At 44.5% G+C, this 282,835-nt stretch overlaps 20 protein-coding genes and 3 non-coding genes across 38 annotated transcripts; 9 read left to right on the top strand and 14 right to left on the bottom strand.

Annotated features, from left to right (window-relative positions):
* Nucleotides 1–5,214: 5,214 nt before the first annotated feature.
* On the bottom strand, nt 5,215–20,450 carry LOC133121581 (sterol regulatory element-binding protein 2-like). Its single transcript, XM_061230859.1, has 19 exons — nt 20,187–20,450; nt 18,086–18,574; nt 15,842–15,996; nt 15,135–15,287; nt 14,446–14,733; nt 14,096–14,210; nt 13,723–13,844; nt 13,068–13,272; nt 11,733–11,908; nt 11,033–11,282; nt 10,503–10,672; nt 9,798–9,972; nt 9,019–9,136; nt 8,361–8,470; nt 7,526–7,658; nt 7,255–7,426; nt 6,498–6,674; nt 5,990–6,104; nt 5,215–5,466 (listed from the first exon to the last, which is right to left on the bottom strand). Exons 1-19 carry the CDS (start codon nt 20,275–20,277, stop codon nt 5,249–5,251), a joined length of 3,432 nt encoding a protein of 1,143 aa, XP_061086843.1. The 5' UTR covers nt 20,278–20,450; the 3' UTR covers nt 5,215–5,248.
* Nucleotides 20,451–34,620: 14,170 nt separating this feature from the next.
* Nucleotides 34,621–47,659, top strand: kcnj4 (potassium inwardly rectifying channel subfamily J member 4). 2 transcript variants are annotated; one of them, XM_061228646.1, is made up of 3 exons: nt 34,621–34,983; nt 43,185–43,346; nt 45,642–47,659. In XM_061228646.1, exons 2-3 carry the CDS (start codon nt 43,309–43,311, stop codon nt 47,227–47,229), a joined length of 1,626 nt encoding a protein of 541 aa, XP_061084630.1. In that variant the 5' UTR covers nt 34,621–34,983; nt 43,185–43,308; the 3' UTR covers nt 47,230–47,659. The 2 variants fall into 2 exon arrangements, with proteins under 2 accessions (XP_061084630.1, XP_061084620.1); XM_061228636.1 differs by having other exon boundaries at nt 43,182–43,346.
* A 21,059-nt stretch (nt 47,660–68,718) lies between these two features.
* On the top strand, nt 68,719–75,212 carry LOC133121747 (transcription factor Sox-10-like). Of its 2 annotated transcripts, none has more exons than XM_061231189.1 (4): nt 68,719–68,824; nt 72,393–73,201; nt 73,885–74,039; nt 74,337–75,212. In XM_061231189.1, the coding sequence occupies exons 2-4, from the start codon at nt 72,774–72,776 to the stop codon at nt 75,101–75,103; spliced, it is 1,350 nt and encodes a 449-aa protein (XP_061087173.1). In that variant the 5' UTR covers nt 68,719–68,824; nt 72,393–72,773; the 3' UTR covers nt 75,104–75,212. The 2 variants fall into 2 exon arrangements, with proteins under 2 accessions (XP_061087173.1, XP_061087171.1); XM_061231187.1 differs by having other exon boundaries at nt 73,885–74,141.
* Nucleotides 75,213–79,389: 4,177 nt separating this feature from the next.
* On the bottom strand, nt 79,390–81,637 carry LOC133122144 (DNA-directed RNA polymerases I, II, and III subunit RPABC2-like). Its single transcript, XM_061231908.1, has 5 exons — nt 81,471–81,637; nt 80,754–80,823; nt 80,481–80,611; nt 80,047–80,118; nt 79,390–79,891 (listed from the first exon to the last, which is right to left on the bottom strand). The coding sequence occupies exons 1-5, from the start codon at nt 81,488–81,490 to the stop codon at nt 79,801–79,803; spliced, it is 384 nt and encodes a 127-aa protein (XP_061087892.1). The 5' UTR covers nt 81,491–81,637; the 3' UTR covers nt 79,390–79,800.
* On the top strand, nt 81,633–84,218 carry c2h22orf23 (chromosome 2 C22orf23 homolog). Of its 2 annotated transcripts, none has more exons than XM_061231906.1 (7): nt 81,633–81,685; nt 82,182–82,290; nt 82,562–82,624; nt 82,853–83,023; nt 83,158–83,289; nt 83,483–83,583; nt 83,871–84,218. In XM_061231906.1, exons 1-7 carry the CDS (start codon nt 81,683–81,685, stop codon nt 83,982–83,984), a joined length of 693 nt encoding a protein of 230 aa, XP_061087890.1. In that variant the 5' UTR covers nt 81,633–81,682; the 3' UTR covers nt 83,985–84,218. The 2 variants fall into 2 exon arrangements, with proteins under 2 accessions (XP_061087890.1, XP_061087891.1); XM_061231907.1 differs by having other exon boundaries at nt 81,635–81,721.
* Nucleotides 84,219–85,476: 1,258 nt separating this feature from the next.
* On the bottom strand, nt 85,477–103,059 carry micall1a (MICAL-like 1a). 2 transcript variants are annotated; one of them, XM_061232285.1, is made up of 16 exons: nt 102,136–103,059; nt 98,778–98,826; nt 96,455–96,596; nt 95,710–95,810; nt 93,740–93,882; nt 92,076–92,806; nt 91,863–91,926; nt 91,187–91,554; nt 90,562–90,947; nt 89,882–90,016; nt 89,642–89,768; nt 89,115–89,205; nt 88,323–88,396; nt 88,120–88,234; nt 87,743–87,789; nt 85,477–87,516 (listed from the first exon to the last, which is right to left on the bottom strand). In XM_061232285.1, exons 1-16 carry the CDS (start codon nt 102,276–102,278, stop codon nt 87,386–87,388), a joined length of 2,847 nt encoding a protein of 948 aa, XP_061088269.1. In that variant the 5' UTR covers nt 102,279–103,059; the 3' UTR covers nt 85,477–87,385. The 2 variants fall into 2 exon arrangements, with proteins under 2 accessions (XP_061088269.1, XP_061088270.1); XM_061232286.1 differs by having other exon boundaries at nt 93,740–93,879; nt 102,136–103,058.
* A 526-nt stretch (nt 103,060–103,585) lies between these two features.
* On the top strand, nt 103,586–122,868 carry gga1 (golgi-associated, gamma adaptin ear containing, ARF binding protein 1). The gene is made up of 18 exons (XM_061232391.1): nt 103,586–103,666; nt 104,943–105,082; nt 106,374–106,458; nt 106,781–106,856; nt 107,405–107,503; nt 107,849–107,972; nt 108,155–108,255; nt 108,363–108,443; nt 109,094–109,231; nt 116,059–116,140; nt 116,663–116,773; nt 116,859–117,011; nt 117,167–117,240; nt 118,249–118,427; nt 118,865–119,070; nt 119,184–119,353; nt 120,345–120,455; nt 121,283–122,868. Exons 2-18 carry the CDS (start codon nt 105,040–105,042, stop codon nt 121,391–121,393), a joined length of 1,944 nt encoding a protein of 647 aa, XP_061088375.1. The 5' UTR covers nt 103,586–103,666; nt 104,943–105,039; the 3' UTR covers nt 121,394–122,868.
* A 256-nt stretch (nt 122,869–123,124) lies between these two features.
* On the bottom strand, nt 123,125–139,665 carry LOC133115098 (probable ATP-dependent RNA helicase DDX17). Of its 2 annotated transcripts, XM_061224833.1 has the most exons (14): nt 139,530–139,665; nt 139,286–139,344; nt 138,150–138,306; nt 137,533–137,629; nt 136,236–136,369; nt 135,934–135,999; nt 134,800–134,941; nt 134,182–134,342; nt 132,174–132,346; nt 131,543–131,653; nt 130,706–130,767; nt 130,400–130,459; nt 125,776–126,009; nt 123,125–125,139 (listed from the first exon to the last, which is right to left on the bottom strand). In XM_061224833.1, the coding sequence occupies exons 2-14, from the start codon at nt 139,339–139,341 to the stop codon at nt 124,583–124,585; spliced, it is 2,010 nt and encodes a 669-aa protein (XP_061080817.1). In that variant the 5' UTR covers nt 139,342–139,344; nt 139,530–139,665; the 3' UTR covers nt 123,125–124,582. The 2 variants fall into 2 exon arrangements, with proteins under 2 accessions (XP_061080817.1, XP_061080825.1); XM_061224841.1 differs by having other exon boundaries at nt 139,286–139,621.
* A 1,285-nt stretch (nt 139,666–140,950) lies between these two features.
* On the bottom strand, nt 140,951–147,118 carry dmc1 (DNA meiotic recombinase 1). Its single transcript, XM_061232346.1, has 13 exons — nt 147,071–147,118; nt 146,830–146,874; nt 146,583–146,729; nt 146,289–146,371; nt 145,949–146,001; nt 145,685–145,726; nt 145,152–145,224; nt 144,551–144,642; nt 144,266–144,339; nt 143,782–143,896; nt 142,239–142,299; nt 141,931–142,047; nt 140,951–141,074 (listed from the first exon to the last, which is right to left on the bottom strand). Exons 1-13 carry the CDS (start codon nt 147,116–147,118, stop codon nt 141,005–141,007), a joined length of 1,020 nt encoding a protein of 339 aa, XP_061088330.1. The 3' UTR covers nt 140,951–141,004.
* A 1,380-nt stretch (nt 147,119–148,498) lies between these two features.
* Nucleotides 148,499–152,766, bottom strand: tomm22 (translocase of outer mitochondrial membrane 22 homolog (yeast)). Its single transcript, XM_061231715.1, has 4 exons — nt 152,439–152,766; nt 151,905–152,023; nt 149,788–149,905; nt 148,499–149,401 (listed from the first exon to the last, which is right to left on the bottom strand). Exons 1-4 carry the CDS (start codon nt 152,529–152,531, stop codon nt 149,327–149,329), a joined length of 405 nt encoding a protein of 134 aa, XP_061087699.1. The 5' UTR covers nt 152,532–152,766; the 3' UTR covers nt 148,499–149,326.
* Nucleotides 152,767–154,096: 1,330 nt separating this feature from the next.
* maff (v-maf avian musculoaponeurotic fibrosarcoma oncogene homolog F) lies at nt 154,097–160,628 on the top strand. 2 transcript variants are annotated; one of them, XM_061233120.1, is made up of 3 exons: nt 154,097–154,242; nt 156,228–156,309; nt 157,296–160,628. In XM_061233120.1, the coding sequence occupies exons 2-3, from the start codon at nt 156,274–156,276 to the stop codon at nt 157,737–157,739; spliced, it is 480 nt and encodes a 159-aa protein (XP_061089104.1). In that variant the 5' UTR covers nt 154,097–154,242; nt 156,228–156,273; the 3' UTR covers nt 157,740–160,628. The 2 variants fall into 2 exon arrangements, with proteins under 2 accessions (XP_061089104.1, XP_061089105.1); XM_061233121.1 differs by lacking the exon at nt 154,097–154,242 and adding an exon at nt 154,556–154,925.
* A 1,352-nt stretch (nt 160,629–161,980) lies between these two features.
* On the bottom strand, nt 161,981–181,255 carry tmem184ba (transmembrane protein 184ba). 3 transcript variants are annotated; one of them, XM_061232101.1, is made up of 10 exons: nt 180,478–181,255; nt 177,208–177,441; nt 175,105–175,270; nt 171,078–171,168; nt 170,874–170,949; nt 170,671–170,762; nt 169,661–169,830; nt 168,216–168,410; nt 166,819–166,845; nt 161,981–165,801 (listed from the first exon to the last, which is right to left on the bottom strand). In XM_061232101.1, the coding sequence occupies exons 2-10, from the start codon at nt 177,439–177,441 to the stop codon at nt 165,575–165,577; spliced, it is 1,278 nt and encodes a 425-aa protein (XP_061088085.1). In that variant the 5' UTR covers nt 180,478–181,255; the 3' UTR covers nt 161,981–165,574. The 3 variants fall into 3 exon arrangements, with proteins under 3 accessions (XP_061088085.1, XP_061088086.1, XP_061088087.1); XM_061232102.1 differs by having other exon boundaries at nt 181,219–181,254; XM_061232103.1 differs by lacking the exon at nt 166,819–166,845.
* Nucleotides 181,256–182,975: 1,720 nt separating this feature from the next.
* csnk1e (casein kinase 1, epsilon) lies at nt 182,976–193,333 on the bottom strand. Its single transcript, XM_061230664.1, has 11 exons — nt 193,146–193,333; nt 190,437–190,532; nt 189,731–189,841; nt 189,380–189,528; nt 188,930–189,158; nt 188,258–188,428; nt 187,687–187,835; nt 185,552–185,750; nt 185,114–185,247; nt 184,803–184,873; nt 182,976–184,261 (listed from the first exon to the last, which is right to left on the bottom strand). Exons 2-10 carry the CDS (start codon nt 190,510–190,512, stop codon nt 184,841–184,843), a joined length of 1,251 nt encoding a protein of 416 aa, XP_061086648.1. The 5' UTR covers nt 190,513–190,532; nt 193,146–193,333; the 3' UTR covers nt 182,976–184,261; nt 184,803–184,840.
* Nucleotides 193,334–193,649: 316 nt separating this feature from the next.
* Nucleotides 193,650–214,621, bottom strand: tnrc6ba (trinucleotide repeat containing adaptor 6Ba). The gene is given in 30 exon segments (XM_061230491.1): nt 193,650–197,016; nt 197,392–197,531; nt 197,887–197,957; nt 198,179–198,394; nt 198,963–199,055; nt 199,490–199,633; nt 199,924–200,091; nt 200,278–200,424; nt 200,969–201,167; nt 202,354–202,473; nt 203,441–203,593; nt 204,743–204,877; nt 205,995–206,210; nt 206,302–206,376; nt 206,546–206,739; nt 206,862–206,934; nt 206,936–207,018; nt 207,305–207,341; nt 207,414–207,521; nt 207,523–207,558; nt 207,561–207,668; nt 207,670–207,723; nt 207,725–207,978; nt 208,390–209,024; nt 209,026–209,935; nt 210,207–210,332; nt 211,276–211,635; nt 211,982–212,003; nt 212,299–212,386; nt 214,373–214,621. Coding segments are annotated over 29 exon segments (5,538 nt in total). The 5' UTR covers nt 212,356–212,386; nt 214,373–214,621; the 3' UTR covers nt 193,650–196,412.
* Nucleotides 214,622–216,245: 1,624 nt separating this feature from the next.
* On the top strand, nt 216,246–221,065 carry si:ch211-141o9.10 (probable endonuclease 4). 4 transcript variants are annotated; one of them, XM_061230667.1, is made up of 8 exons: nt 216,246–216,375; nt 217,124–217,305; nt 217,552–217,761; nt 217,987–218,169; nt 218,293–218,424; nt 218,868–218,972; nt 219,156–219,285; nt 219,877–221,065. In XM_061230667.1, the coding sequence occupies exons 2-8, from the start codon at nt 217,137–217,139 to the stop codon at nt 219,932–219,934; spliced, it is 987 nt and encodes a 328-aa protein (XP_061086651.1). In that variant the 5' UTR covers nt 216,246–216,375; nt 217,124–217,136; the 3' UTR covers nt 219,935–221,065. The 4 variants fall into 4 exon arrangements, 3 of the variants coding, with proteins under 3 accessions (XP_061086651.1, XP_061086650.1, XP_061086652.1); XR_009708003.1 differs by lacking the exons at nt 216,246–216,375; nt 219,877–221,065 and adding exons at nt 216,382–216,659; nt 218,609–218,679 and having other exon boundaries at nt 218,770–218,972; nt 219,156–219,199; XM_061230666.1 differs by lacking the exon at nt 216,246–216,375 and adding an exon at nt 216,382–216,659.
* A 10,734-nt stretch (nt 221,066–231,799) lies between these two features.
* Nucleotides 231,800–241,436, top strand: cdc42ep1a (CDC42 effector protein (Rho GTPase binding) 1a). Its single transcript, XM_061230665.1, has 3 exons — nt 231,800–231,949; nt 235,164–237,963; nt 239,155–241,436. The coding sequence occupies exons 2-3, from the start codon at nt 237,510–237,512 to the stop codon at nt 239,778–239,780; spliced, it is 1,080 nt and encodes a 359-aa protein (XP_061086649.1). The 5' UTR covers nt 231,800–231,949; nt 235,164–237,509; the 3' UTR covers nt 239,781–241,436.
* sh3bp1 (SH3-domain binding protein 1) lies at nt 240,864–259,451 on the bottom strand. Of its 2 annotated transcripts, none has more exons than XM_061230662.1 (18): nt 259,234–259,451; nt 254,014–254,056; nt 253,184–253,288; nt 248,355–248,431; nt 247,820–247,931; nt 247,458–247,534; nt 246,960–247,047; nt 246,333–246,401; nt 246,098–246,197; nt 245,709–245,845; nt 245,360–245,471; nt 244,596–244,677; nt 244,419–244,499; nt 243,632–243,745; nt 243,455–243,552; nt 243,059–243,188; nt 242,361–242,569; nt 240,864–241,899 (listed from the first exon to the last, which is right to left on the bottom strand). In XM_061230662.1, exons 1-18 carry the CDS (start codon nt 259,278–259,280, stop codon nt 241,643–241,645), a joined length of 1,938 nt encoding a protein of 645 aa, XP_061086646.1. In that variant the 5' UTR covers nt 259,281–259,451; the 3' UTR covers nt 240,864–241,642. The 2 variants fall into 2 exon arrangements, with proteins under 2 accessions (XP_061086646.1, XP_061086647.1); XM_061230663.1 differs by having other exon boundaries at nt 248,355–248,428.
* On the top strand, nt 244,178–244,259 carry trnas-aga (transfer RNA serine (anticodon AGA)). The gene has a single exon. It is a non-coding gene; the product is annotated as a tRNA-Ser (tRNA).
* A 3,761-nt stretch (nt 259,452–263,212) lies between the features above and the next one.
* On the bottom strand, nt 263,213–267,806 carry pdap1a (pdgfa associated protein 1a). 2 transcript variants are annotated; one of them, XM_061221791.1, is made up of 6 exons: nt 267,560–267,806; nt 266,700–266,782; nt 266,409–266,480; nt 265,755–265,879; nt 265,249–265,400; nt 263,213–264,473 (listed from the first exon to the last, which is right to left on the bottom strand). In XM_061221791.1, exons 1-6 carry the CDS (start codon nt 267,570–267,572, stop codon nt 264,439–264,441), a joined length of 480 nt encoding a protein of 159 aa, XP_061077775.1. In that variant the 5' UTR covers nt 267,573–267,806; the 3' UTR covers nt 263,213–264,438. The 2 variants fall into 2 exon arrangements, with proteins under 2 accessions (XP_061077775.1, XP_061077783.1); XM_061221799.1 differs by having other exon boundaries at nt 265,755–265,876.
* A 560-nt stretch (nt 267,807–268,366) lies between these two features.
* On the bottom strand, nt 268,367–268,438 carry trnae-cuc (transfer RNA glutamic acid (anticodon CUC)). Its single transcript has one exon. It is a non-coding gene; the product is annotated as a tRNA-Glu (tRNA).
* A 79-nt stretch (nt 268,439–268,517) lies between these two features.
* Nucleotides 268,518–275,309, bottom strand: slc16a8 (solute carrier family 16 member 8). 2 transcript variants are annotated; one of them, XM_061221748.1, is made up of 5 exons: nt 275,152–275,309; nt 273,570–273,806; nt 271,547–271,690; nt 270,439–271,242; nt 268,518–270,307 (listed from the first exon to the last, which is right to left on the bottom strand). In XM_061221748.1, the coding sequence occupies exons 2-5, from the start codon at nt 273,784–273,786 to the stop codon at nt 270,060–270,062; spliced, it is 1,413 nt and encodes a 470-aa protein (XP_061077732.1). In that variant the 5' UTR covers nt 273,787–273,806; nt 275,152–275,309; the 3' UTR covers nt 268,518–270,059. The 2 variants fall into 2 exon arrangements, with proteins under 2 accessions (XP_061077732.1, XP_061077740.1); XM_061221756.1 differs by having other exon boundaries at nt 275,156–275,309.
* Nucleotides 275,310–277,973: 2,664 nt separating this feature from the next.
* On the bottom strand, nt 277,974–280,626 carry cby1 (chibby 1, beta catenin antagonist). Of its 2 annotated transcripts, none has more exons than XM_061232803.1 (5): nt 280,574–280,626; nt 279,576–279,677; nt 279,329–279,434; nt 279,118–279,230; nt 277,974–278,419 (listed from the first exon to the last, which is right to left on the bottom strand). In XM_061232803.1, the coding sequence occupies exons 2-5, from the start codon at nt 279,651–279,653 to the stop codon at nt 278,339–278,341; spliced, it is 378 nt and encodes a 125-aa protein (XP_061088787.1). In that variant the 5' UTR covers nt 279,654–279,677; nt 280,574–280,626; the 3' UTR covers nt 277,974–278,338. The 2 variants fall into 2 exon arrangements, with proteins under 2 accessions (XP_061088787.1, XP_061088786.1); XM_061232802.1 differs by lacking the exon at nt 280,574–280,626 and adding an exon at nt 280,273–280,564.
* Nucleotides 280,627–281,134: 508 nt separating this feature from the next.
* trnar-ccu (transfer RNA arginine (anticodon CCU)) lies at nt 281,135–281,207 on the top strand. Its single transcript has one exon. It is a non-coding gene; the product is annotated as a tRNA-Arg (tRNA).
* The last annotated feature ends 1,628 nt before the right edge of the window (nt 281,208–282,835 follow it).

The following is a 282,835-nucleotide window of genomic DNA, read 5'->3' as shown; positions in this document are numbered from 1 at the left end:
ATAAGATCAATATAAGACCAACTTAAAGACATTCATATTAGATTAGGTGTGCTCCTGCCATTGCCCTTGACTTGAAGGCACTGGCCTCAGAACTGGAATTTGTTTCTGGGCGCTGCACTATGACTGCCCACTGATCTCAAGTAATCAGGGTGGGTCAAATACACTGGACAAATTACCCCAGGAGGCTCAATAAAGTATATCTGATCTTATCTTACCTAATGACACAGACCCCAGAGCCATAAGACCCATGATAGGCTCATAAGCAATAGGCCTTCCCTGACCTGTGTGTCTGCTGACATTTTCCCTGCCCCTGGACTCCTCACCCCAGGCTCGGGGGCTCAGTCTCTGAGGAGAGGGGTCCAGTCGAGTCATGATGGGGTCAAATGTTCTGTTCTGGCGGGGTGGATGGTCCTTCTACGGGCCAATGGAATTTTTGGACTCAGGGTGGACTCACCAATCCTGAGAACTGGGAGAGAGAGGCCAACAGGGAAAGGACCAGATGGAGAGATGGATCAGGAGAGAGTGATCAAGCTGGAGATGGAGAAAGAAAAGAGGACTCAGTGCAGAGGTATTATAGTATACAGTTGCGAGAGGTACTGCAGAGCAAGGAAGAGTATGTGGGGTAAGAGGTGAGATGGAGGAATTGAGGCTGAGGAACAGGGATGGGGCATGGATTGATAGGGAATGGGCATACAAATAGGAGAATTGGTGAGGAGAGAGGGAAGTAATGTGATTGAGAGTGAAACAAAAGTAAAAACGGAATATTTACACTGCACTGCTGGGCATAGGCGGAAAAGTTATATACACAAAACACTAAATCCTGAATTCTTACAACAGGCTATTATCAGCCCGTATACTGTATCTGACATTACTATCCTGTTGTCACTGTTGATCTTACAATTGCTAAGGTGTAAGTAAGAGAGCTCTGCTCATTCTTCATTCATCCCTCACCAGCCTGAGGCCATCCGAATGCTCCTGAACTGTTAAACAATGCACTTCTGACTAATCATAAGTAACCAGGATAATGAAACCAACTTGAAGTTATGATGTTGTTTCATTAAGATGGCAATTAAATAATCTAATGACTTATCATCTAAAGACTGCTACAACCTAAAAACAGACAAATGCAAATATACTTAACAGTCCAAATGTAAATGTTGAAATTACACTGGAGGCCTTCTGCATTGTAGTCATCAGTGAAAGTCCAACACGATTCAGTTCAACAGCAGCACTCTCAGGCAATATTACAGGTGTTGTTATTTCAATGTACCCATAACAAAATAGCACATGCATCATCAGACCATCATATTACCTTACAAATCACATCTGCAGTTTTAAATGCACCTGTTTAGTGGTCTCGGTTTTTCCCAGTGAAATCTATTGCCAAGGCGATCTCACACTGCTCCCCTTCTGTATCCCGCTCTACTGGTGTTTTCCTCTTTCTTCTTCCTACTCTTTGTCGTTTGGGTTACACGTTTGTAACTCAATCCAGACCATGGCTTGGCTCATGAAAAGTTAACATGGCACCACCCCTCCTTACCCACTGCTTGGCCCCTCTTTCATTTATCACTTCCAGACATGATAGCTGCTTCCTTTCCTTTCCTTTAAATCTTGAATGAGTGTAAATGTTAAAGTCCAGAATGAGAGGGTTGCATACGCTTGTTATGTCATTCTAAATTTGTTCATTTTTAATGTCAAGTTCTTCCCACAAATAATTCCTTTCCCTGACTATACCTGAACAACATTACAATTGTACACACATTCAATTGATCTTATTTTTTGTGGGAGGAATACATATAAAAGTGACCTGTTGGTCTCAGGATATTTCATTATCAAGCATGACATCTTCAGGATATTTGTTCATAGTTAAGAAATGAATTGTGTGAAGGCGTCTTGAGATGTGCGTGTGCTCTCTGTGCAGATTACATTACCGACTATTCTCAAAGCATTGTAAATGATCTCGCAATTAATTATTAATGAGGGCACAGTCCCTGGCCTGGCCTCTCCTTCCATGTTTGTTAAATGAACTGGAGTAGTACAGTACAGAATAGCGGGTACCACCAATATGTCAGTGTACACTGTATGCAGATACGCTGTCAAAGAACATCAGAATTGCATATCTACTTGTTACCTCCATTTGTATGTCACTCCTGAAATCAACCTGTTTATTTTATCAGCCTTTGTTTCGAAGTACCCTTGTCTTATGTGTGCATAACATGGTCAAGTGTTTCTTTTCTTAAGCAGAGAAACTTTTGCTGTGAAGGACAGATGGTCCCCAAATGCCATCTGTTTCCCTGTCTGTTCCAGAAAATATTGAGGAACACCTGCTTGTGTTTCCTTCTGCTCTGGTTCTTCACAGCAGTAGTTTGCTGTTCAGGTGTGGTGCCACCCCAGGTGTAGGAGGCTTGGATGCTAGCAGGGACAGTAAAAATGGGAACTGAGTAACACACCCAGAGGACCAGGCACTCATTACTCAGCTTACTGTGGTAACATATTACAATTATAAATAGTTACAACTGTGTTCCTCATTTTTAATAAAGTAATTTTGTTACTGTTCTCATTTTAACTTCAATAATATATCAATACAGTATTTTCTTTCTGCCAAGTATTCACACGTTTTTCAATTCAAGCTTTTGAATAAGTCAAGTAATGAGTCAAACTCACGTAGTTTGTACAGTGGTGTACGATTTCTGATTGTATGTAAAATTACACTGAAATGTTACAAAATGGTAGAATTAAGTACAATATTGTTGCTGTGCAGGGTCCTGTTCACACAAACAAGGCATTGGTCAATTCTCCAGATTTTGAATCCAGTAAATCAATTATTTTGTAAACAGAGGTAATTAAATCACAATTGTTTTTTTAATTAATATTTTATTAATAAAAAGAGCACCAATGCTATCAAAACCTGTACAAAAACAGACGGAAATCAGAGTATAATGTAAGGTTACATACGCTGCTCTGTAACCTTAAATTACAACTGTTTCTATTAACAATAGTCTGAGAAAGCAATTCACATTAAATTACGATATAGTAAACAAAAAGCCAAGCTGTTATGAGAATTCTAACAATGAAAGAAATACACATTCGGAATATAATAATGTATACTAGTGTATCAGTTTGTGTAAATGTACTGTACTTGTATGTTGTGATAGGATATAAAAACTACATGCCCATATCTTTTTTAATCATACAGAATAAAAAGACAAATAAGTTACCAAACAAAGAAATTAGACCTGGGAAAATGTTCCCTTGATACAGACAACAGCAATGACGGGTTACATGAAAAGATTCGTAAAGCTCATTCATTCGTACATATTTACATGTCCCATACTTCCTGACTGCATGACCTCTGATGATCAATGCAGACCAATGTAATGCATATAACAGTCTGATAACAGTCATTTTACAGCAATTTTGGGAATTATGTTCATTGTATACTGCTACTTTGCAAACCGTGACCATGACGTGACATACACTTCGCTATTTGGCTCAATATTCGATCTGTGGCATCAAATTATTTGCGTTTACTCATGTCTTCTGTTTTAGATGGAGAAGGCTTGTTATTTGGCATAACACATCTATAAAATATTAAAATTTTCAAGTTTCAAATATTTCAGTTGTTCTCATTAGCATTTCCATACAGTCGCATACACTGTGCTGAGTTTCTCTGGGTGTAACAGTTCAGTGAGTGAATAAATGCTTATTCAGGTTTTCAGCACACTTTGCTAAATGTTCAGTGCAACTCGTTTCTCAAGTCAGCTCCTACTATATCTACAGCCCTGGATACACAATTGCAATAAAGCACAGACAATAATACATTTTGGTTATGTTTCACGCAGATACAATAAATGGCATTTTAAGCCGTCTGCATAGTAGTGTGTATGTGTATGTGAAATGGTTAATGATCAAGGCTCAACAACATAACTGCTCTGGTGTGTAGAGTAGAAGCCATTTCTTAGTTTGTGTATGTAAGATGTACAGACTGTAAAGACTGAATGTTTTCCCAGGCATCTGTAAATACACTCCCTTCTGAAAACAATCAGCTCAGTTGCACGCAGCACAAAGTACTGTAGAGTAAAATTAGCCATGCTTTTTTTAGTCAGAACAGCTCACTTATTTCTGATATTGAAATATTCACACAGGACTGAGGGAGGATGAAGACGTCATTAATACCTGCAGATGCCCGACTCATTACGATCCACTGAAATAATCATAAGACTGGCGGGCGGTTTAGCTGGTACAGATTTAGACTAACTCATACGTAACCAAGTGTGCAATTTTGCGTTGTCTCTGTCGGTAAATGTGGAATAAACTGTTGTAGATTTGGACCTGCGTAGGCTGGACCTCTGACTTCTCTGTTTTACTGCAACATGGAGGGAGAGAGGCTTTCCTTGAACCCATGCACTGTGTATGCCTGTATCTGAGCTGCCTCCATACACTCCGTAGAGTGTGTACATGTGTGTGTGCAAGTGCGTGTGTGTGTGTGTCTGTGTTTGTGTGTGTGAGTGTGAGTGTGAGTGTGTGTGTGTGTGTGAGAGAGTGTGAGTGTGAGTGTGTGTGTGTATGTGTGTGAGAGCGTGAGTGTGTATGTGTGAGCGTGTTTGTGTGTGTGTGTGTGTGAGAGAGTGAGAGTGTGTGTGTGAGAGAGTGAGAGTGTGTGTGTGAGTATGTTTGTGTGTGTGTGTGTGGGTGAGAGTGAGAGTGTGTGTGTGTGTGTGTGTGTGTGTGCATGTGTGTGTGTGAGAGAGTGTGTGTGTGTGTGAGAGAGCGGGAGTGTGTATGTGAGCGTGTTTGTGTGTGAGAGAGTGAGAGCGTGAGTGTGTATGTGTGAGCGTGTTTGTGTGTGTGTGTGTGAGAGAGTGTGTGTGTGTGTGTGTGTGTGTGAGAGAGTGAGAGTGAGAGTGAGAGTGTGTGTGTGTGTGTGAGAGTGTGAGCGTGTGAGTGTGTGTGTGTGTGTGTGTGTGTGTGTGTGTGTGTGTGTGTGTGTGTGTGTGTGTGAGAGAGTGAGAGTGTGTGTGTGTGTGTGTGTGTGTGAGTGAGAGCGTGTGTGTGTGTGTGTGTGAGAGAGTGAGAGTGTGAGTGTGTGTGTGTGAGAGAGTGAGAGCGTGTGTGTGTGTGTGTGTGTGTGTGAGAGAGTGAGAGTGTGAGTGTGTGTGTGTGTGTGTGTGTGTGTGTGTGAGAGAGTGAGAGTGTGTGTGTGTGTGTGTGTGAGAGAGTGAGAGTGTGTGTGTGTGTGTGTGCTCAGTCAGGAGGCAGCGATGGTGGCTCCCCCGCTCAGTCTCAGGAGGACCTGCTGGCAGTCCTGCACGGAGCGCCGGTCCCCCACGCGCTCCAGCGTGCGCCGGGCCTCGGCCAGCAGCCGCGCGCGGTGCCCCGGGGGCGTCAGCAGGGGCAGGGGCAGGTGGCGGCAGGCCAGCAGGATGGCGTGGGCCCGCTCCCTCTCCCCCGGCACACAGTCCCCCCCTGGAGGCCGGGCACAGAAGAAAGGATGGGATAAGAGAGGGGTGGAAGTGGAGAGCAGGGAAATGGGTTTGGGGACAATGAAAAAGAGAGGTGAGTTGACTCTACTGCAGGCATCTACTGGAGACGTTACCATTACATTACATTATTGGCATTTGGCAGACGCTCTTATCCAGAGCGACATACGGTTGATTAGACTAAGCAGGAGACAATCCCCCCCAGGAGCAATGCAGGGTTAAGGGCCTTGCTCAAGGGCCCAACGGCTGTGCGGATCTTATTGTGACTACACCGGGAATCGAACCGCCGACCTTGCGGGTCCCAGTCATTTATCTTAACCACCGCTACAGACCGCCCACAGCACAGGATGCAGCAAAAGACTTCTGTTCTGCACGCATAGTGATTTGCAGCCCTGTTACTGATATCACTGAGAGAGTGTGTTTTTGGAAGATCTTTTTCCCCGGCACAGTGATCAGTCACTCTTTCACAGATGTTGTTTGGTTAGTGTAAGCCCTGTGATGGGGGTCACCTGTAGTCTCGTTGGGGTGGTGTCCACGGCGTCTCAGACTGTGCTCCAGCAGACGCTGGGTGCGGGTGGGGCTGGCCCCCGCCATCAGCCTCACCGTCGTCTCGTGCAGGAACACCTGGGGGAGGGGGAGCAAGTTGACTGGTTGATAATACCAAGACTGATTTTTTTATTACCAGCAGAGCAAAATGATAGTGTTCACATTAATACAACATGAAGTACCTGTGTGCTGACTAGCTAGCTCTAATGGAAAATGAAGGTACATTATGTATATCTCATAAATCTTTGACCTTTGAATCTCAAATTCGTAACTGGCTCCGCTTCTTGAGTCATCCGCAGCGACTCAAACCCACCCCATCCCTGTCAGTCCACGGCCAATTGTAGCCTACAATTAGCCAAACATTATGAATTCCATACAATTACACTGTACAGATTATTATAATTACTGGTGTAATGCTAGTGCTCATGCTAGTGCTAATTTCACTGCAGCGAGGGAGTGTTCATACAGCACCTTATGCTGGGCCTGCCTGTGACACAGCCCCAGTCTGCGCAGAGAGCTGAGGTCAGCCTGAAATCCAGCCAATTGGGCACCGGAGGCAGGGCCAGGCTCACCAATGGGGCCGCCCCCTCGCTGCCACAGAATGGTCCTCAGGGTCAGCAGGAGGTCACACACCAGGAGCTCCACCCCCTTGGGTAAAGAGATGGGGGGGGGAGTATGGGAGTATGTGAAGATGATGTGCTGTTCAGTGGGTTTACATCAGTGACTGTGAAGTTAGCTGCGTGTCCGTGGGGAGCCGTGTGTGTTTATCGGCAGAGTGAGGTGCTCGGGAGGAACTGTGAGTGAGGGTTTTGTGGGTGAGGAAGGCGGCAGTTGGTGCCCTGCAGCTGCCAATCCAAAGCAACGCACAGTGCTGACTGGCATTGTCACAGTGTGTGGGAAGCACATGCACAAACTCTCTCACAGGACACGGGGATCAAGCCTTTGACAGTAACCACAAGGTCATTCAGGGTGCGTGCGTGCATGTGCGTGTTTGTGAGTGCACGCCTGTGTTTGTGCGTGCATGTGTTCTTTTTGTTTGTGCATGTCTGAGTGTGTATGTGTGTGTGTGTGTGTGTGTGCACACTTTATAGGATAAGAGAATCTGCTAAAAGAGTGAATGTAACGCGTGTCAGTATGAAGTTAGTACTAGGAACGCGTTTAGTACAGCATGTCCAGGGGCCACGCTGAGCCTGTGCAGTGTAGCATTACAGCAGTGTTAGATGTCCACCTTGTTCAGCCAGCTCCCAGACTGCACGTGGCTCACAGAGATGCTGGCCCGCAGGTGTCCGCTGGCCCGGTCGCACTGGGACAGGCACCCCAGAGCCCCCTCCCCCTTCAGCGGGGCCAGGCTCAGTTCCACCGCCCTGCACAGCTGCCTCACAGCTTTGGGCAAAGGGTGACTGCAGCACAGCCGGAACAGAATAAGCACAGAGATTAGCACCAGCAGTGCTAACCTACACAACTGAAGCAACATACACGACGCATGCAGTAATACTAACTTTAGTACATGCAGGGTTTTGGGCATGAGCTGCACCTCAGCCAGCAATGACCTCACTGCTGCATCATCACCCTGCAGCCAATGGACAGCTGCCTTCAGGACCAACGCCCACCACCGGCACACAGGGTCCCCAACTGAGCGGAACAAGCGGAGCGATAGATGTGTACATGTAAATATTGTGTTCAAGAAAGATGTATGCCTTTTACTAAATACTTACAGCCTACTCTAGCTAGGGAAAGTGCAAGACACTGTTCACAGTAGGCTACATGGTTGCATTGCAAAAATACACTCAGTGACCACTTTATTAGGTTGACCTGTACACCAGCCAAGCATGTGGCAGCAACTCAATGCTTAAAAGCATGCAGACATAGTCAAGAGGGTAATTTGTTGTTCAGACCAAACATCAGGATGTGGAAGAAATGTGGTCTCCTGACTTTGACTTTGTAATGATTGTTGGTGCCAGAAGGGGTGTTTTACGTATCTCAGAATATGGTGTTATTTAGAGTTTACAGTTTACAGTACAGAAAATGGTGCAAAAAACAAAAGACAAACAGTGTGCAGCAATTCTGAGGGGGAATACGCCTTGTTAATGAGAAAGGTCAGAGTAGAATTGGCAGACTGGTTCAAGCTGACAAGAAGGTGACAGTACAGTGGTATGCAGAAGAGCACATCGAAGCTTGAAGTGGATAGGCTACACCAGCAGAAGACCAATAAATCCAAATCCCCCAAAAAAGAAGTCTAATAAGTACGTACTAAAGAGGTCAGCCAAACGGCCAGTAGTAGCACACAGACTGAGACTGGCTGAGAGATGCGATCGGAGGGTAACTGTACAGTACCTGTAGCAGAGCTATGACTGGGCGGGGGAGGGACAGGGCTAGAGGGGCAGAGGGATTCTTCTGTGCAGCTGCTCAACAGCTGGAGATACTCCATGGCTCCCACAAACTCCCTATGGACAGACAGGACTCAGTGAGAGGGGACTGAGTGTATTAACACTGTGCGGTGAGAGGGGGTTGAGTGTATTAACACTGCACTGTGAGAGGGGGTTGAGTGTATTAACACTGTGTGGTGAGAAGGGGTTGAGTGTATGAACACTGTGTGGTGAGAGGGGGTTGAGTGTATGAACACTGCACTGTGAGAGGGGGTTGAGTGTATGAACACTGTGTGGTGAGAAGGGGTTGAGTGTATGAACACTGTGTGGTGAGAGGGGGTTGAGTGTATGAACACTGCACTGTGAGAGGGGGTTGAGTGTATTAACACTGTGTGGTGAGAGGGGGTTGAGTGTATTAACACTGCACTGTGAGAGGGGGTTGAGTGTATTAACACTGTGTGGTGAGAGGGGGTTGAGTGTATTAACACTGCACTGTGAGAGGGGGTTGAGTGTATTAACACTGCACTGTGAGAGGGGGTTGAGTGTATGAACACTGTGGTGAGAGGGGGTTGAGTGTATGAACACTGTGGTGAGAGGGGGTTGAGTGTATGAACACGGTGTTATACCTGCAGTTCTCTCGGCTGCTCTCCGGAGCCGCGCTGGTCGCAGGCTGGATGAGCGTGTGCACAGCTCTCTCCAGCAGCCTCTCACAGAAGCAGCCGTGCAGCTGGGCAATGGGGTCGGCTGAGGACAGACAGACGGACATCACCCGAATACAGCAGGAATACAGCAGAACAACAGCCGATCCATTTATTCTGGTTTTTATGCCAACTTCTGCACTTATTTAATTTGCCGAATCACTTCTTGGCCTGACGGTTGCATAAGCGCTAGCTACAGCCACAGACTGCAGGTGTATCTAGTTATGGATGTTCACTCCTGTACTCAAGTAGTGAGTAGGAGTGAACCAGCATAGTTTATAGAGCTGTCAGGTCCAGAGTTCTGCACCCCTAAACTACAGCCAAAGAGCTGTGTATTCTCTACTGGAGCAATAATCAAGCATGGCCCTCAAATCCAAATCCAGCCCTGGTTTTCTTTTCTCCCAGGTAATTAACTGAACAATTAGTGCTATTGATCGGCCAGACTATCTTCACACCTGACTCCCAGGTAAAGGGAGGGTGGAAATCCAGCAGGAATGCAATTCCTTGAGGAATGCAATTTGATGATCCCAGTTCTTCAGTAAACTACAAAAGCAGCAACAAAGTTACAAAGGCTCAAATCTGTCTGTTTGTTATCAGCAGTCAAAATGGATGATCAGTCCTGTTGTTAATCATCAAGATAAAGTTTTATGCTTAGTAGACAACATGTCAAACAGGACATATTCACATGTCTTGCATTAATTGAGCACCTGGGTCTCTCTGAGAAGTGTACACCCCCTCTCGGCTACTGAGTTTCACAGACCAATCGCAACTCATGAAGAACTGTTTTCCCAATGGTGTAAATAGCCACTGCAGCCAATCAGGGAGCAGTGCGGTGTCTGAAGAAGGAAAGGCCATACTCTCCACACAGCTCAACAGGTAACCCTGAGAGAGAGAGAAAGTGAGAGATAGATACAGAGATGAAGAAAGATTGAGAGAGAGACAAAATAAAGTAAAGGCCAGTTTAGCATTGCTGCAACTAATAACATGCGGTGAATGTATACTCTGGGAGACTGGAGTACGTTTATACTGTACTTTTTGCTACTATCTACATCGGGTGACAATAGAAGGTTCGTGAATGTTCTGAGATTACATTACATTACATTATTGGCATTTGGCAGACGCTCTTATCCAGAGCGACATACAGTTCATTAGGCTAAGCAGGAGACAATCCTCCGCTGGAGCAGAGCAGGGTTAAGGGCTGTGCGGATCTTATTGTGGCTACACCGGGATTAGAACCACCGACCTTGGGTGTCCCAGTCATTTACCTTAACCACTACACTACAGGCCGCCCTGTCAAGAGATTTCAGAGGAGCGACACTCCACTGAGTTTAAATGGGCTGTAAGCGGGCCGTAAGTGTGGCAGAGCAGGAGTGTGTGTCCCTGTGTAAGAGCAGCGGCAGTAATGAGCTCACAGGCAGGCAGGAGGGCCGGGGGCCCAGCGTGGAGCGCAGAGCGATGGCCGCCGTCACGTAGATCTCAGCCCTCTGCGCCGGGGTCACCTTCCCCCGGGCGCTCTCACTCAGGTTCACCGCGCTGAGAGACAGGGACAGAGCCCACAGACTGCTGCACTGGGGCAGGTGCCCTAAACACACAGCCACACAGGAGTCAGAACTGCACAACACTGTAATGAGGACTACATCAACCTCAGAGAACCCACCCTCTTGCACTCACACTCTCAGAAATAAATGCACAGGAAGTGGCTGAAAAGGTACAAATGTTTGTCGCTGGGGCGGTACCCCATAGGTACATTGATAGAATTGTGCTTGGAAAAACATATCCAAAGAGAACATTACTCTACTTTCAGGGTACATTTGGGAAATTTGATCCTAGAAGAACAAAAAGGATCCACTGTCACTTTATTTCTGAGAGTGTACAATATAAGTGCTCAGATTACAAGCATTTACCCAACCACTTATTAAACTGAAATAACCAGTGAACACACCTGTAAGCTGTAGCTGGCTGAGCCTGTGATAGGCTAGAGAAGCGTCACGGCAACTGGTTTGAGACTCCTCCCCCTTGTGCCCCCCTGCAATCTGCACACCCAGCCAGCGCAGTGGGGCGGGCCAGTACAGGCAGTAGCGGATCACATTCCAGGAGAGGGAGCAAGCTAGATCAAAAGAGGAGGCTGGGAGCTCTCTGGACAGGTCAGAGATGCAGGACTGCAGACTGGCAGCTGCAGCTGCATAGTCACCCTGCAGGACAGAGAGAGAGAATGAGAGAGAAAGAGAGAGAATGAGAGAGAAAGAGAGAGAGAGAGAGAAGGGGGGTGGAGAGGGGGGGCAGTGAGAGAGCGAGAGAGACAAATATGATATTAATAAATAAATAAATACACAACAGATGGAGCTGATTTGCACTGAATTTCCCTCTTGTTACCCTTAGGATTTGTGTTTCAGTGTGGAAAATGACTGTTGCATTCTAGGTAATTGGCAGTACAGGTGTTAATTAATTCGTTTCTATTTGTAAATCGCACTGCCTTAGCTATGGTTACATAGGTTTCCCGGGATACGGCAATCAATCAAATACAAGAGAATACAATACACAGGGAAAAGGCCTCACAAGGAAAAAGTCAAGTGATCTGCCACCACCCTGAGAAAAAGAGGATAAATAACAAGCTGGGTGCAGTATGACAGCTGTGTGCTCACCCTGTGGAGCTGGAGGTCTGCCTGCTTGTAGTGTCTCCAGAAGCAGACGGATTTGGGCGAGTGGAGCGGGGTGACGGGCTCCCAGAGGCACAGGACCCGGAGGCAGCCCCACACTGCCCCAGCACAGCTCAGCGCCCACGCAGTCACCCAGGGCAGCAGCACCCACAGCCAGCCCGCTGCAGCACGAGAGAGCAGGGTCAGACCACACACACGCCACATGCCACCATAATCACACCACACACACCACTGTAATCACACCACACTCAGCCTGCTACAGCAGGAGAGAGCAGGGTCAGACATTACATTACATTATTGGCATTTGGCAGACGCCAGAGCGACGTACAACAAAGTGCATACCCATAACCAGGGATAAGTTCGCTGAAAGACCCTAGAGGGAAGTACAATTTCAACTGCTACCTGTACAACAAAGATAAGGACGAGGGCCTTTTTTTTTTCTTTTTCTTTTTTTTGAGAACAAAGAAACAAACAAACAGAGCCAAAGTGACCAAAGTTAACTATCCAAACACTGCTTACCTAGCCAACTAAAAATACCGACCATACAACACACTCAGCCTGCTGCAGGAGAGAGCAGGGTCAGTCCGCACACGCCACACGCCACCATAATCACACCACACACACCACTGTAATCACACCACACCCAGCCTGCTACAGTGCATGAGAGAGCAGGGTCAGCCCGCATCACACCACACTCAGCCAGCACACACCCCACCGTAATAAAACCACACTCAGCCAGCACACACCCCACCGTAATAAAACCACACTCAGCCAGCACACACACCACCGTAATAAAACCACACTCAGCCAGGACACACACCACCGTAATCATACCGCACTCAGCCAGCCTGCTAGAGCACTGGAGAGCAGAGTCAGACTGCACACCTGCCACTGTAATCGCACCACACTCACATCTACACACAGGAAGGACTGTGTTTGCATCACATCACATCCCATTCTTATCCAGAGGGACTTCCAACGCAAGAGAATATTACTGAAGTCTACATTTAGTGAGCATTTTATTAGGTACATATTAAGACTTACTTCTTCGACTTAATCGTCATTGCCAGACCAGCGAATATACAGTATATGCAACATCACTTGAGCTGTAATTCAAGTTTAAACTATACCAATAACCAAATTGTAAATCTTTAATATATACAGATAACATCCATAACTAACCCTAAGAAAAACATAACACCATACAAATACCATAACCTAAAACTAATACCTTCGACCACGGATGAAAGGAGTGTATTTTCAGTAAGATGCTCTGCTTAGATCAACATGTGTACAAAGACCCCAGCCCCTGCAGCTCACCGTAGTTCTGGGATTGGCCGGGTAGGCCGAACATGGTTCTGGAGGCTCTGTGTCCAGGCTCTACCGAGTCCCAGCTGGGCCCGGCCTGGGCTCGAGACCCCAGGAGCGAGGGGAGGGGGTTCAGCGAGAGACAGAGGAAGGTGAGGACACAGAGGAGGAGACGCGAGCGGTCCATCACTCCCTCAGAGTCCGGCTCACTCCTCACCTGCAAGAGGGAAACAGAACGAGAGAGAAACAGTGAGGGAGAGACTTTGACTTTTGAACATTTCACTCACCAACAAATCTACCCACCACACCTACATGTTAAGGTAGAGAGAGGGAGTGAGAGAGATACAGAAACAGTGAGTGTGAGAGAGATAGATACAAAGAGACAGAGACAGAGACGGAGACAGAGAGAGATACAGAGAGTGTGTCAAGAGAATTTTATAAACATGAAGTAGAAATCGAAGAGGGTAGCAGAGAGAGAAGGAACTACAGCTTTGAGCAATCATGACCCCAGTTAAGTGAACAACTAAGCCATTCAGCCGCTGCTAAATCTTAGGACCTTCAGTTAGCATAGCGTGCAACTATATACAGTAGGTATGTGTGTCTATATTCTGACCAAAGAAATGCATCTATTGTATATAACTGAAGGTGTGAAGGGATGGTGTCTAACCTGCTCTTGGGCCAGCAGGGGTCTCTCTGACTCTGAGTTTGTACAGTGGGGGACCTTCTGTGGTGAGTTGGAGCCTGAAATGCAGGCAGGAGGGGATGTCGCCGTGCTGTTTGCCTCCACTCCTGCAGACAGACACACAGACACAGACAGAGGGACAGAAGCCTAACCAGTGAACACAGAACCAGCTGTGAACTGCGCTTGTACACACCCATGAAACAGATAATGGTACAATTTATGGATGCAGTTTGTTTGTAAAACACAAAGGGTCTGAATTGCTTATTTTCTGTTAATGTCTTGCTCCTGAAGTGTATTTTGCACTGACTAGAGCCTGTTTTGGGACATAGTAAGCAGAAATAAAAGCAGGTAAACTCACGGCCCTTCTGGCCGGCCACCTTGAGGGCCAGGTTCTCCTGCCGCAGCCTCTGGTTGACCTGCTGCATGTACTTGATGTAGTCAATGGCCTTCCGCAGAACCCCTGACTTCTGCATCTGCACGGTGATGGAGACACAGGGTGTCAGCAGAGGCAAAAGAAACCTCTTCAACTCCAAAAACTACAGCTGGATAATACCAAAAAGATTTCTTCTCTCTAAACTCCTCACACAAGCCCATTCACATAGGCCTCATGACCATAATGTGGTCCATGCTATTATTAAGTTACCCCCAATTTCACATTACTCAAATGCCTCTGCTCTAGTAAGGTCATTCTTCTCTGTCCCAGCTTGCCTTGGTATCGCTGCCCATGACCAGGTCTCTCAGCTCCATGATCTTGTCATTGATGGATGAGCGGTACCTCTTCTCGATGACGTTGTGAGTGGACCTCTTCTCTCCTTCGTTCATCACTGCCTCTCCCTCCAGCCCAAACCCCACCCCTATCCCCGCCCCCTGCTCCTGTCCAAAGTAGTCCATGCTCCCCCTCAGGAATGTCCCGGGAGATAGCTGGTTGACTGGCACCTTGTCTCCGCCCCCCACCAACACCGGCATGGTGGTTAGAACATTGCCACCCAATAGGGTCTGGCAGGATGGAAAGGGTGGGCATGAGATGGGAGGGGTAGAGAGACATTTCTTTATCGAACACATAAAGCAAAGGCATAGACCGAGGCCTGGATTCAATGAACACTCTACCTTTACTGTGACATAAAAGTAAAGGCCTGTTGATTGACTCCAGGCCATAATCTGAAAGGAGAATCGAGAAGCTCTAAGGCCATTACATAACATTACAATAACTCATCAGAGGTTACCCAGAGTGACTTACAGAACTGGAGAAAATCGGTGTTAGTCACAGGAATATAAAAGAATGATATCACCAAGAAGGCGATGGATGAGAACACAATGGGAACACACTCTAGGCAAGAATCAAGACTGTAGTCTCTACAGACTCGGTTTGAGGTGCGGAGAAAGAGAGAACGTCATACTGGAACTTGCAGGGCAGAAGTCTGGATGGGGGTTGTCAGGCCGGTAATACCAGTCGAGTTGTGTATGCTGGACAGAACCTGCGTCACAGTGGGTTTCAGAGTGGTCAGCACCAGGGATTCTGTCGTTATCATCTGGGGCTGGTGTATCAGAATCTGTGCAGCACAGAGAGTAAGACAGATCAATTACCATCAGCTCCATCAATGTACAGGGCTAATGCACAGCATGCTTTTTGCTGCGTACACAATAACTCGATTATGCCAGATGAAGACAGGTTAAAAGGGGTTTTGTATTGAAACTTAAGTTGGTGTCACTGGCGGTTGTTGGCTTCATCAAACAATGTTCCAAGTACTCTAAATTTATTGTAGTCAACACTGTAGGGGGCCATCAACCACAACAAATAAGACTAAGGTCAAACTCTATAGGCCAGTTTTATAATCATAGAGTAATCTTAGTCCTGGACTAAATTGAGTTTTGTTTATCTCAATTCTAACATGAATTTAGTCTAGGACTAGGCCTAATCTGTGTCAGTGAAACTGACCCCAAATGTAGTCTCTGTTACAGAGCCTCTCGGGCTCAAGACCTGTCAAATAATTTTGCCTTTTCTTGACTTGGCACACTGTGTCCAATCTGAGGAAATATTCAGCAAATGGGCATTGCAACAGTGTTGCATCATAGAAAGATTTCAGGATGCAAAACTGTCAGGGACCTGTTGCACTTGCTGTGACATGGCCTGCACTGCAGGTTGGGCTGTGGCCAGCGTCTGGATGGCCTGGCCCGATTGGGTCAGGACGCTCTGATGCTGAAATGCCATTGGCTGGACATGCTGTGAGGTCATAATGTTCTGCATTTGTGGTTGGAAGACTGAAAAACATACAAGACAAGGCATTTTCCATACAATCCAACCAGATGATAAGAATATCCAGTAAAATATAGGGCTGGGTTCCCAGACAAGGATTGAGCTTAGGCCAAGACTAAGTTTTCATTTTCATATATATCCATTGGGAAAATGTTTTAGTCCAAGACTAGGGTTAATCCCTGTCTAGGAAATCATAGTTCCTTATGGTTGTACACATTTTGTGAGCGTATTTCTTTTAATATATATAAAATGCACTCTCTTCTCTCTTGCACAGCAAGTCATTCACAATAAAATGTACAGAAAGGAAGTTGCTAGTCTTGCGGAGTGGTGCACTGACAATAACCTTGATCTAAATTTCACTAAAACATTATTATTGTTGATTTAAAAAAACACAGAAAAGCACACATCTATCAAAAGACATGTATCTATCTATCAAAAAAAATGTTTTTTTTTACATACATTTGTAGCTACCTATCATAGATACAGTGGTGTGAAAGGAAGATTTCATTTCCTTCCTGATTTCTTATTTCTTGCATGTTTGTCACACTTAAATGTTTCAGATCAAACAAATTTAAATATTAGTCAAAGACAACACAAGTAAACACAAAATGCAGTTTTTAAATGAAGGTTTTTATTATTAAGGGAGAAAAAACCTACATGGCCCTGTGTGAAAAAGTGATTGCCCCCTAAACCTAATAACTGGTTGGGCCACCCTTAGCAGCAACAACTGCAATCAAGCGTTTGCAATAACTTGCAATGAGTCTCTTACAGCGCTGTGGAGGAATTTTGGCCCACTCATCTTTGCAGAATTGTTGTAATTCAGCCACATTGGAGGGTTTTCGAGCATGAACCGCCTTTTTAGGTGATGCCACAGCATCTCAATAGGATTCAGGTCAGGACTTTGACTAGGCAACTCCAAAGTCTTCATTTTGTTTTTCTTCAGCCATTCAGGTGGACTTGCTGGTGTGTTTTGGATCATTGTCCTGCTACAGAACCCAAGTTCGTTTCAGCTTGAGGTCACGAACAGATGGCCGGACATTCTCCTTCAGGATTTTTTGGTAGACAGCAGAATTCATGGTTCCATTTATCACAGCAAGTCTTCCAGGTCCTGAAGCAGCAAAACAGCCCCAGACCATCACACTACCACCACCATATTTTACGGTTGGTATGATATTTTTTCTGAAATGCGATGTTACTTTTACGCCAGATGTAATGGGACACACACCTTCCAAAAAGTTCAACTTTTGTCTCGTCAGACCACAGAGTATTTTCCCAAAAGTCTTGGGGAACATCAAGATGCTTTCTGGCAAAATTGAGACGAGCCTTAATGTTCTTTTTGCTCAGCAGTGGTTTTCGTCTTGGAGGCCATTTTTGCCCAGTCTCTTTCTTATGGTGGAGTCATGAACACTGACCTTAACTGAGGCAAGTGAGGCCTGCAGTTCTTTGGATGTTGTTGTGGGGTCTTTTGTGACCTCTTGGATGAGTCGTCGCTGCGCTCTTGGGGTAATTTTGGTCGGCCGGCCACTCCTGGGAAGGTTCACCACTGTTTCATGTTTTCGCCATTTGTGGATAATGGCTCTCACTGTGGTTCGCTGGAGTCCCAAAGCTTTAGAAATGGCTTTATAACCTTTTCCAGACTGATAGATCTCAATTACTTTCTTTCTCATTTGTTCCTGAATATCTTTAGATCTCGGCATGATGTCTAGCTTTTGAGGATCATTTGGTCTACTTCACTTTGTCAGGCAGATCCTATTTAAGTGATTTCTTGATTGAGAACAGGTGTGGCAGTAATCAGGCCTGGGTGTGGCTAGAGAAATTGAACTCAGGTTTGATAAACCACAGTTTTATGTTTTAACAGGGGGGGCAATCACTTTTTCACACAGGGCCATGTAGATTTGGATTTTTTTTCTCCCTTAATAATAAAAACCTTCATTTAAAAACTGCATTTTGTGTTTACTTGTGTTGTCTAATATTAAAATTTGTTTGATGATCTGAAACATTTAAGTGTGACAAACATGCAAAAAAATAAGAAATCAGGAAGGGGGCAAACACTTTTTCACACCACTGTATATTCATAACAGATCCATGTCTCACCTTGGAAACCAGACATGGGGTTCTGGTGGCAGATGAGGGAGTTCTGGATGAAATGAGACTGGGAGCCACTGGCCAGACCAGGTGTGAACAGCACCCTCTGTGCCAGAGTTTGCACTGAGAGACCGTGAGGCTGGGCATGGCCAGGTGGGGATGGAGAGTTAATGGTCAGGGCTTGAGTTTGGACCTGGGCCTGCTGCAGCTGGATTTGTGGTACTGGCTGGGGCTTTGGCTGGAGCAGGGGTGGGGTGCGGGTTTGGGGCTGAGCAGAGAACACTTGAGCCAGAGTGGTGGTGATGGGGACAGTGTGGGAGGTGTGTACAGGGAGGCTGGTTTTGAATACTGCAGCACTGGAGGTTTGTGGTGTTGGTGGGGTCTGAGGGATTTGTTGAAGGGCTCCAGGCCTGCTGCCTTGGACACAACCCAGGGCATTTTGGTCTTCAGAGTGGTCAGGAAGGTCATCTACTTGGTTGGTGACAAACTGGAGTATTTCTGTCAATAAACAGGGACAGGGAAACATGACTAGCCAAGTGAGGAAAGTATCTTTTTTTTGCAATCTTTGACTCATTGACAGTAACTGCTTGAAGTGTTAATCAAAACTAGTTCTCAGAATGTTTTTTCATGAAATATTTTTCAGTACATATAATGGATACTGTATATACATACACTCAGTGGCCACTTTATTAAGTAGACCTGTACACCAGCTTGATACTTTATTATGTATTGCAGCTGGTTAATGCAAATATCGAATCAGCCAGTCATGTGCCAGCAACTCAATGCATAAAAGCATGCAAGCATGCTCAAGTTGTTTTCAGACCAAACATTTGAATGTGATATAAGTGGCTTTGATCATGGAATGATTGTTGGTGCTATACAGGGTGGTTTGAGAATCTCAGAAACTGCTGATCTTCTGGGATTTTCATACAAAACAATCTCTGGAGTTTACAGAGAATGGTGCAAAAAAGAAAAAGCATTCAGTGAGCGGCAGTTCTGTGGGCTGAAACACGTTGTTAATAAGAGAGGTAAAGAGTCAGACTACTTGAAGCTGACAGGACTGGACTGTAACTCAAATGATCACACATTATAACAATGGTATGCAGAAGATCATCTCTGAAAACCTTGAACCTTGATGTGGATGTGCTACAGCTGCAGAAGACCAATAAGTGAAAAATAAGTCTAATAGATACCTAATAAAGTGGTCACTAAGTGTATGAAAAACCTGTTCCAGTGTTTGAACCTTAATAATAATTATCAACAAAGGCACAGACTGAAGAAATCTGACTATGATGTGTTATGATGAGGCTTTGGACATTTTAGAATTTGGTACTGTGGATTACAACATAGCATACATCTATAGCAGACTGACACAGTTTCACTTCAGGTCAGAAAGATAAAGAAAATATCAGTACCACAGTGCTGATGTTAACAACGACAGCCTTGAACTCACGCACATTTCAACAGGGCAAAGCCACAATCAATCTGTACCATACGATATTTATTGCAGCCTTAAACTCTTAATCAGAGAGAAACGAAAAGGCTGTCATATTGTAGAACACAGCCCTACTGGTCGTCTTGGGGACCTTTATTTATAGTGAGTCAATTAAGTTAATTCCAAGGTCGGTCATGTGCGGAGTTCAGCAACGTTATTGGATTTATTACTGACACACACTCCAGTGTCTGCAGCTCAAGGTTTCGGAGCAGGATTTGGTTGGTGTGATAGGGATGGCTACAGTTAGTTTCATAGATTCAATTAACCCACTGACACGCTATGTAGGCTACTGTGCGTATGTAGCTTCTTGGCATACTTTTATATTAAGTTACATTTTGTACTATCCGGCACAGCTGTAGTAGTACAACCACGCTTACCACCACACTTTTTCTGAACCACAGAACGTTACAACTCGATATCGGTTTAGTCCTAGTGGGGGAAACTTGGCCACCAGATAAATGCAACTACTAGTGTACCATGAACTGTTGCTAGCTAGCTAACGTCAACAAACCGAAAGCAGCTAGCTAGCCTATGTCAAAACCTCTACAGTAGGCTACACTTGACAGCACAGGACTGCAGCTGCAAACTGACGGACATGCAGACGGAATCTCTCACCATCAATGTCACCCAGTGTAAACTCCTGTCCAAGTTCTGACAACGTCGGATCCATGTTTTCTGCTGACATTAAATATTCGCAACCATCCATCTTCGCCCGTCTGTCTTATCCAATACTGCTTTTCAGAACAACATAAAGATCTAGTGCAGCGACGACGGTCTTTAAGTTTTCATAAACGGGTCACATTGGAAAGAAAACAATTACAATTCCGAAACTTTGCAGAATCCATTTCCACATTTGCAACTAATGCGACGTGAACCACGTTTGATCCTCCGCCAATGACGCAATTTACGAACACTTACAGCCGAGCTGCGTTCTCGATTGGTTTAAACGTGCTTGTTGTTGTCATAAGACCAGCTACTATCGTCCAACCGAAAAGCTCCCGATAGCATGGTCTGACAGTACGTCATGGAGCAGAAGAAATTTTGACTTGGCTGTCAGTGCTGCAAAGGGCCCTCTGAAAGAAAGCTGTCTCCGCAAACGTTGCCCAGGGGGCAACACAGCCATTTTACTACTATTTACTAACAAGAAGACATGTAGCTCTGTGTGCTAAACACTGAAAATCATGTGAGTATCAGAAACTGGTTCTCAAAATATGCAATATTAGCACTTGTTTTCAAACAGGCTTAATGACGTTAATGTGGCATAACTGGGACTATTGAACTATTGATTTAGTTTCTTTTTTTAACCTGTGTTGATTAATATCCAATTCTGGACTTCTCAGTGAAAAAGTAATTCAGAATTAATGTGATTGTACTACATGAATAACGTCAGCTCCAGAGCTTACAAGCTCCATTCACATACTATAGAAAGTCTCAGTTTCACTCAATCAAAATAAAAGACCCAGAACAAGGTCATTCCCACACCTGTCCCCTCTCTGCCACTGGTGAATCCCTATCACAGGAAACGGTGGCCTGTTCGTCTCCATCTCAGCCTTCACAATATCTCAGCCAAAAAAAGGCTGTCCCCAGCTGCTCTGACATGATACATTGCCGCAGGAGAGACATTCTGTAAAAAAGGGGACAACAGTACAGTTTTTCTCTCTCTCTCTCTCTCTCTCTCTCTCTCTCTCTCTCTCTCTCTCTCTGTCTCCCTCTCTCTCTCTCTCTCTCTCTCTCTCTCTCTCTCTGTATGTTAATATGTCCCAATTCTGTGTTTTGTTACTTTTTTGTCCTCTGTTTTGAGCTTAATACTTTATACATTACATGACATTATATTGCAGCTTTATGGCTATCCATGTTCCAGATTTCTATCTTTCCATGCTCAGTTTAGCCACTGGTTTGTCTTGGCTCATCTCTGCATTAAATGCATTGAGCTTGAAGTGAAATATAATGCAATGGCCAACTTAATGCATGTTCTGAATGGCAAAATGTATTACTTACTGTTGTTTTATTTACTAAAAATATACACTGTTTCTTTCGATTTCAGTGTAAATAACTATTGATTGTTAAAATATGCAGTGACATTCTCATTTAAGCAGTAGATTTTTAAAATGATGTTATAACTAATTGTATATAAGTTTACCTAAAGTTTAAAGTTTTGCAGTAGCACATAACATACCAGTGCAACATTTTAATATTAATATACAGCTATCATTTAAAAATACCAGCACATTGCACTTTTATTGTTGCTAGGAGGTGGGTGGTTATATTTTTCAGAATGACGTTAATTACAGAATAGAGATGCCAAGTGATCAGTGGAATCATGAATATGCCAAGTCTAGATATAAAAGTGTGTGTGTAGTGCATCTCGGCTACCTAAGAAAAGTATAATTGCATGCAGTGTAGTGTATTGACAATTACATCTTCAACAACATGGAGGTCCTTTCTCAAGGCAGAATACAACACATAAACCTGAGGAGAGACAGCAATGGTAGTAAGTAGACTACAGCACAGGGCTAACAGTAGCAACAGTTAAAACAGGACCAGCTGTACCTGTAGTTATAGGACCAGCTTTGGCTGTAGTTATATGACCAGGTGTGGCTGTAGTTATAGGACCAGCGTTGGCTGTAGTTATAGGACCAGGAGTGACTGTAGTTACAGGACCAGCTTTGGCTGTAGTTACAGGACAGAGCTGTACCTGTAGTTATAGGACCAGGTGTGGCTGTAGATACAGGACCAGCTTTGGCTGTAGTTATATGACCAGGTGTGACTGCTATTGCACAACCAGGTGTGGCTGTAGTTATAGGACGAGTTGTGGCTTTTTAAAATTGTCACTGACATTAAGGTTTGTAGACTGCAGAGAAGGGCGAAATCTGTATACTTTCCTTTAAGGAATTGCTGTGAAACAAAAAGCGTCACAGAGCCTTTGTTTCTTTGTTATACTGCACCTCATATTTTCCCCCTCCAAAATAGAAACTACTTAATTTGATCTTTTAAAAGGCACTTGCTGTGTCCCACATTAAAGGCAAACAAAACTCCTCTACTCTATCCCAAAGGCGAAACTTATGCAACTGACACATTTTCAAAGCCAGTCCACATGTGACTCATATAAACGTCTATTGTCAGTTGTGCAGCAATAATTAACCAACATTGACACTTAATCAAGGGAGAACTAACAGCTTACCAGAGTGCATCGTCAAATTTACAGAGATGACAAATAGCAGTCTTCCAAATACGCGAATCAATGGGGTACCTAAAAATGAAAATGGTTTTGACTCATTTCTTAAATGAAATGATTCAGTCTATTGTATTATGTTTCAAATCTGACTTCTTTATTAGGGGCATTGACAATATTGGTGTCTTGATGGGTTTTTAATTAATGCAATTAAGTGTGAAAAAATATGTACTGGAGGTTCATAGACCTCTGGATGGGGGGATACATGCTATTGAATCTGGGAAGCTCTTTGATAAAGAGATACAACATCTTTCTGTCAAGGGGGCACATACATATTGCTGTATTCTGAAGAGGAGTGTACCAACTATGTCAGTGTTGGTTCCTTACAAGAGATCCTGGCTACAGGGATGTGAAGGTCTTTTCTGCCAGAAGGAGCTGTCAGCTGAGACTTAGGTCCGTCAGAAAAAGGGCAGATCAAATAGAGCGTGACAAACAGCAGAATCTGGGAGTCCAGCTGAGGGAGAGGGAGGCAGAGATATAGGCGGATCCATCATTTATGTACAGGACAGTATTGTTTCTGCACAGTGCAACAGAACCAGGAAAAAGGGCGTCGTTGCCTGCGATTGTCAAATTCAAAATGGTGTGTTTCTGACCATGTATTTTCAAGCCACAAATGTCAAAATATGGAATGGTTGATGATTGGTTGTAGGTAACAAAACCTGACGGTGGCCCTGCTTTTCTACCTATTTCCTTTATGGTGGTTTAAGTTCATTTTTAAAATATATAAGATTGCTTCCATAATGTTCAGTATATTTCTGCATTCAGGAAAAGGAGAGCACTCGTATTATATGTAGACAAATTTATTGCAATTACTTTGCTGACACAAATTGAGAACAAACAGTGCAGAACAAAACTGAGGCATTTATGTGAGCAGTTAACTGAAGTGCATTCATTTATTTTAAGAGAATGCAATGGGAAATGCAAATATGCCATGTTGGGGTACAATACTGCAATACTAGTAGACCTTCAAAAAATGTTTTTTAATTGTCAAACAGCCCACAGTTCCTGTAAGACCAATGAGATACACAGTAACACTAAACTAGTGAAAAGGCCCATGCGAGGTACAATGCATCAGACCAAAAAACATTATTTAGTCATAACTGAAGTATATTTATTAAAGTTTACACATACCTCATGGCCTCGTACCATAATGGTGTAATAAATTACTACTATGTACAGCATTTACATGTGTGCCACATCATGTGCATGACAGGCTTGTTCGCTACACTTTTTAACAGAACAATAAAATGCAGTAACCCCATCACAAACTCAACACAAATCACAAGTCAATACTTAATTCTGGGGTTCCAAATATAGCACCACTTTAATTACCAAAAAATGTTAAACGCATTAGATGTGCTGTTGCAGCTGCTAGGTCTAGATCTTCTGCACACTTTCGCCATAGCAGCGAACACATCCCACTAATTATGGCTTTGCTTCTTTTGTTTTTCTCTCTTGAACTGTCAACAAGTGTGTCTCCCTCTTACCAGATCTTTTCCCCAGTGCTCCTCCTGCAACTCCTCCTCTCCTACCTCTAACCTGTATTTTAATAACTTGATCTACTGACACCCTCTCTTGGTCCTATCTTCCCGTCTCACTGATTGAGGTCTACTGACACCACTGACACAGTGCACTGAAAGCTTGATAAATACATGACATGCTAACTTCTCGGTTCATAGAGTCGATGCTCCGTCCTCAGGGTCCCCCTGAGACTTCTTCCATCAGGAAAGCTATTTTTACCCCTTACCGTTGTTTCAGTATTTGTTTAACCACTGAGTTGTTACCTTACTTGTCAGTTTTTGGGGGATTATTTTTGGCTCAGCAGTTCCCAACTGACCTATTTCTAGTTTTCATGTAAAGCATCTTTGTGACAGTGCCTCGGTATGTATTTATAAACCTTTATTTAACCAGGCAAGACCCATGAGGTTAAAAACATCTTTTGTGAGGGGGGCCTGGAAAGATGGTCAGCAGGACAGGTTAAAAAAGTGGCACGTGCAATTAACATTTACAACCAAACAAAAAGTACAACATGAAATCACAAGAACCACGGAAATTCTATACTTTACATAATTGTAAAAAGAACCACACAAATTAAATTGCTGCTTTTTCATCTGAATGCCAATAAAAATGAGATTATATGTTGAGCCAGACACGCCAACATAAGCTGCTCCAAACTTGAGCTTCAGCCACTTCTTGCCACTCTTGTGTTGCTTTTAACCTAATTTTAAGAACTACAGATTCCAACATATGTCGTTTGATCAACATTTGCCAACTGCCTTAGGCACTCTAAAAATAGGACCCTGGTGCTTCTGATCAGTGCCAGTATATTGTATTAACACTAGATGCCGGCAAACATCCATGTTTAGTTATTTCCAACATTTATAATAGAAAATCAATTAAATCTGGTACGACCACACAGAATAATCACTTATGCCATGCATGTTGTTCATCTAAAATGACAGACTTAAAGCGCACGCTGGCAACTCAGTCCTTCACTTTAACTTTTCAAGTTATTATCTTCCCAAGTTATTGCCTTTGATTGAGTCATTGATTACATTTTGTCCATAGATGTATTGATTTAAGGGTGTCATAACTAGGGTATAATAGGATAGATCATGATCTGTATGAAAATGGAATATGTCGCATTCATATCTGTAGATGATGATAAATACAGGTCAGGGTAATATATTATAAAACATTGCATCGTAGAAACCAATTTTTAGCACTTGAAAAGAGAAATATTAGAGAAGGAAGAGTGAGAGAAAGTGACAGTAAAGAAAAAAGACAAAGCATTTTAGCTGCTTATTCCTTACATTTATCCATTACATTGCATTACATTAATGGCATTTGGCAGACACGCTTATCCAGAGTGACATACAGTTGATTAGACTAAGCAGGAGACAACCCTCCCCTGGAGCAATGCAGGGTTAAGGGCCTTGCCCAAGGGCCCAACAGCTGTGCAGATCTTATTGTCATTATCAATGACATGTTTCTTTCTCATTTTCAAAAACAATCATGGTATGGACCATGGCACAGCACATGTCAAACATAAGTAATCTGCAAAGGGGGGCTGTGAGTGATGGCTCCAGCTTTGCACTGGCAGGCTCAGGACTATGAGCTCCTGTTTGAGAACACCTGCGTCACGTCCTCCCTGGGACGTTTATCACTGCCCATCCTTCAGCTCACGAGGAGCAGCGCCTGGACCCAAACACTGAGGAACGGAGTAAAGGACAAAATAAATGGAGCAAAGGAGAAAGAGAGAGAGAGAGACAGGGTGGAAATAGACTGCATCATTGAGAGAGAGAGAGAGAGAGAGAGAGAGAGAGAGAGGAAGAGGAAGAGAGGGAGAATGGGAGAATAATTAAAGAGAAGCAGAGGTGGGGAGACAATTTGTCAAGCTATTCACAGACTCTCAGTGGACTTCATTCTCACCTGTCCTGGAGCTCCAGCCTAGATGCACCACAATGTGTGCTGTGTATTTATAGAGGTACTGTATTTTCCTATAGAGAGTGTGCCATTTACAGTAATAGGGCCAGTTTCCATGCGATGAAACAGGCCATCAAGCAGGGGCTGCGTTGAGCCCCTGAAGTTGTCACTGAAGTCCTGCAAAGAGATGATGGGCCGGGGGGTATAAATCTGCTTCATTCTCGTCCTTTCACTCATTTCAAGTTAAAACTACGTATGCATTATGTTTTTTTGCATTGAGTTTTTCAAAGTTATACAGTAGAAAAAGTAAATATTATGAAAAACATGTTTTTTTGAATTATTATAAGCAATCATTTGTCCATATGTATGTAAAGGAAAAATGTCTCCAACTAAGTTTGTTGCATCAGAATTTCTTTTAACTGATTTTTACTTGACACCTTTGGTCTGGAGATGAAAAATGGAAAATGACCATGCGACAACCATGCATTGTTTTAACTTTACAAAAGTATGTGCCTTGGCAGCCTGAAGACCATTTTGTTGGTCATAGAGTCACTGAGTGAGTTCCTCCCGCTGAATTTATTTCCTCACGCAAGCAAAAATACTGCAAGATTGTGACAGCTTGGGAACAGTGCCTGTCCAGTTCTTGTCATATATGCATTTAGTTTTCTTCTCGCTTGTCACAAATCATGTACTATAGCAGAAAAGTCTATTTTTCCTCTCCAAGTCTGAGAAAGGTCTTTTTTTTTTTTTCTTGGTGTTGCTGGGTAGCCTGGTTGCATAGCTACACTCTGTTGCTATGCCAACAGTTCATACAAGTGCTGATTTGGTAGCCATGGCAATGGGATGGCAAAACTTTAGCATCTATCTCATACTAATTGGCCTAACATCAAAACTATACATTGAATGGATTTATATTTTTATAATAATAATGTGTAGAATGATGTTCCATGCAGGAATGCATATATGTTTATTGTCTGGTGTAGGAAACCAAAAAATGATGGTATTCATGCAAAGAGTGATCCTAACCAGGCCACTGGAATATTCCACTTCTTTCTTTTTCACACCCAAATTTGCTACTTTTGCCATCAATGGTAGATGGCCTGAGGTAGATCACCTCGACCCCAGTGCAGGTTTGAGGGATTCTCGGTGTCAACTGACAGGAACCGGTAGTGAAAGGGGATCTCTTGTCCAAAAAGTGGTCTCAGTTAAGCAGCAGTGAACACGACCAGCACCCTTGAGGAGCAGGGTCTGAGATTATTCTTAAATGGCAGGATAAAACTCAAAATTATTCATTCCTTTACATGATCAAGCAGGACAGATCTATTGGTGGATGGGAGGCAACTGACATACCAGGGTGACAGTAGTGCAATGTATTATAGGTAACAAGGGAACACACAATGTTCTACGTCTACAAGTGTTTGAGACTCTTGTCTTGTTTTAAAATATCTCAGGCTGACCATCATCACTGCTGTCATCTGTCACCCTGTCTCTCTTCCTCTTAATGTTTAATGTCTCTGACCTTCAGTAAAAATCTCCACAACTTCTTTCAATATCTTTCAAATGCACTAATGAACTTCAGTCTAACCTCTCTGGCAAAACGTGTGGAAATTAATACAATGCAAATACAATATTTCAACAGACAGGCAGTTATTCTGGGCTCTGTACATTTGTGTGTGATTAGAGATCTGAGTTCCCATTTTGGACATGCCCTTTTTCGATGAGCATTTGTATATTCTTGCATATATTCCCTGGTCTGTCTAATTCAGTTGTGCCCATATTAAATCTCTCCACAGTCGTCCCCAGTCTGAGTTTGCCACTCTATCTCTGTCTCTCTATCTTTATCTCAGTCTCCTTCCCTCCCTCTCTCCCTCCCTTCCTCTGACTTTTCCTCCAGTTTTATCAGATACATCATCCAAAAACCAGTCACACCCCCTCCCACCCGGTTGCTTAGATTCTGGTGCTTGTACCAGATAATTTTACCATTCTCTCTCTCTCTCTCTCTCTCTCTCTCGCTTAGATTCTGGTGCTTGTACCAGATAATTTTACCATTCTCTCTCTCTCTCTCTCTCTCTCTCTCTCTCTCTCTCTCGCTTAGATTCTGGTGCCTGTACCAGATAATTTTACAATTTTCTCTCCCTTATCTCTTTGTCTGTCTGTCTCTCTGCCAACTAGTTCTCACTACTCTCTGTGCTGAATGGGCAATGGAACAGTCCTAATGCTATGATCTTATGGAGCTAAAGGAAATCTGAGCTCATACAAGGAACCATGTGCATTTCCATCATGAAATAGCTGAAAGTCATTGTTTTACAAGGGCAAAGATACAGGATAGTTGAAGTTAGCATGCCTATCCAGTTGGATTAAATGTATGGGTGCTGTGCTAAGTCATGTTTGCTTAACATGGATATACTGTATTATGACGCTGACATGGACTTGAGTTCAGTCTTAACAAGCACAGCCAGACCCTTAAGTATTTGCCTATTTTGTCCTATTTGTCTCCATCTCCGTTAAATGGATGACATTGAGCCTTTCTTTTCTTTTCATATCACTGTTTAGCACAGAGGAAGTGTCTAAACTCTTTGTCTTTCTCACTTTCATGAATCTTGGCAGTTATTTATTATCTTTCATACCGTCTGTCATTTTTTCCATGAAAACTGCCAAATCATTCTCAAAACTGAAAACACTATGTCCATAGCTCATATCTTCATATCTCATATCCTCCCAGGATAATTCTGTCATTCTTCTGTCAGTTTCCAGAGCTTACTATTCAGGACTTGATGTCCACCATGACATATGAATGGGCCTATAGTTCTCAGGAAAAGCATGCCATATCTCAATGCTCTCAATGACTGATTGCCCATAAACTCAGATAATTCACATTCAATGATGAATACAGCCCCCTTTTCTGAGTACTGACTGGGCATTGATTGGTTAATTTATTGAGAAAATTATGTGAATTGTGCTGAGAAGTCAGAGATGCAGAGGCACCTTATCATGGCAGGCTTAACAATAAGGCTGTATGAGCTAATCTGACCCCCCACTAGTCATTTACATATATCTGGCCATTTCAACCTGTTTGGCTGGCTGGCCACTGTGATATAGATTCTCTAACACAAGGGTGGGTAATTCCGGTACCGGTGTCCCGGTGCGTATACAGGTCTCTGTTTCCATCTTTTAACCAGGCTATTTGAGCTAATTAGCCTTTTATATCAACACTGATCAACATGATTTTATATTATGCTTTGGACTGCCATTCATGTGCTTATCAAGAAGTGTAGCTAAAACATCAGATAGTGCACATGTTATGGCCAGAAGGCCAGAAGTTGGCATGAAAACAACAAACTGATACGGCCCTTGCTGTCCACCTCTGCTCCGAAACATTCTCCCTAAATTCCCCTTACTGCATCCTCTGTTGTGCTGCCTGCTATATACACCTGACTACATTTCCCCTTTAAAACACTCTCCCTTCTTGCTTTTCTTGCTGCCAGTGTTTGCTTCTGACTTCCTTGCTGGGTTCCTGATTATTCTTGTCTCATACTCAGCCTCTCAGTTTGGGTCTCACTTTCTCACTGTAGGGGATCTCTCTCAAAGCATGTGGGAGACTGGCTACTTCTCTCTGTTTCCCTCACTCTTTTCTTTGTGTGTGTGTGTGTGTGTGCGCACGTGCATGTAGGTCGTGTCTGTGTTCAGCAATATAAATCATAATGTGTCATAACATAATTTAACAACTAATGTTTCATCCACTGTGGAATGTAAGGTATTCGATCTATTCTTACATATGACTTTCAGTGATATACCCTTCTCAGCCTAGCTCTCTCTCTTTCTCTATGTCTCTGAGCATCTCTCTCTCTTTCTCATGATGTTGAAGTGGTGTACTGGATTTCACAAACAGCATACAGCAACAAAATCTACATTATCACACATATGGCAGTAATCACACATACATGTTCATTTACACACACCACGCACACACACACACACATACATGTACACATACACGCACACACACATGCACACTAAGCTGGCTGTCTCACAGTAGCTGAACTGTATCTTCTAGTTTTCATGTTGTGTCCTTTAAACTCTCACTCTATCATGCCATCAAATTCTGATTCTGATTCTTTATCTCTGTGACCTTTGCCCCCTGCTTACATTACTACTGATATTCCACCCCCCCCCCCTATTCACTGGCTGTCATGTGGACATATAACACCCACCTCTTCTTTCTGGAAAGAAGGGGTTTAAAAATAAATAGCTTCAGCTGTATAATTTAGAGAAAGAGCAAGAGAGAGAAAGAACATAAAAAGGTTTCCATAGAAACTATAGGATTGAATATCTTTTTATGAAATATCATTCTGTAGTGGCAGAAATGTAAAGTAATCATGAAATGAGAGGCATCAACTGTTATTCTTCAGTTTTTTCTGCAAGTGTAAAGAGACTCTGTCTTTAAACATTCAAATCTGACATGTCTTCCCTTAGAAAAAATAGCATGTACATTTGCCTTTTCATGTCTGAAAATTCCACATGTGAATTTAACATGTTCACATTTGAGTTACACAGGTTACCTTTGCCCATTCTCATCTTACAAGTAGGATTATTTTTATAGTCCACATGTGTACTGTTCACACATTGGGTGACAGGTGTTCACGTGTGGTTTTTGGATACAATTTTTAAAGGGTTTGAAAGGGAAAAATTTCAACATCAGATGCTTCTGAATAGATTTTGGATTCGAGTACATTGTCAATGATGTAACTGTCCAGTTAACAGTGCAAAAAAAACCCCACTAAAATTACCTGCACTCATTAACAAGGAGGTGGTCAGGCAACAATATTAATTCAACTATCAGCTATTCATCGTCAGAAGAAAAAATGTTCTTATTACATTGCAAAGTATTTAACCCTTTAAGTATCACCCAGTTTCTTGACTCAAGCTTAAAAATGACATAATAAAATGGTTACTATTCTTCAACTCTTTTGACATTATTCTCTTCTGAAAGGGAACCATTTTGGGGTTTGTTTTCCAAGAGTTAGAATTACTCCAAATATTACTAAAACAAAGTTATCAGTTTTTCTCACTGAAAAGATTTTCTGATTTGACTGGATACAGATTATTGTAGCTGTGTCTAGTGCACTTAGAAACACAATGGCACCAAGTCACAAGACTGGACAAATCCCCTTTAAAATTTGGGGACAATATCACCACAATTGAGCATTCTGAATAGTTTTTTCTAATCTATGTCTAGACAGTTTTACAAAAGGACACGTGGAAACTAAATTATGTTATGGGTCTTATGAAGTGCAAAACACTGCATTTTGCTTATCAACAGTTATTAGGCAAAATGCATTTTTACCTATTGCGGTGCCCCCCACTGGTCAAATGACTCACGTCCTTTGCACGTCCTCAGGTAAGGGGTACTGAGTCTATGTACTAAGTTTTGTGTTGATACATCAAAGCGTTGCTGAAATATGAGCTCACTTCCAGTTTGGTAAATTTGCCATTTGACTGGCTGTGACTGAACTCTTTTGAAAATCAAAAATCCGTCTGATTTTGTGAGGCTTGGTCTAAACATCATCAGTGACGAAATTGGTGAAGATTGGACAAAATTTGTGGCCTTTTGTAAAATTTTGTAAACTTTTTCAGAAACATTTTTCTGAATTTTCCAATATGTTGGGAAATCCATAATAAGCAGAAATTGACTGATATAAAATGGGGTCACTTCACTGAAAAGTCTATTATGTTGTCGATGGTGTTTTCACTGTCTTCCTCAAAAATATTCACTCAGAGGAGAGATTCCTTGGAACTCCTTCAAAGGAAGTGCTCTATTTAGATTTATTTTTTGTTGTAAAACGTCAACAATTTTTGGCATAAAATCTCAAAAACTGTTTTTGCCGAAGTGCAACATACTCCACCAGCAAATTGAAAGTGCTTCAATTTCATTTTTGCTAGCCTAACAAATTATACATCGTTGGAAAACTTAATGTCATTAGGTAAAATGCCTTTTAGTCATCACAATAACATGCCATTCATCGGTTCTTTGATGAGCTGAAGTTATACTGAATTCTCTTACAAAAGGATGGGGGTAACACATTTTCAAATCGTGAGAGAGCCTATACAAAATGTAGATAATAGAATTTCTATATACAAGTACTTTTGTAGAAGTATACAATGGCAAAATAGATGACAATGATAATTCTTCCAGAGGAATTCTAAGTAAACACTCAAATTTTCTCTAAGTTAGCACATTTTTAGAATGAGAAACTATTATGCATTTGGTCTGCTGGACACATGAAAACGACATTGACATTACCTTATTTCTTGTAGTATGTGGATTTCCAAAATAAATAGAAGGTGACGTCCCGCCACACTTGTTTTACCACCACATGTTAAAAAATAAGATAAAGCAATGGCATATTAAAATAGGTTATACAGATAGAACTATGAGTTTTAACACTTTCAAATGGTATATCCTGTTACCATAGTGATCGAAAATTGCGCCCTGTAAAAATAAATGAATGCAAAAAAAACAAACCTCACCAGCCCTGCCCTTAGACTTATAGGGTTAAGGCTCTGTATGTAAAAAATAAAATAAAAGATTAGCTGAAAATATACATAATTTTAAATATGATTATGTCTGGTCTTCTGATCATTTTAAGGGGAGAGGGGGCAGAGAAATGGGTAGGTTGGTTTTTTTCTGCATGTTTGGAGGCCAAATTCCTTCGACAGACAGGCAGGGTGCAATGAAAGAGATAACGGTCTGGAAGCTGGATGAATCTGTGGGTGATGTTATGTGGGGAAACGGAGACGTGCTTGCCACGTGGAGGAATGACTGTATGGCAAATGCACAGACACAGGCAGAGGAAATTCAGACACACTTCATCTTAGAGAAGAATGTGTGGACTCTACAGGCAGCTCACAACAAATGCGCACAGAAAATAAAGTTTAGAGGAGCACAGACACACATTAAGTATAATGAGAGATCATGCATAATTTGTCACTGAGAAGATCATATTATACTTGAACGTACAAACTGCAAATGTGTGAGCATATACAAAAACACACATGCACTTACATATATACACACACAGACATATACACTCACTGAGCATTTTATTAGGAACACCTGTACACCTACTTATTTATGTGATTATCTAATCAGCCAATTGAGTGGCAGCAGTGCAATGCATACAATCATGCAGATACGGGTCAGGCGCTTCAGTGAATGTTCACATCAACCATCAGAATGGAGAAAAAATTGGATATAAGTGGCTTTGACCATGGAATGATAGTAAGTGCCAGACGGGGCGGTTTGAGTATCTCAGAAACTGCTGATCTCCTGGGATTTTCACTCTAAACAGTCTCTAGAGTTTGCAGAGAAAGGTGCGAAAAAAGCAACCAGTGAGCAGCAGTTATGCGGGCAGCAAAGCCTTGTTAATGAGAGAGGTCAGTGGAGAATGGCCAGACTGGCCAAAGCTGACAGGAAGGTGACAGTAACGCAAGTATGCAGAAGAGCATCTCTGAACACACAATGCATCAAACCTCTAAGTGGATGGGCTACAGCAGCAGACGTCTAACAAATTACTCTAATAAATACCTAATAAAGTGTACCATATATTCAGTGTATGCATGTGCATATATGCTCCTTTTCCAAACATGTACCTGTTCTAAAGCTTTAAAACTCATTCAGGAAGGGGCAAGGGGTGTTACTTCTGCATGTTTGTGATGTCTGAGTGCTTGGAGGTGAATATACCACAGAAATGTATTGCCAGAAAAAAAAATCTCTCAATCCCTATCTAATATTTTGCAATTCCAGTTTTAGTCTGTTAATACCTGCTTCTTCTTCTTCTCGGTGGGAGTTTATGAGTCTGTGTTTGTCCATCTTTCAGCACTGGACAGCTCCAAACGCCAGATCCCACTTGACACAAGGCGACAGTAATCTAAAGCAGACATTTGCTTTCTTGGGACAGGATTAATATTTAAACAACGCAGTGCTTCTGAAGAGCACAGTAGTTACCTGTTAGTTAGTTATCAGGATTAGTCATAAAACGCAAATGACAGTGATTGTGCAGAATGTTGCTTGCTTGAATTCCAGGTATGGTACGGCTGATGAATCCACAAACTGAACCTTAAAGGCCCCGATGAATATTAAGGAATATAAATGGATGATGTGTAAAAATGTGAGCTGCATAAATCTGCTAAACAAGTAATAAAATAATGTAATATTGAGCCTTCTCCTGGACGGTGCACAGGCACAAATAATAGGGAAAAACACCTACACGCGCTCGCACACAAATCTACACAAACAGGGACATAATCAAACTGACAGGCTCTCCCTCCCTCTCGCACCCACACACGCGGAGATGGAGATGGACTGGGGGATAGCAACCAAGAGTCGCCGAACAGAGAGGGAGCGCGCAAAAGAGTGGATTATAGAGCAAACGGGAAAGAGGGGATAGCAGAGGACAATAAAAGGACTATAGGGAATGGGATCGTTATAAAATAAAATACAACACAGAAGAACGAGACGAATCAAAAGTAAATGGTGTGACAACACAGAAAGGCGCTCTGGACTTCGCTAAAAGGAGAGAGGACTAGAAATCGAAACAACGTTCTTGCGCCAGAGCTTCCGGATTCACGACTAGTCACATACTATGGATACCTTTAAATTCGGCAGTTTTTTAAGAAGGAATAGATTAGAGTAAAATACGCGAGTGGTTTTATTTGTTGTTGTAATCAAGCTAACCAACGTTTTTACACGAAAAGGTAAGCGTTTATCTGGTCAGATAATCAGTTTTCACTTTACACTCTACCTGTCAGCTTCTTTTGTGAAGTTTTTGAAGTGCAATGGAGAAAAATCTCAAACGCGTTTGAGTTAATGTATATTAACTTATTATGTGGTGTTGTTTGTATAACTATCACTAAAAGTGATAGTTACTTCTGTCACTTTTGCATGCCTAATGCGTTATCATTATTGTCGCATAATGACATCGACACTATGGAACTACTGAGAAACCCCACCATTTCTCCCTCCAAAACTGAACATGATGTTACGCACAACGAAATGACACGTTTAGATTGTCCGTGTACATAAGGCAATTTCATGCATTGTGAAGATTAGTATTGACTTGGTTTGAATTTGTGTAAATAAAATGTCCACGACGTTGCTAGGTTGTCCAGAAAGTAGGCTACCCAGTGGGTCTGCAGTCAACCGTGATGCTGAAATGTTTTTCCTTATTTCACGCCTATGGGATTTTGATTGTTATGTCACACTAAGTTGGGCAAATTGTGATGGCAAGTATAGTAATGACAGTTTGTTTGAATTTCAAGTTTCTGCCGATCTTTTCCTAAACTCGCGTTTTTCCATGGTCGCTAAAAATAGCAAATAGTACATAAGTACAAACAGGGCATATCGTGCAAAATTGCTTTGTATTTCGTCAGCTATATGTACTAGCCCCTTGGAAGATAATACAGTAGTGAAAAAAGTGAATTAATAAAAAAATTTAAAAAGGTGGATAAGCGGTGCCACAAAATATTAAATATTTTAATTATATTGACCTGCTCAGTGGGCATTAATATCAATTTGAGAATTTAATAGGCCATTAATTTGACCTTAGTCAGTAAAAAAAGTGTTACTTTGTTATAATCGGACAAATGAATGGATATCTCAAACAGAAATGTTGCAAACTGCTACATGCAGGCCAATGCATAAGCAAACAGAATTGCACAAATATTCACACTTACTCACCGGGAAAGGGTATAGTATGGACAACAACGCATGTTACTGTGGGAAATCAGCAAAAGTCATTGTTTCAGAATGCGTGACTGGAATTATTAAACAAAAACGACTAAGACTAATAAGGAACAATTTAATTCTATTAAAACAAACATAGTTTTTCACTTAAAATATTAAGTAGTTCATTAAGTATGTGGATTCAATTCAAACCACTGGTCTTGGAGTGTCCCTGTGTCTGCCAGGTTTTGTCATTATCAGCACTTAAGTACTTATTTAAATATTCATTGGCTAAATGGTCAATGCACCTTATTCCAAGGTCTAATTTCACTCACCTGCAGCCACTGTGGCTGTCCAGAGTGTCATAAAAGTTGTTTCAGGAGATGCTGGAAAGCTGCTTCCTGATGTACATTTTCCATCAGCAGCTGAAGTTTAGAAGTGAAGTGCACAGTCGGCTACACAGGCCAGCAGACCAGTGCCCAGATAGGGAAAGGGTCTTAAGCCCCAAAAGCCCAGGCCCAACGATGCCGTTGGTATTTAATGAGAGCAGGGCAGAGGGTGACCGTGCTTCAGATCAACCAGAGAGAAATAAACCAGGGAAATGATGTAGGCACACAAGCACTTCCTCAGCAGGTGCTTGGGCACTGCTTGGCCCCAGCTGGGCAGTGATAGCCAAACAAAGTTCATTTTAATATGCACTACACCCATCCCTACTTTTATCTGTATTGTTCCACAGAAGCCCTTGACTTCTGCATGGGATTAAATTTATCCTGAGGAAGGAGAAATGCGTCCCCAAATGAGCTGGGAACTGCAGCGCCAGCACCTTACGGTACGGCTGGACCAGATTTGCGGGGTTGGAAAAAAAAGAGCTGCTCATAGTCCCTCTGACACAGAATTATCACTGGTACACCTGGGAAAAGGCAAATTGAACAAAACAATAACACTCAAAACAATAAAACGCAGGAGCCAAGGAGACCAACCTCCAGCTCTACAGCCCTGTTTCCCTAATCATGGTTCTCCAGGGTAGAGAACTGCTGGTTTTCCACCCTCCCTTTTCTTGTAAAGACCGTATGGCCCATCATTAGCAGTAATTGTTCAGTTAATTACCTGGGAGAAACAAAACCCAGGGCCTGATTTGGATTGAATGGCCAGATTTGAGACCTACAGGTTTTAGCATCAGAGATAATCTTGGTTCATGCTTTTGGTATGCAGTCAGAACAATTCCTGTAAAAAAAAAAGATTGTTTCTCCATTTGAGCAAAGTGGCATCTCACACACTCCACATCTAGACATTTTTATGCATCCGTCATTCTCCACCCCCGACACAGGATTATATCTTTCTGACATTTATGTTAATCTTTTACCAACAGAAATATTTTGTAACAATGTCATTAATCTCTTTTATTTCTTAAATGTATATTGTACACAAACAGTGTTTCAGCACTACACGTGACTGCATAGCTCCACAATCCAGAACATGTAAAAAAAAATGACATTAGTAGCTCACCCACCTTTCCACACCAATTTTCTGCACCACTCGATGCTGAGTGGTCCAGAGAATCAGCAAATATAGCATCTGACAGCTCGGTGGCTGACAAGTATTTTGCCATCGCGGGTATATTTTTTCTGGAATAATACAGCCACTTCTACGGATTCTACTTTTAGGACTGAGCCACAGCAGGTGTTCACACTGTTGGCTGTGCAAACTCAGTCTCAGTTGTGCACCACAGAACCAAAGACGCACACACACGCACACACACATACATACACTCATTGATCACTTTATTAAGTATTTATGAGACTTATCTTTTGGCGTTATTAAGTCTTCTGTTACTGTAGCCTATCCACTTAGAGTTATGATGCGTTTTGTGTTCAGAGATGCTCTTCTGCATACCAATGTTATAATGTGTGGTTGTTTGCATTACTGTCACCTTCCTGTCAACATTGAAGGGTCTAGCCATTCTCCTCTGACCTCTCTCATTAACAAGGCATTTCTGCCTGCAGAACTGCTGCTCACTGGATGTTTTTGGTTTTTCACACCATTCTCTGCAAACTCTAGAGACTGTAGTGTGGGGAAAAACCCAGAAGATCAGCACTTTCTGAGATACTCAAACCACCCTGTCATCCCACCGTCAAAGTCACTTATATCACATTTTTTCCTTATTCTGATGGTTGATATGAACATTAACTGAAGCTCCTGACCCGTATCTGCATGATTTTATGCATTGCACAGCTGCCACACGATTGGCCGATTAGATAATCGTATGCATATATAGGTGTACAGGTGTTCCTAATAAAGTGCTCAGTGAGTGTACATGCATGCACACACAGATACGCGTCATGTTTCCCGGCTTCCCTCTTTCTCTGTTCCTTCAGTGTCAGATTAGATTGAGAGAGTTTATCCTCGTCGCTGGATTGAGATGTACCTTTGTATCACTGATAAAGATTAGGAGATTAGGAGACTATTAATCCATAGTTTGATGCATGGGAAGTTAAGAATGTCATTGCATGTCCTGTGCACATGTACGTAGGCACAGCCTCCGAGCTGCCATGGGGGATTATATCTTTGAGCATTGCGTAACAATGGATCATTCTGCAGTCTCTGCGTGTGACTGTGTCTGTGTGTGTCTGTATGTGTGTATTTGTCTGCGTGTATTTTCTACATACCAGGCACACGTGTATGCGTCAGCAAACCTGTATTCATATATTTACTTTCTGTTTAATTCCTCATAGAGCACTGAGAATAACACTACAATCATCTTTCTGTCAATCATAGTCAATATGTGTTCTTATGAGTCCTCATCCTGTTGCATGGGAAAAAATGAGAATCACCACTTTTCACTACTCAAAGTCATTACAATTTAAAGATCATCAAGGAAAAGTAAGGAATGCAGTTTATTTCAAAGCTGAGTGGGAAGACATGAAAAATCAGTGGGGACAGGCTGAAAAAAGAAAGAGTAGAATCATAGCAAAAGCGCATTTACATAAAATGATGAAGGACTCCATTTCCTATAATGCACCCAGGGGATCAGGGGGAGAAGGTGCCCAAAACACTTGCATGTGTGATTCAGTATCTCTCCACCCTTGTCAATGAATCAGGCCTGTTTTCTCTGACTCATCCCAAAGAGCTCTTGCACCCCACTCCTGTCTCTCCTCTCCCTCTCTCCATCCCTCTTTTGCCAGTGCGCTAAATCATCTCAACCTGAAATATTTCATCAGCCTGTTAAGAACTGAGGTTCCTATGGAAACCGCTAATTATCTTCATAACTATTTAATTACCACAACTTTACCTAAGGAGCTGCAGCCTCTGCCAAATCAGGGTGTCAAAGGTGCCGAATGTAAGGGTTAGATAAAATTTCATCTCTCAGCGTTGGATGCTGAATTTGTCTTGTGCATTTTAAAAGGGGAGAAAGAAGTTCCTCCTGTCTTCTGTCTCTACTTAGTGCCACAGTCGGTACAGGGAACCTTGAATTAGCCCTGTTCAGGAAAAAGAATAAGTGACAGCAAAGCCTTTTTGCAGATGAAATCTAAAATTGCCACAGCAAATCGAATTCATAAATATTCATAAAAGCTCTTTTAAAATAAAAAGAACTTGCATTTCACTCCTGAATAATCCTGAGCACGGCAGTTGCCACAGACTGCGGCTGCTGTGACGCTGCAGTTATCTCTGACCTCGTTCACACGAACACGATGAGCACGCCGTGCCAGGTGTTTTTGGACTCGTTTCCAGATCCGTCTCCATCAGATCGCCAGCTGACCTTCACTCCTCTGCTAAACGCGTGCTGCTGCCGGCAGATGCACCCTATCCAGAGTGACTTCCCCGACTGCTTTACATTTCATTTTGTTACATGTCCATTTATATGCACCCTATCCAGAGTGACTTCCCCAACTGTCCATTTATGCAGCTGGGTGTACTCTCACTGAGCACTTTATTAGGAACACACGTGCACCTACTTATTCATGCGATTATCTAACCAGCCAATTGTGTGGCAGCAGTGCAATGCATAAACTCATGCAGATATGGGTCAGAAGCTTCAGTTAATGTTCACATCAACCATCAGAATGGGAAAAAAATGCAATCTAAGTGACTTTGACCCTGGAATGATTGTTGGTGCCAGAAAGGGTGGTTTGAGTATTTCAGAAACTGCTGATCTTTATGGACAACAGTCTCTAGAGTTTGCAGAGAATGGTATTAAAAACAAAAAAAAAACATCCAGTGAGCAGCAGGTCTGCAGGCAGAAACAGCTTGTTCATGAGAGAGGTCAGAGGAGAAGGGCCAGACTGGTCAAAACTGACAAGATGTTGACAGTAAAGCAAATAGCCACACATAACCACACAATGGTGTGCAGAAGAGCATCTCTGAACATATAACGTGTCAAATCTCTGTGTGGATAGGCTACAGCAGCATAGACCTAATACATTTAAAAAATAAATCTAATAAATACCTAATAAAGTGCTCACTGAGTGTATTCTGAAAATGTAACAAGTTAGGTTCCTTAGATACAACCTAGGAATTGAACCTGCAGTCTTTTGGCTACAAGGAAAAGTAAATTTTCTCACTTCTTGTTTTTGCAGAAAGTGGATGAACTCCATTTTGGGTGCTCTTCTTAACAAGTGTTTTATTATTACTGAGTAATGCTGCCTTCCTCAAAAAATCTAGTGTAGCGAGGGTGGTAGCAATGACTGCATACAGTAGGTAATTGGTATCTCAGTTTAGATTTCTGACGGTACTGTTTGAAATTATCTTCAAGCTGCTTATCTGACTAAATTTGGACTCTGCGGTAATTAGCTCTGTCAATAAGGTGTTAATGAATGAGGTTCACTGCCATCTTACAGTCTGACCTTTTCGGTCTCACTGCATTGTTTCTGAGCTCTCTGTCTGCAGACCCTACGGCAGGCTGCTCAGAGAGCAGGGGCTTTTATTGGCACCTGAGCTCAAACGCAGCTCGTCATCGAGAAGCTCTGAACACCGTGTTCTTATGAAATATTCCTATGTTGTGAAAAATTTTTTTTTTTTTTTTTTACTTTCGTCTAATAAAAGCTTCAGTCTATTAATCTGATTCATTTCTGATATTTTTGTTCCGTGCCATTTGTTTTTATTTATCAATATTTCTTATGTCGATGCACCAAATGAAAATGGCTTCCTGTTCATTTATAGGTGGTGCGTGCCATTTTGTGACAGAATGTTCTTTCCTCATGAAATGTAGCCAGTGTGTGTGTCCATATGTATGTAGCTGTGTATGCAAATGTGCATGGCTGCCATTACTAACACTTCTTCGATGGCAGCATAGACTTAAGTCTTCATCACGTCTGTGACTAAAGCTTTAATTACCACCTGTGTGCTTACCATGGACTACTGTATCCACAGCAACCTGTTATTTGTACATATGTTCGTCAGCCTGTACTAACTGATGGATTCGTTCTGGAACAATCTGGGCAAAGTGCTAGACAGGAGTTTACAAACAGCGCTGTCCCACTTCTATTCCACTTACACAAGTGTCCCTCACACTGCCCGAGTCAAGTGCTGTAGCTAATTCCCCTCACGGTACATGTAGTACCTGCAGCTACACTGACTTTGGTACTGTTGGTCACTCCACTGCCTTTTACCCATGCCCCTTTCCGTGAGCCTCTCTGAGAAGCTGAGCTTGCTTTCGGCTGCTTGAGAGATAAATCAGTGAGATCTTGGGTGGGATAGCCGAGAGGCTGTTTCCTGCCTCCCCCCCACCCCCCTGCCCCTGCCAGGACAGCGGGCTGTTGAGCCTGGGGGGGGTGTGGACCTGGCAGGAGGCTGCTGACTGAGCCTGCCCTGGGCTGGGAGGAGACTCCAGCCCCACACTGAGCAGATGGGAGCACACAAGCTGATAGACAACAGGAGGAAAGAGCAGAAAGACAGACAGTGACAGACGGACGGACGGACGGACAGACAGAGAGACAGACAGTCATACTTGTGTATGCAGGCATACTGCATCTTCAGCAAATGCCGTCAGAGCATCGTTAAGCATTTCTCACCTACAAAAAAGGGCAAAAAACTAAAATAAAAATCAAACTGGGTATGAGTTTATAAATAGCCTGGTTACATGGAAACCATCCAGGCAGAACTATATTCAGTGAGGATATCTAGATTAGATTTTTCAATAGCATGCAATACTGAAGAGTAAAGTCATTTGTAGCTATCAAACAACTTAAGACATGGGAGTAAAATGGGGACACAGAGGGCAACAGGGCAAAACAGGGATCCCAAAAAAATAAAACATATGCTCATACACCCTTAGATGTTACACAGGAAGTTGGAAAAACATAATAGAGACAAATTAGAGATACACTAAGGCATCACAGGTGTGACAGCTGTTAGACACATGTTTACACACACACACATACACACTGACACTGACGGACACCAGACACACACTCAGCAGAGGCAGCAAAAGAAACCCACATTGGTGTCGCCTGAAATACATTCTCACATCAATACCTTCTGGCATTACTCTCCGAACAAAAAAACAGATTGCATGCCACACTGTGGCTTTGGATCACATTGCACTGCCTACGCAAAAGCGCTTAAGACATACAGGAATCTTCACTTCCATCACTGTCTGTCATATGCAGCTCCTTCCCTCGCGCTTACATTAGCCTAGAGAAATGCAATCATAAGCAGTCCTGGGAATCAAACCTGTAACTATGTTCAATCTGGGCAACAGGAATGCAAATCCCAACATCTGCCAGTGTCATATCAGGAACGAACACTGTCATGCAAAGGTCACGAGTCCCTTCGCTTCATAATACAAAATCCTTTGTGTGTGTGTGTGTGTGAAACATGTATTTGTGCGTGCGTATGTGTGTGTGTGTGTGTGTGTGTGTGTGTGTGTGAGACCAAACTTAATCAGCCAGTGACAGTCTGTGACTTGAGCTATTTCTAGAGTGAGCATTTGTCATGCTATAATAAGAATGAATGTTTTTTTCATTTGTTTGTCTGAAAATCCTAAAAAGATTGTGGCCCTGTGGGGAAATGGATGTCTTTTTTAAAGGCATACTCTACCTGCTTCCTTAAATATACAGTATGTACCATGCATACTGTGTTACTGACCAGAGAGGACCAAAATTGGTTCTGTTCTATGAGCAATGTTCCTTGATGGAATTCAAAGCAAAGTCACTGCATGTACAATGAATTCAGACAAAATGTCTAAGCAACCCATCCCCTCACTGTCTCTCTCCATCTCCCTCTCTCAACTCAGCAGTTAGCAGTCCCATCTCCCTACTGCAGGTCACCATGCCAGTCTCCAATCCTTCAGAGCAGATCTCCATCTAGAGGCTTCCCCAGACACTGACTGTTTCTGTCGCGTGTCTCAGACCGACAGCCCTATGATCCCTGATGATATGGGAACAGTGCGAGTCAACAGGTGAGGAACTGCTTGGCTTATACAGTCCCCTCCAAATGTATTGGAACAGCAAGGCCAATTCCTTTGTTTTTGTAATACACTGAATACATTTGGGGTTGAGATAAAAAGATGAACACGAGACAAGAGTTCAGAATTTCAGCTTTTATTTCCTGGTATTTACATAGATGTGTTGAACTACACCTACCACCTTTGCTATCAGACCACCCAATTTTTAGGTGAGCAAAAGTTTTGGAACAGAAGTACATGAAAGTAAATAATACTTAATATCTGGTCGCATATCCCTTGCTTGCAATAACTGCATCAAGCCTGCGACCCATTGACATCACCAAACTGTTGCAGTCTTCTTTTCTGATGCTTTTCCAGGCTTTTACTACAGCCTCTTGCCAGTCTAAAACCTTCCACTTTGTTGGCAATGTGTTTCGGGTCATTGTCTTGAATGAAGTCTTGATGAAGTTCCTCCCAATTAATTTGGATGCATCTCTCCATAAGTTGGCAGATAGAATGTTTTGTAGACTTCCAAATTTATCCGCTGCTATCATCATGAGTTACATCAATAAAGTTTAGTGAGCCCGCTCCAGAAGCAGCGATGCAAGCCCAAGCCATGACACTTCCTCCACCGTGCTTCCCAGATGAGCTTGCATGTTTTGGATCATAAGCAGATCCCCTCTTTCCCCACACTTTCCATCTTTGGTAGAACTCAATCTTTGTCTCATCAGCCCATAGAACTTTGTTCAAGAACTTGTGTGGCTCATCTCTGTACTTCTTTGCAAATTGTAATCTTGTCTTCCAATTGTCTTCCTTACTACTGAATGAGTGGTTTGTATCTTGTGGTATAGCCTCTATATTGCTGCTCTCTAAGTCTTCTTTGAATAGTTGATTGAGATACCTTCACCCCTGCCCTGTGGATATTGTTCGTCACTGACTGATGTTTTGGGGTTTTTCTTCACAGCTCTCACAATGTTTCTGTCATCAACTGCTGTTGTTTTCTTGGTCGACCTGTTCGATGTCTGCTGCTCGGTACAGTTTCTGTCTTTTTCAGGACATTCCAAGTTGTTAGAATATCCAATGCTTGTGCAATGGCTCTGATCGATTTCCCCTCTTTTCTAAGCTTCAAATGGCTTGCTTTTCCCCCAAAGGCCGCTCTTTGGTCTTCATCTTTTCCAATACAAGTGCAGTCTTCACAAGCAAAACCTAAGGCTAGGTAAACATTCAGAATATGTGAAAGCATAGGGCTTGTCATTCAGACTTGTGGACCCAAACACACTTTGCAACTGCCCAGCAACATGGACATGCCTTAATACATAGGTAGCAACAGTGGGGCCAGAGCTTTCATGTTGGTACCATGCAACTGCCATGGCTCATGTTCTATCCCTATAAATACAGTAGCCACAAATCCTCACAAATATTCACACAAGGAAATACACACACCCACACACACATACACCGGGGCGAACCAGGTAAAAGGTCTGGAGGTCTGGTAGATGTTGAATTCTAGAAATTCAAGCAATACATATAAAGGTTAGAAATGAGGCAAGAAAAACAATAAGACAGATTGAACGGCAGCCAATTGACACTGCAGTATTACAGCACAGCAAAATTGAGCCTTTCTGCAAGTGCAACAAAGGATACAAAGGAAAAGAAAAGAGCATTTATATTTCACTTTCCCTTTGTCTGGTCCTCCCCTCCTCTGCATTTACTTCATGTACTTCCAAGTTTTCCATAATGTTTTTTCTCTCAAGAGCAGTGGTCTCAAACTCACGGAGGGCCATGTAAATGCTGATAGCCACCGATTATAAAATCAGTTAATTATTTGCTGAATTAGGGCTGGAGGTTAGCACATAATGCATATAAAGTGAAATGTGTTATTGGTGTTGTCTAAATAACAACTGTTGTATATAGTCTATGCTTTAATACAGTCAAATGCATATGGCTGAATGAGTAAATGGAATCAATTAAGGCATGGAATCAATTAAGGCAGCATTGGTTGGAAATTAAAACCTGCACACTGTCCAGTGGTTTGAGACCACTGCTCTGGACCATGCCCACAGTGAGGCACTGTGTGAACCTCATTGTAAATGATGTTACCCCAGGGTTGAGACAGCCCTGCTCCTGGAGATCTTGTAGGTTTTCAGTTTAATTTTCTACAAGATCTCTGGCTGTTCAATGGGGTGTGCTTCATTAGGGTTTATGTGAAGCCCTACAAGACACTCGATCACTAGGAACAGGTTTGGGAAGCTTTGTGCTATATAATATAAAGAATGATTGACCTTATCTTATCATTCCTCCCACTCACAGGTATAGCATTGTAGGAGAGGACGAAGGCCTGAAAATTTCAACTCTGGGCCTGCACAATGGCCACAGCACCCTGTCACCGTACTCCCTGGGTGTGGCAGGGGGAGGGGCCAGCGGAACAGTGGGAAGCACAGGAGGAGGAATGTTGGGAGTACCAGGTGCGGAGAGCGCTTATAGAGGGAGGAAGATCTCTACCACGGGGCCGGGGCACCTCAGGAGCCGTTTCGTGAGGAAGAATGGCCAGTGCAACGTGGTCTTCGCCAACATGGAGGACAAGCCGCGCCGCTACCTGGCCGACATCTTCACCACCTGCGTGGACATCCGCTGGCGCTACATGCTCCTCATCTTCACCACAACCTTCCTCTTATCCTGGCTCCTCTTCGGCCTGGTCTTCTGGTGGGTGGCCCTGGCCCACGGCGACTTCGACGTGCCCCCAGAGCTGTCTCTGGGAGGGACCGGTGCGGTGGGGGCGGGAGGGGGCCCCGGCCCAAAGGAGAGGGAGAAGTTGTGGAAGCCTTGCATTCTCCACGTGCACAGCTTTGTGGGAGCCTTCCTGTTCTCCATTGAAACCCAGACCACCATCGGGTATGGGTGGCGCTGCGTCACCGAGGAGTGCCCGGCTGCCGTGGTGACGGTGGTGGTGCAGTCCATCGTGGGCTGCATCATCGACTCCTTCATGATCGGCACCATCATGGCCAAGATGGTGCGACCCAAGAAGAGGGCCCAGACGCTGCTGTTCTCGCACAACGCCGTCATCGCCCTGCGCGACGGCAAACTGTGCCTGATGTGGCGCCTGGGCAACCTGCGAAAGAGCCACATCGTGGAGGCGCACGTCCGCGCCCAGCTCATCCGGCCCTACGTCACCGCTGAGGGCGAGTACATCCCCCTGGAGCAGACTGACATCAATGTGGGCTACGATGAGGGCCTGGACCGCCTCTTCCTGGTCTCCCCCTTGGTCATCGTCCATGAGATCGACGCGCAGAGCCCTCTCTACCACATGAGCAAGGCCAACCTGGAGGCGGAGGACTTTGAGATCGTGGTGATCCTGGAGGGGATGGTGGAGGCCACCGCCATGACCACCCAGGCCCGCAGCTCCTACCTGGCCCGCGAGATCCTCTGGGGCCATCGCTTCGAGCCCGTGGTCTTCGAGAAGCAGGACCGCTATCAGGTGGACTACTCCCACTTCCACAAGACCTACAAGGTGCCCTCAACGCCGCACTGCAGCGCCAGGGCGCTGAGCGAGATGACCAGCCGGTCCTCGTCCACCTCCTCCCGCTCTGTGTCCCCAGTCAGCCCCAAGGCCTCCCGCCACCTCAGGCCCCCGCACTCACCCAGCGCCTTCTGCTATGAGAACGAGGTGGCCCTGCGCTGCGGAGAGGAGGAGGAGGAGGAGGCGGCGCAGGGGGCCCGGGAGAGGGACAGTGGCGAGGGGGAGGAGAGGACTGTGATGCCTGATTTTCAGGAGCGGTTCCCGGAGCAGTCAGGAGACATGCTGTGTGTCCTGGACATGGAGAATCAGATTGAGTTTGACATGCTGCAGGCTGCTATTCCTCTGGACCCACTCAGCTATAGGAGAGAGTCTGAAATCTGAAGAGACACTGACAACCCATCCCATTTCCTCGAAAAGATCCCATCAAGATCTTTGTACAGGGAGGATAGCTGTTCCACTCCATGTCCACTCACAAGCCAAGCAAAAGCAAGACCTTATTCACTATATTTCACTTTTTTTCTATCCTTCCATCATTTCCTTTTTTCTTTTCTCTGCCCACGACTACAGTGCCCATTCTCTCTTATTCCCCATTATTTCAGGAAAGGTTCCCCAGGTGAGGTGAAGGCCAGCTAGCACCTCCACCTCCTCACGGACTGACCCATCTTAGCCCATGTTGCTGAGCTGAGCAGCTTCTCTCTTATTATTGGCCAGTCGGGCTTGCTGTCACTATGATGGTCGGTGTGGCTCTCAATGTGAGACTGTGACGATTAGGTGTAAGCCAGAGGTGTCAAACTCCAGTCCTCTAGCTACACTGCACTGGTCTAAACAGATGGGGGGGGGGCACACAGTACCATTCCAGTGGGGGGCACACAGTACCATTCCAATGGGGAGCACACAGTACCATTCCAATGGGGAGCACACAGTACCATTCCAATGGGGAGCACACAGTACCATTTCAATGGGGGGCACACAGTACCATTCCAATGGGGGGCACACAGTACCATTCCAATGGGGAGCACACAGTCCGATTCCAATGGGGAGCATACAGTCCTATTCCAATGGGGAGCACACAGTCCGATTCCAAGTCCATTGCAGAGGAATGACTGAGATGAGATGGAGGAGATAAAATACGAACAGGCATTCATTTTCATCTGATGGCTTTGTGGGATTTTGGAAGATTGGGTTGAGGCACATAGTCCAGAGTGGAGACTAATAGCAGTGGGTCGACACCAGTGGGCACTTTCATTTTGTTTCCTTTACAGTATCTTTAGTTGACTTGCAAAAGTGTGCGTTTGTGTGTGTGTGAGTGTGTGTGTGTGTGTTTGGTGGGGGTGTGTGTTTTCATATAATTCACATGAAAATATGACTTATGTTCCCTTGCAAGACAATTGATTACTTTTGATTAACAGTGCTTTCCCCAGTAGTATTTACTAATTTATTAGTTTGTCTAGTTTGTATTTATTTTTATCAGCTTTCATTTTCAGTAAATCTATTATTTTTCGAACACCATCCACATTTGTCTGGGATGTCCCATGTTAATATCCCAGTTTTGGAGAGGGTACTTCGCCACCAATCTCCATCACAAGTGTAGAAAATGAATATGACTTTTTATTAAAATGTTATTGTTTACAGATGGAGTATTTCTGATTTATGTTATTATTGCATGCTCTACATTCTCTATAGATATATAAAAATGAATGCTTTTAGACTTTTATTCTTCTGGTTTCTTGTTTATACACTGGGTGTACAGCAATTTAATTCATAATAAAAACACTGATACCTCTGTAGTTTTTACAACCTGCACAAAGTGTTTTAAACATTCGTTTGGTATACAAGTAGTTTAGCTGGCTTGTAGAACAGATTTGTGAGGATATACAACAGAATTGCAGTGTAGTACAGTATATTTATTCAGTCATGTTAAACTAGACTAAGTTAGTGTCCCTGTCTTAAGTTAATACTGAACTGTTTGTTCGAGGTTTCTGAGGCCTAGGTTGTTTATGCTGCATGATTTAGGTAGGAAATATCTTACTGTGTTTTTTTCCCATTCTGAATGCCATGCACTTTTGCAACTTGCTACATTAGCTTTGTTTGTCAGATTTTTTCCCTCAGGCATCTTTCAGGTTACTGTTGCTTTTCTGAACAAATAACTGAATGCTTTTCTGATTTTATGAGTCATTTCTTATCATTTTATATTCTTTATAATTTTATACTAGCTCTTCACTCCAATGTTTGCAATTGTTCTGCCCTTTTTCTTTCATATCTACCTAAATCCTAAATGGCGTGTGATTATGCACGTGTATGTGTATTGTGTGCATGCGTGCGTGTATGAGGTCATTTAGAGTAAGTTATTGATATCAAATACACTTCATGATAAACCCCCCATTAAATAGAAAAACATTTGAGTTGCAATACAGTATTTGCACAAATCCTGCACAAAGATGAGTAATTTATATTTTTCTACAATTCTTACATTAATTTTATATGAATACAAGTTCTCAGAATAACACATTTAAAAACAGCGATTGCTATTATCTTATCTTATTATTGTGATAATTTAATAGCCTTCATTATAAACTCTCAGTAGAATATAGTGTTTCCTAGCAGTCATTGTCCTATATAAAATGTTTGATTTTCTACTGAATATAAACAAATGAATGCTGCTGATATTAATATTCTTATACTATATACTTATGTAGACTCAATAATGCATAATTGGATGTGCAAGTCGCTCTTTATGAGACATATAAAAGAAGGAAAAGCTCTTACATAGAAGTCTTTATTCCAATAAACTCACAAAACAGCAAGAAGTGAAAACGAGTCTATGTGCATGTGTATTTGTTGTTATTTATTTTTTGTTATCAGCGGTTAAGTCTTATCACCTCAAAAATATTACTGTAAATATGGATCCAAACTTCATGAAGAAGGAATACAATACAGAAATTGTTATTGGTATTGCCAGACAAAGCATGCATGGAGACTGCTTGGAAAATCAAAAATAGACACAGATCCTTGAAGAATGACTTATACACATAAGCACTTTATTGTCCATATTTTCTGAGGTTAAAAAAAAATAAAAATTATTATACTGAATACTTGTGTGAACTGAGTTTTTTTCTTTTTCTATAAGATATAGATATCAGATCTTATAGTGATTTATGCTCTGACAATTTCTGCTGGTACAACCACTAATATCAACTAATACCACACTACAACAGCTTACTGAATGTACTATATTACTACAATAGCTTATATTACAACTGAATGTACTATATTACTACTACTACTGCTACTTACTACTGTGTGACAGCTGTAAAAATATATCATTCTGTTTTCTTCCATTTCTACTCTGTATAACAAACTGTAATTATGTTGCTACAACTTTTACCAAACCTTTGTGTCTGATACACCACGATTTTCAGATGAATATGTGTGCGTGTGTGTGAGTGCTGTGTGTGTCCCTGCCTGTGTGCTGTGTGTGTGACTGCAGGCATGTATGTGTGTCTGTCAGTTTCAGTTTCTGTGTTTCAGTTCAGCTGTGGACCAGGTCAGCTACTGGTCAACTGTCATGAAACCCCCCCGTTGTTGTCCACCTGTCCCTGACTGGTCATGTGATTATCTACCTGTGTGTGCTCATTGGCTGGTTTGATTTTCGGAGATGGGAAGGTAAGCTGGTGATGCTCCAGCTCTGTGCGTGTGGGGGACGGGGGACTGTAATCCCACATGCACCTGTCTCTTCCACAGTCAACACACACCAACAATATCCAGTACATTCACCAACCCACTGACACATCGCCCTCCCGTGCAACACTGGAGCCTTTAATTATTACATTTAATTAGCACATTGCAGCTTACTCAGAGCTTAAGTCAGAGCGTATCTGGAATGCAAGTCACCAGTGACTCCACCCCCACCACCAATGCACAGAGACCAAGCCTGAGACTAGTGAACTGCCTCTGGAGGGTGAATGTGCTGGTGATATCAAGTGGCCGAATCGACCGGGCTAATACATATATTCACCTGGTCTATCCTGTGGTACTAACAAACAGGTGCTGAAAAAAATGTTCATTCCATTTTGTCATTTAGCGTAATTCGTGATAAACATGTAATCATCCTTAAAGGGGACAAAATAAAACATAACAAACCGAATAAGAGATTTAAAATCTAATTTTTCAAATTCAGTTCAAATTTAAATTCTATACATTTTTTATCAATTTTATAGACATCACACCAAAAGGTATGGTATTCTGCTACCTGAAAGAACATCTTCACCTTATATCACCTTAGCCAGAGGCAAAGAGACAATGCCATTAACTCGGGGTTCACACACAGTTAAAAAACGTCTGAAGTCATTTTAAAGATTGCGGTGTGATACCCTGAAGTGGTAGGATGTGTCTGAAGCAGCACACACATAAAAGCATATTGTTTTGGATGAGATGGAGAGATGGAGTCAGAGAAGGAGAGGAGGAAAGGATGACAGAGGACAGGCAGAGAGGCTGATGGACTGAGAGGACGGGGGGACATGATGGGAGAGAGGCATTGCTGTGTGCTTATTTTACCACTAGATGACTCTAAAGACTATTCCATTGTGCAGAACCATCTCAGCCCACGACATAGAGAGCGAGTTCCCTCTTGTGGTAGAGAAGCTGCAATGTAGTAAGATCAGATAAATGCATCTCACAGTTTGTATACTCATATTACTGTTACTGTTTTATCTCCAACTCCAAACATCAGTCACACAAATATCTCGAGATTTATGCATTCATTTATACATAGGGGATCAATAGGTCAATCAATCAGATGTAATTACATGAATCGGTCAGTGTATAAGTGTGTATGCCAGCATATGCATGAGTTTGAAAATGCTGTAGAACACAAACTAGTCTGTGTGTCAGGTGGCCAGTCCCTGTTGAATTTCTGTCATTCTCTGAAAGAGTCAGTAAACGTGGGAGTAGGTCAGTTGCTGTTGCAGTCTGTGGCACTACATCTCCGTCACAGTGTCCGTGCCGGTCTGTGAGTGTTTTGGTTGATAAGTCAGTGTGGCAGGAAGTGTCGAAGTGCACTCAAACAGTGCAGTCACATTTTTAACCAATTGCTGGCATGGGAACAGCATTGAGCCAATCACTGTGTATTAATCAGCCTATCCCCGGGGAAATCCCTTCTCCCCTTCCACATAATTGAATCACCGGGTCCTCCGCACTGCAATCGAATTATAAAACCCCCCTTGCCGTCTGCTAATGAGCCACTTCCCCTCATTAGTTCCTTATCGCCATCTTCGTCCACCCAAATTGAAAAACTCCTGTGGAATTCATATACCGCGGCATTCCGACAGTATCAATAAAAAACTGCCCGCCGTCTGACCTGCTGACCTCTTCTCAGAAGTAGTGGGCATATTTGGCTGGAGAAAAAAAGTTGGGGGAGTGGGTTTGGGGGGCGGTGTCTTGTTTTCCAGCTCCAACCCCAGGGCTATCGGCTTCATGGGAGAGCAAGTGCGTTTAGTGGGGTGGTAAAAAAGGAGGGGGGGGGGGTCCTACTGACCACTAATGTGGTTTCAGCCTCATAATGACCTATTGTGTATTGTCCAGCTGAGGAACCCATCATTCACAACAGAGACCCATTGTGTCAGTCTAACTGCCAAACGCAATCCAAAACAGGAGATGGACACCCCCACTGCCCCCCCCCTCCCACTCTATCTGCTCTCTCTCTCTTGCGCTCTCTCTTTCCATCTTCCATCTTAATTCCCTTTTTCTTCTCCTTCCTGTTTTCTTTCTCTGTTTAACTGGTTTAATTTTTCTGTGTGCCCAACTTCTCCATGTGTGACTGATGTTTTTTACTTCTGTTATGTCTAAAGCCCTTTATTCATCAAGCCAACTGCCCTGAACTGGCCAGAAAAAGTGATTTTCAGGGACTAATCGTAATTTTTTGAGATCTCCATCTCGCTTGAAATGCTGTTTGCTTCCATTGAACTCCTCAATTTAGTATATTTTAAATATTTTTTACATATTTTACTACTTTTCACAACAATGGATTTACTGGCTTTAGCTGAGGAGGTAAATTGGAGCTGATGTTTTTCACATTTATCTGGAATGGGTTTGAGTGCATACAAAATGCCATACATAAGCGTGCCATATACAATATACTGTATTCTACTCTGCAGAAACCTACACTAAAAGGGACATTTATTAAAAATAAAAACAAATCAAATATTGGCACTGCAACATGCTTCTGTCATCCAAGGCCATTATCATAAATAAATAAATAAATAAACTTAGGTCTTAGGAATACAGAAAAGTGAGGCTCCACATTTCTCCCATCCTTCTGTCAGCAGTTAAACAGCAGAGCAGATAGAAAAAGAGAATACAATGGCAATGTTTTGCCCTGTCCTCCCCTCTGTCCTTGCATCATAAAGTTAATCTGGATTAAAGACACAGACTCAGTTGCTTGTACTGCACAGCAACCATATGCAAAGGCTAAGTAGACAACACTGGTATTACAGAAATAATTACTTTTATATTAAAAAAGGATCAAGCATCAAGCAAATACATGAAGAAGCTACAGAAGGAGAGGTTGCATAAGTTCAAGACATTAGGACAGCACAAGAACAACAGCAGGATGTATTATAACGCTCCAAATGAAGACAAGTTAGCAATGGAACCACGCCTGGTCAGATCGGTGAGCGGAACTGGATCTCTCAGAGATGCAGGGCCAGGTTAATGATGAAGTCAAGCCTTCAAGAGTCAACCCTCAAATCTGACTGACAAGTTTACCTTGGTGAGCAGCCTGTCCAACCATATCAGCATGAATACTTTCTAGTACAATAAAACTAATTTTGTTGGGAAATGCATCAGCTTGTTAGCACTGAGTTGCTAGCAGGAGCAGCCCGGAGCAGCCCAGAGCAGCAGATGAACACATCCACATTCCAGGAGCAGCATCACACCTGAAGCCTGTACAACGCTGCATTACCAGGCTTTCAATCCTCCATGCATGAACAGCATTCACATCACATTACACTAAAATATCATGCTGTATATTTAAACCAGACTTCCCCTTGAAGAGTATGGATAGAGCCTGACATGCAGTTTTTTAATGTTTAAGGCATCTAAGGCTTGTCCTTTTTTTCTGTCTTTAATATACTATACTATACATAAAACTATTATGCATTAGTCATTATGTCCAGGTTAGGTGTGTGTTGTTTAATTTTGTCCTGCCACTGTCTGATATAATATTGCATGCATGTGTGTGTGTGTGTGTGTGTGCGTGTGCGTGTGTGTGTGTGTGTGTTTTCCCATGCATGTACGCCCCTCAGTTTGTCTGTCTGTGTGCATTTGTGTTTCTGTGTGAGTTCTGCGGTGTGTGTGAGGCGGCAGGCAGCTGTGGGTCCTGTGTTTGAACCCGGGCTCACATGGGTGCGGAGCAGGAGGACCGCAGGGGCGAGGGAGGGAGAGAGAGCTGCCGATGGCCCCCCACCTCCTTCTCCCTTTCATCTCCCTGTCCCCGCCGCCAACAACAGACTCTTTCATTCGGGCATCTCTGTGGCCGCCCTCAGACCCCTCAGGCCCCCTCCCTTTCATGGTGCCTAATTAAATGTTCAGAGGAAAAGCCCCATGATTGGAAAGTGACTCTCTTTTTTTGCTCTCTAGATCTCTCTAGATTCTCATCCATTCCCCTTCTTCTGTCTTTTTTTCCATCAAAACAACATCTGGTGAAGCCATAGGTACTTTCACAGAGATGAAGGAGAAGAAGTGAGATGGACTTCTTCCCCACACTGATGACAGCACTGAATGGTGGAAATCCAGTTCAGAAAATGTTTGGCCAAAGAAACTTAAAATATGAAACTTGATCGCTTTAGGAAATTGCACCCATGTCACAATCGAGAGCAGAATACATACAGAACTAGCATTCCCAGTCTTTCAACTGACGTGGGATGTTAGTCAAACCAAAATATTTGATCAAATGAGACTGCAGTCTTTCTGGGAGGGTGAAACTTCCTGCTGCAGAAATCCACAATGCATGTGAGAGAAACGCATGGGCTCCACCAGCGCCAGACAAAAACACACAAAAAATCCAATTAACCCATCGCAGTCTCTGTGAGACAGAATATTACCTCAACAGACCCCACTGCAGCCAACAGACTGTGTGACAGCAATTAAGCCACGCCGTGAAACTACACTGATCCTGGAAAACAGGACTCTACATACACACTGCTGATCCAGGAAAGCTAGGACTAGGCCAAGAGAGGGCTAGACTGAGATTCTAAAGCTAATGGAGAGAGAGGAAAGAGGTCTATGTTGTACTGAGAAGGAGGGAGAGAGATAGAAAGTGAGAGACAAGGGGGGAGAGAGGGAGAGAGGGGGGGTAGGAGGAAGAAGCAGAGATGGAAAAGGCAGACACTGGTTAATGGTGTAAAAGTATTCAATTGTGGTCCAGAAAGGTCACAGGATCCCCAGAGTACACACCACAGACCTACACACAGAAGAATCCCTGTGGAAATTCCGTCAGAGAGGAAGCAGGGCCTCATCAGCTCGTGATTTATAGTTAATAGTTCCTCCAAGACATAAACTGAGTCAGTGTGACATGAGCAAGTGAGCAAGAGCAAGTCAATAAGTGAGTGAATATGTGAGTAAATTAGTAAGTGAGTGAATACCTAAGTCAGTGAGTAAGCAAGTGAATATGTGAGTAAATTAGTAAGTGAGTGAATACGTAAGTCAGTGAGTAAGCAAGTGAATATGTGAGTAAATTAGTAAGTGAGTGAGTGAATGAGTTATGAGTAAGAAAATAAGTGAGTGAATGCATAAGTAATGAGTAAGTGATTACGTAGTGAATGAGTGAGTAATGGCTGAGTAAGCAAATGTAAAAGCAATCAATTAATCTCAGGATGTAATAGATTAGGGTTCAACATAACATGGTTGTGTTTATACAGCTCAATGAAACTGATAAGAGCCCTCTTAAAGCTTTGGTGTAGGAATATGGTAAGATAAGATATACTTTATCGAATGCCATGTGGTAATTTGTCCTCATTTAGTCAATTACAAGTCAATTAGGAGCAGTGGGCAGCTGCAGTGGACTGCCCTGGGACCCAACTCCAGTTCTCAGGCCAGTGCCTTGGTCAAGGGCAACAGCAGGAGCACACCTAACCTGACATGCATGTCTTTGAGCGTGGGAGGAAACCAGAGTAAACAGAGGAATCCCACGTACACACAGGGAGAACATGAAAACACCATACAGGGAGAATCTGGCCTGGCTGAGACTCAGAACCTCCTTCTTCGCAAGGCAAGTCAGGCAACAGTGCTAATGACTGCACCACAGTGCCACTCATGTCTGTATTGAAAAGGACTGTTACGACCCGGACTAGGGTCAGGCCATAACAGGGTAAAGGATCGGGAAGGATGGGCGTGGGAACGAAACGAAAACTGCAGACCGACGAGTAACTCCGGTCCTGTCTGCCTAACCAAATCTAAATAAACCTTGCATGGCTTCGAAGGTTTAGTATGCATAGCCAACCCCCAACGGAGATCGGATCTCCACCCAGGATCGCCTACAAAAACAATAAAGACAAAATAATAATGCATGAGAGAGAACAGCAAAAGTTCAACAGTCTCTGTAATCAGCGCATGTTGCGCCCGTATCTAAAAAAGACTGAATACTTGCAGGTCACTGCACTCAAAGTGTAAGACAAAATGCCACATCAGATTGATTACATACTGACAGAGACTTGTGTCATGATTCCCTGAAAAATAGGTTCCCTGTCAAAAGGGTAAAAAAGTATGACTTTAAAATATGCTAGTCAAATTGTTAAACATACTTAATAGCTGCCATTCAATAACCAGAGGGATATGTGTATAAATAGCACACGGAATGGCATTTGTACGCCCTGGAGTGCTGATGGCTCGTCTGAATCATTCAAGCAAAAATGGAATGCAAGATTTATTAATGGCACGTTTAGTTCTGTGCGGATGTAGAAGAATCTATACAAACAGGAAAGACAGACGAGAAACATACTACGGTCAAATGCTCAGGCGATGTACCTTTCACTGGGCAACATGATATGACATATTGCAATTACATACAACAAAACAACATATTTCAGGTTGATCCAGTTCTTTTTTGTTGGTAACCACATTACGTACAGTATTTATTATAAATCAAAGTGTTCTCTTCTGGGTTTGCAGTTAACAAACTCAAAGCATTGTGCTTTATCTAAAAGTGGTATAAGTGGACATTAATGATGCTCCTTCACTTGGACTTTGTGTCATTTAAAACCATTTTTATTCCTTCAGATGTTAAACTTCAGATGCTTGCAGCATGCTAAGAGCGCCCATACGCCATGCTAGCGGCATGCAAGCAGTGTGCTAAGAACGTCCATACAGCATGCTAATGGCGTGCTTGTGTGACGTCAAACACTTGCTCAGAGAGCACCGACCAGCGACCATGGGTGTTGCTCGGAATGCAACCACTATCTAAGCAGTCGCATCAAGTCCCCCTGACCAGCAGTGGCACGTTAATGATGGAGGGGTCACAGGGATCAGAGCGAGTGGGCGGCTGCAAAATGGAAGATGTCAGCATCGACTTGAATTTTAAAGTGCCTGCTGGAATGTCAGACGCACATTCACACAGACAGGGTCACCCACACAACCCCCATCCCTCCCCCCTGTACTTGACAACAGTCAAAAGTCTTTTATCAGTGCAGCCGTTGACGTCTCTCTTCCCCCTTCTCAACACAGAAAGCACAGCATCAGTCGCACTTCAAAGCTTCATTATATCTTGATAATTTTATGTGCCTGTAGGTTTTTTCTTTTAACCAGGATATGGCATCTGACATTGACTAATCAAAATGATGAAGAATAAGCTCGTACTTATGAGGCTGGAAGATGGAAATAAATGAATTTTTTCCCCGCAAAAAATAAACTAGTCTGGTCTTGTGCTCAGGTGTATTCATTTGAAAAATGCTCCATATCTCTGTAACTGTGACCATGCCCCGTTGGTCATATCCCGTTGGTCTGCTCTACCAACTGGTCTGCTTGTACTTCTGGTTGAGTGTTAATGTGTAAATGCAAGGCAGAAAACACCCAGAAAAGGACACTGAGGGTTGCTAGCGCCCTCTGGTGACTCCTATTATTCAGCAGCTGCCTCCAGCCAAACAGAGCGCAGCTGAAGGCTGCCATTGTCATTAACCTTTTAGTCGTCATTGTAAATATTTAATATTCAGTTGATACAATTTTTTCAACATCTTCCAGCATTCCTCTTCAGTGGCATCACTCCATCTTAATACTCAGTGTACGAATGTATTCATTGCAATAGCAATAAAACTGGAGAATGTGAGACAAGACAACAACAAAAACACTGAAAAGAGAGAAGCACAAATGCTAAGCAGCTGACAAGACTCCAATTCTACCATTCTTGACGTGATGAAATCAGCACCACATCGAGAGCAATATTCTCATAAGATTCTTTCACTGTCTGAGGCTTTCTGTCTAAATACTAGCTGTAATATTGTTTGCTCTTGTGTTTCCAGATAGTCGTAAACTTGAGCCTTCGTTTTTAAATGAACTTAAGTAGCTACATGATAAATGGTAAATGGTTGGCATATATATAGCACACTTTTTTCAAAGCACTGTAGAATTGATGCTTCTCATTCACACATTCATACACACATTCACACACCAACGGCAATTGGCTGCCATTCAAGGCACCAAACAGCTCATAGGACAATAAGATGTAAGTTTACTGATAGTCTCCACTCTAATTTTCAGTTCACTCCTCATAACAAATATCAGATATATAAAAAACATAGCAGCCTGATCTTAATATGATTTAGATTGTAGAATGCACTGATCTCCCAGAGTGGAATTTATGTTATAATAAAAATAATATATTCAAAGATTTATTGTAATTGCAACCAGAAGTCTTGTTAGATACTATATATCTGGGTGGGCATATTTACAGATGGATGATGAGCGAGAGATTTTCAGCATGGTTTCAGCATGACTCCAGCATTGTTCAGTGAAATAGCCTCAAGGTTCGAATAATCTACAACTCCTGACCGAACACCACAAGAAATTCCAACTGTACACCAATGATGAACTAGTGCTGCTGTGGCTTGTTGCAGAAGGAGGGCTACTGCCAGACTGGCCCCTGGCACGATACAATAAATGAATGATGCATTTAAAAAAGGAGTAAATATCAAATAAATTCATATCCAAATTAAGAAATAACATGACAAAACAGTAAGGCACACGACATCTCTCTCTCTCTCTCTCTCTCTCTCTCACGCTTTCTTTCTCACTCTGTCTTTCACTCTCTCCTGGTCTTTCTCTGTGTGTGTCTCTCTCTCTTTCTCTCTCTCTCACACACACACACACACACACCACTGTGTACCCTCTACTATCAATTTCCTTTAGATGTTCCAAACACACAACTGAAGTAACTGGACTCTTCCCTTTGACCAGCCAGTGTAGATATGAACCAAGTCATACAATAGGGTATTCATGATGCCTGCAGTGCTATGATCCCTCCCTTCCCCCTCTCCACCCTCTCTCCCTCCATCTCTCCCTCCTTCCCAGCTGCACAGGAATCCAGTCCAACTTCTAGATGCCCCCCCTTCCCCCCATCAACAACAACCCCCTCCCACCTCCCGAAAAGGACACAAAAGGGTAGGAAATTCAGTGGTAGGAACACAAAGACTGACTTCATGGCTAGTCACAGACACTCAAGAGGAGAGGGGGACCTATTTAAGCGCTGCGCAGCTGCAGCGATTTATTTTAAAAAATGGGGAAAGGGGAGGAAAGGTCATCTTGCTGATTTTATTTCTGTTGCCCGCCCAGGCTCATTGAAATTAGGCCTTTGATTATATATCACAATGACAGAGGAATCCAGTATATATGGTCTATATCCCTTACAGACTACTGTATCATATGAATATTAGAACTGATTCTTCTCTTTTTTATTATCTGAAAGTCATGCTTTTTGTCATTCATTAAACCCCCAATCATGAAACCCCCAATCATAACCTACCACCATTAACTTATACCCCCATTAAATCCCCCTTTAAACACCCCATTAAATCCCCCCTTAAACCAACACTTTAAATTCCCATTGTGATACCAAACATCCACTCACTTCAATAATGCAACTTCTTATAAAGCGACACTGCTACTTCTTTGACATACTTGTAGGGGAGCAGTTGGTTACCTTACTGCCCTACATGCAATAGAGCACCTGTCTCTTTTTCAGTAACCTTATGGTTAAACTATGGTTTAATTCCAATTCCAAGGAAGGTCACATCAATGATATTTTAATCTGTGATATCACATTGTTGAGACGGTAGTTGAGTAGTTGAGACAGTGTACCCATATCCTGTCTGTCCCATCTCTCTGCCTGGTACTCTGTGCCTGGCACTCAGCCGTGCAGTGATGGATGGGCAGCTTTCCTGGCAGTGAGCTCCTTCTTCATAGCACACCATGCCAGGGACCACGGGATGAACTCTGTTACTGTCAGCTGTGTGTGCTGTGCACCCAACTTCCTGATTCCAAAGGGACAAAAGCATTTATCTGGAAAGGACAGATAAAAATCATGTGAATGTCAAATGTGAATATCAAATGTAATTATTTGGTGCTTGAATTCCTGGCAATGAAGTAATACAACACTGTTACATTTGATGGGTTTCAAGATAGACATGTGTGTATGTTGCTATTATCATGTTATAACTATGGAATAATGGAATTTTCACATTCATTTTCATTTAAAAGTTATAGTTTCCATGGAGTAAAGTACAGGTTGAAATATCAAAAAAGCCTTGTTAGAAAGATAGAATTGTCTGGTCACATTTAAATGAATAGATTAGCTTGCTTCATTAGTTTGATTCTAAGACCAGAAGGTATTCTTAGCTTGACATGCTTTGCATACAAAAAATTACACAAAATGGCTGGCTTGCTTGCTAGCATTACTACCAACCAACACCATTAACACCAAACACCAACATTTTTACAGGCTATAAACGGCTGCCCAAGCACCTCTGATTCAGGAAAAGTCACTTCAAGTGACTTCAAACCAGTGAGCACTTAAAAATTGCATTTAATCTCATGAAGCTTACCACAAAGTACCAGCATGGTGTAAAACTGGTGATATCTGTGTTCATAATTGTTAATCAACACTATAAAACGAATCTGTTCACACAGTGTGCAGCATTGAAATAACTTGAAATGTATTTCCATGCTTTTGACAAACCCCAAATTCGCCTACATTGTAAAGCCAGTTGGTCACCAGAAACTTCTGCAAAATATCCTGCATTGCACAAGAAAATTGTCTTTTCCAATCAAAAACATACACAGAAGTTGAAATAATGTGAAAGCCACAGAAAGTGAACTTTGCTTTTTCTTTAATGCAATAATGGCCAGATTTCTTAATTATACAGCATTTACCAAACAGGAGACAATATTTATCGATGTTATCAGCAATATTTACAAATATTTTTGATAAATGTATTTAGAACACTTTTTATTTCAAATATATTTCTAAAAGACAGTTTTGGAAAAATGCATCATGCAGATATATTGTGGTGATATTCATTTGTGGCAGAGAGAAGAAGGATACTGTCAAAAAATCATACTTGGATTCTCATACTCAAAAATAATGTACTTTAAGGCAATTTTTGGCTTTATGGCTTTTTTTCTCGTCAAAATAAAGAACAGCAATTCTATTTCAGCCATTTTGGAAACATGCATATGTGTGTAGTGTATATGTTACATTCCTCTGTCAGACTATTACTTAGCTGTCATAAATGTGCTGCCCATTTGAATGTTTGACATGGTGATGAATGGCTGAATAAAAGTAATCCCTACGTTATGAGATCATTTTTTTCAGCTAAATATGACCAAGTACATTCATTTCTGACTGTTGACCTTCTCTCTCGTCTCCTTTCCCTCCCATTCTCTTTCAAAAAAGTTCAGGAATTTCCCAAGGAATTTTGTAGCCAAGTATACAGAACAAAAGGGTGATCGCGCTCTCTCTCTCTCTCTCTCTCTCTCTCACTATCTCTCTCTCATTCTCTCTCTCTGACTCTCTCTCAAACATGTTATGAAACTACTCTCCTTTCTTACAGAATTGTACAATTAAATCAAATAATAAATATTCCATATAACCCAGTTGCATAGGATTAGGATGTTATTATAGTATATTATTGCCAGTATCACCAGCAGGGAGTCCAGCACACAGTCACAGACTGATACCGACACGGCACAACACATCGTCATGGTTACATATCAGGTCAATGAGAGGGTGCAAAATAGCGGGAGCCACGTGAATATTATTCATCATCACTAAAGATTAGCCTCTGCAAACAACCACTTTAAGATTATTCGTTAACGGCTGTGTACTGTATATTTGTACAAAGTATAATTCACCCTAAAAATGAACACTTCAGTACGAATATAGCCCACAGAACCACTGTGAATTCAAATATGGTAACGGAAATATATTAGTCAAAATTTAATTCTCAGAAAAAGTGTTTTTGGTTTATAATACCATTAGCATGTACTTCTGATATTGGTTTAGTCCTCATTTTCAACGGGGGCTTTTATACTTTTTTTAAATAACCCCTGTTTGGTAGGCTATACACAAAACGTTCAGAACGCAATACAAAATTATTTGCCCTTCGAAAACAGATAAATCGATAGGCTATAGGAACTATAGCGGCACTATAAGGAGAAATCGTTTTATTTTTACAAATAGATTGAATCACGGTAACATTATACTACAAAAAGTCAGGTAAATGACATGGCGTAAATTTAGTTAAAAAAAAAAATTCTAATTATTATTATTATTGTTATTATTATTTCAATGGTATCATTAAACCTGTTAGTGGTCTCTCCAGGCAGAAGGCTACAAATTTGCTAACATTTCATGCAGAGGCTTGAAACAAAATTTGCATGTAGATGTAGTCTGGTGGTTGTGGCAGGACTTTTGATTTCTTCAACTAATGATAATTTTATTATTTCATTTCTGCAAGATGTTAGCCAAATAGGCTCAATTGTTCAATAATAATAATAATAATGTTATAAAAAGAAAAAGCAATAGCGTAAAACATTAGGCTACGATTGGTGAGATCATCTGTCCTTCCACTTTCAGCTAAAGCAATTTATTTTCCATTTTTTTTTATTATTATTATTATTATTATTATTATTATTATTATTATTATTATTTACACGTTCATTGTCGTTACCTTAGTATAGGCCTAACGTTCTAGTAATTTGAGGTCGGCCATATAGGCCGAATAAACAAAAAAAATGAATACAATGAATATATACGTGCTCGTTGAATTAAATATTAATTAACTTTGTAGCCAATATTTCTTGCTAAACCTTCTATTTAATTAATGTGCATGTTTAAATAACCTGTAGGCTTGTTGAACATTTATTTTATTGGTGTTTCCCCATTTTCCCCAAGGAAAGTAAAGTTAAAGAAACAATAGAAATATATCCTACCTAGAAAAGTATCTAGATGCTAATGAGCTCATAAATATCGAACTGAAATTTCAGGTTAATATTAAACATCTTGTCGAGACAAAACGTATTAAATTAAATATGCGCAATTTCTTATAATATAAAACGAAGACTAAAGGTTAAATTACAGTAGCAAAAAAACACAGCAGTTAGTTTACATATCATGTATTGTGATTGTACATGCTCGGTATAAAATCGGTTTGGATTATCTTTAAAGGTTAAAGATTTACGTTTCTACATATTCGTTTTTTCATTTTTAGATTTATAACCTACTACAGCTTCCACAAAGAGTTGGTGCGCTCGTTGGTGGAAACGGGAGTACAAGTTGAAATCAGGATTTCCGGAAATTGATTTCTAAACAGTATTTTTCGTAAGTTTGACTGTATGATCAGAACAGCATGTGAATGTTCTATAAATAAAACGTTTTAACTGAACGAACAATCAGATAAATCAGAAACGAATCAAAAATTATAATTCTCCTTCCGATTTTACATTATGCTATTTTACTCACGAATTTATTCATGAACTCTTACTGAAATGACCCGATTATTTCCATAAATATTAATAAAATGTTTCTTTATTATGTTCGTCCAGATAAACCGTATTTAATGTCAGATCAATGACGTCAATATAAGTCTCTGACATTTGACTGTTTGACGTTTGACCCAGTCCCAAACTGCTCAATGGTCGGAGGAGAGCTAAATATGAAAAATTATAATTGTGAAAATATATAGACTTTTATTAGAGACGATAGTGGCTGTGACATGAGAACAGACTTACATTCCAATGCACAGATTCAGTAGATCTAGTTACCGACAGCATGCAACTAAGCAGCTGAACAAAGCTGATTTAAGATTGATATCATAGTTGGGGTTTCTTTTTCTTTGTTTTGCTTGCTTGCTTGCTTGCTTACTTGTGTTTTTGTTTATTGTAGTGAATTATTCACCAAGAAAATGTTCAGTTAGGCATGAAAATTGTATTTATTATTACTGTGAAGTTCATGTCGACGACCATTTTGCCGCCCCTCTTGCTCCTTTCCTCTTCCCTTTCTTCTTCCATACCCCCAAATCATACTGCCACTTTTACACAGACACGAACGAAAACCTCCAGGGAACAGCAGTGTGTCCAGCAGCATCATTGTTCCTTATGACGCTGCATCACACACATCTTTATCTCTCTATGCCTCTTGACATCAACATGCTTCCAGTGAAGTCCCAATGTGGATTTTCACTTAAATTAAAGACACAGAAATCACTGGTTATTAGTAATGGTCCAAACCCACCTACAATCAGTGCCATCTACTCACACTCACAAACATAATCACCCTAAAGAAAGAAGACTCAAATTTGACCATAATACACAAATCATATTCACTCTTGTACACTATGCAGCCTTGGAACACAGACCAAGTCATGTCAAGTGGCGCCGGTCTTGCGGCAATTCCTGTGCTCACTAATGCTATCCTTCACTGGATACACATACACACTCAGACGCAGAAACTCACTTCAGAGCTGAGACCAGGCCACAAATCCTGATGCTCCAAGCAGTCAGAGGTGTACATTCAGTTCCCCCCACCCTGTCCATCAGGTGTTTTTAACAGGCAGAAACACAGGATATAAATCCATATCCACGGCAGTCTTGCAGTATTTTGTATGTGCTTGTGAGAGCACTGAGAGGCAGAAAAAGAGACAGGCTCAAAGGACACATGTCTTTTTCTCTCTCTTTTTTCTAAATACACAAAACTGCTTTTTGTTCCTCATTTTTTCATTTAAAGTGGGTAATAGAAGAGGAGGAGGGGGGGGTTCGTTTGATCACATGATTACAATTCACCTGAGAAAACACAAAGAGTGCAAAGAAAGAGAAGAGAAGGAATGAGAGAGAGAGAAAGAGAGAGAGAGAGAGAGGGAGACAGAGAGATTCACTCATGGTAAGGGCTCCCCTTATCAGAGTCAACATTCATGGATGAAGGATAAAAATAAGTGATTTTTTGAGGGAGGAGAGAAAGTGCAGTGGAAACAGGGGTCGATTGTTGAGGGGAACAGTCTTCGTGTTTGTGTTCCTTTGGGGCTGTAATATTCTTCCCTCTTTATACTATATTTACCACCTGACGCCGCCTCAGTTTAGCTATGGGGTTTGTGTTCACTTAATTGACTGTTGATACACACAGTTATAAAACTCACACATAAGATTTGTTAAGACACAGAGCAGAGGGAGAGAGATGAAAGTCAACTGTACCACACTGTAGCCCTGCATTGAGTTGCTAATTGAGCATTACAACAGTGTAAAGCACAACCCTTCTTTATAATGCTGTAGTAACTCAACAGCCACAGGAAACAGAAACATACATTTAAGATGTATGCCAAAGTGCTGAAAAAATGATATTTCTTTAGGGCGTTATATTAGAACAGGAACAGCTGCTGCAGCCTATAGAGCAGCTTATATATAATACTATAAATGACATTTGTATTCCATAGACCATGATTCTGACAGTAAAATCCAGCAGCTCTGCTGTCACTGTGCTGATTTTGTGGGTGCACACAAAGTCCAGGTGCAGCACAGCCTAGCCGTAGTGCAGAGCAGAAGCAGGTTAGCACACTGTTCCACTCCAGCCAATCCACGGCTGCTCGGTGTCATCCGGTACCGCAGGTTAAACGGAGGGTGCCCAATGAGACTCTCCCTCTGCTCTGGCCCCCTGGGGCAGAAGAGGCAGTAAAGGTCTAGAGAGAGACAACAGCCTACAATGTGCTCCCCCGTGGCCCTCACTGCTAATTAAAGTGACTTTAAAAGGACACTTCAAAGTGTGTGTGTGTCCTTTGCTTGAAAGCCAATTCTGTGCCGAAGTTACCATGCATCCTCACCAACCCTCTGGCCTTCACTCCACTTCCTAGGGCTGGACCTTTTACACTCCTGGAGGGGTGTGATTTAAAAAGCAACGTTTTATCTCTTCTGTGATATCAGATAAGAGACTACTCTAAATGTACATGAAAAATCTATCTTAAAAAATGTTTCATGAAATTTAAACTGATTAATTAATCATAATTAAAACGGTGATCACACAATCCATCTCCCTAAAAATTCATAAAATACATTCATTTGATAAGAGTACAGCTGAAACAGACACTGTTAAATGTGATATTTGCTGTGGTGATAAAACATGAGAGAATACATTTGAATCTGAAATACCCATATTAAAACAGTGCTTGTGGTAAAAGAATGGCAAGTCTTCTCGCAAGATTAAAATAACTATCCAATCTGGAAACTAGGTTTTTCAGGGTATTTTTACATCATTTTACATCAATTTCATTAGTGGCACCAGCAGGGGGGCACACAAGGTGTGTCAAAGCAAAGAAATCCATATTTACAGGGCTGATTTCATGGCACCTTAATAGTTTAAAACATATTTCGGCACAAACAATGCATTAGCTGTCTCTTATTATAGCAATTAATATGTATGACTGCGCATGCACTAAGCATGAGTGCAGAGCATTCTGTACCTAATATCTGAGTAGCACTTGAAGAAGGTTGAATTGTACCCATGCCATATAGGCCTGTATTTAATAAACATTTTGGCTTTGACTTACAAATAAATACCAGTGTGATCTATTTGGTCTCCATTTGGCTAATTATTTTGATGAATGATTTCTTATTATTTACAAAGGGTAAAAAAAAATAAGATACATGGATTGATTGTGAGTTGGAATGAAAGACAAATGTTGAGTGAAGTCAGGCCAATGTGTCACATTCTGGTGAGGAGTAATGGAGTTTCCCCCACACCCACTCACAGTAAACAGTACTCCCTCCACACTGGGAAACAACCACGTCCTCCATATGAACGCTCCCGTTATGAAGCCCCTGGCTGTGGTTTAGTCCCTGATTTTACTAAAGCACAACATCAGAAAAAGATGTGATGTTTACAATAAACCACCGGTCACATGAAAGCTCTCAACTGAAGAGCACAAGTCAAACCCCCCCCCCCCCCCCCCCACACACACACACCGGCAGTTTTATGATATTCACATTCACGTGACCCTTAAAGGAATTGTTCACTTTCTGTGGTTTTCTGATATTATTTCAGTTTTTATGTTTCTGCTTGGCCCAGGCAGTTTTTCTGTATGTTGGCTTTTCTGTAAACTACTGCTTTAATTAAACCCATCCCATTTACAGCAATCCCTCACATCATTAAGGAACATAAGGTTCAAATAGTGGTGGTCATCTGCATTGGCTCATGATATTTGATGAGTAAGCGCATAAGAAATCAGAACATGTAACAATCTTGCTTAAATGTGCTTCCCAGCGGACACCTTTTACTGAAATCAGATGAAGCACAATGCTCTATGTAGAGAGATTTGCCTACTGCTTCTGTCACTCTGGTGGCGGTGTATCAATGTTCCTAATTGGTCTTCCTATTTATGGACTATTAATGACCAAATGGAGCCCTGTCCGAGGTTGTGTTTGCCACAATCTGTACTAGTAATCATGGAATTCAAATGTAAGATCTGGTTATAATCATGAACATGTACAATCAGTTTATAGAGACACATTTTATCTAACACCTCAAAGCATTACTTAGTTCACTTTTACATGATGTATACATCCCAGACATGGCTGACTAACAATGCTATTCATTTTTAAATGGCAAGAATGAAAAACACTTACATTACAGTGTCATTACAGTATTGCAATGGTAATTTCTCGTGCTCGAAGTATCATCGGTAAACGAATGCGCTACACATATTTTGAATGAAAGTGCAGTAAATTTTCCAGTTATTTTGTGTTCCAATGTATTCGTATGCTGCTTTTACTTGTATCTTTCAAATATATTTTCAACTACGCTATGTTTTTAACAGAACATATTGGTTGTATTGATACCCTTCATTTCAGTGTTGTAATTATGTGTCATTTAAATGTGCGCTAAACTAAGTACAGCTTCATTGTTTGTTTGTTTTTTTGTCTTTGTTTTATTTTCTTCAAATGTATAGACTATTTTTGTACACAGGTTATTTTGATCTAATTATCTCCACTGAAACATTCCAATGTGTCATAAAGAAACCCATCAGGCTTTTACGCATTCGAATAGTACCGACTCTCGGTTCACTTCCAAATAATTCCGCCAGTAAAATCGCAGCTCTTTAATTAATTACTTCTCTCTGTGATGGGGGACTGACAGACATCGCCAGAGAAATCCCGCCCCCTTGACAGAAATCGGGAAAATAAATACCAACCAACCAATCACCAAAGAGAAGGGGCGCAAGGAACAGCGTCCGTGTAGACGTGCTGTTCCTTTAAGAATTTTTTTTCCACACAAAATGTTTTTTTCTTTACTCACACAACGAGCTCTTTAAGTCCCGGCGTGCGACACAGAGCAGGCATTCATTAAGGGGCACAGCGAACGAGGGGGCTGGGGAGAGAGCGAGAGCGTCACTTTGGCAACTTGGGAACACACCATCTCTCGTGTTTAGCGGGCAACCTGCATTTCTCCACAGAAGTAAGGCGATTACAGCTCCAACTCTGTCTCTCTCTCTCTTTATTTCCCTCTGAGAGAATGACTCCCTTTCTCCGTCTTGCTATATAATTTCAGCACATGTTCATATTAAATGTCATCTTCTTCGTCGGCTTTTCCGTAGTCGTCATTATTATTATTATTATTATTATTATTATTATTATTATTATTATTATTATTGTTTGTATTGTTGTTGTCGTTGATATTCTTTTTGTTTGTTAGATATATTATTAATATAATTATAATTATTGTTACGTCGCTGTTAATAACAACCACAAAAAATCACAAAATAACATGTATTATTATTGTTATTATTGTTGTTGTTGCTGCTGTTGTTGTTCTTGATAAATTTCTGAGGTTTTGAAAGATTTTTTTATTTTTTTTACTGAAAGAGGCTGTATTGGTTAGCTGTATACCTCCTTGATTGTGTTGCTTCGGATAGGTTAATTGAAATCACAACTTAAAAGAGATTGCTACAGGCAATGCGAATCATGACATTTCAGACAAAATTTGCCTCGAGCAATAAAAAAGTTAAATTAATTATTGGGCCTACAATTAATGATTATATTACTGTAGATACATGTATGTCTACAATAATGTAAGCTACAAAATATTCGCATTCATTTAAAAGTAAGATTCTATATTAAAAATATTATATTCTAAATTGAACAGTTTCTGTAGTTCAATTTGCTTTGCAGCCCTATCATGGTTTTCTTTCGTTTAGCAGCAGTAATTTAGAGTTTAAGCATGCCGCTAGGGGACTGATATTTTAAAAGGATAGTGATTTTGTCAATATAGCAACATTCCTTCATCTAGCCTAGGCTAAATAAGATGAATCAGCCTAGCCTACCTGTGTTCTTAATCTGAGAGGAGTTTGTTTCTCCACATTATTTATCACAAGAGGGTAACCCGGATTTATCACATGATATAGACTTATCATTTATCAATATTTATCATGTTCCCTATATCTCTTTAGGCTTTGTTTCCTTTCGTTGCTCTTGTTGTTATGCTTACGTTTTAGACAGGTGCACCTTCTGCCTTATTCTCTGAAGGCGCCTGGCGCAGCCGCAGGTAACCAGATAATGGGCCGTGAAGTCCATCTCGTAGACTGCTGAACATTACATTATAATCCACAACCTCCCCCGAAAAAAATATTAAGGCAATTGTAGGAATTATCATGGAAAATTGCCTACCTGTAATGCTAAGAGTAGATGCGTTTGCTTTATACTCCGCAAAATGAGGGGAGCACCATGAGCAGCCGACCTTAAAATGGCTTCCTCGTGTAGAAAGTAGTCGATGTGTTCTATACATATGATTTTGTGTTTATTGTTGTGTTTTTGTTATTATGGCTTACGAATAAACACTGGAATTGTTGTATTTACCAGTTCCATGCTTATGGCTATGTCATCTCTAGTAAATATCCAACACGGGCAGTTTGCTAGAATAACATAAAATATGATGGAAATGGCTATCAGTGCGCGTTCCAAATTGAGCTTTCACATTCATTAGGGCCAATAAACACATTTCACAGCAATAAATCACTCTAATCGTGCCTTAATCATCAACTAATCTTAAAACAGTGCGTAACCTTTTTAATCGCATTTATCTGGAATAAATAGCCTACAGAAAAATTATTTTATAATGTTTTAGAATTAGATTACAATGAGTTTATCGACATTTTCCGGGCATGCCACTGCTATTTCAAAAGTTGATCTAAATACGCCAATTTAACTTCGAAAAGCGTAATGTGATTTTATACAAGCAACGATTTATTCGAGATTTGAGTTCAGTGGTTGCTCAAATAAACGAAATATATCATGCTTGTAGTAGTAGCCACCCATTGAAATGTTTCAGGCCTATAACATTTTCTAAAGGGTGGTACTGAGGTGTAGGCCTATTAAGAGTTAACTGTCTATTCGAACACCCACACAAACATTAGCTTACAATACCGCCCTCGCTGCGCATGTTTAGCATTGACTAACGAATTGTGTAACGGTCAGCGGGTTTACGTCATGTAATTTTATTAGCGATAAATGGTTACAAACAGTCATATTACTTATGATTTATATTTTCCCTATTGTGAGAGCCGTGTAAACTGATCGGCAAGCCAGAGAGAATGATTGCTTTGTGTCGCAATGTATTCATTGACAAGGCAGAACGTGTCGAGATACAGAAGCTCTCTGTTTAGGCGTCAGAACAAGCGCTTTGACTGGACTCTATTGCCGGTCCAATCGATCTTACATAAGTATATAATATCTTTGCAAATAGATCATATATTGATTCATTCAGAAAAAATATATATAATATGCATATCTAGATCCATCTTGAAGGATGAAGTTAATTGACACCTGATTTGCAAGCCATATAGCTAGCCTACTTGAGCTATACGGCATTGCCTAATGAAACATGTTTACATTACATTACATGTCATTTGGCCGACGCTTTTATCCAAAGCGACGTACAGTTGATTAGACTAAGCAGGAGACAATCCTCCACTGGAGCCAGATGGCTATGGCGTCAACTTCAAAAGTTGCAGCAAGAATGAACTTCGGTTAATTTACTAATCCACTGTGAAGTACAGGACTACTAAAATGTGTTCTAATTAATAGCGACTAGGCGTGTAGGCGTGAACCCTTTGACTAGCGCCTATGTGGAACATGTTTTGTAACACACCCCTGCATGCCGGTACATTGGTTGGCGTGTAAAATGCGTTGGAATGTGTAGGCAATTTCCATTCACTCTCACAGTTGAATTGACTAACAAAGCCTACAACTTCAACCTTAATTTATCCACGAGATTAACAAAAGCTATTGAGCAAAACTTTGGCAGTTGCATTTTTCATATTTTCTTTAATGAATTAGCCTCTCTGTAGCACTGAATGTTCCAAATAATAACGAAAAACAAAACAAGCAACGTTTCTTTTTATTAAGCCTATGTACTTTTTACGCATATAAGATTATCTATATTAAACCATAATCCATGTTGTCCGGTCACTGCCATCATATCCAATATAATATAATTACCCTACCATCAGAAAAATAACCACGGTTCTCTTGACATATGCGCATGTGCAGACGCCTTAAGTTGGCTTCTATTTACAGCGCCTGCCCCTGTTTATATAAGAACTCTGAGGTATAAATCGAATCCCTGTAGTAGTGTGGTCTCGTGTTATTCCAACACTTTCCCTCTTGAGAGCTTGCAATAACTGTCAAGCTCTAAACAGCAGTTTATTATTAGGGGCAATGGGGGATACGTGACAGACACACACGGCCAAACCATGGCGACACATGCGAACTGACGGCTTAACTGGTGTACAACAACATGTACGCTACAGGTATAGCTTATTCATTTATATTGGGGTAACTCATTTGTATCTACGCTTAATAATAATGCACGTGAGTCTTTCTATACAGCCGTGGTTCTACAGACGTCTGAGTCTTGACTGCTCAGAAAACTCACAAAAATGCTAGCCATCACAATATGTCCAGTTTTCTGCCGTATTTATCCTTCAAAAATAACTATTTAAACATCTTCTTTTTAAATTTTTTTCCAGGAGAAACATCTTTGAAATAGCGACTATCCCCAAAAAAAGAAATCAAACAACATTCACTGTGGGCTACGAAAAGGGAAAAAAGAAGACACGCGCTCACACAGTGTGGTTCATACGAATGGAAATAATCCAATCCTCGGAGAATTCAGGAACTCTAAATAACGACTAAAAAGACAAAACGGGGAGAGTGAAAACAGACCCAAAGCAAGGCACGATCTCATTCTTGCGTGTTGGGTCTTTCCGATATTTGATAAAGTGCAGAATAAACTGTAAACATAGTCTACGTTCTCCTATCTACGACATATTTGTCGTAAGAAATAAGCCTCCTGATCGGGACATCCTTACATTGCCGTATTCATTCAGTTCCTCGTGACATAGAAGGACATGTCAGGAGAAGATCAGAGTTTATCAGAAGTGGAGATGAGTCCTGGCGCCTCCGACGATGCTCTCTCGCTGTCGCCTGGTCACTGCTCAGGAGCAGTGGGCGGGAGCGACTCACCTTTAGCCGCGCCGCAGCATCAGATTCCAGGTGTGGGCAGCGAGACAGATGGAACCACGGTTAAATCGGACGAAGAAGACGATCGTTTTACGGTTGGCATTCGTGAGGCGGTTAGCCAAGTGCTGAATGGCTACGACTGGACTCTGGTGCCCATGCCCGTGCGCGTCAACTCGGGAAGCAAGACCAAGCCTCACGTTAAGAGGCCCATGAATGCATTCATGGTGTGGGCGCAGGCTGCGCGCAGGAAACTGGCCGACCAGTACCCTCAACTGCACAACGCGGAACTCAGCAAAACTTTGGGCAAACTGTGGAGGTATGAATGAACTTTCAGGCGTAGCTACAGTTGGCTTGCTTCAATTAAACTGTTGTAAACTGTTGTAAATTGTTACTTCACATACCCGCACCATTGCTGTACTCACTCCACAATGTATGCATTTCAGACATCCATAGACTACAGGTTAAATATCAAAATCCACAACAGCCTGGCAGTAGTTATTTGCGTGATTAGCCTTAGACAAATATTAAATATCTGCCTATGCGAATGTGTGCTGTATAGTAAATGCAAGTCAAAGTTTATCCTTTTTGACTGCCTATTAAGTAGAAGGGGGTTTCTAGAGTTGTGACATTGAACTAATATTGCCAATATGCATTAGGTTGAATGCCTGTAGTTATATGTGATAAGCTACTTGTCAAGGTTATGGCAATGCAGTTCAAGTTTAATTTGTCATGTGAAAAGTTAAACAGCGGAAACAGGGCATGGGCAATGTTATTTAGAGGGTATTTTGACACGGTGTCGTTTACCATAATTTTGTGGTACATTAATAGCATGTTATTTCTTTGTCCTTTTGTGTTTTTTGAGCGTGGATGAACTGCAAAATGATTCTATTATTGTTTGAGCGAGAATATATAGAGAGAACGCATACCATACTAGTCAGCGCATTACATTTTTGTCAGTCGTGACTAAAGAGTGATTTTCGCCGTGTTTCCTCCTCTCAGACTCCTGAATGAGAGTGACAAGAAGCCGTTCATCGAAGAAGCAGAGCGACTGCGCAAGCAGCACAAGAAGGACTACCCCGAGTACAAGTACCAGCCGCGCCGCCGCAAGAACGGGAAGCTGCCCTCCGGCGCAGAGGCTGACGCGCACTCTGAAGGTGAGGCCAGCCAATCACAATACAAGAGCCTTCACCTGGAGCACGCCCACTCCGGGAGAGCGGGGTCTCCATTGGCCGATGGGCATCAGCCTCATTCAGCAGGTGAGCTGTGGGGTTTGATGGGTGCTTTCATTTTTAAAAAACTGAAAAACACATCGTAAGGCCCCGCGCCCCCTGACATACCCCTTCTCTCTCCTCTTTTTACAAGTTCTCTCCATTCACTCCTTTCTCCTCTCTGTACTAGTATGTGGCCTGCAGCCGTCCTAATGCCTCTCTCTCCCTTTCATGTCTGTGCAGGTCAAAGCCACAGTCCCCCAACACCCCCCACCACCCCGAAGACAGAGCTGCACTGTGGGAAGTCGGGGGAGGGGAAGCGGGAGGGTAGCGGAGGGGTCCGGGGAGGGCTGGGCCCTGCAGGAGAGGGTGGCTCTGGTTCGGTCGCAGGGAAGCCACACATCGACTTCGGCAACATGGACATCGGCGAGATCAGCCACGAGGTGATAGCCAACATGGAGCCCTTCGACGTGAACGAGTTTGACCAGTACCTGCCTCCCAACGGGCACCCGGGCATGGGGCAGGGCGGGGCCGGCGTGGGGGCTACCGGGGCGGGGTCCTCTGCCACGCCTTACGCCTACGCCCTGGCGGCAGCCAGTGGACACTCCGCAGCCTGGCTCTCCAAACAGCACCAGCAGCAGCAGCACTCCGCCCTCAGCCCAGACTCCTCCAAGGCCCAAATCAAGAGCGAGTCTGCGTCGGGGGGCCACTTCACCGAGGCTGCCTCAGGGGGCTCCCACGTCACCTACACCCCGCTGGGCCTCCCACACTACAGCTCGGCCTTCCCCACACTGGCCTCCAGAGCCCAGTTTGAGTATGGAGACCACCAGCCCTCCAGCTCCTACTACGCCCACTCAGGCTCTCCCTCAGGCCTCTACTCTGCCTTCTCCTACATGGGCCCGTCCCAGAGGCCCCTCTACACCACCATCACCGACCCGGGCAGCATGCCCCAGTCACACAGTCCACCGCACTGGGAGCAGCCCGTCTACACCACCCTCTCCCGACCATGAGCGGCAGAAGGGCAGGGCAACAGTTTCAAGACCCAGAGGGGAATGCTGTCGTGGGATACATGTGGAAGGACTGTTTCCAGTCAGTTCTTAACTCAGCTCAGAGGGACACGGAGGGATTATTGTGACTGAAAGATAGAAAAATCCCTGGTTTAGGTTGATACGTGGTTCGATATAGGACGCAGCCACTCTCATTTAATGTGCCTACAGACACCAAGTCGGATTCAGGGCCATGTTCTCTGCAAGGCTGTTGTTTGTGTGTCCTGAAAAAGTACTTTACATTTGCTATATTTTCAGTTGTGGAAAAGAGTGAGTCTCATGAACAAAATATTAGAAGAGAGAATCAAAGCATCCTCTTTTTTGGTCTAAACTACAGATATACGTATGTCATCCAAGTATTATGTTGTTTATAAATATAATTTACAATGTCTGCATATATGTTGAAGCTATTTGTCACACTCCAAACCCGAGATGTACACCATAGATTTTGCAAAAAGCCAGAACTTAGAAGACAAACCAATGAAACTTATTTCTTATAAGTCTGAAGCGTTTCAACGAATATTCCAAGGAACATCAAACCCATTTCAAAGATCTTAATGTAAATATAATCAGCTGTGTTGTGTAAAAAAAAATATAGTAAACAGTAACTCATATTCTATGGCTGTATGTCACCATCTGGTATGCATATCAAATCTGAACTTTCCTGCTTGAACTGTCCTTGGTTTCACTTTTGACTGATGTTTGTGAATAACTTGCCATTTCAATTTAAACAATACATGCGTAACATGAACTCATGTTCATTTAGCATTGACAGTCAGAGCAAATAATATAACAGCAGCCTAATCAGCACCACCCAGTACAGCAACATATGGCATCCATAGGTAGTGATTAAGCATTGAGAGTCCTGAGGAAAAACCTTCTGTGTGTTTCCTGCCATTTAAATCATGTGCCTTAGTTAACACTAACACCAGCTCTATGATGCTTCTCAGTGGACGCTTCCATACAGTCCCAGAACAGATTTAAGCTTCTGATTCCGGGTCAATAGAATCACGCCAAAGTATAAGAAATAATACATGGGGATAATACAAAATGAAGCATATATTCATAGGAATATTGTCATTTTTATGCTGAATAATACTCTTTTTCTATTAACCAAACTGAAAACATTTTTGTGTATTTTCAAAGAAAATTGTATTTTGTGATCATTGTTGTTCTGCTTAATTATTCATTAATTATGTTGTACACTGAAATGTCTGCAGCACTGTGCATCATTTTATAATTATGTTTTTAATGTTTCTTTTGAATTGTACAGTATAACATGCCAGTTTATTTGTCCAATAATCAGCTTTAACTTCTCTTATGATGCCATTTTTATCTTTTATCTGCCATTTTTGTCATTTTAAGGTAGTTACCACAGAGATCAGGAAGTGCCTTGGTGTGGAAATGAGTGAATAAATGAGCTGCAGGGGTGGGGGAGGGGCAAAGAGAGAGAGTTTGACACCAACATGAAAACATTGTTATGTATCCATAACAATGTGGACACGACAGCCCTCTCTCTTTCTCTTTCTTTTTCAGAAAAAGGCTTTACTTTTAATGCTTACATAGACTGGGTTTGATAGTTAAGGCAGGGAGAGATATTGTCGTTGAGATGTTTTGGGAGATGTGGATGGGGGAAGTCACAAATCTTTATTTTTTAGACATCATATGCAATCTACATGTGCAAAATATTTTTGCAGTTTAATGTAATGATGGTAGAGAAGACAAGCTGAAGAAAAGGGGAACCAGGATTTCCTAAAGGACCTTTAGAACCAGCTATCGTCATATTCAAAGAGTGTTTAAAGCCTGATTCTAACTTTTGCTTTTCTGAGGATCGAAGCAATGTTAAGGCAGTTGTGTACAGGCATTGCTATTACAGCAACAGTTCTGGCTCTTGTCAATCACTGAACAAGCCTTAGGTTCTGTAAGAGACTCAGACTCGTAATGGACACTCGCCAAAATTTCTCCTGGAGTCTGCAGATATGGAGCATATGTTGAATGCATGGTAGGGATTACTGTGTTTTACATTTGTAGAATACAGGAGGAAAGTAAAGGCCAAAGGTCAGTGTTCACGTGCGTGTCAAAGTTTAAAACCTAACTTCCTCCCCCCAAAATGCAGGACAAAGAAGCTCCCAGCTGCCCCAAACAATGTGAAATACAATGCGGGCTTCTTGTTTTGAGATTTGTGTATTTTATACAATACGTCCTGTTGTTTTTTAAATGTTATGTATTAAAACAAACTATTTATATTTGCTGATACTGTCATCTATTCTCTGAACAGTTCCGAGGTGTTGTACAACACTGTACTGACATTGTTTTGAGTCTTGTTACATTATTGTGACCCGTGTCAGGCATAAGTTTGTCTATGTCAGCCTAATTTGAAAACTTAGAAAAATAGGGACTAATAACTTTTTTATACTAAATAAATATGAGTTCTGTTTTTGTAAAAGTCATGGGATTTTGCAAGTTGATTTTATTCCTTCTATATGGACAGTTGTCTTATGATGATGATGATGATGATGATGATGATGACTGCATATCTTGGTATACGGATGATGATGACCTGTGAAGCAGGAGACCATCCCTACTTCCTTACAGGGATATGGGAGAAAACAGCCCATAGTAAAACTGAATCATTGATGGAGAACAATGCACAGATGCCCCTGGTCCAGGAATCCCCAAAACTGATTCTGTCCCAAGAGCACTGCGCCACAATACAGCACATGTAACACTACACACCGGAGTTCACTACCCTGCAGACAACAACAATGCCACTATAATGTAGCCATCCCTTGTTAGTGAGAAGCGTGAGTGTAGAGTGTGAGTGTGTGTGTGTGTGTGTGTGTGTGTGTGTGTGTGTGTGTGTGTGTGTGTGTGTGCTAGGTTAAGCCGGACTCCTAATTCCTCGATTTAATAGCCTGTGCGTTACTTGGTTAGACAAAGAACCATTGAGAATTAGAAAGGGGTGGAGGGACGGGGCAGAGAGACAGCCATAGGCAGAACTGCCCGGCCTGTGGTTTTGCAGTGATACAAAGGGACTTTCACCATACAAAGTAGTCCCCCACCAAATCTGCATTAAGTACAGTCCTCCAGGGCAATGAGTGAAAGGAACCAGTGGCTGGCATGATGTGCTGGTCTGTAAATATTGCAGCCATGTAAGTAGGCCGAGCTATAACTATTTATTTGCACACAAAAAAATGAAGTGAAGTTACCACCGAAAGGAATAAGAAAAGGGGACAGGTAAGACCCATATGTTGCACTTCATACATCTCTACCAGCATTTACCATTATATCTCATCTGGAAATATGAGCCCGCCCATTAATAACTTTTATTAAATGCAGTCTGCAATCCTTACACATGACCTTAAAGGCACAATAGGTAATTTTGGAGGAATTGCAGCAACAAACACCCTCAAACCACAACACTGTTTACCCCCCCCCTTCTCTGTAAACATGCTGATGTTGAAACGCGAATGGCGTAAGAACCAATTTTCAACCAATGAGTTTGAATTATTGCAGTTATACAATGTTTTGGTGTGTCGGGCCATCAACTGTATATTTTGAAACCCGAATTTAAGGACTATAAACACAGGCAGTGAAAATTTCAGTGAGCCTTTTTCAATTTCCAATGGTCTTGTAACAATGTTTTAAACACAAAAATCTTACCTATTGTACCTTTAAATGCAGTGATTGTCAGTGCCAAAGCAAGTGTGGCAGACATTGGTTTTGATTTTTGTATGTGCCACTGAGCAGCAGTGCTCAGAACTCAAGGCATGCTTATGTTTTATTATTAACATCCAAGCATCTCCAGTTTCTTACCCTGATTAAGTGACACTCCTTTCTTGGGTTTGGACTGGAAAGCAATAGGGCCTAGATAATGACAGGGTTTGAGGTACCACCATCACCTATTCAAGAGTTCTCTTAACTAGAAGGGGGACTTACAATTGCTCAACCTCCTGTGTCCCTGCACTCCTGTCATACGACATGGCTTCCTGCTTCTTTAGAAATGCCACCCACTCCCACACAAAACAATGGACTGACTGTTTCAGTGAATATGCAGGTGGAGGCAGTATGATGTAGGTTTATTGGACCTATCTGTTCACCAATCCGCTCACATATTTGCAGACAGAATCTAATGCTGTTACAATAACCGGAAACTCAAAACACCAAGACGCTGAACCAAGAGAAGGGAGTCTGTTCCGGGCAACCTTAAATGAGCCAATACAGCTACAAAATAATAGAGGAGAAAATGCTTCCTTAAGACAGTATTTATTAATAAAAAAATACTTGTAAAATATTCTTACAAACATTGTGCTGCTGTCACATTACCAATGTTCAGAATCATCTGATCAACTGCAGCAAGAGCATTTCCCACCCAATTACCTTGATGTTTAGCTCCCTCTTGAGGATGATGGCTGTAAAAACACTAGACCCAGTTATTTCAATGCAATGTACACACAAAACCTGCATGTCATCAAACTGGGATGGTTGCAATGGAGAATATGCAACCAACCTGGTGCGCTTTACTACACAGGAATGTCCAGATCACTCTGCAAGGTGGAAGGCAGCGGGGGGGAGTCAGCCTGGCAATCTCCCCACAGCGGGCTCCAGCAGGGCTCCAGCAGGGCCCTGCCATTGCTGGGCTCCTGTCTCAAGGCTCAGTCTCAGTCAGTGATGATGAGCTCATCACAGCCCCAGTCCTCGTAGCTTGAGTCAGGCAGGTACCTCCTGATAATGATGGGGATCTTTCTGCACCTGCACCAACAAACACAGTCAACACCGAACACTACGACACAGTGAAGCAGAGAACAATATAGACACCATAAAGACTGGGGAAATTACACTCAAGTGCCACAGCTATAATAGAGTTTATAAAAACATTGGGGTAGCATATCTGATATCTTACTAACTTCAGTTCCTTCATTGCAATTTGCAGAGGATCCGTTTCTCCTTCCAGCTCGACCATCACCGGCGCACACATTCTGCAAGAAGAGCCGTGAGAAACACAGGTGAAGAGGAGCAGTGAGACTCACGGGAGGTGAAGAGGAGCCGTGAGACTCACAGGAGGTGAAGAGGAGCCGTAAGACTCACAGGAGGTGAAGAGGAGCCGTAAGACTCACAGGAGGTGAAGAGGAGCCGTGAGACTCACGGGAGGTGAAGAGGAGCCGTGAGACTCACAGGAGGTGAAGAGGAGTGAGGGAGAAGGGCACACACCACTGAATCAGCATGAAGGATTAGCAATACACTGCCAATACACTCAATACATGCAATGCAGGCCTCCCCTTCTACAAATAACAATCGGCTGAGATGGCCATAAACTAACACGCAAACACTGTGCACTCACGCTATCTGCAGGGCACGGGTTCCCAGCACTCTGGCCCGCTCGTATTTGGTCATGTAGCACGTGGTGATTCTTTTCTGGTTGGGCGGCTGCCCCTCTCCCGCAGGTAGAATCTGGACATGCTCCGCATCCTCCTGAAGAGGGGTAGAAAAGCCAGGAGCGAGGGAGGGAGAGCGGGAAAATAATGGACATGAAGGAATTGTGAAAGAAGGTCAGGATAAGGAGAAGCTCTGCACTGTAAGAAGGATGGGGCACAACTCTGCTATAAAAACTCACATCTTCAACATTTTCCAGGTCATCCAGCCCATCATCATCTTCGGCGTCATCAAAATCCCCATCATCAAAACTAAACAGGGGATAGAAGTTTGTCAAGTAGCCGACTTTGTATTTTCACAAATCCAAGTATATTAAGTAACGGTAACAATTACAACCACCCGCAATATTAGGTGTGCTTTTCTAAGCCTCGTGCATTTCAGATATTTACTTCTACTTTACAAAAACGTTACTTCCTAAAACAAACTATTTCTGTTCACAAATGGGACTTCGTGTAGCAACAGTAACTTATATGCAACAGAATTTATAAACAAATGGTAATGGTAAGTAATGAAAGATGGCCATTACACAAGGTAGCGTGGGATGGTTCACCTTCATCACCCCGTTTAGCTCGATAATTAGCTTGAACAGCAATAGTGTTTGGTTAGCCAGTAAGTTACCGTTAAGGTGGCTATCAAGCTAGCTAGTAATTTATAGCTAGCTAGTTAGTTAACCCAAGTCAAGTCCGACATGATTTCAATCCAAACATGAGGCTAGATAGCTATATATTAAGGTCTGTGTTAAATCTCAACTTAAGCTTTCATAGTATTCGTTTTTTACTTTGGCAAACATGCCATATGACCTGAATAACCGTGCTAGCTAATGGCATACTACAAACAAGCAAGCAGAGAAATTTGCGATAAATCAAGCTTATAATGATAGTGAAATGTAACTACTTACTTGTCTTCGTTGTCAGACATGTTTGCAACTATATGCTTTCCAACCCACTACAAAGATAACGAATGTTTACTACCAACAGAAAACGCTAAATATTCTTCGCAATTAGACGAGAAACGCCGCAAACTGACTTCCGCAAAAAACTAGTTCCTGTTTCCGGTGACGTAGTTATCTCGTTGCCATGGGAGCGCTCAAAGATACTCTTTAAACAGCGCATGGTAAGTTACTGAAACGTTTCTGCGAAATAACTCAAGGTAAGATAACTTAACCAACTAAAATATATAAAAATGTAAATTCCATGTAAATTACGTCACGCCAAACGAGCTTTTCTGTGCGTTGTGCTTTTTTTTTAACACCTAGCTAGCTAGGTAACTGGTCAAATTTAGCTGGTGAAATATATTTATTTATTTATTACAATATTTATTTATTTGAAACGCTACCTAGCCAACAGAACCAATAGCAAACATCAGAAGTACTGTGTATAATTGCCACTGAGTGTATAGCCATTTTGGAGTTAGCTAATATATGTGTGCACATGTGTGTTGTAGTTGATGCCTGTCATGTAAAAAATAAACTATATCTGCTTGAGTTTGCCTACCTTTACTGTACATAGTCATCATGAGTAGCCATGCCTAAGTATTCTTCACTGCAGTGCCTTTCAACTGCTCCTGGACTGTCTGGCTCTATTTTTTGTCTCGTCATTCTGTGACTCAGATGGAGGCATCTTCCAGTAGGGAAGGTATGATGAATGTACCAGAAGGGGGTCTGTGGAACTCCCCCCGTGTGAAGGATTACAGCAAGGAAACACAGGAGATGCTTCAGTGTATGTTGGCAAAGAACCACACCCTTTTCTGTGGCGTCTCCGGTTCCACAAAAAAATTAAAATACATTAGAATTCTCATCTTTTTCTCAGTGATCTTTAGATTTAAACACATTTTATGTATTATCAAAAAACAAAAGGATAATGTCACATAAAAATCATAGAAGATTAATAATATTATTGATACTATACCTGTTATTATCCTTAAAAAAAAGTTTTATGACAATTGAATAGACAACTTGATATAATGAAAGTTTTTGTTCTGGTCCTGCAGTGATGATGCGAGAAGCAAAACTCACACATCGGCAGCAGAGACAGCTCAAAATGGTCGTCAAGAGTGAGTGGTTTTCTACTCACAACACACATCAGGGGCCTGTATCCCCAAGCAGGATTACAGAGGGAGCTGGATAACTGCAGAAAATCTTTTTACTTCTGTTTATGTTCCAGATTTGGAAGGGTTCTGGCTAACTCAGTAATCCTGCTTTGTGTCCTGAAGTGTCTTTACTGCACTGTACATGACCAAGTCAAGGCAATGCTCTGGTTCTGTCTTCTACCACTCAACCAGAGGAGGGAGCCCTTCCTGTGATCCATCACTCCAGACCAGTGACATCATCTCCACAGCTCAATATCCAGGCGAAAGCAGGTGACTTCTCAGGCAAACGACAGAAGCGCAGCGCTGAAATGTGTCGTTCTGGAAACAGCTACAAAAGAGAAATGTTCCGCCCCAGTGCAACGCGTGAGTTATTCCTAATGTTTCCACAGTCTCTAAATGCTTGTAATGCAGATAGGTACATGTGGATAAGGATGGCATGATTGATAGAGGAGAAAGTTACCAATACTGAAGCTCTTACTCCAAATCTGTCTTTCCAGGGGATCTGGAGATGGAGAAAATGAGGCTGCAGAACATGTTGGTTGATGGGAAGAAGGAGCTAAAGTCCTGCTCTAAACAGAGTGTTCCCAGCGCAGAGGGAGAACCAGAAGACATAGATCGCTTTCAAGAGGGTGCGGTTACAAGGGTAGAAAGTGGGGCAACATCTGGGGTAGCTGAGGAAAGGCTTGCTTTCATTTTGGGTCTCAAATCTGGTATTCCTCATGTTCAAACTTCAAGTCCCTCGCACTGAAGGTCCCACACACTGCAGACAGCTCTCTTTCTCTCTTTCTCAAGCAATACAGCATACTCCGTTTTTTCTTTCAGTTGTGGACGAGATTAAAGACCGGATGGAATTTTTGGAGGAGATGTCGGCTCTTGGGAAGAGGAAACAATACCAAAACATCATTGAGGTTGAGATTTCACAGGTAGTAATAGGAGGGCGTGAAGTGGCTAAACACTCAGCTGTCTCTTGCGTATGTGACATACTCAGATGATAAACTCAGAGTATAGGTTCCTACAATAGCACTGACATTTCAGATGTAGTAACCCCTCATTTACAGTGATTTTACAAGGAGCACAATTTCAGATGTATGAAGATCTCTTCTGAAAGAGATCTCTCAGGTATTGGTGACACAGTGAAGAAGACAGACACAGTGGCCTCTGGCGTCAAGCAGTAATAATGAAACCTTTTCTTATTTGTTTTCTCACACAGAAAATCCGAGAGCTTGAACTGATTGACAAGACTTTCAGTGCAGACCTGAAGAGTGAACCAGACAGAGAGGCAGCAGGGACAAACACGCCGCAGAAACTGAGAGACAGCCCTTAACTGGTTAACTGGTTGCTAATTGCTGACTCTGCTACAGAATGTACTATGTATTCATTTATTGCACAGGCACTAGTAGGTTGTTTGATGGTGATCTGTACTATAAATTCTGTATCATCTTACTTTTAAATCATAAAATGTAAGCCATTTTATTTACATGGAAATGCGTAAAACTGCCTAAGGATAATAAGGACATGAAGTAGCCTTTTCATTTACAGTTCCGTGAAAAAGTATTTGTCCTCTATTATTGCATACATGTCACACTGAATGGTTCCATCCATCCATTATCCTGAACAGGGTCGCAGGGGAGCCTATCCCAGCATACATTTGGCGAAAGGCAGGAATACACCCTGGACAGGTCGCCAGTCCTTCGCAGGGTACACACACATCATTCGCTCACACCCACAGGCAATTTAGACTCTCCAATCAGCCTAAACTGCATGTCTTTGGACTGTGGGAGATAACCGGAGTACCCGGAGGAAACCCACGCGAACACGGGGAGAACATGCAAACTTCACACAGAGAAGCCCCTGACGACCGGGATTCAAACCCAAGACCTCCTTGCTGTGAGGCTGCAGTGCTACCCACTGCACCACCATTCAGTGTGACAAATATGCACTAATAGAGGAAACCAGGAAGGGGGCAAATGCCTTTTCACAGCACCGCATATTTTGTTGCGATGTCTGTAAACTATTGGTTCCAAGAACCAATCATGGTTTCACAATACAACAAGTCCAGAAATATTTACAGGTCATTTGCAATAGAATTTCCATTCCACATTGATATTTTTTGCACAGTCATGCCCCTGTCATAATTTACTTCTGAACATGTAGGCCAGAAATGAGCATTCTTAGCATTCAGACCACATGCTATGAAAGATAATCTGCTAGCATGTTAAATAATGTTCAAATTAGGTTATGGGTTCAGTTTAGCCAGCTCAGACATCATTCCTTTTTCTTGTATCTGCATTTGTCAAAACACAGTGTTTGCACCATTACTATACTGTTAAAATAGTTCCAAAGTAATAAAGTAAAAATGTTCCTAATGAAGTGATTGGTGAGTGTATGTGTTCCATACTGTATCAGCAAAATTTATAGCTGAATCTAGTCCCACCCCCCAATTCCCACAGAGATCGATTTAGTATTACTTGTACAACCAGCTGAAAATAAGATATCTAGACTCTGATGATGTTGAGGTCACAGACAACAGGAAGTCATGGCATCCAAAGGATATGCAACAAAATACTAAACAAGATTACTTCCATCTACATAACATTGCTGTGTTCAATATGGTGCTTTAATTTGTACAGGGTTAAACCAAAATGTATTAAAATGCCCTTTATTAAAATCTGACAATGTGCACTTTACCCGCATGTGATTCCTCTATTACAAATAGTGGAGTGCAGAGGCAAATAAATAAATGGGTATTTGTCCCAAACATTATGGAACTCACATACTATTTCAGCATGCCAATGGAAAAAATATACAACTTCACATTTTAGTTTCATTAACTTATTTTATTTTTCCTGATTTCTATATGTTCATGTTTTGTTTGGGTTTTTTGTACAGACAGTGCATAACATTTCTTCTGCTCGACAAAAGCCCTTTGTTCGTGTTACAGTAAATAGGCATTTACACAAAAAACATAAAAATGGATGGACAGATGCAAATTTACCAGTACAAATGTAAAGACAGTCAGTCTGTAGAGTCAGTGTGGATGACAGACAGAGCAGCGAATGGATAATTACAGAGGAAGACTTTCACAAATAAAGTATAATTAAATAATGGCACTTTTAAAAACACCCTTACTTCAAAAACCCTTTCTTCTACAGTTTTACTCTAGCATTTTAAAAGGCAAAACTCACTGACAAATGAAATTAGGCATAACAGTAAAACAGATTTTAAAGTCTGAATTTAGAAGCAACATTGCATAACCAGTATTCGTAGCATGCTAACCCGTTTGGTGAGCATCCTTGCCATATTAATAAACCACATTTTAACACAACCTCCTTTGAGGTTATTTCTTTAATCATGTACATTGCATCCATGTTTTTAAATACACATTTTAGGATAAATTTTGCTTGTTGGTGAGATATATATTTACAGGTTTTAGACTATAAGGCTGGAGTTCTGCCTGTGACATCTTAGCATTTATAACATCACTGCTACACTGAAATATTTCAGTGCAAAACTAAGTTAACCAAATATGTTCTTCCAAGTTGCAGGTCTGTCCAAGTGGTTTTCCTGAGACCTTTCATGGTGTACGCAGCCTAGGAAGTTAGCTCCAAACTCACTAATATGTTTAACTGAAAACATCTGATTTAAAAAGGTTTGTACCAACACCACGGAGAGCACAAACACAGGGGTCATCCACTGTGATTTTTCACTCCTCAAAGCCAAACTATAATCACTCATCCGACCCATTAAATTACCATTTATAATAAATATGATTGCCAGTGTTTTGTGAGATGAGCTTTAATTAAATAACTATTAAGTTTGTTTTATTTTTCAGCAGCAAGTCCCAGTTCTCATGCCCCGGTCTCCCTTTCTCTTGGGCGATTCCGTTTGTTCTTGAGGACGAGTCTCCTTCAGCCATTCCACATGCTCGCCCACCCCTGTCTCAATGGCCATTCTAACGTTCCCATGATATTATTAATATTCATAGGAACCAGCACAGAACCCCTTACAGACCTGCCCTGCAGCATCACGCCCTGCAGAGTGAAGCAGAGCGTAACAGTTCAGGTTAGAAAGTGAGTGTAGATGTCAATGTTACTGCGGGACCCATTTCACCACTGTCCCTGTGGTGCCAAGATCCTCGAAGACGGAGAGCTATAAATACGCTTCCCATTTGTACCACTGCATTCGCTTCTGTTCTATTAAAAGGCAACCGGAAATGTACGGATCTGGAGCTCGCAATATACCGAAAAAGTCAAAAAGGTCAAACAGCACCTCGGATGACACAGTATCGATAAAGGTTCATTCTTGCCAACACTAACTCAACTTTTACGCAGTTACGCATCCTCTACAGTCTCTTGTGAGCTTAATTTTTTTGCTTCTCGTTTACAGTTCTCTACATGAAGGCTATATAAAATATATACACACCACACACGTGTTTCTGGACAGATAGGAAATGCATTGCGGTTCCAGTGGCATGGTGGGCCTGGATAAAGCATTTCATTTCTCAGTTACTCATGTACCTCCAGTCTTCTCTCTTTAGCCCTCACACACACCACCTCCCTTTCAGCACTGCACTAGTGTGTCGCTCGGTGACGTGAAGTATTGCAACAGACCTTCGCTCGCCTCACAGAGCACACACCCCTCTGTCATCCGTTTCCCCCCCCAGGCTCTCTCTCTCTCTCTCTCCCTCTCCCTCTCCGTCCTTCCTTCCCTTCCCCCTTCCTTCCCTCAGCTCTTCTCCTTGCGGGGGCTCTTGCTCTTGCCCCCCTCGCCCTTCTGGCTCAACATTTTCAGCACCTTCATGGGCTTAAACTTGCCCCCTTTCTTCTTCTGTTCTGCATCCATCTCCTTGTGGAAATCTGTGGAGAGAGAGCGAGAGAGACGCAGATAATCAGCAATGCCCAATGAAGTGTATTTTAAATCTAAATGCAGATTTAACGGCAGGAAGATAGACGGGAGGCGGTGGAAACACAGTGCAGACCGAGTAAGACGGTGAGAATGGGGAAACAATAGCGGGCGGAAAAGGAGGAGGAGACGGCAGAGAAGAAGAACAGATGGAGAAGAAGAATGCAGCAATGTTCTCACCCTTCCTCTTCAGCATAGCCTCCAGCACCTTGTCTTCCTCCTCGTCCCTGAGAGACACAGAATCCAGATTACAGCTCACAGCATCCACCACAGTCCCCATTAACCCTTCAGCATCTCACTTTCCCATTTATACTTTCAGTGGCAATTACAGCATTCAAATACTAATCACTGAAGTGCCGTAACTGCCATCAACATGGGATTGACATGGGTAACGGTGAGTAACTTGGAAAATAAAATAAAAGATGTTGTGCATATCCAACCCATTGAGGGTACAGGTACAAGATAAAATATGCAATTACCAGAGAGAACAAGAGCAAATATAAAAGTATGAGTACCTTATATGTTATGTTGTGTGGTTCTAAAGGCGAGTAACTTACCTCTGCCTGTCCTGGTCCATGCTGTTGATGATGTGGTTCCTCTGCTCGATGATGGTGACCAGCTCTGCCATCAGCTCCTGGTCTCGAGCCCGGTCCTCCTCACTCCACTCTTTCTCTGAGGGGGGAGCCAATCACACGCTGCGGTCACCCTTAACGGTCACATGACATCACAGTGACAGTACAGCAGTGCTGCGGTCTCTCACCAGGCTTGTTGAGGAGGCATCTCAGTTCATACTCCACGTCTGCCTGCCTCTCCTCGAGGTTCTGCTGCTTAGCCCTGAAAGAGCAAACACATATGCACTATTATCAACACTGTTAAGCAATAAACGTCAAGGTCCTGTGCCTGTAGACCGGCTGTGTTATGTATAAGCTCTGCACTACAGTGTTGGCAGTTTTTTGGGTTTCCAGTGTACTCACTCGCCCGTAGACCAACTCCTTAATCGACAAGCTCTGCACTGTACTAGGGATGTTACGATTAATTGGATTCACTATTAACCGCACTTAAGGGTCAGTTTCCAAACTGCAAGAATTTTAGAGGCTACGGTACTTTTCCCCACCTTATTTATGTTTTTCAGTATAAAGTAGGCTTTCATGTTTTATTTGCAGGACAAAAAGAATGGTGTTTTTTCCCCCCTCCAATAGCGTCGCATAAATTATCCTGTAGTAATTGCAAAGCCATGAAACCGTGATTTCCTCTCACTATAATCTCATACTGTCACGTCCCTACACTGTACAGGGGTTGTAGTTTATTTGGTAGCCAGTATACTTGTGTATAGACCAGCTCTGTTACGGATAAGCTCTGCTCTGCAGAGTTTGTAGTTTTCTGGGTAAGTCGGTGTAATCATGTGTAGACCAGCTCTGTTATAGATAAGCTCTGCTCTGCAGAGTTGGTCTTTTTTTGGCTAAGTCAGTGTACTCACGTGTAGACCAGCTCTGTTACGGATAAGGTCTGCACTGCAGAGTTGGTGGTTTTTTGGGTAAGTGGGTGCACTCACGTGTAGACCAGCACAGCTTCCCTGCGCACCAGCATGTGTTTGTTATGGATGAGAGTGAACCAGTCCACCAGCATGGCCTCCTCCTCTTCATCTGAAAGGGCAGCAGACTACACTTCATACACCAACATGAGTGCTCATTCATATTCACTCCATAAACACCGACAGAGCAAAAGGGCAGAAACTGATTAACGAGCCTCATATGCTCTCGTCTTTGACATTTGAAAGTGAGTCGGCTCATTGAAATGAGAAGTTTAATGAGTCACCCTGCACCCCCGCCCCAAGCACTGGCCTCAGCGGTGACCACGTGGAACCCCCAGTGCACCCCCTGCCCCCCCGCACAGGTCCCGCCCCCTCCCCCACATTGGCACATGGCCCAGCACAGGTCCCGCCCCCTCCACCCCATTGGCACTTGGCCCAGCACAGGTCCCGCCCCCTCCACCCCATTGGCACTTGGCCCAGCACAGGTCCGGCCCCCCCCCCCCCCATTGGCACTTGGCCCAGCACAGGTCCTGCCCCCTCCCCCTCACCATTCTGGCAGTCTCTGAGCTTGCTCTCCAGCTCCACCCCTCTCTGCTCCAGCTCGTCCAGCTGTCTCTCCAGCTCCCCCATCTCCACATGGATGTCCTCCACAGGGATGTACTGGTCTGACTGGACCTGGAGAGAGAAAGAGGGAGAGATGCCGCATGTCACACTGGACCACTTCCATTTCTATTAACTGAATGGTGTGAGGGACTGGCTGAGGGGTGTGAGGGACCGGCTGACCTCACCTTCCTCTTTATGAGGGGGAAACCATGTCCCGGGGCCGGGGGACGGGCGGGGCGGGGGCCCTTGGGAGGCCTGGATTTCGGGGGGGTGACAGACGGGGAGGCTTTCCGGTTGAAGGGGTTCTCCTTACATGTCCGCTAGCAGGGGCAAGAGAGACATGGAATAAACAGTCAAATAGGGCATTCCGTTTACTTTCAATATTGTCAACAAATTGGCACGTAGCTCAGCCAAGCTCCAGTCTGTCCAGGCTCATACCCTTGTACGATGTTTTACTGTGTTCTCTCAGGGCACACATGATAAAGGCACGGTGACGCCCGTTATCAATGAATATAGCCTTGGAGTTAACAAGAGCATGCTAACATCATTTTAGCTTCTTGCATGCTTCATCTGACGGGTTGCCCATTATTACCAAGGTTGTGTGCTTTCTGTCTGACTGATATAAATGGCAACAATAACAGCACACTGTATTTGTGTCTTATTTTGACTGTATGATAAAGGTACAATAGATTTTTGTGTTCAAACATTGTTACAAGACCATTGTAAATCCCTTCCTATCATTGAAAAAGGCTCACTGACATGTTGACTGACCCTCTGCCTGTGTTTATAGTCCTTAAGTCCGAAATTACCTATTGCACCTTTAAGCTAACTGTCCTGTAGCACAAGTAGAAGGATGTTCCCTTACCTTCCCGTGTGCAGAGGCGGGTGGTGGGGTAGGAGTCCCCGCTTTGGCCAGGGGGCTGGGGCCGGACGGGGGCCTGGGAGGCGGCGGGCGAGCGGCTCTCAGCCCTGCGCTGCGATTGGTCTGCGGGGTGGCAGGAGCCGAGCTGGTGTTGGCAGGCGGGGGCGGGAGGGCGGGGCCGGAGGACGTGCGAGGCTGGTGATTGGCCGAGGAGTCGGAGGGCTCGCTGATTGACGGCTCGGAGACGCTCTTGGTGAAAGGGTGCTCCTGGTCGGGCACCCTGGCGCCGGGCGGAGGCCTGGTGGAGCTGTGGTCGGAGGAGGAGGAGAGAGACTCCGTGCTGAGAGCCGGGGAGGGGGAGGTGGAGGAGGGCTGGGAGAGAGGAGGCGCTGGAGAGACAGAAACCAGCGGGAGAGAGGAAGGGCAGAACAGACAAATCAGCACAAACACTTTGAGATAAGATAGACCTTTCACTGCCAAAGCGTAACCCAGGCAACTAAAGCATTATTAATCAGGACACTCCCCTATTATCCACAGGCTACAGCTGCATATCGCCACACAGGCACACAGTGAAGGAACGGGACCCAGTGAAAGACAGAAGGTGATGGTCTGATGAAGTGACACTGACCTGTGGGAGAGGCCCGCGGGGCCCGGGGGGCGGGCCTTTTCTTACTGCGCGGGCTGCCCCCGGCGGGCGAATCAGCCGCCGGGCTGATCCCGTACCAAGGGTGGCTGGCTGCGACTGCGGGCGGGGCCAAACCTCCACCCTCCTCCCCCGGCTCCTCCTCCCCCTCCTCGTCATCCTCGAAGGGGTTGGCGGGCTGCGGAGGGGTGGCGGGTCTGGACCCCCCCTCGCCCCTGACGGACGGGACGGACCCCGACTGCGGCGGGGTCGCCATGCCAGTCGGAGGGGGCGGGGCCGGTTTTTTCCTGGGCTCTGAATGGACAAGTGCCAACCAGGGCGGGTCTTTGGGTTTGGGCGTTTCACTGGACAGGCTGAGGAGAGACAAGACACACACACAAACAAAAACACACACACAAGCACACACACACACAAAGAAACGCAGGAGCACACATACACAAACAAAAACACACACAAATTAATGAAAATGAAGAAACAATAATGAAATAATGGCATGTACAGTGCCATACTCCCCCACCCCATGACTGACACACAGACGCATTGGCACACACACTGGATAGAGGACACGAGTGAATCAGGTGACTCAGAAGAGCAGGGAAGAGTCACAGTCACAGTGACACAGCAGCGTTTCACTCTGTTCCACTCCAAGCCGAGCGCTCACCTGCCCGGGGAGTGGGACCTCTCTCTGGGTTTGGGAGGGGTCCTGCTCGCATCACCAGGATCACCTGCGGAAACAAACGAACGCAGAGAAGGAGAGAAACAGAAACTGAAATCAGCGCCTCGGCTGCAGACCTCTCTCCATGACCAGCTGTGCCGGCTTTGAGGAGAATGAGGAAACGATAGCAAAGTTGTGAAATGTGCATTTCTGACGTACCATTGAGCGCACAGCTGTCCGTCACCCTGGGTGGGCGGGCTCTGGGCACGGGGCGGGGCGGAGGAGAGGGGTCAACCATCCGGCGGGGGGCGGGCACAGGCCGGCCAGGGCCTCCAAAATGACTGACTGGGGTGGAAGGCGGGCCGCCATTGGCCGTGCCCTCCTCCAGCTTCCTGTCTTCCTTTTCCTCCCCTTTCTCCTCCTCTTCGTCGCTGGCGTCGAAGGGATTCGGAGGCGAAGACGGCTGTGGTTCCTCCTCCACTTCTGGGCTTGCACCCCCACCCGTCTCTTTCCCCTCTTCCTCTGCACTTTGATCCCTTTCTCGCTCCCTTTCTCTCTCTGTCTCCTCGTTTACACCGGTCTCCGTCTCCTCGTTTACACCGGTCTCCGTCTCCTCGTTTACACCGGTCTCCGTCTCCTCGTTTACACCGGTCTCCGTCTCCTCTCTGTCCGCAGTGTCCTCTTTCTCTGGCGAATCTGACATGGAGTCTTCCTCAATGACCAAGTCCTGCAGAGGAGTCATCTCCTGAGCCTTCACGGTGGGCGGGGTCTCAGCCGGAGTTAGCCCGCCCCCTTTCCCCACCATAGGTCCAGTCAGCCTGCTGAGGTCCGGCCGGCCGTTCTGATTGGCCGAGAAGGACTTGGTGAAGTGATGGGTGCAGACAAGTGAGCCCGCTTCACTTCCTGCTTTGTAAGAGCCGGGTAAGAGGGTGCTACAGCACTCCCTGCACCTGGGAGACAGAGCAGAGTCAGCACTGCTGAGTACGCAGCCCGTAAACGGCCAGTAAAACAATACGACCACATTATAAACTCTAAATGTTATTACTGGAACTTCACCAGAATTTGGGCAATTATGTCATAACTGGATGACAAACTATTGCTGTTTTCTAAACTGTGAGCATGGCAACACAGCATGAAAGAAGGATATTGTGATTCTGATGAAAACCTGATGTGACTATATTCATAAACAAATGACATCATATAATAACGGACAGGCAAGTGACTGGATCATATTTTTAAATCTTTCTCATAGCTAACTTCCCAGTTTGCATAGGCTGAAGCCCAACAGTACTGCTTGTGAGAAACTAGGTGGATCCTAGTAAACTTCAGCCTGCTCTCCTTTACGGTAATGGGAAGAGCAGTGGTATCTTCTCTGGAATGTAACAGCAGGGTGTCACACACACAGGTACCTGAAGCAGTTGCGGTGGTAGAGTTTGTCATCAACACACACGACACACACACACGACACACACGACACACACGACACACACGACACACACGACACACACGACACACACGACACACACGACACACACACACATATATATATATACACATAGCGTTACCTGAAATAGTTGTGGAGGTAGAGTTTGACGTTGACACACAGGACACACACATGTACACACACGCACACACAGCGTTACCTGAAGCAGTTGCGGAGGAGGTAGAGTTTGCCGTTCACATATACACACACACACACACACACACACACACACACACACATACACACACAGGTACCTGAAACAGTTGCGGTGGTAGAGTTTGCCGTTGACACACACACACAGACACACACACACACACACAGGTACCTGAAACAGTTGCGGTGGTAGAGTTTGCCGTTGACACACGCACACAGACACACACACACACACACACACAGGTACCTGAAACAGTTGCGGTGGTAGAGTTTGCCATCGGCCAGGAACCTCTGCACCAGATGAACGTGCTTCTGGCAGGCTGCGCAGGTGCTGCTCAGTGTGCTGCGTTTTGATTGGTCGTCTACGCCTGTCTGAACGGGAGCGCTCTGCTAGCCACCCACAGCGAGGGAGGACAGGAGGGAAGACAGGAGGGGGGGGAGGACAGGAGCAGGGGATGGAGATGGAAAAAAGAAGCAAAAAAAGTGGGAGGGAGACCACACCATTACAACTGAGACTCACTGATTAGTCAAAACGGCAGACTGTTACCATTCTATACATTTATGCATTCAGTAAATGTCATTGGATTGATGAAATAGGAAATATGGCGAGAAAAACAACATTAGTGAAAGTATTGGTGTAAATCAGAGTGGTTAAAGGGAATGCATTACGATACAGCATACAGTGTTATGGCAGTCATGAATGTGCGGAGAACATGTTAGAAAATGAGTAATACTGACCTAACTGACTCGATCCCCCACCACCCCATCCCCATATTCTACTGGCTAGGCACAGGCTCGGAAAGAAGGGGCGAGATCAAAGACGAAAGAGAGGAAGAGGGAGAGGTGTGGGTTTCCGTCTGAATAAGGAAAAGAGGCAGGAAAGGGGGTGGGGGCGTGTGGGAGAGGGAAGAGACAGGATGTACAAGCCGGCTCTGTAGGTGTATGCTACCCCCTGTCCCTGCATGCACAACTTCTCCGTTTCCGACACACAGAATATAGAAGCCTTTCAGTGCGGCCAAGCATGCAAAACATGTCAGCTAATTCCACAACTGTGTTTGACTGTGGTAATATCTCTCCAACAAGAGCAGGACACCGTCTGTTGCAGCCCATCGTGGGCCAACTGCACAAAAACAACATCAGCCCTAAAGCACAGCTGAGCTTGACTTTACGTTGGTCTCATACAGAGGCCTATCCACGCTATATGGGGCAGCCTGTAGCCTCGTGGCTAAGGTACATGACTGGAACCTGGAAGGTTGGTTCAAGCCCTGGTGAAGCCACGATAAGTTCCACAGTTATTGGGCACTTGAGCAAGGCCCTTAACCCAGCGTTGATCCAGGGGGGATTGCCCTCTTGCTAGTCTAATTAACTGTATTATGCTCTTGCAGTGAGCCACAGAATGACAGCGAGACGATTTCAAGCAGAAGTCAGTTTGCGTGACAGTGCATGCTGAGGCAGGAGTTAAATACGCTACCATGCAACAGGAGGCCAACACCCTCAAAGGAGGACCCTACACTATCCCATGGCAATGTATCCAAACAAAACCTGTCTGACCTGTGCTCATTAAGAGACTTGGCATAACGGGAAAAGCCAGCTTCAACAGACAGAAACACTTACTGTTTCAGCAATAATGATCACCATCAAATCTAGATATGAACAGATATGAATACACACTCACTGACCACATTATAAGGTACTTATTACTTTGGCTTATTGCCTATCCACTTCAGGGTTTGACATTGTGTGTTCAGAGATGCTCTTCTACAAACCACTGTTATAACACATGGTTGAATTACTGTCACCTTCCTGTCAACTTGAACCAGTCCAGCCATTCTCCACTGACCACAGAACGTCCACTCACTAGATGTTTTGTTGGTTCTTCAAACCATTCTCCATAAATTATAGAGACTGTAGTGTGAGAAAATCCCAGGAGATCAGCAAATTCAGAGATACTCAATCCACCCCGACAGGCACCGACAATCATTCCACTGTCAAGCCACTTAGAAGACATTTCTTCCCCATTTTGATGTAGGTTATGAACAACAACAGAGCCTCTTGACCATGTCTGCAACCTATTTGCATTGAGTTACGGCCACGATTGGCTGATTTTTCACATTAACGAGTTGGTGTACAGGTGTACCTAATAAAGTGGTCGCAGTGTATATATAAACATAATACATATGCATACAGTAATTCTGGTCACCCCCCTCCCACTTGTACCTTGGCCTCCCCCGCTCTCTCATCGTCCAGGGCAACAGGTCTCTTCACTGCAGGTCCTGTGTGGCCTGTACCACTCGGTCTCTTCATGCAGGGAGGGTTGGCTGCAGGGGGAAGATTAACATGGCATATGAGAGGGCTGGCTGGAGTCTGCTGGAGTCACTATCACGTACACACAGTGCCCTGCCTAACGGTGTCTGCTGGAGTCACTAACACGTACACACAGTGCCCTGCCTAACGGTGTCTGCTGGAGTCACTAACATGTACACACAGTGCCCTGGGTAAGAGTGTCTGTTGGAGTCACTAACACGTACACACAGTGCCCTGGGTAAGAGTGTCTGCTGGAGTCACTAACACGTACACACAGTGCCCTGCCTAACAGTGTCCGCTGGAGTCACTAACACGTACACACAGCGCCCTGGGTAAGAGTGTCTGCTGGAGTCACTAACACGTACACACCGTGCCCTGAGTAAGAGTGTCTGCTAGAGTCACTAACACGTACACACAGTGCCCTGGCTAACAGTGTCTGCTGGAGTCACTAATACGTACACACAGTGCCCTGGCTAACGGTGTCTGCTAAAAGAGCAATGTCATACAGGCACAGAGCATCCTGAACCCTTTTTTTTTGCATGACAGGCACTAGGGGCTGGGTCTGCTGGCAGTCCCAGACACAGGTGAAGTGCAGGGAGAGAACCGTCTGATACGGACAGCGTTGGCTGAGTGTGTGTCTGGGTCCCCGCGGCCGTACCGTGAGACTTGTTGGTGAAGTAGTTGTAGTACTGGGAGACGTAGGTGATGATGCTGAGGCGATCAGGCACTTTCATGGACACCATGTCCTCAGCGTCCAACAGGGCCGGGATGCCCAGCTCTGACTCGGCCGTCTCAAAGGCCTAACAGATGGAGAAAAGGAAGGACAGAGGCAGCGGGTAAGGAGGGGTGAGGGTGGCGAGACACAACTTCCGTTATACGCAGTCCACCCTCCACTAGGTTTAACTGCCAAAGGACACTTTGAGTTCAAAGCTCAATCACCGTCCGAAGCAGGCTGACAGGAAGACTGCAGTTAAAGGTCGGCTGATCTATGCAGGAAAGGAAGGAAGCAGTCATGCTAAAAATGAACCCTCGAGGCTTTTGTTTGGCACAAAGGCTGCGGCCAGCCAGGGCTTCTGCATCGCAGAGTGCAGTGAGACTCCTCTGCTCTGTCACCTGCCATAAGTGTAGGTGTAAGAGATTTAATCCTCATCAGCTGGCTGCCCGTGACTCAGAGAGCTAGCGGTCGTCTGTGCTCACGGGAACAGACAGGCCATTTCTCACTGACAAGGCGTGACTCTGAATATGACTGGGTGTTCTAAACTGGGAGCAACTGCTTTAGAAACAATGACAAACTCATTGTTCTTTCACAGCCTCTCTTTAGATCTGAGAGAGACGGGCTCACCACAGATGAAGGCAGAGCGAGGATCAACTAGAGGCAGACACAGCCTGAACTGTTACTGTTACTGTAACAGTTACTGCGTGCGTGTGTGTGTGTGTGTGTGTGCGTTTGTGTGCGCGTTGCAGCTCACTTTCTCATTGAACTGTAGAATCTGTTGTGAATATGGAGCAGAATTTCACACAGTAATTTGACACTTATTAAGCGAATGATGATAAATTCCAATCCTATTTACTTGAGCAGAAAGCTATCCCGTTTTATGAATTTACAGGTAATAATCATTAAACAGGGTAGGCAAGCAATATTCCAGTCATAGATTTATAGATTTAGGTTTTAAATTTAGGGGAAATTCTGGTTATTCACCATGCTCAAGGGTACAATGGCTGCACCCAAAATCGTATTTGACCGTGCAACATCAAACTTGCAAGACCAGTTCCTTAGCTTTTAACTTTAACTCCCGTTCTTCCAATATTACTTCACTCTGCTGGCATGCAATGAAAAAACAAATAATGCAATGCAAAATATTATACAAGGGTCAAGGGATATGGCTAAGAGTCGGCCAAAAATATCTGTGTACAAATTCCGTGCAAGCCATGAATTTAAATAAGTCCTACAGGAAGTCAAACACTAGTATTTGCATATACAGAGTTCTGTGTTAAGTAAATATGGGTTCATGAATACTGTATGAGCCAAATTATGGTGATGATAAGGGGGAAATATTTTTATGTACGGCATATAGCATAATTTACTTCTGGATCAGAGTTGAGCAAGGTGTGAGAAATTGGTTAGCTGCTGCAGCAGAAAAAAAACAATAACACAAAAACAATAACAACCTGGCTACTGATGATTCATGAACAGGCTCAAGAAGAGAAACTGCGTGTGTTGATTAAATAACATGATACATAGTTTCTACAAAACTCATACAGATCCATGGTGAATATTCACTATGACAAACTTGTACAGCGGAGGACTAGATCTAAACACAAACACTAAAGCAGCCACTGTCATGGTCCACCTTCTCTCCACCTTGTCCAAAGTCTCTCTGCTTTTCTCAACTTGATATCTCTGTCCACCCTTCACTTCTCTTTCGTATCAGCCTCCAGAGGGAACCGGAGAACAGCCACATGCTTATACAAACACTCTCTCTCTCTCTCTCTCTCTCTCACACACACACACACACACACACACACACACACACACACACACACACCCTCACTCTCACACTTTTAATCTCTCTCTCTAACACAAGTACACACACACTCTCACTCACACACTGGTCACACACAAACCATTACACATCACGCTAATCTGATAGACTGGATTCATTCAGACACACAAAGTCATGTGCTTGATTCATTTAGGTCAATATATTTCAGTAGCTGCTCCTACTCACTAAATCCTACAAGACATTACTCAGTTATACCTTCTCTGCGATACTACTGACTGATGATGTCAACCAACTCAGCCTCAACCAATACCACCTTTCTTCCCCTCCCTCCCTAACATTCTTCATTTCAGCTTTGTCCAACATAGTACTTATAGCTATTAAGTACTTACAAGTCTATAACTAGGCCTAATTCTTACCTGTATACCACATATTATTAACCAAATGAGTAATTATGACCTGGAATAATAAGGGACTCACCAGGTGGTTGTTTTCATAGACGTTGTCTTTGGAGAGGGAATCGAAGTCTCTGGATGAAGATAGAAAAATATTTAAAAACAGTGAAGCCTGACATTACAATAAAAACACATCTCAAGACTCACTTTAGCAAACCAATTTTGCATTCGCTGTGGTTCTCAAATTATAAAGATGTGTGCACAATTATGCTATGTATAATTTGCAAATCTGTTTCTGACAGGAAAGAAAACATGGCACTTGGAATTAGCAATGGAAATGTACTTGTAGCCTAATTATAGTTCTGCTCTGACTCAATTCTTCAGTATTTATAAATGCCAGAAAAGAGGAACACAAGGTTTTCCCTCTGTCAGTGAATTGATTAATGCCCAGGTGTGATTTTCACTAGACTTAAAAGTTCTGTAAATTGTGGGTATAAAAGTCAGTATGAAAGCAGAAATCATGGCCGCTGTGTGTGAAGTTGCCTGGCTGGTGGGCACAGAACTGACCATTACTCCACTTCAGTTACAAAATCTACGCCAGAGACGCCACACAAACAAAGCTCTGTTGTACTAATCTGACTCGCATGCCTAGAAATTCACTCCAAGTTAGGCAGTAGTGTCCCACTGCCTGCTGCGGGGGCTTAACCCTCAACAGCAGCGCGGCTGGCAACACCTGGGCTGACTCACAGCCCTGTGCAAGCTCATCTGTGAAAGACAGCAGGCCCCGTTCACCAATCCAGACACGGGTGGGAATGCTGACGATCCCATACGACTCTCCCGGCTTGCCCGCGTGCGCATTCTTACAGTCAGAATCACAGAGCGTGTTCACGGACCGCATGAGCTGGCCCTGCGAAACAGCGCTGACGCTGCAAGTGGGCTGTGGGGTCTTCTGCTGAAGGTGGGAATCTGAGACAGAAAACACCCCACTGCGGTTCAAACCAGGCAGCACAGAGAGCAGGATGAAGCTCCCAGAGAGAGGGAGAAACTGGTGCAGTAGAATGAAAGCAGGGCAGAAGGAGTGAAGGTAAAAGAAAAGGAGGCAAAAGGACATAAGAAACATTTTGTGTGAAAGTGCAAGAGACCCACAGGAACTGAAAACAGGAAAGGGGAATGAAGAGATGAAACGTATTTCAGCTGTAGAGAGCGTGTGAGAAAGGAATAGGAGATTGCAGAAGTCAGGGCGAGAGTGACAGAAACAAACTTCACCAAGTGGAAACTAGACAGCTGAGACTTAAGAGAAAGACTGGCCTGTCTTCAAAAAATAGAAACACCAGCTGACCATGAACAAGCTACTGTCTGCGCTATGAAAAAAAACGCTACAGCGTCCCATTCGAAAATGTCCATCTACTGATTCTTATTGCAGAAGACTGTTTTCAACAAGAAATCACCATTCTGTTTCTCTGTCGTGGCCTAAACTGTACCCATGCAACAAAGGTGATCCCCACACACCAGCATAAGTGAGAAAGGAGGAACTGGCAGTTCCGTCTCTGACTGTGTCAGAGAGGGTGTGGCCTCTGTGTGTGCACACTGTGCTCTGCACTTGGGGCAGAATTAAGACACAAATCCAAAGTGACAGACTCAGGCCCCAGATGCAGATTACAGTGACTGACTGTCTATCGGGTTGCGGCTGAAGGCTAATCACTGCAGCAGTGACATGCTGGCTGGCACTCGAGACGCACGAGCGCAGTGCAGACACTCTCTCAAACACTGACTCACACCTACTGAGAGTCATGGGACCGTGACAAACTAACAGTGAGACTGACAGGTTAACACCTGCAGGCACACCAGGTTACCATGCATTCTCACCCATCCAACATCACTGGACTACCGGTATCAATGTTCATACAATGTAAGATCTGGCATTCATATTCATTTTTCTTTTTCTTTACATTTATTGCTGGGACACAAGTGTTGTGTGATGAAAGGAGTGGGAATTAATTGCCCGTTTTATGTATTTTTGTAATTAGCGGAGGGAATTGTAATCTCCTGCCTTACAGTTTGCCATCCTTGCAGAGCTTATGCCAAAGCAGCCTGATGTGTAGGGAGAGCATTCTCTGTACACAGGACATGGGCCGTGTTTTTACTGCCGGACAAAACTGTCATCACACATCAGATACAACACACTGGCTCCAGCCCGAGCTGTGTGCCTGTCTGCAGGGCCAGTGGGTCTAGTGGCGTGAGCAGGGCAGGGCACGGAAAAACAATAATAAAGCCTTCATTGAAAATCCTCATACCTTTCACAAAACCAGTCGCACAATGTTTCTCGGGTATGCATGCATGCACACACCCAAGGTTGATTTATGTGAATTAAATGTTAAGATACAGGCCTAAGCCTTAAACAAAGCAAATTGCATTCAAAACAGGTGCAAATGTCCTCCTCTAATAAGCCTTTATTGGCAGGGTCCATCGTTTCTCGTGTAAGGACACTGCATATTAATCCTGTCACTAAACACTTAAGTAAAACTGTCAAACATTTACGCTATCCTTACATACTACAGACGTGACAGGACAGGCAAGATTTACCCTGCTTAGCTGCATGCACAGGCATTTTTATTCTCACAGTAATGAGATGATGCTTCTTTTTGAAGGTCAACGTCATGAGATGCACTCATTACTGAGTCAAAATAAACCGGGAATTATTCTCCTATTGTCTACAAGTTCTCCTTTCTCCAACCAAATAAGAAACACGTTATGCGAATAAATACTGTATGTTCGAAAGAAGTGCTTTGGACCTCAAAATAGCCAAGGGTGGTGACCTTGACCAGGACAGACATATAAAGATAAAGTTATGAGAAACATGTGGGTAAATAGGGGGTAATTCCATTAATGCACACAGCAAAGCAAACAGCTAATAAGGCAACTGTCACCCCATTGGAAGTCTCTAGGCGGTGTTACAAAGTAGCTAGTTAGCCTAGTATCAAGTTGAGTGGATACAGTTACGTAGTAAGGCAAGTTATACGGGTTGATAGAAATTGGGAACATAATGATCCCCGAATTTCAATTCTGGGGACACTTTCATCGGACCTGACTATGATTTGTTCATAACAAGAACACAGCTAATGTGCCTTTCTCAGACTTTTCAAAGGACACGAGCACGAATGAGCTGGCTGGGAATATAGCTAGTGTGTTAAAGCATCGTAAACGGGAGAACAATAAAATTACTTTCAAGTATGGAACGTAAACAAAACTGTAACATGTCGCCTGAATCACCCCAAGGAATGTGAATATGTCCACTCCGCCTTCCTTGACCCTGTTCCGCGAAGAATTCAAATTACAATCCGTGGACAGGCGGCCCGATCAGCGTTAAAACTGACAGACAAAATACGCCTGAAGCTTTAAAAAGGTCACAGTGTTTATTTCACAGGATCACACATGTTACTTACATCAAATCCGGTCTGTGTCTGTGGATTATGGCACAAAAAGCCAAACCATCTCTGAATGACGCTGACATATTCTTTATTTCCACACCAGTATAGTTCTCGCACTGTATCCGACACCATTCTTGTAAAGCCTTCAACGACCCCATCGTTAAAAATAATTCGTTGGTGTAATATATCTATAACGGTATATGTCCGTAATCTCAAGTTTCCGGTTCTTAAAATATTAGCTTCATAACTCGTTAGCTAGCTATTCATGCACAGCATTGGTAAACTAGCTAGCTTTGTTAGCTATCTATCAGGTAACACCCGATACCACTAGCTACCAGTCTTGCATCGAAAAATTAGCAGGCTAGCATGTCTGTCGATAGCTTGCTACTTCGGTAAAAAGTTTCTTCAGTCGCGAAGTAGCTATGTATTCCACGTTTCATTGCTGGTCTGAATTAGGCTAGGTTACAAAAAACGTAACAAAGCATGCCAGGCTGGTGTTTTAGCCGAAGTAGGTAGCCAGCTCGCGAATCACATCTGAAGCGGGTCTGAACTCGCAAACGAATATTATGCAGCCAGTATCCCTCCACCCATGGGATAGACGTTGGCAGGCTAGCCAGCTAACGTTAGCGGTACTACATCGCTGGTGTCAGCTACGCTAACAACTTTGAATTGAAGCCTTAATGTTCGCTTGTGTCAAGTGTCAATATCTAGGTCGGGATTTCTAATTTGAGTGTAAATGCACCCAGTATTGAGGTATATTAATACATCAGATACAAATTTGTTTGTAAAAAAAAAAAAAAGTTCGCTAGATTCCGTAAGATTGTAGTCGCGCACTTTAGTTAGCTAGCGGGCTATCTAGCCTTGTCATTACAGCATTTATAAAGTATTTTGAATCATCGGCAATGCTGTGTTTTCCGCAAGGATAATTATATGTTTGCATTACAAGGAAATTCTGAAAGAAAACCTCAGTTTGTGTGGCACTGCTGAGAGGTACAAGCCTTAATCAGGCGAGCATCACCAAACTACACCACTGATTCGTTTATCCTAGTGTCCTCAACTCTTCTGATCATAAAGTTGCCGTTTTGCTCCCGAAAAGTTGCTATTGTTATCAGAGTGAACGGAGTTCACCTGTGAATAATTTGTGATAACAATACAAAAATATCTTGCCACTTCAGCAATGATTTAACGCTTCAATTACGTCCCAAAGGCTACAGTTCCAGCGACAAAAGTTGCGGGCATTGTGTGCATGTCCTTGGTTGTATTAGTTCTGTGCCAGAAGATGTTTCAGGAGCTCAACCAAATAAGGGAGAGTGTTCACAACTGCTCATTATTTTTATGTCTACGCCTTTCGTTCATTTCGGGTCACGTTCTTTTTTTCTTTTTTTTTACAAGGATGGGTGGCAGTTAACTATATAAGAAGGAAGAAAAGAAGAGCGGAGAATGTGGATGCAGAGGCAGAGGCTTTAAGTCTTTGCTTTGTACACTGTTGCTACAAAATATGACTTTTAATTCATGTGTCGACTCATGATGAGGTCTGATTACAATGGTATGTTCTAATGATATTCTATTGCTTTGTTCAAACGAAATGAAAAAAGATGAACTAACCCGCTATGAGACTTTATGATCTGTGGCCTGTCACCTGTAAGTTGCAGATTCGGTGCTGAGATGACTATTGGATATTCCTTAACCAGAGAAGGTTCTGGAAATATAAAATATGATAAATCATATCGAAACTCTGCAGGTCATCCTGGATAAGAGTACCTGCAGATAACTAATTATTTCCCTCTGTCTAGCACTGTATTAGTCTACCAATTAAGAAAATCTCATTACCCTGCTGAAAGTGAAGTGAAATATATGGTGAGGAAATCATTCATTGAACAGCTGCTATTGAATAATATTTAACCTTTAAGATATTTTGTATTGGTGTCCTGGTGTGCCATGATCCATTTAACAAACGTTTTAGTGATGCCCTTTAGCTGGTACAATGGGCAATTCAAATATGCCAAAGGTATAAGACAACTAATTGAAACTCAAGTTGGAAGGAGGATAAGAAACAAAGTTAACAAAGGAATATAGCACTCTTAGCAAGGGTCCTTTATTGATACATACTTATCATTTGTTTACAACCTTACAACTATAGGAACCATACCATGTTGCTGAATAACCTTATCATGCGGCAACTGGGGACAAAGTATAAGCTCAAGTTTGTCTCCTGTCAAAGGAAATCTATTTTACCTGCAAAAAACCTGAAATCTAGCAAGGATATACATTTTTACACAACAAGACCTAGACTATTAAAGTGGATTTTGAATTAATTGGAAGCCAAATGCAGTACTTGGGTTTAAAAGACAAGTACAGAAACATAGCCTTGGTCAGAGGACATACAGATATCACTTACAATGCTCACAGGAGCTTCTATACTCTGACCAAGGTACATACCTGATAGTAATTTTATTGCAAATCAATTTACTACTAGATTTACTGTGTTAAAGTGCAGGAGCACTGTCCTAACATTCCTTTTCTATCTCATTGCTTGCCAAAGTCGGCTTGATGTTTATACATACTCATACAAACATTCCTTCTTGAACAGAAAGAAAACTTAATTTTTCACAGATATTTAAAACAATGTGAGTTAAATCATTGGGCTACTTTCCCAAACCAGTCAGTGGTCACAAAAAAGCGCTTAGAAAATCTTACAGTCTGACAAATGGTTTAAGGATCTTGTACTGTACTTGAATGGACCCCGTCCAACTCCTATCCGGACGAAAGTACATGGAGGACATGTACATCATACATCCCTTTTTATATTCATAATATTACAGCATATGAGTCAGACGTCACAAGATTGGATCGCGCGAGAACTTCAGGCCTACGCATCGCGAGACTCGCGCAGCACTACCAGAGGAGTCCCTCAGAAAGATGGCGGCGCCGCCAGAAGAAGAAAGCTTGGAGTCTCGCATCAGTGAGTCATGCTCAGTTATTGGATCACCACGGGTACATAGTAGGGTCGGGAACTCTGCAGAAGAGAGAGATGAAGTAGGAAGTGGAAGTTTGTAAATGATGAGGAGTGTAGTACGGGGGTCGCAATTCGAATTAGTTGCCCACCTCAGGGAAAATGTTCGAAAAGTAGCTAGCTACAATACACATAGGCAAGCTCTGTAACACAATATGCCTAACAACGTTACAACAACGAATTATGTCTTGTCATGCTGGCATAACGTAAGGTAACGTTAACTTCAAAAACTGATGGGATATCCAAGTATTTACAGTTTGTTGTTAGTGTGGTTGTGTCAGGTGCAAAATGAAGCTAACGTTAGCTAGTGAGCTCGATGTGTCAATGTGGAAATCGGGGAGGAGTCACTTGTAAAGTTAACGTTAAACCTGACAACAAGCTAGCTGTTAAAAAAAACGGCATAAATTAGGGATCTTGTACAGAAACGTTAGATAGCATTTCAGAATCAAAGTTGGCTAGCTATAGCCTGTAACTCAGTGCGAACATGTCTTTTAACACCATCATTTAAATAACTGCGGACATGGCATCCTGATCTCCAACCCCCCTCTGCTCCAGGAACCCGGTTTCAGAAATGGTTTCGTCTATGTGCGTCTGCTATCGCGTTTTTGGCTCTGTCTACAATAGATAGTGTCGCAATGGTTGCCATGTATCTTATGTTAGAGTTGGGGACATAGCACTATGGAAATACGGGTTATGGGGTTTTCTAGCTCCGTGTTGACAGCGGATTCTGCATACAAACCGGTCTATCTTTACAGTTTAAGTTCCAGCTAATATTGTGCCGTCAGCGAACATTTATTTATTTGGGTATTTCGCTGTGCCCTAATCAAGATCAGGTATGCTCATGTCAAGTTACCACTCCGTTGGTTGTAACAGTGTTAGCCATTCACCCATTTTAGGACAGTTTTCACCCCAGCATTGTACACAATTACAACAGCTAGCTAGCTTGTACATGTATTGGAATTTTGGTTCCAAATGAGGAAGATATTGACACACCAGGATATTGCTTGACATTTAAGTGGCTAAACCACTTCATCTGCTAGTTGTTACAGAACTTATCTCATACATTACTCCAGCTAAGTGACTTAAACCTGTGTTATCTCCAGATCTGTTTCTTGTACATTTTTTATGTACGATATTTTGTCACCGCCATATGTAGTGTGTTAAGTGTGCAATGCCGTGGTGCACCTCTTCTAGTAAACATGGGATTATGTATAATCTTAATGTCTGTCTGTCTTTACAGACAAAGCTACAAATCCTCTAAACAAAGATGCAGACTGGGATAGCATCCGAGCCTTCTGCGATCAACTCAACAATGAAGTGGAGGGGTGAGGAGTGGGGGTGATGAAAGGGAAGGGAGAGGGTGTCCTCAGTTGCTAGACCTGTGACAATATGGCTTTGTCACTCAAGTGTGTCTGTTGTTTACGTGAGCGGCTTATCTGCCTGTATGTCCCTGAAAGGAACAAAGCCTTTTCTTTCGAAAACAATTCCGAGGTGTATGGAGGACTTGTTTACAGTTCTCTAGTCTGAATGAGCTGTATGTACTGTTGTGATGAAGACAAACGCTTTCTGTCTGTGTGCTTTTTGTATGGTGTTGCTTTCGAGGCTGTGGATAAGCTGGTCTCTAATTGTGTTTTGTTGTCATTGAAGTCCTCAGCTGGCCACCAGGCTTCTGGCTCACAAGATCCAGTCGCCTCAGGAGTGGGAGGCCATGCAGGCCCTGATGGTGAGGCCACAGGAGATTACAGAGGCTGTTCTTTAACTTCCTTCCAGATGCCCAAGGCCACTGGCCTCTTACGTATTATCCATCCACACAGATGGACGTCTTGAGCAACTCTGGGGCAGCACACTGCCAAAGGGTCTGGAGCTGTAGTGCTCCACACAGGGGATTCAAACATTAAATGTTATTGCTGATGGTCCAGGGGGCAGATTATGTAGCGGATTACTGAGTCCGCTGGATAGGTGCACTGGGTAAAACCCGGAACGGCTCTTAGTATATCAGTCCATGTTCCAGATTTAGGAGGCTTCCAGGGTTTATTCAGTGTAAGGTATCCAGCTCTGTATAGGTTAGGAGTGCACCAATATGTGCTTATGTGTTCTGCGAATGGTATGAAAGGATCCATGAAGTTTAGTTAGAATTACTTTAGTGTCCCCCACTTTGCTATACAAACATCAAAAGGTCTCTTCACATTTTTTAATAGTGTAGTTTGAGAGTTCTCTGAGTTCTCTTAACATATCTCTGAGTGTTGTGTTAACAGTGTTGTGTTGTACTAGGTGCTGGAGACCTGTATGAAGAACTGTGGGAAGAGGTTCCACAGTGAGGTGGGCAAGTTTCGCTTCCTCAACGAACTCATCAAGGTGGTGTCTCCTAAGGTACTGACTGGTCTGGCACTTAGCTGTTCATTTACTGCGTAGACATCTCGCCACTTGTTGGGTGTGTATGTATCTGTGTATCTGATGCATTTTTTAGTTACTTATATTTGTTTTATGTATTGTTACTGGATGCATAATTCTGTTTGATTCATAAATACAGGTAAGTGTGTGGAAACAATAACGTGATGTTCATATTTTTCCCCCATCTTTAAAATTGAGCCGGAATAACTGAAAGTATGCTTGAAAGCGTGTTTGTGTGTTTGGTGTCATCATTACATGGGGGAACGGAGGTTACTCTGTATCTCATTGTCTACCTGTGTGCCTCCCTCTCCTCCTCTTCTTCAGTACCTGGGGTCCCGGGCCCCTGAGCAGGTGAAGAAGAAGGTGCTGGAGGTCATGTACAGCTGGACTATAGGGTTGCCAGATGAGACCAAGATCGCTGACGCCTACCAGATGCTAAAGAAACAGGGTGAGCTCTCCTTTAATAGGAATGATATTGCGACACAGTGTGGCACACACAATGCTATTATGGTGGACCATTTCATCATTTGGATGATGGCTATGATGACTAAATTAAGAAATTAAGTAATACAAATTTGGAGATATTAACAATAGAGTTTGTGGTATCATTGATTTATTGATTTTTTTCAGGCATTATCAAACATGACCCAGTCCTTCCTGATGACATGCCCCTCCCACCACCGCCTCCTAGAGCCAAAAATGCCATCTTTGAGGATGAAGAGAAATCAAAGGTATGGGGGAGTGAATGAGGGGACGTTTGATGAGGTATCATGTGTTCCTCTTTCTCTGCTGACTGTTATGTCCCCTCCTCTCCGCTGTACACGGTGTGTTCCTGTAGATGCTCTCTCGGCTGTTAAACAGCTCTCACCCTGAAGATCTGAGAGCAGCCAACAAGCTCATCAAGGAGATGGTACAGGAGGTAAGTTAGTTTGCATATGGTGTGTGTGTGTGGGTGTGTGTGTTCACATTCGCATGTGTATGTATGTAAATTGGCTTGTGTGTACATTAGTTAATTCATTGAGTGTATTACATATGAAGCATATTTGAAGTGTTATTTCAAATATTTATTAGGGCTACACGAAATGAGGAAACTATGCAATCTGCAATAGTCGAATACTGCAATGATGATATGACTTCTAAACGAACAACGATGTGATAAATAAACAAATGGTGAAGTATGCACAGTTCTAATGTCTTTCTGCTTTAGGTACACTGCTAACACAGACCCCAGACAATGAATAGCCGATACCAACTGAATAATTGTTTTTTTTTTTAATACATTATTTCCATTGAACATTATTTTTATTGAACACGTTGTACATTAACAGCCAATCGATCTAACAGAACATCAATTTAAATAAATACTATTCATCACAGTCTTTTGCGATGTGTTTATCTTGCTGCCCTAATGTTGCATGTATGCATGTCCAGTATTTCAGAAGTCCTGTACTGAGAGAATAAGATAAAATCTGAGTAGAGCATGTCAAAAGTTCTGCCCTGTCTGACTGTGAGAACTGAAGTCTCACTCCGTGTGACTGGCATTCTCTCTCCCACTCTGACCTGCCGTAGGACCAGAAGCGCATGGAGAAGGTATCGAAGCGTGTCAACGCCATACAGGAAGTGAAGGAGAGCGTGAGCCTGCTGACACAGCTGCTGGCAGACTACAGTAAGGAGAGCGTCTCCCAGAGCAACGAGGATCTCATCAAGGTCTGTGCTGCTGCGTGCCTGCATCACTACTGCCCTGTGTCTGCATCACTACTGCCCTGTGTCCGCATCACTACTGCCCTGTGCCTGCATCACTACTGCCCTGTGTCCGCATCACTACTGCCCTGTGTCTGCATCACTACTGCCCTGTGTCTGCATCACTACTGCCCTGTGTCCGCATCACTACTGCCCTGTGTCCGCATCACTACTGCCCTGTGTCCGCATCACTACTGCCCTGTGTCCGCATCACTACTGCCCTGTGTCCGCATCACTACTGCCCTGTGCCTGCATCACTACTGCCCTCCCTGTGCCTGCATCACTACTGCCCTCCCTGTGTCTGCATCACTACTGTCCTGTGCCTGCATCACTACTGTCCTCTGCCTGCATCACTACTGCCCTCCGTGCCTGCATCACTACTGCCCTCCCTGTGCCTGCATCACTACTGCCCTCCCTGTGTCTGCATCACTACTGCCCTGTGTCTGCGTCACTACTGCCCTCCCTGTGCCTGCATCACTACTGCCCTCCCTGTGACTGCATCACTACTGCCCTCCCTGTGTCTGCATCACTACTGCCCTCCCTGTGTCTGCATCACTACTGCCCTGTGTCTGCGTCACTACTGCCCTCCCTGTGCCTGCATCACGACTGCCCTCCCTGTGACTGCATCACTACTGCCCTCCCTGTGACTGCATCACTACTGCCCTCCCTGTGACTGCATCACTACTGCCCTCCCTGTGCCTGCATCACTACTGCCCTCCCTGTGTCCGCATCACTACTGCCCTGTGCCTGCATCACTACTGCCCTGTGCCTGCATCACTACTGCCCTGTGTCCGCATCACTACTGCCCTGTGTCTGCATCACTACTGCCCTGTGTCCGCATCACTACTGCCCTGTGCCTGCACCACTACTGCCCTGTGCCTGCATCACTACTGCCATCCCTGTGTCTGCATCACTACTGCCCTCCCTGTGTCTGCATCACTACTGCCCTCCCTGTGTCGGCATCACTACTGCCCTGTGCCTGCATCACTACTGCCCTCCCTGTGCCTGCATCACTACTGCCCTCCCTGTGCCTGCATCACTACTGCCCTCCCTGTGCCTGCATCACTACTGCCCTCCCTGTGCCCGCATCACTACTGTCCTGTGTCCGCATCACTACTGCCCTGTGCCTGCATCACTACTGCCCTGTGCCCGCATCACTACTGCCCTCCCTGTGCCTGCATCACTACTGCCCTCCCTGTGTCTGCATCACTACTGCCCTGTGCCCGCATCACTACTGCCCTGTGCCCGCATCACTACTGCCCTGTGCCCGCATCACTACTGCCCTGTGCCTGCATCACTACTGCCCTCCCTGTGTCTGCATCACGACTGCCCTCCCTGTGTCTGCATCACTACTGCCCTCCCTGTGACTGCATCACTACTGCCCTCTCTGTGCCTGCATCACTACTGCCCTCCCTGTGCCTGCATCACTACTGCCCTGTGCCTGCATCACTACTGCCCTGTGTCTGCATCACTACTGCCCTGTGTCCGCATCACTACTGCCCTCTCTGTGCCTGCATCACTACTGCCCTTCCTGTGCCTGCATCACTACTGCCCTGTGCCTGCATCACTACTGCCCTCCCTGTGTCCGCATCACTACTGCCCTGTGTCCGCATCACTACTGCCCTGTGTCCGCATCACTACTGCCCTGTGTCCGCATCACTACTGCCCTGTGTCTGCATCACTACTGCCCTCCCTGTGTCTGCATCACTACTGCCCTGTGTCCGCATCACTACTGCCCTGTGCCCGCATCACTACTGCCCTGTGCCCGCATCACTACTGCCCTGTGCCCGCATCACTACTGCCCTGTGTCCGCATCACTACTGCCCTGTGTCCGCATCACTACTGCCCTGTGTCCGCATCACTACTGCCCTGTGTCCGCATCACTACTGCCCTGTGTCCGCATCACTACTGCCCTGTGTCCGCATCACTACTGCCCTGTGTCCGCATCACTACTGCCCTGTGTCCGCATCACTACTGCCCTGTGCCCGCATCACTACTGCCCTGTGTCCGCATCACTACTGCCCTTTGCTCGCATCACTACTGCCCTGTGCCCGCATCACTACTGCCCTGTGCCCGCATCACTACTGCCCTGTGCCTGCATCACTACTGCCCTGTGCCTGCATCACTACTGCCCTGTGTCTGCATCACTACTGCCCTCTGTCTGCATCACTACTGCCCTCCCTGTGCCTGCATCACTACTGCCCTGTGTCCGCATCACTACTGCCCTGTGCCTGCATCACTACTGCCCTCCGTGTCTGCATCACTACTGCCCTGTGTCCGCATCACTACTGCCCTGTGCCCGCATCACTACTGCCATCCCTGTGTCTGCATCACTACTGCCCTCCCTGTGTCTGCATCACTACTGCCCTCCCTGTGCCTGCATCACTACTGCCCTCCCTGTGCCTGCATCACTACTGCCCTGTGCCTGCATCACTACTGCCCTGTGCCTGCATCACTACTGCCCTCCCTGTGTCCGCATCACTACTGCCCTGTGTCCGCATCACTACTGCCCTGTGTCCGCATCACTACTGCCCTGTGTCCGCATCACTACTGCCCTGTGTCCGCATCACTACTGCCCTGTGTCTGCATCACTACTGCCCTGTGTCCGCATCACTACTGCCCTGTGTCCGCATCACTACTGCCCTGTGTCCGCATCACTACTGCCCTGTGCCTGCACCACTACTGCCCTGTGCCTGCATCACTACTGCCATCCCTGTGTCTGCATCACTACTGCCCTCCCTGTGTCTGCATCACTACTGCCCTCCCTGTGTCGGCATCACTACTGCCCTGTGCCTGCATCACTACTGCCCTCCCTGTGTCTGCATCACTACTGCCCTGTGTCCGCATCACTACTGCCCTGTGCCCGCATCACTACTGCCCTGTGTCTGCATCACTACTGCCCTCCCTGTGTCTGCATCACTAGTGCCCTGTGTCCGCATCACTACTGCCCTGTGCCTGCATCACTACTGCCCTCCGTGTCTGCATCACTACTGCCCTCCCTGTGCCTGCATCACTACTGCCCTGTGCCTGCATCACTACTGCCCTGTGTCCGCATCACTACTGCCCTGTGCCCGCATCACTACTGCCCTGTGCCCGCATCACTACTGCCCTGTGTCTGCATCACTACTGCCCTGTGTCCGCATCACTACTGCCCTGTGCCTGCATCACTACTGCCCTCCGTGTCTGCATCACTACTGCCCTCCCTGTGTCTGCATCACTACTGCCCTGTGCCTGCATCACTACTGCCCTGTGCCTGCATCACTACTGTCCTGTGCCTGCATCACTACTGTCCTGTGCCTGCATCACTACTGCCCTGTGCCCGCATCACTACTGCCCTGTGTCTGCATCACTACTGCCCTCTGTCTGCATCACTACTGCCCTGTGTCTGCATCACTACTGCCCTCCCTGTGCCTGCATCACTACTGCCCTGTGCCTGCATCACTACTGCCCTGTGTCCGCATCACTACTGCCCTGTGCCCGCATCACTACTGCCCTGTGCCCGCATCACTACTGCCCTGTGTCTGCATCACTAGTGCCCTGTGTCCGCATCACTACTGCCCTGTGCCTGCATCACTACTGCCCTGTGCCTGCATCACTACTGCCCTCCGTGTCTGCATCACTACTGCCCTCCGTGTCTGCATCACTACTGCCCTCCCTGTGCCTGCATCACTACTGCCCTCCCTGTGTCTGCATCACTACTGCCCTGTGTCCGCATCACTACTGCCCTCTGTCTGCATCATTACTGCCCTGTGCCTGCATCACTACTGCCCTGTGCCTGCATCACTACTGCCCTCCCTGTGCCTGCATCACTACTGCCCTGTGTCCGCATCACTACTGCCCTGTGTCCGCATCACTACTGCCCTGTGCCCGCATCACTACTGCCCTGTGTCCGCATCACTACTGCCCTCCCTGTGTCTGCATCACTACTGCCCTGTGCCTGCATCACTACTGTCCTGTGCCTGCATCACTACTGTCCTGTGCCTGCATCACTACTGTCCTGTGCCTGCATCACTACTGTCCTGTGCCTGCATCACTACTGTCCTGTGCCTGCATCACTACTGTCCTGTGCCTGCATCACTACTACCCTGTGTCTGCATCACTACTGCCCTCCCTGTGTCTGCATCACTACTGCCCTCCCTGTGTCTGCATCACTACTGCCCTGTGTCCGCATCACTACTGCCCTGTGCCCGCATCACTACTGCCCTGTGTCTGCATCACTACTGCCCTCCCTGTGTCTGCATCACTACTGCCCTCCCTGTGCCTGCATCACTACTGCCCTGTGCCTGCATCACTACTGCCCTGTGTCCGCATCACTACTGCCCTGTGCCCGCATCACTACTGCCCTGTGCCCGCATCACTACTGCCCTGTGCCCGCATCACTACTGCCCTGTGTCTGCATCACTACTGCCCTGTGTCTGCATCACTACTGCCCTCCCTGTGCCTGCATCACTACTGCCCTGTGTCCGCATCACTACTGCCCTGTGCCTGCATCACTACTGCCCTCCGTGTCTGCATCACTACTGCCCTGTGTCCGCATCACTACTGCCCTGTGCCCGCATCACTACTGCCATCCCTGTGTCTGCATCACTACTGCCCTCCGTGTCTGCATCACTACTGCCCTCCCTGTGCCTGCATCACTACTGCCCTCCCTGTGTCTGCATCACTACTGCCCTGTGCCCGCATCACTACTGCCCTGTGCCCGCATCACTACTGTCCTGTGCCTGCATCACTACTGCCCTGTGCCCGCATCACTACTGCCCTGTGCCCGCATCACTACTGTCCTGTGCCTGCATCACTACTGCCCTGTGTCCGCATCACTACTGCCCTGTGTCCGCATCACTACTGCCCTGTGCCTGCATCACTACTGCCCTGTGCCTGCATCACTACTGCCCTGTGCCCGCATCACTACTGTCTTGTGCCTGCATCACTACTGTCCTGTGCCTGCATCACTACTGCCCTGTGTCCGCATCACTACTGCCCTGTGTCCGCATCACTACTGCCCTGTGCCTGCATCACTACTGCCCTGTGCCTGCATCACTACTGCCCTGTGCCTGCATCACTACTACCCTCTGTGTCTGCATCACTACTGCCCTCCCTGTGCCTGCATCACTACTGCCCTCCCTGTGTCTGCATCACTACTGCCCTGTGCCCGCATCACTACTGCCCTGTGCCTGCATCACTACTGCCCTGTGTCCGCATCACTACTGCCCTGTGCCTGCATCACTACTGCCCTGTGCCTGCATCACTACTGCCCTGTGCCTGCATCACTACTGCCCTCCGTGTCTGCATCACTACTGCCCTCCGTGTCTGCATCACTACTGCCCTCCCTGTGCCTGCATCACTACTGCCCTCCCTGTGTCTGCATCACTACTGCCCTGTGTCCGCATCACTACTGCCCTCTGTCTGCATCATTACTGCCCTGTGCCTGCATCACTACTGCCCTGTGCCTGCATCACTACTGCCCTCCCTGTGCCTGCATCACTACTGCCCTGTGTCCGCATCACTACTGCCCTGTGTCCGCATCACTACTGCCCTGTGCCCGCATCACTACTGCCCTGTGTCCGCATCACTACTGCCCTCCCTGTGTCTGCATCACTACTGCCCTGTGTCCGCATCACTACTGCCCTGTGTCCGCATCACTACTGCCCTGTGTCCGCATCACTACTGCCCTGTGTCCGCATCACTACTGCCCTGTGTCCGCATCACTACTGCCCTGTGTCCGCATCACTACTGCCCTGTGTCCGCATCACTACTGTCCTGTGCCTGCATCACTACTGTCCTGTGCCTGCATCACTACTGCCCTGTGTCCGCATCACTACTGCCCTGTGTCCGCATCACTACTGCCCTCCCTGTGTCTGCATCACTACTGTCCTGTGTCTGCATCACTACTGTCCTGTGCCTGCATCACTACTGTCCTGTGCCTGCATCACTACTGCCCTGTGTCCGCATCACTACTGCCCTGTGTCCGCATCACTACTGCCCTCCCTGTGTCTGCATCACTACTGCCCTGTGTCCGCATCACTACTGCCCTGTGTCCGCATCACTACTGTCCTGTGCCCGCATCACTACTGTCCTGTGCCTGCATCACTACTGCCCTGGCCTGCATCACTACTGTTTAAATGCATATCCATACTATTGTCTGACCCATGTTATCTTGAGATGTTCCCTCAGAAAAATACTTTCTTTCTAAATCTCTCAATGCAACATAATCAGAAATTTGGGGAGAAACTTTTGGTGTAGGGATGTTCTCGAATCTGAACATGATATTCGGCAAAGCACAAATACCAAAATATTTGTTCCTTATGGATTTTTCAGTATTTTTTTGTATTCAGAAGCCTAACCATATTGCTATAATGGGGGTAAAAACAGCTATAGTCAACTAAAATAACTTGCTTGACTTGCTTTCCGAAACTGACTTCAGATGGGAGGGGGTGGGGTTAGTTTTGCTGCATCAGTTGCTGAACACACAGAGAGAGCTCAGCCTGTTTATGGACTATGCAGCCTAATTAGCATAGCAGTGCGCTGTGAGCTGGTATGCAAATAGTCATATTTCAACGACTAATGTTCATCCATGACAAATGACTAATTGGGGAGGGCAGTTAAAGTGGCCTATTTGCGTTGCCTTTTGTTTTCCTGTTGGGTCTGCACACCTTCTGAAACGTAAAGGTCCAGACCTTTCTTGGATCTTGGATATTAAAGCCCGTTTACAAAAAATGTCATGTACTTTACATTGCTACTAATAAATGTGCAAAGCATATCACACAATATGTGTGTGTGTGTGTTTGTATGTGCAGGACCTGTATCGGCGCTGTGAGAAGATGAGACCCACACTTTTCAGACTGGCCAGTGACACGGAGGACAACGACGAGGCCCTGGGTGAGAATAAGCAGCCTGTCCCTCACTCTCCAGTGTGCTCCTACTTCAGTCACTGTGCCTGAGACCAGTATGACTGAGTGAACATGGTGACTGACTGAGTGAACATGGTGACTGACTGAGTGAACGTGGTGACTGACTGAGTGAACATGGTGACTAAGTGAATGTGGTGACTGACTGAGTGAACGTGGTGACTGAGTGAACGTGGTGACTGACTGAGTGAACGTGGTGACTGACTGAGTGAACGTGGTGACTGACTGAGTGAACGTGGTGACTGACTGAGTGAACGTGGTGACTGAGTGAGTGAACGTGGTGACTGAGTGAGTGAACGTGGTGACTGAGTGAGTGAACGTGGTGACTGACTGAGTGAACGTGGTGACTGACTGAGTGAACGTGGTGACTGAGTGAGTGAACGTGGTGACTGAGTGAGTGAACGTGGTGACTGACTGAGTGAAAGTGGTGACTGAGTGATTGAACATGGTGACTTTGAACACATCTCATTGCTGCGCCCCTGTCTCCTGGCAGCGGAGATCCTGCAGGCCAATGACAGCCTGACGCAGGTCATCAACCTGTACAGGCAGCAGGTGAAGGGGGAGGAGGTGAACGGGGACAGCGGTGCCACACCTCAGCTCACAGGTGAGTCAGGACCAGGGCAGGGGCTGAACAAACGAGTGCAGCGGCCCAGAGCAGCAGGTGACGGCGCTGCCCTCTCTCTGTTTAGGAAGCAGCACGGCCCTTCTGGACCTGACAGGATTGGACACCTCACCCCCGGATGCACCCTCTATCCCAGAATTCTCCCCTCAGGGGAGCAGTCCACTAGCGGCGTCCCAGGAGGTGGGCATCAACCTTCTGGATGATGAGCTCATGTCACTAGGTGAGGATACACACACACACACACACACACACACACCAATACACACATACACAGACACACACATGGACACACACACACACACACACGCACACACACGCACACACCACCTAACCCATTCCTAACTCTCTGTTTGATGGAAACTGTCTCTCTCTCAGGTCTGAATGAGGTCACCCCCAACTCTAACTCGGCCTCCCAGTCTGCAGAAAGCTCTGCCTGGAACGCCTTTCAGGTGAGAAGGGTTTCTGAGCTCCCTCGGGCCTGCCCCCGTGCTTGCCAAGCCCGGTTTCATTTACCAATACGCTGACTGGACAGTGCTGGCACTCTCCTCAGAAAAAAGACAAATCACAAAATTGATTTGGCTTGCAAAAAAAGGGGTGCTTATCCATGGAAAAATAAACATGTATCAATAAAAGTTTGGGCAACACCCTTAGAATATTTACTGCACCATAATGAACTGATGGGTTTTGGAGATGGACTCAAGGGCAGTCAAGGGACAGCTTTATATATTTGTTACGATAGTTGCTTATACTAACACACATTGACTTTATTACACATTGTTGCATAGTTATTTACTGCTTACTTGTCATTTTCTGTAGTAACTGCTGCTCTTATAAATCTGTTTAATTCACTAGCGCTTTTTCCCTATATAAGGGTGTCTGATTAGGGGATAGTAAAGGAATGCTAAGCTGTACACACAACTGCACACTGTGAGGTGAAAGTGTGTCCTCTGTACGCTGTGTGTGATGTGGTGTGTGTGCAGTCGTGGTTGAGGGCAGGGGTCTGGCGTGCTGCATCGGCTACACAGCCTGGTCTGCGCCTCTCCTGGGTGATCTCTGCAGCCTCAGGAACGTTGAGTTAATGAAAAAAAAAAAATCCTGACCCAAAAAAAGTGGGTTATTTTTCAGCAGAAGAAGGTCTATAAGCACTTAAACCTAAGCAGGTGCTGTGTATGTGCTTTTCCTGAAGCCGTAAGTGCAGTCTGTCCACGGGAGCAGTTTTCCACCGAAAGGAAAAACACCCTGTTTTTGGGTCCTGTCAGCATTTTCGCCGTTGGACTTATTCCTGGTGTTTTCAGCTGCAGGTAGAGCTAGACATGTAATCAGTGAGGAGGAGACTGGGCGCTGGAGCTTGTCCAGTGCTTAGTGAATGGTGTCTGAGTTGAGCGCGTGTGCCGTATGATGCGGTGAATGACGGGTTGTGCGAGCTGACCCTTTAAACCCACGCGTGCCTGTGCCAGTCCTCCGAGAGCGTGGACACGGACGCTCCCGCCGTCCTGCTGCAGCCCGCGGTGACCACGCCCCCGCAGGCCCCGCCCGGCGACGCCCCGCCCGGCAACAAGGCTCTGGAGGAGCTGGACCTCCTGGGGAAAACCCTACTGCAGCAGTCCCTGCCCCCGGAGAGCCTGCAGGTTAAATGGTAACTTCACCACCGCACGTCGTTCACTCATACGGTCTGTGATAATGTACCCATGCGTGTGAAAGTATGCAGACGTACTGGGCGGCCTGCGGCGTAGCGGTTAAGGTAAATGACTGGAGCACGGTGGTGGTTCTAATCCCGGTGTAGCCACAATAAGATCCGCACAGCCGTTGGGCCCTTGAGCAAGGCCCTTAACCCTGCATTGCTCCAAAGGAGGATTGTTTCCTGCTTAGACTAATCAACTGTATGTCGCTCTGGATAAGAGCGTCTGCCAAAATGCCATTAATATAATGTGACTGTGCCGTGTACTTGTGTGTCGGGGTGAACAGGTTTTGAAGGTAGTACTCCTTATCTGTCACACTGGAAGTGAGTACTTCACATTTCAGGTATAGACCAGCAGTACGCCGTATTCACACTCCGGTGTATTCTCCTGTCAGGTCCAAGCAGGAGCCTCAGGTCAAACCTACGCTGAGGGACCTCCAGCACAAGTCCAATCCCAGCCCGAGTCCCAGCCCCATCCCGGCCTTCTCCACCGAGGCTCTCCTCAACCCCCAGCCCGGCCTCGCCCCGGGGCTGTCCCCTGCACCCCCCTCCGAAATCTCACTGACTGATGTGACTGTGCCCCTGGAGTCCATCAAGCCCAGTGAGTGTGTGGGGTTGGCTTTGGGTGAATGTGGGTTTGCAGTGTTAATGGATGCAGTGGATGGAGCTCCTGCAGTGAATGAGCAGCGGGGGTCTCTCCCTCTCCTCTCTCAGGCAACCTGCTGCCGGTGACGGTGTTCGACAGACACAGTTTGCGGGTGCTGTTCCACTTTGCGCGGGACTGCCCCCCCTCTCGGCCCGACGTGCTGGTGGTGGTCATCTCCATGCTCTCCTCCGCCCCCATCCCCGTCACCAGCATCCGCTTCCAGGCGGCTGTTCCCAAGGTAACGCACCCCCTGCTTTTTCCTTCCTTCTCCCTGTTATCCATGACTGGTGCATATGCTGCATCCTCTGCAACATTCACGTACAGCGCCCCCCGGTGGCTGAGAGGGTAAAGGTGAGCGTCGAGTGCTATAGCTCAGGCAGGGTTGTCCATTCCTGGGTGCAGGGTTTTGTTTCAGCCCAGTATTAAACCTTTTTCTACTAGACCTTTAAGAATCCAGTGATTTAGTGCGGTGCTAGTACAAAGACCTGCAGGTACATCCCTGCTGATTTGGCTTCAGCAAAGCAGGGGGCTGAGTACCTCTGTTGCTCTGTGTGGGGTTAGGAACAATTTGTCATTTCAAATTGGACCTTAGAATAAGATCTGGAACTCTGAACTGTACGGTGTGTTCAGTTTGGTTCATTGGTTGCCGAGGTTGTTCTCTGCGAGGGGATTGGTTGCTGAGGTTGTTCTCTTCGAGGGGATTGGTTTCTGAGGGTTGTTCTCTGCGAGGGGATTGGTTGCTGAGGTTGTTCTCTGCGAGGGGATTGGTTGCTGAGGGTTGTTCTCTGCAAGGGGATTGGTTGCTGAGGGTTGTTCTCTGCGAGGGGATTGGTTGCTGAGGTTGTTCTCTGAGGGGATTGGTTGCTTAGGTTGTTCTCTGCGAGGGGATTGATTGGTGAGGTTGTTCTCTGCGAGGGGATTGGTTGCTGAGGTTGTTCTTTCTGAGGGGATTGGTTGCTGAGGTTGTTCTCTGCGAGGGGATTGGTTGCTGAGGTTGTTCTCTGCGAGGGGATTGATTGGTGAGGTTGTTCTCTGCGAGGGGATTGGTTGCTGAGGGTTGTTCTCTGCGAGGGGATTGGTTGCTGAGGTTGTTCTCTGTGAGGGGATTGGTTGCTGAGGTTATTCTCTGCGAGGGGATTGGTTGCTGAGGTTGTTCTCTGTGAGGGGATTGGTTGCTGAAGTTGTTCTCTGTGAGGGGATTGGTTGCTGAGGTTGTTCTCTCTCTGCAGGTGATGAAGGTGAAGCTGCAGCCCCCCTCAGGGACGGAGCTCCCAGCCTTCAACCCCATCCTCCCCCCTGCAGCCATCACTCAGGTCCTGCTGCTGGCCAACCCTCACCAGGTGCTGCACCCAGACTCTCTCTAACACACACACACACACACACACACACACACACACTCACACATACACTCACACACTCACACACACACACACACACACACTCACACATACACTCACACACTCTCACACACACACACACACACACTCACACACACACACACACACTCACACTCACACACACTCACACATACACTCACACACTCACACACACTCACACTCACACACACTCACACATACACTCACACACTCACACACACACACACACACACACACTCACACATACACTCACACACTCTCACACACACACATACACACACTCACACATACTCACACATACACTCACACACTCGCATACATACTCACACACACACACACACACACACACATACACAACCACACACACACACTCGCACACGCACACAGTTTCTCTCTCACGCACACGCATGCATACACACAGAAGCACACATGCACAGTAGTACAACTGTATGTGGGTACGCACTCAGGTACAGCAACTCTTACACTTTCATCAGACTAGATTATTCCATCCCATATTCTTACAGACGGGTTAATACATTACACTGAATTGTATGTCCCACTGTACACAGTACACGCACACACACACACACACCACCACCTTTCTCTGTTCATGCTTTTCTTTCTTATAATCCTATGAATCTGTACTGTTAACACCAATACTGCTCACTAAATGGCACCAATTATTTAGCAATCACACTTTTCATCTATGCTAGTTTTCAGATTGACTGTGAAAAATGTATCATGGCTTAAACTGAGAGGAGATAAATGATGTGCTCCATTCCACCCCCTAGGAAAAGGTGCGGTTGCGATACAAGCTTACCTTCACTCTGGGTGAAGAAGCCCACGATGAATCTGGTGATGTAGAACAGTTCCCCCCTCCAGAGACCTGGGGGAAACTTTAGTGAAATGGACCGACTTCCTGTCACATGACCAGCTGTTTCCTACATGTCCTGCCTCTTCTCATCTTGTGTTCTCCCCCTGTCTGTACCAGCCCACCTGTGTGAATTCAGCCCTTTTATTTTAAATCATTCCAATAGTTTTTCAGTCCTAAAATCAAACACCTCCACCTCTGTTCCCCAGTATATACTATTTTAATGAACTGTAAATTGCAAATTAAAACATTTCAATGACTTGTGGGAGCAAGGCAGGCCTTTTACATTGAAACTGAGTATACTGTACACTATACTGTCATTTATACTAGTATAGTACAAAGTAATGTATTGGTGTCTGTTTTTATTATCAGTGAGGGACAGATAGTTTGGCAAATGAATGTTTCACGATTATGATTTAGGAAGCAGTGGTGTGGTCTAATTGGCAAAGTGGGCGATTGGGTCTAACCTATGACATAATGAAGTTATTTTTTTACCGTGACATTAACACAGTAATTGGCTCATTACATCTTCAATCAAAGGGAGCACCTTTTACATCTGCTGTAGCCCAAGTGATTTTGTTTTCATTTGCGTAATGAAACGTTTCCCTGTCGGTTGAGTAACGCAGCCATTTTGCATTTTAGTATGTTGTGTAAATGCATGTCTGATACTTTCCCTATGTGAAACCTTTACCTTCTTCCCCTTTTATGTTTTGTTGTGTCGAACCAAACCTCCACCCACCTTTCACCTTTTTATTTTGCACAGAAAACCCTTCCCTTTGTTCCTGAACTGATACCTACTGCTGTGGTCATGCACAGTGGAAAAACGTATTCAGTGCTTCATCCACAAATCGTCCACACTGAAGTCTTGTTTAATCTGCCGTATGTGCCTATTCTGACGCTAAATTTTGTTACTTACACACCCATCTTTTCTGTATATATTTTTTGGTCATTAAATTTATATCCTGTTTGGGAGTTCTCAGTATGGCAGTTTGTCAAAGTCCAGTTGAAGTACTGTGTTTTTTTTGAATAGTTATGGGCAGTTGTGTGTCAGGAAAGAGGAAGTAAATCTTACTACATACAGTACATATTGTTTGCGTGTGAAAAGATTTATTCATTTTTTCCTTGAGGTGGGTGGTTCCTGGTCAAATTTAGCTTTTCTTTTTCTTTGAAGTTTATCGCTTTCGCTTTATCGCAGATGTCCTGGGCAGAATCCTTCCTTCTGCCCAGAACATTGCCGTGGGAGATCCACCCTTGTAGCCAGAGGAGATAATTTATTCTACAGCACTCCTGGCCCGAGCGGTGTAAAGCCAGTGTTATCAGCATGTTTAGACACAACCCACATGGACAACCACAGCCTCCCACCCCAGCTCTGACTCTGTAAATACTGTCAGCATTGCAATTATGTACATATGCCAAAAGAAACACAAATGTGCAGAGGACTGGCGAACATGCAGTGCAAATATGTATTTAAGGGGAAATAAAGTTATTCTTTCTCTTGGGGTTTCAGACATGGTCAGTGTGTGTCTATTGAATGTATTCTTGGCCGTCATCAAATCCAGTGTCATAGGTCATCATTAATACCAATGGCTTTCCATTTTTAGTTAGTATTTTAATTTGACTGTACTGGACCGGTCACTGCAGGAGAGTGAAAACAATTGTTGATTGAACTTCATATTCATCAAAAATAAATTGTCTTTTGAAATGAGGAAAGGGCATCCACAAATTTTAGTCGATTGTAAATAAAAACACGTCTTGCCTCAGAAAGGATCAAATCTTTATTCAAATCCTGGAAAAACAAACAGTATAAAAAGTCAACATGAAAACTGCTACACAAAGCTCATCTATTTCAATCGTTTTCATTGTTGTGCTTTGGAAGGGGCTGTATTAATCACCAGTGTTCTTGATTACTACACCACCGTGGTCTCACATTTGCCCTAGCATAAGGCTTGAACAACATGCAAAAGACAAAGTCTATGCTGGCCGTAATGGAAGTGGTAACGGCTGTAACTGCACAAATATGAAAAAGGGGGGGAAATTATGACCAGAGGAACATAACCAATTGTTCATTCTAGCATCCCTGCACAGACAGGATCTTTGGGGGTTTTGTTCCCCACCCCAAAGAGCTAAAATGCACAATTAAAAATGATCCATTAGGTTCACAACAGAAAGAACTCAAGCCTGTATGGCAGATACAGGGACTCACCCCAAGAACAGGAAGGAATAAACTAGTGTAAATTCCCCAATGTACCCCCACAGGAATGAAAATGGAAAGAGAATAATAAGTGAAACACCTACCTCTTATAAGACCGAAAAGCAAAAGTAAAATACATTCACTACAGCAAAAGTATACATGTTGCAGACAAAAAAAGCCTAAGACTACTGAAAGCAGAGTTAAACTGATACAAAAACCAATGCATCATTGATCAATTACAGCAATTCTAGCCTGATCACACCACTGAATACTTACATGGTGCATGAAATATGGTGTGGTCGGAAATGGAAAAGAACACCTCAGAAATAAAAGCAAATTGCTGGGTGGATATTGGATGAACAGAAACACATTTAATTTTCTTGTCTTTGGCCAAATTGTACCTTTGCTGAAATTGTTTGTGTTGCATTTTCAATTTGACATCTGATTCCTTCACCAAGGGTACACAAATCAAAGCAGTCACAGAGGGGAAAAGCAACTTACAAATGACAAAATGCCATTTCTTAGCGTCTCCCTCAAGCCTCCAACCCCTTCAGTCCCATTAGAATTACAGCCAAACTGAACGCTGAACAGTTCAACACACCCACAAAATCCTAATCCCTTTCTTCTATTTCTGAAAATACTAGAAATCAGTCCAAAACCCATTGATATGCAATGAGTACTGTACTGGACTATTCATGACACTATTCAAACATTTCACTCACTGCTAATGTTGAGTGTTGTGGCCATTTTGAGGCCTTTTCAACACCAAGGTGAAGAAAAGTTGCGGCCTTGAGAAAGAGCTTCAACTGAAAACGTCCAAATGTACTTAAACTAAGCAAAAACTAGGATGGCTTCTTTAAGCATGAAATAAATCTTATCAACCTAAACTTTATCCCACTCAGCTCTTTCTCCCCAGTCCCCTGAACAAGACCAACAACCAGGAATTCTCCACCGTAATGAACCCCTGGAAAATACGGGTAAGCATGTCTACAACGTAATGGCTATGAGGAAGGAGGGCGTTCCCCACCTTTATTTTCGAGGTGGGGGAGGAGGAGGGGGAGGTGGAGGGGCAAACTGGTAGGGGCCCTGTCCAATGAAGCCCAGTATGGGCTGGGGCGGGTTGAACTGCTGCGCCATCAGGGGCTGCGGCCCCCCCGGAGGGGCCGGGGGCTGGCCAGGCCTGCTGCCCATGTTCCCGAACTGCCCCTGCTGCGGAACCGCCTGCTCCGGCCCCCCGCTGGCCGCCCCGGGCGCGCTGGCCCCGCCCTGGGGCCCGGCCCTGGAGTTGTACTGGCTGCCCCCGCTCCCGCTGTAGCTCTGATACTGCTCTCCCACGCCTCCGAAAGACGGAGTGGAGTTGGTCCCCGCCCCGTAGCTGCCCCCGCTGCGGCTGTCCCTGCCGCGGTCCCTGTAGGAGGAGGACGAGGAGGAGGAGCGGTCCCCGTCCCGGCCGGCCCCCGTGCCCCGCCCGTCCCGGCTGTCCTTGCCCCCGCCCACGGTGCGCATGCGCCGGTCACACTCGTCCTGGTACATCATGTTGGGGTTGTTGGAGTTTGAGCCGGTGGGCCGGTAACGGGACCTGCCACCTTCAGGAGACAGAGACGGAGGCATACGCTGTTAACATGACCATGACGGATGAAGAAACAGAGCTGGGGCCTGTTCCAGAAGGCAGGATTACAGAGTTTGCTAGATAACTGCAATGCGTAAAATCTGGACCCCACCCAAAAATCTGAAACATGAGCTGAAATAAAAAGAGCTGTTCTGGGTTTTACTTTGGGCAGTTATCCGGCAAACTCAGTAATCCTGCTTTGTGGAACAGGCCCCAGGTGTCAGACAAGAGACTGTGCAGATTAAGATGGCCGACTGAAGAAAAGGGCACTTGGCTCCACACATTCAACAAAGTGCGCAAGTCCATTCAAGTAAGATGAATGAGAGAAACAGAACTGCAGGGTATGCATCAGGCTTAAAAATGTTTCCACAAAAACATTGTTTCATCCCTCTCCATCATGAGGCTGAAATTTCCCATGTGATCCCAAGACCTTGTGATCCCAAAATGGGTGGAGCTATCACACACTTCCAAAAACTCAACACTTTTGATTGGTTCATACGAGTTTTGATTGGTTCATACAAGTTTTGATTGGTTCATACGAGTCAGTGGCCAATGGTACGAGGGCTTGGCGACAGGAACGCGGCTCTGGACGCCCGCCGGCCCGCTCACTCACCCCCTCCTCCTCCGCGGCCGGAGTCCACCAGCTGCAGCAGCTTGGGGTTGATGGCCTGCCGGGCCTCCTCCAGCACGCGCACCAGGTCGCGCGCCTGCCGCAGGTTCCCGGGGGTGAAGAAGGTGTAGGCCGTGCCCTTGTTGGTGCTGCGGGCCGTGCGGCCGATCCTGTGAACGTAGTCCTCCGAGGAGTTGGGGTAGTCGTAGTTGATGACAAACTTAACATCCTCCACGTCTTGGGTGGGCAGGATGTGCAGGTGGAAGGACAGAGCGGCACGTTATTTTATTGAAGAGAGAGACGAGGGAAAACACTGACACAGGCTCCTCTCAGAGTCTCTGCTCTCTGTGCAACTCGGCAACATTGAACGAATAAACAAGAGGGGCCATTGGTGTCAGTGCTACAATTGAACGGAAAATTATTGAAAATTTCTTTTTTAAGAAAATGCTCACAACCGCATCCTACAAATGGCACTTACCTGTCTACTGAAAGCAGTATTTAAAATTTTCCACATACTAATTACCACTAAATCACAATTTGCAGTATTTAAAACACACTGAAGTATATGTCATTCACATGGCAAGTTAGCATGTTAAAATGTACAAATGTCAGTATAGACAACATGGTTCAGCCAGTCCACCAAGTTGATACAAGACCGTACAACCTTGGGTGGAAATGTAATTCTCCTTCAATGTAAGTTCTCCAGGACTGCGTAAGGGATACCAAGTTCACAGGCTTCCAGTCAGACCTACCATAACCAACTTAGGAGCCACATGTCTCTAATACTTCCACACTGTTATTCAATTAAACAGGAAATCAAGTCTCTGAAGGCCTTGAAAACCCAAGAACACAAGTGAGAGAAGTAGTCTGACAATCACAAGAGAAGAAACCTGGTTGAGTGTGAAAATATCTGGCACAAGAACCACTCTTATACATGTTACTGAAATACAAGGTTTTTGTAAAAGAAAAAAAAAAGAAAAAAAAAACCTTTTTGAGTTCATATTTAAATATCAGTTTCCAATTTAAAGAAATTCAGGTTGGGGGTATTTTTTTTTTGCATGCATTGCCAAGACAAATTCGCAAGGGATTCCTTTTTTTTTTTCTCTCTCTCGAGGATTTGGAGGGTCAGTGGGGCAAAATGCGTATGAATATGTTGTCTGTGGTGCTCATGATGATACATTTTCATTAGAGAATAAAAAGTCTGTTTCTCATTACAGATGGGGCTCAGAAAACAATGCTGCACTTGAGAAATCACAGGGTTCCTATTGTTTTGGACAGAGTAAGAGGGCCTTAACTCCGCATCATACAGGCTATGTTTGGGGGAGGAAGATAAAGAACGCTCATCTGTCCTGCAACAGCACCTATGAAAATCCACTGCATTTGAATCCTGGATGTTTTTAAATGCAGTGGAGGGAAATGTGGGGAGGTGGAAGAGGAGGGGGGGGGTGAGGTACTTACCCTGTTTTAGTGCTGTTTTACAAGGCTAGCTCCCTCTGTCCCCCCCTGATCAGTCCCGGGTCACTTGGAGTGGCTGGGGAGGGAGGGGGCGGGAAAAATGCGATCCTCCCTGCCCCAAAGAACCACAACTCCAGACCCGAGCAGAGCCCTCTCTCCCCGCGTTGCAGGACACGGACTGGGCCCAACACCAAGCTCTTATTGCTCTCCTCGTCTGTCGGAGGACTTTCCCCCCAGCAAAGGACAGACTCTTCTCATTACGGTTTTCCGGGAGGAGAGCTTGCTGGTGTCGGACGCCCAGTGGTAAAAGGGAAGCTACTGTAAGGGGGTTTGAGAACCAGAGATGAAAAACAGGGGATGTAGTGCCTACTCCTATTACCCAAGCTACAGTACCCAAATTAACTCCAACTGAACCTCAACTATAAATCATTTCTGTGCTACAAGCTGCCATTTTGTTTAACTAATAAACTTGGGAGGAGGCCCAAGGAGACCTTCATACACTTTTCGGAAAACAACTTCCTCTGTTCTACTTTAACCATTATGTTTCAGTTAAAGGCAAACCTGCAGCTTTGTCCACCGACATCAACATACAGGAAATGACTCCAAATCCTCCCGAGAAAGCTGTCCTCTTCCTGACCTCACAAAAGCACATACCGTACAGCCCTAAGGGGCACTGAGTAACGACTGAGTAACGACGTCACCTACCTTTGATAACTAATTAAAATACTGAGAAAATGGGTATTATGTTAACTCCAACAGCACCTGTGCAAGGACAGTGTGACGCTGAGGGGGATACTGCAGTGGGATTTCTCGGTCGTGTATAGGGTGCGGAGGTCTGGTTTCGCAGAAAGCCCACACACAGCCAGAACCCGGCAGTGTGCAGGCCCTCCCCACAGAACGGCAGCCTGTCTGAGAGCCCAGCTTAGACACGCTTTAGCAGCAGTAACAAGAAACAGACAGTGGGGCTTTGGGGGGGGGCGGGGGGGGAGCTGCAATGGGACGTCACGATAACCCAGGCTGAGAAAAGCTCCCGGGGGGGGGGGGGGGGGGGCAGTCTTTAGAGGGGGTGGGGGGCCCGTCGGGTTTTTGGGTTTTGTTTTTGTCGTTGTCTCGGCATGATGCACACAAAGGAGTAACCGGCCACAAGGGACGGACAGACAGACGGGAAGGGAGGGAGGACGTTAGAGAGTGAAAGTGGGAGGGAGAAAAGGAAAGAAAAGAAGAGGGTTGGATAATACTGCAGAAGGAGGGAACTGACAGAACAGACTGAGAAAAGGAGCGTTTTAACAGACAGGGGAGAGGAGCAGTGTGCGTTTTGGGAAATGACGAGAGAGCGCGAGAGAGACTCCACCAGGCCAGGACTCCTGCCAGCCAGGACCAGACATGACGCTTGCAGAGGGAGAGGCCAGCCCAGCCACAGGAGAGGGCGGAGGCCAAAGGGAGGCTTGTGTGGAGGGCCCCAGGGGGCAGATCAGAGGGGCCCGGGGCCTGAGTGCTGTGGTCTCTGTTCACACACTGCACTACGCGCAAATCCTGTAATACCAGTGGCAAATGCCACCTGCCACTGAGAAATCACTAGCGCAGCTCCGACATGTAGTTATCTCAAACCCTGCACACAGCCCTGCTCTCCACAAACTGAACGCCACAAACGTCTCAAGTGATGTTTTACACAGGACGCTCAAAGCGCTACTACTGCACTGCCCTTCAGAATCCCTTGCCATTCTGAAACCAAACCTGTTTTTAAGAGTTAAAGAGTTTAAGAGTTAAAAATAAAATATTCACTTAAATGCAAATTCCAACAAACAACAAAGCTACCAAATGCCCTCCTTCCTTGGACAATGCTTATATGTTCAGCATGCTGAACTGAAAACTGCTGCCCTTGTTCTGAGCTCTACTAACGTACAACACTGACCAAGTGAAAGCACTCAAACTGCAGTGAAATGTACCACAGCAAGCAGACGGGGACTTAAGGGGCCCCAGCCCCCCAACAATGCCCCCTCTCTGAGCCCTCCCAGCACACCCCTCCTCCCGGATTCAAATTTGGACTCCCAGGAACCCCAGGCAGCCTGTTTCCTGGAAGCGGGCGAGGGGCCTTATTTGAGGGCTTTGTTTTGCGCTTCGGAGAGATCGCTGTGTCTGGGATTGATAAATCAGGCCTTCTCTCCCCTGTATCTCTCCTCAACTCAGGCTTGGATTAGTCATGCCTAGGTCCGGCTGCAGGCTCCAGTGGGCCTGTGTGCTTCTAGTGCCGGAAGAGACTTGGAAAAAATAAATAAATAAAGAATATAAAAAAACAAAAAAACAAAAAAACAAAAACACAAAAGAACAGAATAAAATAAAAACAGAAAAAAAATTGGTTAAAAACTGATCAGGTTTGGACCTCATCACGCTCCCCATCTCTCTCGTTCCTCTTATTTAAACGTTTAGCTTTGGCTGACAACAATGTACTAAGCATGCAGACACAACAGACTACTCAGTTCAAATGTTTTTTTGTTGGTTGAACATTGGCTTCTAGTTTTCAAACCTGAGATACCACATTAAGAAATATTTTATCAGTTTTTCACATGAAACTTCAATATTCTCTAGTGCAGAACTGAAATTGGACCAACATAAAATGTTGCACCAGAGCTTAACATCAGGGAGAAAATGGATTTGCCTCAGATATTTACACTGCAATGTACTGTTTAGCAATGCATAATTGGGTCAAAAATGCTAACTGGTGCCATTAACCATTAGAAAGCCTATGGCTAGCTAGGGAATACAGTGGAGGGGCAGTTACTCGATTCATGTGCATCTATTGAAATATACAGTAGTCCATTTGCCTTAGGTTCATTTAAAGCTCTAACTTTCTTCAATAAATGTGGTCACACTTGAAAATGCAGCCAAGGGTAGAAGATGCTGTGATATGGATAGTGTGTGTGTGTGTGTGTGTGTGTGCATATGAAAATTCAGAGTGTAGAAGATGCTGTGATATGGATAGTGTGTGTGTGTGTGTGCGTGTGCATATGAAAATTCAGAGTGTAGAAGGTGCTGTGATATAGTGTATGTATGTGTGTGTGTGTGTGTGCGTGTGTGTGTGTGTGTATGAAAACACTGCTGGGTGTAGAAGGTTGCGAAGGCTGTAATATGGTGTGCATAAAGACCATATGGGGGTTTGTTATTGGAGACCTACCTAGACCACGGGATGCCACATCAGTGGCAATGAGAATTGGGGCTTTGCCACTACGGAACTCTGGAATCAGGTCAGAGACAAGGAAAGGTAGAAAACAGGGAGAGAAAAAGAGCCATTATGTGACAGTTGAATTACCAGAGTCTCAAAAGGTAGTTGCCAAAAAAGAATCTGAAAAAACTGTCAGCACACTGAAATATCAAAACATGCCACAGGCGTGTCACCATTAAGGAGTGCAGAAGTTATTACTTCCCAAAACGGAATTAATAACAACCAATATCTCAGAATGATTAACAACCAATTTCTCACCGGTCAGGACCCAGTCTCTCTCGGGCTGGCTCTTGTCACCATGGATGCACATTGCAGGCCAGCTAAAAGGGAGAAGGAAGGAATTAAAGAGACAGTGAGGAGAGCTGGCGCAAGCCTCACAGGATTGACAAACAAGGGCACGACATGTACATCCTGACTATGAAAAGTCAGCAGCCATAAGTAGTGAACATCATTCAGCCCAATGGGAAACCTGGAGAATGACGCCATTAGACAGGAGAAAGACCGCATCATTTACAAGTATTCAAATATCTTGTTTAATTAGACGAGATGATGAGTCACAATAACCTGTCACACTGGAAACCTTTCACACAAGGCAGTCCCTTAAGGATGGGCGGACTCCCCATACATTTGAAAGGGCAGAATTCTGTTCTGAACAGGAGTTTTTAATAAATGCTGTATTAATATAAAATTAATGTGATCGAGAGAAATCATCGTAGTAAGCAGGGCATCAAATTACTGTCTCGCACTGAAGTGGTGCATTATTTATAATGCCACACAATGAAGCCCCGGGCAACGCACAGATAAAAACCATGTTGAAAAATTAATCAGAAGGCTCCTCAAATTTTAACACTGATTCAAAATGGAATGCATCCGGCACTCCTAGTGACTCTCATTGAGGTTTCTCATGTGCGTTCACAGAACTCAATCTCAATAAAACAGACAGGAGAACTGAGTGTGTGACTGAGTGTGTGTGTGTGTGTGTGTGTGTGTGTGTGTGTGAGTGTGTGTATGAGTGAGTGAGTGAGTGAGCGAACGTGCGTGCGTGCGCGAGTGTGTGGGCGTGTGCGTGTGTGTGTGTGTGTGTTCCTCCCTTACCCATCTCTCCTCATGCGGCGGGTGAGCTCATCACAGCGCTTCTTCGTCTCCACAAAGATGATGGTCTTGTTCTCCTTCTCGGCCATGATCTCCTCCATCAGCTGGATCAGTCTGGAGAGGCAGAGACAGAGATGCCCAATGCAGGAAAAAGCCCTCTCCACAGAGGCATGCTGCCTCCCATTCCAGAGACCATCCCTCAGACGTGTGAAACACAGAAGAGACTCGCTATTCCCTCAGACATGAGAGGGAGAGTCTCACTATTCCCTCAGACGTGAGAAAAACAGAAGATTCTCACTATTCCCTCAGACGTGTGAAACACAGAAGATTCTCACTATTCCCTCAGACGTGTGAAACACAGAAGATTCTCACTATTCCCTCAGATGTGTAAAACACAGAAGAGTCTCACTATTCCCTCAGAAATGTAAAACACAGAGGGAGAGTCTCACTATTCCCTCAGATGTGTGAAACACAGAAGCGTCTCACTCTTCCCTCAGACGTGTGAAACACAGAAGATTCTAACTATTCCCTCAGACGTGTGAAACACAGAAGATTCTCACTATTCCCTCAGACGTGTGAAACACAGAAGAGTCTCACTATTCCCTCAGATGTGTAAAACACAGCAGTGTCTCACTTGTTGTCCTTCTCGTTCTCCATGCAGACGTCCACAATCTGCAGGATGTTGTGGTTGGCGCTGAGCTCCAGGGCGCCCACGTTGATCTGCACGTAGTCCCGCAGGAAGTCCTCCGCCAGCTGCCTCACCTCCTTGGGCCAGGTGGCGCTCCACATCAGCGTCTGCCGGTCAGGCTGCGCGTGTGTGTGTGTGTGTGTGGTGTGTGGTGTGTGGTGTGTATGAGTGTGTGTGAGTGTGTATGTGTGTGTGTGTGTGTGTGTGTGTGTGTGTGTGTGTGTGTGGGTGTGTGTGTGTTTGAGTTGGGAGGGGGAGATTAGAAAAGTCAGCACTCTTCTGATAAGAGAAACTGGGACATAAATACATTAAGTACCTGCAGCACAATCACAGAAACAGAGGCAGAAGAGAAACCGATTCTGCTAATATGCCATTCTATCCTTTAACAAGAAAGGCCAGAGCCAACACCATTAGGTGTTTAGACTTTAAAATGTAAATTACCCCAAAGTTCATGCAGTAACATCCCACCTTCCACAACTTTTCCTATATATTTGGGCATAAAATTCCCAAATTTTATGTTCCTAAAGTTCTAAAAAAAATCAACTCACTAAAGAAATAGGCAGTTTGTGGCAATTTCCTCACAAAATCTGTGCTTTAAAAAAGTGTCTCATTACAGTCGGTTAACCAGTAACCAGAAAAAGATGAAAGTGTTTCAGAGTTCAGGCGACTGTCTTGAGAATGTGGGTGGGACAAACAAAGTGAAGTTTCAGATAATGTACAACGCCGGGTTGGCCTTGGCGAGGCCACAGGAAGGCTCACACCCATTCTTTTCCTGGAATGATGACTAGGCACATTCTGCATGTTTTTCTCATTCATATAGCTCACATTCCCAACTTGTTTAAGTTATATGAGCTTTTGTCTACTTATCTATGTTACACAGTTCAAAAGTATCAACACTACGTTGTAGCAAAACACAGGGCAATCCACAGGCACACACCCGCTGTTCAAGCATTAAACGGTTTTAAAGCACACCTGCCAGCCAGTCAAAACTGATTATTCACCCAGAGCACGGTATAACAATATTCTTATCTGCGCAGGTATTCAAGGCTTATTGTAGTGACATCTTTCACCCGCAAAGGGGGTCTACTCATTCACCAATTAGCCTACTCATTCACCTCGCTTTAATAAATAATAACAATAAGAATAGTACATTGTTGTTCCATGCCACAAGTTCCCAAGACAGTACATCAAATACGGTCATTGTTTTCTGGTTACCAGATTACCACCTGAAATAGGAAAACTGTAAAAACACCTGGTTCTCCTTTTCCCCCCACTTTTTAGCACTTTCCAGTGTAATTTCCCTGTAATATAATGACACATTTTTCCCCGTAAGAAATATATTATTAGACCTGCTATAACATACAACAAAACCACTCTAATTTAAAAAATAATGCTGAAATCGATTCAGTCCTTTATTTCAAGAAAACATTAGGTTTCGTAGTCTTTATGAAATCAGGTTCTGCTGACTGTAGAAATCAATGCTGTGATGTCGGACAAGCCTGATGTCGCTGGGCTTTAGTGTATGATGGTTCCGATGGTGTAGGGGCGGCCTGTAGCGTAGTGGTTAAGGCACATGACTGGGACACGCAAGGTCGGCGGTTCGATCCCCGGTCAAGCCACAATAAGATCCGCACAGCCGTTGGGCCCTTGAGCAAGGCCCCTTAACCCTGCATTGCTCCAGGGGAGGATTGTCTCCTGCTTAGTCTAATCAACTGTACGTCGCTCTGGATAAGAGCGTCTGCCAAATGCCAATAAAGTAATGTAATGTTCCAAAAAATAACGATGGTTCTCGCTTTAATACGATTATATCCGTGATATCATTTTCTGGAGCGCTGCTGCTTTCATGAACCCATCCGAAGGCACTTACGCACTTCCTTCCTCTTCAGACTACTTTACATAGGACAGCTATGCATACGCTAAAGAAATGCGATGCAAAGTCAGAGGGCCCTCTCACCCGGATCTGGTCCACGATCTTGCGGATCTGCGGCTCGAAGCCCATGTCCAGCATGCGGTCGGCCTCATCCAGCACCAGGTAGGTGCAGCGCCGCAGGTTGGTCTTCCCCGCCTCCAGGAAGTCGATGAGACGCCCGGGGGTGGCGATGCAAATCTCCACTCCTGTGAGGGGAGGCAGAGGGGGAAGAGCGGTCCAGATAAATACGCCACTGCAGCGTGTGTTCTCCGCTACATTTCCATCTAAATGCACCCTCGAATCTACCCTAAAACGCACGCGCACAGAAACCGTCCACCATATCATAATAACAGCATATGAACAAAAGGAGAAGAGACAGTCTTCCACAGGAATACAGAGCCATACTTCAAAAATGCACAGATTTGTGTTTGTGCGCAAGGCCGAGATTCTTTCTGACACCAGCACAATCAAACTGTGCTAGTGCTGTAATTTGTTCAACCTTTCCTTCTTGCAGCATAATGAGGGAGTGATCTACTGTTCTGAACAAGATCCAGGTTAGGTTCCCTCCAAGTCATCCAATCTGTTTGAGCACATACGACCCAGGCAGTGCACAGACAGTGTGCCAGCTTGTACAGCATTATATCTGCTTCAGCAGTCGCTCACCTCTCTCCAGGTCTCGTATCTGCGGGCCCTTGGGCGCTCCCCCGTACACACAGGTGCTCTTGATGCGGGAGGACTTCCCGTATTCAAACGCCACCTGCTGCACCTGCTGGGCCAGCTCTCGAGTGGGAGCGAGAACCAGGCACTGTGCACAGAGAGAGACGCTCAACACTTAACACATACAGAACCAGGCACTGTGCACAGAGAGAGACAGTCAACATTTAACACATGCAGAACCAGGCACTGTGCACAGAGAGACGCTCAACACTTAACACATGCAGAACCAGGCACTGTGCACAGAGAGAAACGCTCAACACTTAACACATACAGAACCAGGCACTGTGCACAGAGAGAAACGCTCAACACTTAACACATACAGAACCAGGCACTGTGCACAGAGAGAAACGCTCAACATTTAACACATACAGAACCAGGCACTGTGCGCAGAGACAGACGCTCAACACTTAACACATACAGAACCAGGCACTGTGCAGAGAGACGCTCAACACTTAACACATACAGAACCAGGCACTGTGCGCAGAGACAGACGCTCAACACTTAACACATACAGAACCAGGCACTGTGCACAGAGAGACGCTCAACACTGAACACATACAGAACCAGGCACTGTGCACAGAGAGAGACGCTCAACACTCAACACATACAGAACCAGGCACTGTGCACAGAGAGAGACGCTCAACACTTAACACATACTGAACCAGGCACTGTGCACAGAGAGAAGCTCAACACTTAACACATACAGAACCAGGCACTGTGCACAGAGAGACGCTCAACACTTAACACATACAGAACCAGGCACTGTGCACAGAGAGACGCTCAACACTTAACACATGCAGAACCAGGCACTGTGCACAGAGAGACGCTCAACACTTAACACATGCAGAACCAGGCACTGTGCACAGTGAGATGGTCAACACGTAACCTGCACATACAGAAACAGGCACTGTGCACAGAGAGACGGTCAACACTTAACCAGCACACACATGCACACACGCATGCATGCCTGCACACAGAAGACCCTTGACATTCCATTCCATGTTACAGCAGGCCCAGATTAACAGGTATTTTCTCATACTGTGTGGAAGTATTCCAATATTCTCAGTACAGAGTACTTACAATGGGTCCATCCCCTCGTTCCAGGTAAGGCTGGTGGTTAATGTGCACTATAGCTGGCAGAAGATACTGTGAAGGAAAGAAAGACAGTGAAATGTCAATCAAAAATTAGTCCCAAATACAAAAGTGTCTGTTGACAAAAGGCATCGGGGAACAACTCATCCCGCAAGGGAAAGAGTTCCGGTAAATAAAAATCATTCCTAAATGTGTAAAGGATACATTTTAGAAAGCGCCAATATCTTGATGTGGCATGTCTATTCTTGCCTCCGTGTCTGAACTCATTTCCATGATGAGAGGCCCCTTACCGCCAGTGTCTTCCCAGACCCAGTCTGGGCGATGCCCACCATGTCCCTCCCGCTGAGAGCCAGAGGGAAACCCTGAGCCTGAATGGCCGTGGGCTCCTTGAAGTTCTGCTGCACCAAAACGTCCAACACGTACTCTGCAGAAGAAAGCAGGGCCATGCGAGGGCTTTAACTACATGGTACACATGTATGCACAAAATGTCATTGTTTTAGACCGCTAGGAAAGTCATTCAGTGGTTCCAAAAGTACTGCAACACCAAGCACAGGATGACAGCTGATGCTCGTTTTGGAATGCAGAAATACCTGATTTGCTCAAAGGTGACAGCGGTCTATACTGCAGTCTATACCCTCCTACGGATTGTTAGTCTTAGCAGTTATTTTTTTCCCCCCCCGTCAGTTCTGATTATTTATGACACACAACACAAAGACTGAAAGTAAAGCCAAAACAAATTTAGCAAACAAACTCAAACCAGAACATTTTTTTGCATTAACATTCAGTTATTTAGCAGACGCTTTTAAACCAAAGCGACTTACAAGTGCATGGGTTCTTCAAAAAGTAAAAAACATCAAATCCACAAATAGCACAACACACGAGAGCCGTTCTAGCCAAAAAAACAATCGTCATCGTAAGTGCATAATATATATATATATATATATATATAGGGTGCACAAAAAAAACATCAGAAGGGGAGGGGAGGGTGGAGGTCAGGAGGGAGGACGAAGGTATAGTCTGAAAAGGTGCGTTTTTATGGGGAGGCATTCTGCTGCCCTGACAGTGGTCAGCAAGTCATTCACACTAACACTCAGTTATTTATAATAAACTCACACACTCACACACACACTCTCTCTTGCACACTCTCTCTCTCGCACACTCGCTCTCTCGCTCTCTCGCTCTCTCGCACACACACACTCTCACACACACACACACACACACACACACACACACACACACACACACACACACACTCACACACACACACTCACACACACACACACAGAAACAGGCGTGAACATGCAGCTCGACCACCTGGTGCTCAAACGAGGGGACAACAAGGCAGACCGGAGTGGTCTTGCTGGGGTGTAGGGAGCAACTGATCTTGTCATCATGCTCTGTGACTGCACACAACTAACTTCATAACTTATGGCATGTTTGTTAATCAATAAAAACCAGACAGAGGACTACTGTGAACCACACCTATCAAGATCAACAGCCATTCAGAGTGAATTCTGACTGGACGTGGGTCTAGTGTGGCTACATGCAGGCTGCGTGCTGTTCTGTGTGCCTGTGCACTGCACTCACGGGGGAACTGAGCCTGGTGAAAGCTGGTGACCGGCTTCGGGCCGCCTGTTCCCCGGAGCGTGATCTCCTTCTTCCTGCGAAAATCGTCGATGTCATACTAAAGAGAAACGCAGAGGAGAAAAAACTGAACAACCGTCCGTGTGCATGCAACAAAGACGAAGAAAAACAGCAGAAAAGCCACTTTTCATCACTACAGCCAGACAAGGGTTTATCCTTATTCCTTCCTAATGAAATGCTTGTACCTCAAAGAGGTTTATGAGTTTGACCAGCAGCTATAATGCTGTAAGTTTAGTTCTCCCAAAGAGAGGGGTTTGGGTCAATCTGAATACACTTGGCTACTGGCTCCAAACTGAATTTCTGAATTTCTGTATTAAATGGCATGAAGCTACAGGATGCATGCGTTAACTGTTTGTGGTCAGGTAAAGAATGCAGCCTTGGCCAGGGCTGGCCATGCACCCTTCCCTGAGAAAGGCACCAAACGAGAAGTGCTTCAGTAAATACACGTCTGAAGCTACAATAAGGGACTACGTAAAAATACATTGTTTTTTTAATGCAAACTGGCCTGGGTAAGGACACCAACTAAAAATCACAAGGAAGCCCCGGAGGTCACAGCGAACCTGGCTCAAGCGCTGCACCTCCGGGTGCTCGGTGTAAAAGTTCTTCTCAAACTTGGGCAGCTCGTCCAGGTCCCACTTCTTCTTCCGCAGACGCTCCCCTGGGTTCCCAAACTTCTTGGTGGGAGGGGGTCCACCCCGACTCGACCCAAAGCGAGGACTAGGGAAGAGGACAAGAAAGGCTATTGTACCACTGAGTGGCTAAGGGCTACAGAAAGTGTCTGCCATTTCATAGCACTGGGACAGACAGGGCCACTATCAAGACCAAGGACTTATCGTGCATCATACAAACTACAGCGATGACCAGTCTTGAAAAGTTTTTTTTAACCATCCTATATCAAAACAGTAACTTACAAATAATATGCACCAGTAAATACTTAACACCCTACCCCTATGCACATGTTCCTCCATGGAAACCACAACAGTATTGGTAAACTCTTCCCGTGGCTCTAATGCCCGTCCGAAACTCAAGAGCAAGCAAACAAACTTAGTAATGCACTTCCTCTGAAACACGTCCACCAGACACTGATTCTTTCACTCCACAGCCGCACAGGGCAGCACTTATTGCACAATTAGGGCCTGCAGCTACGCTCACTGGCCAAGTATGGGTCTCCCTGCTTTGCTACCATCCACCTGGCTTTAGCACCTCGGATTCGCTTCCAGACTGCGGGGTGCCTCATTGCATTGAGTTGCTTGTTCATTGAGTGGACAAGCCACCTAACAACTGTTGATCTCATGTCCCATTGGGAGACTCGGCACTAATGAAATCACACTCTAAAATGCACGATACAGATGCAAAAGCAATGTTTAGCCACGCACACGTTTATCAATAATTTGTTGGTGTAATGAAGCTGGCATTAGGTACATTAAACAGCTGCGCCACTGACGTACACAGCCAGATATAGGAGGCATAAACTCAGCTGCTTTTGGTAAATGTAGGGAGCAGTTATATATGCTAGAACTAACGTAATTACACCATTGCTTCACATCACCGAGTCATTTAGTATCATGATCAGGCATTTATAGAACTGCGACTTTGTTGAACAGTTGCGTACTGCACAGTCAACCCTAACCGTTAATTATGGCATTAATTTTAGTCGACAAAATACAAGTTATGATATAAAAGTAAATGGTCTTACCCTCGGTCACGTCCGCGGTCCCGATCTCTGTCTCCATACGATGAACTTCCCCTCATTTCCTACACACAAAAAATACTAGCTAGCTCGCTAACACTAAATAACTTTCCAAAGTAATGCTCAACCTCCTCAACGATATTTTAGTTCACCTTACAAATGTTAAACTTTCTTAAGATAATCAAGGCTTAGAATAAACACTCAAATAAGTATGTATTTGAATATGTGTAGTAACTACAGCAATAAATACCAAAGTCGTAACTGCGGTTGTTATTTTCTCAGTGTCCCGTCTTCAGCAATGTTTTGCAGAGAAGATGGCGGCACAATCGACAAACGTAAGAATACCAGTCAGTCGTACTTACATAGGAGCAACGTGCAGAAACTACCGTACCAAGGCTAAAGAATCACAAATACCGTAGTCTTCACTTTGACGTAGCGCGCGTTGCAGCCGGATCTACGTCACTTTTCATACAGCGCAATGCTCGCAGTTTGCCTTGGGTGCCATTTAAAAAACAAAACAGTTCAGAATTGTACAATACACTCAGTGTCCACTTTGTTAGGTAGACCTGTACACCAGGTCGTCTTTTATTACAGGGTACTTTTATACACTGTTTTTTCATGTAGAAATTGCAACACTTTTTACACATAGTCCTCCCATTTCCAGGCACCACATTTGAGAAATACAGTGCAGTCTGTAAGTATTTGGACAGTCACATTTTTGTTGTTGTCGATCTCCAGCAAACAAACCATTGAAATAAGACAATCACTATGTGGTTCTGGAACAAAGTGTTATGGACAGATGAGATGAAGATGAACCTAGATAGAAGATAGAAAGAGCAAAGTGCAAAGGTGTAGTTAAAAATGTAGTTAAAAGGAACTAAGAATCTTGGTCTCATCTGTCCACCAGACCTTCTTCCAGATCTTTTAGGTATTTCTTAGCAAACTGTAACCTGGCCATCCTGTTTTTGCAGCTAACTAGTGGTTTGCATCTTGCAGTGTAACCATTGTAGTTGTTTGTGAAGTCTTCTGCAGACAGTAGTCACTGACACATGCACAGCTGCCTCCCGAAGAGTGTTTCTGATCTGTTAGACAGGTGTCGGGATGCGGGAGAAATGGGCAGGCGTAAAGACCTGAGTGGCAAGAAGACTCGGTTGGAGCATGTCCGTAACGGGGTGGGGAGCTCCCAGCCAGCAGTGGTTCCGGAATGGCCCTTGCCTCCAAATTCCCCAGATATCCGATCGAGTACCTGGGATGTGCTGGAACAACAAGTTCAATCCATCTCGCAACATGACACCAAGGATCTGCTGTCTTGGTGCCAGATACCACAGGGCACCTTCAGAGGTCTTATACAGTCCATTCCTCGTGGGTCAGAGCTGTTTTGGCGGCACGCGGAGAATCAATCGCATGTTAGGCAGGTGGTCATAATGTTTTAGTTAATTGGTGTATACAGCCTGTATGGTGTTATATGCTGTACCATGGCTCTAGACGATAACACGGTGGAAAACTGACAAATAATGGACAAAACCATCCAGGTTCCCTTTCCAAAGTTTAATTATAAACACACACAACCATTATATATGAACGTAATAAATGTCAATGTAATAAATATGTTATATGGAGAAAAATAAATACAAATACAACACACAAAACTGATAAAAATGAAACGAATATTATAATGCAACATGTAAATGTAGACATTACTATCCACTATCCTGGCCATCCTTTTCACTCTTTGGCATCAGCAATCCCTCCTGCAGTGATCGCAAAAGTGGCTTCATTTTCTGGCATGTCCGGGCTATAGGGAGAAGATGAAGGATGAAGGTGAAGAGTGGAGAGAAATCCCCTGACCTTTATTTTCAAACATTCACCTGTACTGGTACTTCAGAATGAAAGTTAATTCACAAAAGTTAATCAATGAAAATAAACATGAAGTGACATGTTCATTTTCTAATGCAAGCTGTGTCAAAAGATGTACAGAACATATAAAAATAAAGCAAAAAATGCAGCAATAGCAGCAGTGAGGTTTAAGCTATGCTGAAGGTATGAATCTTTATGCAAAGGGATCAAATCCTAAATTGTTCACATGACAATATAAGCATAAAAAGAGCAAACATACACTCAGTGACCACTTTATTAGGTAGACACGTAGACCAGCTTGTTAATTCAAATATTTCATCAGCCAATCAGGTGGCAGCAACTGAATGCATAAAAGTATGCCAACGTGGTCAAGAGGTTCAGCCGTTTTTCAGACCGAATGTCAGAATAGGAAAAATGTGATGTAGGTGACTCTGACAGTGGAATGATTGTTGGTGCCAGACAGGGTGGTTTGAGTATCTCAGAAATTGCAGATTTTGATTCACAAATCTCTAGATTTTTGGGGTGAAAAACAAAAAACATCCAGTGAGCAGCAGTTCTAGAGGCAAAAAACGCATTGTTAATGAGAGGTCAGAGGAGAAGTAATGCAAATAACCACGCATTACAACAGTGGTATGCAGAAGAGCATCTCTGAACGCATAACTTGTCAAACCTCTAAGTGGTGAGGCCACAGCAGCAGAAGACCAATAAGTCTAATAAATACCTAATAAAGTGCTCACTGAGTGTATATCAGCATCACAAAATGTGAACACTTCCAGGAGCTGGTGTGAAAATACCTGTCAAATATTTTAGCAATTCTCATCTCTCCCCTCCCTTTCCTCAAGCTGATTCGTGTGGTTGAGGCATGCGCTAGAATGTGTCCTCCAATAGGTTTCTTGGGATCCGCCTGAAACCTGAGATAGACAGAGGAGTCATCCCATCAGAAGCTCATTCTTCCCCTCATAACTGCAGGCCCATCCCACATGGCCGCAGTGCCCCCCATTAGTTAGGCAGAAATACACTGGCACACACATGGCTTTCCTTTACCAGAACAGTGCCTGTGAGTTTACACACAGCCTCAGATCAACGAGTTCAAGGCACTTACGTCATCCCAGCTCCAGGGTCGGCCGTCATCTGGTTTGTTACGAACACGGCCACGTTGTACTCTGGGAAGTAAACACCATACAGCAATTACGTAATGTACCACAGCTGATTCTTTTTACAATACAATCAGGCATTAGTCCACTCAGCGGGGCTGTAACTAAAATGTTACAGTGCTCTTAATAAGAGCCAAAAGACCCCTTTGTACAGGTACGGGCAAAAAATGTGGAAATACCCACGTAATAGGCATGCCCCATCACTTATAGGGCTATAGGGCACTATATCCCAACATAACAGCCTGTAGCATAGTGGCTGAGGTACATGACTGGGACCCAGACCCTGGGTAGTTCAAGCCCTGGTGTAGATCTGACCTTGAGCAAGGCCCTTAACCCCACATTGCTCCCTGGGCGCTGCATGGTGGGTGTCCACTCCTCCAAAGTAACTTCACCCATCCTAAGTAACTAGGATGGGTGAAATGCAGGACAAATTACCCTATGGGCTTCAATAAAGTATATCTTCTTCAATCCACAAAGACAAATCAGGTCTAGAATGGAGGTTGAAAACACTGCTCCAGAATCAGATTAACTCTCAGCTGGGTGCAGATCTGGTGACTGAGAAGGCCATGGCACAAGGATAACATCTTTGTTCTGCTAATCAAACCACCGGGTGCCCACAGGTACTGTGGATAAGGGCATTACATTCCTAGCAGACATTGCAGTGGGAAAGGAATGCTGCAATATGGGATCAAGGTGCTCACTCTGAATGACTAATTAGTGATCAGCACTCACCTTGCCTTCAACAGGTGCATCCAAACCATGCCACAAAAATGCCCCGACACCATCATGGATCTGCCAAAATCCTTTACAAAGCCACACATACATACGTGTACATTGGCTGAGAATACAGTGAAGAATGATTTATCTGACGATATGACATTTCTCCACTGCTCAGTAGTCCACTGCCTCTGATCTCTGCACCACTGTACTGTGCAACAGCAGGTGGTCTGTGCACAGCAAGCTGAGCTGCCTTCATCACTGGAGCTTCTGCCAAATGTGCCCAAACAATCAGCCCCTTCTCAAAGTCACTGAGGTCTCATATTCCAATGATGGAAACCAGGTCTGCACACCATTTTTGAACTTGACCTTGAGCATGCTGAGATGTTAATTGCCTGATTAACTGAGGAATCACACCTGCGTGGAATCACCTGCTTTCAAAATACTTTGTGTCTCATTTACCCAGGTGCTTCCTTTTTGGCCACTACCAGTAAATTAAAATCTGTATTTGTCAATACAGTCAAAATAATTTTTAATCATATTCTTGGAATACACATGAAATATTCCTAAGCAGACACTTTGGAACATTGTTTACATACAGTAAATATGTCCCTTTTTTGTTGTTCCACTGGATGTCTATTGGGAACAAGTGATCCTGGCTGTGTGTTTGAGGAACAATACAAAAGACTCACTCAGCAGTTAGGCCAGACTGCACACGTCTGTCTAATCCTTATAAATGTGTTTGAAGGTGCCCGGGAATGTGTTACAAGTGACCTTCAGAGATCTTCTGCAGCCGAGAGAGCATCTGAGCCAGTTTCTGCTGCCTCTCCGCTAGCTCCCCCCGGCCAGAGAAATCCACCCGGAATAGAGCCATAATGGAGTCAATGATCTGAGAGAGAGGGGAAGAATAATCCAGACGGACAGTGTAAAGAAACAGACAGAAGGGCTTGTCTTCTTGCCTGGGGTGGAAGCAGAGCTGTCCTTACACTTTTAGGGGCCCTGGGAAAAGATTATTTGGGGACCCCTCCAAAAGAGGGAGTCATACTGCAATGTTTAAAAAAATCTATCTGTCAAGGGAAGGTGAGAAGGCAGGGCCCTAGGCTTAGTGCCTGATCTGCCTAGTGCGAGGGACAGCTCTGGGTGTAAGGCTGGGCAGACTGAAGGCGTTAGTGAGAGACAGTGTGAAACACGCTGAGAAAAGGAACAGGGCCACAACAAGGTGAACAGAGATAAGGGCACAGAGTCTGTGTTCCCCCACCAGCAGTTTGAATATGCCTCCCTCCTCATGGAATTTGGCCGCCACAAAGTCCAACAGCTCCATCTGATGTTCGCCTGTCAGACAAGAACGCGGTTGAACTACGGCCCAGAACAAACACATAAACACACTCACCACTCCCAAAATCAGTTTGTTTATCAAAGCCAAGCCAAGCAGAGAGGTGCATGAGTGCACAGCTTTGGCAGAGACCTATAGGCATTAATGTATCCACGCACAGAAAAAGCTTCCATCTGTGAGAAGGAACATATTGTCAGAACAGGCTCTTACTGGTGTAGGCGCGAGCATATAACACGTTGTCCAGCACAGCCTCTTGGTCCACATTGAACCTGTCTGCTATACCCTTCAGCCTGTCTGGCCGACTGAAAACTCCAGATTAAGGACTTTGTGGAATATTTCAGGATCACCGTCAGAAATTATGTGAACAACTGTGATGAATTCTTCCACTGTGTAGGTATGGGGCGGCAGTGTATTGCAATGGTTAGAGAACTGAGCATATAACGCAAAGATTGTGGGCTCAATCCCCAGCTGGGGCGCTGCTGTTGAAACTTGAATAAGGTACTCATCCTGAAGTGCTTAAGTAAAAATCCATCCGTCTTAAAGGACATCTGTGTAAACAGCTCTGTATAAGAGCATCTGCTAAATTCTGTTTATGTAACAAAAATGTTTAGATCCCAGACACAGGTCATTTGAAAAACATCCCAAATAGCTTTTTATAACACCCCATGTTGCTGGGTACCTGGGTTCCTCTTGTCAGACATCTGAATTCAGCAATAAATATAAAGGTGACGTCATGACTCATTGGTCAGAGGCTAAACTGAAATGCAGAGCATTAAGGTTTGAGAAAGCACTGGGTCAATGAGAGGGATACAAGGTGTTCTCCGTGTCGATGAAGATGACCTTCCCTCCTGTGTATCCGTCTTCTCCCGGAAGCTGAGCCGTCACTGCAGAGACCACAACAGAATGGGAAACGGAGAGATGTGTAACTTATAAGCACCAAAAGGGTGATCTGCCGACACTATTTCCTATACAATCCAATCTAATAAGAGGAATGTTAATGAAACATTACAGAATTTGTTTTCTTGCATTTCATTAACCCAATTATGAGTGCGTTGGTTTGTCAGGTCTTCATTACTTCAAGAAGTTTGGAATTGGAAAAAGAACATCCCTAATATTTTACAAACCAATATGTAGCACATCATAAGATTTGCACATGCTGCTATGAAACAGATCACTGTATTTGCGTGAACGAGTGTCACTACTGAAAGCATGAATTAAAAATATGTAATACTGCTACTAGAATGTCTGTTGCATCGAATTATACACTCCTGATATGATCAGCCAGGCCCCCAAAACAGTGACTTTGTGAGTGGGTTTTTCTCCTGCTAATTTCCCTACACGCACCACATAACGTGTGAGAGAGCTGGGTCTTGCCTGTCCTGAACTCTGTAGAAAACAAAACATGAATGTCAATAATACATTGCTGCTGGAAGGAATGGCTATTAAAATATTATACAACAAGAATTGGTTACTCAGACCTTGTATGTTTGGCCACGTAATCCGGCATAAATGCAGTAAATTTGGCCATACATACTTACATCTCTAAATTTAAGCAAAAACAACCAATATCTAAATACAATACAGCTATTGATGTGAGGGTGGTCTTACCGCCAAAAGCCTCTGTAATAGCCATACTCTCCATCCCTCCACCAAGGAGTTTGCTACAGAGAAGGATTTGGAGAAATGCAAATAAATTGTATGCTGTTATAGACGGCAAGAAACAAGCACCTATGCCAAGATTTGTTTCATTTATTTAATTCACTTGTCATGTATGTTTTGGATAATTTTTATGGTACCTTTTTAACTTGCAGTGCAAGCAGTTCATGACTTTCTCAACTAAATACAGGACAGGTGGGTAAACAGGTGTGTGTCTCTGTCAGCTTCTCTCTGATAGTGGGTGCGCACATATACATGTGGGCATGCCTGCAGGGGGAGGGTGTGCCTTAACTCAAACTCCTGACTGCCTGTTGTGATGCGGAACACTTGTTTTCTTCTCTCGCTATATTCAAATGCTGTCAAGAAACCATTGCTCTTGAACAGAAACACAAAAAGGCACTTAGGAACACATTCAAATGAAAACATGCAGCAGGTGACAAACCATCCCAGACACCAGAGAGTTCCAGCCTGTGAGTTATTCACAATGAATGAAGAAAACAACATTTGTATCACCTACTGCATATAAATGATAACAAAACCATCTGTCAAAATGAGAACACTGAGGACCAGTGGTGAAGGACAGTACCAACAATTTCCCAGCAGCCTCTTTGATTTTGTCAACCTTGGCCTCAGACAAGCCCTTGACATTACAAAGAGCACGGCGGGTGGTCATCTGAATCCCCTTCACTGTGCAGATGCCAACAGACTTCAGCTTCTTGATATCTGCCATGTTCTGAACACAGCAACAGAGACATAGGTTGTTTATAAAGAAAAGGTACACATCAATCTATAATTAATTTTCTCAAAACAAGATTTGGTGACATAGTACTCACTATCCCATGCTTCTGTAAAAGGTCGATGTCTTGGAAAAAGGATTCCTGAGAGGAGAGACCCAAAATAAACCATTTGTACACAGGGGTATTTGCTAGATACTGGAAACACTGGAATATATGGCAGCATGAAGATTACTTAAACTGCCAACTGTCATTATTAGTATCTGGAGCACGCTCAATCCCTGCAAAATGGCTTTCACTCAGTGGAAGGTCGCTAACTTGTAGGACATCAATTCAGTACCTCATCGTCTTGATATCCAACTTCATTTTCTACCACCTGGTCCTCCATAGCATTCCTGCTGGCAATGGCAGAAATTATGGCAATCAGTTTCCTCAAAAAAAGAGATGTGTTGCACCCTAGAAAGCTTATTAACATTTACAAAGATCTAATTTTATCTAGCCATGTAGAAGTAAAAGTAATTGTACAAGGTACCCTTTAAGTCTGTTGAAGACAGGCAAATAATTAATTAAATATATAACACACAAGAATGATTGTATTAATATACTAGCTCTATATACCATAGGCCATCCCTGCTGGAAAAAAAACAGCCCAAGCTAGGTAGCTGGTTGACCAGTTCAGACCAACTCCCAGCTTGACATGGTGTGACCAGCTCAAGCTGTTTTGAAACAGCTAGTAGTTGGTTGACCAGCTCATACCCAGCTAGACCATAGACCATCTTATTACCACACCAAATTTGATAGTTAGAGTGGTCAAGCTGGAATATATGGATTTTACAGTAGAGATGCAAAATTAACTTAAGTTACTGAAAGTTACTTACTGAAAACCATTAAAACACTAATTAATGATTACTTCAAGGTGAAATTACTGCTAGGTAATTCACTTGGAACCGATTAGCTGCGATCGTTTAAGTACTGCATGTAGGTTTATTTAGACAAAATGTAATCTTGCCAAAAATAAGGTTAAACGAAGAGATAGCCCACTAACTACCCAGACTGCTATTTTACAAAAAAACTTTATAAAATAAAGTTTGAACCAGATCGTCGTCTGTCAAGAAACACCTCAACAACAAAACTTAAGATAACTTCGTTAGGCGTGATATCTAACGGGACCCATAGATATTCGTCGTTAGGGAAATGGTGCCAGGACCAGCTGCTATTACCAGGTCAGTTATCTGGCTAGCAAGCTAACTACATCCAAAATTCTAAAGTAACTTACAAAAAAAGTATAATCCTACTACATTCTGATGGGCACTTTAGAATGACACTGATATTAGCGAGCTAAGTTAAGTACTTTACCTCAGTATAAAAGTCTGAATGGCAGGGTCGTAGCGGCCTTTTAACTTTTAACTTGCACCGATTGTGCTCCTCGCGCAGTTCCCCACTTTCCCGCTTAAGTGTGGCACAACAGCCCATGTATTGGATTCGTACACCTTTTCCTTATCAACCTCGACCAGCACAGCTGTAGCAGGTGTAAACTTCATGTGCAGCCGCTTCAATAGCGCTCAAACAAAGAAAATTCCTAGATGCCATTTCAATTTCAACCGCAAACTCACAGTTCATTGAAAATTCTTGGGCTGGCTCTGATCAACATACCAACCTACATACATTTTCAAGACATCTATGTTGTATTTTCACAAATCAATAGTTTTAGAGTGGAATGCGGGTCGTCGCATCAACACTGCACAAAAGAGAAACAAAAATACCAGGCCATTTTTCCACAGATGGTTTTATTCCTGCAGTCATGTCAGAATGACAGGACTTTATTCAAAAAAGGTGAGAGGGTAAAAGGGATGGGTGCAAAGAAAAAAAAAGAAAAAACAGATGCATTCTCTCTGGCAGAGGGCAATTGAATGGGTTTACATTTACATAATATATGCAGGGAAGGTGCTGTAACATTCCTGTGGCAATATACTTGACTTTTAGTGTTGTTCTCCAAAATTATCTCAAGTTTCAAAAACAGTAAATGAAAGACTTGGATCAGATATTAATTTATTGTGGGAGAAAACTGTAACTCTTTAACCTACATGTGACTGCATTTCCACTGAACATGCATGCATGTGGATGAGAGCACTCCCAGCCCTATGCGTGGCCAGGCTTCCTTAACAACTGACATCACAATAGACAGCCACTGGGCTCTGAAATTGAATTGACAAATTGTATAGCCTTTTTTTTTTTTTTAAAGTTAACATTCTATACACCTTCATACTTTGCATACTCTGACACACAAACCCAAAACCTTTTCCCAACCCCTTGAAACACATACATATTTATATATCTATAAAAAGGACAGCGGTTAGAAGTCTCTGCAGGATGTTGTCTGCAAGAGGCAGCAATGGAGAAGGTTGTCTTGCAGGAATAGCAGGCTCTATAGTCCAGAAGAGGATGGCTCCTTCCTTGCCCACCCCAACCTTTTTGGAATGAGCTTGTGTGCTGACCCGCTGTAGTTTCCTCTCCTCCTGCTCCTCCACTCCTCTATCACTTCCCCCATCTCCCCCTCTCCTTGCAGCTCAAGAGCTGACACAGAAGGAGCTCTTCATCACATCTTCCCTGGGGCTGGAGGCATCATCCCTGGCATTCCACCTGACATACCTGTGTTGGGTCCTAACAGGATCTGCACAAGGAGGAGTCACATAGTTTAACATTTAGGGGGAAAAAAACCCTGGAATTGACTGTCAAGAAACATACTGAGCACAGAGAGGAAAGGTCATATATGAAATGCAACAAATTAAATAAAACTCTTGTTAATGTGACAACAGATCATCTAACCTAGTAGATCTCAACCAAACCACAAGAGATCCACAGGATTACCAGCAAATTTCAGTTTTCACCAAACGCCAATTTAGACCAAAGAAATTAGGAGAGGTGAGTAATCAGCCGTTTTAACTGACCCTAGTGCTCCATAAAAACAAAAAAGAACTGACCAGGGAATTTCCAAGAGCAGGGTTGAGGATCACTATTCTGAACAATGGTAAAAGAACTTGACTGTGCACATCGTACCTGTCTTTGCTGCTGTATCTGCTGCTGCTCCAGTTGCAGCCTCTCTGTCTCAAAAACGACAGGGAGAACCAGGATCATGAAAGAGGTGGTGCCCACCCACAGAGCAGAACGTGTGAAGCTGAGAGAGAAAGGAGATTAAAATGAGCAGAGAACATTAATGGTGTCAACACAAAGTGAATTCCTCCATTGATATGGAGTCTGTCATGTTTGCCTACAGAGTGCCCTCCATAACATTTGGGACAAAGACCCATCATTCACTTACTTGCCTCTGTACTAATTTGCACAAAAATAATTATATACACACATACACGCATATATATATACATATATACACACACGTAGAAATTACAGCAGTGTTTGTATATAGTCTGCCCATTTCAGGGCACTAATGTTTTGCACACAGCAATGATATGTAAATGATAGTTGTCATGTTAAGACTTAACACTCTTAAGACTCTCTTTGCATTCAATGACTGCTTGAAACCTGCGATTCATGGACATCACCAGTTACTGGGTCTCTTCTCTAGTGATACTCTGCCAGGCCTGTATTGCAGGCATGTTTGTTTGGGGGGGGGGAGCATGCCATTAAGTTGTCTTCATGGCATGCTCAATTGGGTTCAGACTGGGTGATAAAATTGGCCACTCAATTGACCATTTTTTAACTTTGAAAAATTATTTGTGGCTTTAGCAGTATGTTTGGGATCATTGTCTTGCTGTAAAATTAACCGCAGGCCAATGAGTTTTGAGGCATTCGCTTGAACTTGAGCAGATAGGATGCGTCTATACACTACCATCTGCAGTTATATCAAAGATGATAAGTGAGCCAGTACCTTCGGCAGCCAAACAAGCAAAGGCCCATCTTGTTTCACAGATGAGGTAGTATGCTTTGGATCTTGGGCAGTTCCTTCTCTCCTCCATACTTTGGGCTTGCCATCACTCTGATATAAATTAATCTTCATCTGCCCACAAGACCTTTTTCCAGAAATGTGGTTGCTCTTTAAAGGTTAGTTTGCCAACCTGGCCATCCTGTGTTTACGACTAACCAGTGTTTTGGATCATGCAGTGTAGCCGCTGTATTTCTGTTCATTAACTCTTCTGCATAGTGGTCATTTACAAATCCACACCTGACTCCTGAAGAGTGTTTCTGATCTGTCTGACAGGTGTTTGCGGATTTTCCTTTATTACGGAGAGAATTCTGTCATCTTCCTTGGCCTGCAAGTCCCTTTGCGATTAGTAAGCTCACCAGTGCTCTTCTTAATTATATTCCACAACTGGGTTTGGTAAGCCTAAGGTTTGGCCGATGTCTCCAACCATTTTATTCTTGTTTCTCAGGCTCATAATGGCTTCTTTGACTTTCATTGGCACAACTTTGGTCCTCATGTCGGTAAAGAGCAATAATAGTTTCCAAAGGTAAAGACTAGGACCGAAAGACTAGAGGAAAGACTAGGTGCATAGAGCTCCCTTATACCTGCATTAAGGAACAATTAAACACACCTGTGGAATTACAAACACCTGTGAAGTCATGTGTCCCAAGTATTATGATGCCCTGAAATGGGACTATGTATAGACACTGCTGTAATTTCTACATGGTGAAACCAAAATGTATTTTAAAAAATTGAAAACCTTTCATAAAATCTTTGCACTTTAACCACATGTTAATTGTGTGATTCAAATCAAGAGACAAATCAAAACATAATGGGTCTTCGTCCCAAACATTATGGAGGACATTGTATCAAAATAATTATACGAGTGTATAGCTATGTGCTCAAGCACTTCCTTTAACATAGAACAATGGCTATGGTCATTTTCAAAAGGAGAAGGTCTCACATAAGCAAGTCCAGTGTAATGGCCGGTGATGCTTGAAGGGGCATATTTTAGTTTGGGTAGAACTCCGGAAGCAACAGAGCATGTGGCTACCTGGGTATCCGTTGTTGGTAACTGGACTGATCGTGCAACTTCAATTTGTATTTTTCCGAGAACATTAGAAATAAAGGCGCGTCTCGGCGTAACCAATAACGTTAAAACAAAACTGGAGGCTATGTCCAAATTACATTTATGCAATATTGGCTACGACAGAGGAGCCCAGATATATGCGATAACTCCTACATCTGATCTCACCTGTACATTGTCTTAGCTATGGACAGCGAGCAGTTGGCGGACACCTCTGCTGCTGAGCGCAGTCTGTCTGGGAACATCTCGGTCAGTCCCCACAGCCTCTCCGTAAGCGTCTCATCCAACTGAGGGAAGTGAAGACATGGGATGAGGGAAGTGCAACGGGTAATACGTTAATGCATTCGTTGCAGCTGTCGTGCACGTCAGGGCATTGTGCAACGTGCGGCAACAAGAAAAATACTACTTAATTATCACATCATTAATTGGAATTGTCGTGGTTTTTCAATTACACAAATATTTTATATTTCTTGAACGTAGCTAGCCAAGAGGCTAGCGGCACTTGACAGTGAATCGCCATCTGCAATGCCATTGGCAAACGTTACGAGCTTATGAAGAAAAGCCAGCTAACCTCAGTTTGCTAGCTAGAAGGTAACGACCTGTTACAAATTTAACGAACGAAGTTAGCTCGGTCTTTATGAAAACAATGTCAAAAAGAACCAAAGACCGCAAAATAGCAAACATTACAAGGTACATGGCTACCTCCTCGTCTTCATCATCTCCTTCGATCTCGTCTTCGGGGGCCCGGGTCTCAGCAGGGCCTGCGGCAGGAGACAGCTCCTCGATTCCAGCCATTAAGAAGTTAACCAACAACAAAAGAGGATACAAATACTGGAGCGAAAATAACCGCAGCGCCTATGTCGCGATCTGGTCCCTTGCGTTTTTACCTGGCGTTTTCTGATTTCACACCGGCTTGCGTAAATGGGAGCCAAGAAGCGTGCTTCGCCCCTGCGACGACAGGCTGAGGTCACTTGGAACACATGCGCATTGGATGACGGGAAATAGGGTCATGGACTTCGAACAAGAAAGCCTGCAGAGAGCAAGAGGAGAGAATTATACCTGCAAAAATACAGTGTCCCCACCTGGCGTTCAAGATGATATCTCACATTCTATAAGGCGCTTGGTCATACTTGAGATTCCTTGTAAATACCTGACAGAGGCATTTAAAATAAGGTCTTTGTATGTAGACCGGCAGAAGTGTTTGCAACATCTGCTTTCAAAGTATTTTGAATTGTATGGGGCAAACTAGGTAAGTATCAAGCAGACAAATTTGGATCATATCATTTTCATCGTTTTTAGTTTTATACATAAAAGGTTTATATTTACGGTATGATACAATTTGGTCATATCTTTGCATACATTGTTGGATATATATGATCTGTAACTTTTAAATATGTTTTATGCATCTTACAATAAATCTGATAAATGATGTGTATGTATGCAGTAAGTGCTGAAATATATATAAATATAGTCCTTAATTAAAGATATTGTAAGATATTGTAATGTTTGTGACTGGGAAGCAAGCTGGTTGTTTGGATTGTATGTTTCATCCAATATGTTAGATACATGCCCTAGTTAATTCTTTGTGTCCGTGTGTGCGTGCGTCTGCATCTTTATAGGCTCTGGTTGCTGTAAATAGGTGAGAAGCACTTTTTTCTCTTGGCTACTATGTATTATATCCCTTGCTGTACCAAGGGAATATTCATATGAGGCATTTAAGCCATGTATACTAAATATTTCTATACCTTAAAAATTTTAATTGAAACCATCATTTAAATGAAAATCATTCATTGAAATTAATGTGGGACTGGATATAATGGAATGTGATTGAAATGGAATAGAAGTGAATGGTGAGAAACTAAATTTTAACAACATTTGCCCTATTTTCCTTGTGTAAGATGATTAGGTATGTGACATTAAGGTTGTGACATTAAGCAAGTACATATCTAACTGTCACATTGCTATTCATGTGGATGTCTCATGACTTCATGGTATCCAGGAAAGTGTAGGCTGTTGTTTATTTAAGGAATATTTGTAGATATCCAAAACAATGCTCCGTAAAAAGGGGAAGTGTCATGTACCCGAATTCAAAGAGCATATAACTGTAGGCCTACCCAAAAAATTTTAACTAGCTAACTTACTTACCACTTACTGTGGTATAGTTATTCCGTGATTTCGTTGTTGTGGTACAACGTAGATGCCACCCTTACAAAGATGGTGTGTCTCTGTTTCCATTATATTTTTAATTGCCTTCTGGACGGTTTCTGCGTGGGGGTACTGAGGCACCGCCCTCATTCCTAGAAACTGACGTCATTCTAAGTATGTTTTTTATGAATGAAAGAATCCCGATGGTGAGTAATTCCGGGAAAGGCGAACTGACATTTTGTTGCTGCTGTCTCACAGCGTAGATGTGTGGAGCCGTATCTAAGCTTTAATTTTGTACATCTATACTAATAAAATTTACGAGACACGAACATCGGATATTTCCTACCAGTGCAAGGAACCAGTAAGTAGTTTGGTATGCCATTTTCCTCGTTAGAAAGGTTATAGACAGCTAGCTACAGCTAACGAGCAAGCGAGAAGGGTAGCTAGCTTTCGTGCTAGCAAGCTACAAATGTCTGGTATTCGGTTACGCAGGAGTTTTTGGCCCGGTTGAGACAATAGTAGCAAGCTAAGATGGCTAGTTAACGCTACATAGATTGATATGTGACGGTGTATGCGTTTTCTCTGGGATTGTATTAGAGTTGGACTAGCTAATACAATTGTTAATTACTAATGTTTTCTTATGAAACGGCGAACTGTTTAAACGAATAAAATGGAAGCCAACCTAAGCACAGTTGCGATGGCTATGTTTACTAACGTAACCAACTAGCTAAGGCTAGCTAGCCTGCCTTCTGCCTTCCGTATAAGGAAATGGGTGGACTGTGTTTTAGATTTATATGTTTACTAAGAACCTGAAGTCAGTCTGTATCCCATTTTTCCGCATGTGGCTTCCTGGAAACAAACCGCTTTTTGAAAACGACGAATTGGTCTCAAAATTACTTTACCTAATGATAAATAGCTAAGGTGAGGGTACAAGCAGTAGCCAATGTTTTGTTAGCCAGTTAGCTAGCGCTACAGTTAGCGATCTTTCTAATTTCGATAGTATTTGAACTTCGAGGAGCAAAACATTCTAAGAATCTTTCAAAAGTAAGATGAATCCAGCATGTTTCCTTACCATTCCTTACATGATTTAAACTTGTATCATTTATGCTGAGATTTGTTTCGTAATTAAGTTGTGTAGTCAGGTGACACGAAGTTAATATAATTATGGATATCTAGCATTAAATTGTAGTACATGGAACACAAAACAAATTGGGTCAGTCATGTGTCGCATGGTACAGAAGTCATATTCACACAGAAATTAATGCTGGCAAGCTAATTTATAACGTCAACGGTTAACTTGTTTACATCCGCGCTTGACTTGGCAATGTTAACTGTTACACCGTTTCCAAAGCCAACTTGGATATATGTTTTCTTATGTGGGCATCACTTAAACCTGGCTTTGTAGTGAAATGAAGCCTCCGCGGCACAAGATTGTTCGTATGCGGACTTACGAAGCGCTAGTTTAGATTTTGTCGATAGCACTGTGGAAGAGAGTGGGCAAGTCATGTATTGCTGATTCACTGTGACTTTATGAAACAGTTGCGGTCCGTTTCTACAATAGCGCCTCGTGGTCATGTTCCTTCTCTCACACACACAGAGGAAGGACGGCCCCAGTACATTTGGTAAAAGTAGCCAGTCTTTTTTAAAACAACAAAACATAAAAAGTACAGTATAGTCAAAAAAATAGAGCTAGAGAAGTTATATTTATAGTTATACCCCCCCCCCCTCCCCGCCGCCTTTATATCCAACTCGTTTTTCCTTTCTGTTTTCTGAGTTACTTAATTATTAATTAAACTAATTATTAAAAATAAACACTTTGATTTGCAAACATGTAGGTGTATTTAAGCATTTTAATAATGGCAGTGTATTTTTGGAGTGCAGCGTCACAGCGAATGTCCGTGGGAGAAGAGGTGAGGGGAGTGCCTGAGTGAGGCAACAAGGAGTGGAGGGGGATGTGGTTTCGTACGGCAAAATGACAAACAACTTTCAGAACCTTTTTTAACTTTCATTTATAACCCACCTTGAAAGTCTGGACCTACTAAGGTTCTGTCAGAGCTTCACCACAACTCTTTTTTATTTTTTATTTTTTTACAACACTGTTATTGTTATTGTATTAATTTATTCTGTTTAGTCAGTGCCTTCGCTTTCTATCATTTTATGCAATCCAAGGTGCTCAATGCCTCTTAGAGGGTCAGGGAAGAAATTTCTGTGCTCCCTGATATCTGTCTATCTCAGCCTCTCTGAAGATTAAATCCCAACCCTAAAAAAAGTCTACTGTTGGTGACAGACTGGTGTTAAAAGATGTGAAGTCTCTTAATTTATTTTGTAATTTATTTTTCTCCCCAGAGCTCTGTGAATCTGTGTTGACTGACCCTCAGAGAACAGCCGGACCATGACTTCAGACAGCAGAGTCAGCAAAGCTCTGAAGGTAGCCCATCGCTCAGTCCATTTGCGTCTGTGGTCCTTCTCCTAAACCAGCTCCTCACAAAATACATGTGCTCATGTTGCCATTATAAAGAATTTGTCTGTCTTCAGTATTTCATTAGTTTACATTTCATCAAAGTATTTAAATGCATGCTGTATCAAGCCTTAAAGACAAGCTGAAATCAAAGTGCTACTCACTTTAGTCAATTCTTCATAAAGATATGAACACTTTGAGTCTTCGAGTATACACTCACCGAGCACTTTATTAGGAACATTTTTACTTTATTACACCTACTTATTCTTGCGATTATCTAATCAGCCAAATGTTTGGCAGCAGTGCAATGCATACAATCACGTAGATACGGGTCAGATGCTTCAGGCAATGTTCATATCAACCATCAGACTGGGGAAAAAATGTGATCTAAGTGACTTTGACTGTGGAATGATTGTTGGTGATAGACAGGGTGGTTTGAGTATCTCAGAAACTGCTCATCTCCTGGGATTTTCACACATACTAGTTTGCAAAGAATGGTGCAAAAAACTGAGGAGCAGTTCTGCAGACAGAAACGTTGTTAATGAGAGACATCAGAGGAGCATGGCCAGACTGGTCAAAGCTGATAGGAAGTTGACAGTAACGCAAATAACCATGCATTACAACAGTGTGCAGTATGCAGAAGGTGTCAAGATGTCAAGTCACATTGACTCCCTGCCCTTCAAAAATTGCCCGAAAGATCTGTTGCACTTGTCGTCGCATCACGGAAGCTATTGCTGCTCTAACTTCCGTTTCAGCTCGTCTTTAACTAACTTGTCTTAACCGTCAGTACAAATACAAACTTAAAAGCTGAAGGGGAAGGTCAAAAATCCAGTAAATAACCACAGCCTGTTGCTTACTCACCCTTCACGTTAATTTTTCTGCTTGAGAAATAAAGAGCGCGTCTAAGCGGGAAGTGCTAATCTCCCGCGGCCCTGCCACTTGTCCCTCCGCCCCAGGTGAAGAGAGAGTGCGGGGAGAACGTTCCGGTGCTGTCGGACAGCGAGCTGATGTCCCTGTCGGTGCGGGAGCTGAACCTGCACCTGCGGGGGCTCTCCCGGGAGGAGGTGCAGAAGCTGAAGCAGAGGAGGCGCACGCTGAAGAACCGGGGCTACGCCGCCAGCTGCCGGGTGAAGAGGGTGTCCCAGCGCGAGGCCCTGGAGCAGCAGAAGCGCGAGCTACAGCGCGAGGTGGAGCGGCTGGGGGCGGAGAACGCCGGCATGCGGCGGGAGCTGGAGGGCCTGGGCGCGCGCCTGGCCGCCCTGCAGAGGTTCGCCCGGGGACTGGAGCCCGGGAGCGGGAATCACCTGGGCACCGCCCCCCGCCTCAACACCGCCTCCGTCATCACCATCGTCAAAACCCCGCCCCAGGGACACAACCCCAGGGAGCAGGGCAGCTCGTAGGGCAGCTCGCAGGGCTGACACTCACACACGCTCGCACTCACACCCGCCCATTCATACATGTATACACGCACACTGGCACACACGCATGCACAGAGCCACTCACTCACACTCTCTCTCACACACGCCGACGGAGAGATGCACGGGACTAGGAGCGGAGCCAGATCCACAGAACAGGACAGATTTCCGAGCTTACTTGTATACACAATCTCATAAGCGCGCGCACGCACACACACACACGCTGGCAGGTACAGGGATGCACAAAGCAGGGCTTCTGTTGAGGGCAGGGACACAGACAGCGTCTCACACCGCTGGACTGCTCATTGACCCAAGAGACTTGAGGTTAGGAATCAAACACAGGGTCAGGGATATTGACACACAAGCAGAGTCTGTCCTGCGTACAATATGACTAACTAATGGAAATATTAGGAAACTACAGAGGTTAGACCGATGGACATGGAGTGAGGCAGGGACAGTTTTCTGACCGTTTACCCTGCAGGAAATGATGGTCAGCTGGACAGACATCCATACTGGTCTTAAGGCTGTTACATTATCACAAACAGCCAAGCATCTGGAATCCAGCAACTGTTCTATTTCACTTCTCTGTGTATGCTATAGTACTGTACTCTGTGGCAGAAGATAATACAGTGCTGTGAAAAAGTATTTGTATTTATCCTGATTTCCTCTATAATTGTATATTCATCACACAGAATGGTTTCAGACCTTAAGATAATATGTATTAATATACAAATTTATTTGACAAAGTCAAACCAAGTAAATGCAAGACACATTTTTAAAGTTGTGTTTTGCATTATTTAATTTAATTTCCTTAAATAAAAATAATTGTCAAATACCGATATCAGTCATGTGAAAAAGTAACTGCCTTCTATCAACCAATTAACCACATTTAATTTATATTTGGTTAAAAGCTGCTTGAACACAGCCAGGCTTGATTGCAGCCAGCCCTATTGAATCTACACCCTTCCATCAGAGTGAAGTACCACAGTACCTCAGAAATTCCAGAGAATTGAAAAAAATGTTGAAATGTATCAGTTTGCAAAGGGGCTCTGGGACACAGTGAGACATTATCCCCAGTCCTGACTTATGTCCAATATAGATGCTATACTCTGGCAGGAAACGAGAAGTTTATGTTAAAAAAACTATTTGAAATGGCAGTTCTGCAATTAAGAGTGGGCTAAAACTCCTCCACAGGGATGTGAAAGACTGATTTAGGGGAATCACAAATTAGGGAAGTGTTTGTGGTTTCAGTTGTTCTTGCTAAAGCTGGCGCAACCAGTTAAGTTTAAGGGTGCAATTAGCTTTTCATATGGGTGTTTGCTAACTTTTGTTAAATATTTTCATTGCAATATCCCTTTGTCTGATATTGAATTTTGTCTAAGGACCTGAAACCATTCGGTGTGAAAATATACAATAATTGAGGAAATGAGGAAGGGGGCAAATACTTGTTCACAGCACTGTATGCACCACAGTCTATGTATTAATATAATTAGCATTTTTCAGCTGTATGTCAGCATTTATGAAAAGAGCTCTGTGGCTTAGCCTTGGGTTGTCTCAGACTGCAATGATATGCCAGTAGGTTTTTTTTCTTTGTTTGTTTGTTTGTTGTTTGAGTGTTTTGCTGTGAGATACCTACGCCTGCAGCACTGTCCACCGCAGATCAGTGTCTCTGCACGCACAGGCTGAGACTGCTCTGTCAATGCAATGCTTTTAAACCTGTACATTCCTTTATGTCATTGTTTTATGTTTGTACAACGGACGGAAATGTTCCGACAGCATTTATCAGAGTTCTTCTATTTTATTTGTATTTAAGATATAAATGACAAAGCTAATTTGGGCTGTATTGTTATGAGTCCAAAAATACCTTGCATATGGGAGGTTACGGAGAATTTGTGTGTTCAGTTGATGATGATGATGATGATAATTATTTTTGTAACGTATACTTTTAATGGTATCAGTAGACGTGCTAAAAAGAGGACGGTCTGTTGTAATACGACCTGTGTGATGCATATCTGTGTTATAATTGTAGTGGCTTGACGTAGGGGTATTTTGCTATTTATACCGGAATGATCCTCCTTATTGTCTTCACTTATGTCATAATGTTTCTCTTTCCAGAGACAAGGGTGGGGTAACAGGCTGCTGGCATGGGGATACAGGAAGAGAAGAGGGAGGGAGAAAAGAGGGATAGCGAGAGAGAGGAGAGCGAGAGAAAGTGCAGGAAAGGGAGGAGAGGGGCTCCTTGAGCGAACTGTAGAGATGGGAACTGCACATGCAGAGAGAGCGTAAAAGAGGAGGTGTTTGAGATGGACAGAGAGAAGGATGTAAGAGGGAGGACAGGTGGCAGCCCTGCTGCAGCTAACCAGTGATTGTCATTCGTCCCAATTATCTCAGATATTTAAATCCTTTTAAAGGTATTTTTGTTGTATTTGCTTCAGTATGGAAATGAGTTGTTGCATTGTAAGAGCAGTGGGCGTATCGTCTGAATATCCACCAATTACAGGGGCTGAACCTTACTGATAAGCTGATTGCTGTTTGTAACCAATGTGTTTTGGAAAATTGACATTAATTTAATGTTAATATGAATGTAATTTATTCATATAGATGCTCTCTTAAAATGTATTTAGCTATTACAGATTGTAGGGAGCTGATTTGATGTCTCAAAGCATTTAGCCCTAGCCCTAGAAATGACTAACAAAAAACAAAAAAAAGTGATTGTTCTGAATTTTTCCTAACTGTGTTGGATGTTTTGTAATACTCCGAAAAGTTCCTATTTGTATTTATTATATGTATTTTTTCTATGGTAAAATGAAAGTACATCATGTCTATTTTATATATTAATAATTAAAATAAACATTGTATATATTGTACATATAATGCTACTTTTGACTTCATATTTTTCTGTTGCAAATAATGTTAATGTTTGATGTACAAAAGACATGAAGGTTTATGACTCAATACAGGTAGATGATGCTGATCTGGCAGTGACTACACAATAAATGCAATTGTAATAGTATTGCTAGCATTATAACAGCCATGAAAACAGTGCTTGAAATCAGTGTTTACAGTGGGATGCCAGGATCGGGATTGAGACACTGTTGAAGTGCAGTATCGCTGTCTTCAAGTTCAATAGACTATCTTCCAATTGTCATCAAAATCTAACCTCTTCAGTATAACCTTTCCTTTATTCTGTAAATATTTTCTAATTGAACACTGGTGACGGCTGCCTGGGCAGAAGAGGGGGGACAGGCATTGATGATGAGGGGAAGTAGCCCAATTAATGTTGCGTCTGGTGAAAGCCAGAAAACGGGAATGAACTTGTATGCCTTATCGAGACAACAATGCTGTCACGCTGTACGCTGCTGCTATTTTTAATCTGGAGATTCTTTAGTCGAATGCAGTCAGTCTACTGTGGACCACACTTGACTGGCAGCACTGTGGAAAGATTGAAACGGTACAGCCCTGCCTCGTTAATCATTTATTTGCTGCTATTTTCATTGCAGCAGAAACCGCAGGTTGAACCCCCTGAGTCAGCAGATCAGCTATGATGAGACAGATACAGTTTAGCAGCCAGATGACCTCACAGAGGTACAGTGTGTCAGATGATCTTTTATTGGTCAATTCTTTACCTTGTAAAAAAACCGAATCTCAAATTGCACAACTTGAATTGAATGGAACGTTTATGTAGTGTTCAGGTTAGTGCAAGCAAAACCAACACATGTTCTTTAATCACTCTAGGGACAGGAACAGAGATTATGACCGGAAAGGCAGACCTAGCCAGACACAGGCTCCAGGATAGACCAAGCCTTAGTGTGCCCACATTAACCTTATAAGGTCTAAGATCATACATGTATGATTAGAATGATCTTAACTGAGTGTTAAATCTAAACTGAATAACATTCCTAGTGCTTAAGCTTTTGACTGGAACCTGGAAGGTATGTGGTTCAAGCCCCAGTGTGGCCACAGAAAGATCAGTGCTGTTGGGCCACATTGCTCCAGGAGGATTGGTTGCCGCTTAGTCTAATCAACTAAGTCGCTTTGGATAAAAGTTTCAGCTAAATAACTAATGCAACTGTAAGGAATGATCTTAACTGAACATTCTAATGATGATGTAACACTCACTACTAGTAATTGAAAGCAATGTAGTTCTAAAACACTGACTTTTTTAAAACTACTCTTTAGGGTTAAACACCAGTAGTTAAAGAATAAAGACACACACACACACACAGTTAAGGACAAAACTATATATTTATTTTCCTTTACTCTTCTTGGCTTTTCTTTATCCTTATTTTGCTTGTTTGGACATCACAAAGACAAAAATAAAAGCAGAATCTGTGAAGCGGTGTCAATATACAAAGAGCAAGAGAAAAAAATAAAATAAAAGCCAGCATTGAACAATGGTACAAAACTAAGCATTCGCTTTCTCTGAGCATTACATCATATACCATCCATTTTACTCCAGTATTTCCTTTTGAACCCTTATTTACAACTTCTTCACTCTTCAGCAATACGTATACATGCGTGTTTGTGTGTGCGAGTTTGTAGAAATGGCCATGTACTGAGAGATACAGAGCCAACATTTACAGGATATGCAGCTCTTTTCCCCAATCCTCTCAATCCTGTTGGGGTGGAATAAAGACCTATTTAAGAATATAATTTTTTTCCCTCACTTAAAAATATGCCAATTAGCATGTTACACTGTATATTATACTGGCCTAAATAGTATCAATCATATACACAGAAGTGACCCAGGGGCAAAGTGCGGGTATTTGGAGAATCTTCTGCCTTGTGGTTTTGGGCGATTCCCGACCCCACATTTAAGCAGCTGATGAAAGCCTTCCCCCGCAGGTCAGAAGTAGCACACAGAGCCCCAGTATACAGTTAAAGCTCGCTCACACGTGCATAAGCAATGTCTGAATCTCGCACAAAATGTAAACGCTGCACTTGGTAGCTGCCTGTCCTCTGTGATCAGTGTGTGGGCTCAACTCTGTCACAGCAACGTCCCCTTAAATTGACACACAACCTTTGAGAGAAACTGTACCTGATACTCATCACGTGATGAGTAGAGGATTAAGAAAAAAAAAAAAAAAGAAAGAAAAAAACTTAAGAAATATAATTGCATTTCTAACTGTGGGACCAGCAGGGCTCTCTGTATGGAAGTGCGTAATGCTAAGCAAACTCAAATCTGATCGCTGCCCTCTAGTGGGCACTGCGATATCTCCTACACTGCAGAAAACCGGAAGTAGCAGCTTGGCTAAATAAAATGCGTTCTGTTGTATGATATAACTTTGGTGCATCATATGTGGTCTGTTCTACAGTAAATGTGCTGGTGAAATAACTGTGACTATAGGCTTTATACAGAAACTGCAGTTAATCCCTACCCCCAGCTATAAGCCTGCACAAAGATAAAACCAGCACAATTTGCGTGAGGTGATCCTATATTGCCCGTTTATTGAAATGGTCTCAAGTCTACCATGCTGGCAAAAGTCCATTTAATCTGTGGCATGCACCTAATGCCCCAATTACGCCATTATAATCCTGCCTTCTTAGTTCTGTCGCTGCAGTCAGGCCCTAAGCCTGTTTCTCTTAATCCATTAACTGGTCAGGCCCTCTCTGACAGCCCCGCTCTCCTGTGTCCTGAGCTGCTAACGCTAACGGGCCCTGTGCCTCTAGCCTCTCCCTCCCTCACAGCTAACGCTAACAGGTCCTGCGCCTCTCCCTTGCTCACAGCTAATGCTAACGGGCCCTGCGCCTCTCCCTCGCTCACAGCTAACGCTAACGGGCCCTGCGCCTATTCCTCGCTCACAGCTAACGCTAATGGGCCCTGCGCCTCTCCTTCCCTCACAGCTAACGCTAACGGGCCCTGCGCTTCTAGCCTCTCCCTCCCTCACAGCTCACGCTAACGGGCCCTGCGCCTCTCCCTCCCTCACGGCTAATGCTAACGGGCCCTGCGCTTCTAGCCTCTCCCTCCCTCACAGCTAACGCTAACGGGCCCTGCGCCTCTCCCTCCCTCACGGCTAATGCTAACGGGCCCTGCGCTTCTAGCCTCTCCCTCCCTCACAGCTAACGCTAACAGGCCCTGCGCCTCTCCCTCCCTCACGGCTAACGCTAACGGGCACTGTGCCTCCCCCCGTGTCCCCTCCTCCTGCAAACTCACTCCTGCCCTGGGAGGGGCGCAGTGTGACCTCTGTGTTCTCACCTTAAAGATCAGCAACCAACACAAACACTAAATCCCAGGGGAGCTCAGGCAACCCTGCAAGCAGCTGCTCCTGCTTGATCAGGTACGTGGTGAGGAACAGCAGAGACAACAGGCTCTCCCACTGCAGGAGCGAACAGGACTGCTCTAAGGAGAAGGACACTGCCAACACTGCATGTTCCAGGAGAAATTCAGGATGGAATTCAAACTCAAAACAAAAAGATCACGCATAATATTAATTCCAAGCAAAGATGCATGACACCTTAGCGGAAACCCAGTCCCGAAAATAAATAAATAAATCGAAGAAATAAAAGGATAGCAAAGCCTTACATATGAAGATCCCACTTGGAGAGACTCCCGTTCTATTTGGCATCTATTTGTGGAGGAGCTCTGCCCGATGGGAATGGAGTAGTGGAGTTAAATTAATCCGTGCCAGCTTTGGCCTTTACGTCATATCTCATGACATCGTGTTCGTATTGCCCTAAATGTGGGAGCCTGGTTTTGGTCTGTTTTTCACTTCATATGCTGAGACATACTTTACTTGCTCTTATGTGCAGAGAGTGTTTGCACAGTGTGTGTGTGTGTGTGTGTGCACAGATTCAAAGCCTCTGCATTTAGTGTATGCTTCTACCTTCTGTATAGAGCTGTGTCTAAGTTACAGAACTTATGGATTGCCCGGGGAACCCACTGCAGAGTAAAAACGAAGATTTAAAAAAAAAAAAAAAAAGAAAGAAAGAAAAATCATACATCTGTGCAGCATATTACTGAACAGCATTGGTGTGTATTGGTGCGTGCGTGTGTGTGTGTGTGCATGCGTGAGAGAGTGCGTGCATGTGTGTGCACAAGTTTGTGCGTATGTTCGTGAAGGGTGGCAGTTTTTTGTTTTGCTGTGGCACTTCCAAAAACGTACCGCGTCGAGTCCAGTTGCTTTCCCGGCATGTGTGTGTGACTGAAGAGAGTAAAGAAGCACACAGCACTGTGCCTCCGTGGTAAGTGTGTGTGTGTGTATGCACGCGCTCTATCTGCCTGGTCCTGTGGGCCTGCGGTAGTGTTGTTGTGACTGAGTGTTGTGACTGTGTGTGTGTGTGTGTGAGACTGAGTGTTGTGACTGTGTGTGTGTGACTGAGTGTTGTGATTGTGTGTGTGTGTGTGTGTGTGTGTGTGTGTGTGTGTGTGTTACTGAGTGTGTGCGTGTGTGTGTGTGTGTGTGAGAGACTGAGTGTTGTGACTGTGTGTGTGTGTGTGTGTGACTGAGTGTTGTGACTGTGTGTGTTACTGAGTGTGTGTGTGTGTGTGTTACTGAGTGTGTGTGTGTGTGTGTTACTGAGTGTGTGTGTGTGTGTGTGTTACTGAGTGTGTGTGTGTGTGTGTGTGTATGTGTGTGTGACTGAATGTTGTGACTGTGTGTGTGTTACTGAGTGTGTGTGTGTGTGTGTGTGTGTGTGTGTTACTGAGTGTGTGTGTGTGTGTGTGTGTGTGTGTGTGACTGAGTGTTGTGTCTGTGTGTGTGTGTGTGCATGTGCGTGTGCGTGTGTGTGTGTGTGTGACTGAGTGTTGTCTGTGTGTGCGTGCGTGCGTGCGCGTGCGTGTGCGTGTGGCTGTGCCGCGCGGTGGGGCCGTGTGAGCTCTAGAACTCGTCGTCGGAGCTGAGCAGCAGGGTCTTCTCGTTGTCGCGGGCGCTGGCGGTGCTGTGGCTGCGGGACACGGGGGGGCCGGAGCGCTGCTCCAGGGTGGACTGCTGCGTGTACTGCTGGTAGGCCGGGGAGAAGTTGTGTATCGCGTCCTGCACCATGTCCCCCGGGTTCATGGTCTCCTTCAGGCTGCTGGAGATGCTCTTCATGGGGGCACAGCGGCCTGGAGGGTGCAAACAGAGACTCAGAGCCAGCACTGTACACACACAGGGCTACACCACAGAGCTACACCGCAGGGCTACACCGCAGAGCTACACCACAGGGCTGCTGGGTGGCTCATCCGGGTACAGCACTGCTTCAGTGCATTGGTGAGCCCCACAGGATCTGTTAAAGGGACAGTCCAGCTTTTGCTACTAATCACTGTGCCCAGTGGATGGATGCATAGTTGTGTCAATTATAGTTTTGAATTTAGAGGCCACTAAAATAACCAAGATATTGCTTTTCTGTTTTTGTAATAACTACTAAAATGCAAGTGTAAATAACTTGTTTAGAGATGCTGGAAGGTGCATTCGTAGCTGTGCAGAGTGGCTTGAAGCATGCCAGGTATGCAGTACTATAGGCTGCAGTGAGAGTGGCAGTGGAAGTGCAAGTCAGTAACCCGCAAACCTGGCAGCCCCGCGACTAATTTTTTTATTTTCTTATACTTTAGCACAAGACGCACAGGGATAAAATTGTTATCAACCTCATAGTCTTACTATGGGTAAGAGAGCCAAAAAGACAATTTCCCAAAAGGTTGTGCTATCCCTCTAAGGCTCTGTTTTAGTGTGTGAATGGGCCCACAGCGTGAAGCATCTTCCTCCGGCTCAGGTCTGTGCGAGCTGGGCCGAGCCGCGGTTTAGGAGGACAGCGCATGCTCGCTGCGCTCTACATCAGCAGCTGGGCTTGTGGCGAGTGCAGTGGCCATTCCGCACCCAGGAGGGGAAAATAAAAATAAAAATAAAAATAAAAATAAAAATAAAAATAAAAATAAAAACAGGGAATAAAAGGAGGGCTGTGCAGCACACGTGGGACACGGCAACACTGCCACGGGTAACACACACACACACACACACAATGTCCCAGCCTGCTTAAATCATAGATACACAGAGTGAACAAAAGAAACAACGTTTAGACAAACTGGAAACAAAATTAAGGGAGGGGTAGGGGTTCGGCAAAACGGGAGACACCGAGAGAAACCTACCGTACTGTCCGTATGTCGGAACTGGGTCTGAAACCATGCAGCGTAAGAGGAGGAGAGAGAAAGGGGAGGAGAAGAGAGAGGGCAGAAAGAGGGAGGGAGGGAGGGAGGGAGAAATGAAGGAAAAATTATTGGAATAGGGGAAAGAATTAGGGAAAGAATGGAGAGCGTTAACACAAGGAGGTGAAGTGGGAGAAAATGAAAAGTGAGGGATTTTGGAAGAGAAGAGATAGTAGTGGTGTGGTGAGAGAGAGAGAGAGATAGCAGGATGGGAGCAGGAGCCGAGCGACAGGAGAAAAAACAAGCAGGCCGAACATGAATGAGGGAGGGAGGGAGGGAGAGAGAGAGAGAGAGAAAGAGAGAACACAGATTAGTGAGAAGACCAAGTGCAACACCACAGCAGCATGGGAAAGGAAGAAAATTCATTAGCAGAGCTGCAGGTAAGAGCAGCATACAGACACCCCTCAGCACCTCAATCTACACACCACATCTCCAACACTCATACAGACAACACCCCTCAGCACCTCAATCTACACACCACATCTCCAACACTCATACAGACAACACCCCTCAGCACCTCAATCTACACACCACATCTCCAACACTCACACAGACAACACCCTCAGCACCTCAATCTACACACCACATCTCCAACACTCATACAGACAACACCCCTCAGCACCCCAATCTACACACCACATCTCCAACACTCATACGGACAACACCCCTCAGCACCTCAATCTACACACCACATCTCCAACACTCATACAGACAACACCCCTCAGCACCCCAATCTACACACCACATCTCCAACACTCATACAGACAACACCCCTCAGCACCCCAATCTACACACCACATCTCCAACACTCATACAGACAACACCCCTCAGCACCCCAATCTACACACCACATCTCCAACACTCATACAGACAACACCCCTCAGCACCTCAATCTACACACCACATCTCCAACACTCATACAGACAACACCCCTCAGCACCTCAATCTACACACCACATCTCCAACACTCATACAGACAACACCCCTCAGTGCTGTCATCAGCACTTACACCAAACCAGCGTGGCCGAGTTCACATTTACTTCACCACTACAAGTACGGGTACGAGCCAAGGACTTCCTGCAGATGGAGGCACTCAATCCAGCACAAGGACCCGGCACCAATGCGTTTAAGACTGTCACAGGCTGGACTACAGAACTGCCAGGGCCAGGGCGATTAGGCCTGAGCCCGGACTCACTCTCCATCTCTGATCCTGGCCTCAGCAGGTGCGTTCAGATCATTAGTCACACACAGGATTAGTGCTGCGAGCTCAGGATCAGTCTGGACACAAACATCTCTTCACCCTGCATGCACGCAGTGGTTGCCCCTCCCCAGGCCCTTACCCTGGGAGTCCAGCCTCTTATCCATGTAGACCTTGTAGGTGAAGGCGTGGCGCAGGGCCAGGGCGGCGAAGAACATCTCCACGCAGATGATGAAGTTCTGGTAGCCGGCGGCGACAGTGCCCTCACCCACAGTTACCGCCACGGAGCTGATTTTGGGGATGGCCCCGCACTTCTCCAGGATGGCCAGCAACATGCCTGGGGGGCACACAGTCACACACTCAGGGGTCAGGGTGGGTCCACCACAATGTCAGTATGAGCAAACTGGAGAAGTGCTGCTTTGTGGCACAAAAGCAACCATAAACCAAGTCAGCAACCCATGAAAGGTGAGAGAGATTCCTTCCATTCCACCCTTTGTAGAGCAGGTTTTTTGGAATGTTTTTTTATTTGAAGTCAGCGTTCCAGAACTCAAGAACTTCAATTGCCAGCAGTGATTGTTACACCAGCAGTAAAATGTTCAGCTAAGAATATTCTAATCACATATTTGTGAGGTTACACCTAAAAGAGTTCATTTAAGGAGGCCATTGACATAAAAAAAACAGATCTAAACAGACAGGCAGTGAACAAACAACAATGACTGCAGCCACTTACACTCGGCTGAACAACAATGATGCTTAATATACTCACTGCTACAGGATAACAGTGCATTAATGAAGTCAGGAACTGTCAAAGGACAATGCGCCCCAAATCCCAGAACAGATATTGCAGTCCATAAGTATTTGGACAGTGACACCCAATTTTTAGTCAGGTGTATTCAATCGCTTCCTTAGTGCAGGTACAAGAAAGCTTTCAGTATCTAGGCTTGATTCCAGGCCTTTGATTGCCTTTGGAGTTGATTATCGCCGTATGTCAACATGAGACCATAGCCTATTATTTGGCCAATATCTCTATTTTTTTCTTTTCTTTTATTTATCAGCCTCATAATAGCTTCCATGACTTTAATTGGCACAGCTATGGTCCTCAGGTTTGCAAAAGCAAATACGAGATTCTAAAGGCAAACAAAAGCCTAGAATCAAGCTTTCTTGTATGTGTCCGTGACCTCCTCATTCCTGTGCCTCGCTGGAACCACACACTCACGCAGAGAGGGGCTGGGCCCAGCACAGGTGGTTCAGGCGCATTGTGAGCAGCTGGAAGAGATGGACTCTCTGTGCCGCAGAGAGGAGGCGCTCTTGAGTCTGCAGCCCAGCATGGACTTCACTGACTACGGATGAACTACGGATGAACACACACGCCTGAACAGGGCGGACGCAGACGCACGCGTGTGGGATGAACACACACGCCTGAACAGGGCGCACGCCGACGCACGCGTGTGGGATGAACACACACGCCTGAACAGGGCGCACGCAGACCCACATGTGTGCGCGTGGGATGAACACACACGCCTGAACAGGGCGCACGCAGACGCACGCGTGTGCGCGTGGGATGAACGCGTCAGAGGGGCTGCTCACCCTGCCAGAAGGACAGGAAGATGACGGATTTGACCATGAAGAACTTGAGCACGGGGCTGTAGGGGACCAGCAGCTCGCGGGTGGCGAAGTAGAAGAGGAAGAGCGCGTAGAGAGAGAGGCTGACCGAGATGTTGTACACGATGGTGACGTACAGGTACCCACTGGCCACGCTGTGGAGGAGGAGCACAGCACAAACACACACAGCTTTAGCCATCACCACGTCCTCACAGACATGACTGCAACAAGGCACCGTGCACACGAGAGTATATACTGAGCCTTCGGTGGACATGGGGCGCGAGTGCCATTTTCCACATTTTACCGGAGAGCCAAAACAAATGTTTTAATGAAACAATGTTTTTGGGATGAGTCTTTCGGTTCTTAACCATTTTCAAAGCAGTTAATAATGGCACATCCTTTCTTTTGCCACGCGACATATCAAAAGAAAGCTCAATGAGATCTAAAATGCTCATTTCGGTCCAAAATGTGACTTACTCTGACAAAACCATGATGTACAACTGGTGATAAGCACTCAGTGACCACTCTATGAGGCATTTATCAGACTTATTGACTGACTGACTATTGGTCTTCTGCTGCTGTGCCCACTTCAAGGTTCGACATGTTGTGTATTCAGAGATGCTCTTCTGAATACCATTGTTGTAGCACATGGTTATTTGAGTTACTGTTGCCTTCCTGTCAGCTTGAGCCTGTTTGGCCATTCTCCTCTCCTCTGTAAACTCTAGAGACTGTTGTGCATGAAAATCCCAGGAGATCAGCAGTTTCTGAACCACTTATGGTTCTGGCAGACCATGTCTGCATGCTTTTATGCATTCAGCTCATTGGCTGATTAGATATTCGAACTGCTGTACAGATATACCTAATAAACTGGTCACTGAGTGGATGTAAGCATACATGTACTGGCTGCAGATTACAGCTCATTGACATTCCCAGAGCAGTATAGGAACGCAGAGCATAGATGCTAAGTGACAGGCCGCTACAGCCCAGGGACGTACTTGAAGTCGCCGTCCCGGTATTTTCCGAATGCCTGCAGGATGACAGTGACCATGGCCATCAAGGGCTTCACCACACAGAACTGCAGGGTTGCCTGGGTGACCGGGAGATACAGAGAGCCAATTAAGAACAAGTATACGGTTAGGACAGAGCCATGCAATGGCACAACAGAGGGAGAAAGAGAGAGAGAGATGGAGCCTCTTACCTGCTTACAGAACCTGAGGAAGCCGATGGAGTAGGTCTTTCCCCAGAGGCAGCAGGTCCCATACACACAGCTGGATCTGCGGCAGAACAGGAGGCTTAGTCAGGGGCGGCAGGAGGATGGAAAAGATGAAGTGAACAGTGAAAGGCACAGAGCTGCACTGTGGGAGAGGCACTCTCCACAGCCTTCATTCCCGTGGACACTCACTCGATGGGCTTCCCTCTGATCTCAGACATGATGGAGCTCTCCCCTCCCAGGTACTCATAGCACAGGCTGAGGAAGTTGTAGATGACAAACGCTGCAGGGAGACAGACGCACAAGTGCGGGGTCAGCGGTGGGAGCCAGGGGCATTCTCCACGCTGGGCGCTCAGCACAGGGCCCCTACAGCAGAGCCGGGTTGTTCTGAGTAACAGTGTGGCACAACGTGATTCATGTTTATCGATCGACTGCAACAGCTACATCACAGAACACATTAGAGCATGAGGCTAACGCAAGCCAAGAAAATGTGGATTTTACAACCCAACAGCATTTACGAGTCTCTCTCTCCTGCCAGGGAGTAATTATGTCCCTTCATCCACTGTGGGGAAACCGCCCACACTGCGGAACTACAGAACAGGAACAGACTCTGACATGCTTATCTCTGCCTGCAAGATCTTCACAAATGAAGAAGCGCTCCTTGTTACTTGTTCTTACTTGGCTCCAAATTTTTGAATTGTGAAATATTGTACTTGAAACATTTCAGCTACATTTAGCATAATAAACCATCTTACACATTTATCATTTAAGTTATTATTATATTATTAACCCCATTCGGCACAGATGCCAATCCTCATCCATTTATGTATTGTTCCATTTAAGGCCTCATAACAATACTAGTAAATGGTATTGTCTTGTAAGTGTCTTGCTTCCTTTAATGCCAATACAATTAGTTTAAGTGCCACAAAATAATCTAGGTGAAAATACAAAAAATGAAGTTTTACTTTAATTTGAAACGATATATTGAGTTGCAAATGTAAAACAGGTAAAACTATGCTTTTCCTGGATCATAAACAAACCAGAAGGAAAGGCAGAGAATGGCAAAAAACATCAGTGGGGTATTGCACATAGCTGATGGACTTTCCTTTTGCGTGTATATTTCCACACCTGGGTTCAAAAAGTGTTTGTTTCAGATTTAAATACTTTTCTGCGCTCTATTGATCTTGCCTGGTGCATTTGAGTTAAGTTTCAACCAGGAACAGACTCATTCTTATGTCCTTTTCTACTGACTCCGGTAGATTCAAAAGTTTCAGATTATTTTCATGAAGGCGATTTTCTAGCTGGTCAATAAAATCCACGGCTTGTTGTAATTTTCTTTCTCGATCTCTCTGGTTTATTTCACAGTTCAGTGAACAGCGTTTTTTGTTATACCTTCGGGCTGTTGCTTCTCTTGTTGCTATGACAGAATACACATTTTTGGTGGAGAAAGAATATTTCCATTAACTCCCACATAGACGCTATTGTCCAATGTGGCACACAAGTTGTAGATGAGACCAGGCAGGGGGTGCTTGACAATGGTGGCACTAAGACTTAGAAACGCCACAAGTTGACATAGTTGTCAACTGAAATTGACATGAAGTTAGAAGACAGAGTTTGCTGCTTCCATTCATAGGACCACTGAATTCCTAAGTTGAGCAGCCTCAGGACACGTGGTCCGTGGTGGTCACTAGGGGGCGCGCACTCTCTCACACACAGACAGACAAGAGTGCTCACACACAGGCAGACTCTGCACTTTCACACAGACAGACAGTGGCAGTGCTGGTCTCTGCTGCTGTCCTGCTGTGTTCAGCAATGTGTGAGCATTACACTGGGGCTCTATATAGAGCACTCGAGCCCTGGGGCTGCTGCTGCCTGCTGCCAATCATACGTGCTGAGCAGGGAGCAGCTGTACTTGTGAGTGTGTGCTGCAGGCAGAGCTATAACAGACACACACACACACACTCTCACAATGTTAAATCAGTCATCCTACGTTAAATCATTAACGTTACCAAATAACACTTTGTAATGTGATTGCCACCTACTGACCATAGGCATAGCAGTGGGCCCATTCTCTGGCATTCCATGGGTTTAAGTTGCGCCAGGGACATACACTGACCACACAGGCGCCCAGGAGTGCATGAAACTCCCGTAACTTACCAAGGCCCTCCGGATTACCAGTGTCGTTGCCATGGGAATACAGTAGGTCAGCGCAGCCGAATGGCCGAGTGATTTATAAGTTCATCCGTGTAGGAGTGTTTTTTTTTTTTAAACCTCTTTGCTAGGCTGCGGTGCGCACACCGTTGCTAGGAAACAGGCTTACCCAGCCCAGCCATCCCAGCAGGCCTTGGAACAATAAGAGGACAAAAATGGCCGCCCTCGCAGAGGCTGAGAGACGGAGAGGGCCATCTGTCACCGGGGTCGAAACGGAGTTCCCACACATACGCATGCATACATAAACCATGCATTCACACAGGCTCCAGTCTATTATTCCTGCATGTATGCGCTTGATATCAGTCAACGTATACATCGCAATGACCAACATGTTAGCACACACACGAAAGTTTTTTTATGAAGTCCTGAATGGGGCGTGCACTGCACATGGCCCCACAAAACAAGCCAAGCATAACAGATACAAGCCAAGATACAAAATGTATCGTGTGCTTAAGAGGGCGCAAGATCACAAATATGCAATTAAGAACGTTCTTAACGGACTTAGAATTTAAAAAAATATTTCTTCAAGGGGTTAAAATGTAACTTTACATTTGCCTGAGTATGTTCTCACACAGTGAGTAATGAAATAACGCAGAGTGATGAAGGAGACGGCATATTTCCCCTCATCTCTGCTGATGGAAATACAGAAGTGAGTGCAGTGCTGGCAGAAGCCTTTGCCTTTCAGCATAGGATAACAAAAGCACCCCCCCCCCTCCTCCTTTCACCAGCAGGTCCACAGCCATGACCATGACATATCACCAGCCTGATTATGCGCATACACACACTTCAACGCCTGTCAGCCGACCAATAAGCACAATCAACAACCAGCACAAGCATAGAGAGCCAGAACACAAAAGAGTAGCTACGGTTTACCGGGAGGACTCTATTATCCTAAAAAATACAGAAAACAAACTCGTGAAAGAGAATCGGGAGGACAACGAATGGTTCGCAAACTGGCAAGATCCTTGTTGATGCTGGAAGGATCCACAGGTTCAATATTTTCCAATAACACTTTTAGCGTGACACTCGATACACTGAAAGATTAAATCAAGCTTACACACGAGCTACTATAAGAAGGGCTAATGGACTAAGGGCAATCTCTTCTCATCACTTTCATATGGGCCATAGGGATACTTAAAGACTGCACTCATCACTGTAATGCATTCACTGCAGGCCAGTGCTGATCCAAGCTGAGCTCAAAGACTTCTTCACATCGTCACAATATATACTTACAAACAAGACGTTTAAAGCTTACTTTTACCTGCAGTTTAAATGAGCGACTATCATGACACAATAACAATTTTAGTCTGACAGCAACGATGGCATCTATGAAATAATCGGAATAATTATTTTGAGAAACCTTGTGGAAAAAGGCTGGGCTGATAAGTCAATCAGTCATTTGCTTGCATCTTTGAAAACAAGGTACCTTTTATGAGGGGTAAAAAAAACCTTCATATCCAGCACAGAGAGGGCACCAGAGTCTGTACAGCTAAAAGAAAAAAGCCAGCCTGCATAGGCAGCTTGGCTGGCCTCCCTGGAATCTCTGACCATGATCAACTCTGAAAGATGAAAGGCAGCCTTTTTTTAAACATATTCTTGGGGAAGGGCTGCGATCTCATTTCCGAACGACTCCGAGGGTCATGTTTTGCCTTTTCGAGAACAAGGCTTGTGCGTGTCTCTCTCTTTCCCCTCGCCGTTTGAACGCCAGCCAGAGAACTCCCACACCAGCTGAACTAGAACTTTCCATTCCACGCGTACAGTAGCTAGAGCATTGAGAAGGCAATGGCATTTGGCCAAACTTCATAGAGCTTTCCCCCACCCCTGGTGATAAACAAAAACACAGCTCTTGATAAGCTAAGCAAACCCTTGGTTTCACATATACACATTACAGCCTTAGTTTGAGCTGTGGGTGACACCCCATATAGTCAGCAGCGGCGTGGCCTGCAGCGCCACCTGCAGTCTGGAGCAGAACAGCGGCTGGTATGGCAGACACGGCGGGGGGCCTTACCCTCGTAGCAGTCGCGCACCGTGTCGAAGTAGACGTAGTACTGGTCGTTGGTGAAGAAGAGCAGGCTGAGCCAGGAGTCGAAGGCGTAGATGGGCACGATGAAGAGGATCCTCACGATGTGCCTCTGCTCGTTGGGTGAGCTGTAATATCTCAGGTGCATGTAGATCTAACGCAGGGGAGAGGAGCACCTTCACCCACCGAACACATCGACCCACCGTGGCAACATATGAAGGAACAATAACACATTCGGCCAGATTTAAATCAGTGAACTGGCAAACGATAAATAACAAAGGAGGAATAAAAATTAAGATAAAAACTAGAAGACAACGCGGCCTGAAATCAGAGTATGATCTCAAAACTTGATCAGCTGCATGCCAATGTAGTCTAAGTGATGATGCAGCATTATTATTGTTAAAGACGTTCGCCTTATGACACCGGGGACATGACAGAGACCTGAGGACTGCATTAGGCCGTGTGCTTGTGCAGAACATGAAGCTGTGCTCACACTGGCGCTGTTGAAGAGACAGAGACAGAGACAGAGACAGAGACAGAGACAGAGACAGAGACAGAGACAGAGACAGAGACAGAGAGACAGAGAGACAGAGAGAGAGAGAGAGAGAGAGAGAGAGAGAGAGAGAGAGAGCCCGCCTGGGGCTGCACTGCACTCAAACGCACGCCTCCCCCTCACTCAGGCCATGCTTTGATACATACTCCCTCTGAAACTCCACCGCTCAGGTACACACTGCTGTGTGACACTGACAGCAGCTTCACTGCCTTTTACACACACACTGCTGTGTGATACTGACAGCAGCTTCACTGCCTTTTACACACACACTGCTGTGTGATACTGACAGTAGCTTCACTGCCTTTTACACAGACACTGCTGTGTGATACTGACAGTAGCTTCACTGCCTTTTACACAGACACTGCTGTGTGATACTGACAGCAGCTTCACTGCCTTTCACAGACACTGCTGTGTGATACTGACAGCAGCTTCACTGCCGTTCACACAGACACTGCTGTGTGATACTGACACAGACGCCCACACTGCTGTGTGATACTGACAGCAGCATCACTGCCTTTCACACAGATGCCCACACGGCTCTACGTACACCAGAATAAAGCCCTAACCTTTCAGTGCGAGGGCTCACCATTGTTTTTGCTAATGCAATAGGTGGCAGTATAAAATGGCACAGATGCATTCATACCCACCACTCATAATATGGACTTCCATCTTTTCTAAAGCAATACCAACAATGACAACGAAACCTAAAAGTAAGCTGGCTATGTTGCAAACAAGAGGGTACAGCATGTTTTTGTCAGTCTGACATGCTGCCAATTTAATAATGAGAGTTACTAGCAAAGAACAGAGCAGAGTGTACGCTGTTCCTTTGCACCGACTGGCCATCCCGTTCTCTTCATTTCATACAATAGAAAGTGCATCACCTTTCTAAGTGAGCGTGTACATGTCTGGTGAAATGCACACAGAGAATTATAAACTGCTCTGTGTTGCTAGGCAACCTCTGCTCCCTGATGTCACGGACAAGTAGGTGTGCCTGTCGTTATGACAGCAACCCATCTTTAACCCTTTGATGAATGCCGTCATAAGAGAGATGGGGCGGGCACTCCCTCTAAACGTTATGATGAGCAGGGGCAGTGGAAAGCGAGCGTCTGAGCACCCATCCAGAGAGAAATCGGTCTGCAAACAATTCGAGCCCTGCGGCTCAGCCTTTTCAGGACACGTCAACAAGGCCTGACAGACTAATCCTGAGCAGAACACACAGCAGAATGGAGAGAGCAGCAAATTAATCCATCTGCCTGGAGGAGAAAAACACATACTTTTACCCCCCCAAGCTAACGAGTACCAGGAGTGAACCAAACCAAGCACCTCCAAGGACTTAGCCCATATGACCGACACTGTGCCGTGCTGATTAGAAAACACAGCCGGTCTTCAAACCTGAGGAGTTTGTGAGTTCATTTCCGAGCAAGGTACCGTCGACCAGGGTACTTACAGTGAACTGCTTCTGCAGGAAATGCGCAAATAGCCAGCATTATAAATAGGACCACACAGCAGTAAAGAAGAGCAGCCGAACCCGACCTTACCTGGTGACAGGTGAGCAGCAGGGCGGTCCAGACGAAGAAGCCGGACACGGCCTGGGCAGTGGTGGTCATGAGGAAGAAGGGCTGCTCGGCGCTGAGCCGCGGGGCCTCCGGGAGCCAGGAGATGTTCGGGCCCGCGGGGGGCATGGTGGAGGGGGGTCCCGGGGCCAGGCCCGGAGGGGAGTTATTCCCCAACCGCTCCGCGGGGGGGACGTCACGCCTCCACAGCCTGTCCATCTGCGAGAGGCAGAGATTTACTCACACATCCACCTCCACCTGAGACTCAGTGATACTTCGGACTGTCCGTATATTTACATATCTCAAAATAACGAAAGCGCAAACCTCTTCTAAAGCCATAGCCATGCCGTCAAACCCCAAACTAGTGAGTGGCCGGACATGCAGAGAGAAATGGGCAGACGGACCCTCCCTGACTCCATAATGGCTGATCACACAAACACCGGATTTGCCCAATTACTTTACGAGCGACGGGGAAATGTTGATGCACCAGCAGCCTCATAACCGCAGGGGGAAAGTGCAGGTCTGTGCAGTGCAGTAATTGGTTGTCTTGAGTGCACAGACCTGCCATGTGTCTACCACCTGCAAATAACAATGCAATGGAGGAGTTCGGAAAAACATGCAAGTTTTTCTTCTTCAGAACCCTGAAAATCCACCAGCTGAGCTGCTACTGACCACACAGACAGCTGATGTCCTGCTGATGAACCCCTGCCAGGCTCACATAATGTTTGAGTGAAGATTAAGAAGGAAGGAGGCGATTGACTAATTAAGCTGCCCACTATAAACATGGCCCATCCTCAAGGAGGACACACTGAGGTGGGAAGTGCTTGAAGCCATGTTTGTAGTCTCGGCCACAGGGAACAACACAAAATGCCAGCAAGTTATTTTTTATATTTTGCCCAATGTATTCAATCAATTCGCTTTGGACAAAAGCGTCAGCTAAATAACTGTGAAGTAAATGTAAAGTATCCTCTATTCTCCTACTTGGCAATATATCTCTCTCTCTCTCTCTCTCTCTCTCTGTTGTTGCCAGCCTTGGTAATTGCTGCTCCGTTGTTAGCTACGTACATGCCTATTTTTGTTGCACAAAAAAAAAAAAAAAAAGGTGAAACTTAATGACCCGTGTGGTTAAAGGAGATTTTCAATAATGTGACTTGAGTCAGAAGGACTAAGCCACAGGACAGTGACCCAAATTTTGGGCAGAAGACAAAAGACACGGAAGCAAAAATAAACAACAATGAATCTGCCTCAGTGACTCTGAAGAGACATTAGGTAACAGAGCTCCAAGGCAGCATCAGCTACAAGGCTGTAGATATGGTCCTGACAGGAGCTTGATTTTCTCTGTCCCAAGGCTTTGAAACACACTAAAATAAACACACAAAGACTGACTTAATGTGGATGTGCAGTCTCCGAGCAAACAAATACTGCCAAGAGCCGTCAATAGTCAGAAGCTATTTACATCTATATTACTCTATCTAAAAAAACTAGTAAGCAATAACTGTTAAACAGTCTCCAACACTGTTGTTTGGGGGGGAAACCAGACTTCATCTTTGTTAGCCACTGAATTGAAGCTATGGTCTTTTCACATGATAGTTGTATTAGTAGAAGCAAGTAACACCTTAACTTAATAAGTAAAATAAATCTAATTTGCATGGCTAAATTTGACATTCCTTTGCTCATGTTGCCTGCCAGTCAAAAACATGGACAACAAGACTGGAAACAAATTATGAATAAAAATGGGCAAAGGGCACATACACAGAATAGTAGACAGGTAAGGAAAACTGAGATAAATGAAAAATAATAAAAAGTATTTATCGAGAAGCTAAAACCATGGCAACCCAGGGCCTTGCTCGATGAAGGTGCATAAACCTTGCCTCTTCATTAAGAAACGTAATTTTGGAATTGTGACCTCAACTTCAGTTCCATGTTTGCTTTGTCTCGAGACCTGTACCTTCTTAATTAATAGCTAGTAATGCTATTCAGCCATGAATTCATCTTAATGTTATAAACTGTAACAATACAATTCTGTTCCGGACAACTACAAGGATAAGCCAATTCTCCCGTCTCCTGTCATGTTCACATGTCTTCCGTCCACATTCTTTCACCCAAATCGCAGTGCGAACATCTTCCAGTGCCAATTCAATGCAACAGCAATCTATGCAAGAGCCCACTTTTTTAATCGAGGTGGAGATTAGCAAATACACTATAATCTCCATATCACTATATTGCAACGAGAACATTCGTTTCAATTAAAAGGCAAAAAAGTTGGTGACACGCATCTACAATGCAATGTTGGACTGAAAAATGGACTAAAATTAAATGTGGCCTTATGGCGCCCTAAAGTCCTAAAACCCAATTAACAACAATATACCAATGAAAAGGAAATATACCAATGTCCAAAGGAAAGAAATACGGACCATGGCAGTGAAAAACCATTTTATGTGGCACTATATAGAAAGAAATCTGTGCATTTCAAATAGTAAGACATGATGGACAACTTCTACTCTAGGAGACACACACTTGACTATAATTCTATTAACCCGACAATAATTATAGCTAGAAGCTTTGTCGTCTGCTTAGCTAACATGGCTACAAGCATTAAAATAGCAGCTAAATATTCACCAAAATGTAAAGTGAAATGTGTGCATTCGATAAATACATTTATTTAGCCAACGTTAGCTAGTTGATATTATTCACGTTAGCCTAGGTTGCTCGTACCTAACCTTAAAATACTGCCTTACCTCATCTGATGGGTTCCAGATTATCTAGACCTACCCAGCACTGCCTAATTACCATCCATTTTGTAATCAGAATATGTTTTAAATGAATGCAATATTGTAGCTAACATATATAACAGTTACCTAAAACTACAGGGGCTAACAGCTAATTAACAACAGCCAGTCATCACTGACAGCCAAGGGCTAAGTAAAATAATCAATGGCAGTTTTGCTCACTCGGCTTCACTAACGTTAGCCATCTATGTTATATTAAACACTGTAGGGATAACGTTACCCGACACTAACTCCCGACACACGGCGAAATCTTTGACTTGCCCAGGGCAGTGCCGAGTGGTGAGTAAGTTTAGCAAACGCCGAGGTTTTCCTAAATGAAACAAGCATAGTAAAGTTAGGGAGCGCTAGCTAAATAATAATTTAACGTCAGCTGTTAACTTGGTAAAACTGCTACCTAATTTAGCGCATACCAGTTAACGTTAGCTGTCCGAGAATATGTTAAAAACGTTAGCTAAATAAATCTTACCTTAGATAGATCGTAAACTTCCAGCGCAGTCAACGTAGATTGAATCTAGTCATTCAGACAATGTAAAAAATAATGGTAGCTAGCAAGTTGGCGATTCTAGCTGGGCTTTCCCAGATTAATTCAGGGCGAATAGTAACGTTAATGCTTAGTCCAATGATTGTTTTCCTAGTATGAGCCAATTTAGCGAAAGTGCTTGCCAAAATATGGCTATCTGTGCTAATGAATTAGCCTAAACCTGTCTAGTTAAGCACAGACCGAGTTCGGTGGCTACCATAAGTATTACCAGTCTCACAAACTGCTGTAAACTTAATTAGTTAGCTAACGTTACTAGGATAACAAAACGAACAAGCCATTATTAATTTTGAGGAAAAAAACTGGGCAGCGCAACCAACGTTTGTTAAGTTTAAGAACTAACGTTAATTTACAATTTATAAAATCAGAATAATTAGTTCAAGGTCCACAAAGAAATCATTTTCCCGTCATCCATGTTTATGTTCTAGTGGCTACCAAGTCCGTTAGCAAGCTAGCGAGAGGGGAGAGCCTATTTACCTAACTATAACGTTAACGTTACTAGATATCAAATCCAAGTTCAGTCCTCATCAATAGCCAACAAACGGTTGCGTCCGACGTCTCGGAAAAGTTGACCCATTTAAACAGCGAGTAGTTAGGTTTGATTTAAGTGGGTGAGACTAAATCATAATCGTATTCTTCTCCTATTTTTGCTGGTGAAACGTCACGCACCACCCGTCCATTCCGCTCTCCCAGCTCTCCGACTGAATCCGCTCCACTGGGATTACAATCTGCCTGCTTGCTCTTTACGCAAGCGCATTGACGGAACCCCACTGCTCCTGTACAGTGACGCAACCATCTTTGTCGCGCGTCATCTAGGCGAGGATGCCTTGTTTACGTGGATTAACGTGAAATACATGAAGTCTAAGTGGTCACATTACAAATTTCTGCCAGAGGCAAGAGGGCAACCAAGATTCTCAATGAATGATTTTAATGAAGTCAAGTTTAGAATTAGCATGCGAAGGATACGCAGTCAAGCCAAGTGTGTCAACAGTATAGTTTGCGGAATTGACTTCCAAGACAAACGGTGATGATATACAAGGTAAATAAGGGCTCCATTTACTGAAATTCTGAAAGTATAGAGGGACAGCAAATAGCCATTGACAACAATATGTGCGTGGATCTTTTTATTATCATCATTACTTCATAAAATATACACAAATACTGTTGTAAATAAAGTTAAAGTGTGTTAAAGAACTGTACAAGATATCAGTACACAATACAGTGAGCCCCCCCTCCCCCCACCCAAAACAAAAAAAACAATTCAACAACCCTCCCTACATTAGTGTTACACTGCCACTGAGTCACTTCTAAAAAAATAAAATAAAATAAAAAAACATTTCTTTAAAAAAAAAAAAAAAAAAATTACAGAGGGGTTGTTTACGCAAACAGTGACATCACCGTGTTTGATGCGCTGAATCACTCAATAAATCAGTGACTGAATGAAAACTAACAAAATGTAATATCAGAGTTGCAAAGCCACTAAAAATCATTCAGATCACCAAATGTCACTCAATCCACATGGGCACAATGAAGCTATGGAACAGAGTCAACTGGTGGCAGATGAGATCGGCCACTGGGAATTGTGCCAGTACTAACGCAGTACTACCAGTAATAACATGGTAGCACCTGCACACAAAGGAATATAAATATGGTCAAATAGGTTAAAAGCATTCCTAGAGAGAAAAGAGATCAATAAATAAGACTGATTTCAGAGAGAGCTAGAGTTGCACTGGTTTCAAAATGCATTGAAGGATGAACATAAATATATATAACAAATACAAAGCGTTGAGAAATATACGCCTGTTCAGAAAGATGACAAATTAAACAGACAGAAAATAAAATAAAGGCAATAAAGCCAAGGGAAAAACAGTCACAGGAATGCATTACATCAAGACAGTCATGTGAACCAGTCTTACAGTGAGAAAAGCATACTCATCTTATTTTAAACTCCCATCGTATTCAGAACCAAACACAGAGGATGGAAGATTGCAATGCAGATGGCACTGGCTAAATCCTCACTGCGATTGGCTGCACACAGATGCAAGCTCGTTCAAGTGTCACTGAAGATCTGAAAATGTTCAAGATGCACTGTTAATCCAGAGGGTCAACAAAGGAGTGCTTATATGGTAAACAAATGACAGAAGAGTGGACACCGTACAACTCAGTCGGCAGTTTAACTATAACTATCCCCCAGTTATTAACCCCCTCCCCCCCCAAAAAAAAAGAAAAAACATTTTATGTTATTTCCTTTTCTACATAACACCTGAATACAACCAACCACATTTTGGCTTTACACAGGAAAAAAATTATATATTTACAGTGACATAAAAAAATCATTTCCACATCATAGCCCCACCCAGATCCTCAACACCAATTTCAGAAAGCCCGATCCCCCCCCTGCCCCGCCCACCCCCCCACCCCACCGCTAAAATTCCAGAATTCAAACGATAAACGAAACCAAAAGACATTCAGAAGAATTATACCCATGATCACAGGCAGAAGGTGCATTTCAGCTCCTGTTAATAAATAGGTTATGGAATCCCAGGGCCTACATATGCAAGCCCAGTCTTGGGGTGATGTGGCACTGAAGTAGGTTCAGTCAAGTTAGAATTTAAAATGTGCACGTTAGTCCCCGTGAACCTACCCATCGTTAAAATCCAGGAATGCTCAAACTAAGAAAGGGAGAGATAAGCAGAAGAAAAATGGCATGTACATAGGATGGACTGAGGGAGACAGAGAGAGAGAGAGAATGGATGTTATAATATCATAAATCTCTCACTCTTTCTCCCGTTTGATTCCTACTTAATGTTGTGGTCACCATTTCCCTGGCAGACTTGCTTAAAATAAAATACAAAAGCACATAAAAAGCAAATAAGAGGTATTGCAGTAAGACATGAGTAAAAGACAGGAAAGGGTGACGCTTTCATGCTCCTCTCCGATGACTTTTGCTACTGAACGGTTCACACTCATCCTTCTTTCAGTCCTTCACTCAATTTCGGTTTCTGACCATCTCTCACGCTTACTTTGTCTCTCTCTCTCTCCAACTCGCTTTGCTCTTGCAAATAAAAAATATAAAAAGGAACCAATCATTACAGTCCCACCCAAAGCAACTTCTGTGTTGATGATTTCTAGAAACAAGTCACTATATTTGAGTATATTCCTACACCATGAATTTCTAATTGACCTTTTTTTGCATACTGTAAAGTTCATACATCAGAAAAAGCACAGTAAAATATAGCGTTTGTGGAGTCTAAATTATCCACAAGTTATTCTTTGCCAGACCATAGCCATTAACGCGTATGAAATAATGCAAAACCGGTAACTTAATGCTGCTCTATGCATTGTTAAGGGTTGCATTCTGCGTTTAGCAAATGGACCTCATTTGGTTACACCAATACGCCACGGTGTCACATCTGTAACCACACCTACAGGTGTCTGGCAGGGGGACAGGAGGTTGGAGTTACTCGACGGTGGACACGGACATCTATTCCTCAGGCTTCATCTTTCAGACGAAAGCTCTCGGACGGAGACAAAGCGCTAACCCCGGGCACTCAGTTACAGAACAATGACTTTCACGCTTTTCTTCTTGCATTTCACTTCTCGCCTTTCTTTCAATCCTGCATTCTCTGTCCTATTGGCATTAAAAACAAACAAAGAAAAAGAGAAATCTGGAGGGGGAGGTTCATCTTGAAGCCCTGCGATGGCAGCAACACTAGAGAGAAAAAATAAAAATACATTAATTCAGCAGTTATCTTTTTAAATAATAAAACAAACATATCTTAACCCAAAACAATGAAACAAAACCGATTTTGGAACAGAAGCTTGGTGTGGTAGATTGTTTCTTGAGGTTTCCTTAATTAGTAGAATATAAAGTTCATTGTACTCCAGGGAGAAAGTTGCCATCACCATTAAAACAAGTTCAAATCCTAAAATGATATTCAGAAGCGTCCAGTTGACAAGTTTGTAATCCCACAACGAACAGGCAAATCAGTCTATAACCAGAAATTTCTTTAACCCTTTCAGGCCCAAGAGTGCACACTCAAGCGTAACTACCATAAAATCCCAACAAGCAATCAAAATGACTGCTATACTATTGTTTTGGGCCCCTATTAAAAGCCTACTAAATTCTCTCAACTTTCTCAATTTTCTATAACCTGACCTGACCCAAACTCTGGTTTTATTGGCGCTGGTGCCTGTACCCTTACAGGCTCTACAGAGTGTCTGAATAACGTATGCAGGCAGGTGACACTCACCTGTCTGTGAGCAGAGGGTGAGAGAGGAGCTGCAGGACTCATTTCCCCAGGTGCTCAAATGGCATGCTGACCTTTAGGACACAGAGGAAGAACACGGTCACCGACTGAGTGCGGTGTCCACATTGCATTGAAGAGTGTTCAGCCCCAATTAAATGAAAATACTTGAACAATACGAACCCACAATGTGATAAATGATGACTGACCTTGCTCACCAAAAGCCAGCCAGTACTGACACACATCTTCCTGAAGGCGGGATTAAAGAGTCCCTGTCAGTACTGGCCCTGCTTTAGAGCGGCGAGGCGGAGCCGTACCTGCGATGTGGAGATGCGGTCGTGCCGGGCCGTGAGGTCAGAGGAGGAGACGTTGGCGGGGGCGCCCCGGTGCAGCCTCATGCTCACCTTCCTCTCCCGCTCTGCACGAGAGATCGCCCGAGGAGACGTGTTTCCTGGGGGAGGGGCAACAGGGGACATGACAAAATGCTACCGCCCTGCGGATGGGATGTACCACACATGAAGGGTGTGCTCTGAGGACAGGAGATCCACAGGCCGAGAAAAAAAGCACCAACCAAAACACACACATTCACACAGAACTCATACAAGATATTCACTTTGAAGTAAATGTCCTATTTTGGTTCTCATTAAGTACACATGGGACAACAACAAAAAAGTGATCTCTTCTTTTGTCTGAACTTCTTCCTGAGGTCTTCCACCATCCTTTTTCTGACGGATTACCTTCGCTCGCAGACTTACCCGACTGCTGTACTCGAGAAGCTGGCGTGGAGATGGCGGCCTCTGGTCCGTTCCTCACCCGGTTGGGGGCCGGGGGGTTTGGGCCGGGTGGCAGGGCGCGAGCTGCCGACCCGCGTGGGCCGCCCACAATCCTCTCGTCCCTCTCCTCTGCTCCACCCCTCCGATCCCTCTCACCATCTTCTGCGGTTCTGCTGGCTCCCTACAACAGGACATACCCACTCACTCACTGCAGCCCGCAGAGCAGCAACACCAAAGGGAACTCAACAAAAGTACATACTGTACAATGTGTGTCATATCATTTATTATTCGTTTTTTAATATTTGTACTTACTGCAGCCTGCAGAGCAGCAACACCAAAGGAAACTCAACAAAAGTACATCCCGTACAATGTGTGTCATATCATTTATTATTCGTTTTTGAATATTTGTATTTTAAATCCGATTTTCACCTTTGAAGCATTTCAAATAAACTAGGACTTGTAATTGATGTACTTTTTTAATACAAAATGTTGTTCTCAAAGAACATTCTCAAAATTATTTCATTTTTATTTCAAGGTTTTAAAAAGTTAGTCCATGAAAGTAATATTTTCCCAAACAACACTAAATGGCTCAAAATCCCTTTTCAGTAGACATAAATCAAACATGTTCAATTAATCAACATATTAACATTGTGCAGTCCCTGAATTTATTTTATATGTTTATAACACACATGAAATGACTCATTTCTAGGAATGTATATGAAAATATAGTAAGCCAAATCTGAAAGTTTTCCAAAAAATGCAAGTAATTTCTGTGCAATTGAATGAATACATTTAAATATAATGAAAGTACATTTCTAAAAGATGTGTAAAACACATCTGACCATTGTTTTATATACTTATATTAGAGGGTACATGAAATTCTCAGGGCAATTTCAATAAACGATATTTGTCTGTCGATATTGGCCGAGACTGTTTTACAAAACAGCACAAAAGCAAACAGATTTCCACATTCATGAGGAGCACAGACATCATTTAATGAAGGAACAATGCAACATTTGTATAACAGTATAGTATTTCTATTTGCTCACCTGAACAAATTACGAGAGCCATTAAGTCTGTTTTGCTTGGCTTGTGGGTTTGCTCGGTAAAAATGATGAATTATAAAAAAAAAGCTCAGACAACTGATTAGGCTAGCCTTTGTGCACGACAATGATAACTTAATTTACAGCAACGGCAGATCGTGAAATAAGTCACCTCGCTGGCCATGTATCTCAGGTCTTCATATCAGCCCATGAAGGTAATATTTTTGCTTGTTGGTTGGCATCATCAAGTTTGTTTATATATAATATCAGCCAACAGTAATATGAGCCAAATATTATGATGAGTCCCTAGCATACAGTATATCATGCTGTTTATTATTCTGAATAGGCACAATATGGTAATGGCTGTTACAGTGCATCTAGTGAGAATGTAACCGTTCAGTCTTATAACATATTTCCATGTCATCAACACTAGATAGAGTATGTACAAAAGCCAAACCTGTTCAATCAAGGGCCACAGTTACTAAAGACTCTAGAGCAACAAACTAATGGAACTCTACATACTGCTTGCTTGAGAAGTTAGCATTTTAGTCTCATTCAGGGGACATTTTACATGTCACTGCACAGTGCTGAAGGGTCTCCTTGCTGAGCTAGTGTGACGAGAACATAATTATCTCTCTGTAACACAAGACTGATTTATCTAAATTAGGTTACAGTGCTTCCATTCATTTCTAAATATTTGATTATGAATACCCAGATGCGTTTCCTCTCAAGACCAGCACTGGAGTTTTAATCTCCTCCCCTATGCCCATCCAAACCAGAAAACCGAAGACCATGAACACCTAACTACCACACCATTGTGTGCTCTGCTTCAATTTAACTCCCAGTACAGGAGCTGAAATGGTACTCTCATTGGCAACAGTAATGATCAGTACTCTACACACATTTCGCATGAATCTCTGAGTGACTAAAAGTCGAATCTTGGCAAGAAAGGTCCTGTTGTCACCTATTCATTCTATTACCCTGCTAAGTTGGCTACTCAGATTTGAGTCAGTTTGATATTTCAGTGCCTTGACAGAGCAATAATCATCCGATTGTTCGATTCAAACAACTCACAAATTTGAGCATATTCCAGTCGAACACGTAGTCGTAGGAGAAGCCCTGTCTGTGGAAGAGGTTCCTGAAGAGCTGCCGCAGGTACGAGTAATCCGGCTTGTCATCAAAGCGCAGGGAGCGGCAGAAATTCAGGTAGGTGGAGAACTCGGCTGCAGAGACCAGAGAGAGAGGGAGGGAGGGAGATGGGAAGAAGGGTCAGTCATTAAATCTGTCCAGACATTCAGTGCTCCTGCAACCAAACTGTCAGTGGAAGCAACACATTCTTTGTTCCAGCCTTATTAGTAGATGATACACGACAACCATGTCAAGTATGAGTTAAAGTGCCACAAGTAGTTAGCCCAGGTAACAATCACCCTGTCCTGTCTCATCTGCAACTAGCATGACACACTGGACAGTAGTGTCCATCTGAGACTTAATAAAAATAGGTGGCGATAGCAAGACTATTTTCTAGTAAATGGGGACATGAACAAAAGGTATTGGCAGTACAGGAACGCCCACACAAATAGATCAGAAACTGCTGATGGAAACCTGAACAAGTACCTCAAGGTTTGGGGGGTTTGGGAGGACTTACAGGGGTAGCCTTTACAGAGCACCTCGATGGGAGTGGACATCTTCTTCTCGCTGATGCGCTCATACTTCTGCCTCTTGGTGGCGGCCTTCAGGCCCTGCCAGGGCAAGGAGCCCAGGTTGAAGTACATTAGGACATATCCCAGGGACTCCAGGTCATCACGCCGCGACTGTTCTGTTGGGAGAGGGGTGGGGAAGCATGAAATCAGAATCAAAATGTGCCTGTATTTCAGACCAACCACTTATGATCACGTCAGGCAACATTCAGAAGATTCCCTCGAATCACCACAGTACAATTAAAATATTTTTGCCTCTTATCAACTCTCCAGCTCCAGTGAAGAGTCTACTTTAGACACAAACAACCAGCTGCTAGCGGCATCTCTATAACCGTGGGCCATGTGGCTCTCTTGAACCTGGAAAAGATATCATGACTTTACACTAGTCCCCCATTAACAGCTTCGTGAAAGGTCATTCCAAGTGATGGAAGCTTTTTGCCAACTATGCACTCTAGATGACATAAAATGAATTGTTATTAAATGAGGCCGAATGAACGCGCAGTATTTCCGCTGGCTGTAAAAGTTGTCCTCGACTGCTCTGCAAGGCCAGGGCATGAAGATGAATGTGGGGAGTGCTGCTTATGCCCAGCTAGTTCTTCCCTAGCACCATTCTTCCTTACCGATGCCCAGGTGGGTGTTGATGGAGGCGTAGCGGGCGGTGCCCGTCAGGTTCTTGTTCTCCCTGTAAGGGATGTGCTGGTGAGTGCGGGCATCGCGGTACTTCTTGGCCAGCCCAAAGTCGATGATGTAGACCAGGTTGCCCTTCTTCCCCAGGCCCATCAGGAAGTTATCGGGCTTGACGTCACGGTGGATGAAGTTCTTTGAGTGGATGTATTCAATACGGCTGATCTGGAGAAGAAAAAAAGGAAGGAAGAGGGTTACATGCACTTCCTCATGTCAACCACTCAACATGAAAAAGTGAAAACTGAGGAGGAAAACAAAAGAAAGGAATGAATGAGTGCAAGACACGGAGGCAATATAATCAGAGACAATGTTGACAAAGTCAGGACGCGCACATACAATGGCACAGAGCTATGAAAGGAAGAGACGTAAAGTCTGAGGTACTGCACCATCTGATCAGCCAGCAGCAGCACGGTCTTCAGGCTGAACTTGCGGGAGCAGAAGTTGAAGAGGTCCTCCAGGCTTGGCCCCAGCAGCTCCATAACCATCACGTTGTAGTCTCCCTCTGCCCCGCACCACTTTATCGAAGGAATGCCAACTGTAAGAGAGCAACACAGTGACTCTACTATTGGAACATGATAGTTTACAGATACAACAAAGCATATTTAAGTATTTACAAAATAATATTATAGACGCTTTATGAAGGTTTAAATGGACATACACTTTATCCTGGTTTAAATATCCTATGATCTGCTCTCACGAAATGTTTTTTTCCCCCAACCAGCTCCCTGCTTCCTCACCTCCTCCCTGCATCATCTTGTAGAACTTGCTCTCGATGTGCAGCTGTGGGTGTTTGGTCTTCACACACTCCAGTTTAATGGCTACCTCCTCCCCTGTTGCAATGTTGGCACCTGGAGTAGGCAGACAAGATCCAGTCTCTCAACCCAGTGTCCATACATATATACATATATACATATATGGTCTCTATATCCGAGAAAGACAAAACTAACATTTTGATGAGCCACAATCAAACCAGCAATACCAAACTAGGGATCAGCCATTTGTGAAATAATTTGTAAAAAATAAAATAAAATAATAATAATAATAAAATTAATTAAAAATGCTTACATTACTCTCCTTTAGCAAATTAAAGAGTTCGGAAAGAGATGTTTATGCGTTAGGTAAATGGTAAAAGGTTGGCATTTATATAGCGCCTTTATCCAAAGTGCTGTACAATTGATGCTTCTCATTCACCCATTCATACACACACTCACACACCGACGGCGATTGGCTGCCATGCAAGGCACCGACCAGCTCATCAGGAGCATTTTAGGGGTTAGGTGTCTTGCTCAGGGACACTTCGACACAGCCCGGGCGGGGGATCGAACCGGCAACCCTCCGACTGCCAGACGACTGTCATGTCGCCCCCTATTCTTGGGAGAAGTTGTCAGGGGTGGGGGGGAAAGGAATTCTGTTGTGCAAAAGGGAAGAAGAACAAAGTCATACCCAGGTAAATGTCTCCAAAAGAGCCGCTCCCAATCTTCCTCCCAAGGCGGTATTTATTTCCCACCCTCAGCTCCATGGCCAATGGCTGTGAACTCGCTGCAGAACAAACAGGACCAGACGAGGACGATCAGTGAATCAATGGAGGGCACTCACAATACAATATCCCCACCCAGTTCCAACTTTGTATGCACCTGTGGTTAGAATCTACCACAAAGCTGAAGATTAGAAGGTCAAAACAGAGGATGGTGCATGCATGAACTGAGAGGAAGGAAGGGGGGGGGGGGGTGTGTGTACAAAAAAGCAGATACAAAAGCTAATGTAAACAGTCTGACATGTTAGAAGAGAAAGTAAATATATCACAATGTTTTGAAAAGGTTTCCTCATCAGCCCTTGCCAGTTATGTTCCAAACTAATTATTTCATGATTATTTCACAGATACTCTGACCAACTGAACAGGTGGGCTTTCAAGAGCCTGAGCTGGAGTTGCTGGTGTTAGGAACTGGGAGTCAACGTTACAGTTAAAGTTGATATGTAAGCGGCTTGGGAGAATTGTTCGCCTGTTCATATGAAAAAAAACAACAACAACTGGCAGATACGGGGTGTGATTAACACATCTGATCGAGGCTAGTAGCAGACAATAAACGCCGAGGCGTGAAAACCGACTGCTGGGTACGAACAACACACTAATGTACTAACTTGCATACAAGCAGTACATTAATACACGAACACAACAGAGTTGGTCACTTTACACTCGATTACAAAGCAAATTGGCAAGACTCGCTTCAAAATACATGCAGCAGGCCTTTCCTTTTAGCCAGCAATCACAATTACTGCTCGGTGTAGTCTAGGGGTAACGTGAACTGCCACATCTGATTAGAATGTGTGCCAGTTAGGGCTATAGTCAAGTTACCCTGTCACAAACATTTTTTTTTTGCAACGTGAGGTGGATCGATTACTGACTATAACTTCCAGTCTGTTGTCAGTGGCTCCGTTTTGTAAAGTCTGGACCCATAATCAGAGAGCAGGCTAACTGCTAGCTAGCGATCATTGTTAAAAGCGGCCTCATATGGGTAATGTTACCGCTAGCTAGCTAACACAAAGAAATCTTAGCTACTCGACTGTAATCCATGACAAACTAGAGCTAATGCTACTGCTACTGTATTATCTCATTTCTAGCGAGTAATGTTTGCTACAAGGAAAACATTGCTGAGAAAAATGTCGACTCTTTCACTGCATTACTCCCAGGATATCTTGCAGTGTAACTACGTTAGTGTGTGTGTGTGTGGGGGGGGGTGTTAATCGTAAATCTCATAGATAGCCACTATCGCATAGCTCATTCGTATCATATTCAATTATAATCACTGAGAAACATGACATAACCTGCTTGCTAGCCAGTATTACTAATAATGCTAACGTCTGCAGCATGTAAGACGGTTTCCACAAAGCACGACGGATGAATTTTAGTTGGGTGGGCTTTGATATTTAGCTACAGTTTGCATACACAGACCATCACCATGATGTCATTTAAGACCTGGGTAATATTATATATTTTGTCATCATTGAATCTTTGGTACACAACAATAGAACTGTCATTTATACCTAGATCTGTAACGTTAACTCGGTAGTAAATGAGACGTAAATTCAATGTTTATCCAACGTTGTTAGCTAGATAACATTACTAGCCATAATTACCTTTAGCGTTGTACAACCAACACCACAGTTGTAACTACTGTACTGAACTGTCAATGATTTATTCAACTAGCTAGCTACTCCACACAAGTATTAATAATACTATTATGCCAATACAATCACGTTAGCAAGCTACATTTATAGCCAGGAAACTTGGTGTTACCAGAACAAGAAGATTGTAAAGCCTCATTATGGTTAACTGGCCAACAATTAGCTGAGCACTTAGCGGATTCTAGTGCTAGACTACATAACAGCTCTTGCTCACTAACTCACCTCTCTAGCTGCCAGGGGACCACTGTCACAATGTTTTGTTGGTATCAAAACTGGTAGCAGCCCAGTTGCAAGCTATATGCACCGTCGCTTTTTTTAAAACCGAAATGATCGCAATTGTCTAGCTAGCAGTCGAAGTGTTTGCTAGCTAGCTAGCTAACTTACTATTTGTAACCCGTGCAGGCTAACGTTACCTCTTCGTAGCCGGCCCATAGCAAATTTTGTATTAATTTCAGTTAGCTACCCATAAATAACAGTGCATCGATTAGCAAAGAACAGACAAAACAGTAACTAACTTGTTAGCTTGATAGGTAACAACGTTTGTCAACGCCACCTTAAAGACAATAGTGTAGCTCGCAAACAGCAAGAATACAATTGTGTTTGCTAACGTTAGCTGTCTACCAATACAGCAGTTACTACTAGCTAGTTAGCCAGCCACCGAGAAGCATACCGAGCACCAGTTGTGAGTATAGTGCCTGACTGGGGCGCAATAATTGCTGAAGAACCAGCTTAAACTATCCCATGCTAACAGAAATCACAGCAAGCGTTTCTCTTTGCTTGCCTAAATATTTTTGGTATGATTATTCTCACAGCCGCACCCTAACACAGGGGCACCATATACACCCCAGTGTCGATATCGCCCCCTCCCCCTCCGACGCTCTGAATACGATTCCCGTTGCCATTGCGGAGCCTAAAACGATCCCAGGTTTTTCGCCCCTGGTTTCTCTGTTCCCCGTCTCGGCTACTTACCCAAAATGAGAAATTATTGAGAGATGGGTGCGCGGCGCTGCTGATCCGGGGGTTGTCAGTCGGACCGAGCCGTGAGGAGAGCAGGATTGGAGCGGATTCTGGCGGCTCTCATACCCCTTTTTCTTTTTCCTTCAGCTGATCTCCTTGCTGTGTTAGTCCCTGAGTAGCTTCTGTTCCAATGTCCGACTCTCGCTGAGGATCTGTCTCCCCCTCCCGTTGCTGTCTGAGCACACCATTGACAACATCAATGACGTAATTCACAAACTATAAAATACCCGGATTGTGTTAAAGCTATGGGGGAGCTCTGCAGTAATGACATTTCCCGACAAGTTGACTCAACATTGCGTTTCCAACACGTAAAACGCGGACAGACCAACAGTCATTACGACAGACACTAATGTGCATGTAGCACAAAATTCACTTAACCAGGACGCAAATATGACAGAGTACGAACATTACCAAGGCGTTGTAGAGGATGTGAATAATATCAACATGAGTCTTGAATGAAAACAAGCTCTTTATTTAAGATTTGGAATGGGGAGACTGGGGTCTGCACTGCACTCCCATCCTCACCCCCCAAAGTATTCATTTTGTTTACATTACATTGTACATATATAATTACACAGCCTTGACAAAAAATGTCCCTCAGTTTAATAAAAAAAAATTAAGCCTCACACACTGAGGAGAAACTCCAGTAGTTACTTTAGTATGTTGTCCGTGTGTATATTTATGCAACTGTAAACTAATCCCTGACAAGCAAAACAAAACAAAAACAGCTTAATGGAAATAAAATGTAGAAAATGTTGTAAATGTCAATATCAAAAACTGAAGTTCGGCCAATAAGATCCAGCTGTTAGAAATGTAAAGCTAGGCAGGCCCATCTCCTGAACAAGCTTCAGTTCCATGCTATTCTATCCCAGCCCACTCCATTCCAGCAGCTCTGAGTTGCAGGGCCCCCTCTCACTTACAGTGCTTGTCAGGTCCAGCTCATCTCCTGAGAGTGAATGGAATGGAGTGTGAAAACTGGTTGTTAACACAGTCTTGCAGCCAATGCAATGAACCAGAAGAGCTTGCGGCTGCCTAAACCTGATTATTACAGTACAGAGTGTCTTGGTTAGTGCACTGTAAATGCTGACCACAGCAAAAAAAATAAAAAATGTACCATCGTTCAGACTCAACACTTTGAAACCATGGTCCCCAGTACTGTTGAGGGGGGGGAGGGGGGGCAACAGTGGACTTCTGGTTACATGCGGACCGAATAAACACATTCTGCTCTTCACAGAACAGGTCAGAGACCCTTTCAAACAGGCTTGAAGCAGGAAAGAGAGAACAGTAAAACGAGGCAAGATAGTGTACTGTAGCCCACCAGACACTTGAAGGCCGCTGTAGCGAAAAAAAGAAACGGAGTCCCTGTATCAGTGACTGTGACAAATAACTGAGTCAATGCCTCACTTTGAGGGATGGGGCTAACAATGTTATGGAAATGGCAAAATGGGCTATTTTCTATGAAGTGATCGGACACTGTCACTGACCCTTTAGTAGTGTACGTGTACATAGGCAGTGCTAGAATCCCCTCGACCAAAGTCTTGGTACAGACCATCAAGAAACGGTAAGGGGGTGGGGGAAATCAGCCGTGGCTCATTGGATACAAAATACCTCAGGGCGAAGGTAAAATATAGAATGTGGAAATAGTTTTGAATGGTGATAAAGCATAGGACAAATTGGACAGGCAAGAAAGACGAGGGGGCAAGTATGTAAGGAGTCTATGCTGTGGTAGCAGATAGACAAAGCAAGCACAGCCACCAACATGTGTGCAAGAGTGGCAAGTCTTTGTGCAGGGTAGGGATGCACCTCTGAAATGAACAGAAAACTGTTTTAATCGCAAACACAAATTCTGTTAACATCTAATGCAACATAACAATCACAACATATAATTCAACCTTTATTATCCTTCTTGTTCTCATCTTTTAAATTAATGTCTTTTCCTCTAAAATCTTAAACAAAAAAACAAAACTGAACAGGAGTGTTAAAGCCTGTCTTAATTTAAAACATGAAATATCAACAATAAAATAAAACATCGTAACTTTTTTAGGTGTTTGTAAGCACCCGTCCAGCTCAACTTGGTGTGATAGATTTGGCATCTCTCTCTACGTGTATGCCCTCGGTTGAATATTTAAAAACAATCTTTTATTATTGCAATGCAGAAGATATACAAAACAAAAAAGGCTGATAAAAACAAAATCTCTTAAAAGAAAAAGAAAATATTAATTAGTGCCAATGTTCTTAAACATGCATACGACACACATACTTTGAATGCACTTTCAGAGCGCACACCATCCAAAACCTGCTATACGCTACCTCACACATACTCATTCACCTCCTTAAGCAAAACAGATACGAAGAAACACACACCTCACTTATGAACGTCTAATCTCAGTCTTGTTTTCCCCTGCACATACACACTCCAATTTGACTTCCTCCCTACTAGCCTCTCATCGGCATGGAAACAAGAGGATGCCTCAGTACAACTGAATACAAAGTAACTGTAGTCATAACAACAATGAACTCGATTTGGGGAGGGGGTGAAACAAAAAGAAAATGAGGTCAGTGTTTGAAGGAAAATACATTTCTGGATTCCACTGTCCCAAACAAAAATCTAAGTATTAAGATGCAGTTTGCTTGTCATATATCAGAGCGGTGTGCACGTGTGGAGGTGTGTCTGATTCCCTCTGTCTACAGGAGTTGTAACAATACGAATCATATGCCGCACACTGCCTGCCTTCAAGCAGCGCGCCCACATGATGCGAGTCGTGTGTTTTTACAGTGCGAGTCGAAGTGTAAATGTCTCGGTCTGCTTGTTTTTCAGCATTTCTGCCCTACTGCACGCCATTCCATCCAGCTGAGCTCCGTCTTTGATTCTGATTGGCTTTTTCTTTCATTCAAGTCTTGCTGTTGAAATCTTCATTTAAGGGAAATGTTGTGTGTGTGCGCGCGTGTGTGTGTTCGTGTATTTCACCATCTGCACTGCTGAAAAAGTGTATCTGTTTTCGGAAAGTGTGTCAGGGCACGTGAGTGCGTGTTGCTGCGTTTGCATTATTGTGTACCGGTGTCGTCTTGTATCAGCATAGGATACATCTTCATGCGCAAGTATGTCAGTCCGTCAGTGAGTTTTTGTGTGCCTGTCTGTGATTGTAGTTCTTGTGTGCCTGTCAGTGATTGTAGTTCTTGAGTGCCAGTCAGTGAGTGTAGTTCTTGTGTGCCTGTCAGTCAGATGGAGTCGGTTCCCCCACCTAGCAGGTCCCCAGGTAGCAGTGCGGCAGGGCTGCCCATCTGGTGCCTGTCCTCCATGGTGGGGGCCCCCCACAGACTGCTGCTGGGGTACCCCGGGGTCATAGCACCCCACAGCCCCTGCCGGCCAGGCTCCACACCCCCTGTACCTCCACCCACTCCTCCTCCCCCAGCCCCGTTGCTGCTCCACTGGGCAAAAATACTCAGCCCTGGTCCTTGGGCTGACGAGGGATCCGGAGAGCTGCCTGAACTGTCCAAACTCTGCCAGCCGGAGCCCGAAGGCCCCACGCTTCCTATGCTAGCCCCTCCTCCGCTGCCGCTTCCTCCGGGCGCCGCCCCTCCTCCTGCTGCTGCCCCCGCCGCTCCTGGCGCCCTCTCCCTCTCGCTGCCCGGGGTGCTCCCTCCAGTGCTGGCCCCCACCGCGCCCGTCCCCGTGGGCCCCTGGCCTCCTCCGGCCCCGGGGACCGCCCCACCGCCACTGCCGCTGCCGCCGCCCCCTCCCGCCTGGGAATGTGCAAAATAGCGAGCGACTTCCTCCTCGCTCACAAACTCTGCCAGGATGGTGGTGTTGCCCAGTACGCACCTACAAAAAAAAAAAAAAACAGGCAATTTCCTCAGGGCTGGGCAGCAGACGGACATAAATCCCACATAAAAACAAAACAATCACCAGCGTGCTATCCGAACAAGAAACTACGGGCAAATCCCTCTCCGCAGTAATGTACAGCAGCACCAAAATGTGACTGAGTGTCAGCGTGTTCCGTTTTCTTGTCAACATAGTGGGCTGGGATTTAGGCACTGGGCACTGACAAAAAATATATATATACGCTTTCAAATGTGCCTCACTTGCTACCATAGCAACGCCCTCACAACTGTCAAACACAGGCTGCAGGTTGGGGGGGGGCCACGTTAGAGAAAGCAGGGCAGAGTGGGAGAGGTCAGAGGTGGCACGGTCACTCACATGTGCAGAGCGCTCTGTGCCTTGGCCGCTTCCTGCCGGGAGCTGTAGCAGATGAGCGCGCTGCCCTGGGTCAGGCCCAGGTGGAAGGTCAGCAGGGGCCCGTGCTGCATGCAGATCGTGCGCAGCGTGGAGCCGTCAATCTGCAGCCGGGGGAGAACACACGAGACACGCTCAACACAAGCAGCTGATGAGATGTTCCACTGGGGTGGACATCCATTTCCACTGCATCTGTTCTTCCACCTGCACCGCCCGTATACTTAACGGTCAGATTACTCATCAAGCAATTATGTCCAAGCAATGCTGTATACGTACCACTTTATTCTGTCAATACTCAAACAAGGGACAAAGTCTGATAAGTGCCTTCTTTATTTGTAGCAGACCTTATTTGTTTCCCCCTCCCCGTCTTCCTCTTACTTGTCTATCTGTTGCTCCCTTTCCAGTACATTAAAGTCAGTGCAGAGACAGACAGACGGACACAGACACAGTAGTGTTTACCTGTGGAGTGAGGTTGCTCAGCACAAGCCAGCAGCTGCCCCTGGAGGCTCCAGCATCGCTCCATGCAGACCCTGCACACAACATCAAATCAATTTATTCTCTCATATAACTACTTTAGCTTCTAACAAGAAAAAACAGCTCTCCTCCTGATGTAGGCCTAAGTCCCAGCTGTGTACCAACGGCCTGGACTTTGCCGTGCAGATTTGACTGGGGATAAACTGTGGGGAAATGACTGTGGAGCACAGTGAGGATTACAGAGGAACAGTACAGTACAGCGCAGCGCAGCGCATACCTGGCCCGTATCTGGATTCCTGGCTGCCGCCAGACCCTCCCCAGCCCCTGGCCAATCGCGGGCCTCCCCCGCCCCAGGAAGAGAGGGGGGGCTGCTTCTGATGAGTCAGTCCAGGCGGTGGGCGTGGCATCTGTGAGCTGTTCCGATTGGCCTTCCAGGGCTTGTTGTGTCCAATGGGGTCAGGGGGCCAGCTGGGTTTGTACTCCGTGTACTTTGCTGAAAGGAAATAAATCACGATTTCTTTTCCATCCACAAGCGAGGGGAAAATAATCCTGTTAAAACTCAACAGCAAGGGCGGGACGGTACTGGAACAGGGCGATACACCAAAACTGCTGAAAAGCACCGAGGAAACCCTCTCTCGCTCTCTCTCATCAGAATTCCCTGTCTGAAACTGGCCTCCTCTTAAAACAATAATATGTCTCACATTGTTCTAGTGGGAGCAGCGGTTAAAAACAGGCTGTACTTTTGAATTCCAGGTTGGGCCCCGTTTTAGACACATCTACAGGATGTCTTCAGTAAATACACAGGTGTATAAACTCAACGCCTTTTCAAAGGCAAGCAAATCAAGCACATTTGTTTAGCAGCTATGATTCTGCAGTCTCTCTGCAAATGCTTCTTTAAAGACAGAATATTTTCACATGCAGGCAAACATTTTAAATAACCAAAATAATCATATACAGATAGAACTCAAGCTTCATTGAAGCTGGCCATCTAAAACGAATCTGCTTTAATGTGAATCTGCTGGACGCAGTGAAGACAGAGGAGCGGGGCTGAGCGCAGTTACCCGCGCTGTGTGCATTGTTGAGGGGGCTGTCTGAGGCACTGTAGGGCCAGGCACCTGGTGAAGGCAGCAAGGTGTTGAGGGGGGGATTGGACTCTGAAACGGAGAGAGAGAGAGGGGGAGAGGGGGAGAGAGAGAGAGAGAGAGAGAGAGAGAGAGAGAGAGAGCGTCAGATCAACCAGCTGCGTGCAAGAACACCTTGGATAATGGTGTTAGATCCTGTGTATGGTGTCTCATTTCCCCCTCCCTCTCTCTCTCTCTCTCAAGAGACCTGTAATTGTCAATATCAATTTGCCTTCAATTGTTGATTACACATCATGTACAAAACATATATATATATATATATATATATATATATATATATATATATATATATATATATATATATATATATATATATATATATATATACACATTTTTACATGCAGGCTGGACAGTTTAAATTGCACTCTTCTCAGTCTGCTGAACACGCTCAGTACCTGTGTTGTCTCTCAGTAACTGGTGCTCAGTGTGCTGAACACGCTCAGTACCTGTGTTGTCTCTCAGTAACTGGTGCTCAGTGTCATTCAGGCCAGATGTCCCAGAGGAGCCCAACACACTGCCTGGGGTCATGTAGGGGTCAGATTCCGGGTCAGCACTTTGAATTCCTTTCCAGGGGACTCCGGGCTGGAACTCTGTCACCACAGCAACCACAAATACAACAGTCAACCCTGAGCCATTCTCAATGCATAATTTATGCACTTTAACCACATTAGCATTTTTATTTTTTATTGCATATAGACTTTTAAATAAGCTTCGTCTCAGGATGTGCATGTCCTTTGTATCACGAGACGAGACTGGATCCAAACTTGTGTTTTTGGTCAGGGGAGTGCCATTGGAAAAAGACTAAGGAGGGCACACCGGGGAGATGCAGTGAGAAGGTGTGTCTGTGCTTTGCAGTGTCAGCGTTGCGGGGGGTGTTCACCTGGTGGCCAGCTGGAGGAGCCAGTTTTGGTTCCCATTTTGTTTCCAGGGGTTCGATGCCAGTTATCAGACGGACCCTGAGGGGGTACCCCCAAACCCTCACCGCCCAGGAGCTCGTACTGGGAATAGGGGGATCCCCCCCTCAGCTTCACTGGAGCCGAGATGGGGCCTGAGCGAGGAAGAGGAAGAGGGGGAGGAAGAGAGAGAGAGAGCAAACTGCAGAGTGAGCACGGGACAAAGCCTAATCCAAACAAAGAAGAGCAAATTCCCCACTAACGGCTCAAAGGCAGCCCTCTGCATGTTGGAAAAGTCTGTTACAGCAGGTCTAGACGGGTGCCGGCGCTGGGCGTCTCACCGTTCTTGTGAAGTGCACTGTCGGGAGGCGAGGGGGCAGGGGAGTGCCCCTCCATAATCCACTTGAAGCGGGACTGCTGGCCCCCGCTGTCCTTCATCCCCCCCGGACCGCCCACCATGGAGCCCATCTCCAGCCCGGAGCCGAAGCCTGCAGAGACAGACGCCGTGACTACCGCAAAAACACACTGCCCGACATTCGCTCCCGTTTCCGTTTCAGCTTCTGCGCTTAAACACAGCTGTCGCCGAGCACAACGAAAAGTCCCATAACACCGAAAAACTAATCTACGACTCCGCTTCTGGCAAAAGTGCGATTCGTCACAGATTGCACTTCTTCACGGCTTTCCACTCTGCTGCATGACGCTCCAACCAGCCCATGAACGGGAGGAGGCCTCAGCAGTCAGCTGGGGATTAAGCTCACACTTCTCAGAGTGAGCAAACAACAAAATCTCTGAAAGGATTTATCCAGAAACATGCCAGAACAACTGTCACAGACAGCCAAACTGCACAGAAAGCCAAAGCAATAACAAGGCAAAAAATAAAAAACCTAAACCCAGTAATACGGGGAGCTGCAAATACCAACAGCAGGAGATACGGCAGACCTCCAAAAGCAACATTCGCTTGTTTGTTTTACATGTTATATTCGGCGCTGACCGGGGCAGGGGTCACGAGTTACAGGGCAGAGTGAAACTCACCAGAGTAGCCCCCCTGTGTTTTCGAATGCAGGTCAGCCAGGGTCCCCCCCAGGCCGGGGTGAGACAGGGGATCGGCCATGGTCGGTTTCTGGGGGACCCCTCCCAGGTGAGAGGGGGACAGTTTGGAGCCCCCACCGGCCCCTCCACCCTGCTGCTGCTGCTGCCTCTGCTGCTGAAGCACAGCCATGATCCGAGCCAGCTGGGGAAGAGAGAGGACAGCGCAGTGAACCACCACACCGGGGGAACTCAACTGGTAACACTTTACAACACTAATGTAGTAAAGGGTATTAACTCATGTATTTGTATATCATTACTTCATGCTTACAACTACATTAGTTAATGACGTACAAATAGATTAAGCATGACATTAACCTTTCATTAGTTAATGTATGTAAATATATTAAGTCATGTATGTGTATTCGTTAAACAAATATTTATATATTAGGAAACTACAGGATGAACGTATTAGTTCACCGGTAACAAATACATTACACTTTCTTTCCCCCCCATTCGAATATGACGATATAAGTAAGGGATAATACCCAGGGATGAGTCAGTTATGAGGAAATAACTGCCCGACGGGGAGGCCTGATATGAGGCGGAGGGCAGTTTACCACCCTGAAGGGCAATTACAAACACACTAGTCCCTGTTGCGGAGAAAGAAATCTTCACTCAGCCTAAAATTGCTAGCTGCAACTAAAATCCAACTGCATCATCGCCGAAAAAAAGTTCACTAGCTCACCATCGCCGAAAGGAAATAACACGTTGGGCTAACTAATGTTAGCTTGCGAAATAATAGCAAGCAATTTATAGAAATCCAAGTACATTCCTCTATGCTTGCGGCACTTACTGTCGATTTACAGAGTGAATTAGAGACAGTAAACGTTTGATCTTTCTCTCATATTTTGTAAGTGATGTTATTATTACTGCCTAAGTTAAAAACGGTCCGTTACATTATGTTTGAAAAATCTCCCATGGTTATCTGACAATGCAAAGCGTAGCCTAACTCAATGGAACGTAGCCTACAGTAACATATCTGTCACCAGGTCGTCTATAACCAGACTACTTGAATTCGAAATGCATTGCATAGCGCAAGTTGTACTCATTGATATTTGTGCATAATAATGCAGACCCACGTGACACGTCTTGGCCAATCAGCATGCTGCATTTGCCCTAGGTGGCGTGGTATAACCAATATAAAACTAATAACTAATATAAATGAACAATGCGCAAATTCACAGATTAATTTATCAGTAGTTAGTTCATGAACAACTACATCACTTAATGTGAATTCAAGTAACTTCATCGTAAAGTGTCACCACCGAATTTCACAGGACAGGCGAGTGACGCTCTTCATACGGCCTCCCGAGGGAGGGGGTCAGTACCTGCTGGGGGTCTGGCTGTTGGCGTATGTTCTGGGGGAACTTCCTCTGGTTCTGCAGGATCTGCTGCTGCTGCTGCTGCTGCTGGGGCTGCTGCTGCTGCTGCAGGAGGAGCTGGCAGGCCTGGGGAGAGGAGAGGAGAGGAGACGTGCCTGCAGTCAGACACCCGACGCAGCGCTGCGGCCCCTTCCCTGGGAGCGCACTACATTACAATTAAGCTCGAGTGAGTGAGTGAGTAAATACACACTGCAGTTTTTGGGCAGTGGTACAATTTATGTTCTTTTGGTCCTGTACGAATAATGGCCCTGACTTTCATCAGTACAACTCCGGTCCTCATGTTGACAAACGCTAATGATAGACTCCAAAGGGAATCAAAAGACTGGAATCAAGACTAGATACTTAAAAGTTTTCTGATTCTTATACTGAACAAGGGATTAAACACACCTGACGAATTCAGAACAGCCGAGAAGCCAACGGTCCAATTATTTTTCGTCCTTTATAATGTGGGAGATGATGTGTATAAAAAGGGATGCAATTCCTACATGCACCACCCAATATGGATATAAATGCCCTCAGATTAAAGGACAGTCTGGTTTGATTTTAAATCCAATGTGCTGGATTACAGAGCCAAAAGAACAGAAATTGTACCACTGTCCAAATACTTATGGACAGCAGTAATGGACTCATATGTACTGTAGAAGAACACAAGCTGTGTTCGTTCCTCCAGATAAGAACATCTGCTACTAGACTGTAATGCAATGCCACAATTTCCACAAGCATTAAGTATCACCTGCGATTTCATTAGTGTCGCCAATGTGAAAACAAGCAGCAACAATAAAGGTGTGAGTTACTTTGAAGTATTAATGCCTCACTCAAGTAATACATGTGTAACAGCCACTACGAGCAGGTTATAACATGGCAGATTAGAACAGAATTTCAGAGCCACGGAGCAGACAAAGACGACCATGACGTCCGGTCCTTCATGGGACGCTGAGGCCACACCCATGTTAAAGGCCATTGTGTTAAACTTCATAATGAAGACTTGCAAACAGGTTCCTGACTTGAAAATGCGAATCTGCAGGATATTTACCAGCTGGAACTGGATGTGTGGAGGATAAATGCTGCTGAGCATGGCGATGTGCTGGGGAGAGAGCTGAGGCGGAAATACCCCCCCTGCCACCCCTCCCACTCCCCCCACACTGCTGCTGGGAGGGGGCATCTGCTTCAGCATGGAGCTCGGCAGCTGCAACACAACAGAGCATCTGCATTACGCTGCATTTACAGCAGTGCTGTGTGTGCTTACAAACACACTGCTTTTACACAACACTGCTGTGTGTGCTTACAAACACACACTGCATTTACAACAGCGCTGTGTGCGCTTACAAACACACTGCTTTCACACAATACTGCTGTGTGTGCTTACAAACACACGCTGCAGTTACACAACACTACTGCGTGTGCTTACAAACACACACTGCAGTTACACAACACTGCTGTATGCACTTAGAAACACCGCATTTACACACTGTAGAGCACATTTACAAACACACACTGCCTTTACACAATAATGCTATGTGTGCTTACAAACACACACTGAATTTACACAACACTGCTGTGTGTGCTTACAAACACACTGCATGTATACACTTTAGAGTACATTCCTAAAACACACGCTGCATTTGCACAACACTGCTGTGTGTTCATAAACACACACTGCATTTACACAATACGGCTCCCTGTGCTTACAAACACACAACGTTTACACACACCTGCTGGGGGTATTTACAAACACATACTGCATTTTACTGCACTGCTGTGGGCCTTTACAAACACACACTGCATTTACATAGCACTGCTCAGTGTGCTTACAAACAGACGTTGCATTTACACAACACTGTAGTATATTATTTATAAACACACATGGTATTTCTGCTACACCAAGTAGCATATAACACTGCCTCACAATGCATTCATATCAGACTGGTTTGTATACTTAACAAACATGCCAAAAACAGACTTCGTAATGCACATTCATTCCAAATCAATTTGTACCTTAATGCAATTAGTCAAAGATTATGGCCCTTAAACCCACAGGCTGTCATGTTTCCAGGACTGGACCGATTCAATTACTTCGACAAACAACTCACAAATTCCCCCCGAGAATAGGAGCCATAAAGAATACTATATATGGCACTGATGAGCCGAGGCATTGGTGGACAGTACTTTACAGGAGATTGGCTCCATCTGCTGGATGTGGATGAGGTGACAAGCTGAAAACATCACACCCACACTACCAGTAGCTGGCCTCTATAGCCATTTACCTCCCCGAATTAGTACTTATTTTAAAATGGCAACTAAAACTCAAGAGTCAGAACTTTGCAGTAGTAAGTACCTGAGGTGACAGGAACTGATGAGGCACTTGCGCTCGTATCCCTGGGGATGGGTTAATGGGTGGCACACCAGGCTGGTGCACCCCTCGAGACTGGGCCATCCCACCACTTCCACCAAACACACTGTGACCACCCGTCTGACAGAGGAAGATGAGAGGATTTAAAAGCAGGCACATCAGTGAAGATGTGACGCAGGAATACTCAAATAGCACTGCTGGTTTTCATTCCTCCCCTCTAATGTGGGAATTCTTTAAACCTGGTGCACCTGAGGAGAGAGTAATCCCTGGCACATCAGTGACATAACTGGACCATGGGCTATCAGGCAGAAGAGAACACCAGCAGAGCGAATGACTGATGGCCAGATTTGAGTATCCCTGATCTAAAGAAATAACCAGAAGACAGAGGGAAAAGGACAGTGCGCTTGAGTTACATGGCTGGCTTGGGAGGAAAGAAATTGGAGAGGGAGAAGAGATGGGATAACTTGAGTAAGATGTGCTGATGAAGTAAATGTAAATGTAAATGTAAATGCAAATGAAGTGACGGACCTTGAATGACGGAGTGTGATATAGCTGTGGCTCCAGATGCACACTTGCATACTCTGCAGTGGGAAGTATTGCCAAAAAAATCTGGCGACTAAGTAATGTTTTTTCTTTACTGCTCACCTGCCGTCTTTATCTCTGAAGTTAACATTGCATCACACAGCAAGGTCTTATAGAATGCCAAGCACGGACGAAAAGTGCATAAATGTACACAACCTCTTTCTGCCCTCCCAACAATGCGAGACAACATCAGTGGAATTTCTATTCACTACGGTTTTGAAACGGTAAAAAGGTTTAAAGGTTTGCCATTAAGCTCCATACTTCAGAGCCCCGAGGCAATACAACAGCATGCAAGCCTCCCTTTTGGTGATCGGGTGGGGCGCTAAAACCGAGTGGGTGGAGAAAATAAAGCACAAAGTCCATCCTCTCCAACCATCCTGATTGGTTAAAGGCAAGGTCAGCTGATCACAGCTGCAGCCAATTGTACCAGAGGGGCCACGGAGGGGAGTGCTATGACCAAAAGGAGGACACAGGCAGTGGACGGGGAAAAGAAACGAAAGAGAAAGACCAAAAGAGATAGAAGAATGCAAGGGTGGGGGGGAGAGGATGACGGAATGGGAGTGCAGGAGAGGAGGGAGCGCAGGGAGTTTGACGCAGAGAAAAAGGCAGTCGCACGTCCTAAAACCCTGAGAGGACTACGCGCTTTCAGCAGTACCTTGTCATAGTAAGGACCAGGCTCGCCTGGCCCAACTTCTTTGGAACTGGGCGAACGGAAGACTGTTCCCCCTCCTCCTCCCGCTCCTCCTCTCCCCCCTTTGCGAATCTCTCCGTTGTAGTCACTGAGGCTCATTCCACGCTTGTCTCCCTCCAGCTTCTTGTCCTGGGGAGGGCCTGGGGCCAGGTCCAGGGGCCGCCCGCTGGGGTCCTCACCCTGGCAACGACAGGCCTCATTATCGCCACTGTTGGCACGGACAGACAGGCACAGCACACGCTGACCCCGCCCAAACGCTCACTGAACTCACCAAGAGCCCCATGTGTGAGAACTGTCTGGCCATGGGGTTCATCCAGGAGTCTCCGCCACCGCCCTTCAAGGGTCCCTGAGAAACACACACAAACACAGCCATGGAGCCACAAACCAGTAAACACAATTAGGAACAGCCAATCACTAGCACGCAGATTCTGCCTTCATACAGATATAAACATGTAAGCACGAACACTCTCACACACGAACACGCACACACATGTGCACTCCCTTCCCCGGCATACCTTGCTGTTGCCCTTCTTGCCCCCGTGGCCCTGCCCCCAGCCCCCGGAGTTGTAGGAGGAGCTGCTACCCTGGGACCCCGCACTGCTCCACACGCCGGTCCCCTCCTCTTCCTCCTCCCAGCTGGAGTGGCGGGACGCGCTGACCGAGCCCTCGCCCTCACCCCCACCCCAGCCTTCTTGCATAGACTTTGAGCCTGTGGACAAGGCCATGAGAGGGGCTTAAAAGGATGATATTCAGCACTTATACAGGGAGGGGGGCGTTATCTCGCTACTGCAAAAAGTACACGGCACTCGGGCGAATACATAATTTTCTTACCAGATTTGATTGGGTTGGGAGAAAGGTTCCCCCAGCCCGAGGCCTTCCCAGAATCCTCCGGGTCGCCCCAGCCAGGTGTGTGCGTCAGTGGGCTTGCCCCAGGCGGCCGTGCCGTTGTCCACAGAGGGGCTGGAGGGAGAAGGGCCACCTCCCCAAACTGCAGCCCATGTCCCAGGGCAGAAGAGGAATATCATCAGGGACACAATTTCCCATTCATCAGGCAAGCACACAGACTTCCTAATAATCTTCTTCAGCTTCCTTCAGTAGTATTATGTAAGTGTCCATTTATAAGGCATAATTACGGGCAAAGCCAGAGGCACATAAAACACACACATACACAGACAGAGCTTATGAAAACATCTGATCATTTTTCCATTTCTTACCCATTCAGAGGCCTTGGCAGGCATGTGTCCCGGGTTCATGTCCCTGTTGCCGGGGGGGACCGTGCTGATGGGCAGGCCTTCCCGATGGTGGCTGCTGCTGGGTGGGGCCGGGGCCGGGGACCGGGACCGGGGGCCGGGGCCGGGGCCCCTGCTGCTGCTGCTGCTGCTGCTTCTGCTGCTGCTGCTGCTGCTGCTGCTGAGACGCAGGCGGTGGCTGGGCGTGCAGTGGCGGGGGCTGGCTGGCGGGGGCACTGTTCTTGTCCCACAAGTTGACGCCTCTTGTGGTTGTAGTGGTTGGGGTCGCCCCAGGCGGACGAGTCCCGTCGTCGATTTCCATCTTTCGGCTGATGGACTGGGGCGAGGGCTCCCTCCAGCCGCTGGGCTCCGGGCCCTCGCTGCTGGGCCACTGGGGCAGGCGGGGTACGGGGCCCCGAGGTCCAGCCTGAGCTTTGGGTTCTGGTTCTGGTTCTGGTTCTGGTTCTGGTTCTGGGAGATGGGACCCCCAGGCTTACCCCAGCCACCCTGCATGGGCCCCGGCTCTAGTGGCTGCTGGGGTTGCTGCTGCTGCTGCTGCTGCTGCTGCTGCTGCTGTGGTCCAGGGGTCTTCATCATGGCCGACTGACTGTTTGGTATCTGTGACTGGTGCCCTTTACCCCCCCCAACCCTGGTGAGATTTGCCTCCTGTGTCCCCCCCTCCCCCTCCCCCCTCCCCCCCTCCCCCTCCCCAGCCTCTCCTGGGTGCGCCCCTCATCCCAGCTGCCCCACGTTCCCACTTCTGCGTCTCCACCCCCTCCCTCCACCCCCCCTTTGCGTCCCCGCCAACCCCCCAGTTCCTGACTTGGACTCCCTCTCTCCCCCAATCCCCCCCCCACCTCCTCCACCAGCTCCTCCTCCTCCTCCTCCTCCTCCTCCGCCGCCGCCGCCTCTGCTGACCCCAGCCTCCCCCATCCCTCCCCACCTCCTTCCAGCCTCCCATCCCTTTCTCCTCCTGACCTCCCCAGCCACTGCCGGAACCACCTCCAGCCGGGGTACCCTGTTGACCGAAATCTCCCCACCCCTCCTCCTCCTGCTCCTGCTCCTCCTCCTCCTCCTCCTCCTCCTCCACCTCACCACCTCCTCCTCCCTCCTCCTCCTCCTCCTCGGTTCTCCCTCCAGTCCTGGCCCTCGCTGCCCCCACCCTTTCCCTTGGCTTTCCACCGGACTTGTTCGGTCCCCAGCCCCCGCCGCTCTTGCCCTGGGGGCCGGCCGGGTTTCCTCCGGGCTGCAGGGGCCCCGGGGTGCGCGGTGCTGGGGCCAGGGGGGCCGGGGCCGGGGGCCGCGGGCAGGCAGGGAAGCGCTGCTGTTGTTGCTGCCGCTGCTGCCGCTCTCCCAGCCTTCGGCCGCCGTGGCGCTGGAGTTCAGGCCCGGCCTGGGGCCAGGGGGAGCGGAAGGTGCCGACGGATCAGCAGTAGCCGGGTTGGCGGTGGGGGTAGAGTAAGGAGGAGCGAGGCTTGCACTGTTGGGCGCCACGGAGGGGCCCACGCCCCCGCTGCTCCCGCCTACCTCCAGGTCCCAGGCCACGTTCTGCCGGATTTGGGTCTGGCCCCAGCCGGTGTTGGACAGCACGCGGGGGTCCAGGTCGGTCCGGCTGAGCAGGGTGTGTAAGGCCGCCTCGGGGTTGGGGGGATTGTGGGTGCGGTGGTGGTGGTGCTGATTATGGGCGCCGCTCCCAGCCCGGGAGTGTCCGCCCCCGCTGGAGGACGAGGTCCCCCCCCTCCCCTGGCCACCCCACTCGCCCGTCTCCCCCGCCCCCGGCGTCTCCCACCCCCTTCTGATTGTCCCAAGCTCTTGTCATAGAAGATGCAGTTGGGGAGGAGGAGGTGGGAGGGTTGCCCACGCTCCCCTCGCTGCTGCTGCTGGTGCTGCTGCAGCCGCCTCCTCCCCCCGGATTGTTGGGTCCCGCCCCCCCGCCCGCGCTCTTGCCCCACTCCCCCACTGAAAGCTCCGGCCCACCGCCCCCGCCCCACGCTCCCTGAGATACCCCGGGGGTCTTGGAGCCGCCCCAGGCTTTCCCCCCCGCCCCCTTCCCCTCCGGGCCGCCGTACGCCCACGAGCTGGCCCCCTCCCCGGCCGCGCCCCCTCCCGCTGTGCCGTCCCACGGGTCAGTCCTCGAGGAACCTGTTTTGGGGTCGGAGGAGAAGGGCTGGGCTCTCCACGATGAGGAGGAGGCTGTAGAGGAGGAGGAGGAGTTAGCGGCGTCGCCTCCTCCACCGAGCCCGCACTCCGGCTCCTCCTCGGCTGTTTTTGGTCCTGTTCCTGGCTCGGGCCGCGCCCCGGCCCACTCCCCGCAGAGGCTCTCCCTCTCCCTGGCTTGCATTTGGTGAAGGTGCTGATGACCGGCGGGATTGGCAGATGGGGAGGGATGATTGAGGGAGGGGGTTGGCGGACAGAGGCGGCGGGTTGGGCAGGGGAGGAGGGGTGGAGCCGTCGGCCCCGGCTGTCCCATCCTGCACCAGGGCGGGCCAGGCAGAAGGGTTGGCGCTGGGATTGAAGTTGGCACCAGGAACCCCGCCGCTGCCACCCGCTGGACCCCGTCCAGGGTCCCGGGGAGAGGGGCGGCTTTGGATTTGGAAGGGGCGGCCGCGCTCCCCCCCTCGCCGCTGGCCATGGGAGGCCCCCCCACGGGCCGCTGCCGGGGCCTGCGTACATTCGCTGGGCGAGCAGGAGGACGAGGGAGGAGAGGGGCTGCCGGAACTGCCCCCTTTCCCCGGCCCTGGCCCTGCCCCTGGCCCCGCCCCCTGCCCCCACCGCCTTCTGCTGCTGCTGGAGCGGCCGCGTCACTCCATGAGGCACTGCTGCTCAGGGCCCCCGCCCGCCCCGTCCCCTCCGGTCCCCGCCCCGGCCCCGATGCTGGGCCTTCTCCTCCAGGTCAGACCCGTCCACTATCACCTTCTCCCAGCCCCTGAGAGAGGGGCTTGGCTGCCAGAGCTCGCCCCCCACGTGGAATTTGCATAATTTGAAGAAGTAGTAGTAGAAGAAGCAGCGACTGATGAGGAGGAGGAGTGGGGCAGCGAGGGGGCGGCCGGACCCAGAGCCCCAGGACTGGAATCTGCACAGGGACAAAGAGCGAACCGTGCGTTAGTCAAGCAGGGCGTTCACCACGACTCCAGGGATTAGGCATGGACTCCGCACAAACATCAAATTCCACAAGACTGTAAAAGGATCTTCTCAAACAGTGGTTCCCAAAACTCTCCTCAGGGTACACCTCAGCCAGATCCAGGTGTTTGACGTATTCCACCTCAAGCACAACGGATAGTTCATCAAGGGCTTGAGCAGTTAAGTGTCTGGTGTGCTTAAAGGTGGAACACACCAAAATTCCTGGATCTGGCTGGCAGTACCTGAGGTTTTTGGAAGCACTGTTCTTGAACATGGCATCCCAGGGCCTACGCTAGAAGTACACAGTAATTAGTGTTCTACAGCAAACTCCTTTTCTTTTAAGGCAGTGAAGGCAGAGCCTATGAGGATGTGGGTACATTCCAGCCCTCTGAGAACACTGGCTCTTCTCTACTTTCACTGAATCTTGTAGCAATTAAATAAAGCATGCATACAGGGTCGCTTGTTACATGTATTCGTGAAATGCAGCAGACATTATCAGCCTGCGGTGCTGCAGTTTGCTCAAACTGACTCATCACACCATCAATTCCGCGATGCTTCAGCTTCACAGCACAAGCTACTGTGAAACAGCCTCAACTAAAACAGCAGATAATCTACAATTGTTACCCAGATAATCTTACAAAGTACAGGTACCATTTTATCTGATATTGGTGTTGGCATTAAACAAGAATACCAGCTCATAGAGCAAAATCCAACAGAAGACAACAAAGCCACTAAAACAGTGAAGCCTTTTTGTGAAGCGAAGCATGTTTCTGCTCTGTGGCCTATTTCCTGAACCATCACGGTGTCCACGGAACCGGAAGGCAGGGCGCCAACTGCCGCTCCCTTCAGATTCGAAGGCAGGCACACGAACGCCCCCCCCCGGGCCCTCCACTCACCTGACGCAGCAGCTGCTGTTGCACCGGGCGCATCCCCCTGTGAGAGAGGGGTGCCTCCCCCGCCACTGCCCCCCCCCAGCAGCATGCAGGACAGTGGCGGCTGGCCCCTCTTCAGTAGCACTTTGTGGTCCTGCTGGCAGCGGAATCGAGGGGGCACTTCGCGGGGCATGTAGCGCTGGGGCACTGGGGCGCTGGAGGGGGGCTGTCCGTTGGCCACCGCCGGCCGCTTAGCATTGTTCCCACCCTGAGGGGGGGCCCCAGCAGCCGCGGTGGCAGGGGAGGGGGCAGGGCCAGGGTTGGGGGACACAGAGCTGGGGGTGGCCGGAGACTGGGTGGACGTAGGCTTGGTCAATTCTGGCACTGAAAAACAAAAAACAAACAGAGAATGCGCATCGTAAGTCTCTCAGGCTTAGCTCATCAGGGCGTGCATTAGCGCTGCACAGAAACACACTGTCCAGTAACACCATCAGACAGACGGATATCACTTTTATAAATGTTATTTATAGTCCTGAGAGAAGCAGATATGCTTTTATTCAGCTTGTGGACAAATATAGGAATTGACACAACTTGACGTGCAATTACAGAAATTACATTTGCGTGAACAATTTAAAGGAGGGCACAGTTCATATTCAAGAACAGACAAGTAATAGAAGGGGCCTCTGAACTTGGCAACTGAGCAAATGACATGAGTTACAAAACTGCTTACCTTTGTTTTTTTGTTCTGCGACCTGAAATGACATACAAGCTGGTCAGTCGCCAAACACAGTCAGTCGCAAACGAACATTCAGGAATGCAAACGCTCAAAGGCAGGCACATGCCACTGTAAAGATGAGTATAGATATGACTCAACCACTCAACACAGGTAATTCAGAGACAAACACAACAGTGTAATGATGCATAAGTCTTTTTTTTCTTTTCCGTTTTTTGACCCAGTGAACCCATCAATTGCAGGTAAAACAGGTGCAAACGAATACCTCCTCTACCGACAGAGCATTTAAGTGTTAAATGCAAGCAGCATGTTACCTTCTGGGAATTCTCCCTTTTCCGTTTTTCTTCTTTCTTCCTTTTCTTGTCTTCCATGAACTGCTGTTCCCTTTCCTGATACACCTTTCTGAAATTCATCAAGGCACAGATGGAAAAAAGGGTGAAAAACCATGCATTATCTTTGAAAAGTTGCATGATGACGTCAAACTATAGAGCTAGCTAATCAATGTACAACTCATATCATAGAATTAATCCGTTCAGACCTTCAGAGTTTTTCAATGGTAAAATAGACCAAAAATGTAGAGGATTGGCCCGAGGCTCTAAACTCTGGGTTAAATGTATAATTCTCGTCACGGAAGGCATCACTCTTAGAACTTAAGCCAAGGATGAAAGGATGCAAATACATTTCCTCTCTTAAATCATGCTTACGTGCTTGTACCGTTTTAAGTGTTTGACGATATACGATAGACTGTTGAATACGACCTCTCGAGCTTTAAAATAATCGATTCTAAGTAACAACTACAACAAACAGTATAACATTAAAAACTTCAATCAAATTAAGAAATTGAGAAATGCTTGTTCTATAAAGCTCGCCATTACGGCTCCAACATATACATAACGTTGGCTACAAATAGCCGATAACTTGCTTTCCGGCTCTTTGCTCATACGCACTTAACATAAAGACATTTACTTATCCATATTACACATTGCAACACTGAATATAAACGTTGATCTTAAGCTTATTCCGCAAGATTCGAATGCTTAGCATGATCAGTATTTACGTCGCAAGCTAGTTTAATCAACAGGCACAGGCAGCAGGCTGTGGTCGCACAACACGGTATATCCAGCACAATGACTGTTAAACTTGTTAGCTAGTGCTAGCTAAAATGTTAATCCATGAGTAAATCCTGTTAGCGATCTGGCTAGTTATTGGCTTGCTGTAATTCTCGGCGCAGCACTGTGCTGCAGTACGTTATCTGGCTAACGACGCCAGTAAACCAATCCCATCGTCTGCAATGCTGTCAAATACATGGACCTTACTTTGACATACAACCAAACCGATATCGTCAAATGTGCCGCATGTTATAACTTACATCCATACATAAGGTGTGCGATTTTGTTCACGACTGTGGCTATCCAACTAGTTTTTGGATTTTAATTCAATCCGACCTCCAGCCGCTCGGCCCACTGCAAAACAATGTCCTGAAAGCCTCGGGTCGAAGTAGCAGTCGCATTCGGGGGCCTAGGCACTCCAGTGAGTGTGGGTAACGCAATATTTACAGCTCGCTACACGAGCTCTAACCTGTCTAAAACACAACGCTCTTCTTCTAAAATTTATGTTAGCGCACTATATTGCAAAACATCGCACGCATTTAGCTAGCTAGCTGGTTATAAGTCTAACGTTAGCAAGGTAAAACTAACATTGGTACGGGCTATTACGTTAGACTAGTTGCACAGCCAACGTTAGCTACGCATCAAGCCGTTTGCAGAGCCATTTAGAAATTAATCTTAGGTTCATTGTGAACCTAGTCAGACCACTAACTAACCTGCAAGAAATATATAATGCAGAAATATATAGTCTAGCTAATGCATGGCAGATGCGCACAAATTACCTAGCTAACAAAGCTAACTAGGCTGTCTAGCGAACGAGCTAGCAAATGTTGATACGGGAATGCTAGCTAGCTATGTTTGCACGTACGATACAATACAATGCGTAGCGCGTTAGCTGCCACCAGAACACTGCTTACTGTAATTTTACATAACCTATATAGCTAGTACAATTTGCCATTTTACCCAATATCAAAAGGTCTAAATTATCATAACCTAGCTAAACAACCGAGTACACGTTAAAAAGCATCAGCATAACGAGCTACCTAAGCTAGTCAGCAATCGAGCTATCGAAGTAGCTAGCTACCAGCTAGCATGCATTTGCCATTTTGAAAATGCTGGCTAGTTCGTACTATGTCGACGGAACAGTCCGTACGCCAGAAATAGCCATAAACAACTGAATACACACAGAACTAGGCACACTGTGACTAGTTGGAACACAGCAAAAAAAATGCATTGGTTAATTGTTAGCTTGGTAATTAAATGATTTGGTGGAAGTACTCACCTCAGGAATTAGCTAGCTAGCTACATATGAAATAAAGTGCTTCAGTGCGAAATTCTAGCTTTTCTAGACATTCGAGGCAAAACAGTATACCCCAAAATGCGAATAACTACAGATCGAAGAAAATACCATTTAAAAACTCTGATTTATGTATGTTTAAAGATAATGTAAACGAAATACGCAGAATATCTTCGTTTTTAAAGCGCTATAAAGTCAGTTGGTTGACGGTCGGCCATTTTGCTGCTCGGTGTATGTGTCTCTCCACCAAGCTAACTCTGCTGGGAGGGAGGGGAGCCAGCGAGGGAGCTTTTTGACCTTCAATATTGAAGTCTATTGCCTATACTGTTATATTGAACATCAGCAACTTAAAACAATAAAATTATGTTGTTAATGCATTTTGTTTTTATAGAGATGCATATGTCACATGATAAACAATTATTTACGTAATTACAATGCACTATACACATTTCACATGTTTAAAAAGAAAATACAAGTAACACAATCACTGTTACTTCATTCACAGAAAGGGAATGACTATATTTAACTTTGCTTATGTTAACAAGAACTCCAGAATTATAAGCTGAGGTCGTATGGTGTTACAATTGTTTTACCGACGAATTAAGCATATACTGTTAAATTCAACATGAGCAATTTAACCCTTGTGTTTTGTTCATGTTTTTGTTATTCACCCAATGTTCGCGGGTCTGGTGGACCCACACCATTATTGGGTTTTTAAAAGAACAAGCCGTTACAATACAGATACAAAACAATACAGCCAGGTAAAAATACTTTACAGATGTTGACTTCATCTCAATTACAAGCAATAAATGCCGTATATATGGTTAATAATTGTCATTTACCGCTGCTAGACCATATATATCAATACAAGTGCTATTTGTTTTTTGTGATAAAATGTGATTTTTGAAAATCAATCAATTATAATCAAGACAAGGGTTGATTAAATCTTGTTTACTTGTACCAATATGAATTAAATAAGGTTTTCATCACTGACGTTTATTGCTTTGGACTGAACAAATTGGACAGACACATTTTCCATACAGTATTTTATGGAAATGCTACCAAGCTTCATTGAACAGAAAATGTATACTGTGTGTGCTGCAAATGTATTTCTCCCATCCCTATGTAGCATACTCATGAGTACCACATTTGCCTTTCTTTGGCACGTAGGACACCAGGGACGTCTCGGCCATGAACACAAACTTAGATGTTCTGTGGTCAACAGCTGAGGTGGGAACTCGTTTTTTTCTTCGTGTTCCTGCCATCATCGGCTTCCTCTTGAGGAGCTCCTGCCCCAGCTTGTGCGAAGTAAAATAGTTATCACATGTGATGATAAGACATAAATAACTATATTTCACTTTTCTTACTCCAGAACTATATGGTATGTATGGTGTTACAATTGTCAACAAATGAAGATTACGTTTTATTTTACACGCTTACACGAGAATTGTTGACAGATGATTACTCTAGGTTGTAATCATTGGTGATGCAAGGTCTATTGTGGGATGTCAGTTGTTTAGTCCACAACATTTAACTTCTCAGCTAATCTTTAATATGCAAAGACCAAACACAGGTTCGCTCTATTATAGCTAATTTATAATTAATATCATACTTAAAATATTGTATACGAGAACATATACACATATAATAAAAAATAAAAAAAATTCAAATATCCCTCCAATAGTACGACAGAGCAACTGACCGCCAGAAACTTTCGCTTTCAGTGCAATGGTTGGTTTGTGGAGTGCAGATGAACCATTGAACTGGGATGAACAGTTCTAAACGGTTCAAAAAGCACAGAGGACATGCAATTTTACAAGATAACTATATGTGGCGCTGTACTAAAATATCCACCATTCGCCAGAGAGCAACAACCACACGGTGCACTCTGGGCGCTGTTTTTGAGCGGGCGCACAAACGAAGGACTTGACTTGTGTTACTTAGGTTACACGACTGGGGTTTCATCTTATCTCACTAGTTAGCTCCAGGTTAGTCACCCAAAACAGTTACAATCAATGAGCTAGCGAGCACTAGTTAATATTTCCTACTTGGTAGCTAACTTAGCCAACTATAACTAATATAAGTTAATTACTTTGCTAATTGATTGTTCGATATAGTTAGCTGGCTAATTGCACCTGATTTTATCTAAAGTTAAGTTCTAATTTGTACGACTGAAATGTTCGTTGGATTGCTAGCCAGCTACCTAGCCGTCTCTGATTTGTCTTTATTTCACTTGCACACCAGGAGACCGATCTCTTGCTCATCTTGAGAGGTGCAATACGACTGTGTGTTTGCTAATGTTACGTCTCTAATGTTTATAGTCATTAACTAGGGTGTAGCGATACTGCTGTCTGTTTTTAACCAGTCGTTAATTAGCTGTTTAAGTTATGAGGCGGTCTGTTGGGTAAATCGTACTAAATTATAGTCTATGTTGTGACCATAGACTAGAATTGTTGAAAAGTTGTGACTGCGCCTTTCTACGTTTGATTTTATTTTATATTTTCAGGCATTGGTCCTCCCATTTTATTTGTGTTTCCTAAATTTTTGTAATGGCTCTATTTATAACATTAATATTGTCATTTTATTTTTGTTTATATATGCTTTGATGAAATGCAAGTATAGAACACAGTGTATACTTGCATTTTATCAAAGCGCTTGCTCCAGTATTCCTGGTCCTCTAGTATCACACGGATAGAACATTTCCCAACGTTTGGCTCGTTTTTACTGCCCACACAGACGAAACGTCATTATGGGTCCGAAAAAGAAAGTAACGAGGAAGAGGAAGCCAGAGGAAGACAATAAAGGCTCAGAAGTGGAAGAAGAGATTGAAGGAGAGGAACCCAAGGAAAAAGAGAGGAAGGGAAAAGACAAGAAAAGAGGAAAAAACAAATATATTGGAGCTCATGTCTCCATATCTGGTAGTCACTGATAATCCTAATTATCTTAATTCCTTTTTACTTTCTCCAATTAGATTTTCTGTCTTTCTAAGATATTGGTTTTCTAACTGCCATAATAACAGTGGCATAATTCTTTACCATGCTATTATACAGAGACTAAATGGTGTTGAAGTGGCATGGGGAATATCACTTTTAGGTCACTGTCACATCAGTGGCTTATGTAAGAAACAACAGTGGTTTATCGTAAAATTATTTTTTGCTGCTCAGGTGGGATTTGGAAAGCCGTAGGGGACTGCTTAGCCATTGGGGGACGCAGTTTTGCCATTTTTCTGGGGTCACAGCGCTCCTGGCAGAGACCACCCCTCAACACCGCAGCAGCAGAGAAATTTCAGAAGGCCTGTGCAGAAAATGGGTTCAATCCAGTGCACATACTACCACACGGATCCTACCTGATGAACTGCGGCTCTCCCAAGCAAGGTCACTCCGTTACTTTGCACATGTCACATGTGTTGTCAATTACGATATTGTTGTATTTAAACGATAGAAATTAATAATTGCATTGAAAGAAGATCTATTCTTCCTCTGTTGATTTTATTAAACTTCGCTGTCCCACTGCAAACATACGATTCTCTTGCATGAGTGTCTGTCACGAGGTGCAGTCTGCTGCAGCCAGTTCATGTCCCTGGCCCTCCCGCCCTCCAGACGTGTTTGAGAAAAGCCAGGCCCTGCTGGTAGACGAGCTCGGCCGCTGCAGTGCCCTGGGCCTCTCCCTCTTCAACCTGCACCCGGGCGCCTCTCTGGGCTCCATCACCACGGAGCAGTGCCAGGAGAAGATCGCCCAGGCCATCAACCAGGCCCACCAGCAGACCCCCGCCATCGTCACTGGTACTGCAGGCCCTCGCACTCACCCATCCACCAGTGGAGCACCTCCTTTTATTCTTACCTGGCATAACGTATGGCCATTGCAGTGCGCGCCCCGGTGGGTTACTCCGTGCTCTGTGTTGGCAGTGCTGGAGAACATGTGCGGCCAGGGCAGCACGGTGGGGGGGCAGTTCGGCGAGCTGCGGGGTATCATCGACAGGGTGCGGGACCAGAGCCGTGTGGGGGTGTGCCTGGACACCTGCCACGCATTTGCCGCCGGTGAGTGTGGGAATGAGTGACACCCAGAAAGTCCTGTTAAAGACGCACCGACATAAAAATGCACTTTTAGCCAATTCTTCATAACCATACACGTCTTAAAGTTCATATTTCCAAAAAGTTATAAAATTTGAATAATTTTGTAATTTCACACGTTTTTTTCCCCATCCGCTTCCTGGAAAACGAGATTTAGCGAGTTTGTCGCCTACCAGTGGGCGTGTAGACGACACGTGTCGATTTTCCGTTCCCCCTCCTCAGGTAATGTCAGTCAAATCGACTCCCCGCCCTCCAAAAATTCTCCCAGAAAGAGCAGTTTGGAAACAACTGCTGCTCTAACTTCTGTTTTAGCTGGTCTTTAAACTCACACGTCTGATGCAACTATGTCTCCTCATCATTTTCCTTGGTGTGAGGTAAAGTATGGAGTGGATTTTGATCCCATCCCCCAGGGTATGACCTGTCTGTGAAAGGAGGGGTGAAGTCAGTGCTGGATGAGTTTGACCAGGTGGTGGGACTGTCCTATCTACGGGCTCTCCACCTCAACGACTCCAAAGGTTAGAAAATTATTCTAGTATAGTAATGTTGTAGCATACGGTACTGTTTAATTTGTATATCGACCAGGTGAACATTTGCATGCAATGCTGCAGTCTGTTTATTATAGGGGAATAACTTTGCCAATGAAATTCCGTTCAACGATAATTGAATTCTCTTCCGCCTCCTTCCTTGCTGCGTTCAAGGAAAGCTTGGCTGCCACCTGGACCGGCATGAGGACATCGGACACGGCCAGATCGGAATACCGGCGTTCCGTGACATAGTGAACGAGCCCCGGCTGGACAACATTCCCATGATTCTGGAGACGCCCGGACGGTGAGAGGGGCTGGCCTGGGATGGTCTACAATATACACATACAGGATGCACACATGCACATACTTTGACTCCCCTGACGTCAAAGCCCATGGACACATACACACACACGCACTGAGGTTGTGTGCATATAGAGAACATGAGAATACACTCATAACAGGGGCGTTTACTCTATGTTTTCAGCTGGCCCAGGCAGCTTTTGTGTGCATTGTACTATATTTCATTAATTCATTAATTTATTTCTGATGACCTGCCAGCTTCACGATGGTGGGTATAGAGTATCTGGAGTTTTGTGATTCTGTGCAAGAAATTACACCTTGAGTAACTACAAAGCTGCTCATATAGATGCATTATGCATGTTTGTACATATGTATATAACCCAATTATTCGACAACGTAAGTCAAATCTATTTTGTGGTTAACTGTTGACTATGGTGCATGCAACCAGTGTGCACTAGGAAGGAAGTACCAGCAGAATGCTAAAACTGTTTATTTTTATGAAAAATAACCTATTGAGTGATTTTAGTCTGATATGATGAATGTAATGCCAGGTCCCTCAGTGATTTTGGTCTACATCTTTTCTTCTTCCCCACAGCCCAGGGTTTGAGGACAAAGAACAGATTGAGCTGTTATACTCCCTGTGTAAGCACTAAAGTCCAGGGCCCACCACATTATCCCCAACAGACCCACAACCCCCTGCCAGAGTCAAAGTGACCAAAGCCGTTCTGCTACCTGCTGTTCAGTGCTGTTTGTTTTAGGTCCATCTGTTTTGTATTGTTCAAGGTGAAAAGTTACTTCTTTTTTTTTTTAAGAGACTTTGAAGTAATAAATTAATGTAATAACAAACCCTCAACGGTCTTATTTAGAATGGGTGTAGGTAACCCTCATTTCCCATATCATTTCCTCTTGCATACTTTAATATACTTTACTTTAAAATATGTGCAAAGTGACAGACACACTCAACGGGTTTCAGTTCGGTAATTTCCTGGTGTATCACCCTGAATGGGGAATTTTAAAACAAAGCGAGGGACTCTTTGGTGCTTGTGCTTGCACTTTGTGACAGTCTGTCTGACCTCTAGGGGGAGCCAGAGATAAAGAAATAGAATGCAAACCACTGCTGTCACACATCGGTTTTGCATTAACAACATCCTCTGGGGTTTAATCTCTTACTGGTGAGACAGGTGGGCCTCCATTTTTGAGGTCACTCAAAAAAAGTAGATGGGTAATTTCAGTAATTTAAAATTATACATTGACCCAGGATCAGATAAAATGGGGCAGGGTTGTCTGCCCCTCTCTCCCAGTACAGTGTTAACTATGATCTAAACCACGTGCATGTTATACTAGTAGTAGAGATGAGTAGTATTGCTACAGTATGAAAGTCCACAGTCTTTGGGGAGCCAGTGCAGGAGACACAGAATGTTTTCCTGTCATCACTGAGTGAAGCAAGTGTTCCTTCCCATCAGCCGCGCTGTTGAGAGTGCGAGACAGGAAACGTGTCATTTGCCGTGGTGTGGAACGACAGGAAGCAGAGGTGGCCTGCAGTGGACTGCTTCTCATTCAGAGTGCAGCTAACAGGAAATACCTGCCTGCCGCAACCCCATTGGTCTCTGTGGAAAAACAAGCTCCAGAGGGGTCTGTAATGGAGGAGGGCGTGGGAGCAGGTCTCCCTGCAGCAAGCACTGAGATGGCTGACTGCCCATCTCTTTATCCCTATGAGATCTGTGGGCATTATGTTTATTTACTGTGTTTGGGGGCAGAGGGGTGGCAGCCTTTTTGATGTTTGTGGGATTTTTTGAGTGTTGCATCTACTCTGTACATCTACTCTTAGTCTGATGGTGCTTCTTTGGGCAGTTCATTAAGAATTTCACTCATTCCAAATGTCTTAAAATATTTAATTGTGAATGTTGATGACAGAACTTCATGTGTATTTTACTAGTTATGGATGTGATGCTTTAACTTGTGGAAGAACCTATGCACTTGTAAATCGCTTTGGATTAAAAGCGTCTGCCAAATGACTAAAATGTAATGTAAATGTAATGACGTGTTTCCATTATCACTGTCAACATCGTTACAATCTTCATCACAATCGTCATTATAAAATAGGAACCAGACCGATTTGGAACAAAGAAATATTGCAGTTTATAGCTTTACCTCCCCCACCAGGCTAATGTCATCACCGAGGAGGTGCATTCAGAGGTTAGTTCCAAGCTCCAGTCTCCTGACTCAGACTGGCTGGAATGTTCAGGCCCATTCCCCATGACACCCGCCTTCAGCCATCCCACCACCAGACACTGCTATGCATGTATATGGGCACCAGCAGAATCAGCACTTTATTCTGTCCTCTTGTTTCAATTCTTGTATGGTGAAGAATACTGTGTGTGTAGTGCATTGTGGACCAGGGGGATATTAAAAAAGTGAAGAAGCTTTTTAGTGTGCCCCCTGTGATATTTTTTTGTATCTGCTATTCCTCATGGCAGTGGTGTTGCCATGGTTCTTAAACTGCGGTTCCTGGAACCCTACATAATGATCAATGAGGAAACCTCTAGACATCTTAGTTGGTGAGTTCACATGAAACTCGTAATTATATGGAAATTTCCACCTCATGATCTTCAGTCCATGATCTGGAAACCCCGACAGACAGACTTCAATCAATAATCTGCAGTTTATTAGACCGTTAACATGGAGACGGGCAGCCCTCCCTCACAAACCACAAGTCTGAGTCAGTCTTCTGTGCTCCCACTGGAGATCCCCTGCCTTCCCAATGCAGCTCATCCGGTCTCACCTGTGTTGAACTGTTGGTGGGTGCAGGCCTCTGTAGAGCTCTTGAAGAGTTAGGGCATCACTTGTCCCTGCAGAGAATTTGTTTTGGATTCTGTTCATTCCTTTCTGTTCTGTTCCCTTAGAATACACAACATTGTAAATTCTCAATTGTTGTGATTGCAATGCTCTATTGAATAAGTCAAAATATCCACAGCGTTTTCTGCTTATACAGAAGGTGCAATATGTGACTATATGCAAGCTCAACCACAACGATGATGTGCCAGTTTCCAATTTCTTTCATCTTGTGGAAGAACATTTGTGAGAAACCCCGGGCAAATATTTCATTTGCTCCAACCTCCTCAGCTTATGAGGAAAATGTGCTTTGGAAGGGAATCGGTTCTGGCCAGTGCTGAAAACCTCAGAGGAGATGCAGTGGTAATCAGGCCCATCAATGATAAACAGTGACATTGTCCAGCAGAGTCTAACCCACCCTTAACTGGAGCCCAGTAGAGTAGACTTATTTTCTCCCCCTTTGCAAATGGTGAGGAGCTCTACACACGCGCACACACACACACACACACACACACACAGTAATTTGGGAGTGGGGAATGGTGAAAGCTCTTTATACAGCTGCAGTCAATGAATGGCTAAATTACGGTGTTTAATTAGGCTGTGGTCTGAGCCCTGGGCTGGGGCAGACAGCGAGAGACAGAGGGGCCGGCTGCAGGCAGAGGCCTGGGAAACCCTGTGTTTTCTTAGGCTCTACAGCCACTGCATGCGTGGCTCCTCTGGCCACAGACCGAGCCAAGTGCACAAAACTATAGCGTTTAACCCCTCCTGACGGGCTTAGAATGAAGATACCTCACAATCGGACACACACAAATACACACTCGTGTATACATGCGTGCATGTACGCACATACACATGCATACTATATGTGCGTACGTTCATGAAGATGTCTATAACACCATAAAGGGACATATTTGAAAGGCATACCCCAGCACGCGTATGATAGTGCAAACGCACACACACTCGCAGACCCAGAGTACCCCAGTGGATTGTGGGAGTGGAAAGTGTGTGTCGTGGAGGAGTGTAGCTGCCAACTGCCATCACAGGACTGCTGTTTGTCTGTCAGCCTCAGCCACATACATCAGTGGTCACACAGTAGCTCTATCCCAATCCCCTGTGTGTGTGTGTGTCTGGGCTTTTACATCGGGAGAGTAAGTGTATGTATGTGTGTATATGTATGTGTGTGTATAGCGGAGACCACAAAGACGCTAAACGCCCTCTTCTAGGTCACCGTGAGGCTATAAGTCCTCATTGACCCTATATAAACAGCTAACCATTGCTTTATAGCTGTAGTATTAAGGCTGTGCTGCTCTGCTCCCGGTCCAAACTGTGGAGTGGGCTGGGCGAGGTGCCATGGGGGGGACAGGCCATCACGGCAGCACTGGTACAGCTTCCAGGCCATTTCCCATCCGGCACCCTGTCGTCTTCACATGCCAGCTCTGAGCTGCTCTCCGTCTCTGAGGGCGTACACAAAACGCAGAACACAGCGCAGCCACAAGTAAGGAAAGCAAATAGAAACGTTACCCATGGTTACGCAGGCTCTTTGCCCGAGTTTTCTAAATCTGGGCTTGTCACCCTCAACTCCCCTCATCTGAGTCTGCTGGGTTCACCCGCACACTGCAACCCCCCCCCCCCCCCCCCCCCCCTTCAGAAAACACGCATAGGTTTAGTAAAAATAACAATGTGAAAGCAGTAAATTGTGTGCATGTTTATGTGTGTGTGCACGTGTGTGTTAAACAGCATAAGTGTGAAAGTGCTTGTAAATTTATTTGTGACACTATGGATATAGATATAGATATGTGAGTATGTGTGCATTTCATCAGCTCCGTGTTGAAAAATATAAGGTAATGTGGTATAGTCTACACCAGGTCAGAGTGTCAGGGAAAGCATTTATTACAAGAAGCAAGTTTAGCAGAGCAGTTGATAAAACTATGTGGAACAGAAAAGCAGGCCGGAGTTTCTGTAAACACTAAGGGAGGTTGGCAGACCTGCAGAGTATTTGTATTTGAGTCTTATGTCAACACTCGACAACGTTTCACACTGAGCCCCACAAATGTTCTGTGACACCCCTGTCGCCAAATTTCAGCCAAACATATGTTCAATATATTAAATCAAAATGTTTTGTTTTCCCAACATCTGTCAAAACAACTGGACTACCAGTAACCAATACTGTTGATCTAACCCTGTGGTGTTTCATTTGACTTCACTAATTTGATTAATCCACTAGTGGGCCCTGGCCCATAAAACAGGAAGTTGGGAAGTACTGCTCAATAGCATGCAGGTTGTAAGTTCCCTGAATCTGGGGTGTGGAACCTGAATGGGTAAGAAATTGCCTCGTGTAGAACCTGAAGTGTGGAACCTGAGGAGGTAAGAAAGGAGCAGATAGAGAGATATGGACCTTGCAAGGAAAGTTTATTCCATTATATGGCTGCATTTGTTGATAGTGGAGGGGAATGGAGATGTAATTGTACTTCCTGAACCCTAAGTTCTCAAACTTAATTTATGATCGGAACTGCCTCACGGGTCACCAGACCAGGCCTTGCCATCTTGAAAATGGATATCTTTACTACAGAGATGCAATAATGTCATTTGAATGGCAATCCATGTGTGATTTATACATCATTTATGAATATGAATTGGGGGATGCCTACAGCAGAAATAACATCTCAACACTTATGAGCACATTTTTTAATTGAAAGGCTTTGAAATAATTTCTGAATTGTGTGTTATGTCACACAAGAAAAACAATAACAAACTCAGACAAATCAAATCACAGATAAAAGCTGACCCCTGAGGTAAAGCAATTTATAGCCCATTAGATAAACAAAATATAAATTATGGTGTGTGTCTTTGTATGTGCAAGCATGTAATTATCCAAAGCGACAGTTGATTAGACTAAGCAGGAGACAATCCTCCCCTGGAACAATGTGGGGTTAAGGGCCTTGCCCAAGGGCCTAACAGCTATGCAGATCTTAATGTAGCTACACCAGGGATCAAACCACTGTCCTTGTGGGACCCAGTCATGTACCTTAACCACTAGGCTTGCATATCTGCATGTTTGTGTCTATGTGCTAAAGGACAACTTCCTGTTTAGCCTCTTACAAGCCCAAACCCAACAGTACAATAGTCTATTGTCTGTGGGCCGAGTTGGGCTTCCTGACACGTCAGAATTGACGGAAATAGGGATGCAGTCCAAACAAATACCACAGCTTCTGGCTCCACCCTGCTCCTGAACATCCCACCCCTCAAGAGGAACTGAGTACCCAGTGGAGACCCTGTTGCTGCAGGAAGCTAATTAGTGTCGCACCCCAGAGGTAGTGAGAGAAGAGTGGGTGTTCACAGTACAGCGTGGGTAGAGTGTGAGTTCAGGTTGAGTGCCCGGGCGTAAGTTTATGTATGGCACAGAGAGTCCGAAGACCCTTAATTGCATGCTCTTTTTATCATTTAAAAATGCAGTATCTGTCAGCCTCAAAGCAGGGAAAGTTTAGCTAGATCCATTGCACAGCATAAAACCCAGAAATGCTCTAGAGTCCATGTTCCAGTTTTTAGAGGGTTCCAGGTTTTATTTAGTGCACTTATCCAGCAAGCTCTGTAATTCTGCTTTGTGAAACAGGACCCTGGTCTTTCCTAAAAACCATGAAAAACCATGTTGGGCATTTATTTATGGGGCTGGCCTTTGTGGCTGTGTGTTTTTGTCATTTTGCGCATGACGTCAAATACAGAACTTTTTTAATCCCTTTTGGTCTCAGATTGGGACGCTGAGTCCCGCGCTAGGCCTGAGGACTGGGCTACAGGCTCCAGCCCTGTCCCTATTCTGGGAAACATCTGGGATTCATAACACAAACCACTGCGCCTTTCCAGCTCTTAACAGACTTCAAATACCACACCAGTTTGTGGCTTTTTGTCTGCTCCCTAGCTGCACAATTACACAAATATTTGGGTTTATGCGGGACAAAAACTAAAGAGAGGGTAGAGAGAAGGGGGGGGGTGACGTGTGTTGCAAATGAACTTTTAGCACTCCCCACACACTCATAACAATAGTGAGGAAAATGTAGTAATAGCTCAAGAGGAAACAATGGTTTAATGCTCAGGTAATTTATTTCAGCAGGGTGTAAAAACTTGCTGTGCACACGGTAAAATGCCCTGTGTAATTAAACTCTAACAAAGTACCAATAGGGACCACATATATATAGCTGCTTTAACACTGAACATTTTACTGTCTACCTCTGAAAAGATTATTCAAATAAACAGTACAATTATTCTGTGGTAAATACTGCTATAGGCAGTGATCATGCACTGTGATCAAGCCTGATAATTAACACACATAAACTGTACACACTATTGAAATTAGACTTAAGTTAATAGTGGATTGAATACAGGAAATACAAAACATGACATGGTATTCCCACCCAGTGCACCTCGTGGGAAACCACTCCGACATGATCTCACAACATGATTGTGATGCACACCGATTAAACACTTTCTATTTCCTCTTCCACTAGAGAAATCTGGAGTCAGGAAACAGACTCTATAAAAAAACAAGACTTGTGATTTTCAGGCAGGCAGTAATTTATTGACCTGCAACTGTTTCCAGCACACATTTCTCAGCTTCAGGCCAAGGCTGTGCCAAAAAGTCTTCTAATCTGGGAGAAACGGCACCTGTGTCAGCCTTTCTGCCCGGTGTTGACACGCACAGTAGCCGCTGTTATTTTAGGTGGTAGTCTGGGAGGGGCACCTAAAAAAAAACACTTCATTGTGTTCATTAAAACATTAACACCTAAATGCAAGCACCAACAGGCACACAGACATGCGACTGATTTTGTGATGGATTATTTGGGGGAATTGAGATTTGAGATTAATTCCTTTTTGACCAAAATATATAAATATGAAAATACAGATAATGGCATCTGATTGGTTGTTTTTATGAGTGAATGGTTTGCCTGTTCACTGCCTTGGAGAGTATAATAACCATGCTTCTGATCCTATGGCATGTTAAAAGGGTTAACATTTCCTGGCAGACTGTGTGTAACCTGTGCAAAAGTAATTTCCTGAAAAGACATCCTTTTTCTATCTGGGAAATTCTCATCCTGTTTTACTAAGCCCCCAAACCCACCTCCTTCCTCCCTTTCCCCCTATCCCATTATTCCCCTCTCCTCCCTTTCCTTACCTATTTAATTTACTACCTGTTCTCATCTGTCATTTGTTCTGTCTTGACAACCACCATCTTGCTTTCATTTCTAATTTGTTGTTCTTCCCCTCTCTCTCCCCTCCTCTTCCATCTCTCTCTCTCTCACTATACCTCTCTGCCTCTAACTTCATTCATCTTCTACTCCCAGTCTGTCACTCTATCTGTCTTCTCTCCTCCCCTCCATCCACCCCCCATACACATACTGCTCCATAACCATCACAGATCGATCTTCTCTTCTTGGACCAAGGAGCAGCACTGGCATTAAATATGTAATAGGTCTGGATAAGAGTCTGGTGTGATGATCTCCACACGGGTAATTTCCTACTGACAGTCATGCTCCTGAAACATACAGTACATACTAAATGAATATGTCAGCCACAAACACGCATACACACTCTGCATGCACTCACGCACAGACACACATACAAAAGCGTAAATGCAACCAAAAATGAACACACTCTCATACACACTCAAACAAGCACACAGACACAACACACAGTGGGAACAAAAATATGCAGTCATGTGTATCGCCACAAAGATTCCTCAGACAGCACTACTGTCAGTACCAGACACATGCCCACAAGCGTATGTACTGTATATGTACAAAAACCAGAGACAAAAACACACTGGCATGGATCACACGAAACCCCGAAAGGCCTCTCTCTCTCTCTCTCTCTCTCTCTCTCTCTCAAGCTCCCTTTTCTGCACGCTCATTACAATAATTACCCATCATTTTGAACAGGAAACTTTACAGTGATCCGTATCTCTTTATAGGAATGGTGGCCTAGTCTAAACACAGAGTGGGGAGCATGAGGGCTGCAGTGTCTAACAGCGCCTCGCCTCGCTGCTCTGTCACTGCGCGTGGAGCTGGCTGTGGTCTCTCTCGTCCGGCCGCAGTCCTGCAGTGCTGGGATGGTGCAGCCGGGACACTCAGTCTAACGCAGCCGGGACAGACAAGGCCATGTCACATCAAGCTTTGTCAACCCAATGCATAGAAATAATCTAGCAGCCTTTCTGTAAACTCATAAAAGGTGGAAAATCCGGGTTACTTGTATTCTGTATTTTGTATTCTGCTCCAATCACTTGAATTTCCGACCCCTACTGAACCCTGTCACCCTCAGTAGTTGGATGGGAGATCTCTGAGAAAATTGTGGAGAGTGCTGTCCCTAGATATAATGGAAGATGTAACTGACATCCTGACTCGCTGTGATTATTTAGTGATCCTGGGCTTCTAGTCAGAAAGTCTATTGATGGTTCCCTGGTCAAATATCTTCTCAATCTGCCAAAAAAGTCATCCCCTACAGCCAACTGGAGAATTGTCACTTCAAAAGATAAAATCGTTTTTATTATTGGCAAAAACATTTTTTAATCTCTTATTTATTAACTTCCTAGAAGCAAGAAAAAACTAGCCCATTCGACTTTCTAAAATGTGTGAGTTGGTAGATAATGAAAGGAGGGTGTGATTTTACACCGTGGAGCAAATGGAGCCACCTGTGGGTGCAACAAATGAGTGTTAAGCAGAAGTGAAATACCTCAAACAATTCCCCAAACAACTCCCCACTTTTAAATGCACATCTGGTCTCGTTTCGTTTTCATTTGGTCTGTTTTGTTTACAATGTGAAAATGTATCCCAGGAAAAGACGTTGTCGGGGTAATTAAGGAACCGGCAGCTGGTCTGCAGAATACCACACAGAGTGATGCTCCACAGGAGGCAAACCTGGGGCAGCGCTCATGCCAATGGCAGAAAAGGTTCAGTGTAAATGAAAACTTCTCGGGGGTATTTTACAAACCCTTATCACCCATAATGTAAAATCTAAGAATCACACATTTTGGGCAAGGAGATTAAACAGATGTGTAATTCTGTCCTGGATTACAACCAAATAAGAGTCAGTCAAATGTTCTTGAGTGCCCTGGCAAGATAAAATAAGTATTTCAAGATGGAGCATGGCAGTCTGGCTTTGCCTGATTGTTTGCTTTTGCGAAGTTAAGTAAGGCATTGTGTCCTCAGGGAAAGTTCAGCTCCAGAACATTAAGTGTGTTTACACGTTTGTGTGATAAACACAAATCTATATTGGAAAACTGCCTCCAAGCATTGCTCAATTGTGCTTTAGTAAAAAGGGCTGGGCATTCAGTAAAGTGTTTCGAGGTCATGCATCAGTGGTGTTACTTGCATATATATTTCGGGAAAGAGCTTGCTGAAGCTAAAACAAAAGTGAATAAAGTAAGAATTTCAATGGAACAAAAATGAGTTGAGGGGAAAAATGAGTGCTAACTGGATATTAATGGTGTGTCCCTCTCTGTGGACACATCAATTTTCCATGGAAGGGGAGTGAAAAGAGGGACTGAAAGACCAGAGGCTTGGGCCAATAAAGGAGAAGAAAGAAGGTGCTGGAAGAGAGAAGATGTGTTTGCGGGGAAGAGGGGGAGAACACGGCTAGGAGTATGGGTGTAAGATGTGAGAGCAGATGGGGTTAAAAACACAGGGAATGCAGGAGCTCGGGTGGTAGCATGACAGGAAGGGACTAGAGGTAACACCGGAGGGGAGGGGGGCTGTAACTTGTAACACGGGGCGAGTTGGGGTGGAGAGTGCTAAAAAAGGGGGTAATCAAAGAGGGTGGTGCTTCAACGTGACAATTTGTAGCATTTCAGACCAGCTACAGGCAGCAGCAGGATGTCAGCTGTCATGCTTTTGAGGAGGAAAGGGAGGGAGGGTGGGAGAGAGAGAGAAAGAGAGAGAGCGAGAGAGAGAGATGTAATCTTGCTTCTCTTTAGAGACACAGTTCTGAACACTCTCCAAAAGCAAATACTTTTTGACCAAATAACTGTCATACTTGGGCAAAGGGTTTGTTTGTCTTGGGACAGAACGGAGGGGGGCAGCTGAGAGAAGGAAGGGGAGACACTGAGGGTCTGCTCATACTGCATCCACAGGTTTTTGTGCAAAAGGTTCAAGTGTCTGACCTTGTGTCTAAGAATCTACAGACGCAATTGCTCAACCTCCCCCGAGCACTGCCACTCCTTCTCAAAAGCAAGACAGTGCCCCCTGTCTCTGATATTCTTTTACAGACCACACCCAGTGGGCGAAGGGTCAGCTACACTAAAATAAAGTTATTACTTTAACAGTAAACACCCCAAGACTTCACACACTGCCCACCCTGTAAATAGTACTATGGGCGTTATAAAAATGGACACAAGCTCAACCATTGGGTACTCGGCTTGGGTTCCATGCAACAGTGGTAACATTATGCCGTCAGCATTTTTACAACATTAGCACCACTCAAACCACAGAGGAATGGAAACTATTCATGGACACATTCATGGTTTTAGGATATTTCTGAGAAAATTCAGAGTGTACTTCTTCCTCAACTCTTCTTACTCAATGCATTGTGTTCTCTGCGTTACAAAGCCATCTCTTTAAAGTTCTGGTATGGGTACATTTATCTTTAAGAAAGGGCTAGGTCCAGAGCTGCTTCTCGGCTCTGGGCATCTACAACAAGGCAGAAGCCTAGGCCACCATCCAACTTCTGTGGCATGGGGGGTGGGGGCATCTTTTCCCCTGTCCACAATTGCTATCTCCCCCCACACAGTCCACAATCTCGCTTTGGGCAGCACATAGGCTAGCCTTACCTGGCTATTCATAGTCAAAATCCAAGAGATTATAGTTTGTGTTCAGCAGAGCGGGGAGGGTATAAGGACTATATTGGTAGGCAAACGGGCAGTGATTGAGTGCTCTATATGAAGCCCCCTCAGTGATATTTATATGCTGAGGTGAAAATTAGTATATGGGCGTGTACTGAAACAAGATATTCCCTACCCAATTACTTCTGATCTGTCTGTGGATATGTGACACCAGTGTATAAATTCTAGCCTCTATGGGCATTCAAAATAATTTTGAGACAAATGCGTAATTAGATTAAATTTCATGGCAGCACCACTGGATCAGACGTATGGGTTCTAAAAATCTTCACAAGACATCTGATCATTTGCTTCGTTAATGAATTCGGTCACTGGCCTGGTCATACACGCAGGCGTTAAAAGCAGGCCCATTGCTTGTTAAATGGATAACTAATTTTATAACGTGTGTGCAATGCACACCTACACACATTTTAAAGGAATGTAGATTCCCCCCCCCCCCCCCCCCCCACAAATATGTATACCCTTTGCCGTCAATATGGTCACTGTTGTAATCAGAATCTTCAACTAACATCCTCCTACAGATGTTCAACAATAAATCACACATTATAAGCCTAGTAAAAGACGTTGTCAAGATAAAAAAAATGATTTGGTGCACACGGACTGGCCTGTACATAAAAGGAAATGCAATGCACGTTGGCTAGATTAAACGTATTGACTTAACAATTCTGCATTTTCCCAGTGACGTCTCCTCGTTCTCACTTTTCTGATTCGATAGCTTCCTTGTCTGTTTCTGGCAAACGCCCGCCCTCTACCTCCTCTCAGTCGCACACTCGCCCCGATGAATTCTTACTGAGCCTACACTGTAGCGGTCTTTACCGTATGGTTAGGTGAAACCTATACCAGAAAATGTTTAAATGCAAACGATAGCATGTACGTTTGTATATCGGAGGAATTCATTTATGGATTTTACACTTTCGGCAGTATTTTCTTTTGTGAAATACATTCTTCAGTCTTAAACGTAAGTTTTTTTTTTATAACTAATGTCCAGTTATGAAACTTTTAAAGTAGTTTGCTTTATTTATTAGAAAGTACCCTGGTTTTGATAATTTGATGGGCTAATGAATATGGTTGTGATTAGTATTTATTATTTAAAAAAATGTACAAGTATACTATTGCATACAGTTGATATTCAGTGCAACCTTAAACTTAAGTTCCATAATGCACAATATGATGCTGGCTGCTGACAATTATTGCACTTCGTCACAATCTAAATCTGTCTTCACAGGAAAATGTTCAGCGTAAATCACTGAAATATTAGGCTACTTTATTCTACTCTCCATTTGACGTATGCAAATTATACCAAATTATTACTTTTTCTGTTTTCTGAATTGACTTTAGAATTATGAGTTTGTTCACTTGACATCGTGTCAATGATACGTTCATTTAAATAAATTTGATCATAACCAAATAACCTTTCATGTCAAATCAATAAAGTACCTAACCAGCTGGCTAGCGACTTCATTAGGCATTTCTGTCACATTAACTGTGAATGTGAAATTTCTCAGTAATGATGTTCATATCTCGCGGCCAGTGGACATTTAATAATTTTTAAATATACAGATTTCTTGTGTCAAACATGCTGGCAGATTTAGACAGTATTGTTTGCTTTGTATTCCTACTTTGCATCCACAATGTGTTTTTCTTAGGCTATTCGGAGGACAATATCTTCATATCTCCATAAGAGAGTGCATGCGCAGCGTCCCACGGAACGTGCGCTGACTTGCCCACGCGTCAGCGTCTATAGTCTGCTGCCAATGCGTCCACATAAAACATCTGAAAATATTTGCAATTTATTCATATAATTCTTCATTTTATAGCGTTTATAAGTGTTACTTCATATGCAGCTTCGTGATGTTTGGGACCAAGTTTTTATTATTATTATTTTTATAATATGCGTTTAGGTTTAGTTGCTTCCCTAGTGTAGATATAACAGTGTCTCTTGAATTCAGGCTTTTGATTGCCTTTTTGAGTCTGTTATTGGCATTTATCAACATGAGGATCAGAGTTGTGCCAATAAAAGTCAATTAAGCCATTATGAGGCTGAGAGGAAAGAAGAAAAAGCAATCAAATATAGGTCACTCCATAGGCTTATCAAAATCATTAAGAAGAGAATACTAGTGAACTCAGTAATTGCAAAAGGCCTGGAAGGCCAAGGAACACCTCTAGTTCATGACTGAAGAATTCTCACCATAATGACGAAAGCCCCCCAAACATTTGTCCGACAGGTCAGAAAAAGTTTTCAGGAGGCAGGTGTGGATGTACCACTTTACCCGCATGCATTTGATTCCAAATCTAAATGGTGGAGTACAGGTGTGACGTCATAAAGAGCAGTCCCAACTGCAACAATGTGGTCACAACTGAAATGCCTGTTGTCTGGTTAACATTTGTAGTAATATGAATGATCAATCAATCAATCAAATTCAAGATACTGTTCTGGTGAGGGTTTATATGTCATAATCCTTTTGGATAATTGTATTTATATAGCAGGGTTTTCATTATGTGACACATTTTGGAGCAGTTCGTAAATTCACTCGGATTCTGAAAAATGACTGCAGTGTGCAACTAATATAATTTCTATGATTTTATAGAACGTCCAATATAATGATGGTTATATTCACAGCGCAGTGTATAAACAATTATAAACAATATGGTGAAAAAATGATCACTAATCTAAGGGTTACATAATCAAATAAAATATGAAAAACTACATGAACTAAAGCAGTGGAGAGATAAGGCCTTATTTGTATGTTTGTGCATCTGGTTAATTTAGGCAATGATAAGAAAGTTTCAGATAACACAAATAGTATGATGCAATAATTTTTTGACTTAAAATATGCTTGTAAAAAGTCAGTGAACTGAAGCAGTGGGGATTTGAGGCCTTGGTTGGTTGTCCATCTGGGTAAATGAGGAGGTGTGAAAGAAGAACACTGAAAAATAATTTTTAAAAACAACCCCAGAATGATTTGAAAAGTAAGGGAAGCAAAAGCCATTCATATTAACATATTTAAAGCACACGGCTTTGAATGAGAAACCAGTTCTGTGGGCAGAAACGCATTGTTAATGAGAGAGGTCATAGGAGAAGGGCCTTACTGGTCGAAGCTGACAGAAAGATGACAGTAATGCAAATAAGCACACATTACAGTGGTGGTATGCAGAAGAGCATCTCTGAACACACACTGCAGGAAACCTCTAAGTACATACGCTACAGCAGTAGGAGACTGAATAAGTCTAAAAAAGAAGTCTTAATAAATCTCGGATAAAGTGCTCACTGAGTGTATATGATCTGAAATACATGTAGAATCATGGCTAACAGAGCTAGGAACTGACCTACTGTAGCAGAACAGAAACCTCCATTGTAATCGTTGCTGTAGTTGGTGCCAGCTGGTCCTCAGTGGTCCACAGACCCACTGGCTGACTTTTTACTGGCAGGGAGACAGAGTGAAATGAAATGAAACATGTTTTTCATCAGAGACATGAACTTTTTATTAATTGCGGCAATCAAGAGAGTTTGGCTTTTTTGGTTCTTTTTCTTTCCAGGTTTCTATGCACACACTGTTCCCATTAGACCTTGCACTGTGGAAAAATGTATGTGAATTTTTACGGTGAAAGCCCGTAAAATAGAGAAGGTGAAATATTGTAAACAGCTTAAATGTAATATGCTAATTACCTTTACATTTAAAGTGTCCATATATCAAATGCAGGTGTAGTGTAGAAGCTGACAATGCTGAAATCCTTTCATAAAATTACAGGAACGTGAGAGTAAACCAGAGAATCACTCAATGACTTTTTAAAGAATGTAAATTCTTCTAAAGTAAAATTCATGCTGCTTTCCAGTTCAGGCATCGCCTGAAATGCTGTTGGAATGTTTTTGTCCCCCGAAGTAAGTCAGAATGATTAATCTTCACAGCCGGGCTCAACATGCAATTCACTCCCCTGTTAGTGGTATTCGTGAGAGTTATTAATGTGACCATGTTTCATTCATAGCACTCGATTTCTCACGAACGTGAGCTCATGCCAGGCACAAAATGCATTGCTAAAGAATCGGCCCTTGCCACCCAACCATGTTTGGGTCTTATTCTGCGGTAGTCCTCTGTGACATGGCCACTGCACCTCTTTAACCCGATACTGCTACGCATGTGGCTCATCACCCTCTCCCTTCCCTCCTCTCACAGTACAGTCCTGTTCAGAAGCAGCTGCTCTCCCTGGATGAAGCTGCAGGAGATGTTCAAGCCTGGATAATGGAGGGATAATGGAGGGATAAGTGGATTGAAGGAAGAGGACAGAGAGGAAGGAGGAGAAGAAAAGAGAGATTAGGGCCTAATCCAGGACGTGACCAATTCCTACGGTTTTTTTAAAGACATTGAACCACATCATTGATTATCACATTTAATTTATAGCCTTTGACATGAAAAATGTCCTCTTGGCTTTAAAAAAAAGCTTTTTATTTCCTCAGATTCTTTTAAAGGGGAGTTCACGCTGAGTTGTCAGACTCTAATACAAAGACTGAAGCAGAAAAACCCATCAAGTGAGGAGTAAAAAAATCTAGCAGGAAAAGAAGAGATACCAGGATGACCTGTGCTTCTGTAGGGTCTTGTATGGAGACCCTTAACTGCAGCTGCAGTGCCCAGGGGATACTCTGTTAAGATCCACAGTAAGTCCTGCTTCAGAAACCCACCGGCCACAAGCAATATCCCCTGGTTTAGGGAGGCTTCCAACAATACAGCGACTCATATAGACATAGAGACAGCTGCCAGGTTTCTGACCATCATTTTTTTATAGCTTTGTGGCAATTTAAGAAAAAGCACATTCAAGTTGTCCATTATTCACTTCTCACAACTGTCCATGCAGTCTTTGTGTTAGAGTTATTCACTCTTTTATTGAAAACTGAACATAGATTCAAACACAACTCCTGTCCACCGATACTTGACTGCAGGAGCCAAAGCACAAATAGTGTCATTTGCTGAGCTTAAGCTTAAGAGGCCTACCACAGTAAATAGCCAGTTCTGTGTTTGAAAAAGTCTCGTCATTTGTTTTAAACCTGACCAATTCCAATTGTTTCATTAATAACACATCCTTTTAGACCGAAACAAAGGTGTGGTAGATTTTTCCAGTGTATGGCTACTTTTAAAATGAGCAGCTGGATGTTAATGTACACCACTTGATAACACTTTTCACAGGAAATATCCATTACTCTGCCAGTTTAGAATAACAAACGTGAACTGTGGTGACTTGTCAACAGACAGGACATTTTCTTTGATAAAGTATGCTAGCAGACTGCCTTATCTTAATATTTTAAGTATCTTGTGAGCTTTTGGCTAAAAATAAAGCAATGTTTAATCTGGTGGAACATGCTTTGGATATTTGTAAACAACGGTACGGCCTGCTGTTCAGGACATGCCCATACTGGTGAAAGGGGGACCCTGCTTCTCCATCCAGACAAAAGGCATTGTAAGGGTTTCAAATCTTTAATCTGAAACGATGTATTCATTTGGTGGCAGGCATGTTGTAACACAATAAGACAGGGGGCTGAGAGAGATAGCTTGAAACTTGCCTTCTCACATTTGCCAAACAAAAAAAAAAAACACTGACTAAGCTTGTAGACAATAATTTGAGTTGTGGGGCCGGAGAGGTTTTTGAGTGTGAATAAAGTGTTTCTTAACAATATGAACTGGCTCTGGGAGTGTGGCACACTGTGTGTGTGCTAAACTGATGGAGTCTTGAAGATTATTTTTTACAAACATGTAATTTTGGCCACTGAGTGGAATTTAAAGAAAGCCAGTTCATAGTTAGGTGTCTTTTCAAGAGTAAGGTACACGTTCAGAGAGATAATACATGTATGCACCATGTATTAACACCACAAGCATGAAGACTAATTAATTTTTTTACCTTACAGAAGGGTCATTTCATTCTAATTATAAGCCTGTACGAGGCATAAAATGAACAATCTTTCCTAAATAAGGCCGAAACAGTCCCAGTCTTTGACCACAAGAACATGGGCAGCTGTGGAGGAATTTATTTCTGAACTGATGTTTTATAAACCAAAACCCAAAACAACTGCAGAACCCAAAGTCTCTGGCCCCTTACACTGCTTTTCAGGGACCTGGGATGTATAATTTATACTCTCTTTTATTATGACCGAAATATGGCAGCTCTGGACAACAACACAAATCAAACGGACCTGGGCAGCTCTGTGAGCTAAAAGGGGAGTTCAGATAAACAACATCCTGGCACCGGTTTCCCGCCACGGCGAGGCAGAGAACACTGCGAGACTGACTTTGAGCGGCTCTGAATGCTGTTTCTGTCCAAGGAATTCTCTTTCTGCAATTACACAGAATTTGACACATGGCTTACAAAAACTAAACTAAAAAAATTTGGTTCTGGGTCATACACCTGGAGAAGGTATTTGAACTTACAACGTGCAACTGAAAGAGGCTTTGCCTGCAAGTTGCATTGAGTATTTTCTCTCCCTCTTTCATTGGGATTAAAGCATTTTTGGGTCACCGACCCACTCGCTCACGATGAGTCTGAAGCTCCCAGGGATAAAGGGCCTGGTGTCCTCCTCCCAAAGGAAGCGGCGCTTTAAGAAGGACCTCACCGCGGACATGATCAGCCCCCCGATGGGCGACTTCCGCCACACCATGCACGTGGGCCGCGGGGGCGACGTGTTCGGCGACACCTCCTTCCTCAGCAACCACGGCGGCACGGGGAACGGGGCAGTGGCGGACCCTGTCGATTCTCCCTCCCTCAAGACCGCCGGCTTCTTCTCCCGCACCCTGCGCCACGTTCGCAAGACTCCCACCCCCCAACGCGCCGTCCCCCCGGACAGCTCCCCGCCTCCCCCCGCCGTCTCCCCCATCATCAAAAACGCCATCTCCCTGCCGCGGCTGGACGCTGACGCTCCCAACGGCCGCCTGCAGAGGGAGCTCTTCCCCAGTTCACCCAGGTCCCCAGAGGACTTCACCTGCACATATGGTGAGTGGCACTCATAGGACCCACGGCCGTTACTGACACACCACTGTTTCCAGGCCTGCATTTGAGTCCAATGCACTTTTCAGTCATATCCACTAAGAACCTGTCAGCTGAGTGTGAATAGCAGTCCTTTGTAGCCATCCTGGACTGAGGGAGGGGGTTGGTAGCCATTATTAACCGGGGTTAGAGGTAGTGATCATGGACTGGGTTTCGCCAACTATCATGAACACATGGATTCTTATTCCCTCTTCATTTGGCCCTCCCAGACGGTTGCTACCCTCGGCAGCCACCTATGTTGCCTACACCTAGAGCCGACGCAGATCACCAGTGATCCTTTGTATTGATTTGTTTTGAGACTGTACACAATTAAGACCACACTACCCTGCTGTGTCTGAGTGTGTGTGTGTGTGTGAGAGAGAGAGAGAGAGAGAGAGTGAGAGAGAGAGACCTGTGGGACAGCTGGAATTCCCCGCTGCCCTAAGATTACCAAACTCAAAAGGAATTTACCAACATTTATGAGCAGGAGGCACAGTCGCCCAGGGAAAATCTACGGGGATAAGATAAACAAAACCTTTCTACATCTTGTTCTTCCCTTTCGTCTTTTCTCAATCCCATCTTTTCCTATCCTGTCGCTCGCTGTATTTAGCTGTTTCACCCTGTGTCCCCCTGTCTCCATGCAGACCTGCCATGTGTGCATTTAACTCAGGCCCTGAGAAAAAAGCTGAGTGCCACTGAGGTCACCACGCCACAGTGGAATGTGCGTGGGCAGGAGGGCGCAGGAGCGGCCTGTTAGCCTCGTATATACTGCCACCTGGTGGTGGCTCACGAGGCGAGGCAGGACACGTGTGGTGCAGTCCAAGGGGTGTGTTGACTCCCAAGCTATAAATCCAAGCACGTCTGGGGCTTCGATTCCCTGCCACAGCACTCTCTGAGCTGTGGTCCCTTCTCTGAATAAAGTGCCAAAGGAGAGCAGACCTTCTGCTTTAAAAAAAAGAAATTCAAAGCAAATCATATGGCTTGGTAGCTTTTCAAATCAATGTGGTTGTTGTTCTGCCGAGGACACAATTTAATGTACATAATATGTCCACTATTTAAATGATATCCAGTAAATGGCCTTCAGCTTACGAACTGGACGTTATAAGTGAAAAGGTGTGGCAGGTCGTTGCTCGGCTGACGGTCTCTCTGCCTCCACAGGTGTGGAATCTGGCTTCGCCACCTTGCCCCGTTCCGGAACCTACCGCTCGGATTTCCGCCGCAGCTCGGTGCCGGACGACAGCATCCTCCCTCTGCTGCACTGCGACTCCATGACCTCCTTCACCGTCGACCTGGGGCCCTCCCTCATGAGCGAGGTTTTCGGCGTGATTGACAGCCCGGACGGCGGCCGTCACAGCTGGGTGGACGAGGAGAAGCGGGAAGAGGAAGAGGAGAAGGAGCCCTGCCCGCCCAGCGGTCATGCGACCTTCCCAGCGAGTACCCCGGTGGCGGGCTCCCTGCTGAGGGAGGATCTGAACATGCGAGGATTCGGCTCGCGTGGCAGGGAGTGGGAGGAGCTGGAGGGGGATCCGCCCAGGAGGGCCATCCCAGATGTGCTGATGGGGTCCACTGCGAGGGCGGAGCCAGGCATGGAGGCAGTGAGGTTCAAAATGGCCGCCAATGTGCTGGCACGCCATTACGGGAGCGGGGGACTTTCGAAAGGGACACAGGAGACTGTGGATTGGGACAAACGGCAGTTCAGCCCAGATACTGTGGACTCTACTGGATGTGCCAAGAGGAGAGGGCCTTGCGCCTATCCAGAGGAAGAGGATGAAATAAAAGTATAAAAAAACAAGCAAAGCAAGTCCTTTGAGCGTGGCTGTTATATATACAACTATATAATTATAGCCATGTGATGGAATGTCCTTTTTGTATGTGTGTATGTGAGAGCCAGGTGAAATGGTAATGCGTTTGCAGAGTCTAGGTCCTGGACAATCCTCAAACTGCAAATATTTTCCTTCTTCTTATAATACACCATATCAATTCATCTTTAACATATGAAATCCTGAGCAAGGTCATGGTTAACTATAACAGTGTTAGCACCAAGACTTGTTTCCCAGGGTAAGATTTTAAAACTGGCAGAAATATGATCATCGAAGGAAACAAAATGACCATGTCAATACTGTCAACACCTTCAACTATGGTGCAAGATCAATAAACTGCATTTAAGAGACGTATGCCAATTGGGAATTTAAAATAATGGAATTGATATATTTTGGACACATATCCAAATTATAAAAGAAACACAGACATGGACAGATTTATTGTTAATCCTTAAACACTGACCCTTGAATACATGGCATATTCTCAATATCAACACACCCACCACATGTGAAGTCGCAGAACTGCTCCGACGTTCTGCCTTACTGCTAAAGTCTTTACGTGGGTGGAGCATGGCTGTTCATTTGGGACTTGGCTTCTCGCTAACTTGGCATCTCCAGAATGCCACTCAATCCTCACGGAACACAAAACCTTCATATAAAAGCAAAAAGAGGAATGGGATGGTAAATGGTTGGCATTTATATAGAGCCGTTATCCAAAGCGCTGTACAATTGACGCTTCTCATTCACCCATTCACACACCAACGGCGATTGGCTGTCATGCAAGGTGCCGTCCAGCTCGTCAGGAGCGTCTTGGGGGTTAGGTGTCTTACTCAGGGACACTTCGACACAGCCTGGGCGGGGGATCAAACCTGCAACCCTCAGACTGCCAGACAACTGAGCCATGTCACCCCAATGGCAAAACATGAGTCATAACAGCATGTTGCAGTGTATTATTGTTCAGCGTCTTAATATAAGATGAATATAAATAAATGTCCAGCATGAATTGATAAATATGCAAGTGCTGCAAAGATTGAAAAAGAAAAGAGATCACACAAAGTGTTTTTATTTTAGGGAACTCTTGTAATGTGATGCATATGGACTTTGAGTTAGTTTGAGGAAACAGATCGAATGAAATGGGAAAATTAAACAGATTTTGTTTGTAGATATTTGTCAGTATTAATATATTTTTTCATGTTATAAGAATATTATGCATGTTTTTTTTGTGATATGCATCTGACACACACAGTTCCCATCATCGTTTACTGTTCGTTCCAGCGAAACTTTCTGCAGTCATCCTTCATGCTTTCCGCTTCCTCTCAAAAGCCAATACATTATGCTGTTGCTGTTGGAGTTGTATTACCAAGTTCAATTTTAAAATGCCCATACATTTCTGTTAGGTGTGTATTGTTAATGTTTATAACAAAGAAACAAAACAAACAGCTTAAGCAAAACATTGTGGGCGGCCTTTGGGTAACTGTGTTACACTTTTATGCCTTATGCCTTGAGCAGTCAAGGCCAGTCTAAAAAAACGTATGTATATGTACAATACAAATGTATGTGGTGCACTTACAAATAGTAACAATTATATTGTATAATGAGTATAATAAAAAGTCTTGTTTTTAATAACATGCATTGATATGTGGGGGCTGTGTTCTGTTCTCACTGTGGGCCTTGCTGAAGAGGACAGCCCCAGCGCTGTCTTGCTGCACAGCCTGCTGCAGGTGAAGAAGGGAGAGCAGCCCAGGTAGTGAAAACAATTTGCCATGGAGATTAGTGACGGATGTAAATATAGGAAATTTCCGAACAGAATTCCAGAGTTGCCGGGTTCATTGGATGGCGGAGGAGAGCTGGCAAGGGGGCGGGGGAGGGGCAACGGCGGGGGCTCGGAGCAGAGCTCTTCTGTTCCTGCCCCGAAGGGTGGAGGAATCCTGGGGTGTGATGGACGATGAGGCGGGCTCTGGGGCGACAGGCTGGGCTGAGTGTGGAGAGAGGCTGGAGCTGTTCGTTTGCCAGGAGAGACCGGGGCTCACTTCTCCTTCTGTACTCCTCCGCATGCGGCGTAGTTTACACTGCTGTCTCTGATCTGTGAGGAAAACCGACGTTTTTACTCACATTTATTTCACTTTATTTCTCATATTTCAATAGCCATCTTTGACTGTAAGCCTGTTCTATCACAACAACATCCTCTATTCCGGAGGGTGCGTGTGTTCTTTTAAAATGCCTGCAGCCAACACTTCCTTCCTCATCAAAATAAAACAGCACTGTGCTGTTCTTGTGCCAAGTGACTCATGGAGCTGACACAAACAGACACCAGGCACCTAACTGACAGGAGGAGAGACACAGGAGAGCCAGTTAAGGAGTACACTACTGACTGCAAGCCTCCTTCCCCGATTATGACCAAGTGTACTAATACCCCATGGGGCTGCTGGCCACAGATAGTGCTGATGTGGTCCAGACTGGATTCCAACCTTTGGACACATTAATGTGCTTTTGACATTGTGTTGTGCAACCTATTTCACAACTCCTTTGTGATACAGACGTTACCTCTTAGGGTCCCGGTGGGTGCTGTAGGATAGCGCTGGGGTTGGTTTGGACCCTGGGGTTTGGGCTCTGGGGTCGGACCCTGGTTACTGTCCTTGTCCTGGTTTTGTGTGGAATTCGGGTAGTCACTGTGAGAGGGTGGATTCTCTCTCTGGGTCGGGGAGGTTGCTGGGCTGGAGTCAGTAGCAAGAGCACTGGAGAAAACTGAGGAGCTGTGGGAGGGAAGGGTGATAACAAAGAAAGAAAACACAGACAAATGCACATACTCATATACATACACACACATGCACATACAGACACACACATATGCACACGGACGCAGACACAAACACGCACACAGACACAAACACACACACACACATGCACATACACATATATGCACACAGACACAAACACACAGACATTCACATAGACGATTACTACAATATATAAAAGCTATTTCTGTTATATAGTTACATAATATAATATATATGGTAATATATATAGTTCATACAAGCATGTTACAACCAACAGTGAAGTTTACACAAAATTATTTTTTATATTTATGATGGATTGTGTAACTTCTAATTCGGTCAACGCCTCTGAATTTTACATGACCGTTAAATGAGAACTGATATGAGAAATGATATGAGACTTTTCCTCTGTACAGCCCTGTTCTTTGAGAATACAGCAGTACACCAGGGTGCGGGGCGGTACTGCACCTGTTCGTCAGTGAGAGGGGGGAGGAGAGGGTCGTGCCGTGAGTGTGTGCCATCCAAGAGTCCATGCGCCGGAGCAGGGAATCGCTGAAATCCGGGCTTCCCAGAACTTCGTGGATATCAAAGTCCTCTTCTGAAAACGAAAAGAGGGAAACTTACACCTTTTACTTTTCCACAGAGGAAGAGAGATATGCCACGTTCACCAGATGTTGAAGTGTGCAATCATGCTAATTCAGCAATGCTAATCAAAGCCTTGCACACTCACACACAAAGACACAAGCTCAGACAAGACATATGCAAAAGTTGAATCTCTGTAAGCTGTCTAGAATGAGAGCTTCTGCTAAATACTGAACTGTAAGAGAACAGATATCCGGCAGAGTTTCTCCTGAAGGGGTTTACCTTCAGTGAACAGGTCGTTGGTGTACTGGATGAGTGGCTCGATCACAGCGACCACCTGGACAGAATACGTGGAGGCCATGTCCATGAGAGAGTCCTCCCTGGCAGAGAGGGGGGGGAGAGGGGTTAAAGGAGACCCACACAGGCTCTCAGGCAGTGTGAATCAGACTCAGTGCTCACCCTTTGCTGTGGGGCCACAGCAGGTTGGGTCCCAGCACGATGGCAATGTTGCTGGGGCTCATCTTGTTGACGGCCTGGTGCTCTGACAGACGGGCCAGGAACTTCATCAGGTACCTGGTGCACAGCAAAAGAGGCCCATCCAGTCCCAAGAATGCCATATGACAATCAAGTGTAACTGCCGTAAATTCCCAAGTGCCATATGGCACTCTCTGCCTTAAATCTTTTCAACCAGTTAAAATGACTGCTATACTACTGTTTTTAGTCGCTATTAAGTAAAAAAAAACTAAAAATAACTTTCTCAGTTTTCTCAACCGAAGCCAAAACCCCTTATTTATTATTATTTTTGTCCTTGCCTGGAATACCCAATCAAAACTGTAGGTGCATCCTGTCCCAGCAGGGGTCTGAGTTTCTGCTTTTCGATTGCTATGATGTCAATATCACATTCTGCGTGTACACAATGAGGGAAACTAAAAACTGTAGCATATAACAACTTTTGTGTGTATGTTTCAGTGCATGAACTAATGGCAGCAGAAAAGCCAGCATCCAGTAGTCGTGGCCGAGTGGTTAAGGCGATGGACTAGAAATCCATTGGGGTCTCCCCGCGCAGGTTCGAATCCTGCCGACTACGTTCAGTAGTTTTGTGTTTGGGTTCAAATGAACTGGAAATGAGCATGCACTGAGTTCATACTAATGCCTACTGTGTTCAGCAGCAGTTTAGATGATGGTTGCTGGTTCCATTGCTGGGTAGGACACGGTATAGACAGGACAGACAGACGGACAGGCTCACCGAAGGTTTTTGTAGTTCTCTACGGGCAGTTTCTTCAGTACCCTCTTTAGCTGCTCCAGGCGGTCTGACTCCTCCTTCTCCCTGGGCGGGGAGGAGAGCAGGAAGGCAGGGGTACAGGTGGATGCAAACATATGTCTTGAATGAAACAGAACTGTGCTCTGAGTGCTCCTTCCTTACCCTGCTGCTTTGAACCAATCGCTGTAGAGGTCAAAGGTCATGAGAGGTTCCGGCAGCTCCCTCAGGTAGCATTTCAGTGCCCCTGTCACATCCAAAGGCAGAAAGGGAGTTTAACATATATAATCATGGAAAGAATAAAAGATAGCATACGCATACAATGATTAAAGTAAGTATTGTTCCACAGGTTATACATAGATTTTTCTGCCTGTTTTCTTTATTTACATTACATTAATTACATTAATGGCATTTGGCAGACGCTCTTATCCAGAGCGACATACAACAAAGTGCCTACCCATAACCAGGAATAAGTGTGCTGAAAGACCCTAGAGGGAAGAACAATTTCAACAATTTTTTCATGCAAATGTATGAACAAACCCCTTAACTAGCCAAACACTGCTTACCTAGCCAAACTAAAACATCCTGATACACAGAAAGTAAATCACAAAAACAACAATTAAGGTTCACAGGGAGGTAGGGAGGGACAGGGAGAGGTGCTGTTTGAAGAGGTGCGCCTTCAGTTTGCGCCTGAAGATGCGCTTCATGTTAATACTCAAAATGTGCTGTATAACAGGAACTAGTGTTGTGTGTGAAAAGTGACATGGAATAGAAATGAATAGAAATGAAACTGGACCATGTCTGGTGTAACATTGGCGTAACAGTTTAATTTCCATTTCTGCAGATCTGCGCGTTGGTGTTTTTACACGCCAACAGCATGAATATGTTCCCGCAGTCGTCTGCCACCCCCCCCTTCCTGCCACACTCACCAGCCACAGCGTGGGGGTCGGAGCTGAACTCGCTGTGGTCGATCAGGCCGCAGTCTAGACTGCACTTCAGCCTCTTCATGTCAGAGGCTGAAGCTGCCAGCCTGAACAATCCCTAAAGAGAAGAGTTACGTTGAATCTATTTATCTATTCATGTATTTAGTTATTTACTTGTTTGTGAATGTGTTTGGGGGTAGTGCAGTTTAACATTATCAGCATAAAACAAGAAAAAGCTCTGCATTTCACTTTACTACAGGCTAATTTCCAACCCCCCCAGTCCCCAGTTAGACAATTGTGCTATAATAAAATATAATGGTACCAAAATGAGAATAATGATGTAATGTGAGCTCACCTCCTCCTCCAGGCCCTTCTCCTGCAGCATCTGCACACAGAGCTGGATGGGCAGGGCAATCTCCTCTCCACTGTCCAGCAGGTGAGACAGCAGAGGCCTTCCAAACACCTTCCCCAAAGAGCAACTCTGCGCGCACACTGCACACACACACACACATGCATGCATACACACCCACACACACGCACACATGCATGCATACACACACAGACACGCACGTGTATGCACATACACACACAGACACACACAGTGTTTGTTTGTGTAAGGGGAGTAGAGATGATATTCACGCACATGTGATCCTGATATCTTGACATTGAGAAGAATAATTTCGATTTCGAAAGGTATATGATCATTTCAATCAATTAAATGTAATTATTTAATTAAATGTCTACCTTGGTTTCCTGCCTGGATGCAGCTCTCTTTCAGTTCTGAAATGTTCCTCTCCAGAAACTGAAGAGATACCTTGTGATATTCTGCCTGTAGATCCAACAACTAAAAGAAGATGCTTGATTACCACAAGCATGCGCACACACACAGACACACGCGCAAATACACACATGCGCACAAATGCCCAGACACACACACAAACACTCACAGGGCAGTTATATTAACTGAAGCCACACTTACCCGGACAAAGTAGCTTGCATACTCATCTTCTTTAGATGCAAAATGGTAAAGATCTGCAGAGTACTCGTCCTGCACACAAAATACTTTGCTTCAGTTAAGTAAGTACTAGCCCTTGCAAGTTATATCAGTTTGTGTGTGCATGCATTTTATTATATGGCCAGGTAGCTTATCGCACGCTCTGCACACTTCTATATAAAATTATACATGAACAGAATTAGCAGTAATTTCACTTCAACATTATGTTATGTAGTTATGATTCTGCTCACTGAAGGTGATCTGTGGAGTAGGCCTACGGGGTTTTGGAGCTGCATGAGAGGTGCCCTCTTCACCTCCATTACTATGGCTCACTAGCAGGAGTCCCATGGCCGGCAGGAATGCGAAGGCCAGACTATCGACCCACAACATCATGGGTGAGTCAGAAATCAGGCCAGATATCAAATATTTCATCTATCAAGTATCACTTTAAAAGCTAGATGGTGCCGCTGTCGTAGTTGTTTAATGACATATGTAACGTAACATTGCCTTTCAATGGCCACTGCACTGACTAAAACGCCCTGCATTTCCGATCACCACTCCTGCTCTCAGCCTCTGAGTGTCATGGTGGCAGTGCTGTCTGCGGGATGTGACCTTAATGTTCTCCAGCCTCCTCCAGGCCTCCTCCATGTCCTCCCGCAGCCCGTCCTGCTTGGCCTGCGGCCCTGAGCTGGTCTGGGACCTGAGCGATGGGGAGAGAGGAGGGACACGATTCACAAACGGTCCAAGTAATGCACAACCCGCCCCATACCTGACGTGTTCGGCCTCTTTCTACCAGTCAGGTTAGATTGGGGAGATGTTCTGCAGCTGGTTAGCAGGCTATATAGCCCCATCCAACCATCCGGTTTTCTGCTTTACCCCCGACACCATATTAATACTCACCCAACAGCCACATTTGCACTAACGTTTACTTTTGTGTTTTATATATGTTTTTTTTCATTCAAATAACCTTGTTATTCCTTCAATTGGCATCTGCCTGAATCACATTTCGGCATTGTGCTGGTCGTAACAACCAGTCATTTTTTTTAAAGCCACAGTGGGGTTACAACAAATACGCAGATGCCAAGGAGTCAGCCAATCAGTGCAACATACCTGTTGCGTGCATTGTGCCATTCAGTTGTGAGTTTAGTAAACTGTTTCTTGTTCTTCAAAAGCTCAGCCAGATCCTCCTGCAATCAAAATGAGGGTAATGGGCAGTCTCTGTAGCTATATCATCAGGGTAATGTTTTAAATGCACAAATGAAAGCTGACCATGTTGTCACTCCATTTGTCTCTAGATAATGCAAAGAGTTGTCAACATAGTTCCAAAGTGTAAAAATCGTGTCGAATCTATACCAATTTCAGTTTCTGTCTCGGGTACTGAGACAGACTGAAACAGAAATTAAGAATTCAGAAATCAGTGAAGCATGTTTGCAATGTTTGTTTCATTCTCGGGGCTGAATTCAATATCTTACCTCACTGAGTTTATTGAGGGGCTCCAAAACTTTCTTCTCCAACTGCACTTCAAAATCTGCCAGGGTCTTTGCGAGAAAACTCTGCATGAAGCAAGTCATCTCTAGGACCTTCCTGAGAGAGACATGGAGATTGGGGGCTCTAATATTGCACTAACTGGAATTCCAGTCACAGGCTGCTGTGTAAGGACTGATCAGGACCAACCCATTTCAGTATTTGCCCTGATAGATGCCCTCATTACATTTCTGTTACCATTGAATAGCTGGCCAGTGGAGGATGCACTTTCACGCTGGGTTCCTCACAAGATTTCTCCCCATTGGGAATGTATTTTTCTAGCCACCATACAGTGTTTTTGTTCCCACTGGGTAATTTTACCTCAATTTGCCTGGTTTCTGCCCAATTTCCCCTTTTTTGTTTTCTCCATAAAGCCTCTTTGCGACAGAGTCTTTGTAAAGAGCGCTATTGAAATGAAATATAATTGAAATTGAATGAATGGGCCACAGCAGTGGGTATGCAGTTCTGACAGGTGGCTCTCACCTGAGGGTGGAATCTCCATCAAAGTCCTTCAGGCTCTCAGCCATACTGACAGAGAGCAACATCAGAGGCAGCTTCTTCTGTGGGGAGCACGAGAGAGAATGATGATCATGAAACAGAACAAAAGATCTGCAGTAAATACAGTGAATCCTGCACACGGAGGAAGGAGAGGAAGACCAATGGCTGGGGTTTAACTGCTAATGACTGGAACTAACCTGGCCATGAGCCACACATAGTTTGTAAGCAAACAAGTCCATACCATAAGAGTGCAGTGAAACAGGAAGGCACACAGTTACCATACAGCAAGATAGACAGATTGGTGTGTAGTTACAATGCAGAGAGATTGACAGACTGGTGTGTAGTTACGATGCAGAGAGATAGACAGACTGGTGTGCAGTTACTATGCAGTGAGATAGGAAGCTTGGTGCGTAGTTACGATACAGAGAGATAGACAGACTGGTGTGTAGTTACGATGCAGTGAGATAGAAAGACTGGTTGTCATGGTTTCCTTAGCCTACATATGGGAAATTCCGAGTTTGACCCCTCTAGACCTTGTGAGGGCGTGCCGGCCACGTTTATATGATAAATTACCCTCCGCATGCGCAATACGGGTGTAATCATTGCCAATCGTGGCCAGCTATGTGGAGAGCTATTTACGTCTCTTCCTGGCACTGCTCTGGGCTTCGGTGTTTCACTCTGATGAGCGCACTGAGCCGGTACAGAGGTCCAGCATTAATTATAAGCATAGGGACTGGTAGTTCTGCTTTTTGTTTGGAGATTTCTTCTTTTTGGTTTATATCAGTTCTTATCCAACTTATCGTTACTTTGTGATCCCATCCCGGTCGCTCTTGGTCTCCCGCCCCTGCTCCCTCACACTGGTGTGTAGTTATGATGCAGAGAGATAGACAGATTGGTGTGTAGTTCTATTTCTTTATTTGCTTCACTTTAAGCTCTATGGGAATTGGATTTTATCCAATCTCAAGACTGAAAAACGATCTATGCAACGCCATCTTGATGGCAAACCAGGGCAAAGATGCGCTTTAGCGACCAAATTTGCATACGGTGGCTATATAAGCGACATCGCAGGCCGTCGTTCTTTCTTCTCAAATTTTCAGCGCAAGGTTAGCAACCTAGCTGGAGACTTACGTTTCTACCACGCAGACGTTCTTCTTCTGCGAGCAGAAATGCACAGCTGTGAGGAAGGAGCTTTTTTTCCCGACTCAAAGGCCCTCGCTAGACGACATCGAGCTCGAAGATTTCGCCATGAAGCAGTGCCAAGGGTGCAACGCAGCCGTGGAGAATACGGACCCTCACACTTCTTGCGTTATGTGTCTCGGCGAGACCCATGCTCTCGCGGCCTTATCTAAGGTGACTTGCACCGCCTGCGCTGCACTCGGGGCGCAAGAGTTACTGTGCCGGGCAAGCATGCACCGCGAAGACACCAGTTGGGCTGACTTTCCTGAGCCTTTTGCCATGCACTCTCAGGAGGACAGACCGAACCTGCGCGATGGCAGGGTTCCGGCTGACACGGCCCATCTGGAAGAGGCGCTCCTAACCCTCGCTAACAGCTCTGGGGACGAGGGTGACGACCTCCTTCTCCACTCTAGCGATCAGGAGATCCTTCCAGACGACAATTTGGAGCCTGTCGCTATCCCAATGGTGACGGGTGAGTTAGAGCACCACCCCTCCCTGTTAAAAGACTTTCCGGTCGTGATGAAAGCGGAGGCGACCAGAGCGGAGCTCCCCTGGCCCCCTCCTCCTGCAGCGCCTGTAAACCAGCTGGTGGCTCCAGTGTACAGGTGCGACACATCGAGGCATGGTGTGCAACCGACCCCCGTCTGCCCGTCTGTACAGCACTACGTGCAGCTTACCTGGGCCAAGCCTTTCTCTACGAAAGCCCCGGTAGTGTCTTTTTTGCCTTTCACGGTGGTGTCGGGCCGACAAAGGCTTCAGACGGAAGGGGTTCTGCGACTCGAAGATTCTTTGGCTACTCATCTCCTCGCCCCCACAGCAAGGTGGAGCGCAAGGAAGCCTAACCTTCCCACGCGGTCTGGGCAGATATCAGCTGCCTGGTCTGAACGTTCGTTTATCTGAGGTTCCCAAGGCGCCGATGCAACGAACAATCTTGCTATCCTAGCGATAGCACAGACAAACTTGATCGAGTCCCTTACTCCCTCCCTCGCAGATGATGTTTCTGCGGAGCTGAGGAAGAACGCGGGCGCAATCCTGCACCTCACCCAGGTGTTGGCATAGGATTTTGGACGGATTATGGGCTGGAGTGTAGCATCTCTCCGGCACTTATGGCTAGCCAACTCGGCACTCCCCGAAGCGGACAAGGTCCCCCTCCTTGATGCCCCAGTCTCTCTCGACGGTCTCTTCAGTCCAGCGGTGACCGAAGCGATAGCGAGGTTTAAACGACTGGATGAGGAGAGACCCACTCTGCAGAAGCACCTGCCTCTTGCTTCAGAAGCAAGACGCCAGGATCGCCGTTCGTGGTCTAAGACTCGCCGCACTCCTGTGTCGTCATCCCGGCGCTCAGCTCGGTGGTCGTAGAGACGCTACTGCTATTGCTAGCGGCAAGGCTTGGACAAAGCCGTTCAACCCTACTGCACCCAGGGCCCATCCGCCTCAATCGAAAGCCCAGAAGCGTTCCTGAATTTCGGCGGGAGAGTGTCGTAGCGGTCGAGTGGACCGGACACCCCTCCTGTATCACGGACTTTGCTAGCGCCTACAGTCACAAAGCACACTCCCCCTATTGTTACACAAACATTTCCCTTGCCCTCTGCCTCAAAGCTGCCATCAGCGCTTGGTGATTTCCCAGTCAAAAGGGGCTTTTTTCCCCGACATTCAGGCAGTATTGGAGTCCTCGCCGGCTCAGAATCGAAGCCGGCCAGGACTCTACATCAGCCTATCCCAGATAAACACCAGGTCGTTGGCTCGAATTCGACCCCGCCCCCACTTAAGAGCCGGGCTTCTGCAAATTCAGAAGCCCGTGGCACAGTCTGCACTGCTTTCAACCAGGTCCGCGTTCAACCTTTGTGCTTGGACTTGGAAGTGCAAGCTGACGCCATGGCTCAGTACTGTAATCAGAGTGGGCTACCCGTTACAGTTTGCTGTCCCCCCTCCTCCTTTTGTAGGAGTAAGGGAAACGAATATGCCCCCGCATCTAAACAGCACACTTTCCCAAGAGATAGAGGCTCTCTTGGCAAAAAGCGCGATCCGCCTAGTCCCCAAACACAACGAAATGCGAGGGTTTTATTCCCTTTATTTCCTAGTTCCAAAGAAAGACGGCGGTGTGAGACCAATATTGGACCTGCCAGCACTGAACCATCATTTTCAGATGCTAACGCACAAGCGTGTAATGAGCTCAATCAGCCAAGGGGACTGGTTCACGCTCGTAGATTTAAAAGACACTTACTTCCATGTGAACATTGTACAGTGCCATTGACAGTACCTTCATTTCTCTTTTCTGGGAAGAGTGTACAAATTTACCAAACTCCCATTCGGTCTGTCCCTGGCACCCCGCACCTTCGAAATGGTGGCACGGGCTGCTATCGCCCTGTTGCGACATACGGGTTTTAACGTATCTGGACGACTGGCTTGTGTTAGCCCCTTCCAGGCTGCGAAACACACCGAGATGCTGATAACCCACATCGAAGGATTGGGTTTCACCATCAATCGCGACAAGAGCGTTTTCACCCTGAGCCAGTGTGGTCAGTACCTTGGGCTCCGGCTGGAGAATTGCTTCCCTGAGAGACCATGCTTGCTGATTTCTCCCAGGTCGCTGCATCAGTGCAATCACGATTATGCGCCTGTTGGGTTTAATGGCGGCAGCAATCGCCGTGGTTCCGTTGGGATTGCTACGCATGAGACCGGTGCAATTCTGGCTCAAGCGAATGCATTTCGATCCAATGAGAGACCGCGCAAAGCTGTATCGCATTCCGCAGTCGGTTGTGAGAGCACTCTCGCACTGGCGAAATGGGTGAATGCTGAGTGTTGGTGTGCCAATGGGCGCTATCTCCACTCATGTCCCTGTATACACAGACGCCTCCACCAAGGGATGGGGTGTGGTCTGCAATGGAATGATGGCGAGCGGGTTGTGGAACCCTCCTCTGCCTCATATCAATGTGCTGGAGATCATAGCAGTATGGCTTGCATTACAACGTTTCGAACCCCGTCTTCGGGGCAGACGTTCTAATCAGAAGCGACAACAAAGCAACAGTCGCTTACCTAAACCGACAGGGCGGCACCAAATGTCCACATCTACACCGGCTGGCGGTGAGGATCTGGACTTGGGCATACCTGCGAGTTCGCTCCTTACGGGCGCTCTACATCCCGGGGCAGCTGAACTGCGGCGCAGACCTCTTGTCTCGGGGCGGTCCCTCCCCCCTAGAGTGGTGTCTTCACCCACTCATGGTAGCGGAGGTGTGGTCACGCTTTGGGAAAGCGAGAGTGGATTTATTCGCCTCCCGACAGAATGCGCATTGCCCATTATGGTTTGCGGTGTGTAGTTATGATTAAAAGAGATAGACAGATTGGTGTGTAGTTACTATGCAGAGAGATAGACAGATTGGTGTGTAGTTACTATGCAGAGAGATAGACAGATTGGTGTGTCGTTACTATGCAGAGAGATAGACAGATTGGTGTGTAGTTACGATGCAGAGAGATAGACAGACTGGTGTGTAGTTACGATGCAGAGAGATAGACAGATTGGTGTGTAGTTACGATGCAGAGAGATAGACAGATTGGTGTGTAGTTACTATGCAGAGAGATAGACAGGCAGGTGTGTAGTTGCTATGCAGTCAGACACACTCAGGTAGGTGCGTAGTTACCATGCGTCTCTCTGCATCCATGCCCTGCTGACTCTGCAGGCAGCCTGACAACCTTTTGTAAACAATGTGAGCAGCCCTCTTGACAGGCTCCACCCTCTGCTCCACCTGCAGACAATGAGGTTTAAGATTTAGGATAGCGGGAGTAGCCTAGAACATAGGAGTCTACCAACAAAACATTATTAACTATACAGTAAATATACATTTCTAATTATGGGCATGGCATTTGAATACTCATTGGGGCACTCATAAATAAACATGCACTAAACGGTGTGTGACGACCATGCCTGGTCTTCCTCAGCTGAAGTTGTTGCTGTCGTCCAGCCGGTGGCAGTGGTGCGTGCTATCCCTCCCTTCCCCTGGAATGGTCTAATGGCTGATTGGATAATTACTTGAGCTACCAATTTTCCTGGATGTTTGCACCTGAGAGAACCCTGATAAATGGCTTCACCCAGATGCTCAGGGAAGTGATTTCTCGCTCAGTGCTGAGCCTTTGACAGTGGTTGTTGGTTGTTGGTTGTTGGTTGACTTGGTCTTCCTTTGTTATTTTGGATTTCCACACTCTGCTTGCACTCACACTCACACTCAAACACCCCTAAACTGATTCACTCTGACACGCATTCAGACAAACACAATTATTGAAAATAAAACTCTTTAAATATATTTTCCTTGTCTGGTCTCCATGTTTTGTTTTGACTGCTTGAATGCCGGTTGTAACAGGCATTAATTAGCCTTTCTGAATGAAAGTAATGAACTCCACAGGGCTCCATTTCTGCCAGCTGTGTAACATTTGTCCCCCTCTAAATTCAGGACAACTCAAAAGAGCCACTCACCAAAGCCAGATTTTCTGAGAGGAGGTCCGAAGCATCTTGAGACCTAGAGGTGTATAAAACAGAGTTGGCAGGATTCACACTGTTGGGATTTGCATCAAACTGAGGATCTGCTCAAATATCTTTGTCCTTCACTGACTTTTATGCAGTGCTAATGCCATGGTAGGCATGTGAGAAATGATGTGCACCTCCTCTGGTGATGTAATTTGTGAGTCTAGGTGACAAAGATGTTGAATGAAGTGAAAAGAAATGACTTGTATATCCAACTGGCAAACCTGGTCAAATATCATTGTTATTGACATGGCAACAGCTGGTACATGCCAAGACAGACATATTTAAGTGCCCAGTATAAAGAAAGCAAATATATTTTGCTGTATTAAGCTGTATTGTCATATTTTACATGATTACTTAGAGACAATCTAATATTTTAGCATTTCTCTATATCATATTTGTAATTTCTGAATAAAAGACTGGATGATGATTGATTGGATGACCGCACACCAATGGATATGCAAAAATCAACAGGAGCGATTAGCAGGTGAAAGTAAACAGCCAGCTGACACCACACACGTCACAGGCCCTGCATGGTCATAAGCACACTGCCACATCCTGTCCTGCGCAACAACGGAAAGGGTGAACAGAACCCAGCAGTAATACTAGTAAATATACACAAAATATGAATCGATGACATGCACTACAGAACTCAGGCTGAGTTCATTTACTATATCAGAAGCATTAGGTTAGCGTCTTAAAATGAGGGCCAGAGAGGTGGATGGAAATGAGATGAAGGGGATAAGAGATGGTGAGAATCAAAGTGGTTTCTTTTCACACTGCCTCTGTCGTCTTCCCATTTCCACAGAAGTTACTAAACACAGGACTGCTCTGCCTCCACCCTGAGTCATGCTATCTGATATTGCATGTGGGAAAATGACGCCCTCAGATGAGAATGAACTGGCGAAATCGTGCACCACCACCCGGAGCTCTCACATGCACTGACACACAGACATGCACAAACTCCGTGTCCCAGACTCATACCAAAACCTCTGGCTTGCTGTGCAGAAGTCCCCCCCCCCCCTCTCAGTTTACCACAGAGAATACACATACTGCACTGCCCAGGGAAAGGAATGTAACCAACTGAGATGAAAGAGGGACATTTATTTAATGGGTGGATGTGTTGCTACCTATACTGCAGCTTGTGTGTGTGTGTGTCTGTGTGTGTACTGGACTGAAAACCATACGTGTCAAAATCAATGGCATCCCTAACAATTATTGCAAATAAAATCAAACAAAGTGAAATTGCCAATACAATTTTACTTAATAATGTATCATTCCATGACTTGCAGTTTCACTGGAGTAGACAAATGAGGTAAACAAGCATGCAAAATTCCTTTGCCACTCATCAGCATGGGAAAAGCCAAAGAACTGTCAATTCAGGAGAGATAGATGGTAATTGACTGTCACAAGTCTGGTAATCGGTACAAAAAACACTTAAACAGTTAAACATACCATCTAGCACTGTAATAAAAGTTCAAACATATAGCCTGGTTGCAGACTTGCCAGGAAGAGGACGTAGTGCATGTTGTCCCCACGGACGGTGAGTAAGATGGTGTGGGATGCAGAATCAAGAATTGCAGAATTGCAGAGATCTTGGGGACGCCAAGCCTCAAAAAGATCCATAAAATGGCACCTCTATACTATATGAAGACAGCCCTTACTAAGCACAATAAGCAAAACCCAGCATCTGAAGTTTGCCAAACATCTTTGGAATTATGACTGGAAGGGAGTGCTATAGTTAGATGAGAGAAAAATTGAATGTGTTGGCCATACACACCATCAACATGTTTTATCCAAAGCGACTTACAGTTGATTAGACTAAGCAGGAGACAATCTACCCTGAAACAATGGGGTGGCCATGTGGGGTTAAAGACCTTGTTCAAGGGCCCAACAGCTGTGCAGAACTTATCATGACTACACCGGAGACATCCTTCCGGGTCCCAGGTACAGGCTGCCCCCTGGGGCACGCACATGAAGTTGTGGTCTGCACCTAAATTAACTGAGAGATAATTCTGATAAAGACGCTCATCACTGTATCGCAGCATTTTCATACAAATTATTTCAAAGAAATATCTCCATAGTAACAGCGGTTGCCCAAGGTGTATACAAGCTCCTAATTCTCCTCACAAAACCTTTATTGTCTTTATTCTTCTGTGTATGGTTTCTGCTTTGAAAAATAATATTCTGCAGGAAGTCCACAGTGAAGCCTGGATATTTTATTATACACACACACACAAACCCAAAATGTACAAAATGCATACATATAGGAACACAGGCTACATATGTTATTGCCTGTGTTCCTATATGTATGTCAGTACATGTATATTGCCATGAAAGCCTGTGTTGACACATAAAGTCTGTGATAGTCCAGTGAGGAAGTGGGTCACATATCCTGTGTGTGTGTTATCTGTAATGAAGGTCACACACTCATTGGTTATCCCCTCACATAGTCAAAAGTGCCAGATGGGATCTCGGCTCTGGCAATACTGTTCTGCTCGAAGGTGTTGGGAAGTTTATTAATAACTCACTCGTCAGAGCCAGAACTATCTGTAAAAAACATATAGTGTCATGAGGTGTGGTCATGCGCTGTGGAACACTACAGTACTTCAGTCAGCAGCAGCGTCATCATAAGATATACATAAATAAGCCTGGCTTGGACAGCACTTCCTCTGTAGCTCTCGTTGACACATACAGTGGTGTGAAAAAGTCTTTGCCCCCTTCCTGATTTCTTATTTTTTTGCATGTCACACTTAAATGTTTCAGATCATCAAACAAATTTAAATATTAGTCAAAGACAACACAAGTAAACACAAAATGCAGTTTTTAAATGAAGGTTTTTATTATTAAGGGAGAAAAAAAATCCAAACCTACATGGCCCTGTGTGAAAAAGTGATTGCCCCCTAAACCTAATAACTGGTTGGGCCACCCTTAGAAGCAACAACTGCAATCAAGCGTTTGCGATAACTTGCAATGAGTCTCTTACAGCCCTGTGGAGGAATTTTGGCCCACTCATCTTTGCAGAATTGTTGTAATTCAGCCACATTGGAGGGTTTTCGAGCATGAACCGCCTTTTTAAGGTCATGCCACAGCATCTCAATAGGATTCAGGTCAGGACTTTGACTAGGCCACTCCAAAGTCTTCATTTTGTTTTTCTTCAGCCATTCAGGGGTGGACTTGCTGGTGTGTTTTGGATCATTGTCCTGCTGCAGAACCCAAGTTCGTTTCAGCTTGAGGTCACGAACAGATGGCCGGACATTCTCCTTCAGGATTTTTTGGTAGACAGCAGAATTCATGGTTCCATTTATCACAGCAAGTCTTCCAGGTCCTGAAGCAGCAAAACAGCCCCAGACCATCACACTACCACCACCATATTTAACTGTTGGTATGATGTTCTTTTTCTGAAATGCGGTGTTACTTTTACGCCAGATGTAATGGGCACACACCTTCCCAAAAGTTCAACTTTTGTCTCGTCAGACCACAGAGTATTTTCCCAAAAGTCTTGGGGATCATCAAGATGTTTTCTGGCAAAATTGAGATGAGCCTTAATGTTCTTTTTGCTCAGCAGTGGTTTTCGTCTTAGAACTCTGCCATGCAGGCCATTTTTGCCCAGTCTCTTTCTTATGGTGGAGTCATGAACACTGACCTTAACTGAGGCAAGTGAGGCCTGCAGTTCTTTGGATGTTGTTGTGGGGTCTTTTGTGACCTCTTGGATGAGTCGTCGCTGCGCTCTTGGGGTAATTTTGGTCGGCCGGCCACTCCTGGGAAGGTTCACCACTGTTCCGCCATTTGTGGATAATGGCTCTCACTGTGGTTCACTGGAGTCCCAAAGCTTTAGAAATGGCTTTATAACCTTTTCCAGACTGATAGATCTCAATTACTTTCTTTCTCATTTGTTCCTGAATTTTTTTTAGATCTCGGCATGATGTCTAGCTTTTGAGGATCATTTGGTCTACTTCACTTTGTCAGGCAGGTCCTATTTAAGTGATTTCTTGATTGAGAACAGGTGTGGCAGTAATCAGGCCTGGGTGTGGCTAGAGAAATTGAACTCAGGTTTGATAAACCACAGTTAAGTTATGTTTTAACAGGGGGGGCAATCACTTTTTCACACAGGACCATGTAGGTTTGGATTTTTTTTCTCCCTTAATAATAAAAACTGCATTTTGTGTTTACTTGTGTTGTCTTTGAATAACATTTAAATTTGTTTGATGATCTGAAACATTTAAGTGTGACAAACATGCAAAAAAATAAGAAATCAGGAAGGGGGCAAACACTTTTTCACACCACTGTACATAGGGCATCGATATCCACTATGCAAAGAAGGCCCACACCCTGGCTGACACCCAGATCACAGAGTAAATCAGCCAGATACCTGCGTATCACAGATAAAATCAGCCAGATACCTGCATATCACAGAGTAAATCAGCCAGATACCTGCATATCACAGAGTAATTAACCCAGTTACCTGCGTATCACAGGAGTACACAAAGCACAAGCCTCTTCACACAAACACAGGTGTAAAAATATGAGGAAAAATCCAAACACAGAAATTGCAAGATGACGGCTCGCCATACACTCATGTACACATACAGAAACACAGAGGACTCCCCTAGTCATCTCTGTCACCTAACTGTGACACTCATTTAACAATGATGATACTACGACAGTGCAAAGCGACAGTGGCTGTAAGGAGGAACGGTCACAGGCTTTTCTTCTTCAGAGCTTGTGGCTTCCCTTAGCTTTCATTTAGTGAGCATTCCTTTTTCCAGTGTCACTGACAACCGTGAGTCAAAGCTGTCGAGGAACTGAATCTATCGCACTCAAGCAGGGCCATAGGCGCCAGTCTTTATAAAGCTAATGCAGATCATCCACTCCAGTACTGCTTGAGGGGATGTCAAAGTCAGGTTCAGTCACATTTATACTGACTACATCTTGTGTGTATCAGAATGCCGGTTCACATAACAACAATCCTTTGTACAGATTCTGAGAGAAAGCCTTAAATTACAACCACGGCATTTTTTATAGAGTAAATGTGTGAGAGAAATTTGGCCGCTGGCATGGCTCCTACCGCATCTGTACTTCATCAGAGATGAGTATGTTAGTTTTACTTTATTTATAATGAAACAAAACAAGAACAAAAATACAGAAACAAAGGTACATGATGGTACTTACTTCCCTGCAGATCCAAACTGTTTGAGGAGGCTGAATTGCTTCAGCATGGCTAGGGTGGAGTACTTATCTTGCCTGCTTCAGTTCTCTATAGTCCAGTGCAATCACTTGGATTCGGACATTGTTTCTATAGATACAATGCATGCATTACATTTCCCCAACATGTTTCAACAAAACAAAAAGCCCCCACAGCACATAGTGACAAGCAGCTTTAGTCAGTTCTTCAGAAAAACTTCAGCTAAAGTGACACCCACAAACACAACACACGCATGAGTGCGGAACGCCTCCTGAGGTTACAGATAGAGGAAGTGACTTTTACCTGGTGGAGGAAAGAAACAGTTTCAACTTCATATTGCTAGACATACATATAGAAATGCACACTGCAGATATTAATGCTAATACATTTAAGAGGCTGTCAATCATTGTCTTGGGTCCAAGTAAACTAGGTCTGGTATGCTAGTTTGTAAGTTGATGTATTCTTCAAGGGTTCTGATTATATCTGTATGGTCACGCTAGGACTCGGAACCGTACTGTCCTCTCGGGTCCTCTTCACACTTGTTCCTGTGTTCGATCTGCACTTCATTGTGCTTCGCTCAGGATAAGAGTGTCTGCCAAATGCCTTGTAGTGTAATGTAATGTAATGTAATAGGGTTCAACTGGGAGGAAAATATGAGTATTAGCTCCAACATTGAAACCACATGCACAAAATAAAACTTTAAGACTGGCCTTTTAGCACAAAATATTTATTGGACTGAAAAAAGAGTCAGTCAAACACTGGTGATTATTTTGAGCATGTGGTATGAATATTGAAGGGAAGACTATTCAGAGGAAGTACCAAATTATTTTTATTGGGCTATCATAATGCAGTAAACATCCCCTGCGCACTTGTGCAAAGGCATTTTTAATTTTTTTTTAACCAGTTAGTATCAGTTATTATCACCGTCACCCAACACAGTCAGTTTCCGGCCCAGTCAGACAAACTGGATTGGTCACAGAAGTTCCCACTAAACATGTCACAACAATCACCGTCTTTCAAAGCCACTGAGATATCCTCTTGCAGGCATGCTAACCATAACTGTAAGCAAAACCAGGCTTGGCTTAAGCATTGTTATGCATTACCTTATGCATCCTGGGATCTTATATATTTAAGTATGTGAGAATGAGTCACAGCTGTGTGTTTGACTCGAGCTTGCATGTAGGGTGAAGTCAGGTAATTTGGGTCACTCCAGTTGAGTCTGCCCCCAGAAACTGCATTTTACAAAGAAGTGTCCCAAATGACCTGAATTCACCCTACCTATTATCCCTCATTATCACTCGTGTGTTAACATCCTTTGGTTCACTGCCTGTATTGTTAATTCAGAGGACAGACCCTGAACACACAGAGGACAGGCAATGTTCCATACAGAGCTTAGAATACCCTGCCACACTTTTCACAATTCATAATTTCGCAAACACTAATTCACTTTACGGGTGTGAGGCAGGCAGATGTGACCACAACTAAACATGTGATGAAGTCCTGGTGTGCAAGTTCCTCTAATCCACATATTCATGTGTTCACACAAAAATATGTGTATGTTTGTGTGCACACATTTTTCTGTGTGAGAGTGAGTTGTGTGAATGCAACAAGGTACAGCCAACTATTGTAAAGAAATTATGTCCATCATTGTCATTTGAGGCATGCCTGATGTCTTTACATTACTTGAGTGGCACAACAAGTAGAGATCTGATAGGGTGGACGGAACAGCACTTCTGCATGCTCTGCAGAATTAAAACGCCTCAATGCAAGTGCAAAAATAAGATGGAAGAAAGAGGGTGAAAGAGAAGCAATAAGAATGTCTTACAGTGACAGAGGGGGTGGTATGGAAAATCCCACTGATTAGTTTGGAAGGCCTGACAGATTAGGGAAGTAATATGTATCCAGTTCATACTTGGATCCCATACAAGAAATACAAATAAGACAACAGCTTAAAAATGAACTGGGCGGTGCCTGTACAACTGTCCACAAACCAGATTCTCGCCCACACAAGTGCTAAATCAGGCAGCTAACCCTGCTGCTTGAGACGCATATTATACACTACGGTCCTCTGAGCATATTGTACAAAGCCATGTACCTGGTACAATTTGGCTGTAGACAGAGCTGCTGTTATATTAACCACAGATTTAATCTGTCAACTGACTGTAGAGATGGTGGTTAAGATCGAACTGTAGACGTGCTGGTGGATCAGGCTTAACTGTAGAGATGTGCTGGTGGATCAGGTCTAACTGTAGAGATGTGCTGGTGGATCAGGTCTAACTGTAGAGATGTGCTGGTGGATCAGGTCTAACTGTAGAGATGTGCTGGTGGATCAGGCTCAACTGTAGAGATGTGCTGGTGGATCAGGTCTAACTGTAGAGATGTGCTGGTGGATCAGGTCTAACTGTAGACATGTGCTGGTGGATCAGGTCTAACTGTAAAGATGTGCTGGTGGATCAGGTCTAACTGTCAAGATGTGCTGGTGGATCAGGTCTAACTGTCAAGATGTGCTGGTGGATCAGGTCTAACTGTAGAGATGTGCTGGTGGATCAGGTCTAACTGTCAAGATGTGCTGGTGGATCAGGTCTAACTGTCAAGATGTGCTGGTGGATCAGGTCTAACTGTAGAGATGTGCTGGTGGATCAGGTCTAACTGTCAAGATGTGCTGGTGGATCAGGTCTAACTGTCAAGATGTGCTAGCTATGACCAGCACCAGACCCGGTGCATGACATCAGACCACAGGACCGCAGGCTTCAGTGACAGGAAATGAGAAACAGGAAATGTGGGAGTCCTCTTAAAATGTACCAAGAAGCAGAATTACATTCATTTTGAAGATGAAAATGACATGCATTCACTGCTCCTTTATCATCCGCATATTACTGCATTTGTGATTTAATTTTAAAAAATCATCCCTTGCCAAACATTATGAACTCATTTTGAACCATCTGATAAGGTGCAAGTTTGTTTGATTGTAAGGCACACATGTATGGAATGAAGTATATAAAAAACAAAAAATAAAAAATAAAACGCTGAGAAGTGAGGCAATCACAAAAACCTAGTCTTTACTGCAATTCGTTTAGACACTTGAGAAATGCAAATAAGTTGTCATGCATTTCTGAAGAAACACTGCCATCTCCTGACAAATGATGGGATTGCCGTTAAGTAAAAGACGAGAAGCCACATTACATTTTGGCCATTACCATTTTGACAAACTGTTTTTTCCAATGTGAAAAATACTAACGTTGCACTGATTCTATGACATATTTGTATAAATCTGTAGGCTGAGAACAGAAGTAACGCTCACTGAAAGAAAGAAAAAGGAAACCAATTTGAAACACAGCTCTTGTCCAAACCTGTAGAGGTAACCCGTTTATTACAATCTGTGTATACAGGTTTGGAGAAAAAGACTGAAATAAATAATTGAACTTGACAATTTGTGAATAACCAAGGAGGGGGGTGGCATGGTTGGGCCCATGCTGAAAGGTTGTTGCAGTGTCAGCAGGTCAGTGCTATTTCACCAGCACTATTCAGTAAACTCATCACACGTGACCATTGTGCAGTTTTGAAAGAGCTGGTGTTAGTCCGGGACTCAAACGACCAGACCTAGTTTCAAACAGCATTGGATTCAAATACTCTTCTGCATTTGACAAACCTTGCCTGGCGTATTGGAAGAAATGGAATGATCCCAAGTGTAAACTCCACCCATCTGCGCCTCCTTGCAAGCTCAAATGTACCAGGCAAGATTAATAAAACACAGAAAAGAAAAGTATTTGAATCCCAAACAAATGCCATTTGAACCCGTGTCTGCTGAAGACCAGGAGTATACATGGACAGGTTTAAAACACCATGTTTTAGTTGCTTTTAAATTCCTAAGCACACCCTTGCCCTATTTGCCATCTTTCATAAACCACGGACCAAACAATTACATAAAAACCAAACAAATATTGAAAATGAGACCACAGACAAACATAAGGTTATTCATTTATTTATTTATTTATTTATTGTTTAACAAATCAAATGAGTTGAAAAGTCTAAATGAAGACAGTCATATTTTCCCCTTATTGTAAAAACATCTTTCAATCCTGGAGAGTCCGTTAAGCAACGCAACTACACTTTTACAAGACAACACTGCTTTCCTCGCCTTTCCCACCAAACAGCACACCAGCAAGCTTGTGACCACCAGAGAGACCGACAGCGAATTGGTCCTGCAATCTGCTCAAGAGCAGCATAAAATCAGTACTTTTTTTTGTACATGGAAATGACACCCAAAAAGTGAAACAGTTGGAAAACTAAATATCCTGTACTACGACGCTGATATCACAGAAGTGAAGCATCACAGAGAGTTGTCAAACACACCGAGTCTCTACATGACTGCACAATAACCGCTCCTACCCACTGGTTCATATGGACAGCTGGCTCAGCCTCTAGACAATACTGGACTGGTGTTCTGCACCAGGCAAAAAAGCCTCAAGACATGAACCTGATGGGGACGCTGTGGAAATGCCAAGGAAAACGTGAGGGGCTCCTTAGGACCTCGTCCATCAACCAGGGCAAACCCATACGCAAAGCGCAGAGGGGAGAAGCAGCCAAATGAGGAGTTTAATGTGGAGAAGTGCCCTGCTCCCTCGCTGGGTCTCCCATGCGCACTGACTATGTAAGTGCTGATAAAACCCCAGAACCAAAAGTTAGTCGCGTTTCAATGGCGTCCTGAAATGATGCGTGTGCGTGCAAATTCTCCCCGCAGCCCCAAGTAGAGAAGAGAGAATGTGTGAAGGACAGAAAAGTAGCAAGTGTAGTGGCTAGTCCGTGTTCCATAACCCCGGGTCCTGGTTTTGCGTCACAACTCTGGGCCAGACTCAGAGGCCAGGCCCTCCCCACCACTCCACGGCAAACTGTGTTTAAAATGTAAAAATCAGGAATGACTGCAGCAGCAATAAGAGAACGGAGAAGCGCTGAGAGAGGGGGGGAAAAGTGGAAGGGTGTTTGCCGTGTTTCCCTTAAGAGCCCTGGACTCTGACCCCACCACCCACTTCCCCCACGTCCTGGCTTCTCCTCACGCCCGTCTTCCTCCCCTCCTCTCACCATAGCAGACTGGAGGCAGGGAACCAACAGGCACCCCTGAGCTATCTCCCCCCGTACCCCTCCCCACCCCCTCCCCAGAACTCACACCCCCCACATCACGAGGGAGCGTGGCGCTAACGCTTTGACTTGGCTTCTTCTGCATCTTTCTCTGAAACACAGAAAGGAGAGAACAGGCAGTTGAGAGAGGAGTAAAGGAACACACAGAGGTAATGCACACACTAAGCCAAATCATCCAAATCACTGAAAGCAGCCAGAGGCTCATCAAGACTAGACAAGACAGAGCACACTGCATGCTGTCGGTGAATTGTGACAGATCATACAATCACTGCCGCTACATTTTTCAGGAACAAATCTTCTTAGACCTACCATGCCTGCTCAACCCGTGTCTGCCAAATAGGTGATAACACCTAGTCAAATGAGCATTGCTTTTCCTGCATTTGCTGTGAGTAAATGGCAAATGAGACGCTAAGGAAAAAAGGGTTGGATACCCTTTTGTGCAAAGTCACGGCAGATATTGGGGTGTGAACAAATATTGTGCTGGTACCAGAAACGGAAAACGTTACTGGCACCAGGGCCACCAATATACAAAGTTATTGGAGAGCCCTGTAGCAAAACAACTTAAATGCGAGACCCCTGTGCTATCGGCCAACTATTGGACATCTGTTGGCTTGGTGTATTCCACGCTCTACACAGAGAACTAGTGTCTAAATCTCCCAACTCTGTGAAACTCAAATGTCTTCTCTGCAGTCACATTACCAGGGTGTCCACTCAATTGAATTGGGAGAGTTTGGGTGCATTTGGGTATGTCTGGGAGCCTTTGGCAGCGTGAGAGTGCATGCGGAAGTGTTTGGACGCATTTGGGCATGTCTGGCTGCTGTTGACAGCATGAGTGTTTGTATGAGCGTGCCTCCCGGCACTCTGACCTTTCCTGAGCTCGTCCCTCTTCCTGGCCGCATCCTCCCTCTGCTTCTTGATGATGGCCAGCCGGGCGAGGTCGGCCCTCGCCTGCTCCGTCTTCCCCTCCAGGTGCAGCTTCATGTAGCGCTCCTTCGCCCTCTGCTTCTCAATCTCCTCCCTGAGAGAGAGAGAGAGAGAGAGAGAGAGCGAGAGAGAGAGAGAGATGAGAGCGAGAGAGAGAGAGAGAGAGAGAGCGAGAGAGAGAGAGAGAGAGAGAGAGAGAGAGAGAGAGAGAAGACTTCAAAAAAACCCTTGAGTGCACAGATGAAATTGCTCTGCCTGCTACTAGCCCATCAGCATAACTCCCATCCATGACCTATTTTCACAGGGGTCACGACACTGAGAAATGACTATTCTTTACAAATTTGCCAGAACACATTTTTAACTTGTTTTGGTTTTTAATTATAAAAACACACACACACAGAGAAAAACAAACATAAAAAAACCAACAACAGCTGGAGAAGTTCCTCACCTCTCCCGCCGTGAGAGTTCTTTCGGGGCGCTCGTTTCCAGTTCAGCCACCTTCTTGTTTTTATGGGATACGCGATTGGGATTCTCAATCTCGATCAAACCCTCCACTCCTTTCTTCTTTGGCTGCTGAGACAGAAATAGGGAGAGAGGGGGAGGGAAAAAAGAGAGAGAGAGAGAGAGAGAGAGAGAGAGAGAGAGAGAGAGAGAGAGAGAGAGAGAGAGAGAGAGAGAGAGAGAGAGAGAGAGAGAGAGTGAGAGAGAGAGAGGGAGGGAGGGAGGGAGGGAGGGAGGGAGGGAGGGAGGGAGTGAGAGTAGGGGGTGTGAGAGGGTGAGAGGATACGGATTTCTCAGCAACACAAGCAAAGTAGGAAGCAAGCATGCCTCATCAAAAGCTCGTTAGAACATTTACATGAAGGGGAACAAAGGACAAAAAACATGACATTCCCTATCCATGAATCATGGAGCAAAATGCTGTAACACCACCTCTAAAAGACCTTGCCAACAAACAAGCACTTTCAATTAACCTCTTCAGATGGTTTAACAACTGAATGGACATTTTTCTCAGGACAAAATAAAAGTAGTTTGTGCATTCCACGTGAGAATCATGCATTACAGCTTTGTGTACAATTCACCAGGCTACATCAGATCCACTCACATCATAGTCTTCATCACTGCTCTCTTCATCAGAGTCTGCAGAGCTCTCTGGTTCTGCTCCCCCGTTGGCCTCCTGAAAAAGACAGGTTCGGTCATTTTTTCTTCATTTTTTTTTTTTTTTTGCTCACTCTTCAAAACATCATAAATACAAGGCACAAGTTTTAAATAATCTGTTCTAAATTGTAACATGAATACATGCATAAGTAACGTTACCTGATGAAGCTTAAGTGCAGCTGTACATTTCATGTGAATGTTTGAAAAGGACACTAGATCCATAAAATAGATTCTGCACCTTTTCCCTTTGGGCACGCATCTGCCGATCAATTTCCTCCGGGTTGCTGAACTGCTTCCCTCGACCCTTGTGTCCTTTCTTTCCTGAAAGCGCCCAAAAAACACGACCAAGGAGTTACAGAAAAATAGTTCGGGGGAAAGTTGAGGGGGAAAGTTCACACTAACTTATCTTCAAAACACCTCATAGTATAGCCATTATATTATGTACTTACAAAACATTCATTTGATTAAATAACACTAACTTACCTAGTTACGTAGCGAATGTTAGAGAACTTATACAATCGAGACATGTGGCAGGAACTCTAGTTGGCTAGTTGGAACATTTTGTGCCAAAATAGCTAGCTAACGTTAGCCGACTGGTTTAAACCATTAATCAAAAACGTGGCCAATGTGAACATATCTACATAGCGTTTTAACATACCGAAATAAAATGGGAAGAACAAAACAAACAAAAAAAACAGAGGTAGTTAGACATCCAACTTGACACCCAAAACTTGATAGCATGGGGTATCGTTGCGTTATCCAGCAGTTAGTTAGAATTCAAACATGATTGATGCGAGGACGTGAAATTGTAGCCCGCAGTATGTATCTTGCTAGCTATACGTGTACTAGCCGGTCAGCATGCTGGCTGGCTGGCTAGATAGCTACATAGCGAGCTGTAAATACTGATTATCCTTGCCAACTACCTAAAGTCTAATAAGAGAGGTAGCCAACTCTCTAGCTACAAATCCCAATGAAATGCTGCTCTAAACTGTATCGACGAGATATGCGTCGGAAGGTAGCTAAAGTAATAATCTTTAACTTCCAACTTAGCCAACGTTAGCTGTTGCTATAGCTAATGCTAATGTGTTAGATACTTACCGCCTCTCGGCATTTTGAAGATAGCTAGTAACTAAACAAGACGCCGAAAAGATACTTTGCCAGGTATGGGTAAATGAAAGCCGTTAGGTTGAAAACGATATCCTGTGAGTTTAAAAACGTAACCGGGTTCCGACGTAATGGTTTGTATCGGTTTCTTTTTACTGGAAAGGCCTCATTCTCCTGCGCCCAGCGTCACTACAGCGATTTACCAAAGACGTGCTGAAAAAATGTGGGGCGTAAATCTAACGCGCTGTTCAGCCAATGGAGTTAGATGTATTTAGATTGACTTATTTGTGCATCCACTCAGTGATTCCAAATACAGCGCATCGACTATGGCCAATAGAAAACATACATATATAGCTATTTTTGCAGAAAGAAAATAAACCTGTTAAAAGTTTTTTTTTAACCCGTTAAAATTAATCCGCGGGAACGTGGGCAGGAATGACGCGCAAGCTCAGTTTGACGCCATGCTGCACCTGCTCCTGCGTCACTGTGTAACACAAACACAGTAACTGCATAATGTGGCACATTATTTAATATGTTGAAGTGGGCGGACGTCTTTGTGCCTCATGTTTTCATTGTGATACTGACAACCATCGGTTAGCTTTCAGCTGCAAGTCAATACAATCGAAAGGTCAACTCACAAATTGATATTTCACGACCCGCAATGTTCCTACATCGTTGTGTGCGGTTCATCCAGGTCACTAACGTTGCTTTCAAATTTCAGACATTAAAGTTGATATATTGACCGAAGTGGAAACGTACCCATGAAAATGGACAAACCTATCCATAAGTCAAAAGCAATCATTCCCTGACCGGGAATCGAACCCGGGCCGCGGCGGTGAGAGCGCCGAATCCTAACCACTAGACCACCAGGGAAGGTATAGCGGCGAAGCCTCGTGCTGGTTTGATAAACGACAAGCACACTTTTCGACATACGAACAGATAATTATTTCTTCAAATGATAAATTTAATATAACGCCCTTATTCAAAGCGCTGTACAATTGATGCTTCTCATTCACAGACACTCACACATCAACAGCGATTGGCTGCCATGTACGGCACCAAATCAAGAACATCTTTAAAATCAAGAACAAGTAGCACTCCATGCCTCAGTTTCCTTTGTTCTAATTCTACAAAACACTTATGTCTGTCTGCACATATTCCGTGCTACTATTACACATTTGCAACTTCATTGCATATTATTTCCAAATAAAAAAAGTTTTTTTTTTCCTTTTTTTTTTTTTTACATGTCTCCAGAGCAGTCTTCTGTTATGAGACACAAAAGAATTCCTAGGACAGAATCCACTCTGGTCCAAACGGAATGTATTCAAGTAATCTGGATAGTTATGTGTAGTGCAATTTGAATTGAAACAATGTGTATGAGTGCAGACTGTCACCTTTTGTCAGGTATATTCAATCACTTGCTTAGTGCATAAGAACGCTTTTAGTAACTGGTCTTGATTCTAGCCTGCAGAGTTCTGGAAAAAAGGTCTCACGTACAGATAATGACTTGAATCAGCGTAATGGCAAGATAAAAGTGTTGAGCCTATAAGGAACTGCCAAAGTTCCAAAGCACCCCCGCCCCCTGTGAAACATGGTGGTGGGGGTGTTATTATTTTGGGATGTATGGCTGCCATAGGTAGTGGCTCACTTACATACATTGAGCCTTACATTACATACACTGCTGACAGCAGCAGAATTAATTTGGAAGTGTACTGAAGCATCTTATCTGCTCAAGTTCAATTAAATACCTCCAAACTCATTGGACGGTGCTTCATCCCACAGGCAGGCATTGATCCCAAACAGACAGCAGTGCTCTCTTCTTAATGATGTTCCAAACAGTTTGTTTCCGTCAGCTTATTGTTCGGCATATGTCACTCGACTGTTTTCTTTCTCTAATTTCTCAGCCTCTTAATGGCTTCCTTGACTTTGGTCATTTGTACATCGGTACAAATCTGGTCCTCATGTTGATAAACACCAATAAGCGAGTCCAATGGCAATTAAAAGCCTAGAATCAAGACCAGATACTCTAAGATTTCTTATACCTGCAATAAAGAAACGATTGAATGGACCTGACTAATCAGAAACAGAGCCAACTGTCCGTTTACTTGTGGTCCCATAAAATGGGGAAACTATGTACAAAAATAGTTGTAATTCATACACGGATCACCCGATATGGATGTAAATACCTACAAATTAATGGCGACAGTCTGCACATTAACATCACATTCATTGTTTAAATCCAATGTGCTGGAGTACAGAGCCAAAAGAACAGAAATTGTACCTCTCTCCAAATACCTACGGACTGCACTGTATATATACACACCTACACACGTACAATGAAATACTGAAAACTGCTATAGCAATAATGACAACATTTAAAATAATGGCAAAATTTTTTTAAATATGATATGGTGGTGTGTGGGTGGGTGTGTGCGTGCTTGTATGTGTAAAACAAAATATGAATCCCAAGTTCTCTCTTTCCTCACTTTCCTTCTCATTCAACACTGTCCTTCTCATTCTCATTCCCTCCTCCTTCCATGGGACAGAGTGGCTGTGGATTGCCACTGGTCAGTGGTGGGTCTGCCTCAACGTCGTTCTCTTTGGCAGTGGCCGTGTTCTCAGGTTTGCTCCGTCCAAGACAGCAGTAAGATGCCACAGACAGGAAAACACCTGCAGCAATCAACTCTGCACTGACCATGTAGAAAATGAGTTCATAATCCTTGTATGCATCTACTATGCGACCTGTTTGTGAGAGAAGGAGAAAGAGAGAGCGAGAAAGAGTGAAAATGTCATGACCTCTTAGATTTGTAAATGACAAGGGATACAGCAATTATAACTGTCAATTTAGGCTGCTTTGTTATAACTGTCCTCACCAGCAGAGGGGGGTCCGATGAGCACTGCCACAGCCTCAATGAGCAGCACCAGGCCCAGCGCACTGGGGAAGCTCTCTGAGCCAACGATGCACATCAGCACCTCAAACTGCAGGGAGCCCACCATGCCGTAGGACAGCCCAAAGAACACGCAGAAGATCACCAGCCCAGTGTAGTCTGTGCACCGCGCCGCACCCAGGTTCGTCAGCCCGTTGAACACCAGAGCCAGGCTGAAGAAGTAGGCGTTCTTGGGCCGCATCCACTGCAGCCCCGCCACCAGGCCGCAGGTGGGCCGGGCGAAGACGTCGATGAAGCCGATGATGGAGAGCAGGAAGGCGGCCTCGTGGTCCGGCACCCCCTGGTCCTTGGCGTAGTTGACCAGCAGGATGGTGGGAACAAACAGGCCCAAGACCACAACAAACTTGGCGATAATGTAGATCACAAGCCCCTTGCTACGAAGGACGCTGAAATCCAATAGCTTTTTCTTGGGCTGCTCCTGAGGTAGCATTTCCCTTGACTTCCCTTGGGTGTTGGGCTCTCCTCCAGCCCCCTGATCTCCCTTTGGCCTGGCTCCCAGGGGCCTCATGACAGCCCCACAGGTACAGCAGTTCAGCAGCAGCCCCCCCGTTATGAGAAACCCCCCCCTCCATCCATAGTGATCCAGCAGCAACTGTCCCAGTGGGGAAAGGATGGACAGGAAGACCGGGCTCCCTGCCGCTGCCAGGCCGTTAGCCAGAGGGCGCCGTCGATCAAAGTAGCGTCCAAGCATGATGAGAGAGGGCTGGAAATTCAAGGCTAGGCCCATGCCTGTGGGGAACAGATACGGTGAGCAGGGCTCAGAGGCAAGTAATGACAAGTAATGGCATGAAGGATTCAAAATAGGTAGGGCTACAGGATAGGAAGTGAGGATCTATGTGAGAATTATGTGGTAAAATCAACCAAGTAATATCTAAGAAAATCAGGTGACAGAATGTATTAATGAGGCAAGGAATTTAATATTCAGGAATTTAATGGGGTATATTCAGCAAAGAATGTGTAAGCACTGGACAGGAAGGTAGCATGACAGGAAGAGGTAGCCAAATCCGGGAAAATTCTTTACAGAACAGATCACCTGTGAGAACACCAGCAGTGACGTAAAGTTGAATAATATTGGTGGCGAAGGAAGCTGCTATCATGCCACCGGATGCCAGTAAGCCCCCGATCAGCATCACAAGCCGACATCCAAATTTATTCACCATGATGCTGGACAAGGGGCCTGGGCAGGGGAAGGAAGACAAATAGAAACACACATACAGTGAATGCAAGGACCATTCGTACAGAACAAGACATATGTTCTTATATCACTTGTACTAGTGTTTTAAGAGAACCTGGCGCATTCACCAATTTTTTGTCCTATTTAGATTTTTTTCTTCGGTCGGAACAAAATTCACGAGAGGGCCCGACCTGTCATATGAATCGTAAGCATTAATTTTCTATTGAGAGGCTAGCAGTGCATGGCGGGAGCAGTCCAGTGAGCACTGGACAGGTTCTGTATTTTCATAGGCTGGATGCAAATGAAATGTGTCCTTTGCAGCTTGCCTGGCTCACAAAACTTGAACCAAACTTTCAAACTAGACTTCGCAGATCAAATATAAATCAAGATTCAGCAACTGCGTTGCTTATTTCTCACCTGAAATGTTTTCAGAACTGAATTTTAGAAGTCTATTTAGGAGGAATACGAGAATGCTTATCAACTGTCTGCTATGTTGTTTTGCGAAAACCAATGAACCCATTGAGTCATCTATCCGGTGGAACCCACATACAGTACCACCCATTAAACGGACAGATGCCATTTTATTCAGTATTCTGGACATACCTAGCCTTAAGTGGCATTTTTAGGTCAATTGCGCAAATTCACAATTCTCATGAACGCATGCTCATATGCATACAGGTGAGATTTCCTAGTTATTTAGGAGAGTTTTCTGAACCTAAGAGCGTTTGTTGAATCTGATGTGGTACACTCGTACAAGCTAATGTTTCATGAAGCCCATTGTCTTGTGGAAATATTCAAGGGATAATGCACACCTGCACCTTATCAAATGTGTTTTGTACCTTGATACATTTCAAATACTTTTCAAGTACAACTGAAATACTTTGCAAACTTAGATTTTCAATTTTCAATGCTTTTATAAACAATGAGAAAGGACACTGATCCTGTTATAACAGGAGTTGAAAACCAAAGGCTAAAGTTGCTTGTAAGTGGGGATGGCAAAAAAAACAAGGATGGGGAAGATACTTCCATGCTTTTACATTACATTACAGTCATTTAGCTTACTCTTTCATCCAAAGTGACTTTCAGTTGATAAGGCTAAACAGGGACCAATCCCCCCTGGAGCAATGTGGGATCACTGGGGCTTGAACCACCAACCAGGTCTCGTCAAGTATCTAAGTCACAAGGCTATAGGCTGCCCTATGATAGCGCATAGCAAAATGAGACTTCCTTATTTCCTAAAACTGCAGTAGGTTATATTTGAATAACATATTGAAATAGTCTTACCTATAAATTTGAATTATTTGGGAGATTCCTCTTTTGATCAGGACAACTTAAGCCACTTGTATCTCAAACACATGATCCATTTTTTAAAAAGGAGTGGACCATCTACCATTCTCATGTATTTTTGGCTCTTTATTCAGACATGGGGAGAGCAGAGACTTGTGTATAGAGATGGGATCACAGTGCAGAAAGTGACAGAGGAGGAAATCAAATCACTGCCTGCCTCATGTATGAGTTTACAGTTGGCTGCCCTTACAGTCTCTCCCCACAGAGGACCTTGGGTTGACAAGTTTGGGAGTGTGAGTTCAGATTTTTTCCATTATTGTATTTTTTCCCACTACCGGGATACAGTAGCATGTTTTAAAATAAAACATCAGGCATCAGACAGGAGTGCTGTACATACTTGTTACATTTCAGATTTTCCAAAATTAGTTTCAAACGGAACATTGCCAACTCCAGAACGGTTTTTTTTCCACTCTGAAATCTGCCGGCCAAGCTATGGCAGCAGCTGGGAATGGCAGAGCTGAAGTCGGCGATACTGACGGATGGCGATGTACCAGAGGAGCTGGTGTTACGCAGTGAGGGCTCTCTGGCCAATCACCTGAGCCGTAGATCATTGCCAGCATGATGGACGAGATCCAGGCGGTGTCGCTGTAGCCAACCCCAAAGTCCCGCATCAGCTCCTTGAAGTAGACGCTGACCGCTTTGGGGAAGGCGTAAGAAAAGCCGACGACCATGAAACAGCTCAGCAGCACAATCCAGCCCCAGCCTCCGTCAGGTGGGGCCGCCCCTGACTTGTCACCCGCGCTGGCTCCCATCTCTCCTCAGGAGTTGCTGTCTGTAAGGAGGGGGAGAAAGAGGTCACAGCACACATTGACCTGCAGTCCTAGAAACCCCAATGCATGAGGTAATGCAAAGTTAGTGGCCACATGTGTTGGCATTGTGGAGGTCATCAGTCTTGTGCTGCAGCAGTCACGTCATGGTCATATTTAAACTATGTTAATATTAGGTCAGGGGCCACAGATAGATGTACAATTAAATTAAAAGCACAATAATCAACCTGCTACTTGCCATGTGCTGTGTGCATTCATACAAGTCATGAACCCAATGTTGCCCCTCTTTTTTTCTGCCTCCCCAAAACACCTCCGGGATCCTGCCAAAGGACTTTTGCCTTTTTTATAGAGGACTTACAGCCTGCCCTACATGAGGTGTTTTCAAACCAGGAAATGGCAAGCAACAAACCAAACAACAACCATCCATCCATCCATCCATTATCTTAACCCGCTTATCCTGAACAGGGTCGCAGGGGGGCTGGAGCCTATCCCAGCATACATTGGGCGAAAGGCAGGAATACACCCTGGACAGGTCGCCAGTCCATCGCAGGGCCAAACAACAACCAACAAATAACAAAACACCATAAACAAACAACGTTTTGTTCTTAAAGGCTAGTACCCTGTACCACCAGGTCTTTCCGTGCCATATTCAAAATGTACAGTTCTTTTATTGTCCTGTGCATTCACCCTTAAACAGCATATCAATCACAGCACTGCCTAAGGACATGGTAAAAAAAAGTCCAATGCCAGATATGATATGCTGTAAAAAGGCGATTGATGAGGATCAATTGTTTAGCAGAGAAATATACAGGTATCCAAGAAAAAAGACCATTTATATTATTAGATGTATATATATTACATTATTGGAATTTGGCAGGCGCTCTTATCCAGAGCGACGTACAAAGTGCCAAGTGCAGACCCATCACCAGGAACAAGTGTGCTGAAAGACCCTAGAGGGAAGTACAATTTCAAGTGCTAAGAGTACAACAAAGATAAGGACTAGGGCTTATTTGATTAATCAATGGATTACATTGAGAACTAAAACTGTTTTTATACAGCACAACGCAATAGCATGATATATGCTTACGTAGGAACAATAAACAGCTTACACAGCCAAACAAAACGAACAAAAATATCATCCTAGCGTTATATATATAGGATTATATTTGACAGTATGACATTCTTCGTAAGGGACCATGTTCCAAAGATTAAGTAGCAGCCTGATTGAAGTTTGGTCCGCAAGATGTCCTTGTCCCTGAGCTCCCTGGTTTTGTTCAGTCGGAAGTCTACGATGACGGGTGACAAGGATGACACAGACATGCTGAATGGATTTTCGAAGATTTAACTTACTCACGTCTGTGACTCTTGGTTCCAACTTTTAATTCCCGAATCTCTTCCAGTATCTGCACAAATTAGCTCTAGTTGAAAACGTTCAACGGCTCTGAATCTCCCCTTGTAACTTCTCTGAGTGACGGAAAGTGTTTTAACTATGTATGTAATAAACAACTGTGTCATTTTGTTTTGAACGCTATATGAGTCCTGGCAATTTATCGCCCCCTTCGAAATTGCAGACTCAGCGCATTCAAATGTTCAGTGATACCATTTGAGTGCCAAAACCGTCTGTGTTTTCAACGCTGCCTCCCAGTCACTTATGCGTTGGCCAAACTCCCGAATTTGCGCTCTCTATATTTAACGTTAATTAAGGCAATTATTTACATGATCTAACATTTTAGTTAACCGACATTTCTTGATTTCATGGGTGACATCTGAAGATGTCCATGTGCCCCTTTATTATTGAACCAGCGCTGCTGTAACGTTAGCCTACACAGCCAATTGAACCAAAGAAGGGCTAACAGTTAATTGCAAGACACATACACACTGGCCCTCCAGGAACATACTTTCCCAAACATAGTTATTTGTGAGTGGTAGGGTACGTTATAGTCTAAAATATTTCATTGGCACATAAATAGCTAGGCGTATGAATAACAAAACGTTTATTGAAAACTAGGCTAACTTACCTAACATTTTAATTTGCTAACTGTGTTAGCTAGCTAACAGTTAGTAGAAACCTTACAAACTTGAAAAAAATCATTGTCCAGCTATATTTACAACATACTTGCGCAATATTCGACCATTTTCTCCTGGGTTTTGGTATTGTATTTTCCCACAACGGAATATTGGACCAGTCAAAATTAATTAGAGATGGCGAGGCGAATGTATCCAACTTAGGGAAAAAAATAGGCCTAAATTACGTTTCCATAGTATCGTTAACTTACTTGTCATTTGCAAGTAACATTCAACGTAGTTGCCTACATTCGTTTAACTGTGATATTCAACTTACCTTAACAGAATCCTTTCTTTCTAGTTTTAAGAATACACAATGCCTAATAATGATTATTAAAAACGGCAGGGATAATAATCGTATTTTGGGACTGAGTAACAGACTATTATTAAAACGTGAAACGTTACATTCCGCGGAGGGGAGCTTTGTAAGTGCACGTGGATATGTTCTTAAAACTGCTGGGGTAATCGTTTATGCATGAAAACTCATTCAAGATGCCGAACTAAACAAATGCCGACAAAATATGAACCTAATCATTTAAAAAAACAAAAAATCTATAATTTATCTCTTAATTATTGTCTGTCAAACTTGAGCAGTAAAAAATATAGCCTACACGTCAGGGCCAATCCAGGTGCTAGAAGGCTTCACTTGTTCGGAAAACACGAATGATTCATTTGAAAAATGATTAAATCTGCCTAATCCCAGCTGAAAATAGACGAGCTGCAGTCTTAAGACAGGTATTCCAGCAACCCAAGGTTAAAAAGGTTCTGGCCCTCATAACATCTGAGGATATTTATTTGTGGATAATTTGTGCAATGAAACTGTGCTGGATATTATTCTCTAATCAGCATATTACATACACTCACTGAGCACTTTATTAGCATCCATACTGATACTGGGTAGGGCCTCCCTTTGCTCTCAAAACAGCCTCAATTCTTTGTGGCATGGATTCCACAAGATATTGAAAACATTGCTTTGAGATTCTGTTCCATGTTGACATTATTGCATCAGACAATTTATGCAGATTTGTCAGCTGCACATTCATGCCGTGAATCTCCCATTCTACAACATTCCAAAAGTGTTCTATTGGATTCAGACCCGGTGACTGGGAAAGCCAATGAAGAACATTGAACTCATTGTCATGTTCATGAAACCAGTTTGAGATTACTTTTGATTTGTGAAATGGTGCATTATCATGCTGGAAGTAGCCATTAGAAGATGGGTACATTGTGGCCATGAAGGGATGCACATGGCCAGCAGCAATACTCAAATAGGCTGCGGCATTCAAGTGATGATTGATTGGTATTAACAGGCCCAATGTGTGCCAAGAAAACATTCCCACACCATTACACCACCGCCACCAGCCTGTTGACACAAGGCAGGTTGGGTCCATGGATTCATGCTGTTGGTGCTAAATTCTGATCTGTATGCCTCAGCAGAAATTGAGATTCATCAGACCAGGTTACATTTTTCCAGTCTTCCAACTGTCAAGTTTTGGTGAGCCTGTGCCCACTGCAGCCACAGCTTTCTGTTCTTGGCTGACAGAAGCGGAACCCAACATGGTCTTTCGCTGTTGTACCCCATCTGCCTCAAGGTGTGACATGTTGTGCATCCTGAGATGCTTTTCTGCTGCCACAATTGTACAAAGTGGTTATCTGAGTTACCGTAGCCTTTATGTCAGCTCAAACCAGTCTGGCCATTTTTATGGTTTTATGCATACACGTGCTCGTAACTAGAATATCCCCATGCGAGAAATAAAGCTGAATGTGAATTTGAATTGAGGCTTGAGATGAATCTTCAGCAGACTCCTTGTGTTGGAAGGAGAAAGTACTGCTTTGCTTTTAATCTGTATAACAGCATTAAATGGCTTCAATTCTTTCGATAAATTCACTGAGCTAAATTCAGCACTGTGTTTTGGAATGCTGCACTATGTAGGTGTGAACTTTGTGGATTCAACCTTGACCCAGGCCACATAGGATTGTTCACTTTCTCCCAACGATGCGGATGTAAAGAACATGTTATTTTTTAAGGCAGCAGTCACCAGTGGTGTAAACTAGAATGCTGTGAAAAAGCGGGTGTGGTGTCCATGGTAATTGAATAAAAGACAATCTTCTGTAAATGAATTCATTTTATTTAAAAAAATGTAAAAAATGAATCCAAATAATCAGCAAACAACCAGATAAATGCAGTGCAAAAATAAGAAAAGCTAAGACACAATGTAGCCAAGAGAAAATTACTTAAACATAGTAAGCAACATAAAATAAATTAATCTCACTTATGAACAGTTAACTCTGTGTGTATCGCCTGGTCCTATGAAGTTGATAAAAAATATTGAAATAGTGTTCATAGATTTAAAAAAAAGACGTCCTGCAATACAAAATTACATATTATACATCCTTGAATCTCTAAATTTAAATTCCACATCTGCAGTCTAGTCCAGTCTCATCCTTATTCCTCTTCTGGAGGCCTTCCCTTTCACTTCTTTCTCCGATTATGGTTCTTCACTTCATCCAGCTCCTTCTCCAATAGATGAGATTCAGCAGTAGTTTCTGACAACTGATAAAAGACAACATGATCTGAGACTTCAGCCAAATACAGTCCCTTGAAAAAGCATGCGCCACCTTTCTGATTTCCTCAATTATTGCATATTTGCCACACTGAACGGTAACGGATTTTTAAAAGATTTCATTTATTTGATGTATTTAATTCAAATTGGTACGTTTTTTAGCATGCCCTGCTTGTTTCAGATCCTGCCATAGCATCTTTATAAGTCAGGACTAGGACATGCATATTACAATAAAACAATCTCTCATCTCTTCTGGAATTTTCTTTGATCGTGGCATAGTACGCTTCTGGAAACTTTGTGTTGACTACTTCCCTCTGATGGTAAGGTTTAATCAGCTGAATCTAGTGATTACATTTGATCAATTGGTTGAATAACTATGGCAAATCCTTTTTTGCATGAATGGGTGATATGTCAATGTGAAATAATTTTCAAAAATGTGTTTTGGGTTTACTCAGTTTCCCTTCGTCTAACGTCTGTATTTTCCCCATTCAGACTCACAAGTTTATTACAACATTTAATTAAAAAAGGAAATACATTTTCTTTCCTTCATACTCAGCACCATAAGTACAATTACGTGGGCAGGCAGACATTTGCCAATCCAAAAGCTATGCAGCTCTGTGCGACAGCTGGCAGTATACACCTTGGCCAGCAGGTATGCAGCACTATTAATTGTGTTTAGGGAACTCACCATGTCCAACAGGATGTCAATTTTTAATCTCAGCAAGTTGTTCTCCTCCTCCAGCTGCAGGTTCCTCTTTTTCAACCTCTGCATCTCCTTCCCTGAAACAGTGCCTCCAGACTCTATGGACCAAGACACGTAGAGCATGTGACTGTCACAGAGATCCACATTGCACAACAGCATGTGTCTGTCATTTTTGCTTTATCTGATTTTTGCTCACCTGAAATCCACTGCCCCTCCTCAAATTTCAAACTCTGACCCCCAATGGTCATTGCAGGGGCCCCATACTCCAGTCCCAGTTCTATCTCCCTGGTGGATCTGTCCAACTGCATCAAAGCAATAAGACAGACTAGCATTGCAACCATGACTGTCCCTTTATAAAACATGAGTCAGTGAACATCCACCCACAAACTGGGAACCCCCCCCCCCCCCCCCCCCCCCTTGCAGAGCTCAAGAAGTTGACTCACTGTGTGTAGGTTGGACAGGGAAGCAGACTTGCGAGGAGGGGTCTTCTTGGGGCTGAAGGTATTTCCAAAAAGAGGCATCTTTCACTGAGGTAACAGCAGCGTCTGAAATCAAGTAATGCAATTACAGAAAAATCATGTAATTCACAAGCACAGTGAGGTATGCAACTAGCTTGTATGACAGGACAGGGTATTCTGTTTGTTATCAGATCCTCTCCTGTCCAGGATAGCAAATGTTACTGCTATCCTCTCCTGTTCATTAGGTCCTCCTCTGTCAAGGATGGCAACTGTTACTGCTCTCTAGATGTGAACTATTACAAATCTGCTAAAGAATATTTAATTTTCAATATTTTCCACATTTCAATAGCATATTATAATTTATTTCCCTGCTGAAAAACAGCTAAAGCTTAGTTTTGAATCAGCAGGTGGCTGGTTGTCCAGTTAGACCAGCTCAAGCTATGTTTTGAAACAGCTGGTATTTCAAGCTGGTCATAGCTGGATTTTAGTTGTCAAATGCAAGCATTGAAATGTATCCCCATACAGTTGAACAAGCAGGAAAAATGTGCAAGATGGGGATAGCCATCACGATGTTTACAGGTCGAACTAACACGTTCAACAATTTGCTTGAAACATGTTAGCGAACGAACTTGGCTAACTAACGTTACGGCTTACCAACACTCGTATTTTTAAAAATGCTTACCTGGAATTTTCGATCTTGGCTTAATTATTACCTCCAAAACATTCAAGATAATTAGGAAGTTTGATATTAGCTAATAGATGCTGTTTTTCCAGTATGTTTACTACTTTGAATGGCTAGTTAGCGAGAGAAACTAGCTTGAAACGGTAGTGGTCTAACTGTTTATAATATATAACGAGTCAATTGTATGGCAAGTTAACTATTCTATTCAATTCATATTAGCGCATCCTATTCCTATACATATCTTAGACTCGGTCAATAAAAAACCCCAGAAGACATTCGTAGCTAGGTAATTTGCACATACCGTACTGAGAGACGCGTACCTCGAACCATAACGCATGTGCGGAAATGGAATTCTTTATCTCGCACGAAAACAGGGAGCAAATCTACAAAGCACCAGCAAAATGTGTTGTATTAAAATGTTTCGTGCGTAGAATTGTTATTAGTGCATATATATATATTGTTACTATCATGATTGAAAGACGTCAATGTGTTTATTGTACATAAAAAGTATTTTAAAGCCACTGATATATCGTTAAAAAATAACAAACTCCCTCGGAAAGAAACCAAATAGGAGTTGCCAGGCGGAAATTGAGTTTCCATGGTGATGGCGTCAGTTCTTTTGTTGATGGAGATTTCCCAAACAGTCAACAGTTTAATTAACACTCGTGTTAGTTTACATACCTATTTTAACTTTTCAGTAAAATATAGTAGTACACGTTAAGGTCATATTCGTCATATATTATTTAAATATCGTAAATATAAATGCTTACAGGCGCTTAAAATGCGGATGCTAAATATGCTTCGTTTCAATTCACCTTGATAGAAAGAGAACATTTGTCTTTGTCCCTCCCTGTTGTCCGTCGCCCCAGTGGCCTAATGGATAAGGCACTGGCCTCCTAAGCCAGGGATTGTGGGTTCGAGTCCCATCTGGGGTGTCTGTTTTCTGCCGTAGTGGTTTCTGATATATCCTCCTGCAATTAAATAAAAAATGGGACAAACAATGCATGTAACACACTTCTAAAGCTCTGGAACACACTAAAGCTTCACTGCAATTTCCCTTACATTGCAAGGTTTTTCAATGGAAATACAGCTAACTGGCTAAATATGGACAAAAAGTTATGTAGTAATACATATAAATAAAGGTATCTTTTCCCTGCTAAATATTATAAATTTAACATTAAAAAAAATAATGTTCTAAACACCATTGGCCTTTCCCATCTCCCCTTTGGTTTTGCCCTCTGAAATTAAGCCAAAGGAACATATTTAGCTGACATATTCACTCATGTTCTATTACCCCCAAATGTTGTCAGGATATGGAAAACCTGCTGGTTCACTCTAGCGGGTGCACCTTTGCGGCTACCCTGTGCATCTACACCACTAGGCCCTCAGGCTATATGTCTCAGGATGTCTTTCAGCAGCTACCCTGGTCAGTGTAGGGAGGTGGAGAGGGAGGTTATGCACTGCAGCATTAGGGAAATTAAATCAAACCATTAAATCTGTGCACCAGAGATAAAATGTAACTGTAACAAATGAGCCTAGGCTACAAGATACGATGTGAACTCTTATCTCTGTGTATTTCTATTCAACATACACGCAATTTCATAACCTATAGGTCTATGTATACACATCTTATCACACACTGGTTTACACACGATACCAATGTTTAGCACTTATATTAAAAGATGTCCAGTACACGAGGATTCATAAACCATTTGCACTGATAGCACAAGTAGAGTCTGTTTTGTTTATTGATTCCAAAATACAAAGCAAGATGAAGTCTTCTTTGAAAAGGCTTGGTAGCTCCTTAAAGAAAAATGCGCTATTTGAGCAGAGGTGGTGCTCAGGATAGCTGAGATTTAGTTGTTGGGCCCCTGCAGATTTCTGGTGTCCCTGGATGACGTCTACCCCCTGGGCAGCATCCTCCTCATGGCACAGGCAACCAGCAGCATCTACAACACGCTTGTTTCTGTTCTCCCTGGGGATGCCCCACAGACTGCTGGCCTGGCAGTGGGTACGCTCATGGCACACCATGGCACGCAACAGGGAGCAGTGGGCCCAGACCTTCTCCAGGTACCACTCTGGTGGGGGGCAGACGCCTCCTATGGGCTCTGGGGAGATGGGAATCATCTGTGATATACCCAGAAATAAACCTCCTTCAGGACTGTAGCTCCCTGATCTGAGCCAAATACCATTTGTATCGAATCTTACACACTCAGCCTGCACTTGTGCATTGCATTACACATCCATGCATTGCTTTCTATCTAACAACAGTTTTATTTTTTTAAAAGGGTTGCATTTACATTTGCATGTTTAATGTGCTTTTTATAATTTCATAAAATATTTAATGTATTCCATATGTACTGTTTAATACTTGACATCTCCGAAAATACACATCAATTTACAAATGTTTAGGCCTGTACAACATTTCTGGATGATCGCCATACCCTCTCGTAAGCTTGCTGTCAGAAACACTGTGGTAGGTAAACAGTGCTGCGTATTCTCATTAGAGGACTCGCTCAGGCACCTATACAGCAATACAAATGTGCAGTATGCATAATGTGCA

The sequence above is a fragment of the Conger conger genome, chromosome 2 (genome assembly GCF_963514075.1).
Source record: "Conger conger chromosome 2, fConCon1.1, whole genome shotgun sequence".
In the NCBI taxonomy this organism is placed as follows: Eukaryota; Metazoa; Chordata; class Actinopteri; order Anguilliformes; family Congridae; genus Conger; species Conger conger.
Note: the sequence above shows the minus strand (reverse complement) of the source record. Positions and strands in the feature narration are given on the sequence as shown.

Coding starts and splice junctions, on each gene's coding strand:
- LOC133121747 (XM_061231187.1), top strand. CDS start 72,774: ATGTCAGGAGAAGATCAGAGTTTATCAGAAGTGGAGATGAGTCCTGGC. Junction 73,202..73,884: donor ACTTTGGGCAAACTGTGGAG/GTATGAATGAAC, acceptor TCCTCCTCTCAG/ACTCCTGAATGAGAGTGACA. Junction 74,142..74,336: donor GCATCAGCCTCATTCAGCAG/GTGAGCTGTGGG, acceptor ATGTCTGTGCAG/GTCAAAGCCACAGTCCCCCA.
- LOC133122144 (XM_061231908.1), bottom strand. CDS start 81,490: ATGTCTGACAACGAAGACAA. Junction 80,824..81,470: donor ATGTCTGACAACGAAGACAA/GTAAGTAGTTAC, acceptor TCCCCTGTTTAG/TTTTGATGATGGGGATTTTG. Junction 80,612..80,753: donor ACCTGGAAAATGTTGAAGAT/GTGAGTTTTTAT, acceptor ACCCCTCTTCAG/GAGGATGCGGAGCATGTCCA.
- micall1a (XM_061232285.1), bottom strand. CDS start 102,278: ATGGGGTCGTTGAAGGCTTTACAAGAATGGTGTCGGATACAGTGCGAG. Junction 91,927..92,075: donor GGACAGCTGTGCGCTCAATG/GTACGTCAGAAA, acceptor TTGTTTCCGCAG/GTGATCCTGGTGATGCGAGC. Junction 90,948..91,186: donor CCCGCGGGCCTCTCCCACAG/GTCAGTGTCACT, acceptor CTGTCTCTCCAG/CGCCTCCTCTCTCCCAGCCC.
- si:ch211-141o9.10 (XM_061230667.1), top strand. CDS start 217,137: ATGGGTCCGAAAAAGAAAGTAACGAGGAAGAGGAAGCCAGAGGAAGAC. Junction 217,306..217,551: donor AGCTCATGTCTCCATATCTG/GTAGTCACTGAT, acceptor TTTGCTGCTCAG/GTGGGATTTGGAAAGCCGTA. Junction 218,170..218,292: donor GACCCCCGCCATCGTCACTG/GTACTGCAGGCC, acceptor CTGTGTTGGCAG/TGCTGGAGAACATGTGCGGC.
- cby1 (XM_061232803.1), bottom strand. CDS start 279,653: ATGCCTCTTTTTGGAAATACCTTCAGCCCCAAGAAGACCCCTCCTCGC. Junction 279,435..279,575: donor CCCTGTCCAACCTACACACA/GTGAGTCAACTT, acceptor GCTTTGATGCAG/TTGGACAGATCCACCAGGGA. Junction 279,231..279,328: donor GGAGGGGCAGTGGATTTCAG/GTGAGCAAAAAT, acceptor CTTGGTCCATAG/AGTCTGGAGGCACTGTTTCA.
- LOC133115098 (XM_061224833.1), bottom strand. CDS start 139,341: ATGAGGGGAAGTTCATCGTATGGAGACAGAGATCGGGACCGCGGACGT. Junction 136,000..136,235: donor GGTCTGGGAAGACACTGGCG/GTAAGGGGCCTC, acceptor TTTCCTTCACAG/TATCTTCTGCCAGCTATAGT. Junction 126,010..130,399: donor TGTGGCATCCCGTGGTCTAG/GTAGGTCTCCAA, acceptor TGCCCACCCAAG/ACGTGGAGGATGTTAAGTTT.
- gga1 (XM_061232391.1), top strand. CDS start 105,040: ATGGCGGCGCCGCCAGAAGAAGAAAGCTTGGAGTCTCGCATCA. Junction 116,774..116,858: donor TGCCACACCTCAGCTCACAG/GTGAGTCAGGAC, acceptor CTCTCTGTTTAG/GAAGCAGCACGGCCCTTCTG. Junction 119,071..119,183: donor CCTGGAGTCCATCAAGCCCA/GTGAGTGTGTGG, acceptor CTCCTCTCTCAG/GCAACCTGCTGCCGGTGACG.
- pdap1a (XM_061221791.1), bottom strand. Junction 265,401..265,754: donor GAACTCTCACGGCGGGAGAG/GTGAGGAACTTC, acceptor TCTCTCTCTCAG/GGAGGAGATTGAGAAGCAGA. Junction 264,474..265,248: donor GAGGGACGAGCTCAGGAAAG/GTCAGAGTGCCG, acceptor TCTGTGTTTCAG/AGAAAGATGCAGAAGAAGCC.
- dmc1 (XM_061232346.1), bottom strand. CDS start 147,118: ATGGAGGACCAGGTGGTAGAAAATGAAGTTGGATATCAAGACGATGAG. Junction 146,875..147,070: donor TTGGATATCAAGACGATGAG/GTACTGAATTGA, acceptor CTCTCCTCTCAG/GAATCCTTTTTCCAAGACAT. Junction 142,300..143,781: donor GCTGCAGAAGATCTCTGAAG/GTCACTTGTAAC, acceptor TTTACTTCCCAG/AGTACAACGTGGCCGTGTTC.
- slc16a8 (XM_061221748.1), bottom strand. CDS start 273,786: ATGGGAGCCAGCGCGGGTGACAAGTCAGGGGCGGCCCCACCTGACGGA. Junction 271,691..273,569: donor GGCAATGATCTACGGCTCAG/GTGATTGGCCAG, acceptor TCCCCTGCCCAG/GCCCCTTGTCCAGCATCATG. Junction 270,308..270,438: donor CATCGGACCCCCCTCTGCTG/GTGAGGACAGTT, acceptor TCTCACAAACAG/GTCGCATAGTAGATGCATAC.
- tomm22 (XM_061231715.1), bottom strand. CDS start 152,531: ATGGCTGGAATCGAGGAGCTGTCTCCTGCCGCAGGCCCTGCTGAGACC. Junction 152,024..152,438: donor GAGATGATGAAGACGAGGAG/GTAGCCATGTAC, acceptor CACTTCCCTCAG/TTGGATGAGACGCTTACGGA. Junction 149,906..151,904: donor ATAGCTAAGACAATGTACAG/GTGAGATCAGAT, acceptor TTTCTCTCTCAG/CTTCACACGTTCTGCTCTGT.
- sh3bp1 (XM_061230662.1), bottom strand. CDS start 259,280: ATGCTGAAGCAATTCAGCCTCCTCAAACAGTTTGGATCTGCAGGGAA. Junction 254,057..259,233: donor CAGTTTGGATCTGCAGGGAA/GTAAGTACCATC, acceptor ATACACCTCTAG/GTCTCAAGATGCTTCGGACC. Junction 247,932..248,354: donor GATGGAGATTCCACCCTCAG/GTGAGAGCCACC, acceptor TGTCTCTCTCAG/GAAGGTCCTAGAGATGACTT.
- cdc42ep1a (XM_061230665.1), top strand. CDS start 237,510: ATGAGTCTGAAGCTCCCAGGGATAAAGGGCCTGGTGTCCTCCTCCCAA. Junction 237,964..239,154: donor GGACTTCACCTGCACATATG/GTGAGTGGCACT, acceptor CTGCCTCCACAG/GTGTGGAATCTGGCTTCGCC.
- maff (XM_061233120.1), top strand. CDS start 156,274: ATGACTTCAGACAGCAGAGTCAGCAAAGCTCTGAAG. Junction 156,310..157,295: donor GAGTCAGCAAAGCTCTGAAG/GTAGCCCATCGC, acceptor CCTCCGCCCCAG/GTGAAGAGAGAGTGCGGGGA.
- c2h22orf23 (XM_061231906.1), top strand. Junction 82,291..82,561: donor AACACAGGAGATGCTTCAGT/GTATGTTGGCAA, acceptor CTGGTCCTGCAG/TGATGATGCGAGAAGCAAAA. Junction 83,584..83,870: donor TTGAGGTTGAGATTTCACAG/GTAGTAATAGGA, acceptor TTTCTCACACAG/AAAATCCGAGAGCTTGAACT.
- LOC133121581 (XM_061230859.1), bottom strand. CDS start 20,277: ATGGATGGTTGCGAATATTTAATGTCAGCAGAAAACATGGATCCGACG. Junction 11,909..13,067: donor CGGCCAATCCCAGAACTACG/GTGAGCTGCAGG, acceptor CTCGTGCTGCAG/CGGGCTGGCTGTGGGTGCTG. Junction 8,471..9,018: donor AGCAGCCGAGAGAACTGCAG/GTATAACACCGT, acceptor GTCTGTCCATAG/GGAGTTTGTGGGAGCCATGG.
- tmem184ba (XM_061232101.1), bottom strand. CDS start 177,441: ATGGACAGGCTGTGGAGGCGTGACGTCCCCCCCGCGGAGCGGTTGGGG. Junction 170,763..170,873: donor TCCTCAGGTTCTGTAAGCAG/GTAAGAGGCTCC, acceptor CCGGTCACCCAG/GCAACCCTGCAGTTCTGTGT. Junction 166,846..168,215: donor TAAGAGGCTGGACTCCCAGG/GTAAGGGCCTGG, acceptor GCATGGTTTCAG/ACCCAGTTCCGACATACGGA.
- kcnj4 (XM_061228646.1), top strand. CDS start 43,309: ATGATCCCTGATGATATGGGAACAGTGCGAGTCAACAG. Junction 43,347..45,641: donor GGAACAGTGCGAGTCAACAG/GTGAGGAACTGC, acceptor TCCCACTCACAG/GTATAGCATTGTAGGAGAGG.
- csnk1e (XM_061230664.1), bottom strand. CDS start 190,512: ATGGAGCTGAGGGTGGGAAATAAATACCGCCTTGGGAGGAAGATTGGG. Junction 189,529..189,730: donor CAAGATGATGCAGGGAGGAG/GTGAGGAAGCAG, acceptor GCTCTCTTACAG/TTGGCATTCCTTCGATAAAG. Junction 187,836..188,257: donor GCTCTGTAAAGGCTACCCCT/GTAAGTCCTCCC, acceptor TGGTCTCTGCAG/CCGAGTTCTCCACCTACCTG.